The sequence below is a fragment of the Balaenoptera borealis genome (genome assembly GCF_965194805.1).
Source record: "Balaenoptera borealis genome assembly, chromosome: 15".
Taxonomy (NCBI): domain Eukaryota; kingdom Metazoa; phylum Chordata; class Mammalia; order Artiodactyla; family Balaenopteridae; genus Balaenoptera; species Balaenoptera borealis.
In genome coordinates, this window is record NC_138871.1 from 70,800,006 (window position 1) to 71,074,013 (window position 274,008).

Consider the following 274,008-nt stretch of genomic DNA (forward strand, 5'->3'; position numbering starts at 1 on the left):
TTGGAAGGTTCCCTGGGGTGCAAGGGGTTAAGTCTCCTCCCCCACCAGGAAGGCTGGAAGTCTGGCCCTCTACCCTGAGCTGGGCCCCCAGCAAGGGCACAGCTGGTGGCAAGCCTGGGGCACTTCCTGCTGCTCTGGTCTGGGTGGCCCTTCCTCTGGGCCTGGGCAGGAGGTGAATTTGGGGAATAGAGAAAAAAAGGGCGAAGGACTGCAGGATCAAAGCCTCCAGAATCCCCAGCCAGAGCAGCTCAGACATCAAAGACAGACTGCCAGAAGGAAGCTGGCTCTGGGGAAGATTTATTTGCTCTGCAGCTCTGCCATGTGAGATGCCAGGTCACAGGTGGAGCCCTCCCACGGCCTGCATCCGCCCAGGGGGCAAGGCAGCCTGATGCCAGCTGGCCAGAGAAGAGAGGGCAACGGCAGCCAGTGATGCTGGCCTGGGGTGGGGTGTGAGCCGGTGCTTCCTGCCACAGGGCCCTCACACGATGCCATCGAAGCCCTGCAGACCACACTTCTTGCCCGCCACCTGGCAGCCAAAGCTCAGTGCCTCCTGCATGCTCTTCCCTGGAGGGAGGGATGAACAGCCAGATCAGCCTGGTCTTCTGGGCAGGGGCAGGCCCCAGCCCCGGGCCTCCTGCTGGGGTACTCACCCTGGGACAGGCTGAAGATGACGGACGCGTTGAAGGTGTCTCCGGCCCCCAGAGTGTCCACCACCTGGGGCGGTGGGAAAGCGTCGGAGTGGAGCAGCCGTCCATCAGGGCCCAGGGCATCGGCACCCTCCTCAGCCCAGGCACAGACCAGCGTAGCCCTGTGACACCCTCCACTCAGCTGGGTGTTAGCCCAGCCCTGGCCCCCAGCCTCATTATCCCTCCCCGGGGCAGACCCTGGGGGCCAGGCTCCCTCACTCCCCGTACCCGGGCCGCTGCCTGGCTTCCGCTAGCTCACCCCTTCCTCACGCGACCGTACAGGCCCCTCAGGGCCTCCTCCGCTGACTGGAACCCAAAGTGCTTGGCCACATCTTTGCTGACAAACACCTGTGGGCAGTGGAGAGAGGCTGCCAGTCACCTGGGCTCTACCCCAGCTGCCCCTCACGACCAGCAACCTGCTCCTGCACCGTGGCCACCGACACCCCCAAGTAGCACCTCGCTGTCCCTCAGGAACAGGTTTTCATACTTGCTCAGGATATGCTAGGAAACAGCCATGTAAATTGTGACACAAAAGCCCCAGCCTATTCTAAGATCAACGAATTTCCTCACAATTGAAAACCCAGAGTGAGTCTTGAGGTCATCTTGGGGCGCAATCTACAACTGGCAGGTAAAACCACGGCTTTCAGGAGGGTTTCTGTTCTGTTTGGCTTTCCGCATACAGCTATGCCCTCTAGGTCTGATTTCTTCATCTTTAAAACAAAGGGATAGGGGTTCTAGAGCTTCCTTAACACCAGCTACATATTAGAATCACCAGGGTGTTTTGTTAAAAAATACTTCAGCCCAGGCTTCACCTCTACCAACCAAATTAAAAAAAAAAAAAAAAAAAAATGAGGGTGGAGCTCAGGCATCCACATCATTTAACGTGCAGCCAAGGTTGAGGCCCAACGAGCTTCCACTGTGATGCCAGGATCATCATCCCGATTCCACTTACATTCCAAACTTACCACGGGCAAGTCCCCCTCCCATCCTCCCTCACCCCCTAGTGGCTCCCACCCCAGAACTGGAAGGCACCTCGGAGAGCTGCCCCATCCTGTCATCTGACAGAGGAAAAGACAGGAGGCCAAGGGAGGAGAGGCTTCCACGCAGGCTGGCCCTGAGGCTGGCTGTCTTGGCCTTGACCAAGCCCTCTGGCTGCCTTCACACCTATGCGCCCACTGGGGTGGAGTAATTCTACTCCTTGTCCACTGTTGAGGCCTGCACCAGAGCCCTAAGCTAGAGGTCTGCCGCTTTGCTTTGCCCCCACCTGCCAACATCACCAAGCTGCAAACTGCCATCCTAAGTGTGACAGGCAGGACAAGGGGACACTCGGACTCCCTTTAAGGACCAAATGAAGCTGGATGTGGCAAGTGGGGGGCCGTGGGGGATGCTTACCACGTCTCCGTAGCCTAACAGCTGGTACAGCTCCTCTCGCGGCTTCTCCACCTCCACAGACACCTGGATCTTCTGCTCCGGAGGCTGCCTGGCGTTGTGCTGTTCTACCCGCTGCAGCATCTTCACCTGCTCCGATGCATTCCGGCCCTGGGGCAGAGCAGGGCAGGGCAGGCAACTCAGGACCACCTGGGCGCTGGTCTCATTCTGCCTCATTAATCCTTCCCTGCTGGAACCATGGGTGAGGGGGGAGAGGGGCCAGGAAGGCTGGGCCAGAACCCCATCCTAAGCCTCAAAATTCTAGTGCTATTCTGGACCTTGGAGACCTTATTGACCAGCCCTCCCACTTCAGATGAGAAGACGAAAGAATAAAAGAGAGACTTTCCTAAGGACCTACAATAAATTAAATGACAGGGCTAGGATTAGAACTCAGGACTTCTCAAGGTTTCCTCCCACCTAGACTCCAAAACTTCTCTTGGAATGAAGATTCTAGTTCCCTTTATTTGGGAGCTGGGTCAGGCCCTCTCATTCCTGCCTCCCCAGAGGTAACGGGTCAGGCCTCCCACAGCCAGGCTCCTGCCAGAGGCCAAGTCCAGAGGAGGTGGGGCAGCCTGTAACACAGAAAGCACCAGACTTTGCCTAGAGCCAGCATCCTGCTTCTGGCACCTACATCCTGCTGTGTGACCTTGAGTAAATCACCCAGTCTTTCTGGGCCTTAGTTTCCACCTGAAAACATAAAGGAGGATGGAGAGGGGGTGAGGGGGGTTGGATTCATTGATCTCTAAGGTACTTCATGGTTCAAAGAAACCAAGAAGGAGGCAGAACATGTGGAGGGGCTGGCAGGTTGAGGCCCTCAAAACACAGGTAGGGCAGGGCTTGCCTCAATGTGGATCCACTTGAACCGGGTCAGGTCAACCTTCTCAAAGTCTTTAGCAGACACATCTGGTAGGTTCCTGAGTCGCAGGACAGAAAGGACAGAGAAGGGTCATGGTGAGGTCAGCCAGGGCCAGGATCTCTAACTGGCTGCTAGGGCCCCTATGCCTGGCGCTGCCTGCAGCATGGCAGGAAGCTGAATCTATAGCACATGCTTCTGAGGCTTAGCTCCAGGACAGACCCTGTCTCAGGCTAAACTCGAGACCACTCCTTGCCCTACTCAGCTCCATCCAGACAGGGGGCTGGAGGCAGTTTCCTAGGGTGCCCCTTCCTGTGTTTGAGGCTGTGATATTATCTAAGGGCAAACTCAACCACCACATATGTCAAGCAAGGGACCAGTTCTGCGTGCCTTGGAGACCATATCTCCCAAAATGCTTTCAGCGCACCAGGGACTACAATTCCCAGAATTCCTCTTGCCAGCAGCACACACAGCTACCACCATGCAGTGCCCCGGGAAACTACAAAGGCCACGCCGTTCTGCCTGGAGCTCGGGTCTGGGCCCTCTCACTTCAGGCACCCCAGCGGTGACAGCAGCGCTGTCCTGAGTTTGGCAGCTCCGTGTTATGACCCTGAGATCAAGGTTGGTGCTTGAGGATGAGTTTATTTTTGGCTGACTTAGGTGTGGAGACCTGGGAAGGGTCCGCCTTGACCTTCCTTGGCCAGAGACCTACACACAGCCAGTGTCCTCCCCTCCATGTTCTGTGCCAAATCCTCCTCCGATTTAACTAGCTGGGTGACTGTGGCCTTTCTGAGGTGCTTCCCCTTTGGTAAAGGGGACCGAACCCCTAGTCTCGCAGGCCTGCTGCAGCTGGAGATAATGTGTGTGGATATGCCTGGACCGAGGCCAGTGGGCAATAAACATTTCTCCTTGGAGCTCCTCTCCCTCCCTTCCCGTGAATACCCATGTTGTGTCCCTGATCAAAGATGCTACAGATTGTTGCTTAATGGGCAGATGACTAGGGTTGCCCAATGGGAAGATCGTGTCTAGCATGTATGCCTACCCACTCATTCACTGGGACACAAAGAGCCCAGGGCCACTGGTTATAAATCTTGTTCTAGGATGACTGCCCCTCCCGCAGGTCCAGTGGTCATGCTGGGCAGCAGGGACAGTCAGAACCCCAGGGCAGTTGGGCTTGGGCCATCTCTGCCCTAACAGAGTACTTGGCACACATTAGGTTCTCAGTAAACTAAACCTCTGAGATTTTTCAGGAGGGAATCTGGGAGAGATGAGAAGGGGTCTCTCCCTGGAAGCTTGGGACCCTAAAGGGATTCCCCTGCCCTGCCCCAGGTTAGCAACACATCAGATGGCCCTGTTCTGCTGAGCCAGTGTTCCCCTTCCCTCCTTCAGCAATGGCTGTGAGTGGTGTGTGGCATTTGGTCTGGCTTCATTATGCTGGGACCTTTGGGGTTGCTCATCTCTTTCGAACACCCAAACCTCAGCTCCTGGTGCCATGCTGCAGGCTGGCAACTCTGGGGCTGACCCTGGAAACCCCAGTGGGCCCCCTTCAGGGCTCAGGATAGTTTGAATCACATCTCCCATCCCTCTGTCCTCAGAACAATTTCCCCGTACTCACACCCAGGCTGCTGATTGGCTGATTATGGAGGAATCACATCATAAATTACAGTTTGCACAGGCCTGCCCGCCCATCCTTGGTGTTGACCAAGGCCAAGTCGCCAGGCAGAGCAAAGCCCATCCCTTCCCACCTCACTTCTCCCCTAATTGAGAACAATTCCGAAATCACTGAACCGTTTGGCATAGGGACAATTTCTGGTACAAAGAGAGAGGCCACAGAGGGCGGGCAAGTGGGCTGCCCACGTGGCAAGTGAGGAGGCTAATTGGTGGGCTGTGGCAGGGCAGGCCAGGGGGCCTTACGTGTCGTAGAGCACAATGGTACGGGAGCCATTGGAGCTGTTGACGATGCAGCAAGAGCACGGGGCTTCCCCGCTACTCTGCCAGGCCACCTGAGACACGTCCACGCCCCGCTGCCTGAAGTCAGCCACCAGGAAGCTTGGGGTGGAGCCCGAGCCGAGGGAAGGGCAAGGAGACACAGATTAGAGGCTACCAGGGGCCTGGGCCTCCCGCGGGGTGGGGAGCGGTGCTGGAGCACGCGGGCCTTGGAGAGAAGGGTCCTGCTCTGGGAGCTGAGTGATGGCAATGGCGGCGGCAGCTGGCAAGGCGCAGACAGATGTACAAACCTGTAGGCATGTAGGATGGTGCGGCTACCACTGGCCTCGCTGCTGATGACTGTGGAAATGGGGACGGAGCCCGTGGTCTGAAAGACCGTGTAGCGTAGGTCCACGGAATAGCGGCGAAGGTCGTCCAGGACAAAACTGCCAGGGCGGAGTAACCCGGGGAGGCGCAGTTCGACGGGGGTTTGGGGACTGGAGGGTAGGTGGCAGGGCCACCGGGGACCCTGGGGTGCAAGCAGAGGGGCTGGGATGGGACGGGGAGTCACTGTCACAGGCTGTGTGGAGGCAGGAGAGGCAGGAGAGCATGGCTGGAGCTTAGTGAGAAAAACCCTAAGGGACATTCTTTTAGGTCCTGACTGAAGCAAACTCCAACCCTGACCCTGTCCTTCAGTCTGACTCAAGCTGGAAAGGATTTGCTCACGTTCATAAAGCTAGATGGGGTAGACTTGGGACCTTGAACATGCACCCTGTTTGAACCAAGCAGGTGAGGGCACTGTGGCCCGCATCATGCAAGGCCCAGGCAGTATTAATAATTACCAAGGTGACACTTTGTCCCCCAGGTGCCCTCTGCTTGCTCATCCCCATGGTACTGCTCTCTCTGAAGTCCTTCCAGTCCTAACATGATTCCTCTCCTTCTACACCTGCCTCCACGATGCCCAGCCAGGAAGTGGTGCTGCCTCGGTGGGCCGGCTCACTGCCCTCTCCTTCCACAGTGGCAAGCCCTCTCAGTGCCTGAGGCCCCTCAGTATAGACTGGGTCCAGGACTCTTGCTCAGAATCCCCTCCACTCAGAGTGAGCCGGGGGGTGGCCCCTCAGGAAGACTGTACCAGCAGAACAAGGAGGCCATCCCACCCCTCCCAGCTCTTTGGAAATGCAGTGTCCTGTCACCAGGAGCTGGCAACTACGCCCAGCAGCCCAGCCACCATCCTGACCTTTCTCACTATGGCTGAACCCCACTTTCGGCAACACCAAGGCTGGACAATACAGATTTGTATAGAGGTACCACGTCGGGGCATCGTTCCTTGTCTTATGTCTCAAGGATCCTTTAAATAGTAGCTTTCTCACAGCATGGAGAATATGATTTGGTTTTTGCCAAATAACTTTTTGCACCCACAGTGCCAGGCACATGGTAGGTGCTCATTCAGTGTTTGTTGAACACATGGGGAGAATTTGGAATGGCCCAGCTATCAGCATGATTGCCACACAAAGGTGGGTCCACCACCCCAAAGCAAGAGGCACGGTCTTGCTCTAGCTGGGAGGGAAGGCAGCTGCTGAAGAGGGCTGACAAGTGAGCAGCTGTTGGCTCCGGGTCCCTCTGTCTCCCATCACAGGGCAGGCTCTCACCCCATTATTTGCTTCGTGCCAGTTCATAAGGAAGGGAATCTGGCTGCGGCTTGGGGCTGGGCTCTGGCAGCAGCCCCTCTCAAACCAGGGTTCAAAGGGCTGTGCTTTACAGGCCAGCAACCTGGCAGCCTGCCCCTGTGCCCACAGTGGGCAAAGTGGGCCTCACCGCCCTGATAAGCGCTTGCTGAGTTGGCAGTGCCAGGGGTCAAAGGGCTCTTGGGTCCCTGCAGCAGCCAACATAGAGGAAGTGTGTGGGCCACTACGGGCTGCAGCCTCCTAGCCGATGAGCTGGGAGGCATGGGTCTGGGCCCAGCTTTAGCACGTGGCATCCGGGTGTCCTTGGGCAGGGAGCTCTCGCTGCTTCAGTGAACAACGGGGACACAATCACTGGCCCTGCTCCCTCAGCTGGGAAAGAAACTGCAGGCCTGGACCCTGGGACCGTGGATGCAGGACATCCCCGAGAGAGGGCAGGTACAGCATGTCCCTAACTGCCTTCTGCCACAAGCACAGGCAGGATTAGGGACTTGAGAAGGGCAAAGTCACATCCACCGCAGAGAGTCTGTTGGAAACAAGGAAGAAGGTGGGAAGCCGAAGCAGGCTCCAGGGACTGGCCAAGGAAACAGGCTGTGAAAATGAAACCTTTAACAGGAGCAGCATTAACAACTGAGCAGCAGATAAGCCACACCAGGGAGGGTCTGGGATGCTGGTACTCCACTCCCCACGCCCCACCCATTTCTGGTGGCCGCAAACCGTTTCTCAGAGACCGCCCGCCCAGGGCCAAGGCTTCCTTCTTCTCCCCCCACCCTGTGGGCCACCCTCCCCTGCTCCCTCCACTTACTCGGCAACGTGGCCCGGGGCCAGCGAGCCCATGAAGGCACAGGGGGCTCCAAGCAGGGAGAGGACAGTGCAGGAGTTGGATGCGTTGCCTCCACGCTGCCATCTCTGGGACAAGCACCTGCAAAACACAAGGAGGGTCCCTGCAGATCCAGCAGGCTGGGGCTGGGATAAGCAGGGCTGAGCCCTGAGTAGGGCCCACAGGATGTAAAAGCCAGGCGATTCCCCTCAGAAAGCATCCAGGCCAGCCTTAGGCTCAGCAAAGGGAAGAGGCTCAGCTATTCCCCAGCCCAGGCTAAATTCAAGTTCACAGTGATTAATTTCTATCTTGCACCTATTCTTAGGACATCAGGAAAGCACTCACTCGGGCCCATCACAATTTGAGGGTCCCACTGACTCTGGGTTACTTCCTCCTTTGTTACAGTGTCCCCCCACCAAGCCTCCTCCTTGAGACCTGCCTCTTCCCAAAAGTGGCAAACCTCCTGCTGCTCCTGTCTTAGGAGAGACCACTTCAGTAATAACTCAGATTAAAATAATTAAGACAGGAAGCAAACCCGGACATTGTGATCATTTAAGAAGGTTGTGTGTGGTAACTTTTATGATGACAAAAGTTAAAAAGATTACTGAGTGAAGACCAGTTTTTCTCCATCTTTGTTCGTTTCTCCTTTTTTTTCAGCTTTATTGAGATGTAAGATGTAATTGACATATAACATTCTGAAAGCTGAAGGTGTACAACGTGATGATTATGATATACATATATTTTGTGAAGTGATTACTACAATAAGGTTAGTTAACACATCCATCACAGTGCATAGTTACCTTTTTTTTTTCTCCATCTTTACTGAAAATCTAATGAAAGGAAACTAAGTCAAGATACACCTGAAGGGCTTCATTGTCATCATCAACAACAAAAATGATAACTCATGCATACATAGTCAAAGCACTTGAATGGTTTCTCATTTGTGCTCCAATAATACTGTGAGGTAACAGTACAGGCTGTTATTTCTATTCTTCCAGTTCCAAAAAGGATAATAATAACTGTGGCAGCTTACGATAAGGGGAACAAGTACCGAAGAACTACTAATTAAGAGAAATAAATGAAGTAGCATTTTTAGGCTAGGGTATATTTGTACACAAAGCTTAACCTTGAAGTTCCCTTCAGCCTTGGGAAAAGGGGACCATGATCTCATTAGAAAGAAGGATACTAATCTGCAAAGGGTCAAACATTTCTCAAGCTATGAGCTTTAGAGAAATTTTCATGCAGAGAAGAGAGGAGAAGCCTGGAGGGACTGGACTTGCTCAAGGTCACAACAACAGTTAATGACAAAGGTGATACCAGAACCCGGGTTTCCTGACCCCAAACCACTGCAAGTGCTCTGTATTTCTGAATGGAAAGTAGTTGGGTCCCAGCTTGATGAGGCTTCAGAGAAAGGGTATACAGTTTTACTCTGTGGAAACCCTTCAAAGTTATATTGACGCCCAACTTTCTGTGCAGAAATGCTCTGCTGAGCATGAAGATGCTTTCCAGAAGGTCCTTCTCAGCCAGGACTCTGGGAGGGAGGGCCATTCCTCAGGGGTCTGGCCGAGTTCCAGGGGGCAGCTCCTGAGAGTCCTCGGCTGCCAATGGAGAGAGCCTGGGAAAGGTGGGGCTCAGATGCTGGGAAGGACTGTGTCCCCACTCAGGTTTGCCCATCGGGGAGGCACAACAGAGTCCAGGAGCTGGGCTGGGTGGGATGGGAGCACAGGAGAGAGGCCCTGTGGACAAGCAAACTGCTCCACAGAGGAGCAGAGCCATGGGTCTGGCAGAGGGGGGAGATACTCCCTGAAGCGCAGGGAGCACGGAGGGTCTCTTCAGAGAGGCACCTCGCTTAGTGCCCACCTTCGGAACCAGCTCCCGTCAGGGTGGAACTAGCAGGCTCTTGTCCTAGCCTCCCAACATGAGTAAGCTCAAAGGCACTGGGACTCAGCTCTAGCAGAACAAGTCGTCTGGGTCCTCTGGAGGTCCTCCACAGTTCTTGGAGAAACTGTAGCCCCAGAATCTGCACTGTTCTCCGGAAAGTAAACTTGACTCCTCACTGGGCACCAAGTCCCGGGGCTGGCTTGACCTTGGTAGGTGGGCTAGGTCCACACAGCAGCATACCCTTGTGCCTCCCCCCCACTGTCCCTGCACCTTTTGCCAGGGGCTGTCACCTCTGGCAAACAAAGCAGCCCAAAGCAAAGGGTCAACTCCATGAGGCGGGCAGCAGCAAAGGAACAGGGAGCACCAGAGAGGGCGGAGGGCTGCGGCACTAGCATCAGGACGCTTGAGTTGTGACTACCGCTCTGCCACTCATCAACCACGTGGCCCCTTACAGAAAGTGTCTAATTTCTCCAAATCCTTAGCTTCCTCATCTCTAAAGAGAGGATGTGACTGATCCCTACATGCTTCCCATGGGCTGCTGTGAGGAAACTATGTAACAATGCCTGTGACAGTGCTGTGTGGACCCAGGGCTCTCCCCTCAGTGAGCGTCCTGGCTGTGGTTGCTGTAGTGTCTTTCCCGAGTTCAATCTTGAACTCGCCTTGTATCCAGTTCTTGGCTGAGACAAGTGAGGGCCAAGAAGCAGTTCTTGCCCGTATTCTGAGCACCAGACTGCACCAAGAGACAGCCACGGATTCCACCACACAGAAGTGTCTTGGGATTACAGTGTAAGGGTGATCAAGAGTAAATACGGGAACCAACAAATGACTTTTCAACTTCTACCAGACAACCAAGAAGGGTCTCTTCCACTATGTTGTTCACTGAGTATTGTAAAAAGGACTTCTGGTAAACTTTTGGAATTCGGCACCAGGGAAAAGTCTGTGTGGCTCATGAACCAGCTCTACCCATAACTCACAGCATCTCCAAATTTGCCTGCCGTGCCAGCAAGCCCTGAGCTACAGTGAAGCTCAAACATCATGGTTTTGAAAGTCCCTGAACAGTCTAACTGCACATACTTCTTATTGTAAGCTACCTCAAAAAAATTTTTTAAAAGACACATATGAGATATATATGTGGTAAATAAATTAGAAGTAAATGCTGGTGATAGGTAAGTGCACAGTTCTTGTTAAAAAGAAAAAAACTGGTTCTGCACCTTCCTAGCTGTGTGCCCGTGGATAAATAACTGCGTCTCTCAGGGTCTTTACTTGCTTAGCCTACTCGGTAAAATGGGGATAATGATGTCTGACACGGTCCCAGGGTTGAAATGGGAACTGGAGAACACAATGCTATCCAAAGCCTGGATCTTACTACTAAAGGCCTCAATTCTTTCCCCAGGTCCCGGGCAGAGGGCAGGGGGCACCAGCTCCCAAGGCGACCTCAAGGCCTCGCTGCGGGGGCCCCCTCCCGCTCGTTAGCCGTGTAGTCTTGGCCGCCTGGCACAACGCGGGGCTGCAGCGGCCCCTAGGGTCTCCGAGGGGCCCGGGCGCCCCTACCTGCTGTCCGTGTCCTCCTCCGGGTATTTGTCCATCACACTGATGATGTCCAGCGCCACTAGTCCCACGCACAGAATCTGTTTCTCTTCCATAATGCTGCTCCCGGAGCTTTCTGCCCGCTCGGCTGACGGGGTTCCTCCCGGGCTCTGCCTCTTATCCAGGAGTATCGTGTCCCAGCTCCCAGAGTCTGCCCTGGCTCCTCCTCCGCGTCCCGAGCTCCTCCTCCAAGGAGCCTCCTGCAGCGGCGAGGGGTGCAGTAGGGTGCAGTGGACGCAGCCGGGCTCTTGCTCCCCACGCGCATCGACCCCAGCGGGCCTGGGAATGCAGACCCCGCGGTTTTGGTCCCCGGCCTTCCCTTAGCAGGTTGCGTGGCCCAGGAGATGGCTACGCCTTCAAATTCTCGCCCTCAGTTTCCCCACTTGTCAGACGGACTCCGAGCTAATACAAATCTCTCTAAAGCTTAGCTAGGCAACCTCATGAATGCCAAGAGAAAGCGCAGCAGAAAGGCATCCCTTGTCCCGCCTTCTCCTGCACCCGCGGATCCCTCTCCAGACCCTAGGCCCGCGGGGTTGAATCTGGCCTCGCAGCTGCGGCCCGGTCCCCTGCATCCAGAGCCGCGGCTCGCGCCGTCCCTACTGCCCCGCCCCGCCCCGCCCCCGAGGCCCAGCCAATCCCAGCTCGAGGCCTCGCCTCCGCCGCTGAGCAGCTGGGGCACTCAAGATGAACGGCGGACGTCACGTGACGGTAGACACCGCCCAGCGGCGCCGCGGTCTCGGCTCCCAGCGCCCTCTGGCGGACGCCGGCAGAAAAGGCGCGACCAGTAATGGGGCCCGGCTAGGGCTCCAAGCCCCGGGCGCACTTCTCGCCCGCGCGTCCAGTGCAAGTGCAGGCAGAGCTACCCCCGCCAGAGCGGAGGGCGCGAGCGGGGTCCGGAACCCGGGGCTCCCTCACCCCGTCCCCTGTATACTCCTGTCTACCCCTGAACACATAGTAGAGCAGACAGCTTGTTTAGTTTAGTTTTTTTTTTTTTTTAGAAAAACCAAGTGTCTTTATTCCTGAATAGTTTAGTATGGCGGTGGGGGCCGGAGCCCCCTCGAGAGAGTCCCGGAGCCCAGGGATTCGGCCTAGAGGCCAGTTGGGGGAGCAAAGTGTGCGAGGATTAGCCCCTCCGCAGTCCGAGTCTTGCAGGGACGGCGATCAGGCCAAAAGTCTGGACGAGGGGACCCCAGAGTCCCAGACCCGGTGCACTCCGACCGTGGGAAGGACGCTGCTCTGGGCGCCTGCGCTGCTGCGGCGGGTACAGAGACGGCGACTTGCCCCGAGTCGGGGCCCCGTCCCAGGCGAGACGCCCCGGAGCCCACCCCCCAGCTGGCTGTTTGGACGGCGTAGACACTTCGGGCCACTGGGGCCCGGCTCCCTGTCTACTCCTGTTCTAGCTCCAGGTCCCCGTAGAGCAGGGCTCCGCTGAAGATGGTGAGCGGTTCCTCCGAGTGCGCCAGCTGCCCCATGACCAGGTCGATGCAGACCGTGTCCCCGGTCTGCAGCGGCAGGATGAGGCTGAAGACGCCTAGGGCGCCCGGGCTGGGCTGGCTCTCGGCCACCGGCTTATTCTCCAGGCCCTCAGGCTCGTAGCCACCGGAGTCTATGCGGGCCACGCCCAGGTTGGAGCGGGACAGCACGGCCTCCACTTTCTCGTGCCGGTGCCCAGTCAGCACCGCGCTCAGCAAGTAGCGTCCGGCTAGGGGCGCCGTGAACACGCCTGGGGACAACAGTGGCAATCAGGCGGGAGACAGGTAGGTGGCAGGGGCCGGGAAGGTGTCCGGGAGCCCTTGCAGAACTCCTGGACTACGTGCGGAGGGACCCTCTGGGTCTTTTCACCTCTCTTCTACCAGAATGTGAGCTCCACGGATGGCAGGGAAACCAGTGTTTTGTTCATTTCCGCATCCCCAGCACTTAAAACAGTGCCTGGGCAAGAACAGGCCCCCCCATAAAGAGCTGCGGAATGATAGGCTTTTCCCTCCCCACCTCACCCCTCAGTCCAAGCCGTGGTGAGAATGAATAAATGAAGGAGAGAATAGGGGTCTCCCCAAACCAGAGAATGAAAAGACTCAGCTTGTCTGAAACTGCAAGAATGGGGACATATCACCGCACAGCCTCCCCCGTTCCCCCCCAGTGCCCGGCTGCCCACTCCCAGGCTTACCAGTCTCTGGATCATAGTAGCCCCCATCGTTGAGCAGGACCCTGTCAAAGGGCACTGTGCCTGGTTCAGACCGGGGCAAACTCAGGGCAGCTGAAAAGGCCACGCGGGGCACAGAGGCTGCTGGTGCCCCCTCTGCTCCTGGGTGGGGTGGGGAGGGTGTCAGAGTGGACGCTCAGTGCAGGGCTGCCCAGCCCCCTTCCCCTCCTGGCTCTCTACCCCCAGGGCTGCCTGAGGCCTTCCGTCCTCCAAATCCTAGTTCAGTTCCCCGCCCTCCAGCACTGAGAGGAACTTACCCTGTTCACCTTGGGGACCTGTGGGAAGAAAAAAGGGAGCAGTGAGAAGTAGGGCAGCTCTCGCTAAGTCACTCAGCAAACATCTGCTTTCCCACTGTGCCAGGTGCTATGCAGACTCCAAAACAGAACTGGGCGTATCAAGAAAAGGAGGAAGAGATAGGGTCCATTCTGTTCAACCTTATAGGCTCAGCCATCGTCTTCAACACAGCAGTGAGGCCACCACAGCCAACTGGCCAACACAGTGACTATCCTAGCTCCTAGTCACTGTCAGCCATGTGGGAGCCCCAGTTCCTTGCCCCTTTCCCCCCTTCTCTGTCCGGTTCAGAGAGGAATGTCAAGCCCGGGGCAGTGGGGTTGGGGTTGGAGTAGCCCTGGCTGCAGCAAGGATCTCAGCCCACATACCTGGTGGTCCGATGGGCCCCTTTTGTCCATCCTTGCCTGGAGGTCCCGGAGGTCCGGCAGGGCCTGGGGGTCCCTGTACCCCAGGAGGCCCTGGTGGCCCAGCCTCACCTGCAGGACCTACAGTGACAAAACTAAGTTGAAGGAGAGCCATAAAAAGGAGTTTCCAAAGGACAGGGAAGGTGGTGGATCCAGGGGCAGGGTGATGGGGCCCCTCGCTGCCCATGCTGGGTACCTAGCTGGCAGAGCAGCACCCCTCCTCCACCCACAGGCCTGTCTGAGCCGTCAGGGGAGGGCGGGGAGCTGGGACCTTGGATCATCTCTTGTGGACAAACCAAGCCCTGGGACAGAGGTGGGTCTGCAATTCATGCTGGGCAGGGCAAGGAGAAAGTGGACGAGGTTAAGGCTGGGCTGTCGCAGGGTCAGGGGAGGAGAAAGAAAGGACTTGAAAGGAGTCCCGCCACCCCGTGCCTCCTCTTGCCCCCTCACCGGTGAGGTCCTTCAGACTGAGTTGGTGAAGCCGGTCCTCCAGGAGCAGCAGGGAGCTGTTAAGGGCGCCGAGCCGCCTGCCCAGGCCGGCCTGCCCCCCTAGCAGCTTCTCCAGCAGGGCTGCCTGTGTCTGGCTGGTGCTGTTGGTTTCCCGTAGCCCGGCCCAGAGCCCAGCCACGTGTCTGGAGAGGCCTTCGCGCAGGCCCTGCAGTCCCCCGGCCACCGTGTCCAACCGCTCACAGACTCCCTCCAGGCGGCCCAATCGCCCCTCTAGGCTGGGGCACTGGCCGGCCTGTGCCTGTCCCTCTTCCAGGCCTCGGAAGCGCTCCTCACTCTCTGTAGCATGCTCTGTGGCCTCCTGCTGCAGCCTGTTAATCTCAGAGATGATACGGTCCTTGGTGGCTCCCAGGTCAGCCAGATCAGCACCCTGGCCCTCCACTGTGGTCTGGAGCTCATGCAGTGAGTCATTGAGGGAGCTGAAGGTGAGAATAACCTCGGAGAGCTCTCCCTGCAGGGCCTGGAGGGCTGAGCCTGAGCTGCCCCCGAACACACTGAAGCCATCCAGAGGCCCACGGCTCGGTCCCCCAACACCCGGGCCGGCCCCAGGGCCCCGCGGGGGTAACAGGGGGCAGGAGCAGCGCTCCACACCATCTCGAAGACGGCCCAGCTCCTCCTGGACACCACCGCAGGTGCCACAGCCCTCATCCCCACGGGCCTGCAGCAGCCCCTCCAGTTGGCCCAGCCGTGCAGCTGTGAGATTCAGCTGCAGTGTGAACTCTGCAGCCGCCTCATCCAGCGCATCGACACGACCCTGGAGCTGGCCCACGACCCCTTGCAGTCCCTCCAGCGCGGCCTGCTGGGCCTCGCCAGCTGCTCCCAGCTTGTGCAGGCCTGAGCCCACCAGCTGCAGCTGCCCCTCGCTGTCCAGCACCCTGCGCTCCAAGGCACTGAGGATCTCGCTGACCTGGGAGCCCTGCTCTCCCGGGGCCCCAGAGCAGAGCTGCCCACATGCCTGCACAGCCCCTGCCACCTGCTCTTCCAGCAGAGCCAGCCGCCCCCCCAGCTCCCCGCTCACATTGGCCAGCAGCCCCTCCAGCTTCTCTTGTTGGCCCCGGGCAGCAGGCAGCCAGTGGCCCAGCCCCCCGGGATGCCCCCGCCAGCCCTCCTCCTGCTCCTCCAAGGGGCCCAGGGTGGAGTTGAATCGGTCCTCCAGGCGAGAGAGACGGGACGCTAAGCTGGTATAGCCTGGGGGGTGGCCCCCTTGCCCAGCTGCTACTCCCAGGTTGGCGCCCCGCCGCCCGCTCAGGACTGTCACCGAGCCAGCCACTACATCCAGCCTCCGCTCCAGTTCGGCCAGTCGCCGGCCCAGCTCTGGAGGGCAGCATTCCTGAGGGGGCCAGCGGCCCAGGGCCTGCCCAGCGAGCTGCCGCTGCCGCTCCTCCACGGAGGCCAGTAGCTTCTCCAGCGCGCGCAGCCGCTCCCTGTCCTCCTGCTGCTGCCGGCGGAAGCCATCCAGCCCCGCCAGGCACACGGAGCAGGACTCCTGCAGCCGCTGCTCCAGCTCCCGCAGCAGCTCCTCGCTGTGGCCGGGAGGGGCCGGGCTTGGGCCCAGAGCCCTGCTGCCACCGCTGCCACCACCACCGCTGTGATGGGTGTTGAGATGGCCCAGCTCCTCGTCGTGGGTGGAGACGCGGTTGTCCAGGAGCTGCAGCTGCTGCTGGATCTCGTTGAGGGTTTCGTGCACACCGGGGCGGGCAGCTGCATCTGCGGGCTGCTGCCTCCCATTAAAGGCTGTCTCCACAGCTCTCTGGACGTCTTCCGTCAGGCGCCCACTCAGTCCCTGCAGGACACCCCGGAGGCCCTGCAGCTCCTTTGTCAGGCTCTGCACCTGCTCCTCCAGCTGCTGCACCTTCTGTGACTCCCCAGGTCCTGGCAGAGAGGGGAAGGCATGAGGTCGAGGGGCTAGGCCTCAGAGCTCAGTGCCTACCTCCTAGGTCCTGCTCTCCCCAGCTCCAACAAGAGGGCAGAAGTCCCAGCTGATTCGGCCATTCCTTAGCTGCGTGACTTGGGCAAGAAAAGATGGTAGGAAACTCCATTCACTGAATGCCTTTAAGCCACATGTGTACCATGGCTCCTTCCCCCATCCAACAACTCCACTGTGAAAATACCATTAGTTCTTCCCATTTCACAGACTGGGAAACAGAGGACCAGAGAGGTTAGTTAATTAACTGGGCCATGGATTACAAGTTTAATAAGTGGCAGAGCCAAGTTTCAAACCCAGGTCATCCATCAGACCACCAAGGCCAGGTCCTTTCCACCTTCCAGAATGCCTCTTAACTTTATGGAAACTGTTTCCACATCTGAAAAAAGGGAATGATACTATGTCACCCCCTCAGGGTGAGTGAAATGCGAACGTAGGGTAGGAACCTCTCCACAGCACTACAGGGACAAACAGGGCTCCGAGGCAAGCTGCGGGGGATCCGGCTGGATGGTGGGAGAGTCAGCCAGAAGTTCCTGTTTCCATAATTACAGCACAGCTATCTCCCTGGCAGGCAAACACAGCACATCTGCAGTGCCGGGCAACGGGGACTGCTGCATTCTGGGACCTGCAGTCTCCAGAGGCCACCGAGGGCCCTGGGACCTGTAGTTGGCCGCAGTGCATGCTAGGACTTGTAGTCTCGTCTGTCTATCCCCTTGGACCAAGCTTCTCCAAGGAATTCCCCCTTCCTCCGCAGCTGTTCCCAACTAGGAAGTATCTTGGCCACACGTGGGCGTGAACGAGCACATTCTCTTTTTCTGTCTTCCTTTTCTCTGGGTCTCCACTCAATCTCTCTTCTCTGTGTCTCACACACACACACACACACACACACACACACATACACACACACACGGACACGGACATATTCTCTCTCTCTCTCTCTCTCTCTCTCTCTTGCTCTCACGTGTGGGAAGGGATCTCATTAACTCCCTTCTGTCCCCTCTTCTGACCTGGAGCAGGGGTTCCCCGCAGCAGCCTGGCCCACGCCTCCCCCAGCACCGTCTCGCCCTCCTCTCCCCAGCAGCTCCCGTACTCACCTTCCCCGCCCAGTCCACTCAGGTGGCTGCCCGCACTGGAGCCCGAGAGGTTGGGGCGGGCGGGCCGGGGCCGGGGGCGCGGCGTGGTGGGTGCAGGGCCCAGCGCCGGGGCAGGGCCCTCGGCACAGTCATCGCCCCCGTGCCCCTGGCAGCACCTCCACTCCATATCCGTTACTGTTTTGTAGGCCACACGGTAGCGAGGGCGGAGGAAGCTGCGGTACCTGGGAGAGGCAGAGGGAGGCCTCTTGACTCCTCCCTGTCCTGTAGTGATCCTGGCCCCTGTCCTCAGAGATGGGCGGCCGCTGGTGGACTAGGCCTGTCCCTCAGGCTGGGTCCCCCTTACTGACCAGCATGTGGCCTTGCTCAGTTGACAGTTTTCAGCTTGTTGGCCAAGGGCCAAATCCCTATTCTTCCTCCCCTTGTCCTGGGCTGGAACTTTGAACTCCTCTCCTTGACTGTGACCCAGCCCGGAAAAGGCATTCCAGGGGCTGGCAGGGTGGTCCAGGTAAGTTTGCCCTCAGTATTCCACCAGCCAAATTGCTGCCTCAGCATCTCCTCAGCTGGCTCTGACCGAAGCCCCCGGTCCTGCCCCTTGCTACCTGCTTGGTACAGATGCCCCCAGTTGGCCGCCCTAGCCCAGCCCCAACCAAGTGCACATCCCCTGGTGGGGGGGGGGGGTGCTCACATGATGCTGTGGGAACACTGGGGCTGGCCCCAGCCACAGGGCTGGTAGTCAGGCTTGATGAAGGTCTCCACTCCATCCTCAAGGACACAGCTCACTGTCCGGGTCACCACATAGGCACACCAGTTCCTGCAGATACAACCCCACGTGGGCCCAAGAGCCAGAGACACATGCCCCCAAGGAAGGCCCAGGGGCCACCAGAGGGGCTGAGGGAGGGTCAAAAGATGAAGGGCCCCTGGGGACCGGTGGGAGCCAGGGCTTTGGCAGGGGCAGCTCCCCCCCGCCTTCCTGTGCAGCAGGAGTCAATAAAGACTTTTCAAGAGGGGGACAGGAGGTGTAGATGCAAAACCACAACCATGAGATGTTGATCCTTGTGGCTGGGGGCACCTGGGGAGCCTCTGAATCCACGCATTCATTCGTGTCCCTTCTGTCTCAACCCCCAGCTTGGCGTGGCCTGTGTGAACTGACTGGCCGGGTCCCCTGGAGATCCCCTGTAAGCTGGCTTCCACCCACCATTCAGGGGAGACGACGGGGCAGGCAGGGGTCCAGCTCAGGGTTAAGGAGAGAATAAGCCATTGATGAGCCCTGCCCGCCTTGGGGCTCGAAGTTCTACACTCTTGGCCCCATTCACGCCAGCCTCTGGTCCGTGTCGGCTGGAGAGCCACAATGAGCAGAAGAGTGGCGTCAGAAGCGTGGATTACTGGATGGGGCTGAGGGAGCCCTAGAAAGGAATGAAAGGTCTGCCGAGAATCCCAGGCTGGTATGCAGCTGGCGGCTGGCAGGAAGGCCTGGCTGGTGCCGCTCAGGGTAGTTTCCCTGGGCACCTAACGTGGAAACGGATCTCCCTGAGGTTGGGGGGGACCTATCTATTCAGGGGGCCCTGGAAGTGCCCTGAAGGAAGGCGGGCGTGTAAAGAGCCACCTGATGGATGGGTTTCCTCTTCCCCCTTCCCTGCCCTAGGCGGGGACAGCCCAGAAGAGCAGACCCAAGGCAGGGGCCAGGATACGCACCTTCTCACCCACCCTCCCACCTATCTCCAGCCTCAGGCTGGGACCCGGACTCTTACCTGTGGCGGCTGGCAGGCCGGGGGGCACTCTGGGCCTGGGGTCCCCCAGGGCTGAGGGCCCCGCCACTCCCAGTGTAGAGGCTGTAACCGCGAGGAGGGTAGCTAGCTGCCCCCACGGCTGTGGTCAGCAGGCAGCAGAGGTAGCAGCTCCAGAGGGTTCTGGGGGCCATGGCGGGGGCGCTCCGTGGTGGCCCTCACAGGCACATCCTGGCCTGACCACTGGCGCCTCTGCCTGGAGCGGGGGATGCCGCTGCTCCGAGGGACAGCAGGTCCTGTCCCCAGCTTCCTGCCGGCAGCCCCCAGCCACACGCCTCCTCCTTGGCCGCCTGGCCTGACCGCTCTCCCCCTCCTCTTTCCTCCTCAGGCTCCTATCTGTCTCTCCCTCCGTTCCTTCCGCTCTCCTCTTCTCCACTTCTGAGGGGGGTTTGTTCTCTGTGCCCCCCGGCCTCCTGTGCCTGGTCCCTGGCCCTCTCAGATGCTGCTTCCTGGGCCTCCACCCCCTCGCCCCAGCTGGCCCTCCTCTGGCCTCCCTATCGCTTTTCCCCAATGACTGGATCCTGAGGGTGACAGGGCTTTGCCCCTGTGGCTGCTCGGAGGCGCAAGAGTGGCTTCGGGGCGGGCCCTGGCCTCCCGCCTCTCTCTCTCCCTCACTCCCCTCCCTTCCCCCCTGTCTGGCTGGCGGTCCAGCCTCCCCCTTCCTCCCCCCACCTCTCCAACCATCGTGCGCCACATCTGCTTCTTGTTAACTCCGGGAAAGAGAGGAAAAAAAAGGAAAAACAGAGAAATGTGGAGTTGCCGCCGGGCTTGGGGCCAGCCTCTCAGACGGGCCACATGGAGCGGAGCTGGGGCCAGAGCTGGGGAGGAGGCCCAGGGCTGGTCGCTTAGACAGGGAACGGGAGCTGGAGCCACAGCTCTCCTGGGGCCAGGGCAGGCCTACCCTGGGACAGAAGACCTGAGAGAGGAGCCCAGAGGGGAGAGGTGGAAAGGAGAGCTGTAAAAGGAAGGAAGAACTCGCAGGGCTCAGCAGGACAGTCACTCACCATCTAGTCCAGCTGCCTCCTTTCATAGATGTGAAAATTGAGGCCCAGAGTGGCAAAGTAACTTGTCCAAGGTAACACAGCAAGTCAAGAGCAGGGCTCAGATTAGAATATAAATAGTACCCAGGTCAGTGGCTTGGGAGGAAAAAGGAGGAGAAGAGCGAGGGCTACTGGGCCAGGGAGGAAAAGGAGAAGGACTCCACTGAGGCAGGCAAGAAATTCAGAGAAGCCAGAAGAAGAAAGGAATCTGGAAATGGGGAGTAGCCTTCTGTCAAGTATGGAGAGGACATGGGCAAGAGGAGAAAGACTTTCATTCTCAAAAGGCCAGGTGAACATGGGTCTCAGACTTGTCTTGGAGAAGGTCAGCCTGAGTCGGGGAGGGGAGGGAAGGAGGGAGGTGAGTTGCGCCCTATCTATTTAGCCTGAAGGAAGTCACTCCCTAGAGTGAAGCCAAGTCTGATAGCCTCTGAGGCAGGTAAGGAAGTTGACTCAACCACCAGCCTGCCCGGTAGGCTCTGTCAGAATCTGTCAGCCGGCCCCCCTCACCATCTGGCCCCCAGCGTTGTGTTCTGTACAGGTCTCCCTGCATGGTGGGCCGCTTGGGAGAGCGAGGCAGCAGTACTAGACAGAAAGGAGGTGAGAGCCCGGTGTGTGGGCGCTGCGGAGGTGCCTGGGTAGCAAAGGCACGTGTAGAACTCAGTAAGGAGCAGCTGGTCCTGCTGGGGAACAGGACACAAGCTCCTGACAGAGAACGAACACAGGGCAGGACAGACAGAAGGCCAGACGGATGCTGTGCTCCGGGTAAGAGGAGGGGAAAGATAGCTGGCTGCTGCGGGGAGTCAGAGAAGAGCTGTTGGAAGAAAGAGAATCTGATAAATGTTGGGGGGGGGGGGGAGTGAAGAACAGAGACAAGGTGGGGGAAGAGATTTCAGGTTGGTGAAAGTGGTCTGTCTCAGTTTCCTCATCTGTAACATGGGAATAATCATAGTACCCTCCTTCCTAGTTTCGTGTGGATTAAGTTAATCCATGTGAAGCATTTAGAGTAGTGTCTGGCATGTGGTAAATGTTAGCTCTTCTTTGTGTCAGAAAGTCAGAGAGGTCGATTGTGGAAAAATCAGGGAGAGGTTCAGATGACTGGTTAACAGCTTGGGTTACAAGTTTTTGAGTAGGGGGTCGATACACATGCAGAAAGAAGATATTCTTGGCAAGAGCAATGGGCAGGGTGTTAGGGCACAAGGATGCTGGTTCCAGCTCCTCCTCTAAATAGTGTTATCACTTTGAGCAAACCCCCTGACTCCACCGGAGGTCTGCTATCTTTCTGTCATCTCAGGTCCCTTCCAAATTCTACATTGCCAAGTGATGCGGACTTGGAAGAGAAGGCTGTGACTGCTTGGTGACTGCCTGGGTAATGACGGACCAGATGAAGGGGGACACCACAGAAGCTTCCAGGGTTTGAGCCAGGATGAGTAAATCGAGAAGGGGAGCAGGTTTGAAGGAAAGAAAGATGACCCTCGTTTGGGCATCCTGAGTTTAAGATGAGAATAACACATCTCAATGGAAATAAACGTCCAAAGGAGATGGTTAGCAGTGTGGGTCTCGATTCTGGGAACCATTTGCAGGGCAATAGTTGGAAACTATAAGAATGGATGCCACCAAATCTTCAATGTGAATCTGAGTGATCTGCCTCTGAGGTCCTATGGCGCAGAATATGATCCTGATGACTGGGAGAAATGTTGGTGAAAAGACAGGATGGTGAAAGTAAACACTGGAACCAACAGAAATGGAAATTTGTGGCTGTTCCTTAGAGGTGAGGGGATCGGCACCTAGGGAGACGTGAAGGAATTGGTCCTGGAAGGTCCTGATTTCAAAGTCGCTGTCAGTGGAAGGCAGCAGCCTAGGCCCTGGCCCTGGCCCTGGCAGGAAGCTAACTCACTTCCCCTCCAGGTGGCCCTGGCTGCTGCTGTTGGTTTGCTTTCTCTGCTCTTCCCCGTCTTCTCCGTTCAGGAGCTTCTGGCAACTTGAAAAGTCATCCCAGCCATCTTGTGACTACCCAGTTGTCACCCGTTCCTTTGCCTGCCCCCTTAAGTTACAAAATCTGTTGTATTTTAAGTGTGTCAAGGCAAAAATGTTGCTTTTGAAATATAATGGCAGTAGGTTGCATTTCATTTAGTCCTGTAATTAGGAGCCAAGACCTAGGGCCTGACATGAATGTTTAGAGATCTCAAAGAAATCAGTGGGTTCACTGGGGAGGCCTGAGGTGCTGGGCGAGCAGCCTGCAGTGGAGACTAAGGTTAGAGGGAATGCGGTGGTGGCGGTGGTATTGATAGGCAGCCACAAATTTCCAGAGAGACCAGAAGAGAACTCCTGAGACCAAAAAAGGCTAAGAGTCCCTGGGGCACTAGGACAAGATCTATTTTATAATCTCTCCAAGACAGATTTCCATGGGTCTAGTGCCAATGGGAAACCTTGGCTATACCAGGCAACTAACTCATTCAGTCAACCATCACTGACTGAGCAATGAGCTCCTGTGCCTGGGGCCAGAGAGATAGGGGCCCCAGCAGAAAGGAGCATTTTATGCCTACCACCCTCTGTCAGAAGACTGAATAGTGGGAGGAAAAAGGGGGGAATAATATCAACCGGGCCTTGGGTCATGCCAACCCAGATGGGAATTCCAGCTTGTGGGGACTCTTGAGCAAAAGTCCACTCCTGCACAAATGCACACATTTTCTTTTTCCTTCCAACCCTTCCCACAGGTACAATACTTTAGGAGCCAACCTCCCTGGACGCAGGGCCCAGTGCCCCTTTTCCAGGTCTTGTTGCTTTTTCACTCCTGAGCCTAATCCTATGTCTTCTGCTTGAAATTGTCCCACTGATCACAGAGGTTAAGCTCCACACATTTCCCCCCGCCCCACATGCCCCCTAATCCTCTCTCTCCTACTTCCCCCAGGATAAGGCTTCACCTGTCTCACTTCCCACATACTTTTCCACCCAAGCTTTTTTCAGGAGTTGTTAGCTCTTAGCTGAGTCTAGTTTAGTCCTGGAGACCATTTTTAACTTGTTTAAAATGTTCCTCCAGGCACTAGGCCAAATGACCCATTCAAGGCTGATAAAGACTCGCTGACCTAGGCACAGGATGTTCTGGGGAGGTGAAGGACATTTCTGGATGGTTCTAAAACAAATCCTTTTCCGCTTGCCCCTGACCCTAGGACAACCTATTGAGTCCACAGTCTGACACAGAGTATGCAACAGAGGAAGGAGGATCAGGTGACACTGTCTCTAACCATTTGTAGAACCTTGGTCAAGTCAATTACCTTCTGGGCCTCAGTTTCCTTCTTCATAAAATGACCTTGAAGGCCCCCTTCAGCTCTGAGAGTCTAGTTTACTTTGCACCCGGGTCAGCTGGTTTCTGGACAGCCTTGGAAAGCTGAAGCACTTCCAAGGCCTTCTCTTATGTCATCTGCAGTCTAGAAAGTCTACTTTCCAGGATCTAGTTGTGTTTCAACAGATCTAAAAGTTTGGTTGCACTTGGATCTGCTTCAAATTTCCAGGAGATGCAAAGCATAATGTGTGTAATCCTTTAAGACCTAGACCCTCATTCTCCCAGAGTAGAGCTGGGGACAGACTGCTCACTGAGGGGACACATGAGCGAGTACACGGCTGGGATTTCACCGTTATGTGGAGGCAACATGGGCTTGGGATTCTAAACAGAAAACTTCTGGGAAATACTGGGTGGGGGCTGGGTGATGAGAGGGGAGGCCAGGGAACTACAGACTGCTAAAGGCTGAGACCAAGCTTAGGAGTCATTGGGCTGGTGCATGGAGGACAAACTGCTGATGGTCCCAGGCCAGGGAAGCCCACTCCAGGCTAGTGCACCCTTAGCTCACCGTGCACACAGGCAGCGAGTCGGTCCCCTTACCCAGCTGTTCCAGCCCCATAGAAGCTCCTGTAGTTTTCTTTGGCTCAGAGAAGCAGAGGCGTCCCCTGAGCCCTGGCCCCCCTCTACCGCAAAGCAACTGGCTTCCATTACCCCTGACAGCTCCAGAGAAACAGCCCAGCCCCTGGCCCCAGCCTGGCTCAGTGCCGTTCCCTTTTATGGTGAAGCTGAGGGAAAGCAAGGAGGTGGGGGGGAGTAGGTTTTGGCTGGGCAGAGGGTTGTAGAGCCCCAGGCTGCCTCTCCCCTCACCAGAGACCCTCGGACATCTACCCACAGTCATCTTTTCTTTTTTCTCCTCGGTGGCCCACTCTGCTTATTACCCACAGGACCCCTCTTGCTGGTCCCAGCCCTTCCTCCTTTTCCCCCTCCCTCACATCCGGGGGGGTGATTTCGCACTTGGCTCAAGTCCCACGGTTTGGGTTTTGATTCCGGGAGGGTCCGCCCTATTTCCGACGCCCACCTCTGAGAGTGGGATGGAGGGAGGGAGTCCGGAAGGGAGGCACTGGTCAGATCACAGGCAGGATCGTTCTATTTGGCGGATGTGCGGCAGAAAGGCTGGCGCCGAGGAGAGTTAGCCGGCCGCCCCAGCCCTGTCCTCATTCTGCACCGCCTCTCACCCCTCTCCCCGCCGCCCGGACCAGGGAGGGGACCCTGAGGGCAGGGCGCAAAGGAAGCACCTGGCCGGGCCAGGAAGCGAAAAGTGGGCAGCAGCACGGGGGCCCGCGACTGACAGGGGTGCCGGAGTCTAGGGTCAGGCCGAGCCTCCCGCTCGGTCCCGGCGCCGCACCCTCGCTCTAGCCCACTCCTCGGCTCCAAAGAGGCGGCCCCAGCGCCGCTAACCGCGTCCCGGACCACGCCAACAGCGCCCAGTTGCGCCGTGCCGCGTCCGAAGCGAGCGTCTGCAGCCAGCCCGCCCCCTACGGCGGCCGGCCCCTCCTCAGCCCCGCCCAAGACCCCGCCCCTCGCGAGTGCGCCGCGGGAGCAGGCGAGACGCGGGGGCTAGGGAGCCCTTACCGGCCGAGCCTGACGGCCGGAAGTGGCTGTTTTGGGACTGAACTGGAGCAGCGAACTTCCGGCCCAGGTCTCCTACCTCGAGCTAGTCCGCAGACAGTGTCGGAGCCGATCCCTGCTGATCAGGTGAGAGGCACGCAGGCGCGGTCCACGGCCCATCGACGGTGGCTGGGCCAGTGGGGCGAGGACGGGTCCTGGTCTGGGCGAGGAGTGCGCCGGTCCGAGGCTCAGTCCCTCCTCTTCTCCGCAGCATGATCACGGACGTGCAGCTCGCCATCTTCGCCAACATGCTGGGCGTGTCGCTCTTCCTGCTTGTCGTTCTCTATCACTACGTGGCCGTCAACAATCCCAAGAAGCAGGAATGAAAGTGGCGCTTTCTCCGCCCCAGGTAACGGTCCGGGGCTGTAGCGCCCAGCCCCGGAGAGTGAGTGGCGGGGCCGCGCCAGGGCCTGAAGGGTTCGAAACTTCAAATCAGAAAGTGTTGGGCCAAGCATGATACTGTCCAGAACTGGGCCCCTTTATCCGCACAGAGCAGCGAGTGCCCTGCCCCCTTCCCCCTTAAACTGCTCCCTGCTAGAACGGGGTGGGTTCCCGTAACTCCCTCAGTCCCCATCTTCATGTGGTCCCCAGATGCCCAAGTTGATAGTACGGGTACAAGGAGGTACTGACACCCGAAGGAATAAAGGTACTGAGGATGCCGTCCAAGTAAGAGGATTTAGGCTCTTCACTTAAATAGTACTCACTTTTCCAAGGTTGTTTAGGCTTTTATTTAGGCATAATTTTTTTTTGTGAGGGGTTGGAAAGATAGAGGATTCTATTTCAGGGGCACAGGGCACTGATTTAGGGGTTGGCTAGTGTAGACCCAAGCCATAGAGAAGAATGGGATGGGGGGTGTGTGTTGTATGAACGTCTTGTGAACCAACCCGTAAGTGTGGGCGAGAATTGTCAGGGGGGACAGGCTGGATGGGAGCTGATTGCTGAAGGATTGCCCCAGAGGAAAGCTGCAGCATTTTCCTTACCTCAGGTCTTTCCCCCTCTTTTCTAGGGTTCCAGGACATAGTCTGAGGCAAGATGGAGGGTGTGAGGGGCCTTCACACTTCACTTCATCCCTTCTACCCATCACAACATACAAAGCAACTACACCTGGATTTTTCCAAACAACTTTTATTTCCTCAAAGTCTTCCTTAACCTTATGGAACAAGAAGCTGCCACTGAATAGGGCCCAGCATAGGGCTACTTTCTTTTCTACTCCCTCCCCCCAATATAAAAATATAGATTTTTTTTGTGGTCCCAAAATCGTGTGCTGTGGAGGGAGGGAGGGAAGGGGTGGCAGGTCCCTGCTTTGTCCTGTCTCAAGGTGATGCTCTGCAATGTCTCAGAATAGTGTGGCTGGCGTTCCAAGGAGTTATAATTGTCACAGGGAATCAGGAGCTGAGAAAGGCGACTAGCACATTTCTCACTGTGTTCCCCATCTCGGGGTCATGTGCTGGGCAAGAAGGTCAAGGCATCAGACCCGGGGAGAAACAGTGAGTGGAGGAGATTTAGGGACAAAACAAACCTCAGTTTGGCCCAAGGGCCCCCCACTGTAACAAATCCGGGACTGGGAGTCAGACAGACTACGGGAAATAGGAGAAAAGGCAGGGGCAGAGCGGGGCCGCGGGGGCCCAGCCTGAGGCAGCCTGCAACAGAGAAGAGAGAGGAGTCAGGGTTGTGAAAACTCCGCCCTTCTTCTGGTCTTTCAGCCAGGGGCTGGGAGATGAGAGAGGCAAGGTGGGTGAGGACAGGCAGGTTGAGCACTGCACAGTGGTCTGATAGGAGTGGTCTGACCAGCCTGCTCCTTAGGCCTAACTAGAAGTTGTTCTCTTGTCTGTTGGAGTGAAGACTGACAGCATGATGGGAAAAAAGTCAGGGACTAGGTTCTTAATGAAGGTACGTTTAGTCTTTCGGGGGTCAAAGGGAGAAGGGAAGGAAGAAAATGATCCTGAATGGCAGAAATGGGAATAAGGGGATAGAAGTGAGAGGTGGGGTGAAGAGTTGGACCCTGGTGCTCACCGTGGTACGGAGCAGGGTCCCGGCTCTGGCTCACTGCTCTCCCTGGTCCGGGGGATAGGGGACGTGGGGCCCGAAGAGCCTCTCATCCCTCTGCGAGTCGGCGGTGAGCCCCGGCCCAACCTGGGCCTAGCCTGTGTGGATAGGGGGTAGGCTATGAGGCTGGATTCTTCCATGAACTTTTTTGCTTCTAGGTTTCCTTGTAGTATCCACGCGTATGAGTGTAATATAGGTGTCAACACGGGTACCGGGGCCTTGAGTTCCTGGGCACTGTTCCTAGCTGAGAAGGTAGGGCAGGATGATAGCTAGAAAACTCTTGGGTTCAGTCTACGACTATACATTCCAAGCTTTACTTAACTAGGGGAGTCAAAAGGGTCCAGCATTTAACCTTCATGGCTATACCACGGTCAAGATCTGGCTGAGTAGAGAAGCACGGTGTAGAAAGATGTTGGAGGATTAGTAGGTCTACCTCAGAGCCTTCACTGCCTCAGCCCCTGCCAGAGCAGCTTAAGCTTCACCCATCCAGTCAGCTTCTGCCTATACCCAACTTCAGTCAACCTAGTATGGGGATGTGGACTGAATCAGAGTTGGTGGTACAGCTGTTCCTAGGAGCAGCAACCAGATGTGTTACCTGGGGAATCCGGGACCCCTCCTGGCGGGAACTCTCCTCGGGCAGGTCTGGGCAGAAAGAGAGGAGAAGCTAAGGGCAGGGGCAGGCAAAGCCAAAGCTAGCAGGCTGAGGTTAGGGTACGTCTGGCAGGGATACTGGGATTGGAAGCAAGCAAGAGACCTGGCTGAAGGGGACGGGGGTGCAGCACTGGACAGACAGGCACTCAGGCATCAGAGCAGCTCTCTGCTATGGTTGTGGGGAGAGGGTGTAAAGCAGTGCTGGGCGTTTTCCCTCCCACTACCCAGGTGAACAGCGCCTTGCTGGGCTCTGCCAGAGTTGTTATGCTGGGGACTGGGGAAGACCCAAAAATGTTACCTGTAGTCGGGTCCTGATACAGGGGATCCGAGGTCCAGCCGTTAGCAGACCTTTCCCAATCACCATGACAGCCTCTGGTTTGTCCCCTGAGGATAGGAATGAGCAGCTGCTCCCTAGGGAACAAAGGAAACATATCAGGATGGGGCCATGGAGAAGAGGTAACTTCCTTTAGATCAGGGTTTCTCAATATTGGCAGTATTGACATTTTGGGCTGGATAAGTCTTTGTTGTGGGCGGCTGCCTTGTGTATTTCAGGATGTTTAGCAGCATCTCTGGCCTCTACTCAGCAGATGGCATTTCTTCCCCTGCCTCCTCCCCACTGTAACAACCAAAAATCTCTCCTGTCACACAAATGTCCACTGCCTGGCAAAATTGCCCCTGGTTCAGAAGCATGGCATGCTCTAGTCTGGTCCGGGGGGTAGATCAGTAACTTGGAGCTTGAATCAGAACCCACTCAAGCTGAACGACTCTGAATTTATAGACCTTAGAGTTATCCCAGTCATATGTGTGAGCATTTAAGGATCAAGTCGGCAGTACCCAAGACTGGTGGATTCAGGGCTACCCACTGAAGAGAGTTAACAGGTTGGGAGTAGTGGGCTCTGAGGGAGGTAGAAGATGTTAGGCTGGAGTCTTAGAAATCGTCCCCGTCCAGTCCTTTACACGGCTGGGTCTGTAACTTAAAAGGAGAGCAGACAGACGGTCTAGGCTCTATGTGGATGATATGGTCACATAACATTTGCGGTGATGACAGGTGAAAGGCCTATGCTTTTTTCATTCTTCAGTTTTGTCTAAGTTGCCCAGCTCCTGGAGTCAGGGAGCTTGAATAAACAGCAGGTAGGAAAAGTCCTCAGGTTCCTCAACTGTAAAAGTAAGGATTAAATGAGATAATGTGCTTAGAGCAGTGCCTGCCACATAGTAAACGCTCAATAAGTGGTAACTGTTATTTTATTACACAAAGATGTTCACTAAACTCCAGCTTCCTGTACAAGGGCATTGATGTTAGGGATTTAGGATAATCCAGGAGGATAACTGATGCCCCTGGTCTGGAGTGGCCTATATTACATCAAGTCAGGAATGAGGTCCAGGTCACGTGGCAGCAGAGCCAGAGGGACTTGTTCAAGCCTAGTCAGGAGTCTGGCCTATGCCCTGGAAGGTAGGGAAGGAAGGAGGTTGGCCAACCCAGATTTCAGTGGCAGTGGGTACAGACCTGATATGCTGAGTGAGTTGGGCAGTAGGCAGGAGCCCATGTGTAAAGAGGCTGTGTTAGAACTAACAGGAGTTGGGGACGGGGCCGGGCTGCTTGAAGTAGGGCGATGGGTCAGTGGCTGCTGCCGCCGTCTTCTGTCCTGGCTTCGGGGCTCTGAGTAGAAGGGACAAAAGCAGATAAAAGGGCAAATAAGTGAGGCATTGTCACTCCCCCGCCCCATTGGCTTTCCCTTGTCAGCAGATGCCTGTTTTCAAGCTTGTCATCACACCAGCATCCCTCTTCTGAAGTAAGTCTAAGATGGGTAGAAAGAACTAAAAATTTATTCCAGCTCTCCAGTTTTCATCCAGCCCTCATCCTACTTCACCTCTTTGGAGCTAGCCTGCTCACCCACCAGTTCATTCTTCTGGCAAAGAAGTTATTGAGCTTGGCTTTCCTAGGTTCTCCTCTTCCCACTAACTGCCCCTTTTCAACTACTTGTCCTGCCCCTAAATGTCAGTGTCCCCCACCATTTTATCCTTGGTTCTCTCCTGCTCTACGTACTCAAAACTCCGAAGTCTCCCTCTTGCCCTTTTTTTCCTGAACTGCAGTTCTAATTGTCTACTGATCGTTCCTACCTGGCAATCTCTCATGACCCAAACAAAACTCATTTTCTCCCCTCCTTCCTTTTGTTCTCCCTATCTTGGTGAAAAATCTGCTAGAAACCTTGTTTCATCTTTCGACTCCTCCCTCACATTTAGATTTGTGTTTAACCCAAATCTGGACAATTCTCCCTCTGCCTTCACTTGATTTCCTCCTTTATTCACCCTTGCCATTGCCAGCATCCAGATACAGGTCTTTATCTCTCATCCAGGCTTTTGAAAAAAATTCCCCACTGGCCTCCCCAGCTTGAGTCTCTTCCCTTTTACAATCCATCCTTCACACAGGTGCCAGAAATTATTCTTCTAAAATACAGACCTGATCAAAAGTCATTTTGGCTCAGGCAAGGGGGAGATACTGAAGGTCTTTTAAAGGATAAAGTCTCAACTTTTTAACGTGGCATTCAGAGCCCCGCCCACTGTGGGTCCAGTCTACACATCCTTAGTAGGATGCTGACTTGATCCTTCACACCCTCTGCTATAGCCTCTAGGGCTACTAGCTATGTGGTTCCTCTGCAAAGTCTGTTTCCTCTTCTAGTGAAACTTTGGACATCTTATATGTCCCATCTCGAATGTCACCTCTGTGAAGCCTCGCTGACCATTAACAGTAGAATTAATTCTTCTCTTTTCTTTCATTGTCCTTTGTTCACTTGGCTAGTAATTGTTTATGGTTTCTGTCTCCTTAACTAAATATTAGTACATGTAAAGTACTTAATACTGCCTGGCGCATAGTAAGTGCTCAATAAATGGTAGCTAATATTCTAATTGGAACTTGAGTCTCTTGAGGGTAGGGACCTTGTCTTTTCCAATACTGTACATCCCAGTGCCTGTGAAGTACTGCCTGGAAAACCAGAGACCTTAATAAACATTTTGTTTACCCGGATAGCAGACACCCACTGTAGACCGTAAGCTGGCTCAACAATCCCTGTCTAAGGGCATATGGTTATACTCTGTGGGGCAGCTCTCTTGGTCCCTTCTTTGTAGCTACAGCCTCACTGCTACAGATTCTGAAAGGTGGGGTCCCAGTGGGGTAGATGGTGAGGTAGGGAGATTCTCAGGCTTGGCAGGTCCTTCCTTATCACAGGGGGAGAGCAGGTACCAAATGCTCTCAAACGGAATGAGCTATTAACCTTTGTGGAGCTGAATTCGATGGTGGTTCCACGATGCCAGTTGACTTCTAACAAAGCAACATGTGTTACATGTGAAAAGGCTCTAAAGTAGGAAGTAGGTGACAGTAACTTTACCTTGTCTAGCTACACTAGCAGTGACAAGGCTACTTCTGGAAGGTCCCAAATCAAATTTTAAAAAACTGATACTTGTATGAATAAGGACGAGAAGAAAGGGAGAGATCTCAGGATGGAAGCTACTCTAGCTTTGAGGAGTTTGCCAAGATGCTGGGTACCAATTAGAGTCTAAGACCACACACAGGAGCCAAAAACAACCAGACCTTAGGGGGCTAGTAAGAGTTGGCACAGCGATGTCAACAAAACAACCGAAGTCAGAGACTCATGGCCACAGTCACATAACTCGAAACATTACCCACCACCAATGACTTACGAGACACTGTAGATAGAGCCTAGACCTGGGTAATTCTTTGGTTCAAACAGGGATGACAAGATGATGTCAAGTGATAGTGCACAGTAGGCAGAAATAATGAACTTTAATGACAGAGGGGGAAATAGCAGGAAATAGATGATCTGAGAAATATCTATACACAGAAGGATGTTGAAACCATGTTAATAGATGATCTGAGAAATATCTATACACAGAAGGATGTTGAAACCATGTTAAGGGATGAAGCCTCACCCCACCCCAAGGAAGGATAAGAGAGCAGTCTAGAAATTGAGTGAAGGCCTCTGGGACATTTGTAGGTTCTAGTAAGGAACTGAGTGGCACTTAAGAAGATACAAAGCAAAACAGGCAAATGATATAAAAAATGCCAGTGTGAAATGTAAGGATCAAGGGAAAGATATTAAGGATACAACTCAGGAATCCTGCCCCTAAGGAGAGTTTCAGGGTAGGAGACCAGTTCTAGTTTAGGAGAGAGGCCTGATCTGGAAAGTAGAAGGCATTTAAAGGTAACACGTCATCACTTAAAAGACTGTCTTAAGGTTCGGGGGCTGCCTGTGAATTTGGCAGCGTGAGCACACAGCCCAGTTTCTCATGTTTTGGCTTCTGGGCCCTGGTATAATCCAGGCCTACCCAGTCTCCACTGTGACAAGAATTAAAGGGAGGAGCCCCAACTCTCTTCTTTCTTGGTTCTGAGCTAGAGAAACAGTGCCTTAAGGCTGAATGCAAGTGATAATGTGAACAGCTCTGCATCTAGAGGTTGTGAGATGGTGTTTTATGATAATCAGCCGCTAGGAGGCAGGACAGTCCTGGGGCAGAGGCCTGAGACATAGAGCCAGAATGACCTCACCATGTATGAGTCAGAATGGATATTCTAAGGGCTCACAATTTTGAGGAGCAGTTGTGTAATCTGTGCCTAGGTCGTGCATCATCCCTCCAAAACATCTTTAGAACTGTCCCTACAGGTAGCACCCCAGATCTCAATGGATCCCTAGGATGATCGCAGACCTGATTTATGCCCTGTGTGGGGTGGACAGGCGAGACAAGCCTTCATTCAGCTTCAACTTCTTGCCTTTTATTTGTTCAACAAATATTTGCAGATCATTTAATAAGTGCCAGGCCTGGTGCTAGGTGCTAAGGGAATAAATAGATGTGTTAGGAGACATTTCCTGCCATCAAATAAGTTTTACTCTAACACAAAACTTTTGTTTGCAGGGGAAAAAGTGAAAGTGGTGATGGTGCTGGAGGCACTCTTCCTGTGTCCTTTGACTCACTTCTCAAAGGAGCCTCCACTCACCATTGGCCTTTAGCTGCTCTATCAGAAGCTACTGGTCAGCTGAGACAAGGCATCACAGAGGCCAGGAGAGAATTCTGGTAACTTCAGCTTTAAGTGCCAGAGCTGGGGGGGAACTAGAGTGGCCATGGCAGGCTGATGGCTGAAGGCTCCCCGCTTTACACTTAAGTCCCTTGTCTTTTACACCAGTATCCCGCTGGGTAGGGTGGAGGGCTAGGGAATAAGTTTAAGTTATTGAGTGAGACTTGCTTGAATCCAGGGCCAGGACTAGTATGAGGCGAGTGAGGCGCCTAGAGTGCATAGTTTAAGGAGGCCCTTGCCTGACCCTGAGAGCGAGTGCCTTCTTAAATCGTGTGTCCTAGGCACCTCACTGGCTTCACTCTAGTCCGAGCCCTGTTTTCATCAATACATAGCCAAGAGAAGGAGGAGCTCGTTTACTATCCACCCTCTCCCCAGCAGGTCCTCCTCTGAGCTGTCTGCGTCTGCTTTTGCACCAGGAAATCGCACACTTTAGCTGTTACTTTAGCTGTTCCCCAGTGAGCTCTCCCTCCTGCTCCTCGGTGGCAGCTGCGGATATAGTGCCGGCTGCGCTTCTGAGCCCCGCGGTCAGGGACGTGACCACGGGTCTGGGAAGGCGGTTCTCGGGACCTATTTTGCAGCAGGGGGAGAACGAGGTAAGGAAGATCCTGGCACTATGGTCAGGGGCGCTGGGAGGCAAGGCTTACTCAGGCTCTTCCAGCCTCCTGCCCCAGCAACATTCCTGCTCACCCCAAGTTGGCTACTTTTTGGCTTCTAAAATGTCACCCCCAGCCTCCGAGGACAGACCCTGCCAGACTAGTTCCCTGAACTTCTAACTTAAGCTTCTGGCTGGGCTACCTAGATCTTTTCTGAAATTTTCTGGGTAGCCCAATCTCATGTTCTGTTCTGGCCAATAAAGGATAGTCAATTAAACGTACGGTTAAATGTGATAAAATTTTTATACATTAGTGGGAATTTTCTTATAAATAAGTTGGTAAGTCAAAAAAAAAAAAAACCTTGTCAACGCAATCCCAGTTTTGGGATTTGGAAAGTATATTTATAGCTGCTTTTATAGTTAGAGATATGAGGGTTGTGTTCTTCCTATCTCGGAAGACAAAGTATGCCCAGATGTGGCAAAGGCCCAGGGGCCAGATGTGTGGAACCAGGAAATGTCACAAAGCTACAGCATAGGATAAATCACACGAACAAAATAAGGAAGTTTTTCTAAGGGTTAGCTGAAGATGCCATGTCCACATACCACAGCTGCATCACAAGTCCCTATCCCAAGCCAGGGCCAGTCTCCCATCCTGGAGTCTTATCAGGGACTTTGAGATGAAGTGGTAAAACTGTAGCACCAGCAAATGCTCAGGAGAACAGGAGTCAAGATTGCCAGATCTGATCTTTCAACTCCTTACAGTATTCCTGTTTGGTGTTATTAGGAACCTTCTTGACCCCTTGACTTTAGAGACATAGTTTCTTAGTTCTTACAAATATTTATGCAAGTCCCTAGGGTGTCTTGGTACTCAGACCAGCTCTCTTTCTGCTTCTAAGTTCATTTACCTGGGGGAACATGGCTTCTCACTTGGTTTCACCTGTACGTGGATGACTCTTAGATCCAACCCTGATGTCATCTTTTCTACAGTTTGGCCCTTTCTCTGCCTGTAGGTCACCTCCATATAGCTAGCCCATGACATCCAAGCACGTCTAAAGTAGATAAACTCAGCACTTTTCTTCCAACAGTGTCTTACTGTCATCATGACATTTTCCTTTAGCTTGTAGCCATGAAGCTCTCTTAGTCTCTCTTCCACCACCACTGAAGCCTGCCACTTCTATTTCTAGTATGTACATTCACAGACCCTGGTATAGGCACTAGTTATCTCATGTATAAACTACTGCAAGGATCCCACCTCCCTGTCCCTGCTTGATTTATATATAAACGAACAGTTCACAGATAGCTCTCTTAAACAAATCTTTTGTTCCCATCATTCTCAGAAACACAGTCGTTGCCATGTCTCGTTAACGCATCATCTTTGTTTTCAAGACATTTCGGCCCCTTCCACCCACCTGTCTTGCTGATTTCCACGGGAAGGGCTTGGCCCCTCGAACCAGCCAGTGTGCCTGCTTGTGGTCCTCTCTACGCGGCAGCTCTGGTCCTGGCTATCACTGTCATCGCTGCAATGTTTTTGTTAAAACCATACACCACCACCCATTCTTCAAAACCATTTCTCAATGATCATTCTTTGGGTGGTTACTCTTGTGCTTATCTACAACAGTGGCTCCCCACGTTCCCTGTATGTTTATAATGAGTGTGTGCTTTTACGTTGTGTTTACTGCCCTGTGTCCCCCGTAAAGTTTCAAGTCAGTCAACCAGGAATTACTTTGTACTGACTATGCCTATTTTCTATTAGTTATTTGGGGGAAGTAACAAAGAAACAGAATACATGTCTCTCACTCAAGGAGCTTAATACAACACTCTGCATTTGGTGGGGGGGGGGGGGAGGGCAGGGAAGATGTTAATAAAATACTGACTAAAAACTGCCTAGAATCCTCCAGTGAGGACCTAGAAAAGGCTCTTTACTATTACCCTTTTGTAGTCAGGGAAGGAGAATTTATGGTGCCAATATTCCTTCTATGAGTTAAAAGGAAAAATTAAAAGAAGAAAAAATATACAGATTTAAGATGGGAAACTCAAGCATACTGGAACACGAAAAGACTAAGTTTGAATAACTGCCACTTAATAGCTGCACAATCTTGGACAAGTTACCCTTAAACACCCTCAGTCTCCTCTTCAGAAAAGTGGAAATACCACCTATCCCACAGGGTCTTTGTGAGGATTAAATGAAATAAATATGCGATACTGTTTTTTTTTTGTTCACTGTTTAATGCTATTTAAATATAAGGCATTATTATTGCTTTAATACTCTCCTTCTATCAAACAGTGTGCAAGTGTCCTTTCCCAATGAAGACAGACTCTCTTAAGAGTGGGGCTTGGAACATAAGCAGAGGTAACTATGGAGCTTCTCAGGGGTAGAACATCTTACTGGTCAAAGCTGGTAAGGCCCGCTGCTCTCTCTCCTGTGGCTGCTCTAACTAGTAGTCAGATTTCCACAGCCACTGACCCCAGTGCATGTTTCTGCTCTGCACCGAAAGCTTTGTTGCAAGCTGAGTAGCAGGGAAGTGCTAACAAGGATGAGTGCAGCTTGAAGACCAGCAAAGCTTAGTTCTAGCATTTAAGCCTCCATACTCTGGCAAGATTGCTGTAGCCCAGAAGCCACATACAATGTTGATTTTTGATTTAGTGTTATTTCCAGAAGTGGCCCGGCAACTGTCTCCCTGCTACAGTCCGGGTCACTCCCGAGGAACGGCTCTGGAGTCCCTTCCTCTTCTTTTTCCCTAAAGGCCCACCTGTTTTGGGGATACACTGTGACCCAGAATCTCTTGTCTTGTATCAAGCAGGGTCTCCTTGGCCAAACCCAAGGGCACAGTTGAGCACTTGTGACCACTGCTGGAAGGGGCTAGACTATTGCTTTGTAAGCCTAGAACAGGAGCTGTCTGTAGTTGTTCCATTTTTCTTTGGAAGAGCTGGCATCCTTCTGATAACACTTTCTGAACAGGCTCTGAAGCCAGGAACAATTTCAGCCCATAGAGACCCTGGATAGGATTCTCCATCTTTGTATGGTGCTGCGATTTGGATTGTGAGGACATCTCCTTATGTTGCTCCCAACAAGACCGACCCTGTCCTTGACGTGGAGGCTCCATGTCTCAGTGTGAACCTGCTCTAGCCAGTGTTTCTTCCTTGGAAACTTTCCTGCCTCCCAGCAGTTGCTGAAACCCAGATACCGCGGACTCCCGCCTATGCCATACACGGTACCGTCTGGAGCTCGTGCCGCGGGGAACACCAAGGTCGCAGAAGAGGCTGTAGATTCTGCTATATACTAATTTTATTGATTCACCCCTCGGTCCCAGGCCAAGTGTGTATCTTCAAGCTCTCACTTCCCCCAGCAATGCCCCAAACAACTGAACACCTGTTGCAGGGGCTCCCAGACTAGCTTACCTCTGACGGGGCCCAGCACCCGGTGGCTGACCTTTTGGGTGCTAGAGCCCAGGCCTGGCAGCCCTGCAGGCCGACTGCCATGAAAAGGAAAGCTGAGGGAGTTCTTCATCTGTGGAGAATTTTGTTGACTGCTGCTGCTACCACCAGCACTTGTGCCAGTGCTAAAACTTCGCACGCAGCTCAAGGTATTTTCAGAGCAGGAAACAGGCAGTCCACTGCAAAGAAGCAGATGCCAGTTAACCCTGGGCCAGGGAGGTTGTTGCAAGTCTTTCCCCATGGTCTGATGCTCAGTAAAGCATCACCTCTGGAGTGAAAAGGCACAGGGACTCATTCCAAGGGAGCAGGGAGGGATTTACGTCCATGGATAAGGTCCCTAACCTGGGGCATCTCAGGATGCCTGGGAGCCCTTGTTCACACAACATGCTCCTGCAGACAATACGCTAAGAGCCATAAGGGCTGTCCCTGGGCAGCTTTAACTCCCAGGGAATTCCCCTTTAATGCCTTGGTGCTGCCCTTGGACCCCTCAGTCATTCACAACCACTGGAAGCTGAGACTTGCCCCCACCCGCACCCTAATTGTATTTGATTTTGTGCAGGGCTCTGGAGCAGGGAATCCCCTAGCCTGCTTTTCAGATATCTGGGAAGTATGCAGCTCCAGGTAAAAGGGAAGAGGATGCCATTCTCCAAAAAATGCACTGATCTTACTAATTTAAGTTTCCCCTGGAAATATTCACCACGTGGTCCTTTTGGAAGTTGGGAATCACACAAATTCCTTGGAACTCCTCGCTCTAGAGCCCTGTTCCACTATCACAGCCTTTCTCCCTTCCACCCTGCTGGTCTTACTTGTTACTTTTGGGTGGAGTTCGAGAGCCTCTCTTCTTGTTGACACCCGTGTTCACAGTAGTGCTCAGGCCTCGACTGCTGCGCACGTGTTTTAGCATCCAGGCCCGGAGGTTCGTGAGGCTGCTATGCTCTGACAGCACAATTCGGGGCCACGGATTGCATTCTGCCATGTCCAGAGCTGCAATGGCCATAGCTCGTCCCACCTGTGGGAAGAGTCTGGTTTGGCTCAGTGTCTTGGTCTTCCAACCTAGGGTGCTGTGTTGGTTTGGGGTGCACAGCACAGGGGAAGGGAAGGAGAGGCTGGCCTCACATTTGCTCGATGAGGATCCCAACTTTAGTGCTCAGGCTGTTTATCGCAAGTGGATTTAGAGCTATTCCCTAAACTGTTGCCCATCTGGGGCCCCCATCCATTATGAGCAGGGGCAGGTGGGCTTTCTGGCTGGCACCAGGCAGGAGTTCTCCCAGCAGGAGAAGGCATTGGGATCTTTTCTATAACCCACAGCTCTTTCTACTCCTCTTGTGTGCCCTAGGACACCAGGATCATCAGGTACCTCTGCAGAGGGGGTACTTTTAGGTCAGTAGTGAACAAATGCAATAGAAGGAGGAAGACAAGCTCAGAGGTGAAGAATCTGACCCGGATGTGCTCGGGGATTCGCTATGGCGGGGTTGGGGGGAGGTCAGAATAGTGCCCACTCATCCTCTCAGTACTCTTACAGTCAGAGGCCTGCGCCTATTAACCGAGGAAGACAACCACAGTGGTTGAGAGATGAGACAGCGACAGTGGTGCGGCTCTCCTCAGAGGACCTTAGAGTCAGGTAGCAAGAGTGAAGGCCTTTCCAGACTTTGCGGTTTCCCTTTTCCCCACTCATCCCCTGCATGCATACCTGCTCAAACTGTTCCACAGTGTATCTGGAGGGGAAGGCCGGCGGGGGAGGGGGGCTGGCACGTCCGTTGTCATGGCAGGCGGCAGGGATGCTGTTTACTGAGCGTCCAGTGTTGTAGTTGCATTCAAGTGTGTAGCTAAGACACAGAGACATTTATCAGACAGAATCTGGACAGAACCACGGGGGGACAGACTAGGTGGTCTATGAGATAATCATTTGGGAAAAAATATACACAAATAGAAAGTGCTAATCCCTAGCAACTAGCAATTGACCTTGGCACTTTATCATATACCTAAGAAGGTCCCCAAAAGGGACCTTTAGTGTCCCAGACTAAAGACAATAACACTAATTGTGAATCTGTCCTTTGAGAAGACTTCGGCTATCCCTGCCCCTTGAACGCCCTCGACTAGGTATTGTTTTCTTTGGGAAGCTATTTCACAAACTGTATCTCAATTTCCACCCAACCTGTGGATTATCCCTGAGGCTTTGTAGATTGCAACCCGGCCGCTTCCCTCTTTAGACTGGCCATCTCTGCGGTCTCGGGCATACATGTTCTTCTCTGAGAAATTGCAGCCCTGGAAGTCAAAGTGGGCTGAGTTCAAGGAGATGAGCTTTGGATACAGCATATTTTCCACCTGTTTGGGCGAGGAAAAAGGCAACTCAGAAGGAGAGACAGAGAAAGAAGGGATGGGGACAAGGAAGAGATGCCAAGCATGCGGCCACGTGCCTTAAACACAGCAGACACCTTCAGAACCATCAGCAGTAGTCAGTGTTCGTAAATTCTCACTGAATGTTTGACAATATTTCTAGGTGTTGGAAAGGTACGATTCTACCTCTTTTTAAGCCCTTCTTCTCTCCAATAATGCAAAATTCTCCTCCTCCCCTGGTTTCCCAAACCCTAGAACAGACTAGGATGCCGAAAGCTTGACCCTCTTTCAGAGGTCATGACGTAATGACTGAGACTTGAGGGGCCCAGTGCTGCCCCTTCTTGGCTCTCTGGAGCTCGCTCAGGATATTGTACCTCTTGCAGCCCCAGGCCTTCCTGCCAGAAGGCCCCCTTCCCTCCGTTTGTGGCCTGACCTTTATTTCCTAGCCTGCAACATGTCCCACACTCACATGACCACCTGTGGATTCCTACCTGGGTGTTCTCGTCACTAAAGCTGTTTCCATACATGAAGCAGCCCCTTTTGGAGGCATGTCCATGCAGGTCCACGTAGTAAGCAACACCACTCTCTTTGGGGGGGATGGTGTCGGGGTCTGGATGCTCAGCCTCAGTGGACTGTTGTGGCATAATCCACACGCTGTGGCGCTTCGGCTCTGCTGGCTCGGTCTGTGTCCAGGCCTCAGGGTTCTCCCCGTCAGACGAGTGCCCACGGCGAGCTTCATTTCGGAGATTGTTGGCTTTCTCAAGGTCGGAAAGGGGAGCATCAGGAGGGAGATGGGGACTGTGCTGGTGCTCAGAGGGACTCTGGGAGTTCAGACGGGAGTGCACGTGGTGGTAGAGAAGCACAGCTTTAGCCCCGTAGACGGCCGGGTGCAGGACTGCATCAGGCTTCAGGTACTGACGGTTCAGATTCACTCCACGCGAGTCTGTGCTGTAGGGAAACAAGGACCAAAGCAGGGTCTAGAGGGCTGGACCAGCGAAGGAGACACTAGAGTAGATGAAAACAAGACTTGACTTGTGACACGAGAGGCTGAGGGTGCATTAGGAAAGAAAGAATTGAGGCCAGGCCCTCTCCGTGGTCAGCTGTCACCCATCCCATAGAAACCTAAAAGACAGCGCCCTCCGCTCAGCTGGACCTGCGGGGATTCTGGCTCTTCTCCTTCTAGAGAGTGCCACTAGATGGGATCATATTCCTTCTCAGGTCACTGGAGGATCACATGAACTTGCCCTTGTTAGGGTGCAAGAGGACTGGGAACACAGACGTTAGATGAGAGGCTGACAGTCTTCCACTGAGATGCAGGGCGTGAGGGGACTGGGAACAATCCAGGCGGGCTGGGGACGCTTCTTACCGGTAGTGGCCCCGGACTACGCCATCGGGGTTTAACATGGGAATCAGCTTAAAGACAAAGAGGCGACGTAGGGTTTGGGCCCGAGGATCGTCAGGTCGAAGGATGAAGTCCAGAAAGCCATTGAAGACAAAGCTAGATGGAGTCTCCCCAGGGTGTACCCTACTGCTTAAGAAGAATATCTGAGGTGGAGAGGAGAGCAGTTATTAGGTCAGTTGCTCTATATTCCACGGTAACCATGTGGGGATGGTGGTGGGATGAGGTGGAAACAGCCACTGGATTTCCAGCTGGCTGAGTCTGCAAATGGAGTAGGAGCTGTCACACTTGCCTCAGAATGCAGGCTGAGGCAGTGTCCACGGGGCTGAGGAATAACATGGCCTTAAGCTACCAGCAGTGCCTGGAGCTGGGCAAAGGCCAAGGTACTACCTTTATGCTATTTCTACTCACCCTCTTGCCTGTGAAACGGAATGGTCGGGGTGTGCTGGCATCAGGAAATAGCTGCTCTAGGCGGGGCTCTCGATCTTCTCGAAGCCCATGGCAGGAACTGATCGTTAGCAGATCTACACGAAGTCCATCCAGAGAATAGCAAAGGGTCTCCCGGTGGTAATAGATGGTATCCAGGGGGCTGTAAAGGTAAAAGTCATTAAGCCAGGAGAAGTCCCTGAAGTCCTACCAACAGGTGGGCCTTGTCATGAGCCCAGGATTTGTACGATCTGGTACTTCACCCTAACCTTTGGGGCTTTACAGTCTCTCACAGTTTTAAATGAGGCTGAGGATGTGGGTGGGTCTACATTGCCGGAATGCAGGGAACAGGACAGGATAAACTTATTGTTTTTCTCCCCAGTTTATGGTGCCCTAGGATAGACTACTTTGCATAGACACAGAGAGTTGGCCTCTGCTGGGGCAGGAGAAAAACAAATGTGTGCTGAGCAATGGCAGTGCTGGCTAAATTCTGGGTAACTGATGGGAGCTGGGATACTAAGAGGGTTGAAGTAGGCAGCTGGATAAGTGGAGTGGAGCGGTGGTAATGCCAAGATCAAGGTCACACAGAAACATCTGTCAAAGATACCCCAAATCCCACATTCTGTACAGAGAAAAGAACAGATGAGGTTTTGTTTCAGGGCTCTTAGGGCAAGTTCCAGGAGTAGCAGAGGTGCCGTGTGGTCCAGGATGGCATGACAGGAGTAAGAATGCGGCTGGCACCTGCTATGGGTAGGGTGGTTCTCCAGAAAGCGCTGGTCCAGCTGGTTCAGCAAATCCTGGCAGTCACTGTAGGAGAAGGGGTAGCAGAAGGCGAAGAAGGTGGTGGCCCCACGGCTTTCCACGAAACGGTGAACAAAGGATAACACAAACTGCGTCTCTGTCATCTGAGGAGCAGAGGAGGAAGAGGGAGGGGCAACATGCCATCGGTGTCAGAACTAAGATCCTGCTGGGGTCACCAGGAACTGACCTCACACTCTCATCACTTTTACCAACGTCCCTCCCTCTGAAACTCCACGTGACAGCCAGATCCTTCTAGGCTTCCCGAGGCAGGGGCTTATCTTGGACTCCAGCTGGCGCCAGAGGGACGCTGGTACCAAAACCTGGTGTCCCGCCTGCCCAGCACGCTGTATCGAAGGGACTCCTCTTTCCTTTCCCTCATCTGCTTTTAGCACCCAAGTCTGTCTATCCTCCTCATGGAGAACTTACCTCAAAGGTGGGCCGGTCTCGAATGCGTTCCCAGCGTGGCCGGGTGGGCAGTGTGCGCACAAAGGGGGCCATGCCCTGGGAATACAGCTTGCTTTGCTTGTTCATGTTCATGACGTTGATCTTGATGAGTTTCCCTGGAGTTCCTCCCCGGACACTGAAGTAGAACCATGACCTGAGGGCCAGAGTAGGAGAGACAGGTCATTCTACAGGGGAGGGTTGGAGAGGAGCGATGTGGGAGGGCTGGAGCAAGCCAAACTGGGAAAGGGCTACTTGGTAGGGAGAGAGGGAGGGAGAGAGGGAGAGGAAGGGGGAGTGGGAGGGGAAGGGTAGTGTGCTGGCACGAACTCTCAGTCAAAGGGCTAACTGAAGCAGGGGTGCGGGGCCAGCCTCTCTTCCTTCTTCTACCCTCCATTACTCTCCTCTTACCTGTTCCCATTCTCGAATTCTGTTTCAGCACAGTCTGGTCGGGTCCACACGTTGAACTCATAGTCAGGGGAAGAGGCAATGCTGCTGGTGGAGGCTGAGGCACCACCCGCTACTCCCTCCCCATCACTAGACACAGATTCCACCTTCTCCACGTGGGCTAGGTTCCCTGAATCAAAGCGAGAACTGAACAGCAATCCCCCACAGCGCAGCTCCATGGTGCGGCTGGGAAAGCATCCTCCTGCCCCACTCAGGCCCTGAGAGCTGGGGAAAAATGGTGGGGTAGGGAGGAGAGGGAAGAAAAATGAAAACACGTTCTTTGAGTATCTCTGGGTGAATGAGAGCTGCTCTTAGGGAGTGCCCTAAGAAACAAGAGTCTCTCTCCGCCTTAAAAAAAGGTAGAAGTGGGCTTCCAGCAAAGGCCAAGGATAAGCAGTATTCTGTCCCCACACTAAGGGTTATAACTGACCTCAAAGGACCCTATTTTACCACAGCTTGGCTATTCCAAAATGAAATACTCAGTGGCTAAAGTATGCTGAGAAACACCAGACTCTTAAGTTTCTTTGCAGCCCAAAGATTAGAGATGCTAGAGAGGTCAGATTGCCCAAATCTAGCCAAGATACACCCACCACCACATGTGGCCATCTTGAGAGATGGGCCATTCTGGATCTCTGGTTCCTAGACGGGCTCCCCACTCTGGAGAAGAGCAGAGTGGAGAGAACCACGTTTCTAACTTTGGATGGGCAGCTTCCTCTCTCCACTCCTCTGTCCTCACAAGTACTGACCAGGCAGTTTTCTGTTGCTCCCCTGAGCCCTGGAAGGGCTGGTTCTTACTTTTTTGTTACTACCCCGTGCCTATCAGGGAGGAAAACTAGACGTGTGGGCTTTGCCAAGCCAAAGGAAACTGGGCAGAAGCCACCTGCTCACCTGGAGACTGCAGCTCAAACCCAGCTACGGTACGGGTCTATTCCACCCCCTCACCCCCAGTCCTGTGAGCAGTGAGGCCCCTGAAAAAGCTACCTTGGTAGTTGTGGGTTACTAATGGGTGTTCTGAGCATCCCTAAAAAAAATGTGGCCGATAGAGACCTACTTGGGGACAGGGGGATGGCTTCTCGACCCACAGCTCTGAAGGACCCTCACACAAGGACCGAGATTGTCCCGGCCAGGGTGGGGTTTGTTGGCTTGGGATGGTTCTGGGCGGACTCACACTCGCGGGAGGGTAGGAAGGCAGGGCGTAGCGGGTAAGAGAGGAGGCCACAGGAGTGGGGTGCGGCCGGGGGCACCCCGGGCTAGGGGCGGGGCGGGGTGGGATTCCAGAGGGGCTCCGGACCGCCAGGGGCTGAGAAGGGGGCGGGGCCGGGGCCCGCACTCCACGCAGAGCCCCTCACCTCTCTCCGGGCCGGTGATCCCGCTCCCTCTCCCGCTAGCGAGGCGCCACCTGGGCCCCGGCACCCGGGCCCTCCACCCAGGACCCAAACAAAACCCGAGCGCCGTGGTGCCGGGACCCCGCTCTGCCGGGAAACAAGAAGTCTCACGCCTATTGGCCGCGGGGACAGCTGGCTACCCGCCCAGTAAGGCTCGCTGCCATTGGCCAGCACGCCGGGGTTCCCTCGCACGTTTAGCGGGTACCTGAGCCCGTGCTGTTTGGGGGCTCTACCCGCGGGCCCGGTGGGAGGGTTCCGCCCGCGTCTTCTCAGAAGACGGTTAACGGCCTGCCCACCGGGAGGAGGAAAAGACGAACTGACCAAGAAGGACACTGGAAAAGACTCACCTGCAAAATAAAAAGACCGTGTGTGAAGCTGACGATTGCCTACCGTACTCCTCTGTGTATTACAAAACACCCACCAGCTTCAGCCACTCTCCCGCGGTTCAGGGATCCTCCAGTGCCCGGGCCAAAAACCGAGTGGAGGATGCGGGCATCGATCCCGCTACCTCTCGCATGCTAAGCGAGCGCTCTACCATTTGAGCTAATCCCCCGGTCGTTGTTGGCTTCTTTCTTTTTGCCTTACAGGTTGTTCTGGGGTGTCCACTGACCAGTGAACAGACCGCAATTCAGAACATTCATTTAGCTTAGCACTGCACTCAAGTGCAGTGGGACCGCGGGCAAGATTTTTAAAAGCAGACATATAATAATCACACATAAGCAATAATAAGCCTCATTTATAAGCATAGGTTAACATTCCTTTGCATGTAACCCCCAAGAGAGCGTACCCGTACCCTATTTACTGCATATATCTTTCACGGAACATCTGCAGTGCGTACGCAACTCAGTCGGCTTCTAGGTAAGCTTTTCTCCTCTGAATGAGTGGAAGCTAAAAATATCGTACGAAGTCCTTCGAGCCGGAATCGAACCAGCGACCTAAGGATTGCCATAGCTTACCCACTACAGTCCTCCGCTCTACCAACTGAGCTATCGAAGGCTCCGCTGCTGCTACCGTCTGCCGCTGTCCCCCTAATACTTACCAAGGCCTCACTCCAGGGTCTCAGTAGTTTTGGGGTGGCCTGGCCCCCACCCTCTAAAGGAACTCCCCGGGGCCGAGCTCCTCCAAGGTGCACAGAACAGAGGAACCCGGAGACAGAAATGCGAGCAAAGGGCGCTGCCAAAGGACCCGCTTTCCAACCCTGGACGAAGGAAACACGGGCAATACAGTTTCCCTTCCGTTTCCTTGCTTTTTACAAAACGATACCGCCACCCCCACCCCCTACCCCCCACCCGCTGTGGTTTCTTACAGGACTGCGGACACTTCGAGACCGGGCCCACAACCCTGACTTTATGGGCCGCATTTCTCCGGCGGGGCGGGTATGCACACGTGCTCTACAATCGCCCGGCGCCCGCTGGGTTTGCAAAGCCGACCGCTTACGTTCGCTATTTCCGCTCCTCGTTTCCCTCCGGTTTCTCCAGGGGCGCCTGTAAAATCCTACTGCTCTCCTGATGTGAAGGACATTCATTCAGTCAATTAACCCACGTTTGTCAGGATCTCTTCCTCCTAAGAGCAAGAAAGATACAAACCACCGAGCTGCTGGAGGCGAGCCTGACGGCGCTGGAGCGGGCGGCGCGGGATGCCCGGGATCAGCGACTGCGGACGGGGCCCTGAGCCGGGCGGTGAGTCGGACCGCTAGCATCCACCCGGCTCCCGCCCCTGCCCGCCTCACACCTGCATCTCTCTTTCCAGGGGCCTGGCATGCCAGCCCACAATCCTTTGCCCACCAAAAGCTCCCGGGGTTTTAAAACAAAGAAACAAACCTAAAACTCAACTCCTGTGTGAAGCTTTGCTTCGCGGTGTGGCGGGGTGGGTGTGCGGGGAGACCTGGTCTCCATTGCCAGCTCTGCAACCGCCTGTGTTACCCCGAGTCACAATCGCCCCGGGCAAATCCAGGTCGGGCGATGGTTTCAAGCCCCTCGCGGCTCCAACATTTTGGGGGTTCTCTCAGGCTGTTTTAAATCCGAAGTTTCTGTTGTCACTGAACGCAACACGGGGTTCACGCCTGTGCTCATCCACAAAGCAGGAGGTTAACATCTTCCCATTGATTTATTGGTTTAACTTCAGTCTGCTGCTGCAAATGCTACCTTTATGTCCTAGAACGTTAGTCTGGGGTAGTTTTCTTGGAACGGTGATTAGCACTCTCACTGTCTTTCTCTTTCTTGTGGGGAGGCGGGGCTGGAAAGCAGAATATATTTAATTATGTTGCTTGGGGTCTTTGTTTTGTTTTTGAGCGAAATTCGCATAACATACAGCTAACTATTTTAAAGTATGAACAATTCAGTGGCATTTAGTACATTCACAATGTTGTCCCAACCTCTCTCTAGTCTAAAAAAAATTTTTTTTTTAAATCACGTTGGAAGAACACCCTGTACCCTTAAAGTAATCACTTCCATCCATACTTCACCCAGCCCCTGGCAACGACAAATATGCTTTCGGTCTCTACGGATTTACCTATTCTGGAGATTTCATACAAAATAAATCGTAAAATACGTGACCTTTTGTGTTAATTTCTTTCACTTATCATAATGTTTTGAGAGTCATTGAAATTGTAGCATGTATCTGTGCTTGTCCCTTTTTATGGCTAAATAATATTCCATTCCTTTGTTTGTCCATTCTTCTGTTGATGGACCTTTAGGCTATTTCCACCTTTTGGCTTTTTTTTTTTTTTAAAATAGATCTTTATTGGAGTATAATTGCTTCACAATACTGGGTTAGTTTCTGTTGCACAACAATGCGAATCAGCCATATGCATATACATGTCCCCATATACCCTCCCTTTTGAGCCTCCCTCCCCTCCTCCCTATCCCACCCCTCTAGGTCATCGCAAAGCACTGAGCTGATCTCCCTGTGCTATGCTGCTGCTTCCCACTAGCTATTTTACATTCGGTAGTGTATATATGTCGATGCTACTCTCACTTCGTCCCAGCTTCCCCCTCCCACCCCATGTCTTCAAGTCCATTTTCTATGTCTACCTCTTTATTCCTGCCCTGCAACTAGGTTCATCAGGACTTTTTTTTTTTTTTTTTTTTTTTTTTTAGATTCCATATATATGCGTTACCATACGGTATTTGTTTTTCTCTTTGTGACTTACTTCACTCTGTATGACAAACTCTAGGTCCATCCATCTCACTACAAATAACTCAGTTTCGTTTCTTTTTATGGCTGAGTAATATGCCATTGTATCTATGTGCCACATCTTTATCCATTCATCTGTCGATGGACATTTAGGTTGGTTCCATGTCCTGGCTATTGTAAATAGTGCTGCAATGAACATTGTGGTACACGTCTCTTTTTGAATTATGGTTTTCTCTGGGTATATGTCCAGTAGTGGGATTGCTGGGTCAAATGGTAGTTCTATTTTTAGTTTTTTAAGGAACCTCCATACTGTTTTCCATAGTGATAGTGTCAATTTACATTCCCACCAACAGTGTAGGAGGGTTCCCTTTTCACCACACCCTTTCCAGCATTTATTGTTTCTACCTTTTTTGATAATGGCTATTCTGACCGGCGTGAGGTGATACCTCATTGTAGTTTCGATTTGCATTTTTCTAATAATTAGTGATGTTGAGCATCTTTTCATGTGCCTCTTGGCCATCTGCATGTCTTCCTTGGTGAAATGTCTATTTAGGTCTTCTGCCCATTTTTTAACTGGATTGTTTGTTTTTTTGATATTGAGCTCCGTGAGCTGTTTGTATACTTTGGAGATTAATCCTTTGTCTGTTGTTTCATTTGCAAATATTTTCTCCCAATCTAAGAGTTGTCTTTTTGTCTTGTTTATGGTTTCCTTTGCTCTGCAAAAGCTTTTAAGTTTAAATAAGTACCATTAGTTTATTTTTGTTTTTATTTCTGTTACTCTAGGAGGTGGGTCAAAAAAGATCTTGCTGTCATTTATGTCAAAGAGTGTTTTTCCTTTGTTTTCTTCTAAGAGTTTTATAGCGTGTGGTCTTACATTTAAGTCTTTAATCCATTTGGAGTTTATTTTTGTGTATGGTGTTAAGTAGTGTTCTAATTTCATTCTTTTACATGTAGCTGTCCAGTTTTCCCAGCACCACTTATTGAAGAGGCTGTCTTTTCTCCATTGTATGTTCTTGCCTCCTTTGTCGTAAATTAGGTGCTCATGTGTGCATGGGTTTATCTCTGGGCATTCTATCCTGTACCATTGATCTATATTTCTGTTTTTGTGCCAGTACCATACTGTCTTGATTACTGTAGCTTTGTCATATAGCTTGAAGTCGAGGAGCCTGATTTCTCCAACTCCATTTCTTTTTCTCAAGATTGCTCTGGCTATTCGGGGTCTTTTGTGTTTCCATACGAATTGTAAAATTTTTTGTTCTAATTCTGTGAAGAATTCCATTGGTAGTTTGATAGGGATTGCATTGAATCTGTAGATTGCTTTGGGTAGTATAGTCATGTTCACAATATTGACTCTTCCAATCCAAGAACATGGTATTTTTCTCCGTCTCTTTATGTCATCTTTGATTTCTTTCATCAGTGTTTTATAATTTTCTGAGTACAAGTCTTTCGCCCCCTTAGGCAGGTTTATTCCTAGGTATTTTATTCTTTTTGTTGCAATGGTAAATGGGAGTGTTTCCTTCATTTCTCTTTCTGATTTTTTGTTGCTGGTGTATAGGAATGCCAGGGATTTCTGTGCATTAATTTTGTATCCTTCAACCTTACCAGATTCATTGATTAGTTCTAGTAGTTTTCTGGTGGCATCTTTAGGATTTTCTATGTATAGTATCATGTCATCGGCAAACAGTAACAGTTTTACTTCTTCTTTTCCAATTTGTATTCCTTTTATTTCTTTTTCTTCTCTGATTGCTGTGGCTAGGACTTCCAAAACTATGTTGAATAAGAGTGGCGAGAGTGGACATCCTTGTCTTGTTCCTGATCTTAGTGGAAATGCTTTCAGTTTTTCACCATTGAGTATGATGCTTGCTGTGGGTTTGCCATATATGGCCTTTATTATGTTGAGGTGGGTTCTCTCTATGCCAATTTTCTGGAGAGTTTTTATCATAAAGTGGTCTTGAATTTATCATGCAGTGGTCTGCATCTGTTAAGATGATCATATGGCTTTTATTCCTTAATTTGTTAATGTGGTGTATCACATTGATTGGTTTGCGTATATTGAAGAATCCTTGCATCCCTGGGATAAATCCCACTTGATCATGGTTTATGATCCTTTTAAAGTGCTGTTCGATTCTGTTTGCTAGTATTTCATTCAGGATTTTTGCACCTATGTTCATCAGTGATATTGGTCTATAATTTTCTCTTTTTGTAGTATCTTTGTCTGGTTTTGGTATCAGGGTGATGGTGGCCTCATAGAATGAGTTTGGGCGTGTTCCTTCCGCTGCAATTTTTTGGAAGAGTTTGAGAAGGATCGGTGTTAGCTCTTCTCTAAATGTTAGATAGAATTCGCCTGTGAAGCCGTCTGGTCCTGGACTTTTGTTTGTTGGAAGATTTTAAATTATGGTTTCAATTTCATTACTTGTGATAGGTCTGTTTATATTTTCTAATTCTTCCTGGTTCAGTCATGGAAAATTGTACCTTTCCAAGAATTTGTCCCTTTCTTCGTGGTTGTCCATTTTATTGGCATATAGTTGTTTGTAGTGGTCTCTTATAATCCTTTGTATTTCTGCAGTGTCAGTTGTGATTTCTCCTTTTTCATTTCTAATTTTACTGATTTGTGTCCTTTCCCTTTTTTTCTTGATGAGTCTGACTAAGGATTTATCAATTTTGTTTATCTTCTCAAAGAACAAGCTTTTAGTTTTATTGATCTTTGCTATTGTTTTCTTCATTTCTATTTCATTTATTTCTGCTCTGATCTTTTTTTTTTAATTATTGCAATTTTAATAATTTCTAGAATATATCTTCATATAATTAAAAATTTTTTTCAAGCTGTTATGAAAGTATACATAAGTAAAATGTATTAAGCAATTCAGTTGTCAATTAAAATTATTTTTGAATTCAATATTTGCCTTAAAACTAAAATATAAGTAATCTATTACAGAAAGGTAGCTAAACTTTCAAGTAAACCAATCTAAAAGAAAGTAACACTCAGATCCAGAAATACAGTGAACTCCAGGTCAGTCTTATTTATTTACTACAAAAGTTTCTGGCTAGAACACTGAATTCAGAATAACTTTGTGGATGAAGTTCTCAGTGTCTGCTTATTTAAAAAAATAATGATAGATTTCTTCTGATCTTTCAGAGCCCCAATCATTTTTGCCCCAGCAATATTCTTCTAGTCTTTAAAATACTCCATGGAATGTAGAATAAGGTTAAAGGCAGCATTCTGTCTTTGAGTCCTTCCTTGGTCTGCTCTGATCTTTATGATTTCTTTCCTTCTACTGACTTTGGGTTTTCTTTGTTCTTCTTTCTCTCCTTGTTTTCAGTGCAGGGTTTGATTGTTTATTTGAGATTTTTCTTGTTTCTTGAGGTGAGATTGTATTGCTATAGGCTTCCCTCTTAGAACTTCTTTTGCTGCATCCCATAGGTTTTGGGTCGTCATGTTTTCATCATTTGTTTCTATGTATTTTTTTAATTTCTTCTTTGATATCTTCAGTGATCTCTTGGTTATTTAGTAGCACACTATTTAGCCTCCATGTATTTGTGTTTTTTACAGTTTTTTTTCCTGTAATTGATTTCCAATCTCATAGCGTTGTGGTCAGGAAAGATGCTTGATACAATTTCAATTTTCTTAAATTTTCCAGGGCTTGATTTGTGACCCAAGATGTGATCTATCCTGGAGAACGTTCCATGTGCACTTGAGAAGAAAGTGTATTCTGCCACTTTTGGGTGGAATGTTCTATAAATATCAGTTAGCTCTATCTGGTCTATTGTGTCATTTAAAGCTTGTGTTTCCTTATTTATTTTCTGTTTGGATGATCTGTCCATTGGTGTAAGTGGGGTGTTAAAGTCCCCTACTAGTATTGTGTTACTGTCCATTTCTCCTTTCATGGTTGTTAGCATTTGCCTTATGTATTGAGGTGCTCCTATGTTGGGTGCATAAATATTTACGATTGTTATACCTTCTTCTTGGATTGATCCTTTGATCATTATGTAATGTCCCTCCTTATCTCTTGTAACAGTCTTTATTTTAAAGTCTATTTTATCTGATATGAGTATTGCTACTCCAGTTTTCTTTTGATTTCCATTTGCATGGAATATCTTTTCCCATCCCTTCACTTTCAGTCTGTATGTGTCCCTAGGTCTGAAGTGGGTCTCTTGTAGACAGCAAATATATGGGTCTTGTTTTTGTATCCATTCAGCCAGTCTGTGTCTTTTGGTTGGGACATTTAATCCATTTACATTCAAAGTTATTATTGATATGTATGTTCCTACTACCATTTTCTTAATTGTTTTGGGTTTGTTTTTGTGGGTCTTTTTCTTCTCTTGTGTTTCCCACTTAGAGAAATTTCTTTAGCATTTGTTGTAAAGCTAGTTTGGTAGTGCTGAATTCTCTTAGCTTTTGCTTGTCTGAAAAGCTTTTGACTTCTCCATCGAATCTGAATGAGATCCTTGTTGGGTAGAGTAATCTTAGCTGTAGGTTTTTCTCTTTCATCACTTTAAGTATATCCTGCCACTCCCCTCTGGCCTGCAGAGTTTCTGCTGAAAAATCAGCTGATAACCTTATGGGGATTCCTTTGTATGTTATTTTTTGTTTTTCCCTTGCTGTTTTTAATATTTTTCTTTGAATTTAATTTTTGTTAGTTTGATTAATATGTGTCTTGGTGTGTTTTTCCTAGGGTTTATCCTGTATGGGACTCTCTGTGCTTCCTGGACTTGGGTGACTATTTCCTTTCCCATGTTAGGGAAGTTTTCAACTATAATCTCTTCAAATATTTTCTCAGACCCTTTCTTTTTCTCTTCTCCTTCTGGGACCCCTATAATTCGAATGTTGGTGCATTTAGTGTTGTCCCAGAGGTCTCTGAGATTGTCTTCAATTCTTTTCATTCTTTTTTCTTTATTCTGCTCCTCGGCAGTTATTTCCACCATTTTGTCTTCCAGCTCACTTATCTGTTCTTCTGCCTCAGTTATTCTGTTATCTGATTCCTTCTAATGTATTTTTCATTTCAGTTATTGTGTTGTTCATCTCTGTTTGTTTATTCTTTAGTTCTCCTAAATCTTTGTTAAACATTTCTTGTATTTTCTCAATCCATACCTCCATTCTATTTCCGAGATTCTGGATCATCTTTACTATCATTACTCTGAATTCTTTTTCAGGTAGATTGCCTATTTCCTCTTCATTTATTTGGTCTTGTAGGTTTTTACCTTTCTCCTTCATCTGTGATGTATCTTTTTGCCATCTCATTTTTTTTTTCTTTATGAGTGGGATTGTGTTCCTGTCTTAGTGGTTGTTTGGCCTGAGGCTTCCAACACTGGAGTTGTAGGCTATTGGGTAGAGCTGGGTCTTGGTGCTGAGATGAGGAGCTCTGTGAGACCTCACTCCGATGAATATTCCCTGGGGTCTGAGGTTCTCTGTTAGTCCAGTGGTTCGGACTTAGAGCTCCCACCGCAGGTGCTTCGGTGGGACCCAGGGTTTGTGAACCAAGATCCCGCAAGCTGCCTGGGGAGGCAAAACAAACAAACAAACAAACAATAACAAAGTAAAAAATAAAATTAGACTAGAAGCTAACAGATATGTTAGGAAGAATATAAAAATAAATATATAGATGAATCAACAACAGGAAGGTACATCAGTACACGACAGTAAAAAAGAGGAGGAGGGAAAAGAAAAAAGAAAAAAAAAAAAGGCGGGGGGGGGGGGGAGGCCTGAGCTGTGGAGGGTGGGGCCTAAGCAAGGGTGAGGTTTGGGCAGTGGGCGGGGCCAACGCTCAAGACCCACAGGGCTGGAAAAGGTCCTGGGAGCTGTGGGGGGTGGGGCTTAGGCTCCAGGAACAGAAGGGACCCAGGCGTGCCCCCCACCCCTGGTCTCAGAGGCTACGGAGCCTCACCTGGGAGCTCAGCAGGCTCCCCAGGCCGAGTGGGCCAGGCGATCGCCCTCTGCTCCTCTCCGGCTCTTCCCCGAGTGTCCCTCCCGCCTGCCTCTCCTGATCTCCCCAGTCTCAGGGGCGCCAGTCCTGCCTGGCCTCCACTTCTCCTCCCCGCTCCGTCCCCCTCCGTCCTACTGGTTCACTTAGGGGTTCCTCCCGTCTCCTCGGGCGTTAGAGTCCCCCACCAGCGGCCAGCAGGCGCACCTTTTGGCTTTTATGAATAATATTGCCATAAACATTCGTGTACAAGTTTCTGTGTGGATGTATGTTTTCATTTCTCTTGGGTATACTCTTAAGAATGGAATTGCTGAGTTTTATGGTAATTATATGTTTAACTCTTTGAGGAACTGCCAAACATTTTTCCACAGCGGTGGAACAATTTTTCATTCCCACCACCATTGTAGAAGAGTTCCAGTTTCTCCACATCCTTGCCAACACTTATTTTCTGTATTTCTTATTGTAGCCAATGTTTCAATAAATTGAGCTCAATTAATAATAAGCAATTTTCTGTCGTTAAAGATTTTTTGAAATCACCATTTGAACAGCCATTTCTCGTCGTTTGCTTTTTACAAAAGTTCATTGAAATATTCATCTTATTGTTGGACACAGTTTATCCAAAATTTTCCTATTAATACTGCTACAATAAATGTTCTTGTACATAAATCTTTGTCTGTATTTCTGTTTACTTCTCTAGTCTCTAGAATATATTTATAGGAGTGGAACTACTTGGTAAAGTAGTATGAAACTGTTAAGGCTTTTGATAAATATTACCAAATTAATTCCCAGAAACATTATACCAATTTCTATCATAGCATTCACTGAGTATATTATCACTTAAAAAAACTTCTATTAATATGATAGGCAAAAGTAAGGAGTACCTTATTTTAAATTCACACTTCTTTGCCAACGAAACGGACTTTTTTCCCCTAAGTCTTGTTCATTTGCATTTCTTTTATGAAGTATGTCTTTCATCCATATTTTTGTTGTTTAGTGCTTTTCTTACTGATTTGTAAGAGTTTTTTAACATTAAGAATGTATTTATGATAAGCTCAGTAAGGAAATGGAGGCCTTGATCAGCATACCAACCAGACCTAACAGACATACACAAAACATTCCACCCAACAACAGCAGAATACACATTCTTCTCAAGTGTACATGGAATATTCTCCAGGATAGCCCACGTTAGGTAACAAGTCAATAAATTTAAAAAGATTGAATGGGAACTATAGACTCCAGGTGACACTGATGTGTCAGTGTAGGTTCACTGATGTTGACATTACAGAAGCTGTGGAGTGCAGAGGCAAGGGGAGTGTACTTTTTGCTCAGTTTTTTTAAAATTTTCATTTAATAACTTTTTTTTTTTTAAACTTTGGGTTTATTTATTTATTTATTTTTGGCTGTGTTGGGTCTTCGTTTCTGTGCGAGGGCTTTCTCTAGTTGCGGCAAGCGGGGGCCACTCTTCATCGCGGTGCGTGGGCCTCTCATTATCGCGGCCTCTCGTGTTGCGGAGCACAGGCTCCAGACGCGCAGGCTCAGCAATTGTGGCTCACGGGCCTAGTTGCTCCGCGGCATGTGGGATCCTCCCAGACCAGGGCTCGAACCCGTGTCCCCTGCACTGGCAGGCAGATTCTCAACCACTGCGCCACCAGGGAAGCCCTTTTTGCTCAGTTTTGATGTGAACCTAAAACTGCTGTAAAAAATAAAAGCTATTAAAAATTAATAACTTGTGTACTAACATAGTAAAAAAAATTATACCAAGGCACATCCAATATGTCTGAACTCAACGTTTTTATTAATAAGTAGAATATTCAATAGTCAGTAAGTATTTGCTCATGCCCTGAATGGTGAAAGCTCTCCCTCACCCCCAAATTCTTTCTTATACTTCAAGTCTGGGCAATGAAACTGCCAGGTAAAAATGGAACATCACATAGGGAAAAGCAAGGTCCTTTGTCCCCTAAAGTCCCCTTGGGAGCAGAACCAGGAAGATTATGTAGAAAAAGAATTAATCACTTTAAGTGTTCACTTAAATCCAAACTCCTTCAGGAGAGATTAAGACATATTAAAATGCTTAGAGGTCATCCAACCATTGAAATTTCTGTATAATTGACAACTGGGTCATTCTGGAATAGGGCAGGGCAGGGCAGGCATGCCTATTTCTGTGGGAAACACTCCACTCTAAGAGTGGAGCCATTTGAGAATGGACTGGCAACGTCACAGGTGTGAGGCTAGCAACATTATCTATCCATAGTAAGGCCCCCCATCAAGCTGCCCTGCTCTAAAGCTGAAGCTGTAGACGGGGTACACATGACCAGAGGAAACCAAAAACATGCTCTAGGACTTAGACAAATGGAAAGAAGGGTTTCTAATGAGTCATGCAATATAATTTGCAAGTCCGTACAAGAACTAGTAATAACTAAAGTTAGTTAACAATACTCAAACTGCCCATCAGTTATATGGTATGTTCTCTGTAAAACTCCACCTGTGTGTGAAAAGTAAAGTTAAAATGTCTAGAAGTGATCTTTCAGGTGTCAGTTTACTGCCAATAACACCAATCATCAGTGTGATTGCCCGCCTGCCGGCATCAGTGTACTCCACCAGTCCATACTGGTTCAACTAACTGGCTCAGCTTGGATTCCTGTTCGTTGACAGTTCTGCTAAAGTGAAACATCTGGATGTCTGGTCTAGCTTTAATGGACAGCAGGTACAGTGTTGGACTACTGACAGAGGAAAAATTCTGACAATTCCAGTATCAGGTCAAATGACTCTGTCTATTGAATAAAGCCAATTAAGGTGTCAGTGTCCCTGTGAGAGGCTGTGGAGGCCCCAGTTTACCTGAGTTAAAGAAAAATGTTGCATCCCAGGATCATACATCAGAGATTAAATGAACCTAACAAGGCAGAAATAGTACACACATTAGAAACCAATGAGGCACTTATAAGTGGGATTCTCTGAGTTGCTAGATTGAAAATCCAGTTCAGCAGCCTTGGCTGGACTCAACGTCAGTAGGACAGAGTGTTATCATTTTACTGGTCCTGCGCTCATGCCAACCCAAGCTCACACCAGCCCCCTTTCTTCAATTTGCCTTGAATACAGGACAGTTAACAAGGATTCACTACTCTTAAGAGTTGAACCCATCTGATTGGTAAGGAAGAACTGAGGCAATGCAACATGTCTTGGGGCCCTTGGACAGTCCTGCCTAGCAGTCCTAAACCTTGGTCCTTTGCCAGGTGGGGTTTCTTTTTTTCTGGGAAAAATGGTCATGGCTGACTGCCACTAGAAGAGCAGGGTTCTTCCCAATGTGGTAATGTAGTTACATCCTAACAGGAGAACAAAAATGTGAGACGCTATAGTCCTCACGACCTCACCTTGTGTCAAGATTTTTCTATGCTTGCTTCTTTATAATCTTGCTGCTGGAAATGGAGGCAGCATCTCAGGGCAGCCCGTGAAAGGGAAAGTGGCAGCTGGCCATCACCCCTGCTGGTCATCTCAGGTGTTTATGATGGAAGCAGAAACCAGCCCATGGAAGTTGGAGCGGGCAGTGCACCTCTAGTACTGCTTATATTTTTTGAAACATTCAAGGAAAGAAGCTTGGGGTGAGAACCGAAAACTCATGCAGTTAGCTGACTAATTATTACAGTCTGAAGTCAAAAATTAAAGGGGACTTTGGTGATTAAACCCTTGACTCTTGGAGTTCTAAACCTTTCACTCACTGCCTATAAAATGAACCAATTAATAAATTAAGGTCCTGGGAAAGAAGGAGACACCCTCTGATCACTGGCCAAGAATTCCTCTAGGAGACTCTCCCCAACTTTTCCAAGCATAAAACACTCAAGCTACCAAGGCAAATCCTGGGACGTGAATCACAGGGACAAGTGAGACAATACATGAGCAAGAGTGTGTCTAGAACCCTCGACAGGCCAAACTTTAGAATGGGCTTTCCTTGCCAGAGGCTCAATTACAGCCAGCGGCTATAACTTTCAGGAGGGCAGGTGGCTAAAGAATGTGCAGGTGCTCCAATTTTGTCCTCCTGTCCACAACTATAGGAATTCCTGTATGAAGAGGCACAGAGGAAAGCTAGAAATCAAACCTGTGTCCTTTATTCCACCGAGTAGGCATACCCATGGGCCACATCCTGTCTCAACAGACTGCTGGAAGGGTCCCTGGGCCCGAGGGACATGACTACCTGGGCTGCGCTCTCCAGACAGACGGCAGGGGTGGGCAGCAGCGAAAGGCTGAACATTGAGGCAGAGACCCCCCAGCACTGAAGGGGAATGGAGAGTGAGGAAGTAGGACCACAGTGGAAGGGGCAGTGAGGGGCCTTGAAGGACCTAAGCTGAGCATTTTGAGGTGAGAGGCCTTTCCACCCAGGCCTCCATGTCCACTGACAGCCACACCCAGGGTGTGGGTAGAGGCGAAGCTGCTGCCACCCACTGAGGTGCTATATTCTTCTGGATTCTTCTGGAGGTCCCTTTCTTTTTTCTGCTGCGGCTGAAGCCTAGGAATCATTTGTCTGAAGAAGGCAGAAACCACTTGCTAGAGTCCCACCTTTTTGGAGGTGAGCTGTTTGAGGCTTCAGGAATGACACAGAAGGAAGTGGAGAGCAGGAGACAAGAGAGGAGGCAAGAGAGGCTACGAGCCCGAGGACAGAGGCTGGGAGCTAGGTGCCATCGGGCAGAGCAGTGCTCAGTGGAGTCGCGGGTAGGAGGCTGAGATACCCCCGGGCTCAGCTGCCGCCAAAGTGGAAGAACGGAGGCAGAGGCAGCCAGCCACTCGCCTAGGAGACAGAACTCAGGCACCGCGTAACAAAGACTCCCGTGCAGAACTGCCACCCTCTCCCCGCCCGCAGTCTCGGATGGTCTGCTCCAGACAGAACCCAGCAGCCAGGGAGGCAGGGCCTACTGCTGGGATATCATGGCAAATGCCCAGTCCAAGAAGGCCACTGTGGTGTCCTGTAGGCAGAGCCAGGTCCGGTGGGCAGCCTCACTGAGCTGTGTCTTCACGCAGTCCCAGGTCACCCCACCTCTGGGAGGAAAGCAGAACATTTGTGGAGGTTGGAAAGCGGTGATGTGCAGCTGCGTCAAGTCACAGGGCTGTAGCTCACACTCACAACCCGCGTCCCAAAGTGGCCAAGGGATGAGCAGGGGCCAGGGCAGAGCGAGAGACTCAACAGAGGAGCCTTGTCCCTGGAGAAAGGGCGTGTGGCCACGGGCCTCCTGCTGGTGCCCTGGGCGAGGGTCTCACCTGCACGCCTCATGGCAGTGCTCCTGGACGCGGGCCAGGGCCTCAAGCAGCATGTGCCACATGGGCAGCAGGATGCTCTGGTAAAGAAACAGGAGCAGCTCCCTCAGAGAACGGAGCAGCTGGTTCAGGGCATCAGGGAGCTGGATCTGCAGCTGGACCGCGGAGAATGGACGGGATTAGAGTGGCCAGGGAATGCAGTCCACACGGGGCTGCACCTTCCCAAGAACTCAGCCCCTGGCGAGAGCAGCCTTCTCTGACCTCCCTGACTCTGGCTTACCCTCTGGGAAAGGCTGGTGAGGCTGTCACCCAACCAGGCAAGGTGGGAGGCACAGTGGGCAGAAAGGAAGCTGACTGTGGCATTGGTGTGGGCCCAGGCCAGCTGCAAGCTGGGCCTCACCATGGTCAGCAAGTGGGAGCCCCAGGCCGGCAATGTCTCCTCCAGCCAGCTGTAGGAGAAGACACAGGGAGGAAGGAGGTCTCTGAGTTTTCCCAGGCAATTTGGCCCAAGAACAGCTGGGGCAAAGGAGGCCTTGGGAAAGGAAAACCACCATCACTTCCCACTGATTGTCAATGCCTGAACACGCAAGCCGTCTCTCTCCCAGCCCACCCCTCCCCAGGAGGTGCTCACCTGTAGCCTTGCAGGCTGTAGGAGTAGATCTTGGTACATGCTTGTTGGACAGCAGGCAAGACACCAGATGAATGAAGCAACCGGCCAGAAAGGGAGGCTGAGAAAAGGGGGGGCCTCGGGTGAGCTGGGAGGTGAGCGGGGAAGGGACTGGAGAGACAGACACTACAGGCCCCAGAGCAGACCCAGTGAGGGATGGGGCAGAACTCAGTGTGCTCCTGGGGCTGCAGAGCTGCCTCCAGTCTGCTCTGGAGCACACACGGAGGGAGGATGCAGGCCAGGGGAGCAAGAAGGGTGCAGCCAGGTGGAGCCCTGGGCTTAGGTGTCAAGAAGCCTCAGGTTTGAGGGTCGGCCCTTCTATTTCCTAGCTGTATTTTAGCTAATTGGTAAATCTTTCTGAGCCTCAATTTCCTCAGAAGTTAAAAACAAGATAACATCTACTTAAATGAGACCATGAATATGCAAGCATTTCTATACTGCAAAGCACCTGTCTGATCTGAGGTGTGACAGAAACATCTGTCGGAAAAGTGTTTGTTCTGGATTGTGTTGGGGGCGGGGAGTGCTACATCCAGCTCTGTGTCCCCATAGAGAGCCCCAGGCTACCTCCCTTGCCTGTCAATCCCTGCTTACCCTGGAAAGAGCTGTGTGACCACAAGTCATGGCACAGGAAACCTATGGCAAAGACCAGCACCAACACGAGTAGCCGCGTCCAGGGCAGCCAGAAGCCCCGTGCCTGCTGCAACAGACTCTAGGAGAAGGGGTAGGGAGCAGTGGTCAGAAGGGAGAGGGGCTGCTCCTTGCCTCGTAAGGCAGGCCTCGAGGTAGGCCTTCCAGGGAGAGGATCAGGCCCTCACATTACCCAGGAGGTAGTGCGGGCTCCAGGGACAGGCGGGGCAGGAATGGGACACAGGCCCACCCCAGGGTGTGCTGAGACAGCGACGCAGAACAGCTTGTGGGGCTGGCGGAGGGCTGGGCGCTGGCACCTTGCAGGCCGCGTCACAGGCGATGACATCCTGGTTGCTGCAGCTGCCCTTCCCTAGCAGATCCTGGTTGGTAAGCTTGAAGGACTGAATGGTTTCTTGCAAAGACTTCTGTGTCTATAGGGTAAGAAAAGTTTAGGCTGAGGTCGTAAGATTTGGCCCAAGAGGGAACCCTGAGCCTCCATTCTGCTTCGTTTTCCATGCCAGATGTGCTAACAGAGCACCTTCTCAGAAAGGGGGACAGTGGCTGAGGGGTAGGAACCCAGAACTCAGATGAGGCTCAGCCTGCCATGTCCTCCCAGCTCCTTACCTTCTTGGGAATCCGCTCCCAGGACCTGAGCAAGTGCTCCAGCAGCAGGCTGTGGGGAAAGCACAACCCCTTCCAATCAGGAGGCCCACTTGGCCCCTTCCACCCCCCTGTCCTCCACGAGGCCCCGCTCCTTCAGGCTGAAAGATATCCACACCCCCCCGCCCCCTCAGAGGAGCAGCTTCCTAGAGGCCTCCCAGCAACGTTCCCACTGAACTTGAGGGGCATGAGCCTGAACAACAGTGACAAACGTCCCCCCTCTGCTTCTAGGACAGGGACACAGCAGGAGGCGTGCGTTAAGGCTTCTCTGTGTGCATCGGGGCAGGGGACCCGCCCACCCCCACCTGCCTGGACTGTGACGCGTGCTTGGGGTACAGCTGCCTCCAGACGCCGGTGCTGAAGGGGTCCACCGCCAGGCACTCGGTCAGGCTGCTCAGGAGCTGCACCGGGGACAGGACAAGGGAGAGACTGCCGGGAGGTAATCCCCCTCTCCTAAGTGAGGCCCTCCGGGCAACACATCCACCCTAAAGGGTGGAGAAACTGTGCCCATACCCCAGAACTCTCCGAGAGGCTGTAAAGGGGGAGGCCAGGGCTCCTGAGCTCGAAGTTCACTTGTCTGCAAGGGGCAGGATATCAGAGACCGGCCAGACCTGAATGTGCCTCTTTTCAGCTCCGTTCTTCTGAGGGCAGAGCATGAGAGAGCCGGGCAGGCGGCTGTCAGGAGTGAGCTAAGGGGATGCCCAGAAAACGGGCTCCCTGAAGCAGGGCCTTTGTCAGCAGATAAGGACCTCTGTAGCAGACCCCTGGGAAGGAAAAAGGAGCCTCCCACCATTTCCTCACCTCTTTCTTCATCTCCGGAGGGCAGCTAGGGGTGGCTCTGGACAGGAAGGAGGGGAAGTAGGTATGCAGGGTGGATTCCGGCTTTGCCCCAAATGCCAGCACCTTCAGTCGCGGGTAGAGCTGACACAGCTGCTCCTGCAGGCTGTGGAGGGGGTTGAGAGGAGAGCCAGGCACAAGCTCTAAATGGATTTGTGCGCCGTGTCCCTTCTGCCTGCCTCAGAGCCCACACCCTGCCCAAGGCGGGCAGTCGTGAAGGGCCTTGTGATGGTCCCGCATCTTTCTAGACTCGGAGACTTCTTGGAAAATCTGCTCAGAGTCATGGGTCCCCTCCCCAGGAAAATGCCCACGTGCCAATCACATTTGAGGGCCCATATAATTCCAGGGGTTCAATGATCCCTTGTACTTGCAAGTTGATAATCTCAGATCTAGAGTGGCTGGAGGGGAAGGGACATGTATTGTCTGCTCCTAACCCTCTGCTGGGATCCTTCACAGCAGGTGTGCCCCAGGGCAGCCCTACCTGGGAGTCAGGGAGTTGTTGGGCATATAGGCAAAGTCCAGAAGTGGGAATAAGTCCTTGGGGCCAATCATGCCAAAGCCCTTGGTGAGGTTGGGGTGCATCCTGTGGGGGAAGAAAGAAACAGGCTTGTTGGGGACCACCTGCCCGGGCCATGGACCCAGCTAAGAATAACATCTAAGAAAAAGGGCATACTCTCTACCCCATCCCCCTCCCCTTCCTGGCTCTCTCCCTTTCCTTCTTCACCATCACATTCTGAGTTGGGAGGAGCTGGTCCTGATTTTCCTCACATCTACGGAAACCAGGATCACAGCATGCCATTTTGCTGAAATGGCCACTGGAAAAGGCCCTGGGCCTCGGCCTCGCTGTTCCCTGCCGTTACTCACAGGAGCAGCCGATCCAGGTAGGCAATGGCGAAGGGAGACAGAGACTTGACGCCCAGCACAGGCAGCATGATCCCCAGCCACACTGCGGAGACAAAGGTCAGGGAGGAAGCCTCAGGCCTGGATCCACTGGGAACACTAAAGAGCAACTTCCTGGCCCCCAAACCTCCCTCTTCCTTCCCCACTTCCTCGTTACCTCTCAGTCCCTCGGTGAGATTGGCAAAACCTGCTTGACCCAGGGCCCACATGATGGTCAGACACTTTGCTGGTCGGCTCTGGTGGGACCTCAGCAGTTCCAGGAACTGAGGAGACCGGTGGGGGAGACAGGTTGGGATAGGGCAGAGCACCAGGAGCACCCCCAAAGCCAGGGAGGAAGAGAGGTGTCAACTGGGAGAGGAGGGACAGGCTGAGGGACAGTGCAGCACATGGTAGCGTGGTGGAGTGATTCAGAGCACAGGCTCCGGCACCAGGCTGTGGCCTTCACCCATACTTGCCACTTACTAGTTGACCAACTCTATGAAAGTTACTGAACCCCTCTGTGGCTCAATCTTCTCATCTACAAAATGGGAATAACAGCAGTACCTACCTCATATAATGTACAAAGTAGACACAGTAAGCGCTAACAGTGTTAGCTGTGATCATTTGTCTTACAGGACCTCCCACTATCCCTTAATTGGGTCTAACAGTGTAGACTCCGCCCAGCCTCCCCAGTCCTAGCCTCCCGATGTCCCCACCACGACCCTGAGCTCACCTTGCCCAGGTTCATGGTGGCGATCTTGGGCTTGTCCTGCAGAATGGCCTGGATACAGATGCGGTAACCGTGTAGTGACTCCCCTGGAGAGATATACATTCTCAGACCGACATATACTAATCAGCATCCCAAACCTGTAGCCTCCCTTTTGACAGCTGAGAGCCCAGAACCCAGGCCCAGCGAGTCCTTACATCCTCCTCCTTTTCCAAAAGAGTGTGGAGGTTAGCACGTTTCTCTGCTGAAACGGAACCACCCAGCTACTCTCGAAGCAGGAAAAAGGGGGTAGGCTCCCCAGATGGGACAGGGCTATTCCTCACGGGCCCCTCTCACCTGGCGTCTTATCCAGCTCTTGTAGCATGGTGAATAGACAGTGGTCAAAAAAGAGCTCCAGAGACTCCGCTGCCTTCGCCAGTAGCCCTCGGATGATCCCACGCAGCTCCCGGCTCACCAGGCTGTAGGGATAATCTGCGGCCGACAGGCCTCATATGAGTGCTAGGACCAGAAGCCTCTGCCGGCTCTGAGAGCTCTGGTTTGCCCCCTGAGAACGGTAAGTGGAGGCAGAGGTCACTGCACTGTGGCTGGCATCCTCCCTATTTCAAGGAGGTCCGGAAACTTTTAAGCCATGATGATTTGAGAACAGCTGAAATCACCCATGTAAATCAATGCAGTAGGGGGCATTGGGCTCAGTTACTAAGTAATGTGCTTACGCACAGCCCTTTCAGAATTTTCTTGAACTTGTCTCGAGAACTAACCGTGAGTATGCTGGCTTAGTGTGGGTTCACTTGGAGGTACTTGGAGCTTGTAGTTGAGATAGCTGGCCAGGTCCTTCAACCACACAGATGGGTTCCCAGAGAACACGCTTTGGCTCTTGTCCAGTTCCTTCTGCAGAGCTGCCAGGTCCAGCTGCCAGGGACACAGGCCCCTCATGGTGAGTTGTGGGTACAGAGTAATGGGGTAGAGGTGGGAAAATGGTTGAACTAGGTGGTGGTAGGAAGAACAAAGGGTTTCTGCTTTTAAACGAAAGTATGTGGAATGCCACACTTTTGCTGAATCCAGATCTTTAGGAAACAGAGAACATGACAGCTGCAATTGCTGATCTCAAGGACTAATACTCTTGGGCCCTTCACATGTTCAAGGGGAAAAACAGAAGACTAGATGGAAAATGAAAGATCACTCCTTCCTTGTGGAGAGGCACCACAAGCCGTTTTTCTAAATCCTTCCTGTATCTCTGGATTTTCAAGGCTCTCCTCTCACTAATCTATGTTTCTCTATAAACGTATTTCCTTTCCATCCTAAGTGCAAACACTGTACCCCGTGGGGTTTCCATCCTTTCCTGAACGCCTCCTCTCAGCCAGCCATGTCCCACATTCCACAGGTCCCTCAGCCGCCTGTCGCCCTCCCGCTCCTCTCATTTTCTCTACTCCTCGAGTCCTCATTCTTGCCCTGCCTAAAGTCTAGACACACTCACAGCTTTCAGTGCCTCCTCCAGGCTGCGAAAGCGGCCCTGCTTCTGGTTCTGGTTGGTGAGCGTGGCCACCTTCTTAGTCTGCTTCTTGTTGCCCGGTTTCTTAGGCTCCACAGCAGGGGGTGGAACCTGCTCCTTATTCTGCCGCTTCATGATTTTCTCAAAGCCCCGTTCATACAGGGTGCTTGTCGTCTGGATTGGAGCTGGGGTAATGACAGGCAGAGAAAGGGGGGCAGCCCTGAGTCAGGAGGGCCTCACAGGAACAGTGGTCCCTTCCTCCACACTGTCACCTAATTCATCTCCAGGGAGGATCCTGCCTCAAAGCCCCTTCTTGCTGTCCTGCTTAAGGAGCAGGGCAGGGAGCGCTCCTGGCTGCTTCTTCAGTAATCACAGCTCGTGAGTTCATGGGCTCTTTCACAAAGATGAGGCGTTTCTTTATTAGGAAATCAGAGTATGTGAGAATCGGTGGCCGGGGGTGGGATACAGAGGGCTGGCTTCTTTGTTGAATGGCTACTAGTCTGGGAGGTCAGGATTTTTCCATCTTGGTTCTACCCCAGTTCCTTTTGGTTCAGATGTGACAACTCTATAATCAACAAGTGGCAAGCTTTCCCCACTCCTCCAGGAGGCTTTGAGGAAACCGGCACCACTTAGAATAACACTTGGTGGGTGTGGACAGTGCGTGGTGGGTCATTTCTCCCAGTGCAGGGCCTCGTGTGCGTCCCAGTCCCCACGCCCACCCCCGACCTGCTGGTTACTTAAGGCGGGGGCACCGTGTATGATGAACCAGGATGCCTCTCCGCACCCCTCGGACACCTGCCCGGAGAGGCCAGGCCAGGGCCCGGGAACAGCTGGTAGGGCGTATGTGCAGTCAGCTGAGCGTCCGAAGACCGGGATCCCGGTCCCCTCTGACATGTGATCCTGGACAAGGCATCTAACTTCGCTGGGCCTCAGTTTACTCATTTGAGAGGTAAGGACAGCGACTTCCCTCGCGCTGTCTACCTCCCGTGAGGCTCAAAATAGGCAACGCCAGGGTAGCGCCGGCTGAACTGGGAGGTTCCGATCGGCAGGAGAGCTCGAGCCTCCAGGAGCCCGGGGGTGTTTTGACCCTCTGGGCTCGGGTAGCTGCTCGCTACCACCCGCGGGGGCAGGCCCGGGGCTGGGCGGCGGCGGCAGGCGCGGCGGGCCGGGTGGGTACTCACGGGTCAGGTCGTACTTCCACACGCCGTTCGCCTCCCCGAGCGCCCGGCGGTCCCCTCCGCCGCCTTTACCACTGCCGCCGGCCCCAGGCCGCCGCCCCTTCTTCACCACCTCCCAGCGCCCCCCACCCGCCGTCCTGGCCGACATGGCTCCAACCCTCCCGCCACGGCCACCTCCCTGGGCTTTCCGGTCCGGCGCGGACGCGCAACGCTCTGCCACGTCTCCTCGCAGGGCCTCACGGCGCGTGACGCCACCCGCAAGGCAGCCTGGGACTTGTAGTCTTTCGTGTTTGCCTGGTTCTCCCACTCTAGGGGTCGGGTCGGCGTCGGGGCCTTTTCGCAGCAAAAAAACAGCCAGGCAGAGACGTTGAGATGAGAGGCTTTTGCATTCAGACAACTTTTATTGAGCAAAATGTGAAGGCATTGGGTGACTTGGTGGAAATCTAAGTGTTTCTGTTTTTCTTTCCTTTCTAGTTGTGCAAGAAGGATGGAATGAAAATAGTTCTCCTCATCTCCTAGGAGAGTTTGAAGATTAAATGCTTCCTTCCTTGTAGGAAAGTGCTAGTTTTTCTGTTGCTAGTTATTAAACTTTGGGTTTAATGAGCTATAAAAATCTGTTCTGAAGGAACAAGGAAGAAGATGGAGCTTGAGGGAAGAGGCAGTACTTGGAGGGCAGGAAGTGGAGAGCGGAGAGTCCTTCTGGTAGGAGGCACAGAAAAGTCTGGGGCCCTGGTACAGCCAGCGCTGGGTTTCCCCTTCCAGGCAATGGGAAAGAAAAGACTCTGACTCCCACCACAAGAGTCACTCCCAAGTCCCAGATGTGGCAGGGAAGGGAACCGAGAGCTGCAGACCTGGGGAACCACCCAAACAGGTTACTGCTCAGACATCCACTATCTCCCGAGGGCCTTCTGCCAGGCTTGTAGTATCACGTGAGGCCTCAAAACTTGAAGCATCCCAGCAGGGGAGGATGAGCGAAGGTGAACTGGAAGGGGTCTATCACGATTAAGGAAATGTGCTATTTCATGTACACTCCTACATTTGAGGACGAGATTCACACCTGCCATACTGAGGAACAAGACAGGCAAGCCCTTATAGTAAGAACTAATAGAGTTCAGTTTCCCACAGGACGAATAGCTTAGGGAGTGATGAATTCCTTTAGGAAAGAGATTAGAGAAGGCTTCTTGAAGGAGATGGCACTTGAGATGGGTCCTGAGGAATGGGCAAATTTTCATTGGCTGGGGATTAGGACAAGTGGAGAGAACAGGCCAGTTGTATGGATTTATTGATTTAAGCAGAGTCCTAGAGGTGGGACACAGCGTGGCAAGGCTGGGAGACTGGAAGTAGTTTAAATGTGACAGTGCTTAAGGGATTTTGGAGGGGATGCGGTTGGAAAGGGATCTGAGCCCATATGCCATGGGCCTTGCCTGCCAAATTCGGACTTTGCCCTCCAGACCCTGGGAAGCCAGTAGGAAAGTGGCACATCTGCTTTTGGAAAGCTAAATGGGGATATGTGAAGGATGGGATTTGGTGGGGGAAAGGCAGGAAGGGGGATATAACCGGCTCTTGCTGCCGCCTTCTGCCTGCCCTCCAGCCCCTTCAGGCCTGACCATAGCTGACTTTGCCTCTGAGATGCAGTGCTTTTGGCAAGGAACATACTTGAGCTGATCATTAATCAATTCATTTTTTTCAGATCATTGGTTTAGCTCTACTCAGACACTGTCTTCTCTTTGTTCTACCTCTTCTGTGTCACATGTATGGTCACGGAAGAGACACTGTTTTTGGAAGAGAAACAGAACAGGCTTTCCATAGAGGCAAAGAAGGGGGTTGCTCCATGGTGGAAATATATAGAAAGGGAGGGGCTTTATTTCCTATCTTTCCTTAGAATAGTCTGGCAGGTCATCTGTTGTAACTTGGCATCTAAGGGATAGAAGTCATTCACTTACTTATCCAGTAGCATTTCCAAAGCACCTTCTTCTCTACCTAAGCACCTAGCACAGTGCTAGGTGGAGCTAGAGGACACACCTCACTTGCTTGAGAGGAACTCGAAGCTTGTGTGGGAGACAACTATGTAAACAGAAAATTATGGTTCACTATCTTAAATGTTGCAGACATTGGGAAGGAGGCAGTGGCTTCACATCCTTGAGCTCTGGGTGTTCAAAGAGCAGCCTTAGACACTAGCCATGGAGGTGGGCTTAGGCAGGTACCCATGGGGTTTGAGGGAAGAATCAAAAGAGGAGGACGGGTGGGTGTCCAGTGTGGAGGAGAGAAGAAGAGTGAGCTCACTGAAGCAGTTTGACCCACTGTATTAGTTTCCTATTGCTGCTGTAACAAATTGCCACAAACTTACTGGCTTAAAACAACACAAACTTCTAATCTTACAGTTCTGGAAGGGGAAGTCTGTCAGGGTCTCACTGGGCTAAATATGGTGTCTGCAGGGCAGTGGTCCATTGTGGAGGCTCTAGGGGAGAAGCTGTTTCCTTGCCTTTCCCAGCCTCTAGAGGCTGACCGAATTCCTTCGCTCATAGCTCCCTTCCATCTTCAAAGTCAGCAACAGCGGGTCAAGTCCTCCTCAGATTGCATCACTCTGACCTCCTGCCCCCTGCCCCAGTTTTGTGGACCCTTGCAATTACACTGGGCCCACCTGGATAATCCAGGATACTCTCCCTATTTTAAGGTCAACTGATTAGCAATTTAATTCCATCTGCAGCTTAATTCCCCTTCACCATGTAACCTAACATATCCATAGGTTCTGGGGATTATGACGTGGACATCTCGGGGGAGGTGTTATTCTGTCTACCACACCCACTTAACCAGCAGGGTGAGGTCTCGGCCTGAAAATGAACACTGGGCAACGCAGAGAAACTACCTTATCCTTTTACTATAGCTACCTGGAATGGTGGGGGGAAAAGCCTTTTAAAATTAGGCACAGGAATTAAAAATCATAATGATAAATAAATGCAGGCAGGGAACTTGTTGGAGAAGAAAAACAGAATAAGATCAGAAGTCTCTGTGCGTGGGGGTGGGAGTCAAACGGAGGAAGTGAAGTGAATGAGGAACGAACAGACACGGTTTGCTTATTTCAGGCTTATAACTGGAGTCATCTGAGAAATGGTGGCAGTCTGGAAGGAGGGTCATGGAGCAGGGCCATGGAAGGAACACAATCCCCGTAGTATCTCAGGCATACTCAGGATGGCAAGGAAACATCTACCAGGGCTAGTCTGAAGCTAGAGGAACGTTCTGGAGGTCACACCTCTGTGGTCTTTGGGAATGAGCCCTGAACCCTGAGTCAGGAGGTCTCAATTCTAGTCTAGTTTTTTTACCACCTTGAGCAAGTCATGTCACATGTTGTTCTCAGTCCTTTCATCAGTAAATGAGGGACTGTTCTAGATGGCAGCCAAGGCTCTGTTTGAATGGGCCCGGTATCCACATGCATTTCAGCACCCTCGGGGCCTCCAGGACACTGGTTATCATGGCCCTTGGCCGGCACACACCAGGATTGCAGGGCTGTGCGGAGGATGTGACAGAGTTCCCGGCTCCCGGCTCCCGTTAGAGCCTGTTCTGTGGAAGGAACCCCTTGGACATTGCTTTCCTTCTGGGCTTCAGTCCTTAGAGCCGTTGCTCTTTGTAGCCCACTCAGCTCTGTCACATGAGCCCTTGTCCGCGGCTGGATCACTGTTGTGGGGTGTATGAGCTTTGACAAGGGTGGGGGACAATATGCAGTCATACTGGCCCAAAGGGGACTGAAACAAAGCACCTCTCAGCCAGGGCCCCCTGTTACCCCACAGCTGCTTTACTGGGCTGCCCATCATCACAGCCATGGCCCTGAACTTTGTTCCTCTTCAGGGAAATGGCAAGCCCTTAAAGCCCGGGGAATCAGCGTTGGGAGATGGGGGCTAGGTCAGAGCTGGGCGCTTGAGGCTAAGCCAGTGGTGGTTTCTGGGCCCGAGGGAGGACGGCAGGGGTGCTGTGCTCCATGGCCATCGCCTCTGGAGACGGGGTCGCTCAGGAGAAGAGCACTGAGAGCCAGGCTGTGGCTCAGTTGAGGGAGATATGGTATGGACTTTTACCACACAAGTTTATTTAAATAAAAGTGAACACATATGCAGGCTGGGTGGCCCGAGGGGCAGGGGTTGGGGAGGCGGGCAGAGGGGAGGCAGACGTACAGGAGGGTCCAGGCAGAGCATGTGTGGTATGAACCAAGCTGCAGGGGGAGTAGCTGGGGGCCTCGGGGCAGTGCTGGGCTTCGGTGCTGGGGGCAGGGGGCCGAGGGTGGGCGAGCCTGGTGCCAGGAGGTCATTTTCATCCCTCACGTGCTCCCCTCACTCTCCCTGACCACCGGGGCCTAAGGCACCCCCTCCTCAGTCACCCTATCCCTCTCCTGACATCAGCCTTTCCCTCAACTACTGGGAAGTCAAAAGACAAAATAAATAAGAATCGGTGAGTCCTGCCACAGCCCTGGCAACGGGGAAGGGAGGCCAAGCCAGACACGCTGCCCCGGAGCCCGTGCTGTCAGCCCTGGGAAAAGAACAGGTAAAGTGCAAGGAAAATCCAGTAAGTAAAAATATACCAATGACTTTGTCAAATATACAGCTGCTGGCTGTCAGGGGAGCAGGCGGCTGGCTGGGGTGGGTGGCAGCAGCCCCCTGGGAAGTGTTGGCCGACACAGCATAGAGACCAGGGAAATAAATAGGGGTGGGGAGTGGGCAGGGATCCCGCCCAACTGGGCCTCTGCCACAGGAGGAGGGGCCTCTGCCTGCTCGCCTGCCCCACCCCCCAAGCCCCGCTCGCCAGGCTCCCCAGGGCCAGGGCACTGACACAAAGCACCCGGCCAGCTGGCTGTCAGGAAAGGATTATAATGTGGGCGTGGGAGCGGGGTGAGGAGACACGGCAGCCGTGCGGTCAGCCAGGGCTGGAGCCGCCCTCAGTACTCGTCCTGGTCTTCCTGTTGGTGTTCCTCAATCTCATCGTCCTCCGGGGGTGCAAATCCTTCCTGGAGGGCGGGAGGGAGAGAGGTGGTGAGGCAGGCAGGCAGGCTGAGGGTGCGGACTCCTGAGGGTAGCTTGGGAGCCAGGGCCCAGGTTCTTGTCCTACTTCCCCTGCTCACGCCCTGTGAGACCCTGGGCTGGTGACTTCAGCGGGCTGCCCTCATCGGCCCACGTCCTCCCAGGCCCCTTCTGGTCTGAGGGCCCGGCGGGAACGCGCGAGGCTCAGCAGGCGCTGGCAGGGCTCACCTCGGTGGCGTAGAGAATGCCGATGATGCCGGAGATGACAGGGCTGTTCTCACTTTCGTGTTCCTGGCAGATGAGCTCAATGTCTCGAAGCTTGCTGAAGTAGAAGTCGCGCTCCTTCTCCAGCCCATCCACTGTCAGCTTCAAATCCAACAGCTGCTCGGGGAGAAGGTGGTGTTCAAGCCAGAGACCCCTGCCTCGGACGCCCTTCCCGCCCTGACGCCCCGGGGGCCTGGCTTTTGTGGCGGGGCTTTCTCAGCTGCCAGTGTCCACGCCACTCACCTGCTGGTTGAGTTCAAGAATCTGGGCATCGGTCTCGTGGCCACCATTTCGGGCTGATGGAGGATTCTTCCGGAGGATGCAGGGTGGAGCCACGTTGCTCAGCCGGCCGGAGGTCTGCATATTTTTGGGGCCTGTGGGGGACGTCCTCTGTGGAACTGCCCAGAGGAGAAAAGTCAGATCGGGGCTGCGTGAGCCCACAGCTCACGTGGCACGAGACAGCCTGGTGTGACGGCGGGGCAGGCCCATGCGAAAGGCAGGCACTCTCGCCCTCCCCTCCTCTCCCTCTCAGGATGGGCATCTACATCTAGGCCTCAAGCCACGGCCACACGTGACACCACAGCAGCGGGGCAGCCCTCTGGCAAGCCTGGGAGAGCAGGGGCTACAGGGAACTAAAGAAAGTGTAAGGTGTAGGCAGGGAGGAGAGCTGGCCTGAGGGGGAGAGGAGGGAACTGGGATGGCGAATTTGGGGAGTGGGGCTGGAGGGTTGAGGGCCCTCTTGTACTGACAGCTGGGGCCTGGGGAAAAGCAGCTGGCACAGGGTCTCACTGGGTCTTTGCTGACAGGTACCCCAGCCCACAGCCATCCTCCCCGGGGGTGACTTCTGGAGGAGACCACAGAAGCCTGGCCCTGCCCCTCTGCGCCCCCTGCCTCAGGATGGTCTCTGGGCCCTCTGCTGGGCCTGATTCAGGGACCCCACTCCTCCCCTGCACACGCGGCATGCTGTGGCCACTTATTCCCCAGCTATGGCGGCTCCCAGGACAGAGCTGCTAATGCAAAGCAAGCAGGGCAGTGGGGGCAGGCCCCGGCGGGCAGCAGCACACACAGAGGAGCCGCTCTGCTATGACGGGTTCAGACGCGTGCGGGGCTGCTCCTCTTCTCTCGCCAACCTTCCCATCCCCCAGAGGCCCTGTTGCTTTTTCCCCTTCTCCTCTGGAACCCAGACAAAGCCTCGTTGCCAGAGACTCATCTCTTGAGGACTTAGGGCTGTGGGATTTTGGAAATGGGGGAACATATGGTCAAGCTTGGCCAACTCCCATCCCCGGGGAATCAAGTGGGCAGAGGGCAAGAAGAGTCTGTAGTGCCGGCCCAGGCCCTTGGCCTGGATGGACCTGGACAGAGGAACCAAGCCAGGGGCTGCCCCATCATCTCGAGGCACAGGAGTTGGCTCGGGCTACAGAGGGAGGTGCCCCGGGGCCTCCCATCACCAGCTGCCACCCTGGCTGGTGCCGGTGGCTCTCCTTTTGTGGCAGTCTCTGGAGCCCTCTCCTCCCTACTGTGACTCCCCCTGGTCTAAGCGGGCAGCAGGCGGCGTCATCTGAACTCCGTGACAACAGTCTCCTCTAGGCTGGCAGGGCCGGGCCGGTGGCCCAGGGGCCGCTCCTGGCTGTAGAGCCCTTCCGGCCCGGCCCCCCACACTCCCTCCCCCAGCTCGGGCACATTACCTGCTGTGCCAATGAGTTTCTTGGATTTGTTGAAGATCTGATCACCTGGGTTAGGAGGTGGTGCTACGTCCTGGCCCTGCCGCGCCAGCAGAGGGTTGTAATCCTTTCCATCATAGTTTGCGTCAAAGAATTTCTTAAACCACTGAATAAACTCAAAATTATCTTGGAATTTTCCTTTCACTAATTTCTCTACAGGAATGATCTGAAATAGACCACAGAAGCAGAGAACTTTAACCTCCTGCTGCTGCAGGGCTGCCTTTCTCTGTGAGAGGGCCACTGCTCTCAGGAAAGCCAGCCCCTGGGCTGCAGCATCCTCCCCCTTCTCCACCGGGCCCCCCTCCCGTGCCACCAGAGCAGATGGGTAGGCCGCAGGCCCTTTCCTCCAGGCACAGGAGGAAGTGTGTGGGGAGACATCCCTTGGTGCTGCGCCTGCATGTGGGGTGAGGGCTGCTGGAACCAGGGTCCTGGGCCGTTGAGGCAGTAGAGTGAGCCAAGAGGCTTTTCTTGGGCCCTACAGAGGAGGAACTTAATAGGAGCAATATACCGAGGCTCAAGTGCTGGGGTGTAGGGTCCAGAGGGGAGAAAGGGACAGGAATGTCATCAGGATGGGATGTCCAAAGCTGTGGGGTTTTCCACTGAGCCTGGAGCTGGGGGAACATTCCCCCTGGAGAGTCGGGGTGGAGAGAGGCATGAGAACTGGATTGACCCCAGCAGCCCCTGCTGCCCTGGCTGGCGGGCCATCTTCTTTCCCAGGGTCACACAGCTCCTCGGGGCCCCTCAGAGCGCAGGCACCTACTTTATCAACACCCATCTTCTTGAATGCTGCTTGCAGCACCTTGAAGTTGTGGATATATTCGTGCTCTAGCTTGGCCTGGAACTTCACCTTCCTCAAGTGCACACAGCCAGGGAAGAGCATGTCCATGAACTGGCAGTAAGCTGCCCCTGTGGAGAAACACAAGATGCTCGTTTTCACTTCCCCAGGCCAACTGGCGCTACTCCCCCAAACCTCTCTGTCTCCTCTTCTCTCTCTTTGTTCCCAGAGCCGGGGCCAGACTTCCCAAGAGTGAGAGCAATTACCATACAGTGATGCGATTATGTACCAGCACCATATCAAACACTGCATGTATGGGCTTTAATCCTAACAGCAACCCTGGTTAGATAGCTGATGTCATCTCCATTCATGGATGGGAAAACTGAGACCTAGAGAGGTGTGGTGACTTGTCCAGGGTTGCAGTACAAGAAGAGCTGAGATTTGGACCCTCCCCCCCCGACCCGAGTGGCTAGGCTGGACCTGGTACACGTGACCTCTGGCTTCACTGCCTGTCCCCACTGCCGCTCCCCTTCTGCATCCTTTTACTGTGCCTCTCCTGCTCTTCGTTTTTTTTTTTTTAAAAGAGTAACCTAACCTCTCCTTAGGAAGCTGTGGGTTTTTTTTAAATAAATTTATTAATTTTATTTATTTATTTTTGGCTGAATTGGGTCTTTGTTGCTACGCGCGGGCTTTCTCTAGTTGTGGCGAGCGGGGGCTACTCTTCGTCGCGGTGCACGGTCTTCTCATTGTGGTGGCTTCTCTTGTTGCGGAGCACGGGCTCTAGGTGCACAGGCTTCAGTAGTTGTGGCACGCGGGCTCCGTAGTTGAGGCTCGCGGGCTCTAGAGCGCAGGCGCAGTAGTTGTGGTGCACGGGCTTAGTTGCTCTGCGGCATGTGGGATCTTCCCGGACCAGGGCTCCAACCCGTGTCCCCCTGCATTGGCAGGCGGATTCTTAACCACTGTGCCACCAGGGAAGCCCCTGCTCTTTGCTTTTTACTCTTTCCATCCCACGTAGACCCCTATTTCCTTACTCCAACTCCAAACACTTTGGCGAGTTGAGGGCTCTGCAGTGCTCCTCCTTAATCCCAGTTACAAGCTACGTTGTCCGCGGTGGCTGTTCTGCCTCCTGCCTACCCCCCTTGGCCCCCCCAGCAGGGCCCACTTCCCCCCGATTCCCAGCCTCCCACCTGAGCAGAGCTGCTCTATCTTGGTATAGTTGAGGTGCAGGGAGTCATTGACCCACGCGAGCATATCATGACGACTCAGATTCTCACTGGTCACAGACGTGGAGTACACATTGACGGCCATACCCCAGCTGCAAAGAAAGAAGAAAGGCAAGGTAAGACCCTGGGGGCCTTGTGCTGTTCCTGAGCCCGAAGGAGAGGGAGCTGGAGGGTCTCTGGGGAAACGAGAAGCATCTTCCTCCAGACCAGCAGTTTGCCTCTTGGAGAAGGGGTACTCATTCACTCTTGAAACATTTGGTGAGTGTCTACTATATGCCAGACCTGCACTAAGAAGTGGTGAAGTCAGACGTGGTCTCTGCCTCCGAGGAGTTTACAGACAGGCAAATCCCCACAGCAGGGAGTGACAGGGCAGGAAAAGCAGCACATGCAAAGTTCAGGGATGGCACAAAGAAGGGAGGGATCTCTTCTGCTTGACAGGGTCAGCGAAGACTTCAGAGCAGCCTGAAAGGGGTAGGAATTTTCTGAACATACAGGGGGTGGGGTAGAAGGGCAGTGCAGGCCCCAGGACTATCAAGAACAAAGGCATGGCTCATTCCGGGACTATTCCGGGACTCGGAGCTGTTCAGCAGGCCTGGGGAGCGGGTGTTTGTGTTGGGGTGTGGCGCAACGTCACTGGAAGGGGCTGGTTGCGAGGGCTTTGGTTACCATGAGGAGGAGTCTGGACTCTGTTTAAACAAGGGAAGCCATTAGAGGATTTTAAGCAGACAATACTTGACCAGATTGGGGTTCTAGAAAGCTGACTAATCTTCGCATCTGCTCTGAATTCAGATCCTATAATCCCTGTGGCCTGCTGGCCGATCCACAGGCACCTAAATTCCGCTTATCCAGAAACTTCCCTCAATACATGCTTCTGCTCTTGTATTCGTTATCCCAGTGGATGTCACCACCAGGCACCCAGTCACCCACGCTGGAAACCTGTGGGGTCGTCCCAGACAGCCTACTCCCCCTCATCCTCAGAGCCCATCATTCAGTGAGCCCGGCTACTCTGCCTTCCCAGTGTGCCCTGCTCTTCGCCCCGCCTCCTGCTGCCTCGGGGTTTCTGCATCCATTCTCTCCAGCCAAGGCTAGCAGAAGCCTCCTAGGGGGCCTTCCAGCCCCCAGGCACTCCCTCCCCCTAGTCCATCCCTGACGCTGCTGTGGTCAGAATCTATGTGAAAGCAGCCCTGGCCACGCCACCCATCCCCCCTCCCCCCCCCCCCCCCGCCAGTGGGTGTAAGTGCCTCCTTACCCTCCCCCCATCCCCACGCAGAGGTCAAGTGTCAGTTGTTATTACTGACTTGCACTGTTAAGAGAGAGGGAAATATTTCTTGTAACTAGGTCTTTATCATAAATGGAGAAATAGGACTGCGTATTTCAAGAATTGTGAGAGTACATATTTCTGGAGTGAAGAATATTTAGGTTTAATATGCAAATTGTCTCCCTGAAGGAAGAATACACCCAGCCTACTTCCCGGTCCCCTGTGGGTATCTGCTCTTATAATGTGACCCCCTCCCCATCACTTACGAAGCTCTTCAATGAGCCCTCCCTCTCCAGCCCTGTCTTCTACTTTGATCCCCCAACTGGGAGCCATGGGCAGCTCTCTACTCACCCTCTGCATGGAATGCGGCCGCCACCCCCAAAGTCCACTCATTCTCTGCTCTAGAGGTTCTCAAACTGTGGTCCCTGGAGCAGCTTTGGTGCTCTATGGGCATCAGCTTGTTAGAAATTTCAAGTTAGAAATTCTAATTCTTGAGCCTCGCCCCAGATCTACTGAGTCAGAAACTGCACTTGACCAGGAGGGTCTACAGGCACAGTTAAATCAGAGAAGCTGCTTTAGAGAAGAGGCTCAGTTGGTATCTGCTAGGCTGTGCTCCCCCATGGCCCCACCCCAAGTATATATAATGGAACCTCGCTAGATGCACATTTAACTTCAATACATTTTTTGAAGAAAAATCAAGAAACCCCCTTGTTTATTCTCAGTCATTCCTCCTTTTAAAAATAGACCTTGTCCTTCATTGCCCAGGGAAAGGGAAGCCAGACAGAGCCAAAAAGCCAAGAGAAACAAAAATTATCATCTTGGGAGCTTCTAAGGACTCAGAAGCTGACAATTCCAGAGATTTCTGAGGGTAATTTTGACTGCACTTGAGTCCCTTCTTACACAGTGGTTTTGGGCCACCGGCCTGTAACCTGACCCTTGCACTAACCACTGGACTTGCTGAAATGCCTGCCTCCCTCATCAGTAAGCATCTCAAAGCCAGTAGTGGTGTTTCCAGGCCTGTCACAGGCAAGGTATTCAGCAAATTTGTTGAATGACTGAGTGACACCTCCTCACCTTTTCTCCTCTTTCTGAACCATCTTTTATCACTTTCTGACCTGGACCCTCCCTCCCCCACTCAACCTTCTGGACTCAGCTTGGGCTCCATCGCCTCCAAGACACGTTCTCTGAGCCCCTGTGCAGGGAGACATGGCCTTCATCTGTGTCTCTCTGTCACCCTGAGCTTACTCAATCATGGCGTTGATCACATTCTCTTGAAATCACTTGTGTGTCTGTCCCTTCCACCTGACTGTAAACTCAATGGCCAGGCTGTTTCATTCACTTTGGGGTTCTAGATCAATTCTCAGTGAATGACAATCACAGAGACTAGAGTTAGGAGAGTGCTTCTTAATTTCCAGAGAACTCACCTAAAGTAACCTCAGCAGGCGTGGCAGGGGCACGTGGACACCAGACTTGATTAGAGAGGCAGATGGGTAGGGTCAAGGCAAGTGCATTGTATTTTGATGAGTATTTAGTTAGGGACTCTGAGAAATAGAAAGATTTGCCCTTGTCATCAAGGAGTTTATAGTCTCACTGGGGAGACCAACACACAGCAGAACAGTATAACCAAATGCCCCAAAGTGTGGTGAGAACGGTAGGTGCTACGGAAAGTCAGGAAGGAGAGAGCATGCACAGCTGGAGAATGGATTTGAACGGCCCCAATAAGAATGGTCAGAACCTGCCAGGCCTTCGGGGGTCTGCAGAGGCCTGTGGGATCTGAGTGCAGAGGGGACAAGCCATTCTGGATACTGGCTTACCACAGGCTCGGGGACTCATTTCTCCATGAGGTCTTGGGGGCTGCTCTATCCCTGCACTCCTGGGGTACAGAGTCTGGGCTGGTCAGGGGTGGTTCTGGGAGGTATAGGGCGGTCTTAGGTTGGCCCTGGGAATTCCTGAGCCACTTTAGGGATTTTTTTCCTGTTTACTGTGTATGAGTTTCAAGTGCTGATTATTGAAGACAAGCAGAGGCACTGGTCCTAGTCTAAACTAGTCCTCCAGTTTTTGACTGAAATCATTTGAGCTTCAAGGGTCTTCCAACCTGAGGGCAGCCTACCTGCGGTTCCCTAGCCTCTCTAAATATTACACATAACCACATCATGTATATTATTACATAGTATATATGCAATTATATATAATACACTATATAAATATACATTAATATATATTTAATGTAGTGTTCATATATAGTATGTATAAATATATATGATACACTACATATGATATATACCAATCTATTTATATATAATACATAGTATAGTTGGCTCTCAGTGTCCACGGGAGATTTGTTCCAGGACCACCGTGGATACCAAGATCTGTGGATGCTCAAGTCCCTTATGTAAAATGGCACGGTATTTGCAAATTACCTATGCACACCCTCCTGTGTACTTTAAGTCATCTCTAGAGTATTTAGAATACCTAATACAATGTAAACACTATGTAAATAGTTGCTGGTTCATGGCAAATTCAAGTTTTACTTTTTGGAACTTCCTGGAATTTTGTTTTTTCAAATATTTTCCATCTATGGTTGGTTGAATTCATGACTATGGAACCCACGAATATGGAGGGCTGACTGTATAATATATTTAGTGTTATATCTATATATATGTGTGTGTATAACTATATATTTTATAGTTATTTTATATCTGTATAATTTAAAACACCCTCCTGGCGCACAACAAGGTGCTGGAACCACAGTCCTCATCTGATGCGTGTGCTTGGCTGGGACTGCCGGGCCTGCATTGCGATGGCACAGGCTGGGATACTGGGGTGTTTTGCGACCTCCCTGGGGTACAGCGTTGGCTATTTTCCTCCTTGGTAAGTATGAAAAATCTCCAGTCTCCCTTCCAGAACACAACTAAAGACCTTGCTATCAAGGCCCTAAGAGTCACCAAAAGCTACACAGGTACTAGAAAAATGCCCAAATCTTCTCAGCTTGGCCAGAAATTCCCAGCTCTGTCCGTGCCTGATGATGGAAGGGCATTTTCCACACCTTTGATTAGTCTGAATCTAGGGTCCCCAAAGAGCCAACAGTGCCTGTAAGGAGAAAGCTGGAAAAAAATGGCTCCTCTCAGGGCCGAACCACCAATTATGACTTTTACCTCCTGTGGGGCTTTTGGGGAAGTGGGTGTGGGTCGCATGGAGCGGGGTGGGAGGGTGGGGTGGGTGTGGGTGGGCCGTTGATAATGTGGAGCAGAGCTTTGTCTCCACTTGCGACTGGCTCTGGTTCTTTCAGGTGATGCTACCCTCTGGCCCAGCTGAGGTCCATTTTGGCTCAGGAGAACTCATCTAAGACACTTGGGGGTCTCTGCAAGGATTCTCAGTCATATTTGCTGGGGGGGGGGGGTCACGAAGAAACCAGCCTCCTAGTTCCCTTATTCCTCATCATGATGGGGAGGGCAGGATGCCCTTTTAATTTTCTTCTCCCAGATTTGGCCCTATAAATACAACTAAATTATGGCCAGCAGGTGGCACCCAGGTCCTGGGCAAAGACTCCTTTAAAAGTTTCTCCCATCCCCAAATCCCTCTCTCCCTAGCTCAGTTTAGAAAAGGGAGAGCCCCTAACTTTGACCTTGTCCCTCAAAGAGGAAGCCTGGTTTGGTCAAAACCTGGTGGTGTCAGGGCACAGGCTTGAGTGGAGTCCTTGTTCCTGACCCAGGTGTCCTCTGAGAACTGAACCAGCTGGAGTGGCCTAGGGCATTAGGCCTACTCTAAGATTCTGGACTCAACTAAACCAACCTCCCAGTTCCCCAAAGCCATAAGTTAAACTCATCAACGGGTCCAACTTCTGATGACTTACCGTATTGGGGGTTGACTCAGGCCTCAACTCAAATCAGAGCAGCTTCTGGGGGTGGAGGAGGCATATAAAGCATTTGCCCAAGCATCTAGCCCTAAGTGGACCAGTTGTCTCCAAATACAGCAGAGACAATGTCTGAGACAACTCTTAAAGTTGATTACACCTGTAACCAAGGGCTGCTTCACCTCCCCTGAGAGAATGGTAGGCAACCACCCAGAGGAAGCAGGCTCTGTTCCAAGGGCTACAATAGCAGGGTCTTCCAACCCCGTCCCTTTGACCTTTCCTTTCCTTTCTCTTAATGCTCAGCGGCCTAAATCAGAGCAAGTCATCCTGCACTAGAGCTGTGCAGAGGATTTAATCAAGTGGCTCTTCCTTCCCCGGTGCCATGGTGCGGGAGGAGCACAGGGTTTGGGTGCAGATGGCCTGGCTTCACGCTCTGGCCTTGCCAGTGGTTGATCTTGAGTCTGAGCAAGTCACTGCACCCAGAGCCTTCATCGCCTCATATTCGAAATTGAGATGATAACTAAGGCTTTTTGGAGACACATGCTATAATCCACAAGAGTAGCATTCATGGTGGGAACTTCAACCACCATGGCAGACCAGGAGAGAAGCTATTGGAAGGTGGGCAGGCCTGAAGGTACCCCTCCCGCGCACGTCCCCACTGAGGGGGAACGACCATCGCCTGCGGGGGGGCAGGTAGAGTCGAGTCTCGGGGACGTGCAGAATGACAGTCTGCACAAGAGAGGACAGAGACTCAAATGTTGAACCTTGGCAGGTTTGTTCTGGACATTGTTAGGTAGACTTGCTGGTGGAAAGGTTAGAGTATTAAATGAGCAGCCTGTCAAAAAGTCATGGAAATAAAACTGGTGGATTGGCTGCGGCGGGGGAGGGGCTCTGAGAGCAGAGAAGGGCTGGGCCTGGGCTTGAGGGAAAGTCGGCTGAATGATTCATAGACTCCAGTTTCAGAGGAGGGGAGCACATGCCACTTGGCCAGGTGACAGCTGTCAGCCACACGGTCTGAAGAAACATCATTTGAAAGGAAGATAAAGTGACATGGCTTGAATGTGCCCCCCAAGACCAGAACTGCTTTTGAAGCATGAAGGATCAGTAAGGAGACACCAGGCACACTAGGGCCGCAGACACAAATGTTCTCTTCCCCACATGTCCCAGCAGCCGCTGCAGCCCCCCTCTCTCTTTATGTTCAGGCCGCAGATGGGCCAGCAATCCCCTCCCCGGGGGTGTGCACAGAGCTGGCCTGAGAGCCAGTCCGACTGGGGCATCCTCCCAGCAGGTACCAAGTTCTGTTCTCAGAACCACCCCAAAGCCCTGCTCTGAGGAGTCTGGCAGCTATATAGCCATGTTATATAGTTTCTCTTTTCCTTGTATCAGAGGAAGAGGTCTTTTTCAATCTCTTGCTGAGCATCCAGGGGCTTCATGCTGCATCTGGTTGTGTGTGGCCAGCAGGTGCAGCCAGCTTTCTACTCTCCTGCTCCTTGGGGTCAACAGATAGGAAATGTGGCCAGAAAACCACACTTTCTGAGCCCACCTGCCACCTGAAACCCCACACTGCAGTTCAGCCTCTCCCATTCATTCATTCATTCAGCAATATTTTATTGCGTCCGGGGCCCTGAGCCAGTACTAATTAAGGAAAGAAATGGGCACCAGAGCTCCAGCACAGCTGCCGGAGGGCCACAACCAAAAGCCACGCCTGCCCCTGCTCTCCCCCTGTTCAGAACCCTGATCGGAACTCTGTGGGGAGTTTTCCAGGGTGCTGGGAAGAAGAACATGAGTCAGACACATCTGTCATCCGCTGCCTGTCATGAAGGTTGTTCAGCCCCCAAAGTGGAGAGAGGATTAACCTCTGGTTCCCACAGACGGGGTCCCTCATTAACCCCACAGCAATCTCATGCTCAAGAGAATCATTCTGATTCTTCAGGCTTGAAAACTGAGGCTTGGATACTTCAAACTACTTGCTCAAAGTCTCACAGGCAGTTGGTGGCTGAGCCCATGGCCAAGCCGCAGCTTTTACCATTAAGCCTCGCTTCCCCCACACTGCACAGCTCCAGGAGCCTGCTGCTGGTAGCCTTGTTTTGATGGCAGCTCCCATCGTGGAAGTCTGTTGACTTAAAAAGTAGGTGTTTGTGGAACTTAAAGATGTCCAGTAGAGAACCTTTGGAAAGAAAGGTTTAACTTTCTACCTGCCAACTGACATGGACCCTACTAAAAATGGATTAATTTTAGCAAGTGAGGAGTTCTGTTTACTCCCCTCCTGGATTTCCATTAACCCTTTGAGTAATGACCAGATAGAGCAATCTGGCCAGGACTCCCCAAAGGACTCCTTCCCCGGGATAGCAGCTACAAGGGGCATGGCAGCATTATCCAGATCTGCCTCTTTAGAGTTTAGATCGTGTTCAGCAGGACATGTTCAGGACTCCAGTGGCTGGGACCTCGGCAGGTTTCAGGATCTTAGGGAAGAGCTACCTAAGAGTGACCTAAAAGTGTTGTGAGAACAGAATCCTGGAGAAGCTCCAGTCCCTACCTGAATCTACACTGTCCAGATGTAGGTGTGCTGGTTCCCCACCAGCCGCGGAACTACTCCACCTGCCCCATCTCCACTTTTTAAATTCAGCTTTGGCAGTCTGAGCCTCCCCGTGAGTCAGGTCTTTGGTCAGCCATGAGAAGAAGGTGATTGGTTGGGCCTGCCAGGGCTTTGTGACCCGCCAGCAGGGCTCTTCCAGTCCCTCAGAACCGTCTTCCCTGCCTGCACATATTGCCTCCATGCAACCCCAGAATAACCTGGATGTGTGACCCAGGGGGACAAGGAGTAACAATTTTGCAGATTTTCCCAACAGGTGACTGTAGCGCCCCTGGGCCCGGGCAGGAAGGGGTAGCCCGGTGGCAATGGGCGTAGCCCCGTGTCAGGAGTGGGAAACGTTTCGGCAAGCTCCTCAGAGTTCTCTCTCCTCTGATCCCACAGCATCTGTTCCAGTTTTCCTGGCCGGTAGGATGCATCTACAAAGCAGAATATATGGGAAATCTGGAGTTGGGGAAGGATCGTGGTTAGAGGCCCAGCTTCAGGAAGCCCAGATGGCAGTCCCCAGGCAGAAGGGGCAGAGAAAGCACCGTTCTGTAGTCTGCCTCCCTCTTAGACTGGTGTTCTACGGTCTTGGAGGCCTGAAGCTGGATGTGTGTTGGGCGCCTGCTTCTCAAACAGGTGCCCTTGGATTCTCAGTGTCTGCCCCAGTAATGCTGATAACGCTGATCGAATACTTGCTGTGTGCTGGGCTCTGCTCAGCGCTTTGTATACATGAATCACCTAGTCCTCGTAACAGCTCTATGAAATGAGGACTGTTTTGTCCCCTTTTTATAGATGAGGAGACTGAGGCCCGAAGTCAAGCAGCTAGGAAATGTTACAGCCAGGATTTAAAGCCAAGTTGTCTGACTGGAGATCTGGTATTCTTAAAGGAGCCTGCTTGAGGCATGCCCAACACCCCCTGCAGGACCAAAAGACCTGATGTTTCCCTCATAGCCGTTGGGGGCAGAGGACAGAGACCTGGGAACTGCAGGGAGTTCTTCTAGGAACCAAAGAATTAGAGAAGACCGAGGGTCCCTGAATTATTTTCAAGACATGTTTGTGGAAGGTAGAGTTCCACTGAAGGCTTAAAAACAAAAAGCCAAAATTAGATTTAGGCCACTGACAAGGTTATTAAATATTAGAATGTGAGCTTTCAGAGTTATGCAGCCTTATTTATGACTTAGGAATATAATGCCTAGCTGTAAGTACAGTCCTAGGTATCTGGGAAGGAGCTGGATGGTCTCGAGAAGCTCTTCCCGGCCACGGGACGTGGAGATTTGGTCTTGACGACCATGTTGGAAGCCTCAGCCTGTAGAATGACCAGCAGCTGCACCTCTCCTGATGAGAGCTATAACTGCCTTTCCTGTTCAGTGACTGCACCATGAACCTTATGGTCCTAGCATAGGAAATGGTTTAGCAAATCACCAGACTAGACCTCCTCAACTTTTCTTTCCCTTGACCCCAGACCTGGTAGCAGGAGTCAAGACCCTACAGAGCAGGCTGTTCCCAAAGCCACGACCTCAGTCTGATCCTTGGATGGGGTTTCCAGCGGATCTGGAGGATGACAAGCCACAACCCAATCAGGAGCTGTTTCTCCTGACAGTCACCGTGTGCCAAAGACCATAGTGGTCTTTTAAATTTTTATTTATTTATTTATTTTTGGCTGCATTGGGTCTTCGTTGCTTTCTCTAGTTGCCGTGAGCAGGGGCTACTCTTCGTTTCAGTGCGCGGGCTTCTCATTGCAGTGGCTTCTCTTGTTGCAGAGCACGGGCTCCAGGCACACGGGCTTCAGTAGTTGTGGCTCACGGGCTCAGTAGTTGTGGCTTGTGGGCTCTAGAACGCAGGCTCAGTAGTTGTGGTGCATGGGCTTAGTTGCTCTGTGGCATGTGGGATCTTCCCAGACCAGGGCTCGAACCCATGTCCCCTGCATTGGCAGGCGGATTCTCAACCACTGCGCCACCAGGGAAGTCCCAGTTTTCTTCTTCGTATTTCTCTTTCCAAGCTACTGCAACATTGCTCTAATGTCACTCAGCAAGTGTTTACTGACCACTGCCATAATGTGCTAAGCACCCCACAAGGCACCATGAGGACATGGGATGATTTTAAGTCATGGGTCTTCTCCTTAAGGAGCCTTTGTTTGGTTGAAGAAATAAGAGTAATTCATAAAATAAGAGATTTCCTTGTTTTATAGTTCCAAGAGAATATATGAAGTACTAACTTGTGCAAGTGTATTTGGCTTTTAAGTGCTCCAGGAGAGTGTAAAGGATGAGTGGGGCCTCAGTAGTTAGATGGTTTCTGGGGGTAGGTGGCACCTAATTTAGGCCTTTAAAGATGACAGGACATCAGAAAGCAGTGAAGAGAAAATGGAAAATTTGGGACTTGGGAAACATGTTTATTATTACTTTTATTTGAAAAATGAGCATGAGACCAATGATTAAATCTTAGAGGAATGTTAGAGGATGCAATCAAGAGCGAAAATGGGAGAGGTACGTGGTGTCCCAGGAGCCAAGGGAGGGACCAGTTTCAAGGAGGAGGTTACCTGCCCTGTTTAATGAAGTTACCAGACCTTGGACAGAGAAATGGTCATTAGATTGTGCAAGAAGAAATGATGAAACTCTGAGTCATTTTGTTGGAGTGTGAGGACAGAAGCTAGACCTGCAGACAATTACAGAGTCCCTGATCATTTGCCCGAGAGGATGCTGAGGAGGGAAATCAGGGGTTCATCACCAAGGCCGTTGGGTCTGCTGCAGCACTGCAGGTGGATTAGAGAGTGATGGCTTGCGAGGCGGAGAACACCTTGCTTCTCTCAGTAAAATCTGGAAAATTCATGTCCTATCCTTAAGTTCTAGATCTTATCTGTCTAAGGAGGCTCATGAGTGCAACCTCATGGTCTTACTAAAGCTTTTTACAACATGGTGCCATGAACGAAAAGAAAGCATGGGAAAAAGTTTTAATATAATAAAGTCTTGACTAAGTTGAATGTTTGGAAAATGTTTTGAATATTAATATACTGTTCTGTTTAACTGTGGTTAATCAAATCCCCTGTTGGTCTTCAGTTTTGTTGAAAATTATTAAGGAAGGGTAGAATAAACAAAATTTGTTACTAAGGACTTTCCAGAGCGTCAGATTCACTTACTCATTGATCACCGTTTATGGAGTGCGTGTTCCAGGCACTGAGCCAGGCATGGGGCCTAAGGAAAGGAAAGGGACCCAGTCTGGGCCCTTGAGGAGTTCGCAGACTAGGGTGGGAGTTAGACAAGTGAATGTAATAACCACAGGGAGACACATTACACTACAACCCCAGATGCAGGAAGGGCATGCTGCCGAGCAACTCTGCTTCCTGGGTCAGGGACGGCTTCTAGAGGAAGCATAGTTTGAGTTGGGTCTTGAAGGAAAAGCTCATCAAGCAAATAAGAGTCAAAAGGATAGAGGAACAGACTGGGAGGAGGGAGGGGATTACAAATAGTTCACCCCAGAATGCATGTTGGGGGCAGAAGGAGATGTGGGTAAGGGTAGACGGAAGCTACAACCAAGAGCTCTGTAAGGCGGCTGGGAGTTCTTCCATCCTGGGGGAAACTCAGCAAGGGATGTTTTCGCCCGTGTATATATTTGTAACAATACAAAAATATTTGTAACACTACTATAGTTAAAATAGTAGCTGCGTGTAATGTCCAAATCAAAAATACAGAAAATGAAATTACAATGCTTAGAAACTGCATTAAATTTATAATTCTTGAGGCTTTAGTTTATATTATCTTTTCCGGTAAGAACTGAAGAGATTCCCAAGTTCTGCTTGCAGAAATCAGTGCCCCTCCAAATTTTGGTAAACTTTTTATTTTGAAATAATTTTAGACTCACAATTGCAAAATAGGACAAAGAATTCCCACATATCCTCATCCAGCTTCCCCAATAACATCTTACATAACAATTGTTAAGGCCAGGAAATTGACATGGGTACGTTATTAACTAAGCTACAGACCTCATTTGGATTTCATCAGTTTTTACACGCACCCTTATTTTGTGTTGTTGTGGTCCAGTCTATGAAATTTTATCACATGTATAGATTCATGTAATCACCACTCTGCTAGGGCACAGACTATTCTATAACCTCAAAGAAACTCCCTCATGCTACCCCTTTATAGCCAGGCCCTCCTCCTACTCTAATCCCTGGTAACCACAGATATGTTTTCTATCACTATAATTTTGTAATTTTAAGAATGTTACAGAAATGGAATCATACAACAACCTTTTGAGATCAGCTTTTTTTTTCTTAGCATAATGCCTTTGAGTTCCATCCAAGTTGTTGCACGGATTAATAGTTCTTTTTTATTGCTGAATAGTAGTCCAAACAATGGTACAAGTATGGATATACCACGGTTTATCCATTCACCCATTGAAGGACATCTGGGTTGTTTCCAGTTTTTGGCAATTACAAAAAACCCTGTGAGAACCTTCCTCAATCTTCTCTTGCTTTGTCCATGACAGTCTGGCTCTGGCAGAGATCTCTCCATACTTTTCTGTCCTCTGGAACTACAGATCTGATTGGGTTTTGTAGGTGGGCGACCCAGGCATTAGGTTGGGGAGGGGGTTGAGAAAACACAGGTACACAAGCAACGCTTTGGACTGACTATTCCAAAAATTATGGGTTTGTCTCAGTTTAAACCTAAGTTTGTGCCCCTCCAGATCAGGCTCCCGCTTCTTACAGGCATTTATACTGTAACCCAAGTCTGTGAATTTATCTTTCTAGGTGTCATAATTTCAGCAAGCATACTTTAGAATCATAGTGGCCAGTTCAGGCAGCCTTCAATCTGAACAAAATTGAGAGGAGCTTTAGAATGAAAAGGGAACAAAGTTTCAAACATCAAGTGTTTGCAGGATTATTGAGGCTGAATCCATTAAGGTTCAGAATGACCTGTCTAAATGTCTACCCAAACTTGCACAAAACCTTCTTAAATCAGAAGCTAAAGAAAGACTAAAATAAATAGTCAAAAGCATAATAGAGGAAGGACACATCATATCTTGAACAAATCCTCGTAATAACCCTACCCAATGTGTGGGGATATAGATTTACTCAGGACCTTGTGGCCATAAATAGAATAGTCATTCCCTGACCAGAACCAAATACTCTTTTATCTCTAGTGCCTCCTGCGGTTGCATATTTTACAGTCATAGATTCATGTTCTGCTTTCTTTAGTGTTCCTTTAGATCAAAATAGTCAACATGTGTTTGCCTCCTTCTGGGAAAATCAACAATATAACTGGACTGTTATGCCCAAAAGATTTACTGAGGCTATTCCTACTTTTCACAAGTCCTCAACCACAACCTCAAGGACCTTAAATTTCCCTGTGATTCTTTATGTGGATGACCTTTTGTTGTATCCCAAAGATGAGGGAAGCTCTAAGACTGTTTCTAGCTATTATTTTCTTTCAGAAAGGACATAAGGTTTCTTTGTTTTTGTTTTTGTTTTTGTGGCCACTCCGCGTGACATGCGGGATCTTAGTTCCCCTACCAGGGATCGAACCTGTGCCCCCTTGAGTAGAAGCACGGAGTCTTAACCACTGGGCTGCCAGGGAAGTCCCAAAGGACATAAGGTTTTTAAAGAGAAGTTACAATTTTGTCAAAGTAAAGTTCATTACCCAGGCATGATTTATCCCAAGGAGGTAAATCCTTTACTTCTGATTATAGGCCATTCAAAACTTTCCAACTTTTCTGAAATGATCACATTTATAACTTAATCAAGTCCTTGGTATACAAGTCCCTTCCCTGGGAATCTCAACATGAAGACGCCTTTTGTGAGTTAAATCAGCCCTTCAGCAACCTCCCACTCTGGGCCCACCTAATTATCATAAACATGTCTGTCTGTGTGTGTGAGATCTGGATAAACTGTTGATGCTATGAGTCAATTTCATGGGACTCATCAGACATCAAGTCTACCGCAGTCTCTCTTGACTGTGGCAAGGCCTACTTAGCTCTCTTAAGGGAATTAGCCCTGGCAGCTAAGCTAGTGGGGGCTTTTGTCCCCTTGGTTTTAGGGTGTCCTTTAAATTTGATGGTCCTTCATGCTGTACAATGTTTGTAGCTCACTGAAAATACACAACGTTTCTCAGCATGCAGGCTTACCCCCAGTGAAATCCTATTACTTTCTCTCCCACATACTTCTAGTCATTGTAGTGATACTTTGAATCGTGCTGCTCTACTTTTGAGATGTCTTGTTCTCAATGAGGTCATTTTGGCCTATTGGTTTCCACTCTAGGAAAAAGAGACTGTTGGATAATTCAAGAAGGAGAAAAACTGGGCCTTGATTTAAGAACCAAAAGCTTGGCCACTAATGGGGAATCAGGGTTGCTTTCTTTTCTTGTAACGCCAAAGGTTTTTCCAGATCTCACGTGTACATAACCATGCTCTTCCTTTCTCTCCCCTCACGGTGGTAGTAACTGATGGTAGCCTCAAACTACGCCCTCAAAGGAAAGCTCCCAGAGCGCTGTTTCCTTAGGATGGTGCTTCTCACACTCTGCGTGCCGCCTCTCTGGAGGTCAGGGTAAGGTCGTGAAGGGACCGCTTAAATAGAATCCTTATCGTTTCCTTCCTGGAATCACAATTCTGGTGTTTTCTTTTTCTTATTTTTTTATTTTATTTTTTCCTCTGAATAGTTTTTTTTTTTTAAACATCTTTATTGGAGTATAATTGCTTTACAATGGTATGTTAGTTTCTGCTTTATAACAAAGTGAATCAGCTATACATATACATATAGCCCTATATCTCTTCCCTCTTGTATCTCCCTCCCACCCTCCTTATCCCACCCCTCTAGGTGGACACAAAGCACCGAGCTGATCTCCCTGTGCTATGTGGCTGCTTCCCACTAGCTATCTATTTTACGTTTGGTAGTGTATATATGTCCACGCCACTCTCTCACTTCATCCCAGCTTACCCTTCCCCCTCCCCGTGTCCTCAAGTCCATTCTGTACATCTGCGTCTTTACACCTGTCCTGCCCCTAAGTTCTTCAGAACCTTTTTTTTTTTTTTTAAATTCCATATATATTTTTTTAAATTCCATATATATGTGTTAGCATACAGTATTTGTTTTTCTCTTTCTGACTTACTTCACTCTGTATGACAGACTCGAGGCCCATCCACCTCACTACAAATAACTCAATTTCGTTTCTTTTTATGGCTAATATGCCATTGTATATATGTGCCACATCTTCTTTATCCATTCATCTGTCGATGGACACTTAGGTTGCTTCCATGTCCTGGCTGTTGTAAATAGAGCTGCAATGAACATTGTGGTACATGACTCTTTTTGAATTATGGTTTTCTCTGGGTATATGCCCAGTAGTGGGATTGCTGGGTCCTATGGTAGTTCTATTTTTAGTTTTTTAAGGAACCTCCATACTGTTCTCCATAGTGGCTGTATCAATTTACATTCCCACCAACAGTGCAAGAGAGTTCCCTTTTCTCCACACCCTCTCCAGCTTTCCTGTTTGTAGATTTTTTGATGATGGCCATTCTGACTGGTGTGAGGTGATACCTCATTGTAGTTTTGATTTGCATTTCTCTAATGATTAGTGACGTTGAGCATTCTTTCATGTGTTTGTTGGCTATCTGTATATCTTCTTTGGAGAAATGTCTATTTAGGTCTTCTGCCCATTTTTGGATTGGGTTGTTTGTTTTTTTGATATTGAGTTGCATGAGCTTCTTGTAAATTTTGGAGATTAATTCTTTGTTAGTTGCTTCATTTGCAAATATTTTCTCCCATTCTGAGGGTTATCTTTTCGTCTTGTTTATGGTTTCATTTGCTGTGCAAAAGTTTTTAAGTTTCATTAGGTCCCATTGGTTTATTTTTGTTTTTATTTCCATTTCTCTAGGAGGTGGGTCAGAAAGGATCTTGCCGTGATTTCTGTCATAGAGTGTTCTGCCTATGTTTTCCTCTTCTTTTTCTTATTTTGGATGGTGGTGGTGTGGTGCTAGGGCCTGGCCTCTGCTCCTGCACTGAGCACACTCACTTGGGTTCATCAGTCACTCATTTGTTCACACACGAATCTATGCCTACACACATGAGTATTTAAGCACCTACTGTGTGCACAGACATGACTTGGCCAGAGGAATCCTCTCACCCCTAGATGACTCCTCATTTGAGGAGAAGGGCTGTGCACAGTGGCTAACTGCTGACTAGTTAATAATTATTTCAAAGGGATGTGCAGGGATAATTTCCTTTTCTGGCCGCCTCCCCAGGAAACTGCAGCATGTCCCCAAAGCAGCTTAATAGGATTAAAATACCCCCCAAGAATCTACCAATACCCTCTTCTCGGCCTTCCCTCTGTTACAGAGTGAAGTGGGCCTGTAAGGCTACCTTACCTGAGGCACATCCGGATGCGGGGGTGGGGGGAGGGCTGTTTCAAGAGGCCAGCTCCCAGAAGCACCTCAGCCCCAGACAAGACAGGAGGGCCTTGCCTTAGGACTAAGACGGGACAAATGACGATGACTCCACAGTGGCAGAAAGGACTTTCAAAATAAAGGTAGATGAGTGGCGCACATGCTCACCAGAAACATCACGAGTCCTCTGCAGTGCCCGTCAGGACGAGGACCCGCACCTGCCACCTGGAAGCACAGGACGCCCTGCAGACCTGCACCTCCGGGCAGGGATGGGGAAGGGTGGGGCTGGCTGAGGTTCTCAGTGTCCCTCCTCTGGGTTCCCAGAGGCTGCAGGGCACTTCAGTCTGGTCAAGGCTAGTACTAAGTTAAATCCACATAATGGTCATAGGATAATAGCTTAATGACAAACAAACAAAAACCTGTTGTTGAGGGTGCAGGGAACTGTACTCTTTTAAACACGGTTGGTGAGAGTGTAATTCAGTACAATCTTTTTGAAGGGCAATTTGGCCAAAAAATATATTAAAAGCCTTTACATTTTTACATACTTTTGGACCTTAATTCTACTTACAGAATTAAGGAATTTTATACTGTAGCAACAATTATGGCTATATATAAAGCTTTAATACATAGAAGTATATTTATAATAATGAAAAACTGGAAACAAGTGAAATGATCATCAACAATGAATTGTTAAACAAATCATGGTACATCTAAACTACGCAGCTGCTTAAGAAAACAATGTTGTAGAAGAATATGTAGTGCCTCTTTGGCACCGTTGGCTGGCTGACTCAGCACCCACTCCCAACAGCACTTTCCCTCGCCTTTCTCCACTAGAGAGGTCAGAAAAATGAAATACTTGCTTCCCAGCCTCTCTTACAACTAAGAGCCACCTTGAGACATGAGGTAACACCCAACAGGCTAAGGAGCTGGAGTGTCCTTGATGATGTCCTTGAGCTGGTCTCCCTGCCTGTATCTCCTACTTCCAGACTCCTGTCATGTGAGGAAAATACCCCTATAATTTGTTTAAGCCACTGTTGGTTTGGGTTAGGGTTTGCTGTTACTTGTACCAAAACATAATCCCAACTGAAAGACATAGAAAGATGTTTACAATACATTAAATTGGGGGAAAGTGTTACAGAGCAGAAATATACCCACAGGCATAGAAGAATAATGTGAGGGTATATTCTAAAATAATAATTTTGGTTCTGTCCGATAGTGGGGTTACAGGGGATTTTGATTTTCTTCTTTGGATTTATCTGGATTTTCTAAATTTTTTACAGTGAATATGTATAACTTTTGTGACAAGAAAAAAACTCAATAAAATATATTTTTTTTAAAAAGCAGGGAGATATGGGGATATATGTATATGTATAGCTGATTCACTTTGTTATAAAGCAGAAACACACCATTGTAAAGCAATTATACTCCAATAAAGATGTTAAATAAAAACAAACAAACAAACAAACAAAAAAACCGCAGGGTAGAGAAGTAATGGAAGAAAGCTGTGGTCAGGCAGCAAGTAGTCTTTGACAACAGCTGCCAAAATAACCATGTTAAGGCTTCTATTGCTTATTGTCTGGGTGGTTCAGACTTCCCTGGCACGGTGGTTCTAGCCCTTCCTTGCTAGTTCCTCTGGTTTTGAAAGGTCCCCACTGGGTTCTAACAAGGCCCACTGAGGCCAACCTCCACCAGCTGGGCACTATCCTCGGGCATGGCCCAGGAGGCCGCAAGGGGCTCTGAGCACTCCTGAGTGCATCTCTCTCTCCTCTCTACTGTGGGTCTTGCTTTACATCCCCCAATGCCGTCTCATTTCTTGCTCTCTCCTAAGCTACTTGGCAGAATCAAATGAGATAACCTACCTAAAAGTACTTTGTACAGTATAAAGTGTAACAAAGGTTAAGTTATTTTTCTTATACTTATCTCTGTCCTTCCTTGCTCTTCTCCCTCCCTGTTTTTAAGTCTTTCACTCTTGTCCTTTCTCTTCTTCCCTTGTTCCTCTTTCCATTCCATCCTCCTGCCTTACGTGGCCATGGTATAACAAGGACACGATGGACTTGCACAGCCTTGTACCTGTACTTCTGTCATCTTTCACATGACCCTGCCCTGTATTTATCTGCTCACAGGCTTCTCGCCCTTGCTCAGCAGTGAGCCCCCTGAGCAGGAACCACGTCTTTAGACTCCCAAGAACCTTCTAACACCTGGCTCACAGTACACTCCTGGCAAATGCTTGCTTGATATCACTGAAGCACATTTTTTTATTGTTTTGTTATCTGGATAAAGCACAAACATTCACACTTATGTGTAAAATCAGTCATCCATATAAGTAAGTAGAAATGTGTTACTTGCATCTAAAAAATTAAGGTCTTATAGAATCTTTATTTTTAAGAACCAACAACTGAGAATTGGCAGAAAAATTAGTAGTTTGGAAAACTAAGTTTTTCTTCCAAACTGCAGTTTTAAAATATTGATAAATGTATTCAAAATTGAGATGGTAACATTAATTAATGATAATGTGGAAACAAATGTTTTATGGTAAAATATTAGAATTTAAATCTGTGTTATACACCAAGATGCAAGGATCCATAAAATGCCACATTAAAAGTGCATGTATTTGGATCTAATCCTACCTCTCCCGTTTTGGCCAAGTTGTCAAGTCATTGATTTTTCTCATCCATCTCATCCCTTCCATTCTCACTGACATCCTCCTTGTCCAAATTGTCACTTTGTGACTTGACGGTATTCCTGACTCTAGTCTCCTTTAAACTTTCTTACCCCTCATTGCAGGACAAACTTTCTAAAAACACCGCTTTGAATCCTTGCCTCCCCCCACACCAAACCTCCAGTGGCCCTTTACACCTATATAGAGTCTATAGGATAGAGACTAAACTTCTCGCGCTGGTGTTCACAATTTCACTCCACTCCTTCCCTCCTGTTCTTTCCTTTGGCTTCTCCATTCCTTAGACCCTCAGCCTCAGAATGGTGCTCTCCTGCCGCCACTCTTCCTAATACTGAAGCCCTGCCAGCCCTGACTCATACCTGGAGGCCTTCTTCCTTTTAAGATGAGGCTCATGTCCCACCACTTCCGCAACCACTGGCTGACGGAATCAGGATACCAGGTTGCTGTGACGGCCTATGGCAAGGGGCTAGACCATTCAAAAGACATACACATGAGGTTCTACATTTGGATCTTGAAAACCAAATGGAAGGAAGCAATGTGGCAGGGGACCTAAGGATCTGCAAACACTTAAGGGGTTTGAACTGATGGGAGCTCCGTGTGAGTTGCCACTGGGATGGGGCTGCCAAAAGGCAACAGTGGCAGAGGCTGGGGAAGAGGACCCCACTGACTGAGTCTGTCATGGCCCTGACCCTACTGTGCATTTTATTTACCTCAATTTCTCCTCACAACATGGGGAGTATGATTGGGCTAAGGGGATCATCAGCTCCATTTTCTGGGCTTCATACCCACTACTTTGCAGACTACCATTAAAGCAACCCCAGATTCAATGTCTTCCCTTGCCCTCCATCACGTTCCCCATGATGGGCACCTGTCTGCCTCTCCAGCCTCCCTTCGCACCATCATGTCCCCTTCCCACTCTACGTTCCAGCTCTAAGACACCATACCAGGCTGAGTCAGACGTTGGCGTTTTTTGTTCATACTTTTCTTCTGTTGGAAATGCCTTCCCTTCCTTGCCACTGATCTTCACCTGGAAAATGCCAGCCTAACCTCCAGATTCATCTCAAGTGTCAATTCCCTGATTCTCACCCTCTTCCGCTGGGCTGAGTTAGATTGGCCTTCTAGGTGTTTCTGTAATACGTGTGGGTGTACTTCTAACATAGACAGTACTTATCATATCTTTTTCTTCCACTTCACTATGAACTTCTTGAGGGCCGGGATTAAGTCTCTGCATCCCTAGTATGGTGCCCAGTACATGGTATGTTCTCAGATATTAGTAGAACTAAATTGAGGCTCAGAGAGCTTAAGTAACTTGCTTGAGGTAACATAGCTGGTAGGAACAGAACTGATTTGAAGCCAGATATCTGGTTATAAAGTCATTCTTCTAGGATGAAAAAAGTATTGCTCCCCTCTGGGCTTGTCAGACCACACCTGGAATACTGAATTCAGTTCTGGGAAGCAAACTTTTAGAATAACATTCACGAGCAGGGGTATGTTTGAAGGAGAGTCACCATGATAGTGGATGCAGTGAATATACTCAAATCCAGGTCATGTGAGGATCTGATGGAGAAACTGGGGGTTTAGTTTAGAGATGGAAGAAAAACTCAGGCTGACCCAAGAACTATCTGTAATGACTTGAAGAGCTACCAGGGGAAGACTAAGAATTAGACTTCTCTGTGGCCACAAGGGATGTAATTGTGACCAAAGTGCTGGAGGTACAAAAAGACAGATTTTGACCAATTGAAGAAAAATTTTTCCAGCGGAGCTAAAGGCAGCATGGCTATCCCAGAAAGGGGTAAGGTCCCATCATGGCAAGTTTTGAAGCTGGATGACACCCTTTGGGGACGTCTAGTGAGGTCAAGAACCAGAGTGAAGGCTGGACTAGGTGAGCTTTTATTTTTAGGTGGCCTCTTAAGGTCTCTTCCAATAGATGCTGATTGTATTACTCTGTCTCCTCTGACCACTCTAGCCTTTGGCAATTCCTTATCCCTCTATATTTAATGAACTTTATGAGTTTACATAATTCATTTGGTGATTAAGTATATATATGTGGCCTGCCACACAACATTTAAGGTACCAATCTATCCTTTATATTGTCATTTAATTTTTCCCCAATATCTTCCCAAACATATGTGCTTTGAAGTCAGGGATCGCATATCATGTATTATACATTTTGGTCCCACGTAGCTATTGTTCACAATAAAAAATGTTTTAAATGCTCACTTCACAACTTTGATTTGTCTGCTAGTGGGCTTGTCTTTTCCCTCCTGAAAATTCATTGGAAAGTAAGAACTAATTCTTCACTAGATACTTTTCTTCCAGGTATTCTCTGTTCCTCGGGTGAAGAGCTTAAAAAGGAAACATTATAGGTGGTGGCCTCTGCTAGTTAAGGAAACCTCAGTCTCCTAATGTCTCATCTATTTCTCATGGCTGCTCAAGGACCCCACAAGCAAGAGCTCCACTTTTTGGACCCACCAGCTCCCAAGAAGACCAAACACTCTGATAAGGATAACAGAAGGAATAGACACGATGGACAGGCATGAATGGGCCAAGCAGACTCAAGATACAATACTCCCATCTGCTGTCTTCCCGTTGTCCTCTACGGCTCAAACATCGGTGGTCTCCAAACAGGGAAGGCTCAGCAGTGTCTCCCAGAGAGAGCTTTTCCAACACACACACACACACACACACACACACACACACACCCCTCTCTAGAAAGAGGCTCAGGTATGTGGAAAAGCTCGCCAAGTGATTCTTATTTGCCCTCCAACCTGTTTGAGGACCACTTTTTTCTCCTAACACCATCATTAACCCCATCATTCCGCCTCCATTTATTTTTCATTTATCTCTTTAGATCAGTATAAACTCACAGATTATTTTATTCAGTGGGCTATAATACATTACTATCATTTATTTGGATGCTCAAATTGTCCCAGTATTGGCCATTGGGAGCCCCTTTCAGCTGGTTCCTATGTCTTTTATGACACATCCCCAACATTCTTGGAGAAGTTCCTTACTTTCTGGTGTAAAAAGATGCTCCAGGCTCAACTTGCACTTCTCCTGCCTCCATCTTGGAACAAGCCATTTCTCTAAGGATTCCTGGTCCTCTTAGGGGAGAGTAAAAACCTCTTTTGAAGACTTAAGCATCATATTAATATTTATGATAAAAGAGGATTGAAGTAAAGTCTGGAAAGGACAAAAACGAGCCCCTTCTGCGATTATGACTAATAAGTAGGGGTCAGCAATTATGAGCTAGAGCTCCCTTTTTTCAGTATTTGAATTTTATTTTATTTTTTTATACAGCAGGTTCTTATTAGTTATCAGTTTTATACATAGAGCTCCCTTTTTTTGTAAACAAAGTTTTATCAGAAGACAACCACACTCACTCACTCATTTACATATTGTCTGTGGCTGCTTTCATATTACAACAGCAGAACTGAACAGTCTTGACTGAGACTGTGCAGGTGGCGAAGTGTAAAATACTGGCCCTTACAGAAAATGTCTACTGATCCCTGCTAACAAGTATCTACATGGTATAGACAGGATTACCTATCATGAGGAATAGTGTGACTTGGAGATATTGTAAACAAGACAAATACATCTCCCTAGAGGTCACAAGGCAGCACCTTTATCAATGCAAAATAAGCTACAAACTTAGAAAAACTGTCACATGCCATTATGTAGAATCTGGTTGTAAAGGCAATAATAAACAGAGGGGTGGTTATTGTGGGACCTAGAAAAAAAAATGCCTGGAAAGTAAAACTATGTTAGTGCAATTTTAACATTATCCAAGGAGTGGCACTCTGTTTAGTTGACATTGGCATTCTAGTCACTAGGACAGTGCCTCTTCTAGTGGAGAGGGGAGAATTAATTAAGCTTGACCAGAGTGTGATGATATATCATTTATTAACATCTTACAACTCTATTTGCTCTGATTTTATGCTCACAGAGCAAGCTGTGATTGCTTTTCTGATTTTCAAGGCACCGTATAGGGAAGAAGTATATCCCTTGTTGTATTAAATGTACTTTCTGGTACAAATGTGCCTGAGCAAATAAATATAAGTCGGTTTTCTCAGGGCTCAGTGACCTTAAGTAGAGCTGATCATTAAAGTATCAGATCTAAAGACCTGAGAGGCTAGATCCTGAACTGTGTCACTTCCCTCAGAATATGGCACAAAACAAAACAGTCAAAACAGCCAGATCGTCAATACACCTCTTTCAAAGCGGGCCGATGCAAAAGTATGCTGAAATGTTGGACAGCTCCCGCCTACAAAGATTAGGGCTCTAGCCAAATTCTGAGGTATCCTGGAAGCATTCCTTAAAGTCAATATTCTCAATAAGCTTCTGTCTTGTGGGAAAAGCCCACCCTCTACTCAGGAGAACATGGCTCTTAAGGTGTCCATTATAGTTCTGGTTTTCCTGCTAAGCATGAACTTTCAGACCCAACCAGTGGCCAAGACCAAGCTGGGCCTACACTAGTAGGACAAAGGACCAGAACTGCCCTATTTCCTAAATCTAGCAAGCATCAGTGTTGGTAAGGCTGAGAAGGGTGCAGAGGGCTCGGCAGCTGGTCCTCAACCTGCCATTTCACTGGGCAGGGAGTCACACTCATACGCACCAAGTGATTACAGCAGAGTGTATTAAAACTACAACATGAATTCAGGGCAAGGGCAGTGTCTTACATTTGTATTTTTAATTCTAAAGCATGGTGTGAAGTAGGTGCTTAATGTTTGTTGAGTGATCTGTTTTCTCTTCCCCTCAAACAATCCATCCACAACTTCTAGGTTAGTATTAAAAAAAATATTTGAGAACATTACTCAGTGAGAATGAGTGTCCTGTTTCCCATAAAATATGACTTTAAAAGCTTTTTTGGACAAAAAGCATTGCTGTAGTTTTTAGATATAAATATAATAAATATGAACATATATCATTTATTCTTCTCCCTTAATTACAGAAGGAATAACAGTTTCTGATTTCCCCAAATCATGAGGTTAAACAATTATACACATCCAGTTTTTCATAGGAAGTTGGCATAAAGGAAGGATGTGTGTGGGTTGGTGGTGGTGGTGAAGGACAGGAAATCAATTTTCGTATGTATGGTCCTGGGGCTGATCAACCAAGCCTCCCTGGACTCTGTTTTAGATCTTCTAAATTCAGTCAGTACACACTGTGCATCCACCATGTGTCAGGGACAGCGTGGGGCACTGGTGACAGGCAGATGAACAGGACGAGGCCCCTGCCATCAAGGAGCTCACAGCTGAACCACGGAGACAGACACACAGAATGATGACACATACAAGGGCTATAAAATCAATCCATTCTTCCCTGGTAATTATTTGAGCAATTACTCTCTTGGTAATCACTTTAATTGTTACTGAATTTGAAAAAGTAAAAAAGTGGTATTGAAATTCATATAATATACATGTGTATAAAATAAAAAAGGTTCCTGGTATCAGGTACGTGTATTCTTCAGATCTTTTAATATACATACTCAAACTATATATACACATATTTGTTCCATTGTTTAAAGAAAATATAAATATTCTATGACCATTTTTCCCTTTAAAAATATCATGGTTACTTTTCCATGCAGTGTACAGAGATTCACCTTATTCTCTGATGGTTGCATAGTCTTTTGTACCCAAGAACAATTAATTTCTCTGAAAAGGTTAGGGAAAGTTTTGGGCAAAAGCTGATATGTGATCTGGCCTTGAGAGAAGAACTGGAGTTCATCATAGTAAGAAAAGCCAGGAGGCGATGTTTGTGATGAAGGAAGGGAGTGGGGACAGCCTGAGCGTGCGTGAGAGGTGTGGAAACACACAGTGTCTTTGAGGACCATCAGCAGTCTGGAACACGGTGTTCCTCGAACTCTGGCGTGCATCAGAATCACCTTGGGAGTTTCTTAAAACTAGCTGTGCTGTCTCCTACCTTGAGACTCAGTAGGTTGGTGAACCCAAAGTCTTTGCTCTTACCAATATAGTAGTCTGTCTCCCCTTCTATGATAGTGTGGATTCACACCATCCTCCATACGACAAGCAAGGCAAATGAAGGCCCAGAAAGCCCCCATGGTGGCACAGGAGAAAATCCTGGCATCCTTACATTTTACTCTCACTTGGCCGTTTCATTCTCAGTTTCTAGCATCCTCTCCTACACCAACTTTTCACTTTGTAGTTTTATATCATCTTTCATCTGAGAAGTTCAAAGTATTCCCAATGTTGACGTCATGGTTGGGCAATGGGAACAGGTAATAACCTCATTTTATAGAAGGATAAATAGAGGCACTGGGGAACTCAATTTCCCACCATGGTGAGTGAACACGGAAGCTGAGAACAGAATTCAAACCTGCCTTTCGTCCTGTTCATGATATTATTGTCCCTTCCTCTGAATTACAGACTTTGGATCACTTTTCTCATTAATCGAGGCAGAATGTGGAAAGCATCCTGCACAGTATCCAGCTCACAGCAGAGACGAGCCATTTCTCCCCCGGTAACAACCAGTACCAAGTAGGGGCTGCCCAGGGCCTCCGGAGCTTAGTGGGTGTTTCCCGATGTGCTGCTCAGACCAGCGAGCCAAGAGACACGCCATGTAACAACGGCACTGGCAGTTAGAACCTGGCCTCCAGCCGGTCCGTCTGCCTAGGAGAGGAGAGCAGTGTGGTCTATAGAGAGGTGGCCCTAGGATGATGGGTTCTTTTTTGTCCCCTACCTTGAGCTTCATGCTCTAAACTAGAGCATGTATCCAATAAGCTGCTTCTTTTTAAAGTGAAATTCACTAATTGGAGTCTCAGACCTTTGTGTTATGAAGAGAGGAGCTGAAGCAGAATTAAGCCATTAATTATCTGGCGAGGCTCCAAAGCACTCACCGTAACTTCTCATCGTGTTTCACAAGCATGTAGGACACCTTTGTCTAACGCCTTGTCCTAGAAATGAGCTTGAGTGGTTAGGAACACAAACATTTCTGCCCTAACGGACTATTCTCTGATCCCTTTATTGGTTGTCAAATCTCCTTTTAAGATTCTCCAGCTTTATATTCAGTCATGAAAAACCTTTTCAAAATAGGCCTTGAGTGTTTTCTAGTAGATAATTTTAATGTTGAGAATTAATTCTCTTCCCCCTGTCCTAACTCTACTTCTTTGAAGTCAGCATGCCTTTCATCTGTAAATATGAAAATAAACATTAATAATTAATGACTTATCATCCTCTCCAAGTAGGAAGTTTTATTCACTTCTGAGGAAGAAATAATTATTTCCCAGAGTCAGAGAGGCAGGTAGGAGCAGAATGGGAACTCTGCTTTTGACGGTCTTGATGTGCGCTCAGACTGCCTCAAGTAATTCCACCTGCCTTCAAGAGCAGCTATTACTGGGTTGCTCTCTCTTGAGTACTGACCCCTCTAGATGGAAATATGTTTCAAATGGTCGATCTTCAGCTTCTCACTCTCCCTTCTGACCAACACTCCCATGAACCACTTCCATCTTTTACGACGGAGCCATAACATCTCCCACATGCCCTGTACGCTGAACTCCCCAAGCCATTACAATGAACTTGCCCCATTTTCTCTAACCTCGGTACCATGTATACTTCTTGTGACTCATCCTTTGGCTCATCTCCAAGAGGCTGTGTCTCCACGGGGTAACAGTTCTATGACTGATGGCTGCATGAAATGCCCTTACAGACCCATTCAGCTAGGCTGCTTGATAAGTACCAAAGGTGAAGGCTGTAGGAGACACTCCCGCCACGTCATCACCTCGAAAGCTTAAAGGGAAAACTTCACCTTGCCTAGCTCACATTCATACCCCATCTCTTTAAAAAATTTATTTATTTATTTATTACCATTTTCTGCCTAGAAGAACCTGTGAGTGTAATGCATTCCATGTTTACTACCTCTGCCAAAGACGTGTTTCCTTTGATACTGCCTTTCTCACTTCAGGGAGTAGCATCTAATTTGAACACTCAGGGATGTGGTAAACAGATCCATCATTCTTACCCACACCCTTTAGGATTTGCAGACTGTGCTAGGCCCCCACAAAACGTCCTTGTCCTAATCCCTGGAACCTGTGAATGTTACCTTAAGTGGCAAAAGAGGCTTTGCAGATGTAATTAAGTTAAGGATTTTGTGATGGGAAGATTAGTCTGGATTATCCAGGTGGCCCTAACATAATCACAGGGGTCCTTATAAGGGGGAAGGGAGGGGTAAGAGAGAAGATGTGATGATGGCAGCCAAGGTCGGAGTGATGCAGGGCCACAGGCCAAGGAATGCAGGCAACCTCTAGAAGCTGGAAAAGGCGAGGAAAGGATCTTCTCCTAGAGCCTCCAGAAGGAACACAGCCTTGCCAACACCTTGATTTTTAACCCACTGCATTAGTTTCCTAGGGCTGCTGTAGCAAATTGCCACACGTTGGATAGCTTAAAAGAACAGAAATTTATTCTCTCACTGTTCTGGAGGTCAGAAGTCCAAAATCAAGGTGTCAGCTGGGCTGCACTCCCTTTGCAGGCTCTGGGGGGAATCTGTTCTTTGCCTCTTCTAGTTTCTGGTGGCTCCAGGCATTCCTTGGCTTGTGACCACATCACTCCAATCTCTGCCTCTGTGGTCACACTGTCTCCTCCTCTTCTCTCTCAAAACTCCCTCCATCTCCCACTTATAAGGATACCTATGACTGAATCTAGGGCCCACCCAGATAATCCAGGGTAAGCACCCCCTTTCAAGATTCTTAATCACACCTTTTGTCGTATAAGGTAATATTCACAGGTTTTGAGGCTTAGGACTTGGGGAGACACCGTTTGGCCCATTATACCTATTTCAGACCCCCAGAACTGTAAGATAATAGATTTACATTGTTCTAAGCAACTATGTTCATGGTAACCTGTTATAGCAGCAATAGGAAACTAATATGCAGACTGATCATATCTCCTCTCACTTGGATTCTCTAAGCTGAAGAGTCCCTCTTTGTTCTCCTACTCTGTGGAGATGGCTCTGGGTTATGCTGGTTGTTCTGTGACCTTGGCACTGGCCTAGGCCAGACCTGAGGTGGTGGAGCCTACCTCTGCCATGTTACTTCTATGAGGACAGCTTCACCTACTCAGATCCACACTGTCAGAACATGGAGAAATGAGATGTACAGAAGAGAACCTAGAACTAGAATACTTTGAAACATCTCATGAGCTGGGAGGATGGCCCAGGTGGAATTCGGACTGACTCGGAGGAAGAGCCAACATCCTTCCCCAAAGGGAAGAAAAGAGTTTCAACAGCACATATCCTAACCTCTCTCAGGGCTGAAGCACATCTATCTAAATGGTTCTAAGCAGCTGATAACCAGGCTGGGGAAGGAAGAATTCAGAACCTGGGAATGCCCCTTCTATTCCTTCAGTGTTTCAGTGAATTTAGGCAATTCAGCTAGTAATCCTGACACATTTAGACATCTGTAGGTAAGTCTAGCTGAGGCAGAGTTTTATTCTGCTTAAGCAAGTCACTGGCCCTATGTTTCAGCTTCTTCACTAGCACAGTGAAAGCATCTTCCAGGGATGAATTCAAAACAAATTTCCCTGACATTATTTCAGTGTCTTGGAAATAGTGCTACTGGGGACAAAACCAAATATGATGTTACCTGGGACAATGGAAAGTGCTTTCCACGTGTATCTTGCACTGGTTCTTGAACATGACTACTGGAAACGTTGTAAGTGGACAGGATTTTAACGTAATTAAAAACTGGAGGAAAATGTAGCAATGCATTCACCGTAGTAAACAACAGTGGTGGCAACAGGTTTTGAGAATGGCGGGGCTTGGGGCTGGTAATCTGGTGGGAAGAGGGAGACAGAAGAGAGTCTTGAAACTGTGTTTGCAGAACCAGCACACATTTGTATTTGGACTATAGGTTCACCTGGGCGGCTCTGCAAGGGGGCAGTACTAAAGCCCACAGTGGCCACCCCTCGATGCCACTATTGTTTGAGTGGTGGAATTACAATGGCTTTAATGTCCTTGTTTACTTTTTTCTATCTTTTCCATTTTTTCTATAAATGAAAAATAGTAGGATCTCATGTTTTTAGAAAGAAATAATAAAATGTTAGAGTATGTATGTAGAAAAAAAGCTGGAATATTCAACAAAATTGTGGCACTGATTTCTCCTTGGGGGACAAGGTTATGGAAGACTTCTACTTTCTACATTATGCATTTCTGTAATGTTTTAATTTTAAAATATTGTAAAGGCAATTTTGACTTACATTTGTTATCCAAAAAATGTTTTTTTGATGACTACTATACACTAAAGGCATTAGTTAAACGCACATTGCTCTAAGAAATTTTTCTGAAATATGGGCTAGGTAATAGTGATTTTTGAGAATAATTTTTTTTTTAATTCATAGGAAAGCTAATGTATGGATACAAATTAGGACGCACGGATTATTAGGGTGAGAATGAAACAAGTGATACAAAAATTCTCGAGTGTTCTTCAGAGGAATAACAGGACTTGGCAGCTCTCTGAAGAATCCTTTTCCAAACCCTAAATCTCCAACAGGGGGAGAAGGACCAGAGGTGAGAGGCGGCTGTTGTTTAGGGACAACCTGTAGTAAAGGCTTCTCGGTTATTTCTCTTAGCTCGTCTCCTGCCCTCAACCACCAAGGGCGGCTCAGGTGCCTGAGAAAGCTTCCTAAGGAAGCCGATTGGCAGCCTCTTGGGAGAGACTTCTAGAAGGGGCTGTCAATGCCAGAAAACCAAACAGTTCTAGGAGCTCTAAAACAACTAGTTACTATCCCCTCATCCCTCCCAAAGAGGTCATCTGCTCCAGGCAGGAAGTAACATAATTTCCACAGAACAACTAGATGCTGCCAGAACCATCTGAGTTCAGATGATGAACTTTGAAGATGAAGCAGCAAATTGGACCTCCTTAAGTACTCCTGACAGGGCCTGTGTTATCACTGGGTTCCCAAGGCCCTCAAGAGGGCCTTGGAAACAAAGTCCTCTCGAGTTACGATCTTTAGCACATCCCAGAACAGCTCTGGGCCAAAGCAGTGCCTGGCTGGGTCTTGCTAATGGAGCCTTCTAGGCCATGGGAAGTCCTCTGGGCTACAGTCAGAGGCTTGTCACGTCTGCGAAGGCGCAGGGTACTGATTCTACCTGTTGTGAGGCTGGCTAGGTTCGGAAAGACGCCTCAAGAAGCAGATCAGTTCTCTGGAAGTGTTGGGGGGCGGGGTGAGGGTGCTACAGGAGGAAGAGGAGTTCTGAAGTCTATCCTGGGAACCCAGGGGACTCCTGGGTCAAGGGCTGGTCGCCCATACCCAGGAGAGTGGGAGATGGGCCCTTGGGAGAGCTTACACTAGGCAAGTCGCCTTTGTCTTTATGTGAGCACAGATTACGTGGAGGGTTTGGTCTCTGAACGTCCTGTCTCTCTGTTACTGGAAAGGTACCTCTGCCCAAGCGAGGCCTTACTGAATAGGGTGGTGGTATCTGTCCTCTTCTTCCCTTCTCCCTCTCAGGGGAGCTGGTTTGGCCTTCCCGGTTTCCGGTGCCACTCCTTCCTAACGTGGAGACCGAGAGGTCCAAGAGCTGCTCTTTCTGTTACTTTTGTCCAGTAGGGACGAATGTGAGGGGTTTTGGTTTATTATTGCAGCCACTATCTACTCACTCCTAGGAACTGCCTCACAGAACTAAGGACTGACAGCAACAAAGTACCCCTCAGAAATCCACTCATTCAGCAATTATTTGCTGAGCCTCAACAATTTCTAGGTCTTATATGGATGAGTCAGTCAGTCTTGATCCTTGATTCATGAAGCCTGTTACCTAGTGAAATAGGTAAGTAGTAATAAAATCATGCAAATAACTACGTAATTATAATCATATTAAGTGCTGTAGAGTAAACATATACGACTAGGGTGTTTTGAAAGCAATGGCTTTCTGCCTCTTAGTGAAAGATACATTTTATATTCAATCCAATGCATACACAAACACACACACCCAGACATAGATAATAAAACAAAAGTTCCATTAAACAATTCTTACTCTTACTATGCGTGATGCCCTCTGACATTTTCTGGTCTTTTCATTTGTTTTTTTTTTTTTTGGCCGTACCACGTGGCTTGCAGGATCCCCGACCAGGAATTGAACCTGTGCCCCCTGCAGTGGAAGCACGAAGTCCTAACCACTGGACCACCAGGGAATTCCCTGGTCTTTTCATTTAGAAAATGCTGGTTACAACCCAATAAATTGGTCTCACAACCAATTAGTGGTTGTAATCTACCATTTGAAAAACCCTGTCATGGGGTCCCCAACCTGGAGTGGAGTGGGGATGGAGGTCACAGAACACTTTCCCCTAGGGAATGACATTTAGGCCAAGACACAGTGAGGTTACGGAGACTTGGCCTAAAAAGGCCAGGAAAGAATGCTCCAGACAGAGGGAACAGCATATGCAAAGACCCCTCATTTAATAGAAAAGGAAAGTGGGGATCAAGGAAGAGATGTGCCTTGTTCAAGGTCGTATAACGCTAAGCCCACGTCTCCTAACTCCGAGTTCAAGGTTCTTAAGCGTACTGCAGCCTATTAGTTTACTCTTCCTCTTCTTTTTGCTACTGATGGGCCAAGGGCTAATTATTCAGACCTAGGCTGACTAGGAGGCAAGAGAAAAGAGCAACGGCAGGGGGCCATGTTTACAAAGGGCCCGTTTAATTCTCCATGCAAAACAATGCACCTTAGTGCCTACCCCACCTGGCTTGAGGCCTGCACTGGCGAGCTGTTTGTTCCTTCCTGGTAGGGATTGGCTGGGAGCCATACTCCTGCTTAGTCCTGGCTTTAATGAAACACCATTTACAAAATGTCCAGGCAAGGTTTAGACTCAGCTTAAGGCCCTGGAAAGGATGCAGAGCGCTGGCCCTGGCTTTTCCATGTCCCTGTGTTGATGCTGGCACTCCCTTTCCACGTGTTTCCACCTTGCTCAGTTCCCTGCTTGGCCCCTGTGACTGCTACACATGGTCAGCTGTGTAAAGGGCTTTAGCTGTGTGGTATGATGGTAATGTGAACATGGCAAGTGGAATAGAGGACACAACCAAGGGTGTCAGTCAGAGTCAGGGTCAAAGTGGATGATCTAGGAGGACATGAGAAGGAGAGCGGTCACAGGAGGCAAGGGCCTTAGGCCAAGTTTCAAAACAGGCAAGAGAGAAACAGGGCTGCTATATACAGTTGTACAGTTTGTACACTGCACAAAGCACCCAGGGAGGGGATGGGTGAGGCTGAAACGGAACCCACAGTCCACTCACAAAACTGCGTCCCTGGCAAGGGGCTGTATCTGCCTGGAGGAAGAACCTTCACGGACAGAGGCCAGAGAGGAATGACTCGGTAGGGCTCCCGGGCAGAGTCGGAAACAGCCAGACCCACACAACAGTACATCGAAAATGTGACTGCCGAGCCTAGGGAAGGTCAGCCTGCTCAGGTTTTAAACACTAAAACCATGTGCGTGGATAAGGGCTGGTGGTTGGGTGCTACTCCGTAGCAACAAGCTGTGACCACAGGAGCAATGGCTGAAAGCAAAGACACCTCACAGTGCAAGCCCCTTATCAAGCCGGACTCTGTGAAGCTCCTCCATCTTCATTTCTCCTCCATCAACCTCAGAGGTAATCCTGCCACACCCTGGAAGCACAGCTCTACACCAGAGATTTTAGCTACAAAAATGTTGCTGGTAATACGTGCCCATGTTAAGGGAAGAAACAACAACAACAAAAAACAACAACAAAAACACCCCCAAACATTCTACAAAGGTGAATAATTAAAAGTAAAAACAGCCTCTTAAAATTAAAATCTTCCTCTGTCAAAAATCTCCTCACGGCTCATCGCTCACCTTCCAAACCCCCTTTCGGTTCTCACTGGAGCCTGTAATTACTTTCCCCCTCATTCTGCTGACAACCAGTGCCTGTCTTAGATTTGCACTGCTTCCTTCCACCTCTGACCTTAGGGCCAGCTGCTGCACTGCCATCTCAAACTCTGCCTCCCCAGAAACCTTGCCCCGAGCATGCTAAGCCACCCCCATCCTTGTGCTGCCCCACTTACTGCTGCTTCTCCAGGCTGGAGGACTTCAGAGACTTAGCCCTTAGGAATTCATGGGTCCAACTCAGCCCTCACCCTTGCACAACAAGACTTTCATTCACCTCTCAAACGCCCAGGCTCATTTCTCACAGTGGTTAATTCAGACCTTCAGGACCTCGCCCTCCCACCTCAGCAAGCAGCCTTGGCTCTGTCTCACTAAGGAAAAGGTCTTTTATTAGTAGGAACTCCAGTCATCTCCCCTGGACTTCACCCTGCAAGTCAGGGGTAGAAAGAGCTATACACTCTCCTCCTATCAGTCTCAGAGGAAGGGAGTCCTTCCCTCTCCTGCAAAGTTATCCCTTCCCTGGTGTTCTCAAGATCATTCCTATTTGCTCGCTTTCTGTCTTGTATGTGGATTATTTTCCTCAAATAACTCCTTTTCCTTTCCACCATCAAACATGCTCATGTCTCCCTATTATCAGAAATCATTCCAAGTCAATACTAAACTATTTCTCTGATTGTAAGTTGGTTGGATCACCATGGAGAACAATGTATAATAAGGCTATTAAAACAACAACAATATGGAAACAATCTAAGTGTCCATCAGTGGATGAACGGATAAAGAAACTGTGGTATATATACAGAACGGAATATTATTCATCCAAAGAAAAGAAGGGAATCCTGCCATTTACAACACGGATTGACCTTGAGGGCGTTATGCTAAAAGAAGTAAATTGGAGAGAGAAAGACAAATACTGTATTATCTCGCTTATATGTGAAATCTAAAAACACTGAACTCATAGATACAGAGAACACATCGGTGGTTGCCAGAGGTCGGGGTGGGGGTGAGGGAACTGGGTGAAGGTGGTCAAAAGGCACAAACTTCCAGTTATAAAATAAATAAGTCCTGGGGAATATAATGTACAGCATGGTGACTATAGTTAACGATACTGTATTATGTATCTGAAAGTCGCTAAGAGAGCAGATCTTAAAAGATCATAACAAAAAAAATTGTAACTATGTGCGGTGATGTACGTTAACTAGACGTATCATGGTGATCTTTTTGCAGTATATACAAATATTGAATCATTATTTGCACACCTGAAACCAATATAATGTTATATGTCAATTATATCTCAACTAAAAAAACCCCAACATTGTTTGTACCATTTGCCTCAGTAACTCTGCTTTATAGGATATACCCCTGAAGAAATAACCCAAAAAGGAAAAAAAAGTAATTTGTCCAGTGATGCTCAGAGCAGAGACACTTACACTTGCAAAATATTGGAAACACCCTAATTGCCCAATAATAGATCGATGGTTAGGCACATTTTGGCATCACTATAATGGAGTACCACAGAGGGAATGCGATACTTGTGACACACCTGTGGATTATGCTGACACAGAGAAATCCGCAGATGAAGCACACTTTAATACACAGAAACTACATAAACAAAAAATACATGCTTACTAAAATTTTATATATGTTTGTTGATGAAGAATAGAATTGTAACAAAAAAAGTTTGATCCTGCTGCTTCTCCTGGTTACTACTTTTCTCCCCTTCCCTGTTGCCGTTCTCTGGTGACTATCTATTGCCTCTGCTTTCTCTGTACCCAGTTCCCTGCTTAACGCTACCCAATCTGGCTTCCATCTCCAGTGTTTTACTGGAGTGACACCCTTGCCATGATTTTCTTCTGGATGAATCCTTGAGTCTAGTTAAACCAGCAGCACTGAAGCTCTCTTCCCTTGCTCTGAAGCCTCCTACTTCCCCACATTGCTTCACTTTTTTTCCTAATTATGGACAATTCTCAAAGCTTACTACTTGGGGCTCTGGTCTTTGTGCTCTGTACCCAAGACCCCTGGAGAAACCCCCTTTCAGGGAAGCCATCGCTCCTGTGTTGTTGATTCTCACACCCATAGCTCCATCCAACCTCATCCTCAGCTTCTGGGCTTTTGTGATCACTCGACTTGGATGTCTCCAACTGTCGTCTTTAGTTCTCCATGCCTAAACCAAAACTTATCTCCAAACTGTCTCTTCAACTTCCTAATTTCTGACTAATGTCCCCAATGTTGTCCAAACTCTCACAGCCTCAATCTGGTAAAGGTGACCTGCTTATGATCCTTGGCCAGTCATTCCTTCCAAGACGCGGCACCTTGCCTCGTGGAAAGCCCTCTCTGGTGTCCTGTCTACTCAAAGCCTTCTCGTCTTCAGGACAAGCTCAGGGTCTGCTTCCTTTGTGAAGTCTTTTCTGATTACTCCGGTTCACAATGATTATTTTCCTCTCAGAGCCCTTTTTGAATTTAGACCCTGTAGTGCTAGTGACTCACAATACGCTGTTCTTTTCATTTCTTTTGCCTGAACTCTCCTACACATCTGTCCTCTGCTGGGCGGGATCCTGCGTTACCCTGCATACCCAGCTCCGATATGCTTCCCTCTCTGAAGGCTCCCCCAGCTCTTACACGCTCAGGGTCACTCTTCTGCCTGGGTTACCAAGCACCCTTTCCCATCACTGCTGGCGTTCCCACCCCCTTGTGTGATAGCGATTTATATAATTTTGTGTCCAATTCTCTTGCCAGAATGTTAGCTGAGTTCCTTAAGGGCAGACACCATGGCTTATACCACAAAGCAGCACAGATGTATTATCAACACCCAGTGTCGTCATGCAGGCTAATCATCCCACACATCCACCTTATCTTCCAAACCAGACTGCAGTTTCTCATGGACAGGGGTTGAATCTCATTTCTTTTATACCCCATAATGACTCAGAATACAAAACAGAAAGGACTTGGAGATATCTTATTGAGAGTACACTTAGAATAAGGCCTTAAGAAGACAATATGCAAATTTATATGAATAACCTATAAACCTGGAAACTATACTATCTGGGGAATACAAATGTTATCAACTCTCAAAACACTGTACCTTGCTATTTTAGGGCCAGCATAACACATCTCTGTACTTAGCAGTGGTCCTGTCACTTAAAGGTGTTAATAGGATGCCCAAACTGGGAGCTTTCAGCTGTGAACTCTACCCATCTAAAATCAGGACAGATCACAGACTAAATCAGAGACCCTGATAAGTGGCAATAATCTGCAGGGACGGGAGTGGGGGCTGACGGCTGTCTGCCAAGAGTCTGGTGCTGCAGAAAAGTCTAGCTACACAGTGCATGTTACACCACTGGAGATAAGCCTTCAGTGAGACACTCCCCATATGGGAAGGGATATTTAATTTCATCCAGTGGTCCAAGGCCTGCCCCTTTCACATGGCACAACACACAGTAGTTCAATTATGATCCTGCTGACTCAGAGCAGCTGAGATTTCATTTCTTACCAGGCAGGAAACACCATTTAAATTACCAGGTGACCAAGACAACAACACCCTCAAGAGAAGATGAATGCTTCTCCCACAGTCACTCCCTCCAGGGGGTGGAGTGTCCCCAGCGAGCCACACCCAAAGACATGTTCACTAATAATCCCAGGTGGCAGGGCAGGCCTCCACCCCGTCTGGGACAGGTGTCTGGGGAGTCAGAATCACTTGGAAGAAGAGGCAGACCCTGCTTAGAAAACATTTATATAGCAGCACAGGCCGAGCTGTGTGATAAACCACATGGCTCCTCAGCTCTACGCCTTGGTGCTCAGAGGTGGGCCGACACCACCACTGGTAGAGGGCAGGTATCAGCCCGCTGGACAGGCCACTGAGATGATGCACAGTGTGTACGTGGATGGGAAAATGAATGAGAGGACAGCCGCCGGGCCAGCCCCTCCCATCACAGTCAGCAGCTCCAGGGACCCGGCCCAGCCCATCCCCGCAGCGGGCTTCTGCTGCCAGGTGGCCACCCAACCTTCTCCACCCACGCCTGGAAGAAAAAGGGCCTCTGAGCTGATGGCGGAACAGAATATGGCCAGGGCAAAGGGAGGAAGGAGGCTGCTGCAGGCCTGGGTGGAGTCTTTCAAAACAGATAGTTCAGATAGGTGCACAACCGCCAAAACAAGGGAGAAAGCTTCAAATGAGGCCCCTGAGACATGGGGGAACCAGGACACCAGAGAATCTGGAAAGACATGGGGAGAAAAAGCCCACCCAAATGGAGCCCTGTGGTACACGGGGTTTTACTGAAATCTGATAAATCTAAACAGCAAAAGTTAAGAGGCAAAGAAGAGTATATTGTAAGACACTTTCTTTTCATAATTTTTTTTTACATCTCATTCGAGTCAAGAGAGACTACTTCATTTGGACGGTTGGACTTGAGAGTTTCTAGACTATGGTTTTAAGTCACACACCCACACAGTAATACTCCAGGCACGCTCTCTCTAAAAGAAGAAATGAAGTACTATCTAAAGGAACACCTTTGAGAAGTGTTTACCTTTAATCATGACCATAGTGAAACAAAATAATAAAAAATTAAATACCTTGAGATTTTCTTAGCGATTGCTGTACTACATGGAAACTATACATCACTGGTTTAAAAATTTTGTAATGAAAGTTATAGCTGCTTAATGCAGAAAAGTTTGGAACACACTGAAAAGCACTCAGAAAAAAAAGTAATCCCATTACTTAAAGATAATCACTTATGGTTTTGGCATATGCTCTTCTAGGACCTTTTCATATATTTTAAAATAAAATTGGTACCATTCTTGACACACAATTTTGCATCCTTCTTTCATTGATTATATCAAAAGTTTCTGATATCAAAAAATATTCTACAAGATTTTTGATGCCTGTGCAGTATTTTATCTAGGTGAACTGACCAATGCCTAATTATTGATCCTTTTGGTTGTTTTAACTATTTGATATTATTAATAATGATTATAATTAATAATGTTGCATTAATAAAAATCACTGTATAGGTATTTTTATATACATCTCTGATTTTCACAATATTCCTATAACAGCAATCTCTGATCTAAACATATGCTCCTTTTAACGTTTTTGATACATACTGTCAAAAAAACTACTTGGCAAATTTGAAGTCATGCTTCTTGCTCAGTTATTTTAAACATATCACACAACTGCTATGTATCTCCTATATACAAGAAATAGTTTCAGGAAAAAAATCATTTTACATGGAGTCAAAACATTTAGATAGGCCAAATCTTTATTTACTTCAGGCAAATGATGTGTCCAGAGCTCAAAACACCAGTGTTACGTTATACCCGTTTAGGAAAGTTGGTAGGGCACGATGCTTGTGAGAACAAGATATTGGACTTAGGCCAGTATTAGCCAGTCAACTCTACACGGAGCAAAAACCATACTTGGCCACAGGAAGCCTCACCAACCTTAGCCAACTGTCACACAAATTTGTACTCTTGGCCAAAGGGAAGATTGCGTGATGGAATGTGGATTACTCATCATAACCCATCCTAACTCTTGGTTAAGCAAGTCAAAGCACGTGTCCAATGATAGGTGTGTCATCTTTCTATAATAAACAGGACATCTGGCTAGGAAACACAACTAGGAGAAAATTAAAGCTCAATAATACTTAATAATTTTGTCAGTTTATCAGTGATTCCTAGGGGAAGCAGTTAATAAATCACTGTGGGAAAGTTGTGCTCTATCAGCCCGAGCTGATCTAAAACGCAGCTACCATAACGGAGTAGGTCAGCATTTCAGCTGGGTGCCATTATACTTCGAGCCCGCTTGATGCTAAGTAAGGGGCACGGATTTTTCGTACAGGTCATCTGGTCAGATGCCATTTTCATCAATAGTTGAAAATTAAAACAGCTTATTAGAATAACAATGATTACTTCAACTGTTCAAGAGAAGGAAGGGACAATTCTCAAGAAGGGGATGAAAAGACTAGGAAGAGGTGGTGAGGTAGGAGGTCAGTGAAGTATCCTGGGCTGCCAGGAAGCAGCCACTTTGGAGGGTCCTGTCCTTACCTACGAGCCTGGTTTGCTGCAAACTGGCTTGGCCTGTTTGAAGGAAGCAGTCTAACCCTATCTGCCCCAAGCATTGACGGCTCCAAGTAAGGGCAACTGCTTCTTGCTCACCAACATGTACTTACTGAAAAACAACCACTACGAACTCTATTGGTCTTCATTAAACTACAAAAGCACACTTGCTTCTTACAACAATTCACAGATAGAATTATATATGAAAAAAAGTTCTCCTTTGAGTGTCCTTTTCACTCCTCCACACTCAAATTCCACTTCCCAGAGGTTAAAACTATTGTGTTTAAATTTTCAGTCTTTAGATGCCTATTTATGAGTATTTTCTTTCCAAATGAAATTTTTAGGAATTTAAGTTCATTTGTGTTCCACCTGAATGGCTTGCCTGGGCTCCCTAATCACGTGGCAGTCTCCGCCTTGACTCCATCTGGAACCGTTGCCACCCCAAATGACCTCCCTTTACCTCTCCTCACTAGCAAGGAGGTTTCCCTCCTAAGGCAGATAGCTCCTCTCCTGGGCCCTCTAGATCTCCCAGATGCAGAGCTGATCTAAGCAGTCACCAATTAAAGCTACACCTCTAATAGTAGAGGAACTGAATGAAGGCCATTGCGAGCTTGACTCACGAGGGAGAGCTCAGCAGCTTTTCCATTTCAAATTAAGATCACTCCCCAGACTGGCCTCCCCAGCGGAGGACTAACCGCCACCACGACATACACAAACGCACGAAGTCTCTGCTCTCTTAGTCAACTGCTCCCGCCCTGCCAGCCTTTCAGATAACCAGGTCAGCTGAATACATGGAGACAAAGGGGCAGTTCATATACTCCTATTTTGGCAGTTGAAACAGCACTGCAAGTGCCAGGTCTTCACAGGATAAATCCCTCTGTGCATGTCAAACACACCGAGAGGGCTGCTGGGAGTTGGGGGTTGCTGAACTGAGGGGCCAAGATAGACTTAGGTCATGATAAAATTTGGAAAGCATTATTTTTTATTTTATACTTTAGTAATATAAATTAATGGTTGCTATCTCTTAATAAGCAGGTGCTCTACATACTTCCTTTCATTTAATCCTCCCAATCACCCTGTAAAACAGATGGTTATCACTTCAGGCTTGCAGATGAGAAAACTGGCACTCAGGTTCCATAACTCACCCAAGGCCACACGGTCAGGAAGTGGTGGGACTGGGATTTGAATGCAGGTTTGCCTGCTTCCAGAGGCCAGACCACCTCCCTTTCTCAAGGATAGGGATTAGAAATCTCTATGGCTTCCAGGAACCACAGAAGGTTACATTCTGGGAGCTGGAAGATAATCCAGTTTGTTCCTCCTCTCGGCCCCCTTTCAGCCCTCTCCACCTTGTTTCCTGGAATACAGCAGTAGCCTCACAGATAAGAAGTTGCGAAGACTTCAAACACCCACCTTTGCGTTTACTTTACGTCAGATGATGCAAATTTAAGAGAGGAAAAACTTCCTTCAAGTTGAAATGCAATGCGTGGGGAAAAAATATTTTCGAGGTGGCAAGAATAAATATTTAATTAGACAGTGTGACACTCAATTTCACCTGGCTTTGCAATCAGACAAAAAACAAGCCCTTGTCTACAGGGCTAATTACAGACTACTAAATTATTTTTTATTAAAACCCTCTGGAATATTAAACATGAGGGATGAGGTAACATGGTATTGTAGAATAGCCCTAGACTGGCAATCTGGGTTCTAATCCTGACTCAGCCACTAATAACTACCAACATTAATTTGCATGGTGTACACAGTTGACAAAATGCTTTCACATACTTTCTACATTAGTTGGGTGACCTCAGGCAAGTCACTAACGCTTGGTGTCTCATGTTGAAATCTGGAAATGAGAACACTGAACCATCTGAAGTCCTCTCCACTTCTAACATCCTATGGGGGGGAGGACAGGTGCCTTAGGATCTTTACAAATATGTCTGTGAACAAATCAGATGCATTCTGGTTCAGAAAAATTACATTTTCTGCTCAGCTTCTGAAAGATGTTACTTGGCTAAATTCAGGTATAGCTCATAAGATGTTTGCTGCCAGCTAGTTGGCTCAGCTTCTGGAGGGTACCATATGAAGGCCTTGGGATGGATTCCCACATAGGAACTTTCCTCTCTTCAATAGCCAACTGCCATGCCTAACTCCAGTCAATCATCTTACATACATAACCCCACAGAGTAGGCTGGCTTAGGGAAAGGACTTAAGGAAATCCGTCCTCACAATGCATGCACTCTGAGGATCATCACATACCCAGGAATATTATAAATATATTCTCAGTTCTAAGACACGCAAATCCCTCCTTCAAATCTTGCCACTTCCTGGCTATTTTAACGTTCCTGAAATTAGGAGGCACCGTAGACTCAACATATATATTTTGATCTGGTAGTGTTAAATGAGTTTACCTAAAAGCTGCTGGTAAATTGCTGGTGTGTCTTAGAATCAAGGAAATATAGTGCTACAAAACTACAACATAGATCACATAGATTTAGGTCTAATTTGGTTCAAATCATGTCCCTCTCCCTGATCCTAACAATTACACTCAGTAACAACTGGATAGGCAACGTATAAGACACAGGTTATTAGCCCTGCTTCCCAACAGCAGCAGTTTAAAAGGCATTCCATCATCTCATAAAATACAGGTATGGATTTTAAAGGCAAATTAACCTATATAAAAACCACTGTGATGCTCTGGAAATGTCCTGTCCCACAGCAAACTGTAAAGGGAACATTTTACTCACACCCTCCTGATCTATCTAGCCTTGACACATTTTCTTGCTTCTTAATTCACAACCCTCCACCCCAGTAATATCGCTGATTCCCAAAATACACTCAACCCAGGAGGAGTAGCTCTCCAGCACAGCTGTCCGCTCCTGCCCTGCTCGGGTATTTCGGTGAGCTATGCAACACAGAGAGGACCACACAGAAGGAATGTAACTCTCAGGCCCCACAGTTCCCATCGCCCCGCAGGCAGGTGCATCCCACCAAACCCCAGACTGGCATTCGAAACAGAAGAAACTGCACTGCTGCATGGGGGCAGTAGTTTTCCTGAACTTCATCTCTATGTTTAAAACTAGGGCGACAGCCGTCTTTGCTACTGTAAACTAATCTGATGGGCATGGGGGTGGGGAGTGGCTCTGAGGAGGCTGCCAATAGGCCATGATTGAGCAAAGTCAAGGCACAAAATCATTATTTCTCACTGTTTGCAAGCCAGAAACTCCAAATTTGTGGGTTCTTCACCATGATTTTTAGAACTGAACCATCTACGCCTTTTGCACCCTGAAGTAAAAAAACCCAAAGCCTCTTCTACTGTTTAACTGGGTGATATTTACACGTATTTTCTAACAGTACAATGAAATCTGGAAGCAAAAAAAAAAAAAAAAAAAAAAGAATCAAAGGAAGTTGGCAATGAGGTACACACTATAGTTAGGAGCCCTCGAGTTGAGGCACGTTTATTAAGAGACAGCTTCTGGCTGTGCGCACCAACTCTAACTTCAGCTCCATTTCTTCTGAAAAAAGAAAACAGTTTGGGATCCTGCTCTATTCCAAGATCAGGGAATGCACGATGGGCAGGTGGATGGGGAGCAAACATAACCCAGGGAATTGTTCAAATATGCCAGAACCCCTATCAGGTGACAGTCCCCACAGAGACACAGCTGCAGGAAACAGGGGGTGCAAGCCTCAGCCCTACACCAGAGGGAAACCTCAGTTCTCCTCCTCCTTCTCCGCTCTGCACATGTTATGTTAAAACTCACTCTTACCCAGTTGGTTACCACTTGGAATTTACAGGTATCAGAGATCACAACCCTTCAATATACAAACAGTAAGCATTTGCTACGGGTATCAGGCCTGTTTCCAAACCTGCCACTATATCCGTGTTGTACTGCGGGGGGGCGGGGGAGGGAAGGGACGGGGGGGGAGGGGAGGGAAGGGGGTCGGGGGGATGGAAAGCATGTTAAAGAGTACTGCAAGATGCTTATTCACAACGCACTGGAAGCTCAGGAACTTCAGCTCCCAAACGCAACCTTTTCTTCCCCTCCCTCCACTCTCTCTAGTCGCTCTCCACAGCGCCCGCCAAAGCCAGAGCTCAGCCCACTAGAAGGCCACCGTGCACTAGCGAGTGCTCACTAAGCAGTAGCTGATCATGATGATGGGGCGGAACGCTTCCCAGCAAATCTACTCGGAAAGCCCCACAAGCTCTTAGCAGCCAGTTAGAACTGTCCAGACCTGCTTCCCCACGCCAGCCGGGGCAGGAGCGTGTGGGTAGGAAACCTGAGGCCCCAACGTTTGGGCAGGCACAACGTCCCCCCTCCCCCCAGTCTCCCCTCGCTCTCTCCCTTGTCACTCTTTTTCTGGCATATCACTGGGGAAAACCCGAGAGGCCGGAGATGTCAGGCCCAAGAGGAGTAAGGAGAAGGGACAAGGGCGAACGGGAGGCAGTTTTTTGGGGAAAAAAATCTGTCCAGGGCAGAGGTGCGGTAGCGCCGCATCCAGCGGGGAAGAACCCCCAAGGTGGGTCTGTGGGGAGAGAAGGGGAGGGGGAGTGGCTCGGGGAGGCCTGACGGCTGAGGCCGCGGGGAGCCCGGGAGAGAGGGATGGAGGAAGGGAGACAGGCGTGGGGGAGACGCAGTTGGGGGGCGGGTGCGCGGGTCGGGAGGCGAGGGGGGCAGCTCGGTTCCCCTCCCCCAGCTCGGGCCCGGGCCTCCCGCTGACTCAGCCCCACGGCGTCGGTCGCCTCGGCCCGGACTCACAGTGCGCGAGATGGCTCCGGCGGAGGCGGCGGGGGAGGGGACAGGCGGCGGGGGCGCTGCGGCTGAGGCTGCGACTCCGGCCGGCGGCTCTGGGGCGGAGGGTCCTAACAGAGGCCGCCGCGGTCTCCGGCTTCAACGCACAGAGACTGCGGGGGAAGAGAGCACTGCGCAGGCGCGATGCGGCCACCGCTGTCAGTCCGAGCGGGGCGGGGCCAGGGCACCAGCCGTCTCCAAGGCAACTGGTTGGAGCGGGAAGGACAGCCCCTACTTCCACCTTGTGTTAGCAACTGCGATGGGAGGTGGGGACGACGAGAACAGTCCCTCTAAGTTACCATAGCAACAAGGAGAGGACACCGCCTCATAAATTTACGGCGGTATCGAGGGAACGCTCTTACCTTGTCACCATGGCAACTGGAAACAACCCCTTCCTTTTTCCTTAGCAACAGGGTAACAATTCCTCCACCCTAACTGATCACAGAAAGAACAACCATTTACACCTGATTCCATAGTAGCCAGATGACGGATTCTTTTTTTTTTTTTTTTAACATCTTTATTGGAGTATAATTGCTTTACAATAGTGTGTTAGTTTCTGCTTTATAACAAAGTGAACCAACTATACATATACATATATCCCCATACCTCCTCCCTCTAGATGACGGATTCTTATCTGTATCACGGCTACTGCAAAGGAGAAAGGGGAGAATATTTCTTCTCTTTTAGCAACAGGAGAGAGCTAAGGCTGGGTTTTCTCTCCTCTCTTGGTTTATGGCCTTCAATCGCAGCCTGTTACTCTAATCCCCAAATTCAATTTTCCTTTGCCTGTGTTAAACATTCCTTTTTGTCTCCTGCCAGAAAGTCTATACCTTTACCTCTAAATGGAGCTAACAAAATTGTCTATACACATGTCACGAATTTTTATCAACCTTATTGTCTCTGTCGCAATGCATTTGTAAACGATGCCTGTTTCTTCATCTTGCCCACTAGCTGGTTTAAATTCTACCCCCTCATAACTAGCTCCCTCCTTGATATGTTCATTGGTGTTCCCGAATTCCCTGTTCTAGGTCAGCTTTTATGGATCTCCCCAGCTCTTCTAGATCCCTCTTCTTCCTGCCCACACCTACCATCCTTGTCCTCCAGTGCTCCACCCAGGGCTCCACTATGCTCACCACTTCATGATTTCATTAGCTTGGTTCTCTTTGTGAAAACTACTTCTGGGTCTCCTTCCCTCAGCCCTGACTCCCGTGGATATCTTAAGGTCACCTCTGTACCCATCTTGTACATACCTCCTTTTGTATACCTCCATACACATCTTACAGTATTGTCCTTGGTTTGCACGTGTCTCTTCAATCAGACTACATGCCCCTTGTAGGCAGGAATTCTGTCTTATTCATCTGCTCCCTCAGCATCTAGCACCCAATATAAAACATAGTAGAGTTCCAATAAGTGTTTATGGAACTGGATCAAGTGAAGACAAAGATTTTCTTCAAAGGGTCTTCAAAGAAGAATCTTTTTTGACCCCCAAAAAATAAGTGAAAGGAGTCAAAAGGTTAAAAAAAATTTTTTGTTCATCCTCACTTTCTCTGACCTAACTGCCTCAGAGTCTCCACTAATATTTTCCTTATGATCTTTGCACATATTTAATCTTTAAGTACCACTGATACTATTACACCTCTCTCACTCCCTTAGCTCTCCATCTTAATGCCAAAACTCTAGTCATCTATTAATTGAGACTCTGGCATTCTCTATTTCCTGACTCCTCACCTGTAGCTAGTCTCCCTTCTACACTGTCCCTAATGTTTCCACTAAATAAATTTTCTCCCAAGGTACTGACCTCTTCAATGATTCCTGTCACCCTCTATAATCAGTACAAGCTCTTCATGCCTTACTATTCTACCATCTCCTAAACCAGCTCAGATCCAGCGCTCTTGGTGAACATCACTGGATTCTGCTGGGCTTGTTGACATGCTGCATTCTCTTCGAATGACTCAGAAGTAAGAATTCATAGGCTAGCATTCTTTTCTGAGTTTCCCTGTATAGCTCCCAGAGATTCCACCCCAGGACTATGGGTGTCAAAGCACTCTGACTGAGCCCATTTTCTCAGGAGAGAAGGAGAAGGCAGCTGACTACAAATAGAGTAAGAAAAGAGAGGGACACAGCGTATGCTGAGTCAAGATGGTCTCCACCCATCCAAGGCAGTTCTCAGAAAGGGGAGGGTTTCTTGTAGAGGATAATTCCCAGGGCAAATCAAGGGGTTAGGACAGTAAAAATGCAGGCTACACTTTTCTTAGCTACAGAGTTGGAGAACTGAAGCTGTTCCTAACTGTATCTATAGGGTGTCTGGGTGCCACAAGGACAAGGGAAAATTTTCAGACTCAGTTTATTTTGCTCCTCCATTCTGAAGTTCCAGCACATCTCCATGGTTGTAGGTGTGGACTTGGATGGCATAGCTGGCTGGTCCTGAGTAATCCTGAGAAGAGACTATGGTCCTTGTAGCGCCCCATTTGTCACACATGGGATAAAGGACCATCCTACAAAGAGTTTCTGTATACCCTTCATCCAGATTCTCCACACGTTAACATTTTACCGTGTGTCAGTTATCTATTGCTGCAAAACAAATCACTTTAATTTAGTGGTTTAAAACAACAACCATTTCATTATCTCTGTTTCTGTGGGATGGGAATTCAGGAAGAGCTCAGCTGGGTGGGTCTGGCTCAGGGTTTCTCAAGTGGTTACAGTCAGATGGTGGCTGGAGCTTAAAAACAGCAAGGGGCTAACTAGACAACCCTCTCTTCATATTTCTCAGAGCTAGCTTTCTCACTACATGGTGGCTTTGGGGCAGTTGGAATACTTACATGGTAGTTGAAGGTTTCAAGGGTGAATATAATAGTAAGAGAAAAGCTGCATCTTTTTTTTTTTTTAAAGATTTTTTTTGATGTGGACCATTTTTAAACTCTCTATTGAATTTGTTACAATATTGCTTCTGGTTTCTGTTTTGGTTTTTTGGCCGTGAGACACGTGGGATCTTAGCTCCCTGACCAGGGATTGAAACCCACACCCCTTGCACTGGAAGGTGAAGTCTTAACCACTGGACCACCAGGGAAGTCCCTGCATCCCTTTTTATAACCTTGCCTCAGACATCACTTCTACCATATCCTATTGGTTGAGAAACATCACAAAGTCTACCTAATATCAAAGGAAGGGAACATAGGCCACACCTCTCAAAGGGAGCAATGTCCAAGTCACGTAATAAGAGCACGTGGATGAGAGATATTGTTGAATCATCTTTGGAAAATGCTATCTGCTACCCACTACCATCTAATGACAAGAATTCATATGCCACTCAATGCAAAATACACTCATCCCTTCCCTCAAGACCCCCAAGTCTCATTCCATGACAGCACCAACTTGAAGTCCAGGATCTCAACATCTAACTCAGGGCCCAGTGTGGATATGGCTTTTCAGGCCCAGTTCCTTGGATATAACTCCTTGAGTACCAATCCTCTTGATCTGAAGACCTGTGACGTAAAGAGACACATCATCTGCCTTATACGTACCCAGCATACACTAGAGGCACAGGCATAGGATAATTTCTATGGACATTATCATTTCGAAAAGGAGAAAAACAAGGCACACACAGCAGTTACTAGTTCATAGCGATTCTGAAATCCAATGGGCACACATTGCCAGTTCCTGGTTTAGGGTTCAGACACACTCCCATTTATTTATTTATATCAGTGTTGACAGGGATTTTTCCCCCAATGTGTTATAATCCTTTCTTCTTATTATTTGTTTTGATGTTCAATGTGTCACAGATTTGGCCAGTGGAAGAAACTTCAAGTTGGCTCCTGTGTCCTTTGGATTTGTCCCCATCATTCTTTGAACTTTCCCTTGCTTTCTGGTAAAAGATGTTCCAGGCTCATCTTGTACTTTCCCTACCTCAGCCCTGGAATTGGCCATTCACCAGGAAGTGATGAGTCCTCTTGACTTTTTGACATTCCTTTTTCCATTCTCCCTTGCTTTCTAAATCTGCCCTTAAACATCCCTGGGATTCCCATCTCATTTCCCTCTCTCCTCCCTCTATACATACTTCCTGAGTGACCTCAGGTATTCCCATGACTTCTGAATCTGTATCTCCATCCCAATCAACTCTTCCAACTGTCAGACCTGTATATGTAATTGCCCTCTAGATATCTCCAACCCTATGTCCCACAGGCACCTCAAACTCAATGGGCTTAAATTAAACTTATTTACCCTTCCCCCCTCACAAACCTAACTTTCCTATATTCCCTATTATTGTTAATGACTTCACTATCCAAGAAAAACTTGAGGGTGATCCTAACCCATATCTTCTCCCCAACTCCTTATACCAGAACAGTTTTCCAACACTATCAATTCCATTTTTAAATAGCTCTCAGGTCTGTTCTTCTTTATCTCCATCACCTTTACCATCTCTTGCCTGGGTTATTGCAGAGCCCCCCACCTGGTCTCTCTTCCTCTAGTCTCTCCCACTTCTGACCCATCCTCAACACCAGCTAGAAGGCTCTTTCTAGAAGATAAATCTTATCAACATAACTCCTCTGCCTAAATCCCTATGGCTGCCCTTCTCAAACTGGCTGAAACAACTTCTGGGCATGGGGGAGTCATGTAAGGAAACAGAGTGAGGAGCTATAGAATAGTTATATCTTCCTCAAGCTTCAATTTTACTTAGAGATTCAGGAAAAACATTTAAAAATATTTTTTAAAAACCCTGACATATGATGAAGTAGAATGCAAGAATCACATGATTTTAAAGACAAGGTGTTTAGAGAGTTTGAACTCAAGAAACCTCCAGGCCTGAACTCTCCACACTGCCTTTTGGGATACTTTAGTGGAACGTTTGAGAAACACTGGCTTGAAGGATAAAAGTTCAGACTCTTTCACGTGGTAGAGAAGCTCTGTTCTAATCTGGCCCCTACTCACCATTTCCACTTCACCTTCCACTCCTCTTATGCCCCCAGCCTCATTACCTCTCACCATATATGTCAGCCACAAAGAGGAAGCACTTGTGGTTGGCCAAGAAACCAGTTCTGTTTCACAGCTGAGCCACCGTTACGGGGTTCACCCTGCTTGGAGTCCCCCTTTCCCTTCATTCTGCAAACTCCCACTCATTCTCCAAGACCAGCTTTAGTGTCATCTCCTCTGTGACACTGTCAGGGACCTCCTCCAGACAGTTGACACGTTCTCTTTGGTACCAGGTACATTCTCGTCACGGCCTCACATCGCCTTGTGTTACGATACCACGCTTATTCACATCTCTCCCCACCCGAGGTCCTTACTCTCAGAGACCATATCTTATTTACCTTTGTACTCTTAGCACCTCACATGGGACTGAAAATAGCCAAGCAAGTTAAAAACAACTTGACCTTTTGTGCTTTGCCCAGGGTGACTGGGGAAGCCAAGTGGTTGAGGGAGTCTGAGAGAGTGGGTCAACTCTGGCTGACAGGGGGCTAGATTTTAGGTGGGCACTTGCAGGGCTGCCCTAGTTGTGAGGTGAGGGCAGGGAGGAGCTGCAGTGCTGGTCACTGTTACTGACAGTGTTCGTTATTCATTTGAAACCAGCTAAAAGTGGGACAGGACACTCAAATAGGACCGATTTCCACATATAGGAACCCTTGACGTGGTTTTAAAATTTACAAGGGACCCATGGAAACAGTATGTAATTTTGCTGAGGAATAAATTTTAATCCTAAGACTTGAAGCAGGTGACCTTATCTAGAGAGCGAACCTAACACCGTCACCCCCACCCCCGCTGGAGCTGCACAAGCCTTGGGTCCAATATTTCCTCTTTTATGTGACCTTGGGCCTTGGTTTTTCTCATTTGTTGTTGTGCTGGTTAAGTGAGATAATGTATGAAAAATGACTGGCAGTGCCTGATACACAGTAAATACCCAATAAATGGTAACTATCAATAGTAACCAAACTCTCATTAAGGTCAAGAGGTCACTTGATTCTCCCCCTCAGTTATACCCTGATACATTATATAGGAGCAAATATGCAAATTTAGAATTTGCAAAGGTCTTAAGACAAACCTCCTGTGAACATTAATGACCTACTGTATCCAGATTGAATAGCACCTTTAGATCAGTGGCTTAGATTGCAAGATGTTACCCTGCTTTTGGTGGAAAATGCCCACCATGATGAGCAGGTGGTTGATAAAGGCTTGGATTAACTTGGATGAGTCTGAGGTGGCCTCCAGGCCCCAGGACTTTTTTTTTTTATTGGCATATAGTTGATTTGCAATGTTGTGTTAGTTTCAGGTGTACAGTAAAGTGACTCAGTTATATGTATACGTATATCCACTCTTTTTTAGATTTTTTTCCCATATAGCCCATTACAGAGTATTGAGTAGAGCTCCCTGTGTTATACAGTCCTTATTAGTTATCTATTTTATATACAATAGTGTGTATATGTCAATCCCAATCTCCCAAATTATCCCTCCCCCCCTTACCCCCTGGTAACCATAAGTTTGTTTTCTACATCTGTAACTCTATTTCTGTTTTGTAGATAAGTCACTGGAACCCTTTTTTAGATTCCACATATAAGTGATATCCTATGATATTTCTCTTTCTCTGACTTACTTCACTCAGTATGACAATCTCTAGGTCCATCCATGTTGCTGCAAATGACATTATTTCGTTCTTTTTAGTGGCTGAGTAATATTCCATTGTATACATGTAGCACATCTTCTTTATCCATTCCTCTGTTGATGGATATTTAGGCTGCTTCCACGTCCTGGCTATTGTAAATAGTGCTGCAATGAACATTGGGGTGCATGTATCTCCCAAGACTCTTCTCTTTCACCTGCCCCAGCTTTTGCATCAGCATCCACTGTTCCTGCAGCTCAGTGGACACAAATCGTGCTTCTCTTCATAGCAATCCCCACCTCAAATGTCAAGGGCCAATTCACGCGAAGGCAGCATTAAACAGAGGTTAAGGCAAGGTTTGGGAACTACGTGGACTTGAGTTGAAATACTAAATCTATCACTCACTAACTCTACGGCAAGCTCTTTAACTCAGTTTCTTCATCTGTAAAGTAGGGATGATAATAGTAAAAACCTCAGAGACCTAAGAATTGGGTGGGATCTTGTTCATCAGGTGCTTAGGACAATGCTTGGCATGCTGTAGGTATTCAATAAACAGTATCAGTTGTTATTTTTATTTAAAAACTGAAGTGTTACATTCTTTATAGAGACCTTCTCCAAGCAGGTAAAGCTCTTTGCTACCCTGGCACTTTTATTTGTCTCTCTCTCACAGTATTTCTTGTTTACAAAGGGGAAATTAGCATTTATTTAGCTGCTACTGTAGCCAGGCATGAAATACGTACCATTTCCTATAACCTCCCTGGTCACCTCCTGAGGTTGGTATCATTCCCATTTTCACAATAAACAGTAGAGGCCCAGAGAGGTTAACTAAAATCACACAGCTAGTGAACATCAGGAGCAGGGTGGGAGCCTAAAGCCAACACCAAAACCCAAACTTCCACTATCCCATGCTTCCTACGCCTTCTGTACTACAATTATTTCTCAATATGTATTTTCCCCAAACTAATCTCTAAATGCAGAAGCTGCACTTGATTCATTTTTGTAGTATCTAACACATGCTTGGCAGATATTCCATAAGCACGCATTACATGGAAGATGTAAAACTCATGAACGTAAACCTGGAGTTGCCATATGAATATAAGATGCCTAGTTAAATTTGAATTTCAGATAAACAACAAATAATTTTTCAGTATAAGTATGCCACAGACACTATTTGAGACATATCTACACTAAAAATTCTAAAAATTACTTGTTATCTGAAAGTCAGATTTAACTGAGCATCCTGTATTTTTGTTTGTTAAATCTTGCAACTTTAACTTAGAGATTGGCCTTGAAAGGGACAACTACTCCAGGGGTTCTCCTGGTAGCAGAAGGGCTGCTATGGCCCCTCACTCACACTCAAGGTTGACCTGATCCCAAGCTGCTCTGGGTGCTGGGACTGAGGCCATGGTGACCTGGACATATTGGCCTTTCTTGGGCCTTACCAGTTCACCTAGGTTAGGTCAACTTTGGCACCTTAAGCCAAAGAAGCAGCCACCGATAAGCTTAAAGCGCCACCTGGAGGCCTTTATGGGTAGTACTGTGGCCAGGGGCCATCTCACGGACCCAGGACTTTGGGGAGCAGAGAAAGGCTGAACAAGGCAGAGAGAGGATAGAAGAGGAGGCCAGCCCAACAGTGGAAAGGGGCAGGGGAAGATATACCTTCCTGGCATTTTCAGTGTACAGCTGCTGCTCTGGCCCACCTCAGGAACTGAAGGCACTCACTCTCCAAAGGAGGCCATTTCTTAGGGCTTTACTTCTCCAGGGCCCTCTGCCTCTCAGGCTGTCCCTTGCAGTCTCCAGGGAGTCATTGTCTTATAAGAAGCACCAGAACCTCCATTCTGGAGGCTCGGTGCCACATTTCAGGATGAGTGGCATGAAAACAATGCCACGGACCGACAGCTGACAGAAGGGGAGCTGTTTGCTTAGAGCAGTGGTTCCCAAAGTTTGGTTCTCAGCACACCTGAACTTGTAGAAATGTTTGGCCCACAGCAGACCTACTGAGTCAGAAGCTCTTGGGGTGGGGCCCGGTGAGCTGTGTTTAAATAAGCCCTCCAGGTGATTCTGATGCAAAGCCAGAGTTTGAGAACTACTGGCTTAGAGGAAACATGAGTGGGGTGGGCAGGACGGAGCCCACAATGAAGTGCACATATGGGAAGAGCTGCTACATGAATGAGGAGGCTATTTGCTCTGTGCTCCTCCAGAGGGAACAGCTAGGGCAAACGGGCACGCGTTGCAGAGAGACAGAATTCAGTTTCAATTAGGGAAGTAATATTGAACAAACAGAGCTCTGGGGGAGTGGGATAGTATGACTGGGGAAGGCACTTCTCTGTCACTGGACTAAATGTCCTGGATCCTGGGGGCTAGACGATCTGTCAGGGATGTGGTAGAAATTTCTGCAGAGGTTAAATTAGATGTGTGTAAGGAATCCCCAAACTCAGAGAATCCATAATTCATTCTTTTTGCAAATCATCTTTTCTTCTTCTGTTCTCTTTTATCAAGAGCAGGGCAATACTTTCTGGTTGTTCTGAGAACCTCTTTCAGCTAAGTATTTATAGCACATTGTGACAAAAGAGCAAATATCGGACCAAATGGATTTTCTAGCCTCCTGGTCAGGGTTTTCTCAGGGCTGCTCCTTCCGGACCCATTGTCTCCTAGGCTGCTGCCCAGCTGCCTTCCAGGGGTTTCCCTCTACACCATTCCTGATCCTCTTACCTACGCTGAATCTCCGATTCCCTTTATCCCATGTCTTTCTATTTTTTATTACAGTTTAATATGTTGGGGCACACCCTCAAATGGATCCCTAAGAAAGGGTACAAGAAAGGTCAGCTTTTCAATCTTGCATGTCTAAAAATGACTTTTCACTGATACTTGGTTGACAGATTGGTTGGGTGCAGAAATCTTGGTTGGAAATTATTTTCCCTTAAAATTTAGAAAACATACTCCATGATCTTCCATCTTCTAGTATTTTTTTTTGACAAATCAGCTTTCAGTTTCCAATTCTTTGTATGCAGCTAGTGCCTTTCTCTTGCTAGCTCTTGACGCATTATTTCCATTAATTAGAAATGTCTTGATTATGTCTGGAAACTCATATATACACAATCACTGTGCTGTACACCTGAAACTAAAAGAACATTGTAAATCAGCTATACTTCAATTAAAAAAAAAAAAGAGAGAGAGAGAGAGGATCTGAGCATATTTGGTAGTTTATGTCATACTTGTAAAAGAAATTTTGGCCTATTACAGTGAGCGCCCCAGAACTAATTTAAAATGTGTAACTTAAGACTTATGACTTTACGTTGAAAACTTACTAAATTTATGCTCAGCAGAGAAATATCTAATAAACCTTTAAGCTCACTATATTTCTAAGTTTGTCAGATTGGTAATAATTATTTAGTACTTGGGAAAGGTATTTAAAAAGGAAATAGAATTTTAAATGTAATTTAAAATGTTGTAATGTGTTTAAGTTTATAAACTGAATCAAAGTCCCCTTAAAGGCAAATGATAAAATTTGGTAGGCTTACAAGTTTTAAGGGAATAATGAGGTCTATAAGCTAAACTGAAAAGCTAAGAAAGTGCCCCCAGGCCTTTACCACTCTGCTGCATCCACAGCCACTGAGACCTCACGAGGCCTCCGAGGGCTGTGCGGAGATTCAGGGCTCGTCACCAGAAACTCCAGTCCTCACCCATGAAAAAGGACCCATTTTCCTCGCCTCTCACCATGGCCTGCCCCCCATCTTTCAGTGATGGAAAAACTTTTGACGCCTGACAAGCATATTAATAAACTCATAAATATATAGGCGTACCTAAGATGCCCATAAAATTTATTGTCCAAACCAAGACACATTTGAAAGTGAAGGGGGCGCTATTAATAATTATTCTGGAGGGCAATAGACTTAAACCAGGACTGTCTGGGCAAACCCAGACAAGATACCTCTAGGTATAAACGTGTAGTTTGTAAATATATGAGGGGAAGCAGGTGAAGAACTCAGCTGCCATCATTATAAGATGGTATCAAGTATCAACAAATGTTAGATCCTTTAATGTTTTGCTGGAAAAGTACTAAGAGCCCTCTCAAATGTGTTATCAGCAACACGGTCAAAGAGCTGTTTATTAACTTAGGACTAGAAGGTCTACGCTCCCCATGTATCGTGAGGTTTCTTCTTTATACCTTGGGTGTCATGAGGCCCATCCTCCTCCACTGCAAGAACTGCAAGGCAATTCTTAGTGTTAGGTTGTACCTGTAAATAAAAGTCAGCCTGTAATTGGAGTGAAGAAATTGAGGGTGATGGTTGCTTAGCTGCTGGCTGGTTCAGTTTCCCCAAATGCAGATTCTTACAAACGATCAAGTGTTACCTTTAAAGTCTGAGTCTGTGGTCTTTTGTTTTCCCAGAACTACATATGTACAAAGGCAACCAGTGTCTTCCTGGGTATCTTATTATTTTTTTTTTTTCTATAAACCACCTGGTACCGTGCACATGACCTGCCAAATGAGTTGCCATGCCATTTTTCATTCAAACACTTACAAAGGACTTTTGGCAGTGAATCAAATTCTGGTGTGCTCCCATGGTATGGGGAAACAGGGTAACACAGGCACTTTGGCCCAGTATCAGCCCAGGGACTTGGCATCCTTCACAAGCCCAATAATGGTATTTCCGTCTGGCTCCGAAACCCCAGTAGAACTTATACACACAGCTCATTTCATTAGAGTGAAGGGCTCTGTCCTAACTGCAGTGTTCTGGGTATTTCTTTTGGTCATGGGCTGCCTTATTTGCAGGAGGGTTGCTTATTTGGTGAGAGCTGGGAAGGTTCTCCGGCTGCCAACTATTTCCCCATTCTACCTAAAGTTCCCTCATTAAGGTTTTGATTTTTGGGGCTAAGAAGTACAAGTGGCCCCATAGTACTGGTAGCAACAATTTCACTCACTCTTTAGTGTGAAAGTGTTTGATCAGATAACCCCCCCAACATCTGGCTGAGATCTAAGAGAAGGTAGATTAGTCTTGATGCAGATGGAAGGGTTTGAAGGCACAGTGGGCCAATCCAAAAGGTGGGGTTCCGGAGAGCCAGAGAGCAGCCTGCAGGTCCTTCAAAGACACACTGGCCTTGTACAGTCCTTTGAAATGTGATTTTGTGAGACCATGATTCCAACAGCCAAGGGTTCCAGTGTGAAGACGGGGCTATGGGTTTCCAAAATGGTAACCAAGAGAATAGGTGACAAAGGGTGGGTGGGGAAAGCCTAGTCCCACCCCCACTCCTGCCTGCCTTTTGTATCTGATGTTTTCCCCTAATTATTCCTGTATCAGATAACTCAGCCCAAAATAGTCCTGGGAAATTTGGCACCAAAAACCTTGGTTTTGTTCCCACCAGGAGAGAGGACTGACTACTAGCTGTTGGGCCACTGAGGCTCCCATCTCTTAACATTTTTAATCTCCAGTCTCTGCTCAGGCTTCCCAGTGAGCTGCCGCCTGCCACCTAACACAAGTGAGGACCCAAAGCTGACTTTTTTAGCAACTGAAGCCTCATCCCAGCCACTGTGGAAGAAGAGGTCCCCTACCAAGCTCCCTCTTCTTTGAAGAAACACAACTGAGACCAAGTGAGAAGTAGCTACAGTTTAATACAAACCTGCACCAGAACACAACGAGTCGGGCTGTTTTGTTTTTGCCTCAGTCAGGTGGCCAAAGCACAGGACCATGTGTCATCTTGGGGTTGACACAATCTTAGCACCATGACATTTACAGAGGAGTGAGGAAGTCACTTGGGTGCTGGAGGCTCCATCCCGACCCCAGGCTGTGCCTGCCACCTGGGCAGCTGGAGGGGGTTTGGGTTTCCGAGTGGTTCTGTGGTTTCTGGGTCAGTATCGGAAAAGCCCTCATCACGGCACTGGCTTGACCGAGACCTACTGCGGACTCCTAGCACTACACACACGCGCACGCACACGCACACACAGTAGCACAATTTTCTGGTAACTTAACCCCACAAACCTAGAGAGCAGCTAAGGCAAGAACAACAGTATTTATTCAGCAAGTACAAGACCAGTTTGAGAGCTGCATTCAGTGCAACCAGAGACCCTTTTCATTCCAACCAAGAGCCAGTGGGGCTGGTGATGGGGCTGGCTGGAGCTCGGCACAGGGGCAGGGAATGGGTGGCAGGGGGTGACCTTTCATTTGGTTCCTTGAACCTCCTTCTGATTTTCATCTAGAAGCTCCTGGGCAAGGGTGGGTCTATGTAAGGGTCGGGGGTGAATGAAGCGGAAGGCCTTCGATGGACCACACCAACATGTGGTCTCCCAGAGCCACGGACCACGCATCTCTCGGGCGGAGGCACTCAGAGAAGGTAAAGCTTTCCTAGCCCAAGCAGGGATGCTCTGCCCCCTGGCCACCACCACTGCTTGGCTCTTTGGCATCTGCCCAAGGCCCATGACCCAGCAAGGGCTGAAAGGGATAAAGACGATGCGCACTGTACCACGGGGTCAGTGTCACACAATTTCCTAGGCTCAGACCCCACCGACTGTCCCCATGGCCACCACCCTCCATGAGTGTCTTTGTTGCCTCTGCTTCCTGGGTTAGTGTCTCAGTCCTCTCAGCCCCTGAGTGAGGAAGAGGAGCATGAGTGGAGAAGTGAGAATGTGGGGACAGCTCAAACCACGTGGCAGGCTGCCAACGAGTAACTGGCTCCGGCTCAAACAGTGATACGCGTCAATTTGTTTACAAGAAAAATTTATCTACCTGTGCAAAACAAAGCAGAATGCCTACTGGGAGAGTAAGTCTTTTAGTTGGTTAAACTCTCAGGTGGGATCTGCAAGAGATGTCACTCCACTCCTCCTGTCCACAGCTAGGGTACACAGCCAAGCTCTTAAGGGCAGTCCTGGACATTTCCGGAGTCAGAAGACCTAAGCTTTCTGGGCCACAGCTGTGAAATGGGGAGAATAACACACACTTTGTTATCATGAGGAGCAATTGAGAGCTCATACATGAAAGGGCTTTGACAATGTGAAAAGCACTACAGAAATGTGCCGGGTATGACCACCGGCCCAAGAGTCCAGGAGCCGCGTGTCAGTCCGGGTGCTCAGACCAAGTGTGTAACATGATGTCACTCCCCGAGGGGGAACAAGGCTTACCAAGGGCAGCCTCTAGTGTTTCCATGGAAACCACCTGGAGCTTTGGAGGCAGGGAAGGCCCAACTGGGAGGAGATGGAGGCCACAGACAGGTTAGGGTGAGGTGCTGACCACAGGAGACTGCAGCCCCTGAGCAGCGCTGTGGGCTACAGCCAGGTCCTGCTGGCCTGGCCTCCCACCTGGCATCTAGCCAGGCTGCTCCCCCAAGTCCCACCCCCATCTCTCTTAGCAGGCATGAGGCCTCTCGCCAATCACACGGAGGAGCGGCGGGGCCTCTGTCCAGTAGGCGGAAGCCTACAGGCGGCTGGGTGTGTGTGTGGGGTCAGTGCTGGGAGTGACCAGGGCCAGAGATGGGAAAGGCCACCCTGCTCCCTGAAGGTCTGCAGGGCCAGCATCCCGGGCACCCTCTCAGGATGCAGGAAACTAGACCAAGAGGGGAGGGGAGGGACAGGAAGACTCCAGGAAGGGAGAAAAAGGGCCCTCGAGTCCAGTACCCCCCTCTCACCCCTGTCAGCGGTGCCCTAGGCTGTCTGGTTGGTGTCGATGCAGCATCTCCTAAGGTCCACATCTATTGCTGTTTCTATGCTATGCTAGTGACACGAAGCACCGTCATTTTTCACAGGATGCACAAACAAGTCAAACCAAACCACTGCGCAAACCAAACGTGCAAAACAAAATCATATACACGCGCCTGGCACCAGCCTCATGCCCGCCCGGACAGCCCTTCTGGGCCTGGGACTCCCGGGGGGTGGCAGAGAGGAAGCAGCTGGCAAAGGGCGCAGAGTGTCCCAGCCACAACCAAACAGGGGCGGGAGATGAGTGGGGAAAAACGGGATGTCCTGGGCATGGCTGGGATGCCAACACCGGTCTGACTTGGGGAAAGTGACCACTGGGCCGAAGGGGATGGGGGAGGGAGTCCTTTTCTTTTAAAACACATCTGCTAAAGTGCTCTGGACAGCTGGCGGGTCAGCCAGGGGCAGGGCACTAAGGTCGGGCTTTCCCAAGGCCAGCCCAGAGGCGGGTGTGAGAGGAGGGGCGGGGCCAGGCTCTATGCATTGGGCTCTGTGCATAGCATGGGCCCCCGGGAAGCCTGCCGAGGCCAAGGCAGGAAAGGACTGCAGCAGGAGGAACACATCTCAAAGTGCCTGTTAGGGTCGGCTCGAAGCACAGTGAATCACGTGTCAGATATGGGGAGGGCTCCCCGTGTCCCGGGGCCCCCTCAGGTGGTGCGCTGCCCAGCCCGGCCTCTCCCGCCCCCTGCAGCTGTGGCCGGAGGGCGTGTGGGCTGGTGGCAGTGGTGCATCTTCACTTGGGGGGCTGGTCAGTGCCTTTACCAAATGCCACTTGACCTGCCTCCGGGGGGAGCGAGGATCCGAGCTGAGGCTCGCTTTGGAACATGGTCATCGATCTGAGAACCTGCAAGGAAGGAAGCAGAGGGTGAGCTCCCCTGGGTAATAAAACCAGGTCCTCCGTGCTTAGGATCTAATTTAATCCTCAATCCAACTCCATCCCATTTTACAGGTGGGGAAACTGAGGCTCAGGGAAGTTAACTTGGCTAATGTCACACAGTGTATAAGTGGTAGAACCTGGACTTGAACCCAGGTCTTCCTGGCTCAGAGCCTCCAAGATTAACTGCCTTGCTACGCCACCTTCACTGCTGTCAGCCCTGGGGGTATGGTCTCTCGCCAAGCACACGGACCAGGGAGCTGCCTGTTAGCAAGTGGGCCTTTGCACATATGCCTCAGTGAGCAAGAGAGCGAGAAGGAAGGGTGTGCCACTGCTTTGGAAAATCAAAGAACAACACCCCAAAGGCCCCCACGTCTTGAAGTCCCGAGACTTAGAAAAGAAGGTCTGGGGACTTCCCTGGCAGTGCAGTGGTTAAGACTCCATGCTTCCACTGCAGGGGGTATGGGTTCGATCCCTGGTCGGGGAAATAAGATTCCCGCATGCCCTGTGGTGCAGCCAAAAATAAATAAATAAATAAATAAATTGAAAAAAAGAAAAGAAGGTCTGTGCCCCAGGAGTGTGGTGGGACATTCTTCAGCCTGTCCCATTTAGAACAGACGAGGTTTGGGGCGGAGGGAAGGTGAGAGGCTGCCTGATATCTGCTGAACCTGAGAGCAGTTCCGCCCAGTCTTGGCTCTGCCTGAGACTTGGGTGGGAGCAGAAGCCAGGGGCCAGAGGGGGCTCGCAGCTCTGGGGGCTTTGCTGCTTCTCCCGGGACTGGCGGCTGCAGGAAGGGGCAGGTCCAGGCAGCCGTGGGGAGCTCCACCTCCTGGACTGGCGAGGCCGGGGCTCCCACTGACACTCCGCCCCGCAGACCCCTTTCTGACTCCCTGCACTCGGTCCCGTCGCTGGTGGGAGTAGCAGTGGCCCTCAGGCTGGGGGAGAAGTTATCTCCGTAATGAGACTGGCTCTGAGACGATGGGGAGGGCGGTGGAGAGGACCCCTCTCCACAGGTGGTCAGCTCCTCACTCAGGAGCCACCTGAGCTGCTGCCAGCACACGGCTGGGCACAGAGGAAGCTCAGCGGGCAGCCGTGGCCCTCAGCTCCCCTCTGGTTTAGCTCTTGGCCTCTCATCTTAAGACAGTTTGTGGCTGCGTCTCACCTCCCCCAGGATCTTGCTCCTCTCACCTGCCGGCCCCAGCACGGCTCTTGCAGAGCGGAGGCTCGGTCTGCGCCAGGGCTAGTCGTGAAGGCCGTTCAGTGAGACCCGGCCCCTGCCCCTTTCAAGTAGGGGTCATGGTTTCCGGCAAAGCTGCTTGCAGGACCGAGGCATCTTACAGTCTCTGCCTGCTCTCCAGTGAGGCTCGCCGTTTATGCCGCAATGACCTCTACCTTTAACTACGGCCAAGCACCTGGGACACACGCCGTCGACGATAAAGTCTCTAAGCATAGACACACCCCATATATTCTATATTGTATTACATACAGTACAATTCCTGGCAGAAAAGAAGGTGGCAGACGAGCAAACCTGAGGCTAAGATGACGGAGGAAAGGGTATAAGGGAAATACCACGACTTTCAGCGAGGCGGGTGAGGAGCGGGGTGGGAAACGGGGGTGCAGACCCACGTAGCAGAGTTAATGCTTCTGCGCTCAGATCGTCTCTGGGGCATCCCTATGTGCAGGGCTCTCAAGATATCTCAAGGGATGAAACTATTTGAACTTAGAAACCATGGGGAAAGGCCCAAAAGGGCCATGGCCTGTTAGAGTGGCTGGTGCCCAGGGACTGGGAGAGCCCTCCTTCCCCGCCCGCCAATATTTGTGTGTCTATAAAATGGGGCCCAGCAGTCATCACCGGGCAGGGGATCGGGGAGGGAGGGAGAAGATGGAGAGGAAAGCAGCATAAACCCCTCTGCCGGGGTGGGGATCCTAGTCCCTCTGCCCTCCTCCTGTCCCCTCACTCTGGTGGAGATGCAGGTGCCAGGCCAAGTGGCCCTTGCTCTTACCAGAGAGGCTGAAGCTGGATTCATGAAGGTCCCTCATGCCTCCGTGCCGGGTAACAGGCCGGGTAGGAGTGTCTGCGAGTGGCGTTCCCATCTCTTTTTTCCCAGGATGCACAACAACAGCTACATCCCCCAGGTAGGGAGTGCGGTCCACTCCCTTCACCTTTAAGGTCTAGTGAAGGTGGAGAGCAGAAAAAGGGAAAAGATGATGCCATCAGAGCACAGACACCATCAACCATCAGGGCCAAGCCACCACCACCACCAGAGCCTCCTTGATGGCTGATAAGACTTTGGACGCTGCCACTCTTCTTAGGACCCAAATTACTGCATGTGACAAAGCCTTCCTACATCTTGAACCCAGGGGTAGAGAATCCGCTTGTACCTCCTAAATAGTGCATATGTGTGTGAGTGTTTGCATGCATGTGCATAGAGATATCCACTGACGCCCCTTGACATTGGTGGAATGTTTTCCAAGGTAGCGGGTAGACTTCTGAGGTATTCAGCTTTACAGAGCATCCCTCACACGGAGCAATGTCATCCCCTCACTTGCCAGGCTCTCAAGAGGCCAGGCCTTTTATTGTGATGTGACAACTTTGTGGGAATAGAGGTTAAGTACAGCTGATTTGGAGATTAGAATCCCCCAGCAGCAATAGTAGTTAATTTTGTACTCACAAAGGCAATAGAGTTAAGAGCCTATATTCTACAACCAGACTGCCTAGGTTCCACTCCTAGCTCTGTTACTTGTAAGCTGTGTGACCTTGTGCAAGTTATGTTACCTCTCTGTGCGTGTTTTCTTATTTATAAGAATACAGAGTTGTTATGAGATCAAATGAAATAGAACACGTAAAGCTCTGGCACATGGTGAGTGACATGTAAGTACCAGCAGCTGTTATTATTGCAGGGGTGGTTTCGGGGCTTAACCATATTACAAAGTTCTGCTGCGAGAGGAAGTGTGTTGGAGCGTGTGCATAAGGTCTGAAGGGGCAGCATAAATAATCTACACCCCAGGCACTCTTCAGGGACATAACCTCAATCTCCTTGCTGCACAATGCTTGCTGAAACCCTTGTTGAGAGAAAGAACAGATAAGGGTGATTTCTGGAAGGCTCTTCAGCTTACATATTCCTTTGTATTCTCCAACAGATCTGTAGTTGAGCTCAGTCCTCAGAATGTCAAAACTGGTCTGAAGTGTTTTAGCCTTTACCGGGCTGCACTTTGGGGTTCCAGGGGTGAAGGGTGGGAGTACAGACCTGGTGAATCCTGGTTGAGTGACCTTGGCAGGACCCGGCTCCCGGCAGCCCCTTGCTTTGGCTTTATACACTGGTCCCAACCCCAGAGCTGCTTTCTTTCCTGAGGACCCTGCTCTGTAGGGACTGCTTATTTATAATTTTGGGGAAATGAAGTTTTTTGCGTACCTGCATTCTGTTACATAAGGGCTATACCAGAGAATAGGGAATAGAATTGGCTTTTTCTTGAGGACCTTATGTTGTCATTATAATAAGTGCTTTGGATAAAGGGCCTCTGAGTTGAATTTATATCAGTCCTAGAAGCTGAGCTCTTCCACTATGTCTGGCCCTAAGAGCGGTCTGCTGTGAATTGGTATCTGTCTGACATTTTTGTGAGGTTGGTTTTTATTTATTTATTTATTTTTATTATTTTTGGCTGCGTTGGGTCTTCGTTGCTGCACGTGGGCTTTTCTAGTTGCCGCGAGCAGGGGCTACTCTTCGTTGCGGTGCGCGGGCTTCTCATGGCGGTGGCTTCTCTTGTTTCGGAGCACGGGCTTCAGTAGTTGTGGCACGCGGGCTCAGTAGTTGTGGCTCGTGGGCTCTAGAGCACAGGCTCAGTAGTTGTGGCGCACGGGCTTAGCTGTTCCGCGGCATGTGGGATCTTCCTGGACCAGGGATCGAACCCGTGTCCCCTGCATTGGCAGGCGGATTCCTAACCACTGCGCTACCAGGGAAGTCCCAGGTTGGTTTTTAGAAGGGCTTCAAACACTTTCTCTGCCCTCTTTTGATCCTATTTCCTGACTAAAACATCTCTTTTTGGGAAAGCCACAGAACTGTTTAAAGATTTTTTTTTTTCAAATGAGATATAATTCACATACCATAAAATTCACCATTTAAAAGAGTACATTTCAGGGGTGTTTAGTGTAATTCACAAGTTTGTGCCACCAACACTGTGTAATTCCAAAATATTTTCATCACCCCCAAAAGAATCTCCATCCCCGTGAGCAGTCACTCCCATTCTCCCCTCTGGCCAGCCCTAAGCAACCACTAATCTATTTTCTGTCTATGGATTTGCTTCTTCTGAACATTTCATACGAATGGAATCATATAATATGTGGTCTTTTGTGACTGGATTCTTTCACTTAGCATGATGTTTTTAAGGGTCATGCATATTGTATGTAGCATATATTAGCACTCCATTCCCTTTTATGGCTGAATAGTATTCCATTGTATGGATACACCACATTTTGTTTATTCAGTAGTTGATGGACATTTACGTTGTTCCCACTTTTTGGCCTTTATGAATAATGCTGCTATGACATTCATGTACAAGATTTTGTGTAGACATATATTTTCATTTTTCTTGACTACGTATCTACCCGAGAGTGGAATTGCTGAGTTACTTTGGCAACTCTATATCTAACATTTTGGGAAATGCCAAACTGTTTTCCAAAGTGGCTGCACCATTTTACATTCATTTGACGATGAATGAGGGTTCCAATTTCTCCATATCCTCACTGACACTTGTTATTTTCCGTTCTCTTATTTTAAATCATTGCCACCCTTGGTCAGGTAGTCTTGTGTGTGACTGTGTCTCTCTTACAGCTCTTTGTGGCACATCCCCCAGAGGTGGGGCTGAGGTCTTCTGCCATTGTCCACATCTGGGAAGCATATTGGAGATGGGACCATTCACCTACCCGAGAGATCCTGAGTTCGCTTTTGAATTGAATACTGGGATACCTAAAGTCATGCTTTTTTTTTTAGGTAATCCAAGTCTGCTCCCTGATAGAAGACCTGCATTTGGGCTGGGGCTCCCAGGCCCTTGGTCATGATATTTCTTTTTTTTTTTTTTTTTTTTTGGCAGAGTGACATTTATTTGCCAGGTTCAGCAGGTACACAGCCCACCGACCTTCATACACCAGAGCAGACCCACAGGCATGCAGGGAGAAGGGCAGGACTACCCCCAAGTGCCAAGCGAGGGCCAGGACCAGTGCGGCTGCCTGCCCAGGCTGTAGTGGGGTCTGACAAAGGGCACCTGCCAGGAGTTCATGATATTTGTAAGAACACCCACCCTTTCTAGACAGAATCTGGAAATAGCTAGGCAGGAGCATTTTGAACCATAATAATATTGCTTTATGCCAGAGGAAGGGAAGGGGAAACCTCATGATGCTTTCACCCGTCAGTTTTGTCAGATTTGTTCTTTTCTGATGATTTGGGTTCTCCACCCAGAGGCCAGGGCTGCAGTTGGTTCCCAGCACCCGGAGTTGTCAGGAAGGACAGGACAGCTCTCAAAGATAAGGCTGGACAATCAATCCCCAAGCAACGAGGGAATAGCCAGCCTTCTTTTGGGTGAAACTCTACCCAGAGTTCAGTATCCCTGGGGATAAGGTGGAGCCCCAAGCTTCAGTGAACACCCAGGGTGTTTATGGAATCCGAGGACTGGATGAAACTCTCACGATAAGACCTCAGGCCACACCCCCATGGCCGTGAGCTAGACCTGGCTTGACCACTCCACTGGGGGGCCCAGACTCAGCAAAGCCCACCCAGCCTACTGCAGTCACAGGGCGGCTGTGGGGAGTTTGGGGAAAGAGCATCTCCAGGGCAAATATGATAACCCAGGCCAAGCCAGGAGTCCCCTGCCCCGAGGGACGACAAGAAGCCTGAATGCCAGGGATAGCTATGAGTACCTCATAGTGTCCCTGGGCTCCGAGGGAGCTGGGGACCCTTCCCAATAAATTTTACTTTGTTACAGGTGCTCCTTTTCTACTATTTTGATTGTTCCCAAAGTGACTATTCAGGCAATAAGATTTGGTGGAAAGACAGAGTGAGAACATCTTTGAGATTTAAAAGTCATATAAGATGCCGCCGCCAGGGGCCTTCAACCTCTTCCCACACGTCTTTTCCGCCCCCGCCCCTCACCTTACCTTTTCTCTCTGGACCAGCTTCTTGTAGACAGTGTCTGGGAAGGACCTCAAGGGGCAGAACTTGCCGGTGCCCTCAGCGCACATGAAGACGCCGTTCTCATACACGACCCGCCCCCGGCTGATGGTGACCAGTGGGACACCATGGCAGCGCATGTTCTCGTACAGGTTGAAGTCTCCTCCTTGCACCTGGGTGCTGGCTGAGATGGTCCTGGTGGGAAGGAAGTGGCGGGAGAGAACACTCTGAGAGGAGGTAAAGATGTCACAGCTCAACAGAAGGGAAGTTACTTAGCAGGAAGGGATGATGCTCAATGGGAAAAGGTGATGCTCAGTGCAAAGGGATGCTGCTCAGTGGGAAGGGAAGATGCTCAGTGGGAAGGGAAGACGCTCAGTGGGAAGGGAAGACGCTCAGTGGGGAGGGAAGACGCTCAGTGGGGAGGGAAGACGCTCAGTGGGGAGGGAAGATGCTCAGTGGGGAGGGAAGATGCTCAGTGGGGAGGGAAGATGTTCAGTGGGAAGGGAAGATGCTCAGTGGGAAGGGAAGATGCTGCTCAGTGGGAAGGGAAGATGCTCAGTGGGAAGGGAAGATGCTCAGTGAGGAGGGAAGATGCTCAGTGAGGAGGGATGACCCCCAAAGGCTAGGATGGACCGTGTCCCCCCAAATTCATATGTTGAAGTCCTAGCCCCCAGTACCTCAGAATGTGACTGTATTTGGAGATAGGGCCTTTAAAGAACAAATTAAAGTGAAATGAGGTCATATAGGTGGACCCTAATCCAATCAAATGGGTGTCCTGATAAGAAGAGGAAATTGAGACACCAGAAGTGCACACACAGAGGAAGTGCCATGTGAAGACAGAGGGAGAAGATGGCCATCTACAAACCAAGGAGAGAGGCCTCAGAATGAAATCAACTCTGCTGACACCTTGATCTTGGACTTCTAGCCTCCAGAACTGTGAGAAAATAAATTTCTACTGTTTAAGCCTCCCATCTGTGGTATTTTGTTATGGCAGCCCTAGCTGACTAATACACTGGGCTACACTCTAGGGGTCTTTCTGCCAATAGCAATCACTAACAGCCACACCTGCAACAGCAGCAGGGACCAGCCACAGGCTGGATGCAGAACCCGGCTTCTCAAGTGCCCTAATGGAGAAGCAGTGTGGGGATCCCAGCAGGGAGGTGCGTTTCTTTGCAATTCAACTTTTTATCTTCAAAATCCCAGCACATTTTTGTCTATCTTGTTCACTGCTAGCTTCTGCACCTAGAAAAGTGCTCAGCAAATGGTGGCACTTTTCTATCTGTTGAGTGACTGAATGAAATTTAACATTAAAAAACAATTCCCACTACCCTGTTCAAATCTCTGAGTAAAGATGATGCCCTGGGGCTTCCCTGGTGATGCAGTGGTTGGGAATCCACCCTGCCAGTGCAGGGGACACGGGTTCGAACCCCGATCCGGGAAGATCCCACATGCCACGGAGCAGCTAAGCCCGTGCACCACAACTACTGAGCCTGCACTCTAGAGCTCGCGAGCCACAATGACTGAGCCCCCGTGCCACAACTACTGAAGCCTGTGCACCTAGAGCCCATGCTTTGCAACAAGAGAAGCCACAGCAATGAGAAGCCAGCGCACCGCAAGGAAGAGTAGCCCCCGCTCGCCGGAACTAGAGAAAGCCTCCGTGCAGCAATGAAGACCCAACGCAGCCAAAAATAAATAAATTAAATAAATAAATTAAAAAAAAAAAAAAGATGATGCTCATAACAGATGAGTTATCCTGTGGTTTGATAACTCCTGATGCACTTCATTTACCCACTCAACTTGTGTTCATTAATGCCATGGGTGTCAAGCGCTGTGTGCTCAAGGGGACCCACACCCTCAACGAGAGAAGCAGAGTGGGTGGAAGAGTCCGGAACTGAGTGTCAGGACGTCTATCTGGTTCAGCCAATTATTAGCTATGTCATGTGGGGAGTCCCTCTACTCTCTGCTCTTAGTTTCTTCAACAGTAAAATGGAAATAAGAACTTTAGGCTTAAGTGCTTCTTGGGGCTATGTGAAAAGCAAACGAGATAGTTGATGTGACCTAGCTCTGAAAAACTGTAAAGTGCTGTGCACATGGAGCTGCACTATAGCAGATCTTCAGACCTTCTTGTTCACTGTTGCATTCCTAGTGCTTGGACCATGGCAAGCCCTCAAGTATTTGTTGAATTGAACACACCTTAGGGTCATCTTGCTCTATGCTATAAGTAGTGCAAAGATGATATGCTTTTGGAGTTCTGTAATATCAGGTCCTTAAAATCCCAAGTCCCTCTAGCCCTGGAGACTAGCAGCAGGTTTTACTTTGTAGCTTCTGGGTCCCACACCACCACGTCGGCATCGGCTCCAGGGATGATGCGGCCCTTGCGGGGATACAGGTTGAGAATCTTCGCTGCATTGGAACTGGTAACAGCCACAAAACGGTTCTCATCCATCTTTCCTCCAACCTGAAACATTGCAAAAGTGTTAGGTCAACCGAGGTCCTGTGTGTGTGCCTCAAACACCGGGTCACCCTTGACCCTCGCCTGAGGGCTTTTAGTTGGTTAGAACAATGGTGTTGAGAAGGACAATGTCACGGGCATCATTTCAGATGAGCCAACCTGCTAGGCTTGGTTCCATGTTACTCCTCTCTCCTTCTTGCAGCAACGGGGGCGGGTGGGCCCTTGTTCCAAAAGGTTGCTTTCCTCGTGCAAATCTACCTCCTGTTTGTAAAACCAGGTCTACTCGGTACTCACTCTGGATAAATCAGGAGCTTCCCTGCATCCACGAAGGGACATATATTCTCTGCTGGAAAGGCATCTTATCGTCCCACCCACGAAGGCACCGTGGACTCTTTTCAAAGGGGATTCCGGAGCTGCCTCATGGGTCTTCCCTGAGCTGGTTGTTTAGGCTTGAGGATTTCAAATCTCTTTGGGCTCATACTCTATGCTGCATCTAATCTGTGATAGGTCAAGACCAAAACTACTTATTCTTCATGGGCAGAACAGGAGGTATTCAAATGAAGTCCCAGTCTCTATCTTTATTATTGGACAAAAGATATCAAGATCTTTAAAAAGGTTCGTATCCCTTGGCCCAGAAATCCGCCTCTAGGAATCTGTCCTCAGGAAATAATTAGAAATGCTGATGTACACTCATGAACAAAGAGATTCTCTGCAGCATTATTTCTAAGAGCAAAAATTTGAAACAGCTGAAAGTTCCAAACATCATGGAAGGATTAATTGAAGTATGGTACTTCCTTTGGAGGGAATATTATTTAGCCATTAAAAATATGTTTTTAAAGAATTTTTACTGATATAGGAAGACACTCAAAATACACTGTTAAATGAAAAGAAGATGAACCCAGTAATTAAAATAATGTACAGTACATGCATAGAGCTGGAAAGAAATACACCAAAATATTAATAATTTCCCAGTATGGAATTATGGGGTTTTTTCCTAATACTTTTCCATATTTTCCAAATTTTTATGCTAGGCCTTATTACCTTTCAGATCAGAAAAAAAAAAAAGACCTTTTCTGTTTTCCTTTTGAGTGAAACAGGAGCTGTGGCTGACCCAGCCCTCCTAAGGGTGAAAATTCTTCTGAGGCCCAGAGTGGGGAGGGGTCCCGGGAACATACCACTCCTCTCTCCCAGATGACGCTCATGCGGTCCTGCACGCCGCTCACGCCGTGTGGGATCTTGGTGAAGTCCTCCTTGCCCATAGCTTTCTGCTTCGTGGTGAAAGGCCGGTGATCTGACGCCACAATGTTCAGAGTATCACTGGGTAGAGAGAAGGACATGACCAGTAAGGGGAGGGGAGGCCAGGGTCCCAGAGGGTGGGGACAGGGACAGCGAAAAACCTTCACTTGGAAACACGGCAAAGCTGGTTTCAATCTCGGCTCTGCCACTTCATAGCTGTATGACCTCTAGCGAGTTATCTGTGAGAACCTCAGTTTACACATCTGCAGAATGAGCATATGTGCCAACTGAGGCACAGAATGCCAGTGTCACGGGAGACACTGAGAGTCTTTGGATGTTAAGAGAACTAACGGGTGGAGAAAAATTGAACTTAAGAGTTTATCTAAGGGCTTCCCTGGTGGCACAGTGGTTGAGAATCCGCCTGCCAATGCAGGGGACATGGGTTCAAGCCCTGGTCTGGGAAGATCCCACATGCTGCGGGGCAACTAAGCCCGTGCACCACAACTACTGAGCCTGTGTGCCACAACTACTGAGCCCGTGTGCCACAACTACTGAAGCCCGCACGCCTAGAGCCCGTGCTTCACAAGAGTAGCCACCACAATGAAGCCCGCACACCGCAACGAAGAGTAGCCCCCGCTCGCCGCAACTAGAGAAAGCCCGCACGCAACAATGAAGACCCAACGCAGCCAAAAATAAATAAATAAATAAATAAAATTAAAAAAAAGAGTTTAACTAAAGTGACAGGGTGGAGGTAGTTTTACTTCCATGGAACCATATGCCGACTCCCTCTCATCTCCCCCCTCAACCCGCGCCAGGCCCTGCTGGCAATAAGCATGTGCTTGGTAAAACACTCAAGTTCCAATGTTAAGCTTTGCTTGGATGTGAGGGCTCTCCTGGTCCAGCAGGGAAGAGCAAGGACAAGACGGAAGAGAAGTCTGCCTTGATGAACCAGCAGCGACATGCCAGTGGTTCATCGCCGCTGCCATCGTGAACATGGTCCTCAGATGGTTGCTGAGGTTACGGTGGGTAAGGCACGGCCAGGCTCTCGAGGGGTTCCCGGGCCACTCAGGACTCGGGGCAGAGACTTACATTGGTGACAGTGCACATGGCATGCCACTCTGTGGCATGGGCTGGTAGCTCCCTGCGCCAAAGACGCTGCTCTGGGCCCTCTCAGAGACTGCGGGAGGGGCTCTTCCACAGAGCAGAGGGTTTATTCTAGGGTATCCTGGGGATCCCCACATCCCCCAGACCTGCAGAACCCACCAGAGATAAACAGAATCTTTAGGTTTTCACTTTCTCCTCAGGGATCCTCCAGACACCCGGGTAGGGCTCAGATCAGAAGATGCCCATCAGAGTCATGGGTTGAGGGTCTGGGACCCCAGGACCCGATGCTTTAACTGACGAGTCTTACTGAGCACCCACTTTTCTAAAAAGGCCCCTACACAAGTAAGTGCTCACTAGGCAAGAGTGAATGGGGGGGGCACATTCCAGAAGGGCTTTTGGGGTCCCCTGATGCTGCCCTGAATCTGGGAGGTGTGACAGACCCATCCCTACTCTTTAAAGTTTAAAACACCACTCCCTTTTGTTAAGTACTTTAAAAATATATATGTTCAAATGAAAAAATTTCTGATCCCTTTGAGAAGTCAGATTTTAAATAAAGGACAAATCCTTATATCTATAGATTGTACTTATTACCCTGGTATATTCGAAGAAACCACATCCTAAAGTAGATAATTATGAAGCAGCTCATATTTTCTTATAGAAATATGATAATTGGTGTCTGGGTTTTCTATCTAGTATTTTGCATAATACCAATTATCACCAATAATGTCACAGAAGCAAAATTATAGTAATCATAAATTCCTAAAAATGTAAAAACTATGCTCCAAATTCTATAAAACTGCACGCGTTTACAATATGCACTGATTAAAAAAGGGATTCAGGGACTTCCCTGGTGGCACAGTGGTTAAGACTCTGCGCTTCCAATGCAGGGGGCCTGGGTTCGATCCCTGATCCAGGAACTAGATCCCACATGTCACAACTAAGAGTTCGTGTGCTGTAACTAAGGAGCCAGTGAGTCGCAACTAAGGAGCCCATGAGCTGCAACAAAGGAGCCCGACTACTGCAACTAAGACCCGATGCAACCAAATAAATAAATAATAAATAAATAAATATTAAAAAATGGGATTCAAACTATTCTCAAATAGTTCACACGAAATTATAATTCTATTTAAATGAATAGAATTTAGTTAAATAATTTAAATAAATTTGACAAAATAGGCTAGATATAAAAACTTAAATTATTCGATTAATAATACTTTTCTTGACCTGCCTATTTAAATTTGTGTGGGTTTGGGCACTGTAATTTGGGTGGGTTGGGGGTTTTACTACCTTTTTGTTCTTCCAGGAAATTTGCTTGGGGCAAGCAGAGGTATTTCAAAAGATTCTTTGACCTTGGAACTGAGCCCAAATTCTTATAGTGGGTTCTTGATACTTGTTTGTTTTTGTTGTGTTGATAATGATGAAAAGGAGGCTGGTTTTTCCCAACAACAAGCATTTTTAAAAGAAAGAGCTGATCTGGCATTTCTCCCTTTCCTCTCTCAAATTGGTTAAATTCGTCAGAGCTGCCACTGCTCAGAATCACAGCAAAACTAGGGGACAGACTTTAATTACTGCCACTGTGCCACAGCATATCCTGCCCCTCCAGGGCCCACCTTCACCCCGGGACCCTACTGCCTGCACTCCAGTTGTATTTGGAAAGCCCCACACTGCTCTTTCGGTTGTTAATGTAGCAAGATGTGGAGTGGAAATTTTCCAGTTGTTAGCCAACCAGGACTGAAAACTAAGGACATGGATGAAATAAAAGCCCCATTATCTAACGACAGCCACCTCCAACTGGGGCTGGTCACTTCCCTCAACACCCCCCCACCATCACCCTAACAGAGGTATACCACCACCCCCAGGTCTTGTAAAAGCAGAAGACAGGGAGGGCGACTGAGGTGTTGGCAGAATGGTGAGTCCTGCAGTCTCTCCCTTCTTCCTCTTTTCATGGGTTGAATGGTGCTTTCCTCTCCCCCAGCTAGTCTCCTCAAGAGGGGACATTTCAAGAGGTTCACCTGTGGAGAACAGAGGTGACAGCAGCGGGCACCTGCCTAGGTGGTGGACGGGTGGGCCTGCCTGAGCCTCTGGGTGAGGAGAGCCAGGGGTGGGGGCCAGCCTGCCCTCCCACCGTAGGGAGTGGCAAAACTGTGTGAGCTTGCTCTGGGCCCAGATACTGTAGAAGGTGGCCAGGCTTAAGCCGCTTGGCCAGATTCTTGTTCACAGGGAATTGCTAGTTCTGGAAGCCGGGAAGGTACGGGAAGAAGAGGTCAAGCTGGACTCCATCTCCTGTGTCAGAGGATTGCGTGAGGGTGGCTCAAGAGAGCCTGTATCTGGGCACATGCCCCATACAAGGAGGGCCCCAAAGGCCAGTCACTTTCAGCCAGAGAAGCAGCAACGATTAGTGCAGGAGTACAGATCATGCTTGGGTGTGGAGTGGAATTCCCCACCCCTTTAATCCTAACCCCTACTAATTCTCTGAGCTGGGGGTGGGGAGGGGAAGAGACTGACTTTTAAACTGAACTGGAGTTCAATAACCAAAAGAGAAGAAAAAGCAATGGCCTTTACCATTATCAAAATGTCACTAGAGGCAAGAAGGAATTTGAAGCAAAACGAAACAAAATCTTTCCATGTTTGTGTCCCACCAAATTCAGACTATTCATTAAAGCATTTTATTTAGACCTGGATTGAATGGGGAAAAGCAGTGTTAGAAAAAGAGGAGCTGGGGAAAGGGAGGTCTGGAGGAAGATGTTAAGGGGAAAGAGGGAGAAGGTGCAGAAGAAAACAGGGAAGAGGAAAGAAAGGAGGGAGAAACACACAGAAGGAGAGAGGTACATACAATGAGAGAAAACCACATGGGACATAATGAGAAGAGGGAGAGGTGAAGAAAAAAAAGAGATAGAAAGATGCACAAATTTTCTAGGATAAGTCAGAGACCACATCCTATAGTTCCCCAGTGGTCTCCAGTGTAAGGTATCAATGTCCTCTGAAATTCTGAATAGCCGCTGTTCACAGTTTTATATATGCTCTTTACTCGTCACCTCAGAAGCTCTCATCCAAATCAAGTGGTCATAGGAGCTCCATGGATGGCAATTATCTGATGGGCTTTGGAGAAGCTAACAAAAGCAACATCATCCTCTGGACACAACGAAATCAAACTTAGGTCAGGTTTGGGGCCTCTACGATATCACCTTAAAGATCTACAAATTCCCGGAATGGCGCGCATTGTGAGATAGCGCCGTGCGTGGTCCTGCTGAAACATCTTACTTGGCCAGCAGGCTCATGAGGTAGGTTGACGTGTTGGTGTCCAGTCTCAGGGGAGGCACTGTGACGTAGGCGGCTGCGTGGGACCAGTCCTGGTGGTAGTAGTGTAAGCCCGTCAGTGTGGCGTGCGCAGTGGTGGTCTCGGCCAGCACGACCTTCCCTGAAAGAAGAGGGTTCAAACCATCACCAGGAGGCCAGTGAACCTGGGAGATCACTGGTCTGAGCCTCTCATGGGGCAGGTGAAGGAGCTGAAGTCAGAAAGGAAGGGACTTGCCCGAGCTCAGCTGGGCATTTGAGAGCACAGCTGGGGTCAAGGTCAGACTGCTCCCTGGCCCCGTGCTGACTCCAGGCAAGAAGAGAAGGGCGAGGGCGCTGAGGCGGGGCAGCACTGATCTGTTTTCTGAGCAGGCGGCTGCTGGGAGCAGCTTCAGGAGAATACTGGGGGTGGCATCCGTAGCAGGGGATGGAGGGCAGGGAGACGGAGGTGGGAGGCTGGAACAACAGCGCAGGAGAGACAGCGAAGGGGGTTCTGCTAAAGGAGAAGCAAGAGGCAGGATTTGGAGGGCAGTGTGGTGCAAAGGCTGAAAGCCCTTGCTCCTGATTTATATCCTCAGGTTTGTGACCGTGACCTGTTTCTCCTGTTACTGGGCCCTCACTGGCACCCCGAGCCGGACTGGGAGTACAAGCACGTACCAAGCCTTCAGGGGCTGCCAGGTGCTCCGACACACAGGTGCCCTGGGGCTGGTACACTGGGTTCTTGACAGGGACGCTGGGCCCTCACAGTGTCGTTTCTCCAGGGACTTCCCAGGCATTTCCCCCCTGAAATGTCCGTTGGAACTGGTCCAGGATTTCATGTTGGTTACCAAGGCAACCACTAGCAAAACCCACGAGACTCAAAAAAATACCAGTTAGTGAGTTGATTGAAAACTTGGAAAATTTTACCAGACCCAGGAGAGGTGACGGACACTTCTGTAAAGCTGTTATGCAAACAAATGTGCAGAGGAAAACACTGGTGCTAATGGACTGAACCCAGGCCAGTGCAGGGTGCTTGTGAAGAAGACAGCCAGAGAGAAAAGGGAAAGGCAGGCACAGGGCCTGGCCCCAGGAGCCGGGCTGGGAAGTGCATGGAGCTGCTGGGCCCCACCACACACGGGCGCTGCTCAGCCCAGCCTACGGACTCACCTTGCATCTTAGCAGCTGCAATAACGTCACCGGCCGAGATGCTGGACACGTTGACCAGGTAGATGGGACAGTGAGTCTAAGGACGGGAAACACGGTGGGAAGGAGAGAGCATCAACCCCATAACCTAACAAGGCCAAGGTGACCGGACCAGCCCAGTCCTGGCCCCAGCGCCGCCCCCTGCATCGCTTAGCACTCCCCTCAGGGTGGCGGTCTTCTGCTGGGAATGCAGGGCTGGTGGCTGCAGGCTGGGGAACCCCACGAAACAAGGAGGGGACAGGCAGCGCCCAGCACCAGAGCCCAGCAGGGCGACATCAGGGCAAGATGTCAAGTGCTGAACCTCACATTTTCTACCAGCCAACACCAAGACTATTTACAACTTGAAATGGGGGACTCTTAGTTTCCTATTCATGAACGTGATGACCTAGAGACAGTTGTGTATTATATCCCATATCTAAAATTATGATATCTGCCATCTGAGGGCTGCTTTATCAGTAGACAGAATGTACCCTGGAGAAGAAACAATACACAAGAGGTTCAGGGCTCACAGTCTACACCAGACAGGACCGGTCTTGCAAATGGACACCTGGATTATAATACTGATTAGCTTTTCCTCTATCAAGCTGTGTGACCACGGTCCATGGCTTCACTTCTCTGGGCATGTGTTTGAACTAAGAAAACGAGGAGCTGCCCTTTTGTTATTCAGATCTTTCCTAATTCTGGGGTAAGTTTCCATCAGGAAGTAATTGATAGCATAACTATTGTTATGACAGTAAAACAATGTTCATGTACAGCTCCTGGACTTATAAAGGGCTAAAGGGAAACTGTTTTCCCAAATGTTATTCTAATGCCTTCTTTGCCTATCAAATTAGGAGGATAGAGAATTTAGGGGCTGCCCTGACATTTGATGTGTTTGGCACAAGTTTCCTGACTAATTCTGAGACCAACTGGACCTCCAACCTCTGTGTTCCCCTGGTGTTCCTAACACCACATCCTCTGCTTACAGCCTTCGGGGTAGCCTAGGTCTTTCTGGAGGAGAAGTTCTCAAGTGTTAGCGCCCATTAGGATCATTAGTGGGCTTGTTAAAACACAGATTGCTGGGCGTCACCCCCAGTTTCTGATTCAGTGGGTCTTAACAGGCCTGAGCATTTGCATTTCTGAGTTCCTATTTCTAACAAATGATGTTGATGCAGCTGGTCCAGAGACCACACTTAGAAAACTAGAGTTCAGATTATCTGAGCAAATAGAACACTTAATGATGGTTTAGGAGGAGAAAGGATCTTGGTACAGTGTTCTACTGTTTTTAAAGTGCTTTTCCTTCCACGACTCCTTTGATCCTCACAACCATCCTGCGAGGAGTGGGTGATATTATCATTCCAATTTTAGATAATAAAATAGTCTCTCGGAGTGGTTGATTGACTTGCGTGTGACTGGAAGCTTGTCTTTGGTCAAGGTCCTAAGGTGTGTGCTCATTCCCACCACCACACTGCATCAGCGCCCCCTTACCCTGAACCATACCAAGGAAAAATCATGAATGGCCCAGAGGCAGAGGTTCGAATCATAGTTCTCTAAGCAAACGTCTCTCTGCTCCTCTACAAGGAACAGGTTCCAGCTGCCATGAGGCTCTGTGGTCCCCACCTTGCCCTGCCTCTGCTGGGAGGCATTTCCATTTGAGCAATGAACCAGGTCTCAGCAAGCTCAGCAGGGCAGAACGGGGAGCCGGTGGCAGGGAGGACTCCTGCCAGATCTGTGGGAATAGCAACGTTCATTCAGCAAACGGTGTTCATTTGCGGTCCTGTGAGCCAGGCATGGGGCTGGCACCCAGAGCAGAATGGGACTCTACTATACAGGCTGGGTTCTGACTGCAGAGTTGAGAATGGGCTGAGGGTGAGCTGGGGTCTACTTACTCTGTTTGCAATGGTGATAACTCGGTGAGTGGCTTCTGCTTCCAGCTGTTAGAAACAGAGGACAGGAAGAAAACAAGCTTCACCATCTCCCCAAGCAAGCTTACATCTCCCTGACACCCCACCTCGTACGCAGGAAGTGCTGGAATGTCTGACTCAGAGCTGGAGTGACAAACAGCACCCACAGGGGCTGGCTCGGGGGGAAACCCTGGGCAGGGCCACCAAGCTCCAACCACCTCTGCTCACACTGAGAGAACCCCGGGACTTAGGGTTCTAGGCACGTCTTTGCTGGATGCTACTCAGGGCTTAATTAAAAGACAACAAAACAAGAGCAAACGAAAACCTGCGGTCACATCTCTCCCTGGTTTCTGGTGCATTCTCTCCACAGCCATCTCAGAACTGTAGCAAAGGAGCAATACTGATTGATTTCAAGCTGGAGATTAGGCTAGATCGGGATTTCTGAACCTCGGCACTAGGGGCATCTTGGGTGAGATAACTCTCTGTGGTAGGAGCTGAATGGACATTGCAGGTTCTTTGGCAGCATCCTTCACCTCTACCTAGTAGATGCCAGTAACATCCTCCCCCCAGGTTGGGATAACCCAAAATATCTCTGGACATTGCCAAATGTCCCTGGGGAGCAAAACCTCTTTAGATGCTCCCCTTTAATCAGTAGATGATGAAGGTGGTATTCTTGCTATTACTGCCACTACAGTCAGCACAGCGCTCTTCCCCTCATAGAACTCCACAAAGTCCAGTCCTGTGTGCATCCCCCCACCCCTCTGCTCACAGGCACTCTCAGTGCCTTGTTGAAGCTGGTGTGTCTTTCTCTATCAACTCTGAGGTGCCCAAACAGGAGCTACATTCAAGGGCTCTGGCAGACAGAGACAAACCCATGGCAGGAGTAAGGTGGGACCCCCGTCCACATCAGGCTGACCCACTATAGGCTGACTTGGTTCCTGTCTGATGGCAGAACTATCACAACCTGTCTCCAGCTCCTCGTCCCTCAAGGCCTCCCCATCAGTCCCTCATGGACATCCAACCACCACTCTGCATTTAAGGCTTTGAAGAAATGGAAAATAGCTCTCCCCTCACCACTGGTAAGGCATGTCCGAACAGGGTCATAGGGCAAGAACACATTATTTATCTAATGTGATCCTCCAGAGCTGAATCCTTCAGCAAGGGGGACCTGGGGGCATTTGTGTCGACACTCTGCAAAACTGTGCAAGGATAAAACCAGAGGGCAGAGGGAGAGCATGGCTTAGTCACCATCTCAGCAATGAACAGGAAAAGGGGGAAAGAGCACAGACACGCATGTGCCTATCGTTTCTGGTGGGAAGGGTCCAAAGTCTTCCACAGATGCTCAAAGGGATCTCAGCCCCAAAATGCCAATTCACTGGCTTGGCTTACAGTCTGGAATTTCTTCTAACATCTAAAGGCCCTTTCAGTCTGTCTTTTCTCTCCCGATTCAATTTTGGCCAAAGCAACCCCTGGCATGTTCACATGGCCTCCCTCAGACCCTTGAAATCAGCTCCCAATGAGGTGGGTCTGTTTCCCCAAAGTTGTCTTCCCCAAGGAAGCTCAAGGCCAGGTTGGCTGTAGCATGGAGGAAGCTGTTTCCTGGGAAGCTTCCAGATGGGAATTTCACACATGAAGAAAGCAATACCATACGACTCGTATTTACTGATGACTCTTCTATCCTAAAGGTTCTGTGAATCTATAGGAAAGATGATGACAGAGAACACGGATGTCTTCCTCACCTCCTCTGGACGGCTGATCTCAATTCCTTCTGGGCCTGTGATACCCAAATCTAGCGCCTCCTTTGCACCCTGAATAAGAGCAAAAGAAAGAAAATTGAGAGAATCATAGAGATACAAAAAATACTGAACCCAAGGGACAGTAAAATATGCTCAGCACAGCCCATTCCAATAGGTTTGCTGCTTTTCTCACTTCTGTAATACTCATCTTATAAAGAGGGCAGGATTAGTACAGGAGATCCCCTGAGTCTCACTTCATGATTGAAAATATCTTTTCCTCTTAAAAATACGGTTCAGTCACCAGCCAACAGGCCTGGGACACTAAAGACAAACACTGTTTATTGATCTGCAAATCAGAATTTCCTCACTGGAAATCTAGTTAAATCTCCAGCTTCCACAGATGCCTAGATTAACCTTTACCCCAAGTATCCTACTTAAGACCCAGTAGTACAAAGGGGCTTGTCTATCTTGGTACCAGTGAGAAGATCTCTATAATACCTCAGGTCCGCTGAGGAGGTACAGGAAAGTGGAATGTTGACCCTTATTTATTCTGTATGCCACATCTCATTAAAACTATTTCTTAGAAGTGCTCCAAATTCCTTTGTGATAATGGAATGTAAGTATCATATTTGAATGAAGACATCATCACCCAAGACTTAGAAACCCTTTTGGACTATACAGAGAGACTTGTTTTTTACAGACTCTAGAAAAGTTTGGATTTTGGGACAAAGATCTGTCATCTGGGCTGTTAACATCTCACACTTTCTTTTATAATTTGTTTTATCTGAACCCTGTAGGGAGGGTCATGGGTGGTCAGGAATCCCCCCGAGAACTGTCTCTATTGGTGCTCCCCCAACTTCCCCCAATATTCTCTACTGCCTTGCCTCGGCCACGAGCTCCCCATTTTCAGCATGGACCCGGGCGATCGCCCCAATATCCTTGCAAGCGTGAAACACTTGGTACAGTTCGCTGTCCCGAAGCATATACAAGTCCTTGTAGGTCATGAACATCTGGAACGAGTTGACACCCTTCTCCCTCACCAGGGTCTCCATTTCTGCTTTCACCTGGAGAGCAGAATGCAAAGGCAATGCCACGTGAGTACAGAGAGCCAAGAGGCTGACTGGCAGACGCTGGCCCAGCGCGGAGGAGAGGTGGCTCTGTCGCCACATGACCACCCGCAACCTTGCAGTATCTCACTCTCCTCCCACTCCACAGGCTGCTGTGAGGTCACGTGAGCAAATGGATGCGGAAGTGTTTTGAAAATTGTCCAGCGTGACACAAATATAGAAACTAGATCTGGGCATGTTTCTCCTATCACATAAGCTTGTCCTGTGTTTCTGCCTCCAAATTAGCCTTATTGGTAAATGCACTAATGACTTTTACACCTGTGGCCAGTTCCCTCCGCCCCCCATAACAGAAGGGGTGTTACAGAGAAGGCATACTAATGCTAAAAATCCAGAGACCTGGGGAAAATCTAACTTAGGGACAAAGCCAAACATGAAGCAAAGTTATATGAATAAGGAGATTCATCCCAACATTATTTATACTAGGAAAAAAACGGAAGAAACATTGGTCCAACAATAGGAAAACAAATTGTGATTCATCTACTTGACAGAACATTAGGTGGCCATGGCATTGATGGTCATGAAGGCCATGAAGCCAGATGGAAAATGCTCACACTTAAGTGAAAGAGTTACTGTGTAAAAAGCAGGTATGAAAAAAGACCAGAAGGAAATAAGCTAAAATAGCAATAGTGATTGTGTTGGGGTGACTGAATTATGTGCTTCCTTTCTTTTCTATTTTTAAAATCTGTAATTAGAAAAAAAATTTTGGTTACTATAAAAAAGAATTAAAATTTCTAGATGCATGAAAATCCCCACAACCTTTGGGGACTTAGGGATAGCTGACTTGGCCTCAATGTTGCTGGGAATCTGAGCGGACCCTCTCAATTCCAGGCCACTGGAGGAGGGAAGGGAGAGAGGCCCAGGATAGGGGTCGCCCATCCAGGAGGGTGTCCGAAGTGGACAAAACTTCCATCTGAGATAAGGGATGGCTAACATTCAGTGTGGTCTGCACCTTTTACCCGGTACCAGGAGGGGGATCTTCATGTGTGAGGTTGGGGGGTTCCAAGGCCTTTCATAAGCACCAGTTTGGATATAATGGAAGAGACTGTGTAAGCCCCACGCTCAAGGCTTGTACCTGAGGGCAGAAGTACAGCCAGGCTTTTAGTCGCTGTCTCAGAAGGGACTCAGGCCCTTTAGATCAGGATCCACAGCTGGAGAACTTTGTAAAATTTCTTAATGCTTATTTATTTTTAAGATTCCAAGGCACCCACTCAAGTACTGGCACATGGTGACTAATGAGCACTTGATGAAAGAATGAATATCCAGGTTGCTTCGCTGGGGTAATAAGCAGTAAAACTCCAGAAGTGAAGCAAAATCTAAATGCCTGTATATCTGTATTCGGGAAGAACAAGGAAGAGGGAATCCGGGGAGCAGGGACTGGACTCTGGCCCTGGGGCCTGGGCAATGGGAGGCCAGGGAAGCCAGGGGCACAGAGGCTGAACTGAGAAAGGGCCCAGTGGGAGCCACACACCAGAAGCAAACTCAGGGTGCTCAGAGCAGGAGCTGGGGCCCAGCAGGAAAGAAGCACCCCAATCCATTCTCACCAGGCAGCCCTGAGCCAGGACGGGACCCTCCGTTCTGAGACCTCAGTGCCGTCACTCCAAGCACAAAATGACGTGACCCTCAGGGCTGACCCTTACTGAGCAGCAACCCCTTAGGGGTTGCTACATAAGTGGCACCTTATGTAGAGCGTCAGGACATGCTGAGCGCCCTGTGGTCAGAGCGCTGGAAAACTGGCTCTTTAAATTAAGCAAAACAGGCCTCCCCCTTTATAGAATCGTAAGTGTTTTTTCTTTTGGCATTTGGAGGAGTTAGGATGGTGGTGGGAGGGGTGTTCCACACCGCAGGACAGCATCAGCCCCCCCAGCTGGCTCCCACCAAATGGCCCCTCTGCCAAAAAGAGCACTGGTTCTTCTTTTGGGGTTCCACCCAGCGCTGTTACCTTGGGTGCCCACCAGGGGATCCCCACATGGAGGGCGTAGTCACAGCAGACCTTGGGGTCAGCCAGACCCCGGCACTTCTCGTAGGCATCCACAAGGGAGGTCTCCTTGTCAGGCAGGACATGGCCGATGATCATGGTGGTACCTCCAACTAGTGCTGCCTGAGGGAGACGGGAAAAGCAATCTCGTCACATCTCTACCCGCACCCAAGTTGCTGACGTGGGGACACTGTGTCCTCAGGTGGACATTCAGGACAACCACAGACCCTCCTGCACAAGAGGCTGGGAGGCCCAAGTGCAGCAATGTTTGGGAAGCTGTAAGGAGCCGTCAACACAGGAGCCAGTGTGTAATCTTCATCATTACTGTGAATCCAGCACACAAACCTGCTTCTTCCTCATCTTGGGTTGCAGCTCGGTGCTTGGGAAAAACCACTTAGTGTGTTACTAGTGCCTATATTTCCAAATGAGAAGATTCCCCCCAGACAATTTCTGACCAACTTGAATATATAGATGATGTAATCAAATGTCTACCACAATGTAATATAAGTCTGTTTATAATATTATTTTAGTTACACATATATATGTAAACCATAATGAATAAAATGTCAACTTGACTCTATTGTTTTGTTTTATTTGCTCACATTTCATGAAACAATTCTATTCAAAGTTTTTATAGGCATCTTCACATCAGGGTCTTTGTCTTCAGTTTTTCCAAGAACATTAACTTCATTTCCATCTGTCTTGTTTGAGATAGAGCATTTTAGGTCCCCGTACGACCTATCAGTGAAAAAATGATCCTATCCACAATCTCCAAGAGATACCACTTAAAAAGAAATCTTTTAAAGGTCTCATTTGCAATCACAAACAATGCGCCCAGGAATAATTACTCAATCTGTATTAAAGGTCTGCCCCCACGTACTTTTTTAAAAACCAGTTTGGTCAGGTGACCTCCATGAGCTTCCTAAACTAACACTGACCAAAGGCTATTCCAGGCTAATGGGTTGTTCTCCAAAAAGACTTTATTAAGATAAAAATTGAGACAGGCCCCATAATATGTGAAACTTTATGAGGGCTTTAATATAGGTGACTCTCTTTACCTGATGAATTAAAATTTGGACAAAACCTACTCTTTTATTTGGATCCTTTCTGTGACTGGAATCAGCTCCAAGTTTAAGTCCCTGCTATGCCACCTCCCAGCTGGATAACCTCAGCCTGGTTACTTGACCTCTGTGATGCAAGAGGTCAAGTATGTTTTTTCTCTTTTTTTCTTTTTGCTTTTAACATTTTTCATTTATTTATTTTTTAAATATTCTGTTACAGAGTCTTTACCTATACCATGGGACCGGCTTCCTTGCTGGAGAGCTGTGAAAGTCAAGAGAATCATCACTTTGTAAAGTTTTGTCCTAATATGTGTGTTTAATTATTCAGAGTTTAGTTGTTTATCTCTGTTTTCTGTATGGGAGGAAAACAGCACAACGAAACTGTCTTGATGATTTCATGCTTCTCTATCCAGTTAAATCATTGATCACGAATCAGAAATATTGCTGGAGAATAAGGGACTGAAAAAATAATTAGTTTAGTGGCCAAGCAACAATTACAATGAAAGCTCTTGCAACACTGATTTTCCATGCTGACCCTGGCTGGGCGGGTGAGACTAGTCCCCTTGTTGTCCTGGGAAACCCAGGGGCCTGACTTCTTGCATAGCTTAAAGCAACCAGCAGAGGGTGCTAGTTCTGCGGCTCACACGCAGGAATCGTGATGTGGGAGATGGAGAGAAGGGGAAGAGCAGCAGATTGTAGCTTTACTAGCTGGCTTCTATTTCTGATTTTGCTGGATTGTGCCAGAATGATTCACCCTCGTAGCAGGTGGTTGTACTCTATTTTGTCCTGAAATGCATTTCTTGCTTTTATGTGTGGACACGGGGGTGTCTGGTATATTGGGATGTTACACACCAAGTTGTTTTACTTCTTCTGTGGTTCTAGATTGTTTTCCTTTGCACCCTCGTCTGTCTGTAGACTTGCATAGAAAAAAAAGGGGACATGGAGACAGCACAGTGGAATAAGACAGCCAAGACCGTTCTTAGCATCTGTGGGCTTCTGAGAGTAGAAAAGGAGGTCTACCTGCTGAGTCTCTAGTTATAAGTTACAGATCAAGCTAACAAACTGTTACACAGAGTATATTCTGTGCTCCTACTCTAACAGATATATGTTCATAATGACTCAGAAGGCCAGGCTTGAGTTCAGAATTCTCAGAATGCTTGCAGTTCTGAGCTATACTCTAGGGGATGTTGGCCTTCAGACTCTGTGTCTGCCTCTAGCCCATACTCTCCAACTCCGGTTATGTGTCCTGCAGCCCACGGATCTAAGCTCTGCTCACTCCTGCAAGATGCCACCCTGGGGCTAGGCGTGCACAGAGTGGTGGTCTGGCCCCCAGAAGGACAGATGCAGGCTAACGTAGGCCCTGGCAGTGCTCAGGCCCTTTGTTAGGGGATTCCAGGGCCCCAGAGTGTGGTCCAGGATTGGGACAGTGGGCTCTGGGCAGATGTGGGGGAGTTGCCTGTAGTCCAGAGCCCATGGCAGAGACTCCTCTTGCCTGGGTCCAAGGATAGTAACTGAAAAGCGTTCTGGAAGGAGTCAGAAGCATCCGGCAGTGGTCCTGACTTTCCCAATTGCTGGTTGTAATCCTGTGTGCCTGCTCTGCTCTGTGCCTCACCGCTGGGGGCCCACAGCAGCTCAGGTGGCAGTGGATGTGAGAACCTCTATAAGCTGGGAAGGGGCATATAAATATCTGGAATAATCATTACTGCTGTTACCCCAGGCCTCAAAGCAAAAGTTTAATGGGATCAGTAAACACTTTCCCAGCTGCGGGTTCGGGATCCCACACCAGATGCTGGATGCACTAGCGCTGGTTTCCTCCCAGGCAAGATGCACACAGAGCTGGCTTCTAAAATATGCACAGTTCCCACCCACGGGATGAATGCCGACAAGCTCAGTCTTTGCAGGAATGTGATATCACAGATGTGACAGACCTTTTTACTGTCATCCCACACAAAACGGCCTTGTAGAAATCAACAGCAGAGCGTGACCCAATCCTGTTCCGGAGGCTTTCAAAAGGATTATATTTACGATAATCAAAAGGAAAGGTGACTGTGTGACTGCTCAATGTTCATAACTGTCTTTATGCAAGAAAAGTAAGCTGTGAAAGGTCTTTAGAAATCAATAGAAATGATGTTCATGGAGGCTAAGTCTTCACATGGAACAAGGGTGATGCTATAACGAGAGAAAAAGACAGAATTCAATAAGGTACCCAAGATACTTAGAAGTATGTTTAAACACACACACACACACCCACACAAAGAAAAAAAAATAGAAGGAAATATACCAAAACATTAACAATGACGGTTTTTGGATGACGAGATTCTGAGTAATTTATTTTTTCTAATTTTCTGAAATTTACTTCATAGAATATATTACTTTCATAATATTGTATATATAAAAAAATTAATTTGGAGGAAACTAAAATTTAGTTATCCATGTTTATGTATTTAAAATACTTTCTTTTAAAGTTATGAAACATTTCAACCACACAGTAAAAGTACAGAACATAAAACAACACATACCCATGAACCCACTACTCAAATTTAACAGATGTTAGCTTTTTACTGTATTTACCTTACACGTTTTTTAATTAAAAAAATGAAAGAAAATATTTCCAATACAACTGGAGCTCTCCATCCTATTCCCATCCCTTAACCCTGAGGTTGATATAAAATTTTTCCCATCCATGTTTTTATGCTTTTACTATATTTGTTTTGCAAATCTGAAAAATGTACACAAGTGGTATTATACTGTCCATGTCCTTTTGCAACTTGCTTTTTTCACTTGACAGAATTAAGATTCATTTATGGAGAGATATTTCATTCATCTAAGTTAATTCACTGTATGAACATTCCTCCAGGTATGTAGTCATTTCCGAGTTCACGGACACTGACTGCTATACCTGATGCTTGAACATTCTCATGCACACCAGAGTGGTCCCTGCATTCAGGGTATATGGTGCCCGGAAGTAGAATTGCTGCTTCCTGACACACGCGCTTCTCCAATTATGCCAGACACGACCATGGAACAGCTAACACTCTAGGGCCTACTGGAGCCTGGTGGTTGACCAGAACTGGCCATTTATCAACCCAGGCCCTTATTTTTTTTGACATAAACTACTATCCAGCCAAGCATTCCCCGCTGTGTATGTGGCATTCGTTTCTATTGTGAATGTGAGACTTCACATCTCTCACTGTTAAGTTAATACGGACTTTAGGACCATTTGTTTAACCAACAGACGCAGCACCATCACACACACTTGGCAGGATATGAAACATAATTTTACTATTTCAAAGGGTTACCATTATTTTGTTTTTGATATTGATGACATACCGCTGGGTAAATCTGGGTTTATTTGATGCCCAGTCATGTCACATCCACTTGTTCCCTAAGAAAAACCAGTATTCTTTTTTTTTTTTTAACATCTTTATTGGAGTATAATCGCTTTACAGTGGTATGTTAGTTTCTGCTGTATAACACAGTGAATCAGCTATATGTATACATATATCCTCATATCCCTTCCCTTTTGCGTCTCCCTCCCACCCTATCTCACCCCTCTAGGGGGACACAAAGCACCGAGCTGATCTCCCTATGCTATGCAGATGCTTCCCACTAGTTCTCTATTTTACATTTAAAACCAATATTCTTAATGGTAATCCATTTTATGTCACAGTTTCCAGGCATACGCTTGGCAGGAACTTGTACTGAACTCAACCTAAACCTGTTATTATAAATGTCATCTTTATGCTTCAGAAGTTATCAGACCACTGTGGGCACATGGGGGTCTCCGTATTGACCAGGGACCTGCTCAGCAAGTTGGAAAGAAATTTCAGATATAATTGATTTGCTGACATCACAGCGTTGGAAAGAACAGTGCATTGGCCCTTCCTGGTTTTGTCAGGACAAAGATCTTTGGAGAGTCATTCTCTACCATCTTCTACGTTGCTGCAGCTCTAATCACGTTTTGCTGAGTTCCCAGTAGCAATGGTTTTTTCTCTACCCCTCCACCCTGCCCCCAAAAGGGAAAGGCTTGGTTCTCTGGCTCCAAGGCCAAGAACCAATAGGTCAAGGCACAAACTTTGTACCCTGTTGTTGAGAAGGAACTTGGGCCAGAGCTTATCTGTGGGGTTTTTCATTAGGGCTGGGGGAGGGACTTCCTGTGAGCATATTTTCACACTAGTGCTCAGAAAATGGGTGTGTCTGGGGGGAGGTGATTGGAATCATAATAGCAGGGTTTGCTAGTATCTAGATGTATAGATTAAGGGCAACTCAATCTTCACAGAGGGAACAATCCTACACTGAGAATCAAATAAGAAGTATTTGGATGTGCTTTGTAAACTAAGTCCAATGCAAACGTTTCGACATTTCTTAATGCAGTTGAGAAAGCCATCACTTGTTCAGATGGATCTGCTTCTCTTGGAATTGCTGAACCACTTCCTTTTCTTTTCACATTGAATTTATCTTCCATCTTTTACTCATACTCACTCGAAGTACAAGAGAAAAAAAAAAAAAAATAACCAGATCAGTGGTTTCTCTCTTGCTCTGAATAACTTCCTTGCCCTTCAGGGATCTTGTTGGCTGCTCCCTGGCCCTCAGGAAAGCCAGCTCTTAAGCAGCACCACTCCTTGGGATGTGAGAGACTCCCCAAAGAAGGGCCTGAGCATTTCGTCAAGTGAGATGATGTATGTATGGTACCTAGAACCATGCCTGGCACTCAGTAAACACCTTTCTCATCCTGAAACATACGCCCACCAGCCAATGCCAGCTCCATGGGTATGTGGCTTGTGCAGTCCCACAGTGCCCTGTGTTCAGACTGGCTCTGTCCTGGTTTAATCTCTGCTGTCACCTTGAAATTCTTAATAGTTTTTAAACAAGGAGTCCCACATTTTTATCAGCTACATTGACCTGATCTAGGGAGGTCACGCTCTTAACAGGTTTACGCTGGCTTCACTGCCAATTCATCCAGCTCACACTGGGGGCTCAGGACCCTGACCCTCTCTCCGGTAATTCCCTTCAAGGCCGCTTGAATGCTGACCACTGCTCCAACCTCTTTTACAGTCTCCCCAACACCTTTTATCAAATGTCCCTTTTCTCTGAAAAACAAACAAAACAACACAAACCCTCCCTGCAACCAGCTTTTCTCCAGGACACCAAGTGATACATGATTGTTCCTTGGGACCACCCACTGTCCCTCTGGCTACATACAGCTCCCAAGCCTTTTCTTGACCCGTTGAGCTCATTCTTCAGCTGACTGGTTTTCTCTAAATTGCACATTTATAATTAACTGCACTTCTCAATTTCCTTTTACTTTTCACTCCTACTTTCTGGGTCCCAGCCTCTATTACTTCATCTAGGGCATGGTCCCACTTCTGACCTTGCAGTGCTCTCACTGTAAGCATTACCATATCTAAAACTCACCCTTCATTCTTTGAATTTTCAGCACAGGAGACAGGCAACATTCAATCTGCAATATACCTTGGGAAAAGGACATTTTCCCACACTTAACCTGCTTACCATTTTTTAAAAAAATTATTTATTTTATTTATTTTTGGCTGTGTTGGGTCTTCATTGCTGTGCGCGGGCTTTCTCTAGTTGCGGCGAGCGGGCTTCCCATTGCGGTGGCTTCTCTTGTTGCACAGCATGGGCTTTAGGCACGTGGGCTTCAGTAGTTGTGGCTCACGGGCTCTAGAGAGCAGGCTCAGTAGTTGTGGCACACGGGCTTAGTTGCTCCGCGGCATGTGGGATCTTCCCGGACCAGGGCTCGAACCCGTGTCCCCTGCATTGGCAGGTGGATTCTTAACCACTGCACCACCAGGGAAGTCCCCTGCTTGCCATTTTTAAAACACATTAATGTTATATTTAGAGGCAAAGTAGTAGAGTGACAAGAACCAGACTTTAAGGCAGGCAGATCTAGGTTTAAATCCTAGCTCCATCACTTATGGTTATAAGACTTTGGGCAAGTTATTTAATCTCTTTGAGCTTCATTTTCCCCATTTGTAAAATGGAGTAATAATACACCCCTTGTGGGGTTACCATGAGGATTAAATGAGATAATGCACGTAGAGCACTTGGGACAGCACCTGCACATAGTAGGAGCCCAATAAATACTAGTGATTTATACTACTATTATAGCTATTACAGTTAATAAACAATAAGCATAATTTGTAGGTAGCATGAATGTGCACACCGTGTTATGTGTATCAGATGCTCCAGAAGAAGGTACTTAGAGTCCAGTTAGCAAACAGGACAAGAAAAAAGTTCATTTCTAATAGAAATGACTTCAAAATAATGAGAGTACAAAGCAGCACAAGATAACATTCCTCAATGGTGACGGCAACATCAAGTTCAACAGACCAGAGGAGGGGAAGGACACAGTAGGATGGGCAGGCTGAGAGCTGGAAGGGGACAGGATGAGACACTCTGGGGTAGGAAATGATGTGGGCAGAGCCGGAGACACAGCCAGAGGACAGAGAATAGATCTTTTTGGTCTTGGCTGAGGCAAACTGTGTGGACCTTGATGAGCTTGGATTCCATCAATCAGCAAAGTTTAGCAACTTGTGTGTGTGGAGGTGGTGGTGATGAGGGGGCTTCAGGAGTGTGGGGTTTAGGAGCACATTTACAGAGAGGACTCTGGTCACCCCCATCCCTGGACATGTCTGTAGTCACAGCAGGCTTCTGGGTGGAGCAAGAACATGAAAATCAGACTCCAGAACATGGCCCTGACTGCTCAGTGCAAACTCGACTGCAGTGCTGAGATGATGGACCTCAACCTGGGGACTGGGATGAATGACATATGTGAAACCTGTTTCAGGGAAGAAGTAGCAGCCAGGTTCGATGACAGAAGAGGAGGGGATGTAAATAACAGGGGAGGTTTTATGCTTGTGTGGCTGAAAAAATAGTATCAGGAGAGGAACAACCAAATTTAGGAGGGAAGGGAGTCTTTAGAAATCTTAAGGCAGAGCTGATGGAGGGACAATGGAGCAGATGAAAATTGCTAATTATAACCAACATCCATTGAGCACATACTCTGTGGCTATTTAATTCTCACAACAGTCCTGTGAAATATGTATTATTATTCCCATTATTCAGATGAGGAAACCGAGGGTTGATATTCATATCTATTAGGCCGGGAAGGACATCTCTTCCCATCCATTTAGGAGAGGGGTGGATAGAGGAGGAGATGACCTGAGGTGACACGGAGGAGAGCTGAGGGTGCCCAGGCCCTTGGTCCCAGACTTCTTAGCAAAACAGAGGAAAGGTTTTGGGAAAATTAGGAGTGTCAGTCTGAGCCAAGACGAGGTTTAAGAAAACTGTATGGGAAATGCACTACAGAATCAACGAAGGAGGGCTGAAGTAAACTTGCCATATTTTAAGGGGTCAGTTCCATGAAGCCAGGAGCTGGGACAGAGAAAGCAGGCTGGGATTGCTGAGGGAGCGGGGAGTCCAGGGACGGACTGACAAAGGCATCCAGGTGGAGGTCCAGCACAGCCAAAAATGGGGAGGGGTCCCAGAGCAGAGTTTGGTTGGGGCTTAGAGTGACATCTGAATTTTTATGTTTGTTAGAAATACAGTTCGAGGGGGCTTCCCTGGTGGCGCAGTGGTTAAGAATCCACCTGCCAATGCAGGGGACACGGGTTCAAGCCCTGGTCCCGGAAGATCCCACATGCCGCGGAGCATCTGGGCCCGTGAGCCACAATTACTGAGCCTGCGCGTCTGGAGCCTGTGCTCCGCAACAAGAGAGCCCGCGACAGTGAGAGGCCCGCACACTGCGATGAAGAGTGGCCCCCACTTGCCACAACTGGAGAAAGCCCTCGCACAGAAACGAAGACCCAACACAGCCATAAATAAATAAATAAATAAAATTTAAAAAAAAAACAAAAAAAAGAAATACAGTTCGATTCTCCGATGGTACGTGAAGGCAGGGTGCTCTGGTAGGAGAGGCCTGAACTCTGGAGTCTGGCACACCTGGGTCCGAGGTCTGACTTTATCGCTGAGGAGTCCTGTGGTCTTGAGCAAGTAAGCTCTGGCTTGGGAGGATGGGGGTGCCATTCCTGGAAGGAGGGGTCCCCGGGAGAGGAGTGGGGTTGTGGTGGATGTGTTGAGTTTGGGGCAGGTGCATGGAGGTGTCTAGGCTGTAGCTGTAAACCTGGGAGTCATCAGTAACAGATCACCTGGGGAGAGAAGGTGGGGAGGGGGAGAAGGCAATCTGGGATAGGATCCTGAGAAGCAACCACAGAGGAGAGGAGTAAGACGAAGACAAGACCATGGAAGGAGACTGGGAAGGAGAGCCAAGAGGCAGGAGGAAGAGCAGGCTGGCACGGGGTTATGGAAGCCAAGAAAACCCTGTCACCAACGCAAGAATCTCCCTGGCTCACTGGCTTCAAGAAGAGGTGAGCTGCCCTAGAAGTTAAGATGCCTTCGAGGGAAACCCAAGCTCCCCTTCCCAGACGTGAGCACACCAGGGTAGCCTTCAGGTCTCAGGGGCAGTGAACACATCTGCCTGGGAAGCCCTGATTTAAGCCTGCCTGGCTCCGGCTCAACAGGTAGACCCTGGGCACACAGGACACAACCAGCTGCAAGCGCTGCTGAGAGTGAGAGAAAGGGAGGGATTCAGTGTGAAATCCCCATCTGCCCTCCTCCCTTCAGCCCCATCCATAAAGAACAGGCCTGACTGCTAAGCTGTGGGGAGCAGCTGGGTCAGGCACAGGTCAGACCAGGCTGGGCAACAGCTCTTGCTCCCCCTTCCTTTCTGTTGCAAATTCCTGAAGACAAAGAGGTGCTGGCTCTCTCCAGGGCTGCTTGTGCAGTGGCCTTGTGGCAGAAGTGCCGGCTGAGCCTGGGAAAGCTAATTTCAAAGGACCCCGCAGGGAAAGATGGCTCCTCGGCTCTGGATTCTCAACCCTGGAGGGGCCCAGGGCAGCAGGGGAGTAACCCCAACTATAGAAACTTTGGGATGAAACTAGACCCAGAGAAAATCTCCTGAAGGGATGCAGACCAACACAGGGACCTGGTCCCCACGAAGTGCTCCAGGAGAGGGTCACCTGCACAGTAGAGTGCTGCCCTCACCGAATCTTCATGACCACTGTGTTGGACAGATGTTTTCACCATCTCAGTTTCTGAGACATAAGCCAAGACTGGGATCCAGGTATTTTTATTCCAAATCTCATACTCCTCCGTAACACTGAGAATAGATTTGATACCAACAAATCGTAACTAAGCACAGAGCCTCACAGCCTGGGGCAATCCCACTGCAGATTCAGGGTCTCCCACCTGGTATACTTAAAATAGACAACAGATAAGGAAGTATATACATCAGCCCTAACATTTTCTCATTTTGGAACTAGGAATACATGAATATCAAATGGTGGGAGAAATGTAAAAGCATTCATGGTTTTTATCATGAGACGATGCACATTTCTGTGGTTAAGACATTTCCTTTAAATCTGGGAATGAATTGTGTTAATTCCCAGACCCAACAGACTAGCATGCCCCAGGGACGCAGAAGCTAGCAAAAAGTGACACCACTCCCGCGGAAGCCATCGGACCACTGTGGCAGTTAGCACCTAGGCTGAACTCACGTTCAGGAGAGAAATTAACATTTACTGACAGCCTGCTTTGTGCAATGTTCTTAATATTATTAATATTTATTATCTTATTTGATCCTCAGAATGACTCTGTAATTTACAGCAAGGACTCAAACAGATATTTGTATACCCATGTGCATAGCAGCATTACTCATAATAGCCAAAATGTGGAAGCAACCAAGTGTCTATCGACAGATGAATAAACATAATGTGGTACATACATAAAATGGATGTTATCCAACCTTAAAAAAGGAAAGAAATTATGACACATGCTCCAACATGGTTGAAACTTGAGGACATTATGCTCAGTGAAATAAGCCAGTCACAGATGGACAGCAAATGTATGATTCCACTTCTATGAGGTATCTAGAATAGTCAACTTCATAGAGATGGAAAGTGTAATGGTGGTTGCCAGGGGCTGGGAGGATTGGAGGATGCGAAAGTTAGTATTTACGGAGTATAGAATTTCAGTTGGGGAAGATGAAAAAGTTCTGGAGATGGATTATTGTGGTGACAACATTGTGAATGTACTTAATGTCACTGAACTGTACACTTAAAAATGATTAAAATGATAAATTTTATGTTATATATATTTTATCACAATAGAAATTTTAAAAATATATGATTCTGTAGGATAGAGGTTACTCCTCTCGTCTTACAGATAAGAAAAATGGGGCTCAGGAAATCATGCAGCCAGACTGAATGAGGGTCTATCTGCCGCTAGCACCCTAGGTTTCCTTTACATTATGCCGCCCCTTCTAGAGCTCAGGATAGCCCTGGTCTGACTGCGGGGCTCCCTGGCTCCAAGATTCCTCTGTCAAAGGATGGAGAAAAGCCCAAGTGAAATTGGACCTAACTGCAGTTTAGAAACAGAGGGGTAGGTGTGGCTTGGGCTTGACTTACAGGGCTAAACCTGAGAATTGTGCCAACATCTAAAATTATGAAATGAGGATCTCCAGGCGTCTCTCTAATCCAGAATGATTATCTTCACTGCCGAGCATCCAATTTAAATCATTGTGTTTAATACAAAGCCACAGAACAGAGCAGGCTGTCTCCCGACATGCAGTTACCATGGAGACCGGAGAGGATCCTCAGAGGGAGTTATGTGGCGGAGAGAACGTGGCTGCCAGCTTCTGAGAAGCCAGGGGGCCAGGGGAAACCATTCTAAAATAGAGCCCGGAGACGCCCTTTGTCATCTTCCTCCTTAGCAAAGCCCCTTCTAATCCCAAAGCGGGAAAGTTTACAGGTAAGCAGGTCATGACCATCTTTATTAAAAGTCCAGGCTGCCCACAGATGCCAGACAAGAGGGGTTTGTCAACAATCCAGAAATAGACCACATGTAACCCCATCTGCTCTCCTTCCCTCATCTACTCCAGTGTTGGCGAGTCTTCATTTTGGTCCCAAAGCTCAGTGATAATAGTGCCATCAAGCTGCCGAGGAAGGCTGTCCTGAGGCCGTGCTGGGTGCTGGTGCTGGGGAATGCGGGCTGGCGTCTGCTCTGGGAGGCAGGGAGGCCTATGCCTGTACTTACTAGCTTGGAAAGGCATTTCACTCCCTGAGACTCAGCTTCTCCACCTGCAAAGGAAGGAAAATAAGGCCTGCCTGAGGGGGGCTTTAAAGATCACGATACGCGTATAAGGGATACAGAAATGCTGGGCCTGACGGGGCAGTGCAGCCCTCCTGGAGGGGACAGCGGCTGGAAGCTTAGCTGCAGGTCCTATGCAGAGCCATGCACTGCCAGGTGCCACCTGGGGGTCTGGGAGCCCAGAGCCCGTGAGAGGCTCCACACGCTCCAGGCTGAACACTGCATTTTCCACACGGCAGGAAAAGCAGACTCTTTGATGGGCCACTATGTCTGGGGCTTAGAGATTCAGAACGACAGTGCTCTCCCGAATATGAGTCCTAGTTATCTTAAGCCCGGCAAAGTGAGAGTCAGGGCACCAAACCAGGAAAGAGCTACAGCCCAGGCCTGGTGGTAACAAAGGGTACCAAACAGAATGGAAACCTGACAGAGGGAAGGGGAGAAGGTGGCAACAGCTCAGTGGTTAGAATTTCAGTTCATGTAAGTTTTATCCTAACCTAGTCTGCTCAGAACTCCCCGGCTCACTTTTGTTCTCCACTGACTCTAAATGTAAGACAAAGAGGGAGCAGAATGAACGCTTCCCTATGACGTCATCACAATTTATTATACATAAAGATATGGATCATGTGAAGATAATATATTGAGATCAATATGTAGCCAAGTATCATGGAACATCCTCATGGACCTCATCTGAACCCCCAGCACCCAGTTAAGTTCTTTTTAACACACACACATCACAGATTTTTTCTCTCCAAATAACTTTAGAAAATTCTAAAGAAAATTCTTAACTTTTGGCTAACGGAAAGGGACCATGCTAAGGGCTGAGAAAGTTTACCAGGTGCTTGGTTAATGCACTCAGTTTACTGTTCTCTTAAGTTTTTGGTTTACAGCCTGCACTAAAAAAGTTTGCTTCCAAGGAGATAGAATAGCCAAAACAACTTTGAAAAAGAAGGACAAAGTTGGAAGACTTATACCACCGGCTTTCAGGACTACTGTAAAGTTATCATAATCAAGACATTGTGGTATAGGTGTAAAGATAGATATATAGATCAAAAGACAGAAAAGAGAGTGCAAAAATAGACCCACACATATATGGTCAACTGATTTTTGACAAGGGATGATCTTTTCAACAAATGGTGCTGGAACAATTGGATAGCCATATGTAAAAAAACTGAACCTCAACCCTTACTGGATACCATATATAAAAACTAACTTAAAATGAATCATAGACCTAAATGTAAGAGCTAAGATTATAAAACTTCTAAAAGAAAACATAGAAGAAAATCTTAGTGACCTTGGATTTCACAAAAATTTCTCAATTACAGCACGAAATACAAACTATGAAAGAAAAAGAATTAATAAATTGAACTTCAAAATGAAAACCTTTTGCTCTTCCAATGACATTGTTAAGAAAATGAAGAGGTAAGTCATAACCTGGGAGAAAATATTTGCAAAACATGTACCCAACAAACGACTTGTAGCTAGAACATATAAACAACTCTGACAACCCAATAAAAAGAAGACAAACAGTGCTCACTTTGGCAACACTAAACTTGGAACAACATGGAGAAGATTAGCATGGTCCCTGCACAAGGATGACACACAGATTCCTGAAGCATTCCATATTTTTCAGCTGTAAGGTAAATAAGTACTAGGGTTGTAATGTATGACATGATAAATATAATTAACACTCCTGGATGTTATAGGTGAAAGTCATTAAGAGAGTAAATCCTAAGAGTTCTCATCACAAGGAAAAAATTTGTTCTTTTTCTTAAAAAAAATTTATTTATTTATTTTGGCTGCTCCGGGTCTTAGTTGTGGCACACAGGACCTTCACTGCGGCATGTGGGCTTCTTAGTTGTGGCATGCATGTGGGATCTAGTTCCCTGATCACGGATCGAACCTGGGCCCCCTGCATTGGGAACGTGGAGTCTTACCCACTGGACCACCAGGGAAGTCCCTCTTTTTCTTTTATTTTGTATTTATATGGGATGATGGATGGCCACTAAACTTACTGTGGTAATCTTTTCATGATGTATGTAAGTCAAATCATTATGCTGTACATCTTAAACTTACACAGTGCTGTATATCAACTATATTTCCATAAAACTAGAAAGGAAAAAATATTTACCTATTCTTTACATTTCATAAAAAAAAAAAAAAAAAAGACCAATGACTCAAAACATAGGGAAAAGATGTGAACTCTTCACCAAAGATATACAGAGGGCAAATAAGCACATGTAGAGACATTCAACACTAGGGAAATGCAAATTAAAACCATAGTGAGCTACCACTGATACATCTGTTAGATGGCTAAAATTAAAAAGACTGACCATAACAAGTGATGGCAAAAATGTGGAGCCTGGAAGGAACAGAAAATGTTACAACCACTTTGGAAACCAGTTTGGCAATTTCTTAAAAAGCTAAATGTACACCTACCATATATTCTAGGCGTCCCACTTCTAGGTAATTACACAGGGGAATGTAAGCATATGTCCACACAAACACTTGTACACAGATATTCATAGTCGCTTTATCTGTAGTTGCCAAAAACTTAATAATGCTAAGTCAGAAACCAGACCAAAAAAGAAATACATACTGTATTTTCCATTATATAAAAATGTGAGAAAATGTAAATTAATCTATAGTGACAGAAAACAGATCAGTGGTTGCCAGCACAGGGAAGGATTACAAGGGACACCAAGAAACTTTGGCGGGGGTGGAAATGGATATGTTTATTATATTAATGGTGATGGCTTCACAGTATATACATGTGTCAAAGTGTATCAAACCATACACTTTAAAAATGTGTGGCTTACTGTATGTCAATTATACCTTAAGTTGTTTAAAAAAAAAAGCGTAACACATAGATTTAAAAAAAAAAAGTGGCTTCCTGGGCTACCCAATCATGACCTTCTTCATTCTGTACATACTCTTCCCATGAACAGAGTTCACTAACATACACCAAGTTTAATTTTATTTTTAAATATTGAGAACACTGTAGAGAGTTTAAATCTAAAGAGGAAAGTTATTCATAGATGAGGGGTTGAATTCATTAATCTCCAGTGACACTTCCAGCTCTAAAACTGTGTGCACGAGTGAGTGCACGTGTGTGTATGTGAGAGTGCGTAAGTGTGCGACTGTGAGAGTGAGTATGTGAAAGTGTCTAAGTGTGTGAGTGTGTGTGTAGTGTGAGAGATAAACATTTATGAATGAGGGACTTCCCTGGTGGTGCAGTGGTTAAGAATCCACCTGCCAATGCGGGAGACATGGGTTCAATCACTGGTCCAAGAAGATCCCACATGCCGCGGAGCAACTAAGCCCGTGTGCCACAACTACTGAGCCCGCGCTCTAGAGCCCGCGAGCCACAACTACTGAAGCCCGCGCGCCTAGAGCCCGTGCTCTGCAACAAGAGGAGCCACCGCAACGAGAAGCCCGTGCACCACAACGAAGAGTAGCCCTGACTCGCCACAACTAGAGAAAGCCTGCGCGCAGCAACAAAGATCCAACACAGCCAAAACAAACAAACAAAAAAAGAACCACACTGGTGAATGAGAAAGTTCTTAACTATAGCTGGCCTACAGCTTTATCCTCACATTGTCACTAATTAGGGATCCTTACATCTCCTAATTTTTAATTAACAAGAAATAAAAAAGGATCAGAATGAGAGAAAAACATGGTTGGCTATAGGGATAACCTGAGGGAACAATGAGGCAGAAACCACTTAGGGGAGAAGATACAGCATCTACACACATTTCTACCTGCCAGTGAACCATTCTAAGATGTGCACCTGACATTCAACACAGAAATATGGCCATTTCAGATAGGAGGCAACCTCAGTGAGGTTTTGGAGAAGAGATATTTTCAACTGAGATTTTTGAAGCCTTCCATAAGGCCATATTCAAATATTTCTTGAAATATTAAAAAACATTCAGTCTTTAAGAAAAGAAATAGGAAGAAGAAAAATACATCATTCATGTACTATATGCATCACTGAAGTATACATACAATACACGATGTATTTTTCTTCTATCTTTTTTTTTTATATATAAAGATAATCTTTAAAGACTGTTGCTTTTTTTTTTTTTTTAATTTTTATTTATTTATTTATTTATTTATGGCTGTGTTGGGTCTTCGTTTCTGTGCGAGGGCTTTCTCCAGTTGCGGCAAGCGGCGGCCACTCTTCATCGCGGTGCGCGGGCCTGTCATTATCGCGGCCTCACTTGTTGCGGAGCACAGGCTCCAGATGCGCAGGCTCAGTAGTTGTGGCTCACAGGCTTAGTTGCTCCGCGGCATGTGGGATCTTCCCAGACCAGGGCTCGAACCCGTGTCCCCTGCATTGGCAGGCAGATTCTCAACCACTGCGCCACCAGGGAAGCCCCACTTCTTTTTTTTAAACCCCAGAGACGCTGGATGAGAGTATAAAAGCAGAGCTTGTATGAGGTATGAAAGGTTTCCAAGATGCTGGGGTTAATCACAAAGGGTACATTTATCTCTATTCTTGAACCAAAGGTTTTCAAAAGCAATAATCTCTGTATAGATCAATTCTTTGCAAACACTCTTATTCTAGGAATTGAGGAGCTGCTTGGTCACCATAGGAGATTTTTTTCCAATGCTAGACGTAAAAATTTGTAAGAAATGATAGATCTCTCTTACGTTTGTTCTAAGAAGAGTCAACCTGGCCTACATGTTGGCCTACCAATTAACGTAGATGTACAGTGAAAGTTGCCAGCAAGGTTTTGTTATACGAGATACCTGATTTGAAGCAGGACATCTTTAAATAGCTCCTGCTACCTGCTGAGTTTATGACTGGATATTTCTGTTTTTAAGAGAAAGAAAGGAGAAAAAATTATCTAGAAGTCATCACCAGTACTATTTAGGCTCCATTTGAAATCTATAACACACACAGTCAACCCTGACAGTAGAGATAGAAACCAATTTTGTAATTCCTATTTGATGTCTAACACTTTAATACGTATGCTTGTGAGGAAACTGCACAAATGGATTTTCCAGGGGTTGGTCCTCAATCATCACGATCTATTTATTTAACAAACACTCATATAGTGCTTAGTAAGCACCAAGTACTATTTTTAAATATATTTTTTATTTTAAGATTTTTATTCATATTTTATTTTTGGCCACGTGGCTTGTGGGATCTCAGTTGCCCAGCCGGGGACTGAACCCTGGCCACGGCAGTGAAAGCGCCAAGTCCTAACCACTAGACTGCCAGGGAACTACCAAGTACTATTTTAAGTTCTTTACCAGTAGTATCTCAACACACATAAAGTATTATCATAATCTCCATTTTCCAGAGAAGGAAACTGAAAGGCAGAGAGAGATTAACTCGTCCAATCACACAACCAGTAAATGTGGAGCTGAAATTCAAACTCTGGCCGTCCACCCCAGCCTGTGCTCACGACTGCCACCCTATGTAGACATTCATCTATTTCTTGAGCATCTATTGTACTACATGTTTAAATCTTTGTGAGTCTGTGGTGAGTCATGAGTTAAATATAAATTGTGGTCTCTGCCCCTCAAAGTTTTCAATCCAGTTGAGAGACAAACTTTACATAGGAAACAATTTGAAAACCCCAGGATGACAGTTTATTTCAGCTGAGGAGAAGAAAGTGGATCCTGGGGCTGAATTAGCTGGAGGAAGAATGTGACATGAGCTTGGTAAGTCGTGAAGGCCTTCTGTGGACGGGTGGGAAGGGATGGCAGGAGGGAGCATGGGACATTCATAGCGAAGGGGGCTGAGAAAACCCCCTTCCTGATGGATGGGCACATGTCGGCAGTGAGGATTGGATGGAGAGGGCAAGGTCAGATGGGGAGCTGTCCAGGGTGAAGATCTAGGACTCCAAACTAGACAACAGGGAGCCACTGCAAGTTCTCAAGCAGGACATGACCCTGCTGGCAAAGCCGGGGACATAGGCAGCACGGGTACTAGATGGACAGTAGAACAATCTCATTGCAAAGCCAAAGTGGGTGGATCAAGTAACCCTAGAAACCAGACAGAGCCAAGGCCAGGCCTAAGGTGGAAGCAGGTACTCACAGCCTGCGGACTAACAGTTATCATGCACGTACTCTGTGCCAGGCACTGTGTGAAGTGTTTTTCATGCATCAACTCATTTAATCCCCACAACAACCATTTGTAAATGGTAAAAACTGTCAGCTCTAAAGCACTGACATCAGTGTTATTCCTCTTTGGACAGTGGTGTGTTATAAAGCTGCCACCTTGGGGAGGCGGAGAGCTTACTCTGCTGTCTGCCTGATGCATCAGTTCCTTGATGCCTTTATCTGGTCCAGGCAAGTTCCAAGCCACACAGTGTCGAGTTAACTATTTGCATGCAGCCTACTGAGAGGTCATAGGCTGTCTGAAAGGGGTGACTGTCCAGAATCTGGGGTTTCAGGATCCTCTGAGTGGTGTGGTGAAAAGGGCCTCAGACTGAGAAACTTACAGTCTGGTCCAACTACCTCTGGGACTTGGGGCAACTCATTCACTCTCTCTCCCTATCAGTGGAAGGGTGGGGCTATATTTCTAAGGTCCCTCCAGTTTTTTACCGGAATGAAGTGAACTTGGGAACATCAATTAATAAGCAAGACTGTATGAGTCTGGATCCCGATAAGCAGGAAGTGTTACTGCAGAGCAAAAAGACTGGAAAGACATTTTGGCTAGAATTAAACAGAAATGGACTGAATAACAGAGTCAAGAAAAAAGAAGAAAGGAAGTGACCGGCATTTAAAGGTTTAAAGCCAAAAGAGCAAGTTTCAAAGGCAAAATAGCAAAAACAGTCTGCCCAATGGATAAATGGGCTCCTTGGTAAGAAGGTTGGCAGGCTGGACACCAAAGGGAATTTATTTATGTCCCAGCGGGTCATATCCCAGGACTCTGATAGGTTTAGTCCTCTGCAGTGGGAGGAGGGAGGTAGGGTCAGGACCCTCCACTGGGGGCGGGAAGTGGCAGGCCACCTAGCCTGTGCCACTGTACATCTGCTAGGCTGATCCTGTTCTAGACAAACACTCTTCGGGTTAGGATTTGGCTCTCCGTGTGGTTTGACTACAAGAATAGATGTCCTGCTGCTGATGGTTTTGAGTCAGTGGGAGGCTGTCTCAGTGACCAGATGGCCCTGGCACAGACAAGAGGGAGTCTCTGGGTCCTCAAAGAAGAGGGACAGACCCAGCCGGATTTCCATTTGATGACATCTTGACCATGGCCAATTCACCGCTCATTGATGATGTCTACGCCGTACAGACAGGAGGGCAGAGCACAGCACCAGGGACACTTAGCAAGTACAGGGGTTCTAGGCCCCAGGCTGGGGCTTGGGAACCCAATAGTGGGACCCTATAATGTAACTAGAAGGAGAGAAACAAATAAATAATACTGGCAAGGGTGAGGCAAGACAAGCCCAAGTTTTCAAAGGGGATTCAGATGTCATTCTGGCACATAAGGTGAGGGTCAGACAGGCAACAGGAGTAACAGCCAAGACAACATGCCATTCAAAACAGCCGAGAAAGTTCCTTAATAATCCGCATGCTAGTGGTAGGATCATCAAGGATGCTTAAAAAAAAAATACATGGGCTTCCCTGGTGCTGCAGTGGACAAGAATCTGCCTGCCAATGCAGGGGACACTGGTTCGATCCCTGGTCCGGGAAGATCCCACATGCCGCAGAGCAACTAAGCCCATGTAGGCTCTGCTGAGCCTGTACTCTAGAGCCCGAGCTCCACCACCCCAATGAGAAGCCCGCGCACCGCAACGAAGAGTAGCTCCGACTCGCCGCAAATAGAGAAAGCCCGCGTGCAGCAATGAAGACCCAACACAGCCAAAAAATAAATTTAAAAAAATAAATTTTTTTTTAAATTAAAAAAAAATACAGACGGGGGAAGAGGCAGACCTAGAGACATTGATTTCATTAGTCTGGGGTGGAGGGTGCGGGCAGTAGAGAGGAGGGGTCTGGACATGTATTTTTAAAAAATTCCCCGGGAGATCAGCTCGGTGCTTTGTGACCACCTAGAGGGGTGGGATAGGGAGGGTGGGAGGGAGGGAGATGCAGGAGGGAAGAGATATGGGAACATATGTATATGTATAACTGATTCACTTTGTTATAAAGCAGAAACTAACACACCATTGTAAAGCAATTATACTTCAATAAAGACGTTTAAAAAAAAAAAAAAATTCCCCAAGTAGTTTTACTGTAATTTGCTTCCAAAGGTTGAAAACCATTGGCCTAGACAGTGGTTCTCAGTCTATTTTCGGAGGAGTGGGAGGCAGAAAAGGCATCTAGGAAGCATTTCCCCATTGTCCCTGCTGCCCCCTCTATCACCATCTTAGTGAAGGGGCTGTGCCTGTAGTTTAAAAAGCCTGATTCTGATATTCCCACCGGGCCACGGAGAGCCACTGGTGGGGTGGAGCTCAACAGCCTGCATTAACATTCTTATTATGTAATATTAGATTCACACCAAAGAATAAGCATAACTTATGAGTAAGCTAAGCAGGATAATGATAACAGACCCCCGTGACCCAAGTGAAATCCTAGACCTTTATTAACACGGTTGGTGTCACTGGCTCTCCTCCCTCCCCTCCTGCTCCTGCCATCCCACAGGAGATAACCCCCTTCCTCCATGGGGGCATTTTTAACAAGCAGGGCGTCCTGGCATCTCTGGAGACCAGGTTCTGGGCCTCTGGGAGGGAGGGGCCTGCAGGTTGGGGGTGGCGGGGAGGCGGGGAGGAGGGCGGAGTGCCCCGGCTGTGAGCAAGGGGGGCAGAGGCAGGGGAGCCAGGCGGAGCGTGCCCCAGCCTCTAACGGAAGCAGAGGCGGGCAAAGCGTGTGTTAAAGAAGCGCTAGAGAAACCCCTTCAGACCCAGTACAATGGAGACCCAGATGCTCTCAGAAAAGCCAGGCTTTCAACGGTTTTGTTTTCCCAGCCCTGGCTGCTGCTGCCCAATTGACAGGCAGCCCATAGCTCAGGGGGTGCAGAGTTCAAGGCCCTTGGATCTGTCAGACGAGAACAAAAAGGCGCAACTTGATCTCTCTTTCTCTATAGGCTAATCACAAGGGTGAGCTTTTCCTTGGGGTTATTATTCTATTATAAACCCAGATGCTTGAAGCAGATCAACTGTTACCTTTCTTAGAAGGTGCAAAGTAGGTCAGCGGCAATCTATCAGGGTGCACAGCCTCGGCCTGAGTGCCACAGGCTGTGTGAATAATTAAATCCACACATCCCTGAGATCAGTAGTGCAACAGGAGAGCATTTTCTCTCCCCAGGAGATTGTCAGGAATTGGAGATAAGAGGAAGCCAAAATATCCAGCTGTAGGAGCACCAACAGGGAGGAGCAATCCAGGAGTGGAGGGGAGGGGGGACAGGGGTGGGAAGCCAGTTCTTGGGAGGCTGGGATGTCTGAGGCAGGACTCTGGGCAGGGTCTCCCAGAGGGGTCTGGGGAGGACTGCGTCAGGGGCTGTGTTATGAAACAGACGCTCAATATGAGCTGCGGCACAAGGACAAGGTGCGATCTTACTTAGGGGGTGGATATAACAAAAGGTCAGTTTAGGTGACACGAGCAGCCGGAGTGGCTTGGGGTTTATGGGCCTTAAATTTCCTATAACTTGGGCCTGGCATGGACTGGGGGTGTCTGACCCTGCAGGAACTGGGACCTTTAATCACACAGGGGCTTTTTTGTGCTTTTCCAGAGACAGCTGCTTCCACGGATGAGAAGCCTGGAAAAGATCAAAAGTTATCCACCACCTTGCACAAAGATGCACGTGCAAAGGTCTTCATTTGCTATAAAGAGCTGAAGGCTCTCAGGGGAAAACTCGTCACTCCTGGCTAATGAGGCCCCGGCAGATGACAATGTGGAAAATAAAACAAAGAAAGGCCAGCCTGCTCTCCCAGAGGCTGGTAGTGACAGTGTGGCATCCGACCCTGGACTAAAGATCTCCCAAGTGGGGAGAGTAACCAGCAAGCTACAATTTTTGGTGCAAGGCTGCACACTGCATACAATTTTTGGTGCACACTGCAAAATGGACCCCAGCATGGACTGTTGTGGTAATCAGGGTTATGTTGGTGGTAAATACTGGGTCCTCTCTTACTCTCCTCCTGGGAGTTTAAACTGTTACAACCAAACTGGAAAACAATTTGGCAGTCTGTCCTAGAGCTAAACATGTGTGTCTTCTATGACCCAGCAATCCCACTCCCAGGAATATGCCCAGTAGAAATGTGCACACACGTTTACTAAAAGACATGTATGAGAACATTCACAGCAACAGCATTTGTAATAGCCCCGAAGTAGCAACCACCCAGATGCCCGGTGATAGCAGGATGTCCAGGTACCCTGTGGGCTCTTGTACAGTAGAACACTATGAAGCAATGAAGTGCAACATGCAACAACATGGGTGAATTTCACAAAAATAATGTTGAGCAAAGGGAGCCAACGCAAGGGTACAGGCTGCCTGAGTTCATTTACATAAAGCAAACAGTCAAAACCTATGGTGAATATACTGAAAACCACCCACTTCTGCACTTTAAATAGGCAAATTGTATGGAGTGTGAATTATATCTCAATTAAGCTGTTATTTTTTAAAAACTATGGTATTAGAAGTCAGGATAGTTGTTATCCTTGGTGAGGAGTAGTGACTAGGAGGGGGCACAAGGGGGGCTTCTGGGTGCTGGCAATGTTTGGTTTCTCGATTTGGGTGCTGGTTACAAGGGTGTGTTCAGTTGTGATGATTCTGTGTACCTTAGAACCTGTGCGCTTCTCTGTATGTATGCTATACTTCAATAAAAATAACCACAAATGAAGCAGGCCTGGCCTGGCAGGGCTCAAGTGCATGGGGATGGTGAGCTGGATGTGCTCACTCTCTTCAGAAAGGCCCCGACTGCCACCAGAGTCCCCCCAAGAGGACCCTGCAAGAGTTTATGAGGATGGGGCTCCCCATTCATTAGTGAAGCATCACCTGCAGGGCCCTGGAGTAATTCTCAGAGGAGAAAGTAGGGCGGGTCCACCAATCACTTCTATTCCCAGGGCTTGGCTCAAGTGGGCAGGTGTGGCCTGGGATGCCAGAGTATTCAGTAGGCCTGGCGGCATCCTTGCGTCAGCAGAGGCTGGGCCATGGCTACTGTGACTCCTCACAGCTCAGCCTTCCGGGGGTCTGATCTGTTGCGCCTGGACTGGGAAGGAGGCATATCCTCAGGGAGACCTTAAGGGACATCTGCCTGAGGTGGGCCAGCCTCTGCCTGGAGCCCCAGCCAGGCTCTTCAGGGTGGGTTTGGGGAGCCTTATCAGTTGCTGCCTAACAGCCGGAGCACTGGAGCCCCCAGGAAGATGGATCCCAGGGGAAGTGCACTGAGCATGGGAGAGGGGGTCCCTGAGAACCCCAAGTAGAACAGAGGTGAGATTTTAAGGTACAGGGCCAATGGGAATTTGAGGCAGTGGGCCAGAGTAGGACATAGGACTGCTGCCACTGGTGGACTCCTTTCACCCAGGGAGCATTAGAGGCCAAGTCCTTTATAAATCAGACAGTACAAAGGGCTGCTGCCAGGGCCAGGGACTTCTGACCCTCAAGATGCTGATTCAACTCTGCATTTGAAAAAAGTCTTCATAGATGAATCTGATACACAGCTGGATGTAGAGACCGCATGGATAAGTATCAATCACTTATTCATTCAACAAACAATTGCTGGCCAGCTACTCTCATTCCAGGTCAAGGCCAGGCTCTGGGAAAGCAGAAGAATACAGTCAGGCCTTGCCCTTAAGGAGCCCATAGTCTGGTGTCCAGGAAGAGGCCTGCATATTACAGATAATTACAACACACAGGGATGACAGCAATGACAGGATTCTGGAGCACAGAGAAAGGGTGAAAGAACCTATTTGGGACTCTTTTGGCGAAACATAATTTCCTCCTGATTCATTTGTTTCACAGGTCTGGATTTTTGTATTTTGCATTTAGGGACATAAAGTATCTCAGGCCCAGCTCAGTAATTCTTAAATATTGTCCATGATAATTCACTCTGAAAAGAGGGCTTACCGCCGGTATCTTTCAAGCTGTTTTTAAAAAGAACAAGCTAGGAAAGATAATAAAAGATAGTTAACTATGTCTGTTTCATAATTTCTACGATTAAAATCATCTAGAATAGGCATATCTATTTTTCATAATTTTGGGGAAATTAATTTAGCTTATCATACATAAAGCAGTCCTTCAGACCTACCCCCCACACACATACCTCCCGCCACACACATGCACAATAACAGACTCCAGCTAATTCTCCTCTTCCTCTAGGTCTGTACTACATGACATAAAAATATAAAAATAAAATCAGTACCTGGCCTGGGTACCTCAGTAAGTGATGTGATCAGCAAAATAGGCTTAAATGCCTCCTTTTCCATAATCACAGAAATCTATGACATTTAGCCTGAAATTTCCTATTTTAGTTGCCACAGTGGCCCCTTCAAGAGCACCCTTCTCCTTTGAGCAATACAGCAGGAGCGCCCTGTTCATGTGGATCTAGTCTGGAGCAGCCTCAGAAACAGAGGAAACCGCCGAGGAAGGCACCCTCCCCAAACAGAAGCATTACCTTGGTCCCGTGGTAGAAGTCGTCCACGCATGTGGCGTTCATGAAGGTCTGGTGGAAGTGGGTGCTGGTGTCGATGCCTCCAGGGATCACCAGTTTCCCAGTGGCATCAATCACCTTGGCCCCTCCGGGGATCATGAGCTCACGGCCCACCTGCTGGATGATGCCGTTCTCAATGTAGACGTCAGCCTCGTGGGTGCAGTCATCATTCACAACCTTGCCTCCCTTGATGAGAATCCGCACACTGGCTGAATTGGCAAGCATGTTCCTGTGAAAGGTGAGAGGGGGCACGGGTCAAGGTCAAAATTCCTTTTCACTGGCACCAAGGTCCCACCCCTTCCTGTGAGAGCCCAAACTCCATGGGCAGAGTAAGTGAGCAGGGATGGGGAGGAAGTTTCTCCACAGCCTGAGGACACTGGTCCTATAGCCAGCTGGGGTCACAAGCCTCCCACTGACCTCACAGCAGGACTCATTGGGAATCATGACACCACAGCAGTAAGGGTGAAGCTGGGGCCCAAAGAAACATCAATTTTCACCTTCTCAAAAAGTTGTGGTGGTTCTAAAGCATTTTCATACCTCTTGTCTCATTTTATTCCCAAAACAACCCAAGAAGTGGGATTTTACAGACGAGAAAACTGAAATTGCTAATAAGGAATTTATGGCTACTAAGTAGCCAAGTCAAACCCAGACGTCTTTTATGACCAATGTCCCCACTATACCATATGGTCCTGAAGACATCAGAGGCTCCTGGGACGTGTCTCAGAGAGCCAAATTCTCCAAGCCTCACAGCTGCTTAATTCATGTCATTCTTCAGATGGATTCTGATTCAGTTCACCCTCCTATGTTTGTCTCAAGAAGTCCATGACCACACTGAAGCTCCACAGCTGGTTGCACATTGACAAGCTCATCTGATATGCTCAAGTCCCACCCCCAAAGATTCAGCTTTATTTGGTCCAGATTGGGTCCCCAGAATCAACTTTTCAAAAGCCATAGAACTCTACCATACACTTAGAGAAGAATTAACCCCAATCTCTTCCAGAAAATAGAGAGGGAAACCTTCCCAAATCAGTTTATGAAGTCAGTACTGCCCTGATATCAAAGACAGACAAACACAGTACAGAAAAAAAACAAACAAACAAACTATAAAGTAATATCCCATGAATGTAGATACAAAAATTTCTAACAAAATATCAGCAAATAGAATTCAGCAATATGTAAAAGAATTAAAGAATCCCACTATGCAAATGGGATTACTTCCAGGGATGCAAAGCTTGCTCAATACTTGAAAACCAATCAATGTAATTCACCATATTAACAGTGCTTTTTTTTTCTTCTTTTTTAATAAATTTATTTATTTATTTATTTATTTATTTATGGCTGTGTTGGGTCTTCGCTGCTGTGCGCAGGCTTTCTCTATTTCTCTAGCTGCAGCAAGCGGGGGCTACTCTTGGTTGCAGTGTGCAGGCTTCTCATTGCGTTGGCTTCTCTTGTTGCAGAGCATGGGCTCTAGGCACGCGGACTTCAGTAGTTGTGGCTCACGGGCTCTACAGCACAGGCTCAGTAGTTGTGGTGCACGGGCTTAGTTGCTCCGCGGCATGTGGGATCTTCCCAGACCAGGGCTCGAACCTGTGTCCCCTGCATTGGCAGGCGGATTCTTAACCACTGTGCCACCAGGAAAGCCCAACAGTGCTTTTTCTGCATCACATAATCATATAAATTGTTGCAGAAAAAGCACTGGACAAAATTCAACACCCATTCATGATAAAAAACTCTCAGGAAAGTAGGGAAAGAAGATAACTTCCTCAAGTTGATAAAGAACATCACCAGGGACTTCCCTGGTGGTGCAGTGGTTAAGAATCCGCCTGCCAATGCAGGGGATACGGGTTCGATCTCCGGTCCGGGAAGATCCCACATGCCACGTGCTGCAACTACTGAAGCCTGCACACCTAGAGCCCGTGCTCCCCAACAAGAGAAGCTACCACAATGCAAAGCCTGTGCACTGTAACGAAGAGTAACCCTTGCTCAGCACAACTAGAGAAAGCCCACGCACAGCAACAAAGACCCAACACAGCCAAAAATAAATAAATAAAAAATTAAAAAAAAATTAAAGAACATCACCAAAAAACCTACAGCTAATACCAGAATTTATGAAAGACTGAATACTTTCCCCCTAAACTGGGAATAAGGCAAGGATGTCTACTCTCACCACTGTTATTCAACAAAGGGAGTTCTAGCTAGCACTATAACAAAAGAAAATGAAATAAAAGGCATATAGACTGAAAAGGGAAAAATAAAACCATTCTTATTTGCAGGTGATGTGATGGGAGCTATGCAGAAAATCTCAAAGAATCTACAAAAAAATCTCCTAGAACAAATGTCAGTTCAGCAAGGTCACAAGGTACAAGATCAACATACAAAAAGCTATTGTTTTTCTATATACTAGTGATGAACAAATGGACACACAAAAAAATTGAAATACTTAGGTAGAAATCTAAGAAAATATACAGGATTTGTATGCTGAAAACTACAAAATGCTGATGAAAGAAACCAAAGAAAATAAATAAGTGGAGAGACATACAATGTTCATGGATTGGAAGACCCAGCATAGTAAAGATGTCAGTTCTCCCCTAATTGATATATACGTTTAATGCAGGTTGATTTGGCAACTATCTTGACCATTCGGTATCTGAACAGAAATGATTTTTACTTAGGCTTAGAAAATATAGGACACAATCTGACCAGGGGAGGGAGACTACACCACTGCAGTGTCTCTGTGGGCTCAGTAAAGCCCACCTTTCTACACGGTAAACTTATTCTTCAGGATCCAATCAATTGTTCCCTTTTCTGAGAAGACTTCCCCAACTCTCTGTACCTTCATGTGGCACTGGAGTCTATCTCCACCTCTGGACTAAATCCTCAAAGTCAAAGGCGCAGCAGCAAACATCATTTCTGCCTGGTCCTCATCCCCAGCATCCAGTATAGGAAACTCAAAACTGTTCACAAATGAACAGTTTTGGCTGCATCTACTTGTTGCACCCTGATAATCAAATGGTTTAAAGCAACAAGCGGTAGGCCAATTCCATATTTGTTGTCCAGGACATTTGGCAACTCTGTGTCCAGGATAATGCTCAACTTTCATCCCTTTTCCAATACAGCACATCACTGTGAACAGAGCAAAGGACGTGACATACTATCTCTCATCCTCGTCATTTCATTTTGCCTGCCACTAGGCAAGGTACAGGAAGCTTGTGTCCCAGGATGAAAAGGTCTCACAATCTGTTGAAGGAATAGCTCTTGTAAGGAAATAAGTCAACTATCTGGAGAGTTTAGCCTGCTCTCCTGGACACACTTGGTTAGGCAGTTGTTTTTTTGTTTTTTTTTTTTTGTCAAGTTGACCAGATTGGAGTGCATGGAATCTCCACACCAAGAAAGTTTACAGTACCTATTCAGCCTCAACTGCCAGGTCTTCCTGCTGTTAGGAGAGGGTGGTCTGCTGGGGGTGGTGCTGGGAAACAAGACAGGTGGCTGGGAGTGAACCCTGTTCCCTTATACAGCAACATTGTCCCCCATGAACATCTGGTCCCTGCCAGGTATCATTCGGACCTTTGGGGAGAAGGGGTCCCTCCCCTAGTGTGGAAGGCCCTGGGCAGAGGCAGTGGGGAGGAGTTGGGTAGGCCAGAAGGATGGGGGGACAGGGACAGTCACAGCAACGAGCCCATTGTCTGAAGCTGGAATGAAGCTGACATATTTCAGGAGAACTTTTGTCCTAAAATCTGAAAACTGGAATTTTAATTTAACACACAATAATCAGGAAATGAGTTTGGTTCTTAGGTGATGGACAAAACCATTCTGGCCAAAGGAAGTCCAGAAAGCCTCAGAGATGCAGTCTGTCTCTCTCTCTGTCTCTCTCTCTCTCTCTCTGTCTCTCTCTCTCTCTCCCTCATTACAAAGCCAAGGCCAGGTGTGACCACAAAAGGAGAGATGCAAGTTATCAGAGGGAAATGATGGTAAGACACACACAATCCTCTGTGCAAATATATAATCCTCACCTTTTAAAGCAGCTTTAAGTAAGAGGAAAAATAGGAATGTTTATGCTGGGAAATTGCTGCATAGTCATTATGTCAATGTGGTAAATGAGAATATTGATTTGCTTATTAACCCAGAACACATGCTCATAGCACACACCTGGAGGGCAGAGACCCTGAAAGGGTGATGTGATAATGATTTATGGGGGATTCTTATCTGAGCTTTGATGCTGGAATCATAAGCCAAGGGTGTTTTCTTCAATAGAAATAAGAAAACAGCTTTTAGTAAGCTAACACCCTGTGCCTGGAATTTAATTCACATGGCAGCCCCGAGAAGTAAGAACAAGTCAGGAAGTATTAGCCTTGTTTTAAGATGAGGAAGTAGAGGTTTTGAAAATAACAGCTAGGGACTTCCCTCGTGGCTCAGTGGATAAGACTCTGAGCTCCCAATTCAGGGGCTCCGGGTTCGATCCCTAGTCAGGGAACTAGATCCCACATGCATGCGGCAACTAAGAGTTCGCATGCCACAACTAAGGAGCCCAAGTGCTGCAACTAAGGAGCTGGCAAGCCTCAACTAAGGAGCCCGCCTGCTGCAACTAAGACCTGGAGCAACCAAATAAATAAATACTAAAAAAAAAAAAGTCTACCTTTAAAAATAAAGAAAAGAACAGGTAGCCCATTAAAGGTCACACCACTCCAGCGTGGAAGGATGGGCTTCATACCCAGGTCTGTGACTTAAAGGAAAGGTTATCAGAGTTAACTCTGGGTAGAAGAGTTTCAGGTGATTTTTATGTTCTTGATAGTTTTCTATATTTTTCAAATTTTATACAATAAACTTGTATTACCTTTTAGAATCTGAAGTTGTGTTAAGAAGGTTTTTTTTGTTTGTTTTTGTTTTTTTTAAGCTACAAAGAAGCCAGAAGGAATACAATGTGACCCTTCATTCAGGTCCAGTGGGCTCAGTCCCTCCCTCTGTCACCTTCCATGCAAGGAGATGAAAAAAGAACCTGCTACCACCAGCCATAACACTGAATCCTTCTCTAGAACCCTTGGGCTGCCACCATGACTCACCCTGTCGTTTTCCACTTCCTTCTTGGAAATCCCTGAAGGCTAACTAGGCTCTGAAAAGGCTGGGCTCCCTCAACAATACTGGGGAGTCCTGGAACCTCTCTGGTATGGAGATCCCATTCACACAGCCTGACATAGTCCTAGAAATCCAGGCTGGAATGGACTGGACTCCCAGGACTACCTTAGAGGGAACTCATTCTCAGAGCTTGGAGGGTGCTGTTAATGATCTTAACAATTAGTAAACACCTACTGTATACTGGGCCCCTCCCTAAGCCCATCAGATACATTATCTTATTTGATCTTTACAATACCCTGAGATAGGCACCATTATTGTCCCCAGTTTTACCATGAGGAAGCTGATGCTTAGAAAAGTTAAAGGAACTTCCTCAAGGTCACACAGCTAGTTTGTAACAGGGTAGGAATTGAAAGCCAGATAGTCGTTTTCAGAGCAGTTATGAACTGAATGTTTGTGTCCTCCCAAAATTCATATGTTGAAGTTCTAACCTCCAGAGTGGCTATATTTGAAGATGGGGCCTCTAAGGAAGTTTTTAAGGTTAAATGAGGTCATAAGGGTGGGGCCCTGATCAGATAGGATTAGTGTGCTCATAAGATGAGACAACAGAGAGCTTTCCCTCTCTCCCCTACCCCCTCTCACCCCTGTGCACCATGCTTATGAGCACAAGAAAGGCCATGTGAGGACACAGTGAGAAGGTGGCCAGCTACCAGCCAGGAAGAGAGTCCTCACTGGAAACCAACTCTGTAAATAATGGCTTCAGTGTAAATAGTGGCCTGGCTGCTAGGTCTGATTAGACACAATACTGTCAGCTCCCTCCAACCCTCTGGCAGACTATCAGCTTCAGACTGGAGGTTGTTGTCATCATAACTACCTGCAGGACTTCAGTCTTTTGGGATCACCAAGGCCTTAGAACACTCCAGGCCTGGACTCGTGTGTGTGGATAATATCATAGCTCCCTGCCCAAGGTGCTTTTGGGGAATATCTTTTTAAAATGAACATTTGTGTGCATGAAAGTATTCTATAACTTCACTCCTTCTCAGTGTCAAGCACTGGAGACAACTCTGAAGGGACACAGGACTTGCTCTCAAGAAACTCAGTCTAGTGGGCGAGAGAGACACAAATAATTGCATTACTAAGTGGCTAAAGTGTCCAGGGGACACTGAGTGTCTCTCACCAGGTACCAGACACCACAACTGTGACTGGATGAGGCCAGCAGGTGGGTGATGGGAGGGGTGTCTTGTTACACAAGTATCCTCCCCACGTTTCTACATTTCCAGATTGTCTACATCACCAAGATGTCTAATCCCTCCTGGTCCCCCCTTGCTGTTGACTTGTGTGACGGTTGACATTCATTATGCTTCTCACCTCCCCCAGCAACCTCATTAGCACCTCATTCCTACAGCTTTCCTTACTAGTCTTTGCTAAAGGAAAGAAAGGAAAGACACACTGGCATCTTTTCCCAAAGTGTGCCTGCTGTCTGTGAGTGTACTGTCCATGTATGGACATTAGAGTGAGGGAGTGGGTGAGTGGGGAGATAATTTGGACCTCTTTGGAGAGTCCCCCAAAAAGGGAAAGGATTTGAGCACAGTTGTTGAAACACATGCTTAAGCAGTGCAAACGCCACCGGCTATGACTGTCTTTCCCTCTGCTCTGGTTGGGGCAGCACATTCAAAGAACATTCTTGTCAATGGTCATGGTCAAGAAGGTCAGGATCAGTTTTACTAATTTATGATTCTTCAAGTCACCGATTTTATCCCCAAACATCATAACTGTATAGATAGAGCCAATATCCGGCCCACTGGCTTACTACATGCTATGGATTGAATGTTTAGGCTCCCCCTCCCCCAAATTCATATGTTGAAGCCTTAATCCCAATGTGATAATATTTGGAGATGCGATCTTTGGGAGATATTTAGGTCATGAGGGTCATATAGTGCCCTTATAAGAAGAGACACAAGATCCCTCTCTCACTCTCTCTCTCTCTCTGCCATATGAAGACACAGAGAGAAGATGACTGTCTGCAAGCAAGCAAGTTCTCGTCAGGAGCGGAATTGGCTGGCACATTGATCTTGGACTTCCCAGCCTTCAGAGCTGTGAGGAGTGAGCTTCTGTTGTTTAAGCCACCCAGTCTATTCTTATTATAGCAGCTCAAGCTGACTAAGATACCACATTAGATAGAAATAAACATTATAACCAAATCATCATTAAGTAACAACTGGGCCTTAAAATAAATACACCTCCTTTAAAGACTTCTGACTGTATCCCCACACTCCCATTCGTTTAACCAAAAACTTTGATCATCCACCTCTTCTGTTTATTCGAACAAAAGGATTCAAAACACATATCTGTCCTCCCAGGAAGAAATGGGGAAAAACTGCCAGATAGTTCAATGCTATTATAAAAAATAAATCAGAGGAATGGAATTCTAGAGCTGCATAGATTCAAGTCCCCCCTGACTTTCCCTCCAGTCCTGGTCTTTACCAACGGTGACCTTGAATCAAAGGGAACCAGTCCAGGACTAATGGGGTGGTGTTATGCTACAAATATTAAGGATCTTAAGAATTTTACAATTTATTCAGGGAATGACACCTTCCACAGCAAGATGGTGGATATCTCCAGTATGCAAAGATTTATCCAAGTGTACCCAGCTCGTATCCCCCAATTTCCTGGTCCTTATGTTCCTAAACCAGTGGTGGGTCAGAGCGAAGGTGATGTGCAGGCTGGGGGAAAGAGGGACTTCCGGATGGGGAGGGACAGCGGTGCAAGCTGGGAGCGCAGTCTTTCATGAGAAAGCCTCTTCATGTTTAAAATAGTAGCAATTATTGCTGTCTGCTCTCCAACAACTGTCTTGCTGGATGACAGTACATTTCCCGCACCGCCCACCCTCCTGCCCTTTTTCCTGCTGCTGAGCAACTTCCAGGGCAGAAATGCGCGGGGCCAGGGGTGCGTCCTGCCAAGTGGACAGTCAAGGCTACGGGCAGCTCTGCTTCTCATTTACGAAATGCACACGCCCCACACTCCTAGAAGGTGCACAGTGTTCGTTCCGCCGACCCCAGCTCCGTGTTTGGAGCTGCCTGCTTCTGTCATCACCTTCCACACTTCCCCGAGCCTGCAGGGAGGCGTGAGACGAGAGCGGCACAGTCTGTACGGCACAGCTGCCTCCTGCCGGCAGCTCAGCGGGGCGGACACCGGGCGGCTTCATGCTGGGCACAGACCCACAAACCAGAAGACTGCAAAGGGACACTTCTTACAGAAAGACCTTAAAACTAACCTGACAGTTATTGGTTTAAGATGTATATTTCCTCTTGACAGGCACTGGTTTAAGACTCATATTTCCTCTTTCAGTAGAATCCGCAGGAAAATGTGTGATTTTACACACACTTGGTCACTGTGATAGCCAGGAATATGCAAGAGCTACACACTGCCCCGTGACATGAAGGGTCTGTGGCATTTAAGCCGACCCTAATGGCAACCGGAGTAGAAGCTGGAGGGGAGGTGAAGTTGCTCAGGTCACAGGGGACACGCTAAATGAATGGCATGTCTTGTCCCTTGCTCCAAGCAGATAACATTTGCTAAAGGATCAAAGGACAATATATGTCACGGGTTTGGAAAAGAAAACAAAACCGTGCAGCTGTTTTTCTTCTTCTGATCAGCACATAGGAAAGAGAGACAGAACAATGGGAGAGGGGTGTTTGTGCTTAGAGCACCCTGGGATGATTCCGGAAAGGGGTTCTCTTGGAGTTGAAAATGAGAATAAATTAAAGGTTCAGCAGAACACAAATACCAAAAAAAGAGAAGTTTGAGGTGAGTGGGAAACAGCTAAAGTGTTTAAGTTAATAGATTTAATTTTTAAAAAAAGTAAATTACGGGGCTTCCCTGGTGGTGCAGGGGTTGAGAATCTGCCTGCCCATGCAGGGGACACGGGTTCGAGCCCTGGTCTGGGAAGATCCCACATGCCGCGGAGCAACTGGGCCCGTGAGCCACAACTACTGAGCCTGCGCGTCTGGAGCCTGTGCTCTGCAACAAGAGAGGCCGCGACAGTGAGAGGCCTGTGCACCGTGATGAAGAGTGGCCCCCACTCGCCGTAACTAGAGAAAGCCCTTGCACAGAAACAAAGACCTAACACAGCCAAAAATAAAATTAATTAATTAAAAAAAAAAAAAAGTAAATTGTTTTCTAAATAGTGAAGCACTAAACAGTTCTTAACTAATGCTAAAGCACAGTGTAATTTTATAACTAATTCTTAATGGGCTTTATCAACTCTTGAGTAGATTTCAAATAACATTTATAACCTACGTGTAAGGTACAAAGAATTATGACACACACACCTGTGAACTCAACATTGTTATTACCGTGTTCAAGAGCCAGCACCTCCTTCATCCCAACCCACATTCGCCTCCTGGAGGTAACTTCTCCCCTAGTCAATTTGTATGAATTGATGGCTAATAACAATTAGGTGACAAGTAAGAAAAACAAAAGGACAAGATCACAGCTACTCCCACCCCGTGACCACCCCTCCCCACATCCCATAGTCACACTTCACCTGCTCTATGACTGATTTCTTCACCACCTAGTTTTCTGCTTGCCAAGGTAAGAAGGAATCTGGGAAACTCCACTATGCTAAGAATGAAGGAGTGGGGGAGTTTTAATATCATCCAAACGCCCACTGGACCATTCCACTGGGATGTCCTACAGGCAGCACCATTCACCTGGCCCAAAACCAACTGCACTGTCCCCATAACCCACCCAGAAATCCAGGACTTTTCCTGGATTCCTCTCCAACCCAGGCCAGTATCAGTGTCCAGGAGGGCTGGCATGCACCTGGGAGTTTTGTGCAAAAAGTTTTGAGGGATTCTGGAAGTAGAAGTCAACCGTGGGAAGAGGAACTGTGGGAGGTAAAAGGGCAGGTCCTCCGTCTCTCATCTGGGGCTCTCCAAGGACTGGTGGGGACCTGGAGGCCAGGGACCTGGACGCGAAGAACGGCTGGTCAGGCCAAGGGGTAGCTAGCTCAGTGAGGGCAGAGGCTAGAGAGGCTGTGGCCGATGTTACACCCACCCTGAGACACACTGTATCCTTCATCTGCTAGCAACACACTGTTTCTGCATCTAACTGGCCAGCCAGGAAGCCTCTACCATCCCAGGGGCCCTGTTTCCTTTAACCCAGGGGCTGGGCAGGGTCAAGGCTATGGGTGGCAGGTGAGGGCTGGCCCAGGGTGTTTGTAACTGGGGACCATCTGTACAAGACCATGAAGCATCTGCATCTGGAATACCGCCACCACCTTTGCTACCACATGGTACAGAAGGTAGAATTAGACCAGGTAGGACAGGGAAGGGCAAGACTACCGGTGAGAGCCGAGCACCAGGGCAGCCTCTTCAGGCAGTAACAGGAAAGGGGATGACCGCAGTCTGTCAATGTGACGGATGTGAATGTGGTGACCAAGGAAGGGCTTGCCCCTGAGAAAGTGTAAAATACCAGCTTAGGACCGGGGAGCTGCTACAAGTAAAGTCCAAGAGGTGGGCCTGGCTTCCGGGAAAGTGTCTATAAATCCAATGGGGGTGAGTCCTTAACAGGCTAAGATCAAGTAAGTGGTTTTAATCCCATGGGTTCATCTGGCCTGGCCCAGCAGGGCTCGGCTTACAGCACCGTCAGTGCTCAAGAGAGCAAAAAGCGAAATTCCAAAGGATTAGCTGTGAGAGAGTGGTAAGAAATGGAGCCGCAGGCCACTTGTTCGACAAGATTAGCTATGAGAGAACTTGGGTAGTTGTTAGAAGGCAAAGTTGGGCGTGCATGTGAGTGTGTGTGTTGCTGACCCGGAACAGGCTTCTCCGCGCGCTGACACACGTGTGTGTCTGTGTGGGCATCCCCAGTTTCTGGCATTTGGGCAGCAACGTAGCTCCTTTCAGGTGCCCACTGACTCACTGAGGTCAGGAGGCTCATTTGAGACCCGGAGAGGCTGAGCACCAGCAAACACCAGTAAGTGTGAGTTAAATCCCCCTTCCGTGAGCCCAGCTGCCCAGGGCCCTGGAAGAAGGGCAGAGGAAGGTGTGCACACACTGGAGGCAAGGCTTCCTGACTCCTGACTGAGGCTTTAGCCAGAGAACACCTGGCCTTTCGTGACAAGTAGCGTCACCACCACCACCACCAGAACCCTCCCGGTTCTGGCCGACCCTCTGGCAGATTCCTCAGCCCTGCTGTGCTTTCCATGCTCTCGCCAGCTGTCTCCAGGCCCCAGAAATAATTCCATCAACTCCCTTGGAAGGACGGCAGCTGCAGCTCAAGGGTCTCCAGCGGCCCACAGAGTGGCTGCTTCCTAGAACGCCAGCCAAATGGCAGAGAGGGCCAGCGCCACGGCCAGAAAAGGGGGAAGTGCTCTTCTCACTGAGACATACATTCTCAGGCAGGGGTTGGGGAAAGTCACAAGCAGGGGAAAGGAATGAGTTTTCCCAACTATAAAAGCATCACAAACCTGGGCTACGTGATAAAGTCTAGATTTGGGATAGAAACAGAGCAGGAAAATAAAACTACTCTTTTAAACTGAAAATGAGTGTGAATTAACTACAGCCATATACAATGTCTTGAAAACAATAATTGAAGGAAAGAAGCAAGACACAAAAAGTAAGGTATGATTCCATTCATATAACATTCAAAAACAGGTAAAAGTGAATTATAGGCACATAGTGGTAGAACTATGAAGAAAAGGCCAAGGAAAACGTTCTCAGGAAAGTCAGGTTGGTGGTTCTCTCTGGGGGAGAGGGGGCTGTGTTTGGGGAGGGCCACAAGCTTCTTGAGAGCTGCAAATACTCGAGTCTTTTACCTGGGTGGGGGTTAAAATAATTTAAATTATTCTTTAAACTGTCCATATATTTTCTGTGCTCTTCTGGATGTATCCCATAAAACATTTCACAATTAAAAAAAAAAAAAGGACAGAACTGCATGCCAGTATACAAAAATGGTATGTCAAGTACTATTACAACCATGTGAAAATATGCATTCAAAAAATAGACCAGATGAAAATAAACAACAACATTTGTTATGGGATTGTAGGTGATTTCCCCTTCTGATTTTTCAAATTTTCTATATATTAATTTTATAATGAAAAGTAAATATGGTCATTTAAAATGACATAAATACTTCTATATTGTTTGAAAAAAATTGACATAAGGTGAAAGACGTTCTCTCTTCTTTTCAGTAGGTCTTGCCATCACCCTGCCACCTTCTGGAAGATTTCCTAAAAGGACTGGGCTTTGAAACAAACCAATCTCCTTCCTTATATCGACTCTTAAGTAGATTTCAGAAGGACACAAACTTTTTTTCTCTGTGATATGACTCCTTTAAAGAGGTACCAGATAATTCAACTTGGGCTTAAAATGTGCTTCCAGGCCTCTCTCCCAAATGCAGTGCTTTTACCTGCCATTGACTTAACACCACTAGTTCTTCCGCTCAATCAGTGACCCACTTCCTGTGCCTGCTTCTGCCAGCTGCCTTCTCATGGACCGGACTCACCTCCATCACTGAGGCAGATGGGTATTTTTACCTCAGTCCAGAATTCCTGGAGCCTGAGAAGCAAACCTCATCAGTGCCCATGGACAGACATGACTAATGGAACCCAACTTTGCGGAGATGGGCAGCAAGGCGGGTGAGCCACGGTGAGCTTATCAACTCCCTCCTAGAGACAAACTCACATGGGTGAGACAGCCGGGCACTTGCGGGAAGCACCTGGAGTGGCAGGCCAAGTGGGCACGCTTAGGAGGCTTAAAGAAAGGACTAGGGATGAAAATGACCAACTTCCCCTTGACTGGGGCAGTGATGCCATTAGCTTGATTGTGTCCGTATTTCAGAGACCTGTTTAAGGGAGCAGCGATTGAGAGTGAGTGGGACACAAAGGAAGTAAAGGGGGATATGAGGAGGAGACGGAGTGGGCGACGGGGTAGGGCCATGCCACAAGCACCGAACTTGGCTTTGTCCCTCTAGCCGTATGACTGTGGGCACATCCTTAACAGCTCCAAGCCCATCTTCACAGCTGTAAAGTGGCCATTGGCACCATCCATCCACATCACTGCTATTAAGCTCTTTTTGCGTCACACACAATTTCATATAAATCTTACAACAACCCTGTGAGGTCATTAAACATTATCATCCCCATTTTATGGCCAAGGAAACTGTGGGTTGGAATTCATACTTACTAGACTGGAGCTCCTAGAGAGAAAAGGTTATACCTTATTTTATCCTTCCCAGGGTTGGCATGCAGAGTGGACTCATTAAATGCCAGTTGAAGGAAAGCCAGAGGATTGATGATATGAAACAGCGGTGGGAAAGCATTTTATGAGTACGAAGTGTTAGCCACAGTAATGGGCTGTTAGCAATGGCAGGAAGGCATCTCAAAAGAGAGTTCTGTGCCAGTTGTGAGGGTGTTTGGTGCAAGCCTGGGGCAGAGGAACAAAGCAGGCATTCTGTGGGATGAAAAAAAGACAAGAGGCAGAAGTAAGCAAAGATGGGCTGGGAATGGCAAGCCGACTAACGGCCTTGGAGCAGAGAGGTTAGGCTGGGATGAGGAAGCGGCTTGGAGAGCCAGGGTGTGCAGAGCAAGAGGCTCAGGCTTCTGAATGAGATCCGCAGGGCCTGGGAAGCCCTGGAGCATTCAGAGCAGGATGCTGAGTATGGTCAGGGGATACAACCATGATTCGGGGGCTGGTCTTCCTGCTTGTTTACCTGGCACAGGTTGAATGGAGGCTGGGAGAGCAGTGACTGCTGTGATCCCGGCATGAGGATGCAGTAGGTTAATTACGTAGTGCTCACAGAATAGAAAAGGAAGGAGCAGAGCTTGGAAAGGACTGAATGCTGGGAGGGTCTCTGGAGGAAAAGGAAAACAGACTGGGGACGACAGTAAGAATGGCAGCATGGGCAAACAGAGCGAGCAGAGAGCTGTGGACAGATGGAGACCAGCTGTCAGGGCACGCCTGTGCTTTGTGGAAACGCAATAATAAACGCTGATTTCAGCTTCTCTCTCTAGGAATCCCTTAGGTCAGTCAGAAGATGGCAACTGACCCAATCACCCAAGGTAAGCAGGTGGCGGAGGCCAGACTGTTAACATTTACTGAGTGCTACTATGTTAGGGGCTGTGAAGGCTCATAACACATGGCATTTCATTGAAACAACCTCACAATTGCCCTTGGAGGTGATAGGCTATCTCCACTCGACAGATGATGACGAGGTGATGACTAGCCAACATGACACAGCTTCACGGAAAGGAATAGGAGTAGGGGTAATTCTAAACACCAAATAATACCAGAAGCAAAAGGTCTGGACGGTGCTAATAGGCTAACATTTTTATTTACTTGTTTGTTGAACATTTAGGAGACACTTCAAACAAAACACTCTACTCAAGCACTGTTCATTCTACCCACTAAATCTGTTTCTTAAACTCTTTTCTCCAAACCCACTACCTCAGTCCAGGTCCTTGTCAGCTACCTGGATGAGGACATCACTATTACCTGGATACTTCTAATTGGTCTCCCAGCCTCCACACTCTTAGCTCATTGAGCTTGCTAAGATGCAAATCAGATCACAGGGGCAGGCTTAGCACCTGCTAAATGGTACTGTACCAAGTGCCAGATGCTGCACGCCCCCACCCCCCAGCCCTGGAGCTCACAAGTTTGTAGTGGAAAGAAATGCATAAACAAAAATTTCAATATGAGTTAAGAGAATAGCTGTGTCAGTCCCAGGAGGGGCAGGAAGCACTTAACATTTACTGGGATAAGGGACTGCTTCGCAGAGGAAGTGCCCTTGAGGTGAGTCTTGATAGTTGCTTAGGAGTTCACCAGACAGTGGGGGAGAAGACAAGCATGGGCATTGCAAACAGAAGCAGAGCGGTGCTTTTGGGATGGCTGATATATTTGATTTATGAGGATGGAGAATAGGCAGAGCCCAGATCATCCAAGGCCTGGTGGGCTAGGCCAAGAGTGTGGGCTAGACGCTAAGTGCATCAGGAAGGCTTGCTGATATGGCAAACAAGGAAGTGACATCATTAGATTTACATTTTACATAAAAAATAAAAGTATAAAGTACTAGAAGGAAACATAGATATTTTTATAAATTTTGGATGGGTTACGATTTTCTTAGCATAATCTAAAGCCAGAAACTATAAAACATAAGATTGATGTAGATATGACTAAAATAACAATGAAAAACTGTGATGCAGCAAAAGATACCACAAACTACTTTTAACAAAGACAAATAAAAACTGGTTATGACATGTTTGCACCATATAACTAACCCTAACTAAGGATACCTGTAATACGTAAGAGCGCTTATAAATCTTAAAAGAAAGACAAACACTCCAGTACAAAAAATAGGCAAAGGATATGAATAGGTAACCCACAGGGGTGGGGGGAATATAGACAGCTAAGAAGCAAATGAAATAATGTGCATCTTTATGAATAATCAAAGATATGTGGATGAAAACAATGAAATTACATTTTTCACTTATCATAATGGCATAGATAAAAGAGAACAAAGCCCAGAGCAAGTGAGAAAAGCATGTACTCACTCTCAGACACCATTCGTAGTTCAAATTGGTACAATCTCATCAGAAGTAAATCTGTATGAAATCTGTCTGTATGAAAACTTAAAATGTGCATTCCACATCTAAAAACTTCTTCTAAGAAAATAGTTGGACCATTGCACAAAAATGTATTATGTGGGTATTTTGCTGCATTGCTGTTTATAATAGCAAATATTTTGAGAACAAGCTGAAGGTCTATCAATCTGAGGACTGTTTAAATATATAATGGCATATTCACACAATAGAAGGCTATGCAGCCATTGAAAAGGATTGTTTAGATCTCTGAGTACTGACAAAGGAGGCTGTCTATGATTCAGCGCTAAGTTAAGAAAAGCAGGTTACAGAACAGGACCTGTGGTGTGTGTATCTACTTGTGTATTTACATATAAGTGAGATTTCATATATATATATGAATATTAAATCTCATTTATATGTAAATCTCATTTATAAATATTCATCTATATACATAAACTCACACATAAATGAGCTTTCTGCCTAAAACACTATTAACTGCAGTTGTCCCAGAGAAAGGGAATTGCAGCAGGACTCAATCTCTCGGTACTATTTGATTACATAAATATTTTTATAACAAACTAGCTGTGGAATTGATGGTAGCCCTGGTCAAGCAAGCAGCAGCACTGGAATACACTCTGAGGAAGTCTGTGCCAGCGCAGGCAATCCACTAGCGAGTCAACATCTCTTGTACATTTATTCAACTACGATTCATCAGTACATCTCATGGCCTATGGGATCGCTCTGCTCTGATGTCTCACTGGCCCTTCAAACTCATCACATCTAAAACTAAGCTCATCATACTCTTTCTGCACCTGGCTCCTCTTCCAGTGTCCCCTATCTCAGTGAAAGACACCCCACCTCCCACTCTGGGACCAAGCCAGCACCAGGGGCATCATCTTCAATGAAGAGAGCAAATGGGGGCCACCTCCACAGGCAATAGTGAATGGCCCCCTTCCTCCACTCTGTTCATCGGGGCCCCAGACAAGACAGAGTCTTTTCAAATGGCTGCAAAATAGGAGCTGAACACCCTCTCTAACCCGGCCCATCTGGCTGCTGCCTTCCTTGAATGAACAGTTGGGAGAGAGGGTGCAATGGATTGTTTGGGGTCCAAAAGCTTTTCCTGGTGGTTGAGTCTGAAAAAGTAAAGATACCTTCATTCACTTAAACAAAAAGAGCTAATGAGCCTTTCCTTCAGCCCTTGCTGGGCTGTGGAGCACCTGCTGTGTAGCTGCCAACAAAAGGGATGAATAAGTCTACATCTCTTGAAAGCAAGTAAATGGGAGTAATGGGAAGTCTGGTTGTCTGCCCATCTAATTCACCCTGAATGCCAGCATTTCCTCTTTTTCTTGTTCATCTGCTCATACTAGAAAAGGGGAGGGGTTGGAACTGATGACAGACTCCCAATTACCTTTATAAACACAATTTATTTCCCTTTCCTTCCCAGAAGGGCTGGCCAGATTCCCTAGGTTCCCAGTCCCTGGCAGCCTCCTCTCCAGCCCCAGCCCAGGCCAAGGACCAATCCCTGAAGACAAGTCTAAAGACTAGAGTCCAACATGCTAAGACACCCAGTTAGGACACCTGGCTCTGGACAAGCCCTGAATGTGCGCTCTACCTCTTCTGCTGTAGAGGGTCAGACCCCAGATTCCACATCAGGTACCAGATGCCTTGCGCCCAAGCCTTGCTTGGTAAAGGGTCCACTATCTCATGCCTGGTAGGCTGGCATGCTCTTCCTTCTTGTTGCTTATTGCCTTTTCTGGGAGTCGAGTCCTGCCCATCTGTGTCTGAGGCCCCTCCACCTGTTGGCACACTCTTCTGACACCAACTGCTTCCTCTCACCACCTGTGCCCACACTTCCGTCACTGTGCTCTACCTGCTGTTTTCTGACACATGCCTGGGTTCCTACCAGCTGTGATCTCCACCGTCATGGGTATGCTGCGCAGTGGAATGAAGGTGCTCCAGTATCTGTGGCTAGTTGCCCCCTCACCCCACCCCCACCCATTCCAGTTCTAGTCCTTCCCAACTGGCCTGCTTCTGTTGAGGGTCACCAAGTGATCCACAGAATGAGGCAGCTTACATGATTAAAACATTTATCTCATTTACAATAGCACCAAAAACATGATGAATTTGACAAAAGGTGTGCAAAACTTGTACAACGAAAACTACACAACGTTGTTAACAGAAACTAGAGAAGAACTAAGTAAATGAAATATTTACTTTTTTGTTTGTGGATTGGAAGACTCAACATTGTTCAGATGACAGTTCTCCCCAATTTGATTTAGAGATTCAGCACAACCTCAATCAAAATCCTAATAGACCTTTTTATGGATATTGATAAGCTGATTCTAAAGTTATATAAAAATGTGTACAACCTAGAATAGGCAAACTAATTTTGAAAAAGAACAAAACTGGAAGACTTACATTACCTGATTTCAAGACTTACTACAAAGCTACAGTAATCAAGACAGTGTGGTACTGGTTTAAGAATAGACAAATATATGGATAGTGCAGAATGGAGGGTCCAGAAATAGGCCTACATATATGTATGGTCAATTGATTTTTGACAAAGGTACCAAAGTAATTCAATGGAGGGAAAGGTAGTCTTTTCAACAAATGATGCTAAGCAAATGTACTTCCATGTGGGGAAAAAATGAATTCAAAATGGATAATAGACCTAATCATAAATACTAAACTATAAACCTCTAAAAGAAAACATAGGAGAAAGTCTTTAGGATCTTGGGTTAGGACAAAAAAAAAGCATGAACCCTAAAAGATAAAATTGATAAATGGAACTTAATCAAACTTTAAAACTTTTGCTCTTCAAAAGATACTGTTAAGAAAATGAAAAGTCATAGACTGGGACAAACTATTTGCAAAACATATACCTGCAAAGGACGTAACCAGAACATGAAGAGAATTTCTTTACTCAATAAGAAGACAAACAATACAATAAAAAATGAGCAAAAGACTTGAAAAGACACTTCACAAAAAAGATACAAATGGCAAATAAGCTCATGAAAAGATGTCAACTTCATTGATTACCAGGGAAACGCAAATTAAAACCATAATGAAATAGCACTGCCCATTAGAATGGCTAAACTTAAAAAGACCAGTAATATCAAGGTTAGAATGGATGTGGAATAACTGGAACTCTTGTGCATTACTGGTAGGAATGTAAAATGGTGCAACCATTTTTGAAAATCTTTTGGCAATTTCTCATAAAGTTAGACATACACTTACCATACTACTCAGTAGTCCCACTCTATAGATATTTGCCAGAGAGATATAAAGATATGTGCACACAAAAACTTATCCTTGTAATAACTTTTTTCATAATGACCCCAAACTGGAAACAACCCTAGCGTCTACCAGCAAGTGAATGGATAAACAAATTGTGAGTACAGTACTAATTCCAAATAAACAAGGGAATAATACTCATTAATAAAAAGGAACTAACTCCCAGAGAATGGAAAGAAGATTTGCAAATGAGATATCTGACAAGGGACTTATATCTAGAATATATAAAGAATTTCTACAACTCTGTAATAAAAAGACATAACCCAATTTAAAAATGGGCAAAGGATCTTAATCGACATTCCTCCAAATAATATGTATGAATGACCAATAAACACACGAAAAAATGCTCATTTAGCAATCCGTAGGGTGCAAATCAAAACCACAATGGGATACCATTTCACACCCACTAGGATGGTTATAATAAAAAAGACAGATAATAACAAGTGTTGGCAAGGATGTGGAGAGAAACTGGAACCTTCATGTATTGCAGTAGAAATGTAAAATGATACACCTGCTTTAGAAAACAGTCTGGCAATTCCTCAAAAAGTTATAGAATCACTGTATGTCCCAGAAGTTCCACTCTTAAGAATACTGTATACTCAAAAGAAATGAAAACATATGTCCACACAAAAACTTATACAAAAATGTTCATAGCAGCATTATTTATAATAGCCAAAAAGTTGAAACAATCCAAACCTCCATCAACTGGTGAAAGATAAACAAATGTGTCAAATCCATGCAATGGAATATTATTCAGCAATAAAAAGAGAAGAGGTATTGAGTCACACACACTACAACATGGGTGAACCTTGAAAACATCATGCTAAGTGAAAGAAGCCAGTCATGCTGGAGTACATATTGAACCCATTTCTAACTTATGGGCTGCACAAAACCAGGCAATGAGGCTGGATATGAGCCGTGGGGTACCATTTGCTTGCCGAATCTATAGCTAGAGTAGGGTTTCTTAGTCTTGGCATGACTGAAATTTTGGGTTGGTTAATTCTTTGTTGCAGGGACTATCCTGTGCGTTGCAGCATATTTAGCAGTATTCTTGGCCTCGACCCACTGACGCCAGTAGCACCTGCACAGTTGTGACAACAAAAATGTCTCCAGACATTGCCATATTGGCGCCTAAGGGGCAAACTCTCCCCTGGTAGAGAAACAATGATCTACAGTGATAGCAGATCACTGACTGGGGAGGGAGGAGGAAAGGGGATTGAACAGAAGGAGGCACAAGGGAACTTTGGGTGGTAATAAAAATATTCCATATTTCAATTGTGGTAGTGATTACTCAGGTATATAAATATGTCAAAACTCTTAAATGAACACTGAAAATGGTTATGTCTATTTTATGTAAATTACACCTCAGCAAAGTTGACTTAAAAGCAACAAAAACACATTAAAAAGAGGACTGCTAAAGGGAACTCAGAAAAAGAAGAGATATAATTTAGTAGGAATTATAGTTAATGCCAAGCTTCCTGGCAGTTAGAGCAAAGGGGGGAATGGTTTGGGAGGGAAGGGGAAAACTCTTCTTATTATTGGATAAATGGGAGGTTCCAATTCACCCAAAGGAAAGGCATTTTGAATCCCAAATAATTCCCTGCTCTCCTCTACCTAAACGAACTTTCAAAAGAAGGTCTTAGAATGTTTTCGAGAAAGCAGGTCTGCTCTCTATGTAGATAATTCTAGAAGGAATTTATTAGATTACTCTTTAAGGAAAATAAGAAACAGATATATTTTTTGCAGAAGGAGCAGAAATATTTCCCCAGTGGTCATTTTTAATATAGAGCAAACATCAATAAAAGGCTGAGGAAATATCATTAAATTTTAACTCAGCAATGACATTTCTGTGGAGGTTAAAGTGATATGGCCCAATTATAAATTTACATCTGGTGCTCTAACCTAGAGTAAAAAGCGAATACAAATGTATCTTGTACACCCTTAAACTGGTAATGGTAAGGAAGGTGTCTAAATATTGCTCCTCTAGTTAGGCCACCCCAACCCCAGCCATCGCCTATGCCAAGTTCATGCTCCCCACCTCCTCTCCCCTCAGCCTAGTGTTCCGAAATTGAGGAACACTACAGGTGATTCCAGAAGGTACGTGTCCCTCCCTCCCCCATCGGAAAGTAGAGCATTCCTATGAAAACTTTCTAAGCACAGTGGCCTAAAGCAAAGAAGCAATTACCTTAGGACACATCTTGCTAATGGATGCACAAAATAAATTGGATAAAGCGCAGATGCTCACAGACACAGTTCAAAGCTATGGCAGCCTGATGCTGAGATGCCGAGTGTAGTTCCCGGGGAAGGAGCTTGGCGGCGCCACTCCTATCTTGAGGAGCGCGTTGCCTCTATAAAGGGTCTCAGCAAAACAAAAGCTGAACACTGTTTTCGCTTTTTGCCTTTGTTCCTAAAAGCAGAAATCCTCTTTCTGTCGGTTAGCGAAAACAGGTACTCATGTAGGTCTTTCGTAAAACCGAAGCAGCCATAAAATGAGCTTTTGAAGCGGGAGACACTTGTACACGTCCCCGGACATAAGTGACCTTGAATCATGAGTGAGGAGGCGGTTTCCTTTTCAGTTCTCTTTTTCTACTTCTGATTACATCATAGAACACCTCTCAGGTGGTGGGTGTGTCTCGTCTAATACTTAGCACTTGCTAATTTCTCTTTTTTAACGAAAGAGCAAAGTCTAGTTTGTTATTGGAATTTAATAACATCGGTTGGCTTTCATTCTATTTATTTTTCTAGTTATTTATTTATGGCAAATATTTCCATTTACAGTATTGATATAATGTTTCTTTTTTTAAAAAGTCAAGCTTATTTAAAGAAAAATATTAAGCATCTATCTCGTAGATGATATTGTAATAAGAAAAACGGAAAGAAGGTATATAAAAATGACTCAGTTGAAGAGACAATACTCTCGACCAGGGGTCTCCAAACTTTTCCTGTAAAAGGCCTTTGGACCAATTTGGGTTCTGTCACATATTCTGTTTTGTTTTAAGTAATCCCTTAAAACTGTAACCACCACTCTAAGCTGGTGGTGGTTTGCCCACCCAGGGTCTAAGAGCTGTGCTGTCCAATGAGGTAGCCACTAGCCACGTGTGGTTACTGAGCACCTGAAACGTGGCACTTGAAACTGAGGAACTGAAATTTTCATTGTATTTATTTTTAAGTGGCTAAGGCACTATGCAGTGCAGCCAATGATTAAGGAAACATATAACTATTTCATACCAGCCTTAAAAGAAATGGCAATGGAAAGGTAACTCCCTCTCAACCTTCTTTTGACTTTCCCTGCCTCTGCAGTTCATCAATAGTTGTCAATAAATTACATTTTGATGGCAATTCATAGTCATTACAATCAGGAATAAAGCAGGGATGCCTTCTCTGACTACGATTATTAAATGATGTTTGCAATTTGCTTAAAAATGCAATAAGAAAATTAAATCCTCAAGATAAAATGGAAAAAAAGAGATAAATTGTACTATGATTGTATACCTAGAAAACCTATGAAAATTGGTAAGACAACAGATTATAAGATAAATAAAATCAAAATAATTTTCTCCTATGCTAGCAGTCAGCCAGCTTGAAATAGAAACAGGAAAAGATATTGTGTTCACAATAGTGAAGAACACTGGAAAACACTTAAGCATAAAGAAATAAAACACTAAGAATAGTCCAGAAAAGGCAAATCTAAATATAAAGTATTTTCTCTATTTGGATCTATTTTGTTTAGAGGCTGCCCAAGGTTGGGGGTGGGATTGGGAGTAAATGCACATGGGCTTGAGTTTTCTTTTGGGGGTGATAGAAATTTTCTAAAAGTAAATTGCATGATGGTGGCACAACCCTTTAAATATACTAATAATCAGTGAACTGTACACTTAAAGTGGGTGAATTTTATTGTATATAAGTTATATCTCAATACAACTTCACACAGAAAGAGACCAAAAACAAAAAACTAAGACAGGCACAGACTCCTATAGAACTTCTCAAAGTACATAAAATAGGATCTAAACACAATGAAACAAATATATTCACAGACAGGAAAAGCTAATATCATAAAATGTCAATTATCCCAAAATTAATAGATAAATGTCATGAAATTCCTATTAGAATTCCCAAAGGGTTTATTTTGAAACGGATAATAATGGAATTGAGAAGAGTCAAGAAAATTATGGAAAGGAATACTGTGGGGTAGGTAAAGGACTTCCTTAGAAATAATAAAAGATACTATATGAAATTACTGTAATTAAATCTGTACGGTATCAGCATATGATTAGACAGAGAAGTGGAAAAGAGTAAGGCGATTGGTAGCAGATTTCAATTAAATCCAACAGAAGAGATATTTCAGTTCAGCAGGGGGAAAAATGATTTACTTAATAATAGATGGTGCTGGCATCACTGGCTATTTGTCTGGAAGAAAATTAAGCTGGCTCCCTACCTTACAGCATATACCCAAATCTGTAATCCATCTGGAATTTATTTACATGTAAAACATAAAACAATTAAAAATATTAGAAGAAAGCCCAGGAAAATACATGTATAACCTAGAAGCAGGGGAGACCTTTTACGTCTATCTAGAAACCCAGAAGCCATAAAAGAAAAGTCACATTTCTGACCTTATAAAAATTTTTAAATGTAATATTACAGAAGATGATCTCATTTGATATAAAAATATCATAGAAATAAAGTCAATAATCAATAAATAGCCTGAGAAAACATGTGCAGTGCATATGACAGCTATGAACGCTTACAAATTGATAAGAAAAATACAACCAAGAGAAAGATGGGCACAGGATATGGATAAGTGATATGTAGAAGAGCAAATCTAAATGACCCACAATATATAGAAGGATGTTCAACCTCGCCAGTAATCAAGGAGATGCAAATAAAAGTCATAATGAGGTGCCACTTCATATCCATCAGAAATGGCAAAAATTCCAGAGTGATACCTGATGTTGGCAGGACTTGGGGGAGGAGGGGTGGGGGTTGGGAGAGGTTGCGGAGGCGTTGCTGATGGAAATGTAAATTATTACACACTTTTGGGAAAACACTCTGAAAGCCTCTGTTAAAATTTTAAAAAGATCTCTGACTCAGCAACTCCACTCGTAGGGCTCCATCCATCGAAATAAAAGCACGAGAACATAAGGAGACATGTACAGAGAGTCTACTGCAGCACTGCTGGTAGGGCAAAAAACCCAGAAAACTGGAAACAAATTGAATGCCCATCAATGGGGAATGGCTGAAAACCTGTGGTACTATCCAAAGGAAAACTGTTTCTCTATTCACAACACTTCTGACACTAACCACCGGAAGTTAGTGCAGACTCTGGAAGCTAAGGCTCAGTCCCACAAGATTGTCCCCAGCTGCAGATGCCAGTTGTCACCTGTACTTCTGACCATCCAACTATAAATCTGGGGTTCCCACAATGCCCTCTTCGAGTTTGCTAATTCGCTAGAACAGCTCACAAACCTCAGAGAAACACTTTACTTACTATTACTGGATACAACTCAGGAACAGCCAGATGGGAGACATGCACAGGGCAAGGTATGGGGAAGGGACTTGGAGCTTCCATACCCTCTCTGGTGCACCACCCTCCCTGCACCTTGATGTGTTCACCAATGTGGAAGCTCTCTAAACTCCTTTGGGTTTTATGAAGGTTCCATTACACAGGCATGAGTGATTAAATCACTGGGCCTTGGTGATTAACCCAATCTCCAGCTCCTTTTCTCTCCTTGGAGGTGGGGTGAGGGGTGAGGGGTGGGGCTGAAAGTTCCAAACCTCCATCATCTAGTTGGTTCCCTTGACAACCAGCTCCATCCTCAGAGTCACCTTATTAGCATAAACTCAGGGAAGGTGGAAAGGGGCTTATTATGAATAACAAGACACTCCTCTCACACCAATCACTCAGAAAATTAAGAGTTTTACGAGCTCTGTGCCAGGAATTGGGAATGACGACCAAATATATATTTCTTTACTTTATATCAAAACAAAAAAGGGTAGATTGTGGACTAGGGTGCAGATATTGCATTTAAAAAAAAAAAACTTTTGGCCGCGCATGTGGGATCTTAGTTCCCTGACCAGGGATCGAACCTGAGTCCCCTGCACTGGAAGCGTGGAGTATTAACCACTGGTCCACCAGGGAAGTTCCTGCATTATTTTTTTAAGATTAAAAAAATGAAGCTTCAACAGTCACAAAAGTGGCTTCCCTGATGGCGCAGTGGTTAAAAACCTGCCTGCCAATGCAGGAGACACGGGTTCGAGCCCTGGTCCAGGAGGATCCCACATGCCGCGGATCAACTAAGCCCGTACACCACAACTACTGAGCCTGCGCTCTAGAGCCTGTGAGCCACAACTACTGATGCCTGTGTGCCTAGAGCCTGTGCTCCGCAACGAGAAGCCCGAGCACCGCAACGAAGAGTAGCCCCCGCTCGCCGCAACAAGAGAAAGCCCGCGCACAGCAAGGAAGACCCATCGCAGCCAATAAATAAATAAATAAATAAATAAATAAATAAATAAAATTAAAAAACAAAACAAAACAAAAAACAGTCACAAAAGGCCACATTTGATTCCATTTATATGAAATGTCCAGAATAGGCAAAGCTATAGAAATAGAAGGTATATTTAGTGGTTGCCAGGAGCTGGGGTTGGGGAGGGGAATGGGAAGTGATTTAGGGGTAAAGGGTTTCTTTTTGGATGATGGAAATGTTCAAAAATTAGAGAATGGTGAAATCACTGAATCGTACACATTACATGGGTGAACTTTATGGTATTTACATTGCATCTCAATAATGTTGTTAAAAAGGCTTCAGGGTTTCCCTGGTGGCGCAGTGGTTGAGAATCTGCCTGCCAATGCAGGGGACACAGGTTCGAGCCCTGGTTTGGGAAGATCCCACATGCCACGGAGCAACTAGGCCCGTGAGCCACAATTACTGAGCCTGCGCGTCTGGAGCCTGTGCTCCGCAACAACAGAGGTCGCAATAGTGAGAGGCCTGCGCACCGCGATGAAGAGTGGTCCCCACTTGCCACAACTAGAGAAAGCCCTCGCACAGAAATGAAGACCCAACACAGCCATAAATAAATAAAAAATAAATAAATAAATAAAAATTAAAAAAAAAAAAAAAGGCTTCAAAGCTATTTCAAACTTGCATCAGGTGCTTCAGGCTAAGCCTGCAGGGCCAGCTTTAAGAAGCAGTAATAGGAAAGAATGGACACTTCAGCCTGACTCATAAGTCGAGAAACAGGTTCCCAGGAGGGCAACTGGGGTACAGCTCTGGCAGGCAGTGTCAAGACTGTCCCCATGGTTCCTGGTGAGCAGCTGAAACTGAACCAGCATAAACAGGGGTGGGGATGCCAAAAGCCTAGAACCGCTGCTGGAGGTTGGTCCGTAGCCCATGTCAGAGCTGTGGTAAATGGCGTGAAGGAGTACGTGGCTGGACACACCAGAGCACCGAGGGGTGGGCTGGGCCGAGGGTAATGCAGGTAGCTGGCTCCGTGTGAAACTGAAGGGACATTCAGTGACAGTGGGGAGGGGCTGGGCTCCCCAGATGGCTTCAGAGGAAGACGATTATGGAGTTGGGTGGTGGGGAAGGGGATCACCTCCTCTCTCTCTGTGGAGAGCCCCTCGGAGTGGATGTGCCAGATGTTCCAGGGTATGGTCCAAAAAAGGGACTAAAATGGGAGAATGCCCTCAACAAGTACCCTTTCCACCACCAAAACCAAACACAACAAAAACAATGGAGGACAGGCTGAAACAACTTCTGGAATAGGTTACATACATTGAAAAGGGCCACAAAATGGAGTGTTGACCACCTCCATGACTGCTTTCTAGTACATTCCTAGGCAGAGCTCTATCCCAGTCTCCCCTCCCCACCAACTTGGGCAAAACGCCCTCCCCCACTCTGCTGGACCTCCACCACAGGGGCCAGAAGTGCCCACTATCCTGATGAATTCCCTCAGCCCTATCAGGGTCAGAGCACAGCTGCTCTCCACCTCTATCCCCCAGAAGCCAGGAGTCGGGGCACGGGGGGAGGGCGAGCAAAGACTCAGAAAGAGAATGATAAACAAATGAAGCAGTGGGTTCATGGGGTAAAACGGGTGAAGAAAACATGGACTAGAAACAGTGACGCGGGAGAGCTGTGAATTAGTTTTCTATGCTGTTTAACAAATTACCACAAACTTAGTGGCTTAAAACAACGCATATTCATTACCTCCCTTTCTGTGGGCCAGGAGGCCTAAGTTCTCTGCTTTAGAGCCTCACAGGCTGCAATCAAGGTGTTGGACAGGCTGTGTTCTCATCTGGAGGTCTGACTGGGAAGAACCCACTTCCAAGCTCGCTCAGGTTGTTGACAGAATTCATTCCTTATGGTCATAGGCTTCTAGCTAGAGGCCACCCAGCCTCTAGAGGCCACCCAATCTCCTGCCAAGTGGGCTTTCCCAGCACAGCCACTTGCTCATCAAACTGCGCGTCTAGAGCAAGTTTGCTAGCAAGACGACGGGGTCTTACATCACATGACAGTCATGGGAATGACATCCCCATCATCTTTGTCGTCTTCTATTGGTTAAAACAAGTCACAGGAAGAGATCACACAAAGGTATGAACCCAGGAGTTTGTCTTCACAGCCCTTACAGAGAAAACATGCCCAAAAGTAACCAGAATGCAAAACAGAATGGAACCAACACTCTACATGAGGGAACTAATTCTCCAGGAGGATCCAGAGGTCTCTTAACCTGTCATTGGAGACCAAAGAGGGCAATTATCAGAAACTGCCTGCACTGATACAGCTCACTGGAAGTTAAATTGCCCCGGAGGTTCCTCCTCTGTGAAATGGTTAAATGTTGTCTAAGGTTTTTTTAGCCCCAATATCCTATGTTGACCCCTGGCCCACTGTAGGTGTTCAGTAAGCACCTGTTCTATGAAGGAAGGGATGAAGGAATGAGCACATGCACACAGCGCTGTGGGAGGTTCATGATGCCTCATTAGTGCTTCTCATCTTCTGCATCCTAAGATTTAAATCAAATTTCCCTGAATAGAAATAAATAAGAGGGAAAATATCAGAAATGCTATTTGCGAATCAGCAGTAGTACGTCATCCTCACTTCCTGGCCCCAAAGCCTTTCTTTTTTGAATGGGCTACACATTCTGTCTCTTCAGTAGGCTTGAAAGCCCTACTCTGCAGGCTTATTTAGGGGTCCTCCATCTGGGGGTCCATATGAGAACATAAGCCCTGAGCATGAGGCCCAGAATTCTACCCTTCTCCAGTTTACTCGAGTCTCTAAGAGGTGAGCCAGAACCAGGGCTGCCAAGTTATTGTTATTGTTTAAACAGGTAAAATATACACGTGATAAACATTTAAAACTATAGAAATAGTGAAATGTTCCCCAGTCCCCTTCTCCAGAGACAAGCACCATCATGGATTTTCTTGTGTTTCTTTCCAAGGACAGTCTCTGCATATTTAAGCGTATATGTATATATTTTACATCACATAAATGGCAAATATGCATTAAATATTGGTCTGCCTGCTTTCCTTTCTATTCACTGATATATACTGGATGTTGTTCTTTATCAGATCAGAAATTATCTGCCTTATTTTTTTCAAATGGCTACATAATATTTCTTTGTAAGGATGGATCATAATATATTTAACTAGCTCACCAATGCTGAGAATTTAGGTTGGGTCTAATTTTTTTGCTAGTACAAATAATGCTGCAATAATATCCCTTCCTATTTTTTGTCGTGCACATATACTTGTACATCTTTAGGATAAATTCCCAGAAGTGGTACTGCTCGGTTAAAGGGTGTGTGCAGTTTTCGTTTTGATAGATGGTGCCAAACTGCAAGTCTGCTGGTTTGAGCTGGGAAGGAATTGTGACAGTCTCAGCAGCAACATAGCACGGCTGTCACAGATCAGAGCTGCCGATAGAATCTAGTCTCCATCTCCTCACTGTACAGAGGAGGGACCTGAACCACTGTGACTGAACTTCTCAGGTGCTCTCTATTCCCTCTGCACCAGCTATCCTATTGTCCAGCCTATTCATTTGACAATCATGTACTTTGACAATACTGTTCTATACCTTCATGTAGCTCAAAGCACCTAACTTTAGCACCTAGAGAATACCATTAGCTCCACTTACTGAGTGCTTACGACATACCCACCAGGCTCCCTGCGTGTTTTCCCTTGAGTCCTCCTTATAAACCTATGAGAAAGATATTAACAACCCTTTAAATCACAAGGAAACCGAGGCTTGGGAAGATTAGGTGACTTTTTCCAAGGTCTCTCACGTCTAGAAAGTAGCAGAGTCAGGATTCAAACCCCATCTCTCTCCCATGTGCAAGCTGCTTCCTGGAAATTGCACTGTTCCTTGCAGGCACTCAGGAAATATGTGAGAGGAGGTTTGAGCCCATCTCACATAACAGCTCAGTGCAACTTAAGTCCAGTTACTGGATGGTTAGTAAACCTCTCTCACTTGCTAGGCTGCTCCAACAGTCATTTCTGGTCCTGGTTATTTGCATTCTACTGGCAGATACTTAGAATTTAACTAAGTATTGGATGCTTCTCATAACTGTTTCATCTCTTTGCAACTTTCATTTTTTTCACTATGGCCAACTTTTGGTGCTATCTGCTATTGAGACAACACAATTTTATAGAATTTATTGGTAGAATTGGCTTAGCTTGGAGTCCTTTGTGCTCCAAATTATTATTACATGTCCTGTTTGTAAAATGATTGATTATCTCAGACAATTTTATTCCTACATTTACACAAGTTCTTTGATAAACAACCTGCCAGCTAAGACTGATTGGAAGGCATCTCTGATCAGGGAACTTTGTGACACGTATTATGCATTTCAAGGAATTAACACATATTTATGCATTTCTCCTTATGTGAAAACTATCAGGTATTATGAGTAAAACTGCATCCCTCACACCAAAAGCTTTTCTTAAGGGAATCTCAATTTTTAAAAACATATTATCAGCTGGGTAATGAAATCATGTATGTGATTTTCACAAAGATGTAAACACTACCTAAAATTTTAAAAATCAGGGACTTCCTTGGTGGCGCAGTGGTTGGGAATCCACCTGCCAATGCCGGGGACACAGGTTCAAGCCCTGATCCGGGAAGATCCCACATGCCGCGGAGCAACTAAGCCCGTGCACCACAACTACTGAGCCTGCGCTCTAGAGCCCACGTGCCACAACTACTGAAGCCCACGTGCCTAGAGCCCGTGCTCCGCAACAAGAGAAGCCACTGCCTTGAGAAGCTCGCGCACCAGAGCCAAGAGTAGCCCCTGCTCTCGACAACTAGGGAAAGCCCTCGTACAGCAGCAAAGACCCAACGCAGCCATAAATAAATAAATAAATTTATTAAAGAATAAAAATCGAACATAATCTAAATGTTCATCAATAAGTAAATGTTTAAATATAGTACATTCTAATGAAATGATAGGCAGTCAATTAAAAGTTTACATTTCTAAATTAGGTAGAGACACAGAAAAGTTTTTTTCTAATGTCAGATGGCAGAACAAAATACAAAATAGTATCCGTGTTGTGGTTACAACTCTGTAAAAATTACATTGTATATATGGACAAGGATTTGATGAAACGCAAACATTACACTAGCTGTATTAGCAAAATGGTCTATAAGTGGTTTTATAATTGATTAAATATTGGACTATACATTTTAAAGTACAAAATTAAATCCTATATTAAAAGAGATATGAAATATCTAAGTGCTTAAGGGACTCAGAGTTCAAGCAGTAAATCTAGGTTTTAAAGCAGTGATAAATCTGATCTCACTCACTTGCTTATATGAGGACCAATACCAAACATGAAAGGCCACATGACAGGAAAATATTCTTTCTCAGGCACAACTTGGGCTGTGAATGGGTCTTATAAGCAAAAACCAGCCAAGTTAGGAATTCATGACTGCCTTGTTATGCTCTTTTGGTGGCAAAGGTTTCATTAGCATCATCCTATAATTGTACCTAAATCGCTGCTCTTGATCTATACTGGCCAAGTTTATCACTGCCATCTCTCCTGGGCCAACAATGAAGACCAGCTATGGAGAGGAGATGGGTTTGCCTATATCCACAATCTGGATAGAGGCTACTGCTCATATCTTTGTGCCTCATCTTTATTGTTTTTCAGTAGTTGCAGGGGTTTTTCCATTATAATCACGTTGTAATGGGAACTATACTCAATATTTTATAATAACCTATAAGGGGAAAGAATCTGGTTTTGTTTTTTTGGGGGGGCGGGCACCGTACCACATGGTATGTGGGATCTTAGTTCCCTGACCAGGGATGGAACCCGCGCCCCCTGCAGTGGAAGCGCAGAGTCTCAACCACTGGACCACCAGGGATGTCCCAGGAAAAGAATCTGAAAAAAGAATGTGTGTCTGTGTGTATGTGTGTGTGTGTGTGTGTGTGTGTGTGTGTGTGTGTGTGTGTATATGAATCAGTTTGCTGTACACCTGAAACTAACACAACATTGTAAATCAACTATACTTCAATTACAAAAAGAGAGAAAAAAAAGAAAATAAATAAATAAATAAGATTAACACCCCCCATAACATGTGCGTTTTAAGTCTTTTTAGAAAAACCCACAAAAAATGAGATATATGCTATACTTCTAATTCCCAAATAAGAAATATGAACTTTGCAATTACAAACTGACATTTCTGAGGCGTTTTTTAAGCCACAGAAATCACACAATTCAAAACTGCTATCTGACCCAATACAAGAAATCCAAAATAGTTAACCAAATAAATATCACTTGTTAATCTTGTTCAAGGCTGACAGGACATCTCTGGAATGATCTTTGGACCCATGTTGCAATTATAATCTGATTCTCAGCTTTTCCTTAAGAAACAGGAGTAAGGAAATTGCTGTAGCAAGACCAAGGCTGAAGCACATCCTTGGTTTTTAGTTTAGAAATGTTCACTTCAGCTACTGTAGAGTCAGACACAGCTAAAGTTCTATTTTTTTGCTGAAGAATAAGAGTTGAAAACCAACCTCTGATCAAGCCACTAAATTATGCCAGCATTTAGGGCTTTTAAAAACCGTTTAATCACAGCATTGCATGCCTTGGGATTGAATTTTTAAAAAAAAAATTCACCATTAATCTTACTATTTGGTGTGGTCTACTAAAACACAACATATGCATATCCTTGACCTGAATTCTACTCTTAACTATATACCCAAGAGAAACACACGTTTGTTCACAAAAAGACAGGTACTAGAATGGTCACAACAGCACTATTCATGACAGCACCAAACTAGAAACTAGCCAAATACCCATTAACAACATAATGGATAAATAAATTGTGGTACATTTACACAATGGAATGCTATATAGCAATGAAAATGAGCATATAAAATGCAACAAACGTAACACTGAGCAAAATAAGCCACTTTTTGAAAGAGTACCCACTATATGATTCCATCTGTAAAAAGTTCAAAAATAGGCAAAGCTGATCTATGCTGATAGGGGTTAGAGAACTTGGAGGAAGAGTAGTGACTGGGAGGGGACTTAAGGGGGGTTTTGGGATATGCACTGGTAATCTGTTTCTTCATCAGGTGCTGATTACATGGCCATGTTTAGGTTGTGAAAATCCAGTAAGCTATACACTTACGATTTGTATACTTTTCTGTATATCTGTTATACTTTACTAAAAAGTTTAAAAAATAAAAATATTTTAAAATACACTCTCAATCCCCAATGTTACTGTTTTATGTATGTGTGTGGCCCAAATATTTGGCAATATGCCAAACTTAAAACATTCCAAGTAACTTTCTTAAAGTTGAGTTTCACATCTGTTGGAAACAGGAGCAAAAAGGCATTAAATGAAAAAATTGGGGGCTACATTTGAATTTTATAACAGAATGAATATATTGATCTACAAAGACGAAAATCCGGTTGAAGCACTAAAAATGGGAAAGGAGGCGACTTCTCCATCAATAGTGGTCATGCTCTGGGGAAGGACAAAGGGAAGGACAGGACCAGACAAAAGCAGGGAGAATAAAGACCGAAGGCCTGAGAAATTAGAGGGAGCCCATGGCGGATTTGAAATCAACAAAGGGAATGCTTGTCAGTGGACAACAAAGGGACACAAATATGGTGTGACTGAGTCCTGGGCACTGCTAGTGTGTACAGAACACATTCACAAGGAGTTGAGGCAGTGACAGACCCACAAATCTTTGCTAAAGCCGATGAAAATGGACAGATGTTGGGAGGTGGGGAGCTCAATTCAGAATGCAGATATTCTCCTGTCTTTTTTTTTTTGGCTGCACCGAACGGCACACAGGATCTTAGTTCCTGACCAGGGATCGATCATGTGTCCCCTGCCGTGGAGGCGTGGAGTCTTATCCACTGGGCCACCAGGGAAGTACCTCTCCTGTTTTGATTCAAGAGAGTCTAGTCATTCATAAAACCTCAACCTCACTTGGGCCAAATGATTTTAAATTTAAATGGGGAGTTAGAGGTCTCAATGGCTGGAAAATCCTGTAAAATATCATCTCAATCTTTCAGTTGGTCATTCTTTCAATATTATCTATTGAATGCTTGCTCTGAGCATTATTTTGTACTAGAAGCTACATGGATGAAAAAAGAGGTCCAAATTCTATTTTCAACAAGGTAAGGAGCACCATTTTGTAGTGGGATAAATAGCCTATTGCTAAATTATTTAGTTTATTGTAAATCTTATACCCAACAAGTAAGGTTCTTATCTTGGGGTAGTGCTTAAAAGCACGGACCCTGTGATAGTTTTTTGTGTCAATTTGGCTAGGTTTTAGTAGTCAGTTATTCAATCAAACACACATCTATATGTGTTGCTGGGAAGGTATTTTATAGATGTGGTTAACATCCACAGTCAGTTGACTTTAAGATTTTCCCCAATAATGTAGGTGGGCCTCATACAATCATTTGAAAGACCTTAAGAGAAAAACTAAGGTTTCCCAGAGGAAGAAGAAATTCTGCCGTAAGACTAACCATTATGGGGCCCACACAACCTCAGCTCCCACATGAAAGCTTCCAGCCCGTTGGCCTGCCCTACACACATCAGACTCGCCAGCCCCCACAACCACATAAGCCAATCCTTATTGGTTCTGTTTCTCTGGAGAACCTTGACTTATACAGACTCTGAGTAGGCCCTTTGGGCTCGAAGCTTGGCTCTACCACTTCTCTAGCTGGCTGGTTTCTGTACCTCCGTTGCTTCATCTGTAAAATGGGAATAATGACAGTACTGTACTTAACTCACAGGAACTAGAACAACCCCTAACACAGAGTTAAGTGTTTTGAAAATTTGAAAATGTTTGTTAAATAAGTAATTCTGTGCTGCCAAATTTATTTCTTAGCTGGAAAACTTGAGCTAAGAAATAAACTCAACAATTTTTATTCCCAACAACTTGCCACCAACCAAACATGATCGCTCTTTCCCACACCAAGAACAGAACATCCTCGGAACAACAGCATCTCACCAGTTACGGATGCCTGATTGTTCTTCAGATGGTGTAGGAGCAGGGTGAGTTGCCGGGCCAACTCTATACACAGGGACAATTTGGCAAAGCTGGGGTCAGAGCACTTCTGGAACATTCTTAACTCTGCAAGTTCTCAGCTGCTCAAAACAGCTGTGCTTAAAGAGGCTCAGACTCAGCACAGAGCTATTCCTACTATTTACAGGGGTGGGAGCTTCAGAAAGGTGTCCTAATCATTCTTTCTGTTCCCACTATCGATACCCTACAGCAGCTTGCCCCGGCCCCTGGTGATATCCGCACCAGCTTGCCCCAGATGAAAGATTAAATGGGGAATCAAAATGTTTTTATGGGCACACATTCTGGGGTAAGGGTATGATGATGGTGCTGATGGTGATAACTAACATGTATTGAGCACTTACTAGGTGCCAGACTCTGGTCTCAGTGCTATACATATATTAACTCATATAAACCTCAATGTACAGACGAAGAAACTGAGTCCCTGAGAGAAAAATAACTCATCTAAGGATAGATGGACAGAAAGTGGCAGGGCTTGGATTTGATCCCAGGCTTCCTGGCTCAGACCAAGGCTCTCCCTCCTGTGTACATTGTCTCTGAGTCTGGATTGTGAGGAGGGAGTCGAGGTGGGAGGAGGCAAGGGAACGAGCACAAAACTGGGCTGTGATTGATGGGAGGGTATGAGAGGGTCAGGGGATGCTATGGTTAAGTCCATTTATTTTAAATGGAAGAAATTTCGAAGATTGAAACAGAACAAATCATATACAATATTCTTTCACAAATTTCTTTTGTTAAAGTATATAATGTGTCTGCTTTTATACATATATATCAAAGTTCATTAAAGATTCATACCACCGTATTTGAACCTTTCATCTTCATATAAAAAATTTAAGACAAAGTGATTTTGAAATTATTTCTTATTTATTCACTAGCAGTGCAAGAAAATCAAATACCTTCTTGTTATTCTCATTTGACTTTATTTTATACCAACTTCTCCCTACAGGTTCTCACATTGACAAAGATTTCCTATATTATTATTCTTCTATAAGCTCCTGTCAACTAAGTCTTAGAAGACTTTTCTGAAAAAATTTTCTTATAGCTCAGAAAACAAAAATGTATGAACAGGATCAGATTCTATCAGAATTTGTTTAGTTTTGGCACCAGAAAGATATCTTACATACTCTTTTCTAATAATACCAACTTCTCTGGCTCTCAATATTTATCTAAATCCTAATTTACCCCAGAGATTTGTCCACAGTTGTGATGGCCTTTGGCCTACAGTTCCCTGGAGCTGAATTCTGTGTCAGAGGAGCTATTATTATTAAGGAGGGAGAATTCTTAGATATCCATGGCAGGACAAGGAGAGGTGAAGGTACCACAGATGAAGCCAAACCAAGTCCTCAAACCAAATTTTGGCCAGTTGTGCAGACTTGCCTTGCTGGGTAACTGTTTCCAGAGGTGGAAACATGCAGTGCATTGAGAATACCGAAACTACTCTGGCTTACATCTGCATCTGGGAGAGGCTATGCTGAAAACAGCCAGGTGTTCATGTCCCATGAACATCTTTTCTATACCTAGCTGAGCTCCCCAAGGGCACCCTGGAATTCTGGGTACATAAAGTCCTTCTCTGGAGCCACTTGTCTCTCCCCTCTGTCTCTCAGGCATTTTCACAGGAGGTGGGAGGGGGGCGTGCTGCTTTCTCTCTATCTTCCCGATAGAAATGGGCTGGTCATACTGGCATCCCTCATCTATGAACTGACTCCCCATAGGGAAAAAATTGGGTTGGATATTCACACAGTGCTTTAACAGGATTACACTCTTAAACAAATCCATAAGTTCCTTCAAGAAGAATAAACCAACAAAACATTCCCTCCTGAAACTTTTCCTTTGGGAAATGACATGAAAACACACTTCCCATTGGAGTTTTTTCATAAGAAAAAACATTCAGCCTCAGATTTTTGGTGTTCTAATACTGAGATTCCTGGTTTTCACTTACTCTGGAGATAGATAGGTCTATTAATTTAATTAAACACATCCAATGAACAACATTCCAGCTAGTCCTTTGTAAATTCTGAGAGGCACCTCCTCAAAGCACCATCCTTTAAAAGCAGCAGGATATAGCCTACTGCTGCTGCCACTGGGTACAGCCCAGATAGGAGGACTTCACTCTGGCAGCAACCATACGTTTTGGGCAAGAGCCAACAGTCACATCACAGTCTCTCACCTTATGCATCAACCTGAGTAAAACTCTGAGGTTTCAAGGCTAGGCTAAGAGAGCCGAAAGGCTCCTCGGTCAACTTCGCGCCAAATATGTCATACCGATTTGTCCTATGATGCTCTGACTGTCATTTAGCCAAGCTTCCTCCACTCCTGGAACAAAAATGCTTCTGCCTTGCTTTTTTCTTTTCTTTTCTTTTTTTTAAATGAATGACCATTTAAAAGTATAAATCTATGCTAAAGAGTCACCTTTAATATCAGCTAAACAATTATCAAAGAAAACCTATAAAACAGAATGCTAGTTTCTGGCTGTCATTTCACATGTCAAGACGCTGAGGCGCGGCATGAAAGATGCTTAGACAGCAAGCAAGACTATGAGTGCATGGAAAGCTCTGTTGAACCCCTTTTTGCGTTTCCATTTCTGTCCATCTGCTTTCCCATGGGCAAGGAGATGCCTCCTATCACAGAGCCATCCCTGTCTTAGGTCAGCAGACAATACCAGCGAAAACTGCAGGATGGATACCCTGGCTTGGGTGTGGTCACTGGCAAAGGGAAGCACTGGTCCCCTGGCTGCCGGCTCTAAGGCCCGGAGTGGCACCCGGGGCGTGTAATCTCCACGACAGCTTCTCCTCATTTTACCACAGTCCGCACCAGCCCTGACTACTCCCTCTAGGAACACACAGCAGACCTTCGATGTGCGCCGCCTCGCCAGACAAAGCCGGCTACTCAGGGAGCCCGCTCAGCACCGAGGCAACCTCCACAGGTCGCCCCAGACCGTCTCGGTGATTGGTCAACTGCAAGGGGCAGGGGGCGGTGCCGAGGTCAGAAGGTACCAAAGCCAGGGGCGGCGTCTGTCTGCCGGTGCCACAGTCTAGGGGGACGCGCGGCTCACACCAGGGAATTAGCGGCGGGGCTCGGTTCCCCAACACAAACCCCAAGAGACGAGCACGTGCCCTGTGATTTCTCCGGGAGCATTTTCTGCACCAGAAAACTGCGCACTTCAGTTCTGGGGGGGGCCTAGTTCGCTGTCGGGCGGATACCAGTGTCGGCTATTGTTCTCCGGGTCTCCCGGGCGGGAGGCGTCCCCCATTCCGCCTCCCTGGCAGCATCTGCCGCTGGACCAAGCCTTTCAGCTCTGCGAAGAAAAGGGTGTGCCTGCGGCGCTGCGGATTATCACAAAACCCTAAACGAGTCCCTACGGGCTGGTGTCAAGCCGGGAGACAAAGCTCCTCGCGGGGACAGCCAGTTCGGTCCCGGATCCACCATCCTGGGTCAGTCGCCCGGTGCAAGAGCCACGCCCAGCCAGCCACAGGACAGCCAGGCCCATCGCCAGAACTGAGGGTCTTCAGGCCCGAGACCCGCGACCCCAGCTGCCTGACCCTCCCTTCCCCGGAGACCTCCCTCCCCAGGGAGACCCCTCCTCCTCACCGCGCTGGTCTCCTCCTCCCCAGCGTCTACCCGCCTCAAACCCAGGCAGTCTCCACCCTCCAGCATCCCTCCTCCCCTCCACATTCTTCGTCAGCCCCAGCCTCTCCTCGCGCCACCTGCTCCAAGCTCCGTCCCTCCCTCCTCAGACCCTTCTCTTTCCTCCTCAAACCCTAGTCTCCAGTTCACCCCTCTTCCCAGATCCAGTCACCTGTCCCCACCCAGCTTCCCCATCTCCCATTTCCCCCCATCTTTGCTCAAACGGAGGCCTCGCCTCCGCCTCTCTCCATCCCAGCTTCTCTCCAGCTCGGACTCCTGCCTCCTCCCCGGGCCTGGGGCGTCGACGTCTCTCGCTCGCCAAGATCGATGCAGCCAGAAGGGCTCCCGCGCTGGGCTCAAGCGAAGGGACCCAGCTTGGCGCCCGCCGAGAGGGCCGCGCCGCAAAAAGCGGCCTTTGTGGTTCAGACAGGTGCCTCGGAGGCGGCTGGCGAATCGTCCTCAGGCGTCCGCTCCGTTAGCCGGACGTGTGGACGGGCCGCCGGGTCCGGTTCAGGCTGGGCAAACCCCAACCCGCAGGGGAGAGGGACAGAGGGTGTCTGCGGATGGGGGTGGGGGCAGAGGACGGCGCCGATCTAGGACTGGGGCCGGACAGGCCCACGGCCAGCAAGCCCCCACCCAGCCTTCCAGCCATTCACTGCGCCTCGACGAGTGAGGCTGGGCGTCTACTGTGTGCTAGGAGTGAACCCCCTTCAACCAAGCCGCCTCCTCACCCCAGTTCTTTGCAATCCCACGAGCACCTATTAAACGCCTACTATGAGCAAGGCACCGCTCGGCGCTCTGGGAGCTCTGTGGGCTTACAAAGAGGAACCGATTCGGGCCCCAGTTTAGCCCGGGAAGGCTGCCGCCATTCCCAAACCACACTTCCCGCCGCGTCCCCCGCAGCCGGGCCCCTAGGCGCACCCGGACCCCGGCCCTATTGTGCGCCTCCCAGAGAAACAGAGACTGTGTGAGATGGATGTCCCAGCCCGGGGAGAATAAGCCCACCGCCCGCCCCGCCATCACCCACTCCTCCGGGATGCCGCGGCTGCGAGGGTCCGTCGGTCGGTGGGTTCTCCTCCGGTCTCGCCGCGGCGCCGGAGCTGCGGGTGCTCGGGGCGGCGGCGGCTGCACGCTCGCTCGCTTGATAGCCGCCGTGGCGCGCCGGGCGCTGGAGTCAGAAGCCGCGGGCAGGGGAGGGGTCTTGGGTGGGGGCTGGAGGCGGCCTCGGCCAATCACCGAAGCGACGGCTCCTCCCCAGAGCTCCCCACCTCTCGCTAGCAGGTTAGGGGGAGGCGGGGACCGGCGGCGCCTGGCATCCTCGGCGCCGGTCGCGGCCGCCGCTTTGGGACTACAACTCCCGACAGGCCCTGCCGCAGGGCCAGGGTCCGAGAGGGGACGGAGGGCGCGGCCTGAGAACCCGCCGACCTCCTGGCGCCCTTCTCCGCGTTCCTTTGGATTTCCATGGTGACTCAAGACACTTAACAAAGCCCGGGCGCTTGGACGCGCTGATGCACGGGTCCCCTGGGAGGGCTACCGCGTCCCCTCCCCCTGCAGGACCCCACCCGAGGGGCTGAAACAATGCCCCAGTCGCCTCTCACGGGCTGGTGCCGGGCTTCCCCTTCCCTGCAGGCCGGGCTAAGGCCGCCTGGTTCCCGCCAAGACCCGGTCCGATGCCTTCGAAATGGGCGCCCGGCTGAATTGCAGGATGGAGAGGGCGGGGCGGGGGTGTAGTTATAAGAAAATATTCTCACGTACAACGTGGACGGCCACTCGGGACCACCTAAGTTCGCATCTGCACCCTCTGGGGCCTGGAACCCGGAATTCATTCTCTCGGCCAGCGCTTCTCCATCCAGAGCTCTCAGGTCTAGCTGCCTGTCCTATTTCTGACACCTCCTTTCAGGGCGTGGTGAAGCCTCTGTAAATGTTTTATAATTCAATTTACATTCGCTTCACCTTTTTTCTTCACATTTTGAATACACACAGAATTTGACAAAATCAACAAGTCTAAAAAAGAGAGAGGATCACCATGCCTTTACCACCTCACTGATCCCCTCTCAGTCCTTCACCGTTTATCTTGTTATTTCAGTAGTTGTAATAATAGCTTAGATATGGTTTAGTAATTTGCCTCTTTTCACTTATTGTCACTCCAAAAGCGTTGCTATTGATACGGTGTTAAAATGCAGCATTGAGTCCTCACTCCAACCCCATACCGGGGTCCCTGGGGAACCCCAAGGGGCTGCTGTAGAAGCCCCTCCCCTGCTGGGCTCCTGGGAAGGGGTGAAGATGAGGGAGTTCCCTGTCTGTAGCCGCACAACCATGGCCCGGAGAGATGTTTCTCTCTGCAGGATATATTCAAACAAAATGATGCTTCACTACTCTGGAGGGTCCCTCCTCCCCGTCTCAGCAAAATCTACCCGGGCCCCGGGCCCCACAGAGCCCGCCGAAGCGAGGTCGCCTTAGGCCACTTGCTCAGTACTCCTTTGCAGTGGGCTCAGAACCTGGAGCAGGCCAGGCTGGCATTTGGGCCTCACTTCTGGATTACCACCATAGAATCTCCACTTCTCCTAGGAGGAAGGTTTACTTCTTTGCCCCCTCTCACATCGTAAGATTTTGCAGGGAGCCCCCAAATGAGCCTAGGGACTACCTCAAAGCATCCCCAACCCAGAGGAGCCCGGGGATGTACCTGTGAAAACCAGGGGGGAGTGGCTCCTCCTTCCCCCACTGCTCCAGCTTGGGGCACTGCCGTAGGGATTCCCCCAGGCTGGCCAACTTCTGCGCTGACCCAGGGATTTAGGTAAAATGGGTTGAGCTTGAGGGAGGTGGAGTGGAGCCCAGAGGCGGCTCACCACAGCTGGGTCCACTAGAAAGTTCCAGGCCGCACTTTTTGCCTAAAGGGGGAGGAAGCCCTCTAGTGGCAGTAAGCTTTTTCTGCAGCATTTAGTGGACCTCATGTTTGGAGTCCTGCTTCTTTGCTTTACTGGGCCTACCTCCCTTGGTCAGAAAAGACCTGCCTGGAGGTTATTTGTAGGCTTGGGACATTGCTGAAAGTCGCACCCAAACCTGAGGTTGTAAGTAGCCCCAGTAGTTGATTTTAGTTGTATTTATTTATTTTTAATTTAGGCTCTCTCGGGAAGTAGAAGGAATGCAGGGCTTGGGGGGTCACACATCCCTAGGTTGGAATCCTTGCTCTTCTTTCTGGACACTTGACCTTGGGAAAGTTACTTAGTCCATCTGAACCTTAGCTCCCCACAGAGCGTGGGGACCATAATATATTCTTTTAACCTTGCTGTGATAATTACATGAGGAAATGCATATAAAAAGGCATAGCACACTACCTGACATATAGCAAGTACTCAACAAATGTAGCTGTTATTATTCATTTATTCAGCAATAGTTGTTGAACAGTGTGAGGGATATAAGAATATGACACTCCCATTATAACAGCCACAAAAGGCAGTATGCTGTGACTTTTATTGTAAAGCTCCTATGACCAACTGAGGTGAAGTGGAATGTCAATTCAAACAAGAGAAAAATCGGCTCTGAACAGATCGTCAGAGAACGGAGGCACTGGATTTGGATTTCACCTGGATATTGATTTCCTGAAGGGTTCTAAGCAGAGGTCTGAGATTCCAGGCTGAAGGAGTAAAAGTTTGTGGATAGGGAAGCTGAGGGGTGTTTGGAAGACAGCTGAAGATCCCACCGTGGCTTGAAAGTCCAGTCCATGAATGGGAGTGGTGGGAAGAGAAGGAAGATGGCAAGGTAGGCTGGAGTCGGGGCCAGGCTTCACACAGCTCAGGGCTACTGGTTTTTATGAGAAAATGTGTTTGGGGTTCCAAATTGCCTTAACAGCAAGCTTCTGAATAATGGGCAAGTGAACGGCTACCATCAAAGGGGTAGGAGGAAAGAGTAGTAGGTGTTTTTAGAACACATTTGACCCTTCCCCCTGCACACGGCAGGTAGCACTGCTCATCTCTTGCAGATGAGGAGATCCAAGTCCAGAGAGTCACTCTCTCTAAGTAGCAGAACCATGGTTCCCAGCCCCATCTGCCTGATGCAAAGCTGAACTCTTCCTGCTCCAGCACGCCCTCCCCTACAATCCGCCAGAAGGTGACAGACCGTGGTGACCATGAATGACCAGCTGTCAAGGGGAGGCAAGCCAAGTCATCGGCACCCAGATGTTCCTCCTGCAGTTTCAACCCGTTCCTCCTCGAGGTGCCCTCTGAGAAGGGGTGTTCTCCAACATTCCTGAGGACCTTTGTGTTAGATTTCTTCCTTGGCCTTCTCTTTCCACCTCTTTTCCCCCCTCATACTTCTCCATAACAACCCTACTCTGGAGTTCACGTTGTGAAGTCTACTTAGCCGTTAAAAAAATTGTGAGCCAGCAGTCAAACCTCTATATTCAGGTCAGGGCCACGGGGCAGGGGCCAAAGAGGAGTCAGGAAGATGGACAAGTGGACACTGAGAGGGAGAGAGAGAGAGAAGAGAGAGAGAGAGAGAGAACAGAGGAAGCATGAAGACGATTAGATACACAAACAGGGACAAAGGGGAATGAGACTGGGAGCGTTTCAGACCCCAGAGCTGTGGCCACCCAGCCTGACACGGAGACACAGGAGAGAACTGGGGAGGCTGGGGTGGCGGTGCTTGAGCTGAAAACAGCAAAGTAAATTCCAGTGGCTTATCACTACCCTTGAAATGCTGATGAACTCTTCAAAAATTTAAATCTTTCCTTCTGGCCTTGGAAACCTTTTTTTTTCTTCTTTTATTTTTCAATTTCAAAGTTTAGTTTTGAAATCAAAGTTTGTCTTCTCTTGGAACCAGAAGGAATCACTGGATGATTCCAGCTGCCCTGGCCCCATTGTGGAAATCTACAATTTTAAATTTGCATTTATTTCACACACATGTAGAGATTCTTCAAGCCAAAAGGAACCTAGAAATTGCATAGTCTCACAATGTCAACATTATACAGATAAGAATAAGGAGGCTTTGTTTTAAGGCATTTTCTCCCTTAATAAATAAAATTCATCTGGGGATTAGCAAGAATAATAGGACAAGAAACACAACTCAAATAGACACAATCACCTTCAGAGAAAAAAAGAGTTACTCTAAGAGCCAGATCTTTAATCATCTTTTTGTTTCCCACCTGTCACCCTCTACAACACAATGCTTGAACCCTTGACCAGGGCTGAGGAGCTGAGACTATTGGAAAGTATCCCCTCACTCTGGCCACCAAGTTGGGTTTTCATTTATAAAACGAGTCCAAAGAAATCCAGCAATTAAAAAATATACCCATTACTGCCTTTACCTGATTTTTTTCTGCTACTCTTTTATGAAGCCAGCCTTTCTGTTGAGCTATTTTTTCCTCTGTAGTTGCATTAATCAGAACCTATCTCAATAGGAATTAAAGCAAATATTTATCTAGCTTTTCCTGCATATTTTATGTATGTTATTCCCTTAATCCCCACAGCAGACCTGTGAGAAAGATATCATGACACCCACTTTATGGAAGAGGGAAACAGGATCTCAAAGACAAGTAACTAACCCGAGGTCAAACAACTCAAAAGGGCAGAGTCGAGATCAAGACCCAGGTCTGACTCCAGAATCCCTATTTGTCCCTTTAGACCACAGTGCCTGTTATTGAACATTATTCTGTTCACATTTGCCCTTTTATCAAACCTATAATGGTTATTTGAAATTCATATTGTAATTTTCAGGGTGGCAGCCATCCCATCCAGCTTGGAGGTTTTATTTAATTTGATTCGTTTGCCTCCCCACTTTCAGGATAAGAGCCCTGATGGGGCTCTGTAAGGTACCAGGGAGCCATGTGTCCTGCTATTCAACCGTACAGTGTCTTAGAGCACTTGGAAGAAGGACTTGGCCCGTGTGACCAATAGGTCAAGTGCCTGGGTGACCCAGGATGAGTCCCCTCCCTGAGCAGAGATTCTGCTTCCCAACTGTAGGGCAGTGATCATCTCTCTGCTATTGTGAGGATCAAAAGAGGCTGGATAAAAGCCCAGGTTTTGGAAGGGTGGGGCACCTTTTGGACACCTGCCTGAATCATTCAGTTAACCATGGGAGCAAGTGATGCTGCATCTCCAAGTCTCAGTATCCTCTGCTGTACAGGAGGACGGTTCAGATCCTAGCCACAGCGTGCTTGTGGGAAGAGAGTGAGGTAATGCATGTGAGGTGCTGTGGATTAGGCGAGTGTTCAGTGTTTATTCGATGGCTTGTTATTAACAGGTTAAAAATGAACAGTGTAAAGCACCATACAATTGAAATGTACTGTTATAGCAGATTACCTACTTTTGTAGGGGTTATGAGGATTTAATAAGTCAGATGTGCTCTAATAGGTGCTCACAAATTATTAGCAATTATTATCATTATTATTATATGTTCAGTGAAACGAAGGTCTGTAAGCGTGAAACTACAGTAGACAGATCATAGTCCTAGCAGAAATAAAAGAACTACTCAGCTTCCTCATACACTGAGTGGAGTCTTTAAGATCCTTGCCATTCCCTTCCTGGGAATCTTGCCTCACCAAACTGTCCAAACCCTTCAACCAGGTGTTTAGCCAGCTTTCTAACAAGATTCAAGTACCTGTCCAGGAGTTGTATTTGGACCAAAGTCCCTCAAATGAGCTTTGAGAGTTTTGTTCTGTGAGTTGTCCAAACACAGACCCCCATCTGCCTCCCTCTCCTGTCCCTTTCTGGCAAGGACATCATGTGCCAAGGCTGCTGGGCTTGACATTCAGTGCCCCGCTCCCTGCAGAGGGCCAGGCGGCCACAGCCAGGGACTCCCTGGATAGGAGGATTAGAACGACAGCCGTCAGCTCACCAGTGGGTTCTTTACACCTTGGGTACCAGAACCAGAAGGTGGACAAACACATGATCCCCTTTAACTCACGCCAGCCTTTTTCTCTTAGGTAGGAGCCTGTGCTCAGGCTGGCTACAGTTTAGGTATTCTTTGAGACATGTTAGCAAACCTTTGTTTGTGCTGGGAATGGGGCTCATCTGAATCCAGGCAAAGTGCCTGAGGATCAGACAATACGTTAGGACACTGATCAAGTGAGGTAACATTTAAGAAATTACCCAACTTTTTGTGGAATTGAATGTAAAGCACTATATCAATGCCAATTATTACTGTTATAATTTGATCTGAGGTCCAAAGAATTCCCTAGTTTTGTTTTCTTTTTGGTGTGTATGGGGGAGTTGGTCAGCAGCCCTTACACATCACCTGAATTGATAGAAATATGATGGGTGTAATTTGTAAAATCTGTCATTACACTAGACTCCAAGTGCAGACAAGATGAGTTAAAGAATTAAGAAGTTTATTAAAATTCTTCCAGACAAATGCACCACTTTATCTGGAAATGGAAATTTAAATTTCAAACTGATTTAAGATGGAGAAAGAGGTTCATTTACTTGTTTGAGAATCCTTCATCTTGAGTACTTAAGGGTGAAAATCAAATTAGAATTTGTCATGCTATGAAGAGGGAAAGCCCTAAGAACTAGACTTAATCTTGTGTGGAATGCTTTATATACTCAACAAGTTTTGTGCACTTATTCAAATCAAGGTAGGTTCCCGAAGAAGAAGAGGGTCACTGCCCAGCAGCCAACAGGGACAGGTGGCATTCACACTATAAGTGTCATCAGTTACTTGTTCTCCTGAGAAAATGCATTCATAGTAGGCTCTGCAGATCCAACCTGAAAGAACCACATGCTCTGTACTAGTCTCCTAGCCTGGACCAGCATGGCCAAAGATTTAGCCCTCTGAGCAGTGTGACCACCAAGAGATACCAGTGTTGAGGTCTTCAAAGGTAAATTTTATTTATTTATTTATTTATTTTTAGAAAACCATTTTATTTTATTTTCCTAGTGACTTTAACTTTTTATTTTATATTGGAGTATAGCTGATTAACAGTGTTGTAATAGTTTCAGGTGCACAGTGAAGCGACTCAGCCATATATATATATATGTATCTATTCTTCCCCCAGACTCCCTCCCATCCAGGCTGCCACATAACATTGAGCAGAGTTCCCTGTGCTATACAGTAGGTCCCTGTTGGTTAGCCTTTTTAAATATAGCAGTATGTACATGTCAATCCCAAACTCCCTAACTATCCCTTCCCTTCCCCTTTCCCCTGCCAGTAACCATAAGTTCATTCTCTAAGTCTGTGAGTCCGTTTCTGTTCCAAAGATAAATTTTATACTTCTTTTTTCTTGGTCCTATTGTGTTAAGGTCTCCAGCCCATCTCTATCTATAGAAAGGTGTAAACTCTAAAATAAGAGTTTCTATATTTTCTTAATCATTCTGTAAATTTTTTTCTTCAGCAAGCATAGATTTGATATGGGGACGATTCTTCTCTATTCAATTCAGTTAAATAAAAATTTGCTGAAGTCCTACTATGTTCCAGGTATTATGCCAAGAACCATATGAAATATAAAAATTAAGTTGTGGTTCCTGCCCTCTGAGAACTTAAGACCTTGTGGAAAACATAGACAGTTATAATAAGAGACAGACAGGGTTCCAGGATATATATAGAGGTAAAGAAATTTCTATTAGTGAGAGGCTGCACAAAGAAGTCTGGTAGAACTATACCAAATTGTCAATATCAGTTGCCTTTGGATGATAAGTCTTCAGGATTTTTATTTTCTATTTTTCTGATTCTTCCAAGTTAAAAAAAATTAGCATGTATTACCTTTTAAAAATTAGTAGACTATTTTTAAGAACAGGTTTTTTAAAAAAATTAATTAACATTTATTTTTGGCTGTGTTGGGTCTTCGTTGCTGTGCACGGGCTCTAGGCACGCAGGCTTCAGTAGTTGTGGTGCGCAGGCTTCAGTAGTTGTGGCATGCAGGCTCTGTATTTGTGGCTCACGGGCTCTAGAGCTCAGGCTCAGTAGTTGTGGCCCACGGGCTTAGTTGCTCCATGGCATGTGGGATCTTCCTGGATCAGGGCTCGAATCCGTGTCCCCCGCATTGGCAGGCGGATTCTTAACCACTGCGCCACCACGGAAGCCCTAGAACAGTTTTAGATGTACAAAGAAATTAAGCAGACAGTACAGTTTCCATATACCCCCCCAACACAGACACACCACAGTGTTTCCCTTATTATTAACATTTTACATTAGTGTAGTATATTTGTTACAATTATTTGTCATGTCTTTTTTTTTTTTTGAAAATTGACCCCTTTATCAGTATGTAATGGACCTCCTTATCTCTGATAATTTTCCTTGTTCAGAAGTCTCTTTGTCTAAGATTACCATGGCCACTTCAACTTTATTTTGATTAGTGTTACCATGGTATATCTTTTTCCATCTTTTTACTTTTAATCTATCTGTATCTTTACATTTAAAGTGGGTTTCGTGTAGACAGCATGTAGTTGGGTCTTTTTTTAAAAAATTTTTTTAGAATTCACTTTGACAATGTCTGTGTTTTAATTAATTTTTAATTACACTTAAAGTGATTATTGATATAGTTGGATTAATAACTACCATATTGTTGAAAGCCAGACATGATGCTCTGGGAAAGAGAAACTGAGGTAATTAAGCTTTTAGTGTAAAGCTTTGTGTTAATGTGGGTAGGAGCTGGGCTGTGTTTACTTTTTTTATTTTTATGTATTTATTTTTTTGGCTGCAGCAAGTGGCATGCAGGATCTTAGTTCTCTGACCAGGGATTGAACCCACGCTCCCTGCAGTAGAAGTGCAGTATCTTAACCACTGGACTGCCAGGGAAGTCCCTGGGCTGTGTTTAATAATCACTGTGGGTGCCAAAGGCTTATTTCCTTTAATTTCCTTGTTTTTTTTCTTCCTCCGTTATCTTTGGGTTTCCCTAAGAACTCCTTCTTGAAAAGACTCTGTGACTTGCAGCTTCTTCAGTTGTAATCTGCTGTTATGATCTTGGAGCCTGTTGATGTGGCAGTAAGGTGTTGGGAAGGGACGGGTTCTATAACCTTATGATTAAATCTCATTTTTTTTTTTTTTTTTTTTTTTAAGCAGGACCGAGTCCCTGGGTTATGACCTTCAGAAGCAATTTTCATCCGTTTTTCTCTCTTCTCTTACATGAGACAGGAAGTTTATAGAGGACAAGAGCTGGATAATTGCCCTTCCCTCAGGTAAGATAAGGTTTTGGTAAGGTTTGCCCTGGAGGGCTCTTATTATAAAGAACCCTCTAGCCTTATTTCAAAATAGTTACTTTTCCCCATCCCATGCGAGAATTGCAAGGGGGATTTTCTCCAATCTTCACCATGAGAACTTAGTGGGGTTCTTGGAAGTAAAACCTACAAAAGTCTGGGGGGTCACACTTTTAGTGTGCTCTGCTATAGCCTGAATGTTTGCGTCACCTCCCAAATTCCTATGGTGAAATGTGGACGCTCATTGTGATGGTGTTAGGAGGTGGGGTGTTTGGGAGGTGGTTAGGTCATGAGGGCAGAGCCCTCAGGAATGAGATGAATGCCTTTATACGAGGCAGGAGAGAACTCCCTTGCTCCTCCGGCTGTGTGAGGACACACTGCCTATCTGGTAGTGGCAGCAGCTTCAGCACAATGGCACCTCCCTGGGCAGCACATGGCAGTGGAGTTGGTGGTGATGACCAGCATTTGGTGCTGGTGGGGTTGGAAGTGCACCAGTCCTGTCTGTGGTCTCAGGCACTCGCCACTATATATCCTTTTAATAAACCCTTTTCCATCTAGAACAGTCAGAAATGGTTTCTGTTGCTTGCAATGAAGAACACTTAACTGTAGACTGTTTTTAGACTTCCAGGTTGTTTCCATTTTTTTTTTTGCTATTATAAATAGTCCAAAACAAACATGTTTGAAGATCTATCTTGGTATCTTTGTATAATAATTTCATTAAGGAGAACCTCATGGCAAAACTGTTGGTTACTCATAATTTAAAGAGTTTTAAAAGAAAATACTCGATTTTGTAGGGGAGGAAAAATTCTCCTCTATCTTGTTTGGGTCTTTGGTTGGGCCTGAGAATTAAACTGACATAAGACAGCTTAATAGGAGAAAAGCATACAAATTTGATTGAATTCTTACATGTCCATGGGAGCCTTCACGAGAGACGGAAGACCTGAAGAAATGACCAGAGAAGGAGGTTTTTATACTTTTTAGACAAAGAAACAATACATTTGTGAAGAATTGACAAGACAAAGGAGTTTGGGCTATGGGTAGTAAATAGGGAAGAAGTAAGTAGGAGAATATTGGTTACTTTAACCAGTTTTGTTGATACAGGCTTCTCAGCCCTAAATTCCCTGTCCCGGGTGATAAGGATGTCTTCTATCCTCCTGGTACAGGGAGGGTCCCTTCCACATGGGAGATTGATCTCTTGCTTTCAGGAGGACAAAGGAGGGTCAGAGTGTCCTTCTTGTACCAACTGTTTCTTAAAAGTACCTTTAATTCAAAATAATCAGTATGCCAAAGTGGCATATTTGGGGGTGACATATTCTGAACCCTTTCAGTTACATTCCCATCTGCAGTCTGCAAATGTGCCTGTCTCCCTACAGCATCTTTATTACCCCAGAATGTGTCTTAATAAGGCTTATTTCTCTGTGTGTGTGTGTGTAGCTGGACGCCACCTCCAAGCCATCGTTCCTAGACCTGCAAATCAACTGTTGTTGAAGTAGAATATTCTCCATTGTGTAGTTTCGAGCTACTCCTGACTCAGATCCACTAAATCAACATAATTAAAGTGGAGCATGAAATGAACAAAATGAACAAAAATGAATACAACCTCTGTAGGTCCCTGACCCAGAGGTGAGTCCTGTCCTGCTCTCAAGTCCAGAGAAGAGCTTTATTGATTGACCACAGTTACCAATAATGAATTCAGGTAAGCCCCCATTTCATTTTTATGTGACTTCAATTTCTATGTGACTCCTGAATACCTGGGAGTATAGAAAAGAAAAAAAAAAACTTCGGGGAGCCTGATTCTCCATGAGTTAGGGCTGAGGGTTGCAGCCCCGGGGAGCGGCACTGAGCTTGAGGAGCGGAGTGAGGCTTCTGTGGCTGGAGCTTGGACCTGGCACCAGGGCTGGAAGGTGGGGAGGGGAGGGAGCCACAGGCCTGGCCAGTCCCTGAAAGCACCAGGGTGGAAAAGCATCAAGTTCCTCCTGTGGGAGGGGCTGCAGGGCTCATCCTGTGTATAAAGGGAGACACAAGCCTGGGTTTGGCCCAGGATCATGTCCCTAGGGAGGAAGCAGCCCTTCTCTGCTGCTAGGATGAAGCCATTGCTCATGGCAAGGTGACTGAGCCCAAGGTGACTGAGAACTGGAGCATGGTGGGCAGAAGCCCAGCCCCTGCAAGACGGAGGTTGCTTTGTGGAGTCTGGGTTTAGAAACTTATGTTGCAAGACCCCAGGATGTTGAGCAGCCAAGGGGATTTGGAGATATAGAACCCAAACCTGGAGGAGGCTGCAGCCATAGGGTGGATTTGGGGGCCATCTAGAGAGAAGTCCCAGCTGAAGCCTGGGGAGAGTGCAGGAATGCATGCAGAGGGACAGAGGAAGGACCTTGGGAAACTCATGGCCAGGAAGGCAGAAGAAGGAGAGCTGCTGGGGGGTTGGGTGGGCGATGAAGGCCTGCCCTGCACCAGGCACATAAAGCAGCACAGCAAGAGGGATTGTGGGGAAGCAGGAGAGTCACTGGCTTTAGAATCAGGCTGCTATAAACTTGAACCAGATGCTGTGAGCCTCTGTTACCGCGTCTGTAACTTGGGCTAACAGTACCCATCTCTCAAGATCATTTAAGGATGGATGGCACAGCACCTGCAGCAGTAGACCCTCAATGTATGGTGGTTATTATTATTCAGGATACTGAGAACAGTGCCTGGTGAGCAGTTGCAATGTAACGGGTGAAGGTGAAAGTCTGCCTGTGGGCTCAGGAGTATGTGGTAAAAAACAGAAGCAACCACGGTTGATAGTCAGGGGAAACTTGCCAGGGAGAGGAAGGGCCAGAGCTGGGATGGCTAAGAGGAGGGGCAGCAGGGTACAGGGGAAGGTTTTTCCAGCTGCAGGTACATAGCCATATGAAGCTCTGCACGGGAGATAGAGGTGTAGAAGGGTCAAAGAAGATGAGTCCTGGGACAAAGAGAGAGGGGAAGGGATTGAGAATATAGGAGGAATTTGGGGGAGCCCTGGGAAGGAGAAAATAGCAAACATGACAATGCATGGAGGTACCAATGTGCAGCAGTGCATGATGGGAAAGTCCTCACTTGGGAAAGGCACTCAGGCTCCCGGGGCTCCCATTTACCCATCTGTAAAATGGGGTCAACCTCACCTGTCAGTTTACTTCCCAGAGTGCCACTGAGGATAGGTGCAAAAGCCTTTTACTAGAACATACAGAATTATAAAGTCTCAGAGACTGACTGATGTCAAGTGGAGCTCATAGGTGAAATGTGCTTTTCCCCCACTGGCTTCTTTCTCAGAAAAGTTTAGAGGAAATTATTTTCAAGTGCTTTGATCTCCTTGGCAGAAAGACACCAAATAAATCCGAGATGTTATGGTACATTAGTCCCTCTGCTTGGGAACTGAGGGTGACCAATTTTATTCAATAGCTAATGACAACCTTTCAGAATTGCTTAAACCACTTAAGCCCCCCACCAAGTCCTAGCGCCTGAGACCGCTGTCCTCTGAGCCCTCGTCATGCAACAGTCCTGAAATAGGGCTCCTGTGAAGGTGATTTGAGGGCCAACAGCGGGTTTATGTGGCCGTACTCCTTGCTTGGTACCAGGTTGTCCAAGCCTGTGAATTTGGCCCGAAGACTGTGTTCAAGCTTCTGCCACATGGCCGCTCAGCCTCCCTGAAGGCATTGCTATGGAACTGTGATAACAATAGCAGCTGCTGCCGTTTATGAGGAGGCAGGCGCTGCCAGACCCCGCAACGGGGCTGACGGGGGATGAGCAGCTTGCCCGGGTTACGGAGCCACGGTCAGAGTCGGGCTTCAGACATAGGGCTGCCCGTGCCAGGCCCAGATTCCTCGCTACTCTGGTTGTTTCACTACCTCGTGTGGAAGGTGAGGTCCCAACAGTCCCCTCAGAGTTGTCAGGAAGGACAGGTGAGTCTCAGCCACGTGAAAGCCTCTGGAACAGGAAGGTTCTTTACCAATGGGTTCCGTCTCTCTTTTTACAGTTATTTTCTAATTTAAATACCTGCACAGATGTTATGATCTAATCGGGTTTCTTTTCCTTCAGGTTTCTCCCTGGGCCTGTGGCCTGTGGTTCTTGCCCCACTGGAGGTTAGAGGTGAGCCTGGGGCCTGCAGAGCTCTCTTCCCACCGTGAGTTCTACAGTTCTCCTTCCGACTCAACATCCTCTGCCCCGGGGTGCCAGTGGAAAAGGCCAAGTGAGTCCGGGACTCCCTCCCAAGCACATAGGGACGGGTTCCTTCTACTGGGCATGTTCACTTGCACAGACCCGAGCCCTGCTGCCCTGAACAGCCCACGCCCTGTGTCTGCCGGGGTGACGTTTCACCTCCTCTCCCCACACCGCCACACTCGCTCTCTGTGATGGGCCCAGTGTCCACTTCCACCGTCACACAGCCTGTCGTCTTGTGAATGCCGCAGTAACAGTGAGATCCGGGTGACAGACAAGGGCTGTATTCGTTTGCAGACATACAGATACCACGTGTGGGGGGGGAGGGGCTTAAACAACAGACGCTTATTTTCTTATAGTTCTGGAGGCTGGAAGTCCAAGTTCAAGGTGCCAGTGGGGTTGTTTCTTCTGAGGTCTCTCTCCGTGGCTGGTAGATGGCCATCTTCTCCCTGTTTCTCCACACGGTCTTCCCTCTATACACATTTGTGTCCAAATTTCCTCTTCTTATAAGGAGACCAGTCACGCTGGATTGAGACCCACCCTAATGACCTTGTTCTACCCTAATTACTTCTTCAAAGACTCTGTTTCCAAGTACAGGCACATTCTGAGGTACTGGGCATTAGGACTTCAACAAAGGAATTTGTGGGGGGCACAATTCAGCCCATAACAAGGGCCAAGGGCATGTCTTAGAGGGGTCTCCAAAGTCAGAATCGTGCACCAGTGAGGGCAGTGGCAGCAGGGAGGGAGGGGGACAGGAAGTGTCCCTGACGTCCTGCCACATCTGTCATACCTGGCCCTGGTGGTCACTAGGGCTCCCACCCTTTCTCTCCTGATGGAAAGGTCAGGGCTGGAGCGTTTCCTGGGGCCCCAGAGGAGCTGGACTCTGCTTTTTGTAGGAATGGGTTTGGGGAGAACAAAGATCCTGGGGCCCCTTGGGATCCTGGGGGTGACTCAGCTGACTGCTGTCACAGTCTAATGCTGTGTCTCTTTTCTTTGTCCCTTCTCTCCCCATGGTGGTCTCCCTGGCTGGTCATCCGTCCCCATCTCTGCGGCAGGACTAAGAACCATCCTCCACCTCATGCCTGCAAAGTCCCCTCGACCTCAGTCAGGGGAGCTTCTTTGCTCAAGAATTCACTCAGCCTCCCTGGGTTTCCATTTCCTTGGCTGTGGAAGGGGGAGGCTGGGAGGGACTCCAGGGAGAGAGCCCCGTGGGGCCCCAGGCCTATGCAAGCCCCTGGAAATCTTTTGAGTGGTATCGCAGGACTGTCGTATCCTGACCTCTCCAGGCTCCAGGAGAGGACGAGAGGCGCCTGGTTACTGCTACTCCCTCGGGCCGAGTGTGCAGACCTGTCATCATAGCTGCTCCACTTCCGCCCAACACAGCTTCAGGGGTTGGTGACCTTGGATTTGGTGTGCCATGATCTTGGTCCCAGTGACCATCGGTTAGCACGTACGGCCTTCTAATCACCACACCTAACTACCAGGCCATCTCCTCACTGTCATTCATATATTAATGTGCCTGGTAAGTTTTAGTTGAATTGTTTTTCTATACTCAGTCTACCAAGTTTGTAGTTTACAGAGTAAATTTATCTACTCAACTTTTAAAAATTTTGTAAAAAATACTGGTTCAGTTGCAGGGGAGAAAGGAGGACATCAGGCAGGGGGAGAGTTGTGATGGTGGCCAGAGCCTTGTGGTGCCCAGCATGGGAGGGTCAGAGACGAGCTGAAGACACAACAGTGCAGGAAATGAAGGCACCACCTCTCGGCTGGCCCATGCCTCTTCCTCGAGACTGTAAGCAGCCTGGCTTTAGACACAGATTGTGAACAGATGGGTGCATGTAACGCTCCTTAGAGAATTAGAAAGCCCAGCGTGGTCCTGGGAAGCCAGCCCCCTCCACCCCTACAATGTCCCTGTCCTACCTTCTCCCCCAGGAGACCTGAGAGTGAGCAACAAAGGCCTGGGGGCAAGAGGCTCCCCTGGGGGAGGGGGAGGTGCTCTGAGAGGGCCTTTGTCTGGGCCTGGAACCTTCCCTTTCCTTCTTGATTTGAATGGCAAAACCAAATTTTAATAACCTCCAAGCCAAGGAGCTGGAGTCTCTGATCTAATAGTCATGACAGTCAGTCCAGTGGTGACTTTGGAGCTGTCACTGGACTGTCTTCTTGCGGGAAAGCCTGTCATGTTGGGGAGGAGTGAGGTATGACCTATATGGGCCCCAAGAAGGGGAACTGGAAATAGTAGGAGGAAATTACTGATTCTTCTGGAGTCAGAGTATCAGGGTATGGAATAGGCTGCCTAGGGAAGTAATGAGCTCCCTGTCAGTAGAGGAGTCCAAGGAGAGAACAGCCGGCTGCTTTGCAGGGAGGTGTGGGGAGGATGTTGTTAGAGAGGAGATTCAGGCATAGGTGTGTGTATACACAGGCTGGTTATTACTGTTATTCCCAAACCTACGAGTCTGATTCCACGAAAGGGCTTGAAAAAAACTAATTTTATCTCAAGTGTACTAACTACGCTGTCTCTTGCGCCTTGTGGTGGAATCTGGATCTAATCTGATGTTGGCTGCCTCCTGTTCTTTGCTGCTGTTTCTGTGGAAAAGTTGCAGGTGAGTCATGCTGTTATTAACAGCAGAGTTAGGGTTTCAGTTCTCTGGGTGTCTGAGTGTGATCTGATAAAAGGGAGTAGAGTGAGCTTTGACCCTGTGTGCACACTGGTAAACCGAGGAAATCTAACACTGAAGAGGCTTGGAGAGACACTTGTTAGGCAAAGGGATGGTTTCGTATTTTTTGGACGGAATGACAGTTCTCTTTCTCTCCACAACCTTCACTGGCATCTGGTATCTGGCCTTCTGCCATCTACTCTGAAGACCCTGCTCCGTGCAAGTTGATGGTCAGAGCAGAGAGGGTGTCCACACTGACTCGGTTGGCTGGGGTGGAGTGGGGACCGTCCAGAACTTAGCAAACGCCCAGAGAGAGGCACCTTGCCAGTTCTCTTCAGCTCACTTAGAGACTCTGAAACGCAAATCTCTTGTTTCTCTCCTGGATCAAGCGGCATTTGATACTCTCTGGGTGCCATTTCTTGGAATCCTCTACAGTCTGGGGATTTGGAACTAACTGTACATTCTCATCAGACAGTTTAGCCAATAATGAAAATAGCTATTATCAGCTGGGATTTAAACATAAACATTCAGGAATGAGTCTCATTTTTTTTTCCCATTGGGAAGATATAATATTACAAAATTTGAAAAAAATGTTAGTGAATGTTTAGAGTTACAAAACTAACATTCTTGTTGCAACATATTCCTCTATTCAAGTCCTTTGCTCATTTTTTTTTAATAGATTTATTTATATATTTATTTATTTTTGGCTGTGTTGGGTCTTCGTTGCTGCCCGCGGGCTTTCTCTAGTTGTAGCGAGTGGGGGCTGCTCTTTGTTGCAATGCGCGGGCTTCTCATTGCGGTGGCCTCTCTTGTTGCGGAGCACCAGCTCTAGGCGCGCGGGCTTCAATAGTTGTGGTGCGTGGGCTCAGTAGTTGTGGCTTGAGGGCTCTAGAGCGCAGGCTAAGTAGTTGTGGCACACGGGCTTAGTTGCTCCTCGGCACGTGGGATCTTCCCGGACCAGGCCTCGAACACGTGTCCCCTGCGTTGGCAGGCGGATTCTTAACCATTGCACCACCAGGGAAGCCCCCTTTGCTCATTTTTGAATCAAGTTTTTATTGTTGTTTTTAGTTCTTTATATATTCTGATATTAATCCCTTAACATATGATTTGCAAATTTTTCTCATTCTGTGGTATTTGTCTCATTATCTCATTACACGTCATTATATGTTATGTATACATCATCATATATATCTCATTATATATGTCACAAATATTTGTCTCATTCTGCCTTTTCACTCTGTGGATAGTGTCCTTTGATGCACAGAAATTCTTAATTTTCATGAACTCAAATTTGTCTATTTTTTCTTTTATTGCCTGTGCTTTTGGTGTCATATCCAAGAAATCATTGCCACATCCAATGTTGTGAAGTATTTGCCTTATGTTTTCTTCTAAGAGTTTTATAATTCTCATTCTTACATTTAGGTTTTTGGTCCGTTTTGAGTTGATTTTTCTATATGGTATTAGGTAAGGTTCCAACTTCATTCTTTTGCATGGGGATATCTGGTTTTCCCAGAAACATTTGTTGGAAAGACTGTCTTTTCCCCATTGAATGGCCTTGGCACCCTTGTCAAAAATCATTTGACCATATATGTGAGGGTTTATTTCTAGGCTCCCTATTCTATTCTGTTCTATTCTATTCTATTCTATTCCATTGGTCTGTCTTTATGCCAGTAGTCATTTGGACCACTCTCCTACTGAAGACAACTAAAAAAAGTTGGACAACTATATTTTTCATTCCTTAAAAGCATTAAACTGCTAACAAGATAGTGACTACTTATTAGTAATTACTGATCCAAGATCAAAGAGAGGACAGAAATCTAGAGATGAGCTTAACAGCAGATTAGGCCTAACACTTTCTCATGGGGATGTTTGCCAGTCCTAAAAAAGTAGCTGAGGAATGAGGTATGCTTTTGGTAACCTTGTGGGGTTTAGGGAGACAAAGGTTGAAGTGCAGGCCTGCCAAGGTAAGCATGATAAGCTGACCTTGGAGGGCAGCTTGTACCTTAGGAATAAAGTGAATGAGAAACAATTCCAACCTGACACTGTACCTTGGCTTTGAAACATCTGGGTGGCTCAGAAAATCTCAAGCTCTAAAACTGAATTAAGGTGGTTCTGAATGTTTAGTGCCTCCAAGTACATGGCAGAGAAAATGCCAATCCTCTCTAGAGGAAGGTACCATTCTAGGCCTCAAATTATTTCCTCATATAGATGTGTCGGGCATACTATCAAATGTAATCAACACCAAAGAGAAAAAAACATGAGTGAGAATCAACGGAAACCACAAATAGAAACAGATCCAGAGGGAGTCTAAATATGAAAGTTATCAGACACAGTCTGTAAAGCAACTATGCTTACTATGTTAAAGGATATAAAAGCCAAGCTTGACATTTTAAGCAGGGAACTAGAAACTATAAAAAGTGACAGGACAATTTTGAAAAGAATCAAAAATTCTAGAACTAAAAATACAATAACTGAAATTAAGAAAATGGTCTGGTTTAAAACTAGATTAGAGCTGAAAGAAAATCAATTAATTACAGGGTAGAACAGAAGAAAGAAGATATGCAGCACCGATAGAAAAAAGATGGAAAATAGAAGAGGGGAAGAAACATTAAGGATGCAGTGAGAAGAAGGCCCAGCAAACAGATAATTGGCATCCCAGAATGAGGAGAGAGAGAATGCAAAGGGGCAGTGTTTGATGAGAAAATTTTCCAAAATTGATAAAAAGACATCAATCCATACCCAAGAAGCCCAATGAATGCCAAGCAAGACAAATAAAAAGAAATGCACACTTAGACACATCAGAATGACATTGCAGAACACCAAAAACAAAGAAAAATCTTCTAAGAAGAGAAAGTCAGAGATAACATTAGCTTCCAAGGAGCATCTGTTGGACTGAGAGCTGACTTCTCAACAGCAAGAACAGAACCCAGAAAATAGTGGAACAGCTTTCTCATGTAAAGAGAGAAAATAACTGCCAATCTACAATCCTATAGACGATAGGAAGCTCAACATAAATTCATAAGGATGGGGAAGACAGGACAGGAAAAAACAGTAACAAAAATCCTGAAACTTAGAAAGCAGATGGATGAGTAGAAACTGACTTCACAGACCCAAGAGAGTGGAATCCTAAACTAGCAGTGGGGGAAGTTAAGAACCATCACAACCTACAAGGCAAAATCTTTATAAGGCTCAGGAACAAAAGAGCATCAATTACTTCCGCAACTGGGTGTGAGTGAGGGTTGGCTAAAATAGAGGATTGGTTAGATACTGCTTAGGAAACAAGTCCCTAAATGTTCCTCTCCTACCACTCAGTCACTGGTGACTCTCTTTCCCCCATCCCAGCAGAAGCTTGGAGGCTGATTCTCAAAAGAAGAGAAAATCGAGTCTCTGGACTTCAGGAGGCCAAAGCCAGGGAGATTAAGGAAGCTTATGCACAGTGAACTTTGCATATGGATATCCTCAGCACTCCGCCATTCAGCTCCTAGACCCAGCTGGGCCTTTGCTGTCCAAGTGGTAAGGGTTGGATGATTCTCCCCTGGGGATCTGGCTGGCCTAAGAGAGCAGGGTGTCCCCAACAAAAGACCCACCTGACCATTCTACAGTAAAGCTCCAAGTCAACAAGCCCCACCAACATGCTCAGATCTACCTATTAGCTTTTTTTTTTTTTTTTTTAATTTTATTTATTTATTTATTTATGGCTGTGTTGGGTCTTCGTTTCTGTGCGAGGGCTTTCTCTAATTGCGGCAAGTGGGGGCCACTCTTCATCGCGGTGCGCGGGCCTCTCACTGTCACGGCCTCCCTTGTTGCGGAGCACAGGCTCCAGACGCGCAGGCTCAGTAGTTGTGGCTCACGGGCCTAGTTGCTCCGCGGCATGTGGGATCTTCCCAGACCAGGGCTCGAACCCGTGTCCCCTGCATTGGCAGGCAGATTCTCAACCACTGCGCCACCAGGGAAGCCCTACCTATTAGCTTTTCTGTCTCCCACTTTTAAACGTAAAGATTGTTAAACATTAAAGGAAAACCTTATAAGTGAAAGGGAAACTAGAACAGGAAAAACAAAACAACTTAGAGGAAACAGGATGATGCAGCAAAAAGAAAACAAAAACCAGCAGCAAAATTATAATAAATATCCTTAAAATGGTATTGCATCCACGAAACAAGATTGGGATTGGGTGCTGAGAGCACACGTCCTGCAGATTGTGTCTATTGGCCCTCAAAGCTCCATTCTCACCCTTTTCAAGGTCTCGTCCCTAACACAAGGGGGTTAGAAGGCAACAGTTGGGCTCTCAGACTCCCTTGCAGCTGCTCTGGCTAGGTTCTGCCAATGGAAAATGCTGGTGGGGCCTGGCAGGTGGGAGTTGAGACATTTCTCTGTTGCTTTGGTAGTGCCTTTGGCAGCAGAAGCAGCAGCGGATGACAGGAGCTTCCCTGGTGTCAGTGGTGGCTGCAGCAGCGTTGGCTGGAGCGGGGGCTCCTTATTCCTGCTCAGTAGCATTGGTGTGGTTCTAACGCAGTGGTGGCGGGGGCCATGCTTCCAGCCGAGCAGCAGTGAGTGTGGGCTTTGAGCATTGGAAGCTTCCTGATCCTGGGGTAGCGTCCTCTCTTCCCTTTAGCTCTTCCAGCCCTCTTGACATCATTTAACCAATCCCTTCCATTAAATTCCACTTGGCTTGAAATATCTAGATTGGTTTTTTTTTTTTTTAGTAAATACTGATTGGGATGCTATAAAAAACATTCAAAAAATAAGAGAGTTCTTGGATATTAAAAAATGTGAAAGCAGAAATAAAAAACTCAATGGAAAGGTTAGAACATAATGTTGGTGAAATCACCCAGAAAGTAGAGAAAAACAAAAACAAAACGCCAGCAACATCAGCAATGTAAGTGCTCAAAGTTTACAGTAAATTGTAATGATATCATATAACATTATCATGGTGTAAATTACTTATTCTCACGTTACTGTATAAATACTCTGTGGTGCTGAGCACACATCCTGCCTGGCATTTGCATGTGACATGTGACCATGTGTTACAGTGGGGTCCTGGTTAGTACAATTTTAAGAGAGCAGAGAAGTGTCCATTTAAAGAAAACTAGAGGAAGAGTATAATCTTCTGATTAATAACATACTGACAAGAACTTTAAATATAGTCATAGATAGGTAAGCTTTATTCCAATGTCTACATAAAAATGAGTTGATGTCGAACAGGAAACGGTTTTTCCAAAGGGTTAAAATCTATCACACAACAGAACTTGGTCCTTTTCCCTTTAGTTTGTCTCTCAGTTGGCTGACACATCATTATTAGTGTCCGCCCTCACTAATCATTTTCACCACACACAATATCTAAAAGTCTTCACGTGGCACTTCCCATTTCTCTGGAAATCTCTTAAACTGCTTTCAGTTACAAGAGATGGGCAAGGTTTTTATCTGCTCATGCTCTACTCCACCAGAGACAAAAACACATCCCTGAATTCTCTTGTTTAAATTGTGGCTGTTGGCAAAGTGTCCAAATGAAGAACTTAACGCTAACACACAAAGGACACAGTATAAACTCTGTATAATAGTGAACTTCGCTTCAACTTTTTCTCATTAAAGAATTATTTTTATTATCTCTCCACAAGGGAGTTATAAAAAACACCTGTAAAAACATTGAAAAGGCTCTTAAAAGTCCTGGAATGAAAAATTCTTCAGTATAAATTATGCTACATCGTCTATGACTTGCAAATAAGAATAAAATAAATTCTACAAGCTAGAATTTCTGAATGATTTTGATAGGAATTTACCAGAAGGAGCCAGAACATCAAACCTTAACGATTTCCTGTTTTCATCCCAATTGAGTTTTTGAAAAGCTATATAATCCGTGGACAGGCACAATCCACACAGGAACTTGCTGCTGCCACTAATGATGAAGTCAATCTGAAGGACAGAGATTTGCATGCTGGATGCGCCAGGCTCTTCCAGGCAACTGGCTGAAGTGGTCTTCTCGTATTTTTCCCCTTATGTTTTAAATAAAAGTAAATATACATATGGTAAAAAATTTAAATGGTACAGAAAGATCTAAAATAATCAGTAGATATCCTTTTCTCTCATAAGCTAGAAAATCTGATGTCTTCCAAATCATCAGGTGTGTGAAAAATTTGCAAAGTGAAGTCAAACTTGGAGTCTCTTCATCTGAAATTATTGTCAGGACTTTTGGAATGTGTTCATTCTGTCATGTATTACCTCTGTTACAGAGGAAAGCCATGCAGTCTTCTCCTTCTTAAAAAAACCTAATTACAAAAGCAACACACACACTCTGCTCAGAGACAGCAAGTCCAGGCAGCACCTTGTACTCCGTGATCTGGCCCTAGTTACGGGCAGAGTCCCCGGTATCATCCCTGAAACACAGGAATCACAATTACTAACAAGGCATTTTCAAAAATAAGAACTTTGTTTTAATCAAAACGAGGTCATTTGGTCCTTGTAAAATGGAGAGGATTAACTCTGTCAGAGATTCAGGTTGTCTGGTCATTACTTAATTGAAAAATATCTTTATTTAACGTTGTACAAAAGGGCATGAGCCACAGAATCCCAAGCATTCAAGTTAAAACTAGGTCAAACCTTTCCTAGAGAACAAAGGGAAGGCGAGGCAGCCAAGGACTAAGGATGGAGAAGGAAGATTCCTTCACAGAAACTCCCACCACAGTGATGAGAAGCTAGGTGTTCTTCCCCCAAAGTGCACTCACTCTCTGGTGAGCAGGAAAAGCTTACAGAGTCACGGGCGGCAGGAGCTCAGCCGAGCCCTTCCTGAATGCCTCGGATCCTCCTGGCCAGCTGCACATCCTTCGGGAAGAGAGTGACACGGCCGGCATGTAAGGAGAGGAGATAGGCATCCTCAAAGAGATGAACTAGAAACGCTTCTGCTGCCTGCGGACAGAAAGAGAAGCAGAAAGACTGACACAGACGAGGGGGCATGGGCTGCTTTTTGCTGAGAGACCCGCTAAACTCAGTCTCTAAGGGCTCAAAGGACTGCGGGGAAGGACTATTCACAGAACGAGACTGAACTTGGCCTGGGAATTCCACTACCACCAAATGAGAACCTAGCCTCCAAACCCTGGGTGTCCCTTGTTGTTCTTTTCAAGGAGGTGAGATTTAGCCTTGCCTTTCTCCCATACTCACCCCTCACCCAACTGTACCTTGGCCCCCGTCTTACCTCTTGTAGGGCCAACAGGGCCTGGGCTTGCCAATTGAAGTCCACACCACGAGTGAATATAACACATATTTCTCTTGCCTGCGAAGGAGTGGGGATGGGGAGCAAGGGAGAAGGGGAGTGGGGAGGAGTAGAGAGTAAAAGGAGATTCAAGAGAAGACAGACTCTCTCCATGAGTCTCCATGAATCTTCATTTCCGTTATTCCTTCCTGGCCCTTAATCATAGAACCTAACTAGTAGCTGGTGTCAACTCCAGGGAGCTTAGAGATTGGCCCGTCTCTCCTCATTGGTGGTGGGGAGAGGAGGAGACAATCTCTCAGGGCAAGACAAGGGATGAAAGGGTAGTTGGATGACAGAGTTCCTTTTACGTAATCAAAGAACACAGTTCAAAGGTGGTAGGGGTTAGAAATTAATTCCATAAAGAATTAGATTGGGCTAATTCTTGGTGGGCTAAGAATTGGTGGGCTCATGTTTTCAGAAGATGAAGAGTCCCCGACCAGGCTAGAGAAGAGGTCCCTTGCCATTTGGGCAAGAGGCGATAGGGGCCCAATACCTGGGACATTTAAAGAAAGGAGGCGGCATGGGGGTTGGCGGGAAGCTCCCTGGAGCTCACCAGGCGGCTGAAGGGGTTCTTCCTTAACAACAGGTGTGTGCTCTTCTGAAGAGTTCGGATCTCCTTCAGAACCCGATATTTCCGGCGAGCAAGTGGACGGGAGGGAGCGCCTGAGCAAAAGAGTTGGGTCAGACAGTAAAATGCAGTGGAAAACGGGTGGTGCGTTGCAACCTGGCTGTCAAACTACCAAATCGTAGACTGTATATGATAGGCTCCCCCAAAGCAGGGATTTTTGTCTATTGTAGTCATTGCGGTTATCTTCAGCAACTGGAGAACAGTGGTTGGTGCTAAGTAAATTTTTGTTAGATGAATGAATAAGTGATCCTCTGAGGGTCCCAGTGACCCTCAGTGACGATCCTCTGAGGGTCTTATTTTAAATGCCGTCTCTTCCACGCAGCCTTTCCTGACTCCCAATCCCTTCCAAACCGATGGGTCACTTCCCTCCTCTGGGCCCACAGTACTCTGGGCATCTCCTCTATCTTTCCCACCTGGATTGGAAACCCAGTTTCCAATTTTGTTTTTAGGTTTTTTTTGGCCCTGCCGCACAGCACGTGGGATCTTAGTTCCCCAACCAGGGATCGAACAGGCGCCCCCTGCGTTGGAAGCACGGAGTCTTCACCACTGGACCGCCAGGGAAGTCCAATTTTTAGGTATTTTTTTAAGAGCTGGAAGGAATCTGAGAGATTATCTAGTACAATTCCCTTGTCTCTGTTATCCTGAGGCCCAGAGAGGTTAAGACAGTTGGCCAGAGCATGTTAGCGGCCAAGGTGGGAGCTCAGAAGTGGCATAACTCAGTGCCAGTGTCGGGCCTTTGGGCTATGAAGTCAGAGCCTTTGGCTCAAAGCCTAGTTTCAACAACAACAAAAAAAGACAAAAAAATCTTAAAAGCATTCCTAAAAGTAGAAATCAAAAAAGTCAAACTCTGATCAGAAATTAAAAAAACAAAAATATAAAAAATAAAAATTCTTCTAACTCTCGTCTTAAAGAGGAAAATTCACTGAAATTGGACTATTTAGAAATGAATAAAAATAAAAAGTCTACACCTTAAAACTTAAGCGATATAGCCAAATAGTCCTAAAGGAAAATGTACAGCCTCAAGATCTATCTACAAGAAAACAAGAACATTAAAAGATAATTCCGCTAAGTGTTCAACTCACGTATTAGGGAGAGAATTACTAAAGTAAATCAAAAGAAGGTAGAGCAAAAGAAATATTAAAGATAATAAACTAACTTAATGAATAAGAGTGTAAAATAAAAACAGTACAGCTGGCTCCATAAATTAAACCAAGGACCAATAAAAACAAATGAACCTCTGAGAAGTTGAACAAATAAAAAAAAGAAAAAAAAAAACCTCACGAAAACTAACATTTTGAAGAAATGTTATTCATGGTCCAGCCAAGAAGAGAGAATCCACACCAAGTAGTTGCACAGAAGGAATTTAATATGGTGAACTAATTGCCAAGTGTTAGACAAGCTGCCAAGAGCAAATGGGGACAGAGGGGCAATGCACAGATGCGCTGGCAGTGGAGGCTTTATCCCAGGGGCCAAAGAAACAGGGGACTTTTTAGGAGAAAGAGGGAGGCCCTACACCCAGGAGATGAGCTACTGGCACCTGCCTCCCTCCTCACCACCAGTCCCCAATCCAGTCGCTGGAAGCAGCCTTTAATAATCAGACACGGCAGTCACAGAATGGAAAGATGAACACAACTAAAGATCACCAAGCAATGTAAAAAGGCCAACACCATGAAAGGAAGGGACCAAACTCAGCAAACAAAATAACCAATACCAGAGGGACTTGAGTTATCACAGAAAAGAGAGAAAGAGAAATACACATAATAACCTCAGAGGGGTAAGGGAAGATGTGAAGGCTATGACTCAGGAACGAGTGCTTGTGAAAAGTAACCAATTAGAGAGACCATGGGAAAGAACTGGGATTAAACATTCAATAGTTGGGTCTTAAAATCTGACATAAGGAGTTGAGATTTAATCCTAAAGTAATGGGAGGCCACAGAAGAGCTTTTAAGCAGGACAGAGAGATGATCCACTTACATTTAAAGATCATTCCAGTTGCTGCGTAAGGAAAGAACCGAAAAGGGACAAGAGTGGAAGGGAAGTCGTAGCCAGGTTAGGGTGCTGGGGGCTTGGACTAGGCTGGTGGGAGTGGAGAAGGCAACGAGTGGCATGACTGATGTGACGTGGAGGTGGAAGTGCCTGAGCTTACATTTGGATTGGATGGACATGGGGGCAAGATGAAAAATCTCTCCCAGGTTTCTGGCTTAAACGATCCTGTGAGTGGCTATGCCATTTCCTGAAATGGGGGAAACTGGGGATGAAGCAGCAGGAGGGGAGTAACCAAAAGTGCGCTTTTAGATGTGTTTAGTGTGACGTACCCAAGAGTCTTCGAGTAGAAAGGCCGTTGGATGTAGGTGTGCGGGGTCAGAGGACAGATGTGGGGTGGAGCTATAAATGTGAGAGCTGTCAGTGTATGAATGGTACTGGAGCCACGGGGAGGGATGAGCCCACCTGGGGAAGGGAAAGAAAGGAAAAGTAGACCATGGAAGTCCAACATCTACATGCTGAAGAGAGGTGGCACAGGCAGTAAAAACCGCTGAGCAGAAACTGCAGAGTGTGTGTTATCACGGAGCCAGGGGGATGGAGTGTTTTGAAGAAGAAATTACCCACTGTGTCGAGTGCTTCTGAGAGACAGGGTAAGAGAAGGACACAGGCATGTCTAATAAAGTTGGCAACATGAAAGTAGCTGGTGACCTTCACAACAGCAGTTCAAGGGCACTGGAAGTAGGGGTAGTGCTTGTGGGGAGTCAGACTGGAATGGGTTGAAGGGTGTCTGGGAACAGAAACAGACACGTCTGTAGACTTAAGTCTGGCTGTTCTAAAAAGGGTAGCTGTGGGGCTTCCCTGGTGGCGCAGTGGGTGGGAGTCCGCCTGCCAATGTGGGGGACAGGGGTTCGGGCCCTGGTCGAGGTTCCCACACGCCGCAGAGCAACAGAGCCCGTGCGCCACAACTACTGAGCCTGCGCTCTAGAGTCCGCGAGCCACAACTATGGAGGCCCGCGTGCCTGGAGCCCGCGCTCTGCAACGCGAGAGGCCTCCGCGATGAGAAGCCCGCGCACCGCAACGAGGAGTAGCCCCGGCTCTCCGTGGCTAGAGAAAGCACGCACGCAGCGGGGAAGACCCAACGCAGCCAAAAATAAATAAATAAAACAAATTAATTAATTTAAAAAAATAATAAAATAAAAAAAAAGGGTAGCTGTGAAGGGCAGAAGTGAGAAATGGGGAGTATGAGGGAGCCGGGGATGTGGGGTGCCCTTTTCTTTAGAACATTAATAGCAGAGCACATTTGCCAAATGCCAATGTAAGGAGTATGAATTTACTTCCAAGTGCGGGTGGTAAGGATAACAGAAAGCCCCTGGGAAGGTGACAGAAGAATATGACCAAGAGCTCATGTAGGAGGAAGAGTGGCTTTTGATGGAAAGGGGTCACCTAGGTTCTCTGTTGTGAGAAGATAAAGGGGAATCCAGTCTGGAGGCTTCTATTTCCTCAATGAAGCATGAGGCAAGGTCATCCTGAGCTGAGAGTGAATCAGGGGACTGGAGTTGTAAGGATGCTTCTACATCCGGAAGCAACAGTGAACATCATATGTGACAATATTCCTGTTAAAATTACAAATGAGACAAAGATGACCAAAACATTGCTCTTATTTCAACACTAGTCTCAGGGCCTCACTAACAATAAAATAAGAAATAAAATGTATAAAAATGAAAAGAAGACTCAAAAGTCATTATTTGCAAACAGTATAATGGTCCACTTAAAAATTTCAATTAAAGCAACTGAAAGACTCTTAGGATTAACAAGAGAATTCAGCAAGTTAGCTAGATGCAAAGGTTATTTATGTTAAGGAAAGAAACAAAAACAAAAACAAAAACAACCCAGGGCTTCCCTGGTGGCCCAGTGGTTGAGAATCTGCCTGCCAATGCAGGGGACACGGGTTCAAGCCCTGGTCTGGGAAGATCCCACATGCCGCGGAGCAACTAGGCCCGTGAGCCACAACTACTGAGCCTGTGCGTCTGGAGCTTGTGCTCCACAACAAGAGAGGCCGCGACAGTGAGAGGCCCACGCACCGCGATGAAGGGTGGCCCCCGCTTGCCGCAACTAGAGAAAGACCTCGCACAGAAACGAAGACCCAACACAGCCAAAAATAAATAAATAAATTAATTAATTAATTAAAAAAAAAAAAGTCAAGGCCTTAAGAAGTATTAAAAAAAAAAAAAAACCAAAAAAAAAAACAAACCCAAAAAACAACCCATTCACAATAGCAACATCTATAAATAACCAATAATACTTTCTTCACCCTGCTCTTAGCTATGGAGCAGAAGACAAGTAAAGCAGTTGCTGCCACAGTTCTTGTTTGTGGGTATCCCATCCACCAGACCACAGCACAGAAACTAAGGACCACAGACCAGCCTTCTTTCCAGGCATGCTACCTCTGGAAGGGAACAAGGTGAGAGCACCGTCTGAGTTAGGGAACTTTGGTTAAGGACCAATACAGCCACTCACTGAAGGAAAAAAACAAAACAAAAAACCAAAAACACCTGGAAAGGCACCTTCTAAAATTAGAACTGTTGTTTGAAATTGTCACAAAAAGCAGCCAATACTTTTGCATTTGAAAAAAGCACAAACACCGATTTTTTTTAAAATCCCGTGTCTGCGGGAACAAGCTGGGTGACCTTGTTCAAATTATCAGGTCTGTCTGTGCCTCAGTTGTCTCATCTGTAAAATGGGCACAATATAAAGTTGAGTTAATTCATATAAAGAGTTTAACACAATGCCTAGTTAGTGGTAAGCACTCAATACACGTTAGTAGAATCAAGAATACTGTCTGGGCCAGTCCTTTCTCCTCCTCAGAACTACCTTCCCCAGTCCCTCCCCGGTCTTGGACCTTGGGCCGTCCCGGAGCGGATACTGGACGGCAGAACCGCTTTGGCACCCCCTGCAGAGGAAGGCGAGCGGACCGGGAGTCAGGAGACTGGGCTGGACCCCAGGCTCAGCAAGCGAGCATCGGTTTTTTCGTCTGTGAAATGGGCACGCGGACCCGGCTGTACCCACCTCACAGACAGGCTGCAGGGAGGCCGGCTCTGAGGGAAAGGGATCACGGCGGGTTACCTAAGGATGGGCCCGGCCGGGGTGGGGCAGGAGCCGGGCTCGCGGCGCGCCTCCTTGGGACTTCGGGCTTGCGGATCCGGCGGCGCGGGCCCATGGTTGGCGCTCAGGGTTGCGGACCGCGGCTCCTTCTCGGCCTCCCGGGTCCGGAGGCAGAGGCTGGGGTCCAGGGGAGGGCCAGCAGCGCCCCGGCTGCGTGCCCCGGATGTGTGGCGTTCAAATTGCCCGCTCCACCGCGGATTCACTGCCGGCGTTTTTTAAAAACCGAATCCAGCGACTCCCAGTGGCTGCCTCTGGAACGCTCCTGCGCAGAGCGATTGCGGGGAGGAGCAATGAGAGCACAGGACGAGAGGCTAACGGCGGCGGTGATAGGAGAAGACAGCGGGAACAAGGCGGATCGATGGTAGGAATCAGCCAATGGGGACTTGGAAAAGTGAAATGAGGCGGGAACTGCTCCAGTCCTCCGCTCCCTTGGGCAGGACCGCATCTTTGAGGGATCAGACCCACGTCCTCCGGCGCTCTCTGGCCGCGAAATGAAAGCTCGATTATGAAGATGTAGCTGGTGCTACATGTGTAGAACGCGTTTCTCTAGACGAATCACCTTGCGCAAACATTTTATGTTTTGCTCTATCAATCTTGAGGTGGGTTTTAAAGATGAGGAGACGGGCCCACGGAGAATGTGACCATCCCATGTCTCGCCTGAGACCAGGAGCAGCCCATGAATATGACTCAGAAGTCAGCTTAACTGCATGAACCTTATTGATGATTAGGGTCCTGGGACAGCCAGGATGGGGCCTCTGACCATGAGGTCAAGCAGGGCAGGCCTCAGCTCTGTTTTTGGATCACGCTCTCCAGCATTTTCGTAACAGGGAAATGACCCCTTCCCTTCCTGTTGGGGATAATATGTATTGAGGTCAAATGTAGAACTAGGTAGTTAGAATAAAGGGGATTTTATATTCTACACTTTTTTTTTTTTTTTTACATTATCTAGATGTTCTACAGTTAACATGCACTGTAATCAGGAAATATGTTACAAAATCAGTGATTTTATGGAACCCTTGTTCACTGCTGGTGGGAACGCAAAATGGTGCGGCTGCAGTGGAAAACAGTATGGCAATTGGTCAAAAGATTAAACACAGAATTACCATATGATCCAGGAATTCCACTTCTGGGTGTATATTCAATTAAAAGCAGGGGCTTGAACAGGTATTTGTACACTAAGGCTCATAGCAGTGTTATTCACAATAGCCAAAAATGTCCAAGTGAATGAATAGATAAATAAAATGTGGTATATACATACAATGGAATATTATTCAACCTTATGAAGAAAGTAAATTTTGATACATATTACAACATGGATGAGTCTTGAAGGTATTATGTTAAGCAAAATAAATGAGATACAAAAGGACCAATATTGTATGATTCCACTTACATGAGATGCCTCGAGTAGTCAAATTCATAGAGACAGAAAGGTAGGATGGTGGTTGCTAGGGGCTGGGGGAAGGGAGGAAAAGGGAATTATTGTTTAATGGGTACAGAGTTTCAGTTTGGGAAGATGAAAAAGTTCTGGAGATGGGTGATGATTGCACAACAAATGTGAATGTTCTTAATGCCACTGAATTGTACACTTAATAATGGTCAATAAGGTGAGTTTTATGTTGTGTATATTTCACCACAATAAGAAAGAAAGAGAAAGAAAGAAAGAAAGGGAGAAAGAAGGAGTACAGGAGGGGGGAAGGGAAGGGGAGGAAGGAAAGGAAAGGAATGTTTGGTTGAACCCATTGAGATGCAGTCAAATCACAGAAGGATAGTTGTTTTTCAGTGACACAGTGGCAAGAAGTCCTACTACACCAGTCCTCAGGACCCATTAATCAGACAAAGCAAATCTTCACTCATTAATTCTGCTTTAGACCTAGAGTGCCTTCTTTGCTCTATTAGAAATAAGTAGAAAACAAAGGTAGAAAATAGAGTGTTGTTGTTGTTTTTTTTTAAGATTCCACATATAAGTGAGATCATACAGTATTGTCTTTCTCTGACTTATTTCACTTAGCATAATGCCCTTGAGGTTCATCCATGTTGTTGCAGATGGCAAGATTTCTTTTTATGCCCGAATAATATTCCATTGTGAATATATATATATATATCACAATTTCTTTATCCGTTCATCCATTGATGAACACTTAGGTGTTTCCAAATCTTGGTTATTGTAAATAATGCTGCAATGAACACAAAGGTGCATATATCTTTTCAGGTTAGTGTTTTTGTTTCCTTTGAATACCCAGAAGTAGAATCGCTGAATCACATGGTTGTTCTATTTTTAATTTTTCCAGGAACCTCCATACAATTTTCCACAGTGGCTGCACTAATTTACTCCCACCAATAGCGCACAAGTCGTCCCTTTTCTTCACATCCTCCCCAAAACTTGTTATTTCTTGTCTTTTTGATAATAGCCATTCTAACAGATGTGAGGTGATATCTCACTGTGGTTTTGATTTGCATTTTCCTGATGATTAATGATGTTGAGCATCTTTTCATGTCCCTGTTGGCCATCTGTATGTCTTCTTTGGAACAATGTCTATTCAGATCATTTGACCATTTTTATTTTACTTTTGGCCGCGCCGCAGGACATGTGGGATCTTAGTTTCCTGACCAGGGATCGAACCCGTGCCCTCTGAACGGAAGCGTGGAGTCTTAACCACTGGACTGCCAGGGAAGTCCCCATTTGCCCATTTATAAATCGAATTGTTTATTTGTTCTCACCATTGAGTTGTATGCATTCTTTATACATTTTGGATATTAATCCATGATCAGATATATAATTTGCAAATGTTTTCTCCCATTCAGTAGGTTGCCTTTTTATTTTGTTGATGGCTCCCTTTGCTGTGCTGAAGCTTTTTAGTTTGAAGTGGTCCTACTTATTTATTTTTGCTTTTGTTGCCTTTGCTTTTGTTGTCAGATTCAAAAAACCATTGTCAAGACCTATGTCAAGGAACTTGTTTTCCTCTAGCAGTTATAAGCTTTCAGGCCTTATGTTCAAGTCTTTAATCCATTTTGAGTTAATTTTTGTGTATAGTGTAAGACAGTGGTCCAGTTTCATTCTTTTGCATGTTGCTGTCCAGTTTTCCCAACACCATTTACTAAAGAGACGGTTCTTTTCCCCATTGTATAGTCTTGGCTCCTTTGTCATAAATTAATTGACCATGTATGTGCAGGTTTATTTCTGGGCTCTCTATTCTGTTCCATTAATCTATGTGTCTGTTTTTAGGCCAATACCATACTGTTTTAATTATTATAGCTTTGTAGTCTAGTTTGAAATCAGGGAATGTGATGCCTTCAGTTTTGTTCTCTCTCAAGATTGCATTGGCTATTTGGGGTCTTTTGTGGTTCCTTACAAATTTTGCATTTTTTGTTCTATTTCTGTGAAGAATGCCATTGGAGTTTTGTAGGATTGAATCTGATAGGCATTGAATCTGTAGATTGCTTTGGATGGTATGAACATTTTAACAATATTAATTCTTCCAATCCATGAACGTGGAATATCTTTCCATTTATTTGTGTCTTCAATTTCTTTCATTAATGTCTTGTAGTTTTCAGTATACAGGTCTTTCGCCTCGGTTAAATTTATTCCTGGGTATTTTATCTTTTTGATGCAATTGTAAATGGGATTGTTTTCTTAATTTCTCTTTCTGATAGTTTGTTAGTGTATATAAATGCAACAGATTTTTGTGTATTGATTTTGTATCCTGCAGCTTTACTGAATTTGTTTATTAGTTCTAACAGTTTTTTGATGGTGTCTTTAAGGTTTTCTATATATAATATGTCATTTGCAAATAGTGACAGTTTTTCTTCCTCCTTTCCAACTTGGATCCCTTCCTTTCTTTCTCTTGCCTAATTGCTTTATCTAGGGCTTCCAATACTATGTTGAATAAAAGTGGCAAGAGTGGGAAAAACTGTCTCATTCCCAATCTTAGAGTTAAAGCTTTCAGCTTTTTTCATCATTCAGTGTGATGTTAGCTGTGGGCTTGTAATGTATGGCCTTTATTATGTTGAGATACATTCCCTCTATACCCACTTTGTTGAGAGTTTTTATCATAAATGGATGTTGAATTTTGTCAAATGCTTTTTCTGCATTATATGATCATATGATTTTTATCCTTTATTTTGTAAATGTGGTGTATCACACTGACTGATTTGCAGATGTGGAAACATCCTTGCATCTCTGGAATAAATCCCATTTGATCATGGTGGGACTGATCATCAATCCCACTATGATCCTTTTAATGTATTGATGAATTCAGTTTGCTAATATTTCGTTGAGGATTTTTGCATCTATGTTCATCAGGGATATTGGCCTGTAAGTTTCTTTTCTTATGGTTTCCTTGTCTGGTTTTGGTATCAGGGTAATGCTAGCCTCATAAAATGAGTTTGGAAGAGTCCCCTTCTCTTCTTCTTCTTTTTTTTTTTTTGGGAAGAGTTTGAGAAGGGTTGGTATTAATTCTTCTTTGAATGTTTGGTAGAATTCACCAGTGAACCTGTTTGGTCCTGGACCTTTGTTTCTTGGGAGGCTTTTGATTACTGATTCAATCTCCTTACTAGTAATTGGTTTGTTCAGATTTTCTATTTCCTCCTGGTAGGTTCTATGTTTCTAGGAATTTATTGATTTCTTCTAGTCTCTCCAATTCATTGGTGAATAATTGTTCCTTGCTTTTTAGACAGTATTTGTGGATATATTCCCAGCATGCCATTAGTAGTCTTCGATTTTGTTCTGTTCCGTAACTGAACACACAGTGGCTGGCTTCAATGAGTGTCTTGACTGAAGTTCAAGAAGCTTCTCTGCCTTCATATAAACTGGAGAGGAGATGAATAGTGACTTAAAGATGAGAAAAAACCAGCCAGCCCCACTCATACTCCTGGATCCCTGCTGGGATCTGGGGGAAGAAGCATGAGAGATGGAAGCTAATTGATACAGGAGGGCTAGAAGCTTCTTTTAGTTTGGTGATCCTCCCAATGTCAGAAAGAGGTTTTGCCCTGACAGCTCCTGGTCTCTTTCCAGGGAGACTGCCAGGAACATGGAGTTACTGTGGTATCTTGATGGAGAGTGAACTATAGAATCTCAGGGTGTGGGGCCTGGGAGAATTATTCTGGTGGTTGTAGCGGATCAGACCAAAGAGAGCAGCAGGGAATGTAGAAAAAAAGCCTTTTTAAAAAGCTCCTAATAGTCCTAATCTTCATCCAGTTTCTAAGCCAGATGAACTTGTGGACTGACCCCAGGAAACAGAGTATGAAAGAGAGACAAGTTACCTAATTGTGAGGTGACCCATCATCCAGCATCAAAGCCAGGATCAAAATGAGCACCAGGACAGTCATCCTCAGAGCAGGATTCGGCACTTCTGGGAGAATGAGAAGCTGGCCCAAGGAAGAGAATTCTGGTTTCTGGAGAGGCCAGGGCCAGTCCCTGTGTATATGTGGGGCTGGGGCTGGCATCCTGCCAGGTCTCACCCTTCCTGAACAGCAGTAAGTGACTGAAAGATGAGTGAACTCCGCCAAAGTGGCCTCCTTTTCTTTGGGCATTAAGGTCGATCGTGAGTCCCAACCACACCTGGTGCCTCTTGCTGGTCGGCCATGGAAGGGTTTCTAGGTCATCAGTAGGGACAAAGACCACAGATTCCTGGGGCCATCTGTGACTATATCTGGTTCACTTCCTTTATCCGTGGGACAAGGAGACTGATGCCTGGGAGAGGAAGGGGCTTCTCAGGCCCCTAGTCAGAGCCAGATTTGGAACTCGGTCTCCACAGTCAAGAACTCTACCCACTGCATCAAGCTGCCACAGAATCCAAACTGTCTAACTCAAGTCTTTACCTTGGATTGGGGAACAGAACTTGAGAATACTACTCTGTATCGAATTTTGATGGCTCTTTCCTCTTCTGACATTTATAAATAAAAGTAAACAAACACTATTTTGTACTGATGCCTTTTGGATGATTTTGTGATGCCCACAGTGACATCCCCCTTGGTTGTTCCAAGATTCTGGTGGGAGTTCCTGCCTACCTCAAGAAGGTAACGACTAACTCTTAACAACAGGCAGCTGGATTGAAGTGGGTCTACGGTCCCTTAAGGCTTCTTGAGTTTGCTGGCTGGAGCTGTGCTTGGGGATACTCGGTGGGTCCACTGGCGATAGGGAGTGGGGTGAGCAGTCTGGTCCAGAAGACCCCCTTTGGGTGGCAGGTTACACAACAGAAGATCCAACAGCCAAGGGCTCTAAAATGTAAGTCTACTCTCTGAATGACTCTTATCTTCATCCTCTCCACCATTTCTCTAGTTCAGACCCTGATTAACCAAAGGGTGTTTGTTTTACTGGTCTCTGCCTTTAGTACCTCTCGATGCTAACCAAACCTGTCTCCATATAACAACCAGGCGATCTTTCCAAACAGCAATTTGGGTCATGTCACTCCCTTCTTAAAACTCTCCGTGGCACCCTACTAAAGAGAGAGTTCTAGAGCCTCAGCAAAGCCTAAAAGGCACAGCAGTACCTGGGCGCCTGCGCCCCTCTCTGGCCTTGTCTCTTGCCACTCCCTGTGTTGCCCGCTCTTTGCCCGCAAACCAGTCTACTTACCTGCAGCTCTTGAATACATCAGCTGGTTACACATGTACACATTTCTGTGCTTTTTACAAGCTGTTCCTTCCTCCTAGGATATCATTTCCTTTCCCCCCTCCTCCCAGCCTGGAAGACTCCTGCTCACCCTGCAACATGGGCTCAAGTGGAGCGGACAGCTCTGGGCGCTCGGCCACGTGCTCTCTCCTGCGCCGCCTCCCCTGCCCTCATAAAAGGCCTCTCACTACTGCACATCGTGCTGGGCTGGAGTTCCTTCTCTACACATTCATCTCTCCTGTTTCCTCTGATGGATCCAGTTCTTGGAGCACTTCAGTTCTCAATAAAGTTTGCTGAATTCTAGGATAGAAATCCCGTATTAAATTTTTTTTTGACAAGACACAGATGTAGAAAACAAACTTATGGTTACCAGGGGGGAAAAGGAGGGAGGGATAAATTGGGAGATTGGGATTGACATATACACACTACTATATATAAAATAGATAACTAATAAGGACCTACTGTATAGCACAGGGAACTCTACTCAATACTCTGTAATGACCTATGTGGGAAAAGAATCTAAAAAAGAGTAGATATATGTATAACCGATTCACTTTGCTGTACAGCAGAAACACAACATTTTATTTTTGTTTTTATTTTTGGCTGTGCCGCATGGCATATGCCACGTGGCATATGGGATCTTAGTTCCCTGACCAGGGATTGAACCCGTGCCCTCTGCAGTGCTGCAGTGGAAGCACCGAGTCTTAACCACTGGACCGCCAGGGAAGCCCCTGACACAACATTTAAATCAATTATACTCCAATAAAAGTCTCTTAAAAAATGAACAAACAATTTTTTTGACAAGAGTTTCTAACGAAGAAAGGCGATTTATAAACTTTTATGGCTACAGAGGGAACCCCCTGCTGACCTAGGGTTTTCAAAGAATGTAGTCAACAGAAGGCCAGAGGGGCTCTTAACCAAGGGAAACATGAAAAAACTAAATCTGTAAGCACGTCAGGGAGGTGAACATATTTAGGAAACGAAGAACTTCTCTTTTGTAGGCAGCCAAGGTCTTGAGAGGTAACATCACTTGTCCAAAGCCACCCAGTGAAGGGAGAGACGGAGCTGAGGACACATATCTCTGGCTCCCCCTAAACCGCATGGCTGTTTGCTACAATCCTCCTACCGTCCTCTGATCTCCTTCAGTGCTGTTTGCTTGTTAAAGTACAGAGACCTTTGGACAGAGCGAAGGCAAATGGAACCACCTGGCACGGTCCTAAACCTCTTGTGGGCAGCAAGCCTGAGGGCTACTCCAGGACCTGGATGGCAGTCCTGGAGGACACCCCAGCCCCAGGGTCCCCTAGGACCACTATGAATGGGGCAGGGACTGGTCAGTTCACTACAGTGCAGATAGTCTGAATTACACTGTATTTGAACTGATGTTTACAGATGTCTGTTATCAGTCAATTCTAATTTGGGGTCCAGGGCCCCATTATTCCACTCAGAGCAGTAGGCCACAACTACAGACATTCCTCACAACCCTCTAGACTCAGCAGGAGAGTGGAGATTCTTTCCCCCTCCACCCCCATTACCAGCATGACACAGCATGGCCTCTCAAACTCATCCTCCGAAGCACCCCAGACACTAGGATACAGAGGACACACCTCCAGGGTCTGGAAGGGTACTTAGGGTCAACATAAAAATTTTACGAGGCATCCTGTTTTATCGTATAATCAATGTGAAGTTTACACTCTATTCCACAATTGTATGTTTTAACAAAACATTTCTCCCCCTCTGAGCAAAACCAATGCTCCACACCATGGCTCTGCTGGGACTTCAGTGCCTGACAGACCACCCTGGTGGGCAGTGCCGCCTTACAGGACGCTCCACTGTACGTTGGCATTTACAGCCACCTTCCATTTATATCTTAGGCAATATTCACAGCCATCCTGTGAGATGCAGGCTTCCCCATTTTAGAGATGTGAAGACCCAAAGCTCCAGGAGATAAAGCGAGTTGCCTGAGTGGGTGGCAGGCCTGACCTTAAGTCCCCTCCCCATCCTCTGCCACCTCTCACCACTGAAGTCCCATTATAATCCCCCCAACCCTTCAATGCTAAAATCCACACGTGATTTCTATGATTTGGTACTTTACAGCTTTTCCATCCAACGTTCTAGACGTTACCTCCAGGAATGTCCTAACCTTTGTGCTCCTTCCCTCTCATTAAAGAAAAAAGTCCACACTGCCAACTCCCCTCTTCTTTTTAAAAATAAAACGCCTGAAACAACACTGTAAGGCCCCAGTTTTTGGGACAAAGCAGCTATAGCACCCATCACCCTCGATCTCCATTTCCTTCTTCCTGTGACACACACCGTGGCCCAGAGGAGCTCAGGGTCCCCCGAGACTCGGAGCTGGTGGGATAGAGAGGCCTTTCTCTCCCGACGGTAAGAACCTGCTGGATTCCCACAGCCCGAGGGCTTTGCTTGTCAGAGATCCCTTCTCCCAGGATCCATTTTAAGGAAGGCATTCGGTATTTGTTTCACGATTGAGCTGCCCAGGAAAGTGATCTGCCACAGAGTGAGGACCACTGGAATGAAGGGCCGCTCAGCTCCCTGGGGTCCCTGCTGCCAGCCCCTCTCTTCAGGGTGGGGTTACTGGGGGGATAACAGCACAGGATGCCTCTCTCCTAGCCACAGGAAGTACCCCCAAAGATCTCAGAGACTCTTATGGTAAGTGGGCCCACAGGCTTGGAATCAGGCAAACCCAGCTTGACATACCGGCTCCACGAGGAAGTCACTTGACCTTCTCTGGGCCACACTTTTCTCACCTGCATCCACCTGTGCAGGCTGTTATGCAAGAGAATGAAAGCTAAGCACTTAACATAACGCCTGGGATACCAGCATCACTCTCAACGGTAGACTCCCGGTAAACCCATCACCCTGGAGGGTTATCCATGGTGTCTGTCGGGTGGCTGGGGGTGAGGCAGAACCCCAGATGTGCTCTACAACCCAGCCGACTGCCTGGTCCTGTGGCTGCACGGCCAGAGCCCATGGCAGGAGAGCCCTTTTGCCAAACAACTTATAACTCTGGGACTCAAGTTTCCTCATCTTTAAAATGGGAGGTGAAGAGTTCATAAAAGCTATTATCAAGGGCTGCCTGGAAATCCCCCTGTAACTTCTCCCAGGTGGGGAGGACTTCAAGGTGTGAGCAAGGATGCCAGAGCAGGCGTGGGGAGGAGCGCCATGGGCAGGGGGCATCTTCAATAAACGGGCTGTCACTCCTTCCCCAGGTTGGTCAAAACCACAGCCCTGCAGAATGGGCCCAATTGGGCCGGAAGGCACGGAAGCCACACTGTGGACACCTTCTGCAGAGCAGGACGCCAGGGCCCAGAGTGGCCAGGTACAGGGCTGGGGAGCACACACTGAGTTTGCGGCAAGGCCCTGGCTGAAACCTCGGTTCCCAGACAGGGTTAGGGAGTATCTTACAAGTTTTAGAAACTGTGGTGCTTAGTTCTATTAGAATTTGCTCAGTGACCTCTCTTCTTGGGAGAATCACACTTAGCTTATGGTTTAGGAGGAAACCCTAGGGCTGCTGGTTCCTGCAATTCTACTCCATGATTTAGCTCTAGTGTTGCAGGAGGGGCTGGGGAAGCCTGCTGGGGGTCGGGCACTGCACTCAGGCCTGAATGGGGTGGTGACAAAGGAGGACCTGGGTGTTGTGTCATCTTCTGTGGCAGCAGCTGCCCTGGGCGGCAGGAGGGAGGGGGTCTGTGGGGAGGGGGCAGGGTGAGGCCTCGGGGACAGGGCACTTGAGGTTCACCAGCCCACATGGCCTCAGCCTCGGGGTGAACAAGGAGCGTCCAGGTGGCAGTAAAGCGGGAGGCTCAGCTGGCATCGTTGATGGCAGTCCGAGGGCCCCCCAGCAGTCTCTCATGCTCGCCCTCCTCCGCCGGGGGCCGGTCCCTGGAGAGGCGGCTCAGGAGCAGGCGGTGCAGCCCGTTGTAGAGGGCTGTGCCCGCCAGCAGGACGAGGAAGCCAAGGATCTGCAGCGGGTGGAAGGCCTCCCAGCCCAGCGTCAGGCTCAGGGCCCAGATGACAACGGTACGCAGGCTGTCCAGCACCATTCGGGTGGTGGCGCTCAGCTCCTTGGTGACACTGATGCCTGCAAAGTTGAAGAAGGCGATGCTGCTGATGTTGCCCAGCAGCGCCAGCGCGATGAGTGGCTGTCGGCCCACCTGGCAGAAGGCGTCCAGCGCGTCCTCCAGCGTCCCGCGAGGGTTTCCACTGAAGGAACCGGCGGGGATGTAGTACATGGGCACCAGCAGCAGCGAGAGGATCACGAAGCCAAAGAGGCCTGCGGGAGCGGAGGGAGCACGTCACGCTCTCCGCGGGGCCCCCAGCCCCGCCGCAGGCCCCGGCCCACCCCGCTGGGCCCCGCTGACCTCCCAGCCTCCCCTTCCGAGCCACCCTCGCACCAGCTCCTTCCTTCCAGGTCCTGAAGCCGCTCTGCTCGTTAGGAACTACAACGGCCTACAGAATGGGCTCTGACGGCCCCTTCTCCACTTTAATCTGCGTTTTCTGACTGGACCAAGAATAGGAAATACATTTTATACTGCGACCAGTGCACAGACATGTACACATACTTTCACGAAACGACAGCTACCCTTACAATGTACAATGCTCACGGACACTTTTTAAACTCAATTCTGTTCACGGACAAAAGGACTGCTGGCTGCAAGCACGACACTGATCTCACAAGTGTGGAAAAACAGAGCTCTCTAACTCAGCGCTGTTGGTCTGTGACAAGGAGCTGGGCCAGAATGTAAATCATGGCTCTGCTTCACTCAGAAAGTCTTGCTAGGAAAAAAAAGTGAGTGGAAGCAATCAGTATGCTTGATGACATAATTGATTTCGGTGGTTAACGTTCTGCCGTAAGCCCTCAGCTCCCGGCGGACCAGGCACCAAGAGCTCCCTGACAAGCCCGTAGGTCACACTTCGGTAGCACTGCTCTAATCCGCCCTACTAGTTTCATAATTTTGAAGCATCATTTTGACTTACTTCCCTGCTCAAAAACCTTTCGTGGCTCTTCCCTGCCTGTCATTTAAAGTCTAAATCCACTTGCCTGATGTTCAAGGTTCTCCAAGATATGACCCTGACATATTCAATTCCTGATCATTTCCCCTACATCAAACCTGTACCCCCTCCAAACTATTCCTCACTGGTTTCCAAACTCACATCCAGCTCCCCATGCCTCCACTCTGCCGGGCGTTCCCTCCTGTCCATTCTTGCTTGCTGAAATCTGTAGCACAAATGCCACCTTCCCTGGGCCATGACACTCAGATATGCTTGGCAAGTGAAACGTCACTTGAGTAAAAGCGGTCCGAGCTAAAACGCACCGCCTGCTCCTTTCCTGCTGGTCGGTTCCTCTAGAGCGGGGCTTGCGTTTCATTCATCTTCGTCCCTGTCCTCCCTTAGCTCCTGGCCGAGTGCACGGCAGCTGTCAGGGTATTTGTCAACACGAACATGGTGAAGGGAGTGAGGAAGGAGGGCGGGAGGCTCGCCCTTCCCAGAGGCCCCCAGCGCCTCGCCAGGCGCCCTCACTGCATTCCCTCCATGTGCCACCCCGCAGGGCGCGCTCCACCCAGCGCCCTCCTGCCAGCCTGTGTTCACACGCACCCTCAGTGCCGACTGCCCGCAGTGGGTGCACGTTGTGCTTGTAGACAAACTTCTCCTCCAGCACCATCTGGATGGAGACGATGATCTGGGCCATGATGATCAGCAGGTCCCCTGTGGGAAAGGAGGGGCCCAGGGTGAGGCCAGGCTGAGGCAGACATCCCAGCCCACGGAAACCTAAGAGCCCCTGCAGCCCCCGACTCCGCAGGGCACCGCACAGCCCACGAGGTCCGGCCATGACAGCCCCCGCGCCTGACTTCCTGGCCCCTGCGGGGTGAGGCAGGCCAGCAGGGAAGGCACTGTCACCCGCTCTGGGCTAAGGCTCCAGAAGGTCCAGGGGTCTGCCTGGGCCTGAGGGCTGCACAACTGGGGTAAGCAGTTCTTTTGAGAAGCAACAGGCTTTGAGATGGACATCTCTGGTTTAATCCTGCCACGCGTGACCAGGGTGGCCACTTCACTGTAAAACGGGCTGCAGTGCTCCCTTTCCGGGACTGTGAGGATGGCAGTGATGACGAGCACGGTGCGAAGCATGCTTGGGCGCTCGGTAAGTGCTCAGTCAACATGCATTCCTTTCCTCTTCCGGATCCTGCAGTCCGCGTGGCTGTAAGTAAATCGCAGAACTAGCCCTCTCCTTCCTCGGACCTCCCCGCTCCTCACCCACCCCTCCCTCATGCTGCTTGTCCCTTGCTGGTCTTCCCTACACTCTTCCCATCACCTCGAGAGCAGGTACATGTCCACATCAGCTGGTGTCCCACATGCCCTCCCCCAGGGCTTGGCGGACAGCAGAGCTTGTAAAATGCTTTGTCGAGTGACTCTGTGCAGGGCAGCCCCGGGATGCCCACCCCGGCCACACCTGTGATCACTTCGCTGAGCTTGTGCTGACTGTCGTGCTTGCTCAGGAGGTCAGCCAGGCCCACGACCACCAGCCCTGCGATGGTCGCGAGGATACCCAGCCACTGGCTCAGGGCCAGCCTCCGTCCCAGGAAGGTCACCGAAAACAGGCCTGTGAATATGATCACTGCTCCCCGCAGCATCTGGAAGCTGGAAGCACTGGTCATGTTCAGGGCTAGGAGAGGAGAGACATGTGACGTTAGCTCCTAAGGGCCCAGCTTGTCTGTTCACTGAGGTGTCCTCAGGGCTGACAGGGCTGGCACGTGGTAAGTACTCAGTTAACCTTGGTTGGGGGCGTGTGTGTAAAGGTCGGTGGGAGAGGGGCGGGGCGAGCTGAGGATGAGTTGGGGGTGGCTCTTTCTCAGCAGTCCCCTTGGGCCACAGGCTTCGCTGAGCCCTTGGCAGCCCGGCTTGGCTACTCACCCACATACATGATGCTGGTCCCGGTCATGTCGCAGAGGGCTGGGGGCAGGAAAAGAAGGGGGCTGAAGGGCTGCTGGGGATCCGCACTGGTGTCTGGGCGCCCTGCAGCTCTGCACCGGAGTAGGTAGAAGGCAGCCAGGCAGGAGAACTCCCCCAGGAACATGCCCACTGCCTGCAGGGACAGAACCAGGACTTCAGAGCTGGAAGGAAGACCACCTATAACAAGAGTTTTTTTTTTTTTTTGGCCGTGCTGCACGGCTTGTGGGATCTTAGTTCCCCAACCAAGGATCAAACCTGTGCCCTCGGCAGTGAAAGCATGGAGTTCTAACCACTGGACTGCCAGGGAATTCTCTGTAACAAATTTTTTTAAACATAACCTTTCTTCACACAAGAGTTTACCTATAACCCCAACATGTAAAACAGACAAAAGCAGAACTGCTCTGTGTGGGAGGCCAGAGCCTGCCTCCTAGGTCTACCCCTAAGCTCTTCAAACACCTCGACGGAAACCCTAAGGCTGTGTAGAGCCTGATCTGAAAACCCACCAATCTAGACCAATCCCTGGTCACGTTCCAGATGGAGAAACTGAGGCCCCGACAGGCTTGAGAACTTATATAAGGTCACAAAGCAAGTTGCTGGCAGAGCTGGACTAAACTTTAAGTCTCCTGCTTCCTAGTCTAGCAATAAGGTACCTTCCATTGATGGTGTCTGCCCTGCCCCAGTGGGGTCTGGGCTCCCCGTGGTTGGGGAGCAGGTTTTACGACAGGGCTGGATTTTTCCAAATGTGTCCTGACTTGGCCATGGTGAGGGCTGGATTTTTCCAAATGTGTCCTGACTTGGCCATGGTGAGGGCTGGCCTCAAGGAGTCCAGGGCATGACCGCTCACCAGGACTTGTGCAGGCTTCCTACAGGGGACTGTGCCTTCTGCCCCTTTCCAGGGGCACCTCACACTCTGGCCTCTCTTCTGGGAGGGAGAGAGAGAAGCAAGTGGCTCTCCTGAGAGCAAGGGAGGACGCCCCCACCCCAGGTCAGGAAGCAGCATGGCCTCGTGGGGGCCCCTGACCTGAGGCCTGGGAGACGGAGATGGGCGAGGACAGGCACAGATACCTGGAGGAAGGGATGCTGGAAGGTGTGCTCCTGGCTCCCTCCGCAGCCTGGGGCCACGAAGTTGTCCGCCCACCTGCAGCAGACAGAGAGAAGGTCAAACCCTGCAGTGTGGCAGCGGGCTCTCCCACCCGGCCCTGGGGCCTGCAGAGAGCTCACACCTCCTGAAGCCAAGAGACCAGACTTAGCGGACTCGGCCCAGAGCGGGGCTCCCTCTCGAAGGGACCAGTCTCCGCGGCAAGGAGTCTTCCCCTGGGATGGTAGACAGAACGCGGGGGCCTGGGACCCTTTAGCTGAAATCTCATGAACCTCTAACAGAAATTTAGCATTTCCTCCACTTATGAGTGTAGTATTGCAGTACCTGCGACTTTGTCACACACGGAAATCACAGTTCTTCTCATTATCACATTCGAGTCACTGCAGATATTGTGAAGTATTATTTACACTCATCACTGCTCCAAAATTACAGTAATTAGACCCACTGCTTACTATTTCATGTGTTAACAAGTGCATGCACACATGTACATTACTGTATCACAAATTGGCTTGTTTAATGTCTTGATAACTTTATTTCAATACAATTAGCTTTTTCTGTAATCCTTGGTCTTTTATTTGCACGTTTTAAAACACTACTCTAGGCTTCACCAGACTATCAAAGGGACCCATATCAAGAGTCCCTGGTCTACAAGGTCACGTGGGCCCTGGGAAATGGCCACCTGACACAGACCACCCGGTCACCTTCACATAACCTGAAGGGTCTGGAGGGTTTCCTCTAGCACTGGCTTGGAAGCAGGTGGCAAGTACATGGCACTTGTGGAGTGGGTGCCAGCCAGCACCCCGGCAGATGGGCCTGATTATGGCACGCTCCCCGCCGAGCCCAGAGTCCGTCACGGCACAGCGCTCTGGGCAGCTACCGCCAACCCTTTTGCACCGACCACCGTCTGTCACTAAAACTTCTGCCTCTGAATTTCACTCTCGCTGGCCTTAGTTATGTCCCTGGGAATCTAATCTCTCTTTCATTTGAAAGCCCTTCATATATGTGGAGACTTCCCCACCTTCTGAATCTTCTCCTGGTTAAGCAGCCCCAGCCCTTGCTAACCTTTCACTCCCTTGGCTGCTGACTTCTGGAAGCACTCTGGTGGGCCCAGGCCCATAGCCAAGGGCATGTGATCTGGCCCAGACTGAGTCGGGCAACAGGGCGGCCCCTCCCACGTGTTGGACATCCTGGTTAGTTGACCTGGCTTGGACTGCATGGGCCACATCACACTGCTGACTCAAGTCAATGCAGACCCAGGGCCGCTTGCAGTGGGCCACTGACCTGCCCCCGCTGCAGCAACCCCACTCGTAGGTGGTGGCGGTCCCTAAAGTGTAAGACTCAGGACTTCTTCTTAAATGTCTTTCCTTACAATGTTTGTCAAGAGCAGCTACATCGTGGTCCCCGCCCCATCTGCTGGCTCCTCTGTGCACAAGCCTCGGCTCTCAGAGCGCAGGGAAGCCTCCTGCTTCCTGTGCCCCAAGCAGGGGCCACTGGTCATGCCAAGCGGTGCAGGTCTGGGTTTGACAAAGATCCTGTGCAGGCGGGGCTTCTCTGTGCCTGAGTCTGAGGAGGGGAACAGGGAGCTCTTTCCCACAGCCCAGGGCAAGTGCGCAGGCGGTGGGAAGGGCGGGCTGAGCGCTGGTGGTAGCACAGACCTGGAGGGAGAGATCACATCTACAAAGAGATCTGAACATATCCCAGGGCAAGTGAACAAAACAGGACTATGGCAAACTTATCTCAAGGTAGGAGACCCCACCCACTCCCACAGATGTGAGGAGGGAAGGCAGGAGGGCTTCTGGTGCTTGGGAATGGTGGAGGTCAAAGGAGAGCTGATGGGCAGCTAGAAGTTCTGATACGCCTGGTTGGGAAGGCAGAGGAAATCTGGGTCAGGGGATCAGGCTGGAACCAGACCCAGTACCAAAGGGGCAAAGAAAACCCCCATTAACGACAGAAACCACCTGTTCTCTGGGGTCTCATTTCTGCCCGACCTGCTATAGATTGTGACTCTGGGATCCCCAGGCGGGGCAGGACAGGACAGGACATGGGATGTGGGTGTGGGACACACACCACCTGTATGGCTCACTCAGCCTGGCCTGCTGTCCAGCCAGACTCACCTTCACAGACAGAGCCCTCTGGGAGGGCCTGGGTGAGGCAGCTGAGCAAAAGAGAGAAGCCAAGGAGAGCAAAGAGGTCAAGCTTTACCAAGGGCACAGGAACAACTGCCCTGCGGCGAGTGAGCAAGTCAGAGAGAGAGTTCCCAGGGCTCCTCCAGGAGGGACAAGGGAGGTCCTGCCAAGTTCATGGTCAACCAGAAGCCTATGGCAAGGGCTGGTATGGAAGCCCCTTCCCCATCCTGGGGCCACATCCAGAGCACAGACTGGCAGGCTCAAGACCCCCGACCTAGCAGTGGGGCCACCTCCTGGAACTCCCCCTGGGCTACTGCCTGTGCACCTTACTCTCATGACAACTCATATCTGCATCAGTTTCTGGTTCCATGGTCCTTGTCACTTGAGAGGCTGTGAGCTCAGCATCCAGCAACTTCCACAGCTTTCAATCCCCTGCTCCTGGCACATTATTATACAGAAGTTCAACATTTTTTTTGTTGTTGAATGAATGGGACTTCCAGACACCACTAGACAAATAGGCAGGTACTACAGTCCAAAGGCAATGTATCCATGACTGCTAATTTGCCACCTGGTCTGAGGTGTCCCCTGCTGGTGGGACCAGCTGGGCCTGCCCTTCCCTAGGGAGGGGCACTGCATGGGGAGCTGGCTGTAGGGCTGGAGCTAAACCTCCTCCCCTCCCCCTGCGCTGTCTGCTTTCTCCAAGGGGTGGCTCTGCCTGAACAGGCTGGGGCTGGCAGGTTCCCAGCAGGGGAAATGGAATCTTTTTGTATCTCAGTGCCTGGGGCAGGTTTACACCCCAAGGGTTTGGGTGTCAGGACAGGCTGCCCTGCCCAGACTCTTGGGGCCAGGGAGGAGTTCAGGCCTGCAGTCACTTTGGGATAGAGTCAGGCTTCTCATCTTGGCCCTGGGAAACGTTTGGCTCACTGTGCAGTCTCAGAAGGACCCCAGGTAGCACAGAACACAAGCCAAAAGCCAGACCCGGTTCATCTGGGGGTGAAAGCAATCACTCCCCAGTGGGATAGCACTTATCTCTTTGCAAAACGCTTCACTAACATGTTTTTATGAATGTACAATTCACTGTGTACTGACTTTGTACCAGGCCTGTACTTCTCCCTGAGGAGGCTGAGCACTTCATGTGGGCTGTGTGGTTTAGGCCTCACAACAAGGATCCTCATTTTACAGACAGGGTCTTCAGACCTTGGGGTGGAGAGAGCCGTGTTCAGGCTCATACAGTTAACAATGGGCGGATCTGGGGCCAAACCCATCTGCTTGCACTTATTTTCAGAAAAGGCAGCAGGATACACGGAAAGCTCAGACTTTTGACTCTCACAGGTTGGATGTGTTATAGATTTCTCACCTCTAAATTGGGGATAATAATGCCAACACTGATGAATTGGCAAAAGTAATAAGACATATCAGACCTGGCATATGGCAGGTGGTCAATAAAAGTTCTTTGCTGCCCCTTCTCCCTCTTTCTCCCCTGCTGAGCAGGAGCCACTTCCCCTTGTGTTGGGCGGGTGTGGCCCCAGCTCTGCTCCAGCCTGAAAGCTTCCGGGGAGAGTATCCATCCTCTGGGACCCAGCCTGCAGGCTGACGCAGAGGCACCTGGAGGGCCACAAAGTGCTGAAAGAGGAGAACAAACTCAGCCATCATCTCGGGAAGCTCCTTGTTTGAGAGATGAGAAACCCAGGGACCAGACAGGGCTTGAGGGACACAGGGAAGCACTAGGACCCAGGAGCACCACCCCCTGTTCTGTGCTCCTTCCTCAACACCGATCACCTTCTTACTCAAGTTTCTTCCCACTCCCCTGGCTGAGGTGGGGAAAAGGTCAGCCCTGCAGATGGGCCCTCCGTTCTCTCTGGACACTATATCCTGGGGAAAGCTGTGGGCAGGAGGCCTTGGGGACCCACCAGGCTCAGGCTGAGGCCACATGAGGAAGTGCCCTCCACTGGCAGAGGCGGGCTTCCTTTAGAGTTCCCTGGGCCTTGGAGGGCTCCGGGTGGGCTACCGTTACTAGGGGTGAGTCACTCTGGCGTGGCCTTGCTCAGTAAACCCAAAGCTCAGCGTTCTGAGAGGCATACGCGTCTGTGTGGGACCAGGGGTGGCGGTCAGAAGCTGAGGAAGTGGTTGATGCGGCTGCCTCGCACGGATTAGCTGTGCATCATTCCCCACAGAATCTGTGCCATTTCCGCTCTCATCCTGGGTCTGTTAAGCCCAGTGAGTCAGCTTCTTTCTCTGGCTTGGGATCTTCAGAAGGGCCCCAGGGCTTCTCCACTCTCTGAGGTGTCATAGCAGGTGGCCCTGGCTCACGTGGTGATAAATGACGACAGCCCCCCCTCTCTTAAGTATTAGATAACTCTCCTCAGTAGATCTTACAAGGAGTCTGGGGAGAAGGTGGGGCACGGATTATCATGCCCATTTCATAGATGAAACTGAGGCTTGGAGAGGCCCAGTGACTCATCTAATCCCATAGCTTCCAAGTCTCATGCTCTTTTCACTGCTACACTGCCCTGCTGACTTAAGGCTTTCTCCAGCTGGCCTGAACCCCTCTGAAGCAATTATCCTGTGCCCACTTTTGGAACCTATGGGTGGGGGGAGGGGCAGCTGCCAAGGCAAAAGTTAGAGCTGGCGCAGGAAGGACAGTGACAGTCCTTCCCTAAAAGAGGCTCAGTGATCGCAGGCCTCCTGCCACCTTCCTGCAGGCTCCCCGGACCCAGTGAGCCTGACTGTTGGAGAAATGACCCCCACGGCCCCTTCATGGCTGGGTGGGCTTCACAGCCTGCAGAAGTTTAGGAGGGGATGTGAGCCTTCCTGAGTGAGTGTCTACTTGACCCTGGTTCTTTACATGCAGAACCCCAGCTGGATTCAGGAGAGTGGGACTCCGAAATGTGCACTGGTTCAGGCAGACAGCCCTACGCGGTGCCAGAGGAGGGCAAATGTTTGGTCTCCAGGAAGTGCATCAGCAGAAGCCTGGTGAGGGGGGAGAAAGCAGCTACAGAAAGGAGAAGCGAGGGACCTTCTGCCAACACCCAGGGACGAGGCTACAGGGCCAGCCTGATCGGTGACTTTCCCTCCTGGGGGTAGGTGATCCCCAGCCCAGCCCGGCCAGGCCGGCTCCCTGCAGCACACCCAATCCTGCTGAGTGGGCAGTGACCTCCTGCAGCGGACAGCTGATCTGTGGTCCCAGCACAGCAGCAACACATGCTCACGCCCACTTCCTCATCCACTGTCTTCAGTCCTTCAGGGCTGAGGATCCCCTGGCTTCTTAGCTGACCAGTCTGGAGTTTTTTTTACAGAAGGAGCTGAGTCAGCAGTTTACCTCAGTAGGTAACTCAGCTCTCCTTGCGGATGGTGGCCCTGGCAGACCACAGCCACCCTATAAGCACCAGACTGAGGCCTTGGCTTGTGGGACGGATGGACAGATGACTTGTTCTGCTGCAGTCAGATCCTGAGATGGGAGCTCTCAGGTTGAGTTTCCTTTATAGCTAAGGGCTCAGCAAAAGGAGTACCCTTCAGGAGGCCTCAAGGCCCAGGAGCCCAGCACAAGACACAGACACAGGCGGCCAGAGCCCAACCAGAGAGACAGGTGGGCCTCACCCAGAGGTCCACCTTCTGTGGAGAAGGGAGGACACTGTGATTGCCAAGCGTGTACACATCTGTCTCCTCTGCTGCAGATTCTAAGCATCTCAAAGCCTGGGACCTTCTCTTGGTCACTTCTGTCTCCTTCCCTAGGTCTAGGCAGTGCCTCACATGCCTGATGAATCGAACAGGATACTTCTCTCCCAGACCTCTCTTTGGGGGCATTTCTCACATCACTGATGGAGTACGCTGGGAAGAAACACCCTCAAAAACGAATAAGATACGACTATCCCCACCACCCTCAGGGGGCCTGGAGCGCAGCCCAGAGGGTGACTGGGGTGACTCCCCTTTGCTCTGGAGCCTGGCAGGGCTCAGGCGGAAGGGAGGTCTGACTGGGAGAGGGTCACTGTCTACTGTCCTCCACGTGCACCTTGGAATTGGTTCAGAGAAAGGGCAGGCTCTGGGTACTGGGGCTCTTAGATGGTGGCAGAGGGGCAGGAGGGCCCTGCCCCGAGGTCGGGGCAGAGAAACGGACAAAGGGCCGCCAAGAGAAGGGGCTGCTTCCCGGGCTTCCCGCTTGTTACAGAGAGGAGGCTATGCTCCGTCCCTTAGCCTCATGACAGCCCCAGGTCCTCAGTCCCCAACCTCCTGAGGACTGTCCTCACCGTCCCACGAGCACCACACCCTCTTACATCAGAGCTGAACTGCCCCCCTGCCCACCCTGCCTGGGTTAATGCCACTTCTGTTCCCCCAGGCAGAAGCCCAGGAGTGATTATTGGATCCTGTGGGTCAGGCCCCATGGCTTCACTCTGCACCTGGTCTCTCCCACCTGACCCTTCCCTTCCCACCTCACTGCCGCCTCCTAGTTCCCCTTATCTGCTATGCAGCACCCTTGGAGTGGTCTTCCTGCAGCCAACTACTTTTCACCTTGACCACCAGGTTCACCGTATCACTTTTAACATGCCACTCCCCATCTCACAAGCCCCTCTTGGATTATGGGACAAAATCCAGCCTGGGCGTTCGGTGCTAGTTACAATCCACTTGGATCTGGCCTTGCTGTTCCTGCCTCGATGTCCCCACCACATGTAGAAATCCTACCGAGGCTTCGAGGCCCAGCTGTAACCCTTCCTCCAAGAGGGGACCATGGTGCACCCCCTTCTCTGTCATCGCAGCCCTCCACGCTCACTGGTCACTCGGTCCGCACGACGTTTATTGTAGCCCTCCCTGGCCCACAGCTCCTGGAGGGCGGGGCCCCTGATGCCAGCTTGGAAGGGGCAGGGGAGAGAAACTCCCTCCCGTTTAAAAATGAGGAAACTGAGGCGCTGAGTTAGAAAGTGACTCGCTGGGATCAAGCACACAGCGAATCAAAGCCGGGGCTCGGGTCCTCCAGCCGGGGACACGGCCCTGCCCCGCATTTCCCTGCGCCTCGTACCCCTTGGGTGGTCCATAAACCGCATGAACGGATCAGAGCAACTGAGCTGGCTAGTGAAGCCAGGAAAGGAGAGCCGCGAAGGGAGGGCGCGGAGTCCCCTCCCGGCCAGGCCCGGACTCACTTTGCCGAGAGCGTGTTGATGGAGCCGGTGACGAGCATGAGCCCGGCCAGGAACAGCTGGTACTTGGTCCAGGCCATGGCGGCGGATGCTGGGAGCGCGAAACAGGAGCGCAACCTCCGCGCGCGCTTGAGGTGGTAGCCCCCAAACTGGTCACCCCCGGGGTCTGCGGCGCGAGTGCTTCCGGGCCGGCAGTCACATGACCTGAAAGGCCCCGCCCCGCGCCTGCTCACTCCGCCCCCAGGGAGGGCGCGGGTGGCCTGGCGTCTGCGCTCTCCAGAGCCGGAGCCGGGGGCGCTGGTCCTCACAGAGTGACAGTGTCAAGTCACGGGCCCAGGTCTCCCCATCTGCAAAAGGGGCTGATGGGACGATGAAGTGAAAATGCACCGTGGATTTTAGAGCGTTCTGTAAACCCTTTAGAGAGATTGAGCTGAACAATGTCAGAGGCAAACCACGAAGTAGAAACGTCCAGCGTGGGAATCTCCTCTCTACTGGATACCCAGGGAACTCCCAGGAGGCCTGAGACGTGTCCCTAGAGATCCCAACCCGCGGTGTTGCTCACATCTTACAGAAAAGTGGCGTAAGAATCTAGTTCCTGCTCCCTGGGAGACCGTTTTATAGCCAAGGAAACTAAATTAAGAAAAGCGGGGCTTCCCTGGTGGCGCAGTGGTTAAGAATCCGCCCGCCAATGCAGGAGACACGGGTTCGAGCTCTGGTCTGGGAAGATCCCACATGCCACGGAGCAAGTAAGCCCGTGCGCCACAACTACTTGAGCCTGTGCTCTAGAGCCTGTGAGCCACAACTACTGAGCCCACGTGCCACAACTACTGAAGCCCACGCGGCTAGAGCCCGTGCTCTGCAACAAGAGAAGCCACCACAATGAGAAGCCTGTGCACCACAATGAAGAGTAGCCCCTGCTCGCCGCATCCAGAGAAAAGCCTGCATGCAGCAACGAAGACACAACACAGCCAAAAATAAAATAAATAAAATAAAATAAATTAAATTAAAAAAAAAAAAAGAAAAGCCAAGTGATTTGCTTATGATCAACGCTAGTGAGTGATGGAGTGGGGGTTTGCATGCATGTTCTTCAGTCTCCGCCAAATCCGTGCTTTCTGCTCAGCGCCTCCACCAATCTCACCCCGTTGCTCCTTTCTGCATTCCCCGGATGCTGCTCAGAGCACGGAAGGCAGAAAGACCTCGGTTTGTGCGCAGAGGCTTCCAGCTTTTAAAATCCTGCTCCTAGTTTTCAGCCCTCAGCTGCCCTCTGTCCTCATCTCCAGGTCTCTCTCTGCACGCCATGCCCGGGCACACCACAGGCTGGAGCACAAGGCCTTCAAGGATCTGCTTCAGACCCAGTGAGCATATTTCCCCGTTATTGCAGATCTTGCTGCTAGAGGTGCAGGGGTAGGGCCTGCCTGCCACCTCCTCCTCCTGCTTGCCCCTAAGACTGCCTTGACCTTATGAAAATGACCAGTGTTGAATCACAAAAACTCTCAAGGGGCTGGACCAGGAAGACCTGACAGAGAAGGTGTAGAAGGGGGGTTCTGGACAAAAGTAGGATAGAAGGGGAAGGGCTATCCCAGAGGAGGGAATGGCAGTGCGATGGCACAGAGGTATGAGTGGGCGGGGAGTCTGTCTGGGAGCCGCGGACCATCTGGGAACTTCCCTACACTGTAGTCTGTTCTTTTCAGTCAGTGGGGGAGTTGAGAGACGCAGAAAGAGGTTTCTTCTGAGCTTCTTGTCTTCAACAACACCACTAGTTTCATGTAAAGGAATTACTTCAGTTATCCAAAAATATTGACTTAGACGTTGAGGCCTGTAGAGATGAATGAGACACAGCTTCTGTCGCAAGGGGTAGACCAGCTCGGCCCACAGCAGCTGCATAGCCCCATCCCTGTGGGAGCCAGTTCCCACAGCACAGTGACACACTCAGCGGGGCTCTGAACTGTTTTCCCCACATGTCCAAGCCAAGGACACTGTCTTGAAATAAACATTACTAATGATTAGTGGTGTCACCTGCCTGACATGATGTCACAGTCTTTGTGTGTCTCCATAGCCACATCATAAAATGAATTTTAGTTTATCACGATGTTCTGACCATTCATCCAACTGCTATCTTTGGAGCCCAGGAGTCAGAGGGATTTACTGGCAAATACACACGGAGTCCACTAAGTGCCAGGCCCAGAGCCAGGTATGGAACCCCAAAGACAAGCGGGACAAGGTCTCTGCCCTCAAGGAGTTTGGGATTTTATGGAGGAGAGGAGTGAGCTCACCGGTAACCATGAGGCAACGTGAGGATGTGTAAGAGGCAGAGGGAGTTGGGAAAGGGACCGATTCCTCAAGAGGCGTGGGAGTAAGGGCATGACAGTGACAATCAGAGCTGTCCTGGATCAGCCACCCCGTCTGTGCCCGCCTGTGGAGAAGGCGGTTGCTCCAGGCAGAGACAACCCTGCTGGACACACGGGAGGTGGCGCCAGCCCCCACACTGGGGAGTGACCTACACTGAGGTTCCAGGTGTCTGCCAGCCTGGCTAGACTACACTTGCCAGGTGAAAAGTAAGGTTGACATTAGTGTCCCCAGGTAGCAGCAAGGCATGGGGCCTCAGGAGATTGGAATTCTGAGAAAAGTAGAGAGGAATCAGGGTGGATATTGTAGAAAAAGAATGCCACTTGCCATTTCAGTAAACAAAGGCTGATGGTCATAAAGCCCTCAGCCACTGCAGCCGCCCCAACCATGCGCCCTGAGGGGATTCAGGATGGAGAAAGCAGGATAGGTAGTTAAGGTGCAGATCAAAGGAATAATTTTAAAAAGTCCAGATTCTTGCATTGCCCCATACAAAGTAAAGCACTAAAATCATTACCTTGAGATGTCTGTTTGTGTGTGTGTGTGTGTGTGTGTGTGTGTGATTAGCAGTAATCTTTTGATGTTCAAACACAGGGGTTTTTTTTTCCAGCAAAAACTCCTCTATATCCTGGCTTCTCCCATACCTCTTAGGAACAATTCCTCAGAGCTATCTGAGAAGCTGATTCCCAGGCTATAGTCCTCAGTAAGATCATCGAATAAAATATAACTCAGTTTTTAGGTTGTGTGTGTGTTTTTTTTTTTTTCAGTCGACAATATGTTCATACATTGGCTTTGCAAAATCCTTCAGATTGTTATTTGATGAAATTCAGGGGTAGAGCTTAAGGTATATTTTGGATACAAATTTGCCTCATAATTTTGGAAGTACTGATTTCCTGGGCTAAATAACATGTTCCCAAATACATGTTGTTAATACTTTGTACTTGGCCTGGATCTCTGCCCTTCTAAATTTCTGGGGAGATCTGGTGTCCTTGAGGGTGCTGCCCAGGGAAGCCACTGAAGACTTTGGTGGCTGGGGACAGCAGAGACAATGGGTAAGGTGAAGTGGGGCAGGGAGATTTGGGGGTTTCTGGGGCCTCCTCTCTTCCTCTCCGAACCTTTACAAAGTCAAAGGTGGGCCAGCCTTCTTTGGGTGGTGATCTTGTCCATCAGAGGAGCGGTTGTCTTCTAATTGCTCAGTTTTTATTGTCCTGACTAAAGACTATAGTTTGCCCAAAGATCACTTGGAGTTATATGAAAGAGAGCAAATTTTCAGCAAAGGGAGGAAATTTACTAACCCTTAGGGGTGCCAGAGCCACAGAATCCTCATGTGTGGATGGGGCAGTAGGTGGAGATAGGAATTTTTTCATGTACCCCTAAGAGGGCAGAATCTCCAGAAGTGGAATGACATCTGTGCAAGTTGTCCCAGGCTAGGGAAGAGAGGGAGGCTGGGTCTGCCACTTAGAGCAAAGTGACTGGGTTCAGTCACTTAATCATTCAGAGCCCTACTTTCCTATCTATAAAATGGGAACAATACAGTCTCAGCTTTTTGTACAGAGGGAAGGAGGGCAGATGTGGAAGTGCAGCGGAGGTGTGGGGAGAGTTAGTATAGCTGCTCTGAGGTCAGGGCAGGTCTAGCAGAGCAGTGCCAAGAAGGATCTCAGGCTGTGTGTTAAAAAGCACTTCTCAGGATTTTCATA

The 274,008-nt window shown here is 48.0% G+C and overlaps 9 protein-coding genes and 2 long non-coding RNA genes across 23 annotated transcripts; 3 read left to right on the forward strand and 8 right to left on the reverse strand.

Moving 5' to 3' along the window:
- Positions 1-281: 281 nt before the first annotated feature.
- KHK (ketohexokinase) lies at positions 282-11,458 on the reverse strand. Of its 4 annotated transcripts, XM_082357268.1 has the most exons (9): positions 10,828-11,458; positions 7,381-7,497; positions 5,205-5,339; positions 4,882-5,016; positions 2,956-3,028; positions 2,079-2,225; positions 946-1,034; positions 651-808; positions 282-564 (listed from the first exon to the last, which is right to left on the reverse strand). In XM_082357268.1, the coding sequence occupies exons 1-9, from the start codon at positions 10,917-10,919 to the stop codon at positions 479-481; spliced, it is 1,032 nt and encodes a 343-aa protein (XP_082213394.1). In that variant the 5' UTR covers positions 10,920-11,458; the 3' UTR covers positions 282-478. The 4 variants fall into 4 exon arrangements, with proteins under 4 accessions (XP_082213394.1, XP_082213392.1, XP_082213391.1 ...); XM_082357266.1 differs by lacking the exon at positions 5,205-5,339; XM_082357265.1 differs by lacking the exon at positions 4,882-5,016.
- Positions 11,459-11,831: 373 nt separating this feature from the next.
- Positions 11,832-19,680, reverse strand: EMILIN1 (elastin microfibril interfacer 1). The gene is made up of 8 exons (XM_082358468.1): positions 19,032-19,680; positions 17,969-18,094; positions 17,284-17,504; positions 14,209-16,137; positions 13,723-13,839; positions 13,321-13,338; positions 13,028-13,165; positions 11,832-12,586 (listed from the first exon to the last, which is right to left on the reverse strand). The coding sequence occupies exons 1-8, from the start codon at positions 19,199-19,201 to the stop codon at positions 12,249-12,251; spliced, it is 3,057 nt and encodes a 1,018-aa protein (XP_082214594.1). The 5' UTR covers positions 19,202-19,680; the 3' UTR covers positions 11,832-12,248.
- A 5,369-nt stretch (positions 19,681-25,049) lies between these two features.
- Positions 25,050-26,309, forward strand: OST4 (oligosaccharyltransferase complex subunit 4, non-catalytic). The gene is made up of 3 exons (XM_082358472.1): positions 25,050-25,139; positions 25,264-25,401; positions 26,059-26,309. The coding sequence occupies exon 2, from the start codon at positions 25,265-25,267 to the stop codon at positions 25,376-25,378; it is 114 nt and encodes a 37-aa protein (XP_082214598.1). The 5' UTR covers positions 25,050-25,139; position 25,264; the 3' UTR covers positions 25,379-25,401; positions 26,059-26,309.
- On the reverse strand, positions 26,162-44,207 carry AGBL5 (AGBL carboxypeptidase 5). Of its 5 annotated transcripts, XR_014235307.1 has the most exons (16): positions 44,060-44,207; positions 42,675-42,935; positions 42,249-42,420; positions 41,763-41,926; positions 41,007-41,184; positions 40,563-40,741; positions 39,688-40,144; positions 39,015-39,184; positions 38,550-38,685; positions 37,666-37,868; positions 36,824-37,038; positions 29,254-29,406; positions 28,048-28,160; positions 27,694-27,740; positions 27,066-27,196; positions 26,554-26,692 (listed from the first exon to the last, which is right to left on the reverse strand). XR_014235307.1 is itself a non-coding variant. In XM_082358470.1 (15 exons), exons 2-15 carry the CDS (start codon positions 42,887-42,889, stop codon positions 26,521-26,523), a joined length of 2,598 nt encoding a protein of 865 aa, XP_082214596.1. In that variant the 5' UTR covers positions 42,890-42,935; positions 44,060-44,207; the 3' UTR covers positions 26,162-26,520. The 5 variants fall into 5 exon arrangements, 3 of the variants coding, with proteins under 3 accessions (XP_082214596.1, XP_082214595.1, XP_082214597.1); XM_082358470.1 differs by lacking the exon at positions 27,694-27,740 and having other exon boundaries at positions 26,162-26,692; positions 39,015-39,124; XM_082358469.1 differs by lacking the exon at positions 27,694-27,740 and having other exon boundaries at positions 26,162-26,692.
- A 13,019-nt stretch (positions 44,208-57,226) lies between these two features.
- Positions 57,227-65,644, reverse strand: TMEM214 (transmembrane protein 214). Of its 2 annotated transcripts, none has more exons than XM_082357275.1 (17): positions 65,457-65,644; positions 64,261-64,460; positions 63,545-63,695; positions 63,123-63,257; positions 62,793-62,875; positions 62,238-62,343; positions 62,045-62,126; positions 61,662-61,763; positions 61,145-61,286; positions 60,653-60,744; positions 60,308-60,356; positions 60,001-60,114; positions 59,648-59,765; positions 59,021-59,117; positions 58,670-58,838; positions 58,393-58,469; positions 57,227-58,173 (listed from the first exon to the last, which is right to left on the reverse strand). In XM_082357275.1, the coding sequence occupies exons 1-17, from the start codon at positions 65,599-65,601 to the stop codon at positions 58,047-58,049; spliced, it is 1,989 nt and encodes a 662-aa protein (XP_082213401.1). In that variant the 5' UTR covers positions 65,602-65,644; the 3' UTR covers positions 57,227-58,046. The 2 variants fall into 2 exon arrangements, with proteins under 2 accessions (XP_082213401.1, XP_082213400.1); XM_082357274.1 differs by having other exon boundaries at positions 58,393-58,544; positions 65,457-65,643.
- A 3,865-nt stretch (positions 65,645-69,509) lies between these two features.
- MAPRE3 (microtubule associated protein RP/EB family member 3) lies at positions 69,510-117,984 on the reverse strand. Of its 2 annotated transcripts, none has more exons than XM_082357279.1 (7): positions 117,815-117,984; positions 74,404-74,531; positions 73,202-73,347; positions 72,451-72,607; positions 70,964-71,118; positions 70,685-70,837; positions 69,510-70,443 (listed from the first exon to the last, which is right to left on the reverse strand). In XM_082357279.1, the coding sequence occupies exons 2-7, from the start codon at positions 74,522-74,524 to the stop codon at positions 70,375-70,377; spliced, it is 801 nt and encodes a 266-aa protein (XP_082213405.1). In that variant the 5' UTR covers positions 74,525-74,531; positions 117,815-117,984; the 3' UTR covers positions 69,510-70,374. The 2 variants fall into 2 exon arrangements, with proteins under 2 accessions (XP_082213405.1, XP_082213404.1); XM_082357278.1 differs by having other exon boundaries at positions 72,406-72,607.
- Positions 117,000-130,071, forward strand: LOC309612043. The gene is made up of 2 exons (XR_014234898.1): positions 117,000-117,575; positions 129,868-130,071. It is a non-coding gene; the product is annotated as an uncharacterized lncRNA (long non-coding RNA).
- DPYSL5 (dihydropyrimidinase like 5) lies at positions 130,028-219,411 on the reverse strand. 2 transcript variants are annotated; one of them, XM_082357277.1, is made up of 13 exons: positions 219,102-219,411; positions 179,938-180,202; positions 155,109-155,267; positions 152,927-153,106; positions 152,046-152,114; positions 150,292-150,336; positions 148,388-148,463; positions 147,209-147,365; positions 142,783-142,924; positions 141,471-141,613; positions 139,143-139,350; positions 134,998-135,166; positions 130,028-132,964 (listed from the first exon to the last, which is right to left on the reverse strand). In XM_082357277.1, the coding sequence occupies exons 2-13, from the start codon at positions 180,196-180,198 to the stop codon at positions 132,879-132,881; spliced, it is 1,695 nt and encodes a 564-aa protein (XP_082213403.1). In that variant the 5' UTR covers positions 180,199-180,202; positions 219,102-219,411; the 3' UTR covers positions 130,028-132,878. The 2 variants fall into 2 exon arrangements, with proteins under 2 accessions (XP_082213403.1, XP_082213402.1); XM_082357276.1 differs by lacking the exon at positions 219,102-219,411 and adding an exon at positions 218,039-218,051.
- LOC309611967 lies at positions 190,906-210,274 on the forward strand. The gene is made up of 2 exons (XR_014234866.1): positions 190,906-205,712; positions 206,033-210,274. It is a non-coding gene; the product is annotated as an uncharacterized lncRNA (long non-coding RNA).
- Positions 219,412-240,167: 20,756 nt separating the features above from the next.
- On the reverse strand, positions 240,168-248,253 carry CENPA (centromere protein A). Its single transcript, XM_082357647.1, has 5 exons — positions 248,006-248,253; positions 242,825-242,934; positions 242,215-242,292; positions 241,773-241,928; positions 240,168-241,399 (listed from the first exon to the last, which is right to left on the reverse strand). Exons 1-4 carry the CDS (start codon positions 248,097-248,099, stop codon positions 241,794-241,796), a joined length of 417 nt encoding a protein of 138 aa, XP_082213773.1. The 5' UTR covers positions 248,100-248,253; the 3' UTR covers positions 240,168-241,399; positions 241,773-241,793.
- Positions 248,254-255,200: 6,947 nt separating this feature from the next.
- Positions 255,201-270,187, reverse strand: SLC35F6 (solute carrier family 35 member F6). 3 transcript variants are annotated; one of them, XM_082357645.1, is made up of 7 exons: positions 269,972-270,187; positions 262,680-262,752; positions 261,576-261,747; positions 260,977-261,327; positions 260,265-260,375; positions 258,824-258,942; positions 255,201-258,750 (listed from the first exon to the last, which is right to left on the reverse strand). In XM_082357645.1, the coding sequence occupies exons 1-7, from the start codon at positions 270,046-270,048 to the stop codon at positions 258,727-258,729; spliced, it is 927 nt and encodes a 308-aa protein (XP_082213771.1). In that variant the 5' UTR covers positions 270,049-270,187; the 3' UTR covers positions 255,201-258,726. The 3 variants fall into 3 exon arrangements, with proteins under 3 accessions (XP_082213771.1, XP_082213772.1, XP_082213770.1); XM_082357646.1 differs by having other exon boundaries at positions 255,201-258,942; positions 269,972-270,185; XM_082357644.1 differs by having other exon boundaries at positions 255,201-258,942; positions 261,115-261,327; positions 269,972-270,184.
- Between the last annotated feature and the right edge of the window lie 3,821 nt (positions 270,188-274,008).

Bases quoted from the DNA above. Each gene is read 5' to 3' on its own strand.
- TMEM214 (XM_082357274.1), bottom strand. From the start codon at position 65,601: ATGTCGGCCAGGACGGCGGGTGGGGGGCGCTGGGAGGTGGTGAAGAAG. The intron at 60,745-61,144 runs GTGAGGAAATGG...TCCCCGGTGCAG, and splicing joins CTCCGGAGATGAAGAAAGAG to CTCCTGAGCAGCCTGACCGA. The intron at 58,174-58,392 runs GTGAGACCCTCG...CTTTCCTCCCAG, and splicing joins CACTGCCATGAGGCGTGCAG to AGGTGGGGTGACCTGGGACT.
- SLC35F6 (XM_082357646.1), bottom strand. From the start codon at position 270,048: ATGGCCTGGACCAAGTACCAGCTGTTCCTGGCCGGGCTCATGCTCGTC. The intron at 262,753-269,971 runs GTGAGTCCGGGC...TGTCTGCTGCAG, and splicing joins ATCAACACGCTCTCGGCAAA to GTGGGCGGACAACTTCGTGG. The intron at 261,328-261,575 runs GTGAGTAGCCAA...CTCCTCTCCTAG, and splicing joins GACCAGCATCATGTATGTGG to CCCTGAACATGACCAGTGCT.
- MAPRE3 (XM_082357278.1), bottom strand. From the start codon at position 74,524: ATGGCCGTCAATGTGTACTCCACGTCTGTGACCAGTGAGAATCTGAGT. The intron at 73,348-74,403 runs GTGGGAGGCTGG...GTTTCTCCACAG, and splicing joins GATAGAGCAGCTCTGCTCAG to GGGCAGCTTACTGCCAGTTC. The intron at 71,119-72,405 runs GTAATGTGCCCG...TCCTCTGGGCAG, and splicing joins GAAACTCATTGGCACAGCAG to TTCCACAGAGGACGTCCCCC.
- CENPA (XM_082357647.1), bottom strand. From the start codon at position 248,099: ATGGGCCCGCGCCGCCGGATCCGCAAGCCCGAAGTCCCAAGGAGGCGC. The intron at 242,935-248,005 runs GTAACCCGCCGT...TCTTTTGCTCAG, and splicing joins CCGGCCGGGCCCATCCTTAG to GCGCTCCCTCCCGTCCACTT. The intron at 241,929-242,214 runs GTAAGACGGGGG...TTCTGTCCGCAG, and splicing joins CCCTGTTGGCCCTACAAGAG to GCAGCAGAAGCGTTTCTAGT.
- AGBL5 (XM_082358469.1), bottom strand. From the start codon at position 42,889: ATGGAGCTGCGCTGTGGGGGATTGCTGTTCAGTTCTCGCTTTGATTCA. The intron at 42,421-42,674 runs GTAAGAGGAGAG...TCTGGCCCTCAG, and splicing joins GAATTCGAGAATGGGAACAG to GTCATGGTTCTACTTCAGTG. The intron at 28,161-29,253 runs GTCTGTACCCAC...TTTGTTCCCTAG, and splicing joins CAACTCACTCAGCATATCAG to GGAGCAGCTGCTCATTCCTA.
- KHK (XM_082357268.1), bottom strand. From the start codon at position 10,919: ATGGAAGAGAAACAGATTCTGTGCGTGGGACTAGTGGCGCTGGACATC. The intron at 3,029-4,881 runs GTAAGGCCCCCT...CCTGCGACTCAG, and splicing joins ACCATTGTGCTCTACGACAC to GAACCTACCAGATGTGTCTG. The intron at 2,226-2,955 runs GCAAGCCCTGCC...GCTCTGCCCCAG, and splicing joins TCAAGTGGATCCACATTGAG to GGCCGGAATGCATCGGAGCA.
- OST4 (XM_082358472.1), top strand. From the start codon at position 25,265: ATGATCACGGACGTGCAGCTCGCCATCTTCGCCAACATGCTGGGCGTG.
- EMILIN1 (XM_082358468.1), bottom strand. From the start codon at position 19,201: ATGGCCCCCAGAACCCTCTGGAGCTGCTACCTCTGCTGCCTGCTGACC. The intron at 17,505-17,968 runs GTGAGCACCCCC...TGCCTCTCCCAG, and splicing joins CAGTGTTCCCACAGCATCAT to GTACCGCAGCTTCCTCCGCC. The intron at 12,587-13,027 runs GTAAGCCTGGGA...TGTTGTCCCCAG, and splicing joins CTACTATGATCCAGAGACTG to GCGTGTTCACGGCGCCCCTA.
- DPYSL5 (XM_082357277.1), bottom strand. From the start codon at position 180,198: ATGCTTGCCAATTCAGCCAGTGTGCGGATTCTCATCAAGGGAGGCAAG. The intron at 150,337-152,045 runs GTGAGGAAGACA...TGTTTCTAACAG, and splicing joins AGATCAGCCGTCCAGAGGAG to CTGGAAGCAGAAGCCACTCA. The intron at 139,351-141,470 runs GTAAAACCTGCT...CCTTCCCACCAG, and splicing joins TGGGACCCAGAAGCTACAAA to GACCATCTCAGCCAGCACCC.